Here is a 288,358-nt window from a genome sequence, read left to right on the forward strand (position 1 = left end):
TGCTATAATTGATCAGCAGCCAAGGTTGTGGAGTGACTGAGTACCTAAGTCACATTTGTTGAAAATAAGTTATTGTGAATTGTGGATTCAAGAACATATGTTTTTAAATCTTATAATATTGCTTTATTGGACAATGTTTATTCTTTCAGCTCTTTATAGGTATTATTGGTTTGTAATTGAAAATTGTGTCGCTAATATTGCTTGCTTTTAATGCATTACTTTAATCTCATTTGTGATATGTGAGGAAAAAGAAAATCTTGTTTGATTTCACGTTTTTCTGTAAATTACACTTTCATCAACCGGAAATCATTTGGTAAGAAAAAAAAAACACCCTTTTCAACTTGTGTAATCATGCATGTTTATGTATCACAATTACTTGATGCATGAAAGATGGACTAGAAGAACACTGCTAGCTGAGGAGTATGTTTTTCTTATTCGTTGTTCTTATACGATTGAAAAAACTCAAATGAAAGTTCTAATACTCTGATGTATGTTTCCTTTTCATATTCATAAATGAAGTTATTCTTGAGCAAGACCTCCTAGTTACATGAACTGTATTTGTTTAAGTTATACTGTAAATCAGTAATGAATGGCCTTCTAAATACTCAGCATCTTAATGATATGTAGAAGTGGTTCTCTGTAAACTTATAGAGGCAGAATTATAGCTTAACTTGAGTGGAGGCAGTCACAACATGATAATAAAAATCAATATTTTTCTCTTCTTCATTATACTTTAAATCTTGGATAGTTTTAGATTTGAATAGTCTTTGTTGTCGAGCAGATTGTGTCTATCATGATATCATCTATGTATCTTCACTTGGTTTTAATTTCCAACCCAACAAATAACTATTTTTTGCTGAAAGTTTTGGGCTGACAGCATGTTACTTTTCAGATGTTTAGTTACTTGACCATTGGAAGTTTCTATACTATATGCATTTTGGTTTATGATTGTTTTTAAATATATAAAATAGGAAATGAGTTGTTGTGAACGAAGGTGTGATTAAAATTTAAAACTTTCTCATCTGTAACTTAGATATAGTTCTATTCTTGCCTTTCACTACAGTGAAACTGCTGCTTCCCAAGAGTCCTTAAACCTGCATTATATCATCTCTCATGTGTTATCCAAATGACTTGCTTCAACTTTTTGAAAGGATTAGTCCCTAACATTATTGTAAACACACATTCTTATGTAATAATATGTATTTACTTATTGTGTTCAAGTACAACAGGATGACTAGGTTGCACGCATCAGACTACCTGCTTTTTTTTTTTTTTCTAACTTTCAAACTCTGGCTAAATGATTCTTGATTAGTACTCAAAACACATCTTAATATACCTTATTATTTTCTTTTGCAATAAGTACTTGAAGTTTTTATGTTCCTCCAAGTTATCAGTATTAGTATGACAATGACCAGAACTTGAGGTTCCTCCTCCCCATAATCTCTTGGACTTAGTAAACCTAAATTGCATAAGCCTTTGTTTTAGCTGTTACTGACTGCTTATAATAATGTTGCATCCCCTTCAACTTCACAGGGAAAAGTTGAACTCAATGAACTTGCTCCTGTATATGTCTCCAATCGCGGTCCTAGTTTTGTTGCCTGCAGCACTTATCATGGAGCCTAATGTCGTAGATGTCATATTGACGCTTGCAAAGGACCATAAATCTGTGTGGCTACTTCTTTTCCTAAACTCAGTCACAGCATATGCAGCTAACTTAACAAACTTCTTGGTGACTAAACATACCAGTGCTCTCACACTCCAGGTTTGCCTCCTTGTCACTACTACTACTAGATCTTATGAAACATATTTAGTTAAAATCTAAAAAATGAGTAATACCAAAGTTCTTTTATTCATTTAAACCATCAATGAAAAACTGAAAATTTCTTTTACCTTAGCTAAATGTCTTGACTTTGTAAGATTAGACTCAAAATCACATGTTCTAAAATAGAATGAGAAAAATGGCTGTTTACTTAGATTGTAATATAGTTTCCCTGTCATCTAATCATAGATTATCATGTATGATAAATTTGTTGACTTTTATAATAACTACTTATAAGTCATACCATTGATTATTTATGATTGAATGACAATATAAAATTATTTTACATTATCCATGCATGACATTAAACACAAAATTTTTGTTCTTTTTATATTATTTTTTTCTTGCTTGTGTCTCTAAGTTTAAGAAGTTTCACTTTTATCCCTTAAAGTGTCTCTAATAAACCAAATCCGTCCATTAGTTTTTGGCGTTAGTGGTGTCAATTATTGCTAACGTGACAAAGCTATTTAAGCCAAATTACTTTAACAATTCAAGTCAAAGTGTGTTTAAAGCAAACTTGTTTTGTTACTTTATGAAATTCAAATACTAAATTCCCTCTAAAATTATGTTAAACAGGTGTTAGGCAATGCGAAAGGTGCTGTAGCTGTTGTAATCTCAATACTCCTATTCAGAAACCCTGTCACTGTTCTTGGCATGGGTGGCTATACAATTACCGTGATGGGAGTGGCTGCATATGGAGAAACAAAAAGGAGGTTTAGATGAACAATCTCAAACATTCACCGATTGTCTGATTCGTGTATTTTTATTGTAGTTTATTTATTTATATGAACAAGATTCTTTGTAACGTGACTAGGAGTAGAAGGGAGCCATTTTATAATGATATTCTGTTGTATCTACCACATAAATATTTATTTATCACTCGTACATTTTGTCCTAAGTAAACGTGCCGATTTATTTTTTTACTATGTGATGAGTTGAAGCACGATAAATTATGCTTAGGAATGCGTCAGTGGCAATAATTACAAATGAAGAGAAAGTTGATATCAAACTAGGATCTTGAGCACCATCTTGCATCTTGCCCTTCACACTTTACTGTCATTATGCTCACGTTCATTATAGACAAAAACATACGAAGTAAACAAATGAAAAGGGAATGATAAAATGTAAAAGTGAAAAAAATAGAAGCCTCTCAGATAAGAAAATGCAAAAACAAAAAAGAAAAAGAGAAAGTTTATATTCATCTCAATTTGGCTTTACATTTTCTCACCTTAAGAAAGACTTAGAAAAGACTTGGAGAAGACAATGACAAATACAAAATTGAAAGAATCAATGCAATGGGGATGATTGCTCAGAATATGTAGTCTAAAAATATTTCAACGTCGTAGAAATTAAAAGAGAATCTGGATATAAAAAAAATCGAATGCAAAAAAATGAAAGGAATAAATTTAAAAGAAATACTCAAATTGGGTCTCTTTTAAATATACACACATTTCTCATTTCTTCTTTCTTTTATCATCTTTTCTTTTCTAACTTGGAATTTTGTTTAAAGGACTCTATTTGAATTTTAAAATAGAAACATTATGGTACTACTAATATGCACTTATAGGTTGACATGTGGTAAATAGGCATGATAGTGGGGTCAAACTTGCGGGACCAAACTTGCGGGATCCATCCCGAACCAACCTTCTCCCCTCAATTTTGATGGGGGAAAATCTGGATTAATCGGAGTCGGGGTTGGGTTTGAGTTTTTCTGAACAACCAAAGTCAGACTTGGAGTTATTAATACCTATCCGAACCCGCTCCTCTAATAATTAATTTATAAAAATATTCTTGCATATATATAACACACTAAAACCTAAAACTATTGGATTGAATTTTATACTACTATTGAATTAGATTTTTATGTTGTCATGTATAATCTAGAAATATGTTGTGATTGCTATTTAAAATTATTTTTTTCATTCTATAAAAAATTATAATTTCTATAGGATGTTATAAGCATGTCAAGGGTGGGGCGAGACAGGGAAAAATCCAACGTCATCAGGGGCGGAGATGGCAGGTAAATCTACACCCCCGTTGTGTTTTGGGGGCGGGGACGGGGTAAACAAAATTCGGCCGGTCCCGTCCTATTGCCATGCCTAGTAAATAAGAACTCAAGATAGGATTGTTTTGTATTAACATAGATTTTAAATGAGTAATGGTATATCATCCTACACATTTTCTTACTACATTATAAAGTATTAAATGAATAAATAAATACATTAACGTCTTAAAAATATAAACACATTTAATATTTATAATTAAAAAAGTACAAATTTTAGTTAGAGGATGTAGTTATAAGGCTTAGAATTATTCATTCTGAACTAAGGGACTATTTAGTTCAAAGGAAAGGAAAAGATCAGGAGAATTTTAATGGAGAGGAGGAAAAAAGAGATTTCATGGTAAGAGAAGGAGAAAGATTTTAATAGGAAGGGGAGAAGTAACCATTTTCTTGTTTGATTAAAAGGGGAGAACAAATATTTTAAAATTTAATTTAATTTTGTATTCTTATAATTTTAAATTTCAAAATATAAAGGAGATGTTTGTTTTATAGATAAAATTTTTAGTCCTAAAAATATTATTTGTGGGTATTATTAAAATATGTGTTTGGTTAAATATTAAAATAGGTAGATATTATTTTTTATATTCACATGAATGATTAAAATCAAGATTTTTAAAACCGGATCGATGATTATACCAGTAAAGGTTGGTTCAAGTGTAATTGAACCAGTACTAATTAAATAATATTTTTTTGATATAATATATTAAATAACTAATAAAAACAATGTATTATTAATATTTTATCATGTTAAAAATAATGTAATAATGCTAATATAACGGGTGTTCGTGCTTCTCTAACTAAGTTTCATGTAAAAAATTATAATCATAAAAATTAAACTCCATTTAAAAGATGTTCATTTAAAAATTACAACCTTAACAATTCAAATACAAAATAAGCTAGTACATTCACTATTGTAATTACTAAAATATCTTTATTACAAAAACTTTTGTTACATTTCTTGTTTTCTTTGCATGTATTCGACAGTTATGATAATTGAAAAAAAAAAATTCTTATTAAAAAAGGAATGGAGGAAAAATAAAAAATTATTGTACAATGTGGGAATAAAAGTAATAGTAAATCAAATTGCGGGAACATTAACGGGATAAAAATAAAATTTGTGGGATTGAAATTTTTTTAATAATGACATAATAGTGGGATAGTGGTTAATTAGAGGATAAATATAAATTTTTACTTATTCTTATTCCAAGGGAATAATTTTTCTCTGCCTTTTCTGTCAAATTAAATATTAGTAGAACTTGTGATTATGTTTTTTCCAGGAATAAAATATAGGTAAGACTATTTTTTTATGACCTCATAATAAATGTGAGATAATTTTTTTTATCCTGCACTACTGAAAATAACTACAGTCCGTAAAACAAAAAATACAAATATTTCAATGTTTTAAATCTCCTTCCTCTCCCCTTTATTCCCCTGCTTCCTCCCCCGTAAAAATTAAATCAACTAATAAAAGTTATAAAAAAATTCCTCCCGCCTTCCATTTTCCTATAACCAAACACTACGTAAAAAGATTCCAAGACTATAAACATGTAAAAAAGTATATTACAAAAAAATATATTGTACATTACAAAAATGCACCAGTGAACTATGAAGTTCGATGACTAACTAGTTTCTGTACAACAAAAATGAACGTCATTATAAATGTAGCAAGTGCTGAGATCTTTGTATTACAATCCAAATGGTCCACACACTGCTCAAATGCAGGAGTGCAAAATATGTGGAGTATCAGATAGCATGAGCATCCCCCTTGTCATGAAAGGTTTTTATTTTTTGAGTTTTGCACAACAAGACTCTTAAATGAATTTATGTTAAGTAACGAATTGCAAAAGTTTTGGAACTGTTCTCAAATAAAAATGCTCCTCAAACAGCTGGTTCTGACATAAACAGATATAAACTAGTTATGTTCAGTGCGCAGAGAGGACTGTTGTTGGCATATTTGCCTTCAATCATTTCTTTACTCAACACCCATATATGTTTTGTCATGCCTGGAAATTCAGTATGGTATCAAGTCTTCTCAAAACTACATAGAATTAGAATGCGGTAACGAATGGCAGCATTAAAAGCACACACTACACTAGCAGAAGAAATCAGCAAAGCAAGCCGGGTAATGCCCAAATGTAAAAAAAGTAGCTTGGTTAGGCAATTCATGTCAATGTTCATCTACTTGTTTTTCGAAAGGTTAGTGTCCTAAAAACCAAAATACGAAACCAAAAAATGTTCATGACCCAAAAACAAAAGAAAGGGAAAACGAAACCATACTCTTCTAATATTTTATGCCAGCTCCGGACCAGATGGCAGTGCCTCATAACCATCATGGTGCTGCTTACTAGCATCTCTTTCAACTGGGATGCACTTGAGGATAGCAGCTATAGGCATGCTAAATGCTCCGATTACCACACTTAGTAACCAGAATTGCCAGTTTAGAGGCACAGTGCTGGCAAACGTTCCAAGGAATTCAACTATCACCACTTGAAATGCAGCGGTGGCGAAAATTATCGCCATAAATATCCAGCTGTCAAACATGCCTCTGAATATGTTTATCTTGTCAATATCTCTGCTGTTTATCTCATTAAACACCTGGAAGAATAGAAATGGAAAACAGCTGGCTAAATAAATGGAAAACAATGTACTGTACCATTTTTTTTAAGGTTTGAACTTTTATTTTTTAGCATCCATCCTCAGAGTTTCACATGTTTGGAGTCTATTAAGTATAAACAACAATTAGGACATGGTGCATGGAGAGTGTACCTGGCAAAATACAAAGGAGTTGAATATCAACGTGTTGAGTATTTTTGTTGAATCTGAACCACCAAGTCCGAGCAGCCTCTTCCCATCAAAATTTAGAATCCCAAGGATAATTAATTGATATATGCTTTGACCTATGATATTCCTCCACATAGGTTTGGTGATAAAGTTTGCTCCTCTTGCAACTGGGGGTCTTTTCAAAAGTCCATCGTTAGGAGGTTCAGTAGCCAGGGCTAATGCCCCAAGAGTGTCCATGATCAAGTTGACCCAAAGCAACTGAACAGCTGTGAGTGGAGCAGATCCTGAAAGAAGGAAGACTATCACCCATGTTGCTTGAAACAAATTCAACAGAAAATAAAAGGGAAAACAAATTCTATTAACCAACAAACCAGTGATGCATGCAGAAATGAAGTTGATAACCAGAGCAACAACATTAACTGTCAATTGAAACTGCACAAATTTTTGAATGTTTATATATACTGCACGTCCCCATTTGACAACATTGACAATAGTCGTGAAGTTATCATCCATTATAATGACATCAGCATTTTCTTTAGCGACCTGTAAATGAAATTAATTATGAAGGACAAAAAATGTTAATAGGTATCAATGGCAGCAAAGGAAAAATTAAAGAGTCGGTAAATAAATGATGTAACTACTAACTAGAATAGAAGATAACACCTTATATCTTAAAACATAATGCAGGAGAATTAACAAAACTAAAACAACTCGTAACTGTCAGAATTATCATAATAGTACACAAGAGATACAAACCTCAGTTCCTGCTATGCCCATTGCAAGTCCAATGTCTGCCTCACGCAGTGCAGGGGCATCATTAGTTCCATCGCCAGTAACAGCAACAACCTCACCGAACATTTTCCTCAAATTGGTAACTAACTTATGCTTGTCGAGCGGTAAGGATCGTGCCATCACCTGAAACCATATCAAGTACAAAAGAAAAGTCAAGCATCTCAAGAGAGGATACAAATCGCCTATCCTATCCCTTTTCCCTGTCCTCCAGGACTGAATGTCACAGAATTTGAGATGAAACCAGAACCTGGATTCTTGGTATGACATCCTTCATTTGCTCAGGAGACAAGTCACGGAAATCTGGACCTTCTATGGCTAGACCACCCTCGGTAAGTAAACCACATTCTTTAGCTATAGCTTTAGCTGTATTTATGTTATCACCAGTAACCATGCGGATAGTTATTCCAGCAGCCATACAAGTTTGAACAGCTTCCTTAACCCCAGGGCGTACAGGATCCTTGATTCCTACTAAGGCTATTAGAGTATAGCCACTATCAGGAATGCTGTTGGGTTCATGGGTTTCATTTATCTCTTTGAAGGCCAAACAAATAGTTCTCAAAGCTTCAGAGGCAAAGGCATTTATAACATCAGAGACATTATTTGCCCCGTCTTCAGGAAGATCAACAACTTCCCCATTGCAATCAATAGTTTTGTCACACATTTTTAATATTATTTCTGATGCACCTTTGCAGAAAGCTCGGACTCCTCCATTAGGAAGACCCACAAGCACGGACATTTTCTTTCGGACTGAATTGAATGGCTCAACTTTGAGTATCTTATACTCTCTACGCTGTGCATACGCATCAAAATCAGCACTCAAAAGGCATCCAAATTCCAATAATGCTGATTCTGTTGGGGTTCCCAATATTGTGTCCTTTCCATTTTTATCATCCTTAACTACTTCAGCAGAAGTGTTTTGAAATATAGCCTGCAAAAGGATGTTTATAACTCCTTCAGATGTACATGTTTTCAGTTCGTTTGCACTCTCAGTACCTTTTATCTGCATGGCTTTTTCGCATATCCATGCTTTAGTAACCACCATTTTGTTAGTGGTCAATGTCCCTGTCTTATCTGTGCAAATGCAACTAGCTGAACCCATAGTCTCACAAGCAGAAAGATGCCTTACAAGTGCCTTGTCATTCATTAGTTTTTTCATTGCAAAAGCAAGACTGAGTGTCACAGCCAGTGGTAATCCTTCAGGAACTGCAACAACTATTATGGTTACAGCAATAGCAAAGAAGTCCAGTAACTTCTTTGCATCATCTGAAGACCAACTGGCAAAGTCACCATGAAGCGCTTTTTCGACCACAAACCTAACTGTCAACACTACAAATGTCAGAATGGCAAATGTCAAACCAATTTTACCAATAATAGTAGCTACTCCATTTAATTTAACCTGCAATGGGGTTTCATCCTCTCCTCCCTCGTTTAGAGTCTCCATCAATTTTCCCCATTCAGTCCTCATGCCAACAGTTGTAACTAACATCTTCCCCTGACCATCCTGCACTTTGGTTCCTGAGAGAAGAAAAGGTTTTTCTTCAGTTATATTTACAGGTTCGCTCTCACCTGACAAACTTGATTCATCAATAAGCAAAGAGTATCCTGATAAAAAAATCCCATCAGCTGGAACTTGATCCCCAGTTGACAAATGAACAACATCACCGACTACTATATCATAAATTGAGATCTTCTGTCTTTTCCCATCTCTATTGACCTGAACAAATATCTTTTTCTTCTCTTTGTCCAAATCTCTGAACTGCAGGGACTGCTTGTAATCACTGACAGCTGTAACAACGACAACCAAGAATATACTGAGTATGATTCCCACACCATCATAAGTTCCCTTTGGCCACCCTTCAGTGGCAATCCCTATAACTATAGAAACTACAGCACAAACCATGAGAATGATTAGAGTTAAGTCCTGCAATGCATCCCACACAAACATCAGGAACGATCTAGAAGGTTTTTCGGTATAACGATTGAATCCATAAATCTGTTGTCTGCTATTTATACTCTCTTCGCTGACACCTCCATCAACCGAAACTAACAATTTCCTTGCAATGGATTCAACTCCACCAATATCATTTAAGGTCTTGTTATCATGACCACGAACAATAGATGCAATCTCATCTGGATGAATACCAAAACCAGAATCTCTTGCCTCACTTGATAGTTTGTACTCAACTCGATTACCAGCTGCATAAGAAAACCAGATCAGCTTAGAAAACATATGAAGAGAAAGTGATTAGTTCTAAAGAATGATAAGAACTTTGAATTTTGAAATTGGATCACCGTACCATCAATAAATTGTAATGCTGCCTTTTGAACGTAGAGAGCAATTCGAATTTTTTCCTGACATAGTAAACCAAAGATAGAATTGTAAAACTGGTAACGACAAATTGACAACATACATAATGGAAGGTAGCGAAATCCTCATTAAAAGTAAGAAAATAATCACATATCTCATCACAAATTTAAACTTTATGAAGTTAAGGAGAATTCTTTCAAGAAAACTCAATTAAAATTTAAGGACAAATATGTTAGCATTTCCATCTTAATCATGATTATTTTTGAAGCAGGTTTAGATGATAACCAGTACAAGAAATATTGAAAGTAACATTTTTCACTCGAAACTCACAAAGAATGGTTAATCATAATGCGGAGAGGTCACTTTTATCAATATTGACTATGTTTGACAAAACATTTTCGACTGAAAAGTTTGTTTGACTGTTCGGTAAAAAAAAAAATTAATAGCTTCTAATGTTTTTTGAAATGCTAAAGTAACTTTTTTAAAACGTTAATTTCTAATTTTTTATATTTTCTTTCTTTTTATCATTAATATATTTATCAATTTTCTGTTTGTCTTTTTTAAAATAAATCATGATTTTATTGTCCTTGTTATGATTTTATATTTCAATTACTTTAATAATTAGTTTTATTCAACATTTATAATTTAATAAGCTAATTTTTCAGCTTTCAACTACCAACTTCTAACTAGTTTTTCAGTTAGTTTTGTCGAATATAACCATTGTCAAAAGGGTAGGAGGGAAAACCCCTTTATTAATGTTTCAACATATAAATGAATAATGAAAAGAAACACGTCTACATTATTGCCAAGGGACATGCTAGTTGGGCCATACAAACCTCAAGTTCAACTTTGTGAGGTAAATTGGAGAAGGAGTTACATTTGAGTCTAATCTCTTTCTCTTAAACACACCCTGATCAACTGCCATTCACCACGATTAACAGACCTCTGAAGAGCTCCAATGAGTCTTCTCCAACAAGTCTCTGCTTGCAGCACTTGGAAGAATTAGACCAAACAGGTTTGTTAAGTAAGTTCCAAAAAAGTTCTTTAACCCTTTCAAAATTGGCTTTGAAGTCCCTGGGGGATTCAGATTGGGATTTAAAAGTTATTGAAGCCACTGCACAGGATGGCTCTTGGAATTACGACTTTCTTGAGGAAATGCTCCCAAGCCACGTAGTTTGTATTATTTGTGGAATGTTGCTACCATCTATAGAGAATGGAAATGATTCCTTGATCTAGAAGTTTTCTACTAATGGGAATTTCAATCTTGCTTCTATTTATCGTAACTACAATAGGAGTATTTGGGACAGGCCAGGTCCGAAAAGAGTGAAATTTTTTCTTTGGAAGTCAGCCCATGATGCTCTCCCAACCAACTATCTTAGGCATCACTGAAATATCACCACAAATGCTCCCTCTGCCAACAGCGTGAAGAGATTACTGTCCATGCTCCAAGAGATTGTTCTACAGCAGAACAGGTTTAGCTCCTAACCTCTCTTCACCGGTTCAAGGAACAAAATTTTCGGAACCAAAACCTTCATTCTTGGTTTCTCAATCCATGCCATTTGAAAAAGAAGTTAGAAGTTGTTTTTGCCCCTCTCTTTTCCACTGATTTCTCCATTCATAAGGCTGTTTGCCATTCAGATCAGCTGGCTCTAATTAAAGACCCACAATGAAAGGGGAGCAAATTCATCCACAATGCTTCATCATCCGGAGCAGCTTTTTTTTTTCTTGAACCCTCCTGATGAGGGATTCATAAAAATTAACAGAGATGGAGCTTATGCTTATGCCTCTCAAATAGCAGCAGCCGGCAGTATCCTCAGAGATCATAGTGGTTATTTCTTATCAGCTGTGGCTTGCAATTTGGGTAGTTATTCCATAGTCGAGGCCGAACTCTGGGCTATTTTTCATGGTCTAAAATTAGCCATCAGCAGGTGCTTCTCCAGAATGTGTTGAAAGGGTTTCCCTCTTATCTGTTAACATGATAAATATTGGGGTTCATATCCACCATACCTATTCTACTCTGGTTAGATATATCAATTCAATGCTCGAGCCTATTATTACCTATTTCTGCCGACATATTGTTCAGGAGATAAATGCACCAGCAGATGCTCTTGCCAACTACGGAATGTCTTTAGATAATGGCAATCTTAGGATTTTCCAAGTTCAAGGTATTTTGATACTCTGTAATCGATCGCAATTGCAGCCGCATCAACCGTATCTTTCCGCAAGATTTTTTTGGCTCCCCACAAGGCGACGGCAATTTAAATCCATGGGATTTTCGATTGTGTCATAGACTTCTTTTTAACTCATTTCAATAAATTTCACCATTAATCTTATGATGAATTTATTAAATAAATTCTTAACTAAATTCTTTCTTAACTGTTAATCAATTATCAGGACTAGGATTCAGGCAAAACCCTCGTTTTCCAGTAGTCTGAACCCTTTTACAGTAAATTTTTACTTTTCTCGACCGACATCCGCCATTGTTGACATCAAGCAGCAGAAATTTCGGCAACAATTTACATTGCCTTTTCCAAATGTTGCTGTGGCTTTATTAACACTCAACTTACTAGACGCGTCTATACCGCGTTTTAAGCATTCTCAATTTCAGCAACAAAAGACCAGTCAAGAGTGGTTACGTTATAGGTCAGATCAAGGCATGTTATGCGGTCATTTTTGCCTCTTTACTTTAATTTTTTTAATTAAAATAAAAAATTTCATGATAGTCTCCTCTTCTTCTTTTTTTCTGTTTTTCACTATAGTCTCCTAATTAACGGTAATTTAAAATTATTTTAAAAAATCAGCATATAAGGTACGATTATATAATTTTTCAATTTTACTATAAACCATTAATTTTTAACTTTTAACATTATAGCATAAAAAATAACTATTAACATTAAACGTTTTTAAGGCATTTTTTACAATAACTTTTAACATAAAAATTTATATTAGAGTTTTTAAATGATTATTAAGCTATAAAAATGTTTTTTATCAATAAATATTAATTATTAATGTTAATTTCTATTATTGAAAAGACTCAAATCCACGACTTATTCCTTTTTTCTTTTTATTTTTATTATTAAGTTAATTTTATATCTTTAAATTATATTAATTGCTCATAACTTGCAGACTGATACAGGAGACGAGTTTCATTTTCAAAGGTTACTAAAGTGTAAGACTAATGATAATAAGACACTCCTATTTTTAAGATGTATCGGTAGAAGAAAAAAAACAGACATATAAATAATAATAAAAAAAGAGAGAAATATGACAAATGATGTGATAATAAATGGAGAGAAATAGGAAAGAAAAATAAAATTTAAATAGAAATGTGAATGTATTTTAAATATTTTTTATATAGTAAATAGTACCAACTTCCTTCTTATTTTAATTTCTTCATTGTGTGATGGCTGTTGAGTTGATATCTATTATTAATGTCTTTGTCAGACTGACTATCAGATTTTGCCAAAGGAAATTTCCAGGAAATTTCGACTTTCTTGGTGGCTGTGTCACTAGGATAAATAAGTTTAAATGCTAAAATAAACTGCTTGTGTAGTGGAGTACATAGAAAGTACTTCCGAGATCTCTCACACACAAAAAAAGTACTTCCAAGATACTATTTCCTCCATTTGAGAATGCATAATTTAAGATTTTTATATAAATATTAAAAAATTTAATTAATTTATTGAATTTCAAAGAAAATATTAAACAACTTATTAATCTAGTATATCTTTTATTTTTTTAATTAATTATTCATTTATTTTTATTATACACTACTCCCATTAAATATTTATAAAAAAATATCATTAAAAAATATTTAATATAACATTAATTTTATAAAATAATATATATTTTAAAATATTTTTTTTTTCTCTGAAACATCATCTAAAACTGAGGGACTACCTTGAAAGTTCACAATTTTATACCTCAATTACTTTAGCTGTGGCCTACAAGATAACTTCGGTGCAAATTATATTAAACATCTAATTTTTTACTCTCATTATTGAATCATATGTCCTACTTTTATCTTACATACTGTATTAAACATCTATTTTTTAATTTCTTATTTCTTTCAAATACATTTCTTACTTTTAATTTCAAATTTAATTTGAATAAACGGTAGCTTAAAAATATTATTTACCCTATACTAGATTTTTTTGCAAATTGTTCATCTCTTTCAATTTATTATTTTTTTCTTTATTTTAAATTGAATTTTAATATTTTTTAAAATATCAATAATTAAAAATAATATTATATCATAGCATAAATTATTTATCATATCTAATTTATACATTTGAAAATATTTGCTTATAACAATATCAATTATAATATTGTTTAAATACTTAAAAAGTATTTGTAATAAATTTTAATTTTAACTGTATAGATATAAAAATTTATCTTACACATTGCATAGGCTAATATATAGTAGTTAGATAATAAAAAAAACTATAAAAAGAAACAACTGATGTATAAAAAAAATGTCCAGGCTTGCATTTTTTTCTAGAAAAAGCTTGGATGTTTGTTAAAAGTCAAAACTACAGGGAATACACAAATGATAACTTAATTAGATTAATATAAATTGGAGATAATAAAGTAAAAATACAATCATATATAAAATAATCAAAATTAAAAAAAAAACGTTAGAAATTATATGTAATTTTTTTTAATTTTAATCATTCATTATTCATATATGATTATGTAAATTAGATTTATACTTCTCTATCCTCATAAAATAATATTTCTAGATAAGTTGGTTAAAAAATAAAATTTCTAGATACGTTTCCAATGTAATTAATGATAACTTGTGTATATTGCCTTTTTGTAAGTTTGCTTTGACCTTGTTCAGAAATATATTTCAATGTTTATTTCATAACAAGGCCAGAGACATGTGTTATTAATAGTCCTATTGGACCGCAATAAGTTAGAGGAATAGAAGCTAACCAGCTAGGTTAGAAAAATGATAAATCAAATTTTAATTTTCAGACTGATTACCTTTCCTAATCTCACTCCTAATTTTTAAAAATAAATAGAACCAAGCTAAAAGTATCAAATCCCGCATGATATATTGGCACGTCCCAACGTGAAAACATTATTTGCCGTCCATCCAATGTAAAGTATCAGGACCAACTTATTTTTGTCATTGTTGTTTGGCTCATAAGTCATATCACGACAACAGCCATCATGAAAAAAGATAACACAACGCAGTATGACCCCATCCCGTTTCTCTCATTCAGTGCTTGTTTGATTTGTTGTTAAGAAAGTCACAAATTATACTAATTGGGATATAAAGGTGTTTCATAACTTTGCACCAACAGTATTTTGAAGATTTAAATTGGGAATTTAACACAATATTAACTATCAGTATTAGTTAGTCTACTTCAAGAGGGCGAGTCCTGGTGCAGCGATAAAGTTGTGCCTTGGTGACTTGTTGGTCATGGGTTCAAATCCGAAAACAGCCTCTTTGCATATGCAAGGGAGCCTCTGAACAATGGGATACGAAGTTTTTTTATTAGTTAGTCTAAGGGGCTAATCATATGTATTTGGCAATGGCAGCTATTGTGCAAATCAAGAACTACCGCTCAATCTTCTGAGTGACATCTACTGATGCTGACAAACACATGTCGTAGACCCAAGCTAATAGTACTACTGTGAGTCAATGGTGTTTGCCTATTACAGTCGATTCCAACGTAACGTGTTTGGGTGAAGAAGATTAACGGAACAAAGAAAGTAAGGAAACACAGTATTTTCTTTGTCATTTGTGTGGTAAAGAAGAAATAGAGTGAAGAAGAAAACGAGAAATAAAAAAAAAAAAATTGCGAATATGTTTGGTTACTTTGATAGAAGTGAAATGAGAGAAGAGAGAAATTTATCCCATGTTTAATAGAGAGGAAAGAAAATAAGGGAGACAAAAAATTTAGTTTTTTTAAATGGGTGTTAAAGTAAAAATAATTTTTCTTTTAACTTTTGTTTCTTAAAATCAAATTTTCTTTTATTTTCTCTTTAATCAAACAAAAAATAATATTATTTTATTTGTTTTTTCATTCAATTTTTTTCTTCCATTTTCACTCATTTCAAACGTACCTTTAAAGAAACCAAATTCATTAATTATTCTCAATCTATTTCACATTTCTTTTATTTATCTATCTACTTCTTAATATTTTGTTTATCATAAATTAAACGCATTTATTTTATTTTTCAGCTATTTTTTATTACATACCAAAGGTATCCTTAGTTAAGAAGAGAAGACAGAAAAACTATTTTTTATTAACAAAAATTTAAAATTTTCTCTTTTATTAGGATTTCAATTTTTTCTTTCATCTTTACCATACCTAGGAGAAATAAGAGAAGAGGCCAACATGTTTTTAAATAAGAAAACTAAAACTCTTTTAATTAACTAAGATAAATCTTTTTTCTTTTTTTTCTTTTTTTTTTATTTCTAAGAACTTATTAATATTGTGATTATCCAAATTCTCCTTTTAAGTTTTTAAAAGAAAACCCCGGGAAACAAATCCTCTACCTCCACCTGGTAGTAAATTTCCACATAAAAATGATACATGATGATATCATAAATAAATTTTCATATTTACTTTTCTTTTTCTTTAAAATATTTATATTGTTATTGCCTATTTGGTAGACTTGACCTTGAGAAACACTAAACACGCAGACGCAGTACAGACACTGACGTCACGAAAGAACGTTCACACGTCATAAGATGTGGAAAAGTAAAAATTATTAAGAATATCACTCACAAAATTTTATAATTTTTAATAACACATAACTAATAATAAAAATGTATTTAAAATTGTCTTGAAAATATGTTAGTAAATAGTAATAACATTTTCTGACTCTTGAGTCGCAAAATAATCCTACCGAACTCCCAGTGAGCATAAAACAAAAAGGAGAAAATTATATATTTATTTTTCATTTTTATTCTATTTTTTTCTATAATATCTATTATTTTTCTCTTTTTTCTTTTCATCTTATCTTTCTCATATTTTCTCTCCAATCCACTCCAAAATACGGCAAATAGATATTGACTCATCTTGCAAAGTTGCAACACCCAACACCCAAAGCATTTAACTCCCGTTTACTAAAACAGGAATACCATTTTAATATTTTGTATTATTGCAAAAAGAGTCCTTTTTTTGCTAATAAATAAAAGTTTTGAGTGTTCTTAGGTTCAACTTTTTCACATTGTGGCACACGTTCCAAACCATTTAGTTAAAAGGCAAAAACTTTTGCCTGTGCTCAATGCGTCAATCTCCATTTGCAACTCAGTTCACATTTCACACGAAATCGAATCCTCACACAATTTCATTTAATTAAAAACAACTTTCAAGACAAACCAAAAAGTGAGAAAAAAAAATATATTTTAAAAAACCACGCCACCTCAATTCTTATCTCTATTTTATCTCATACGATTCCACATGTAGACCTCATTTTAATATTCTTTCCTCCATCACTTTTTACATTTCTCTCAATAACCAGAACTACGATACTTTCTCATGGAAGCAAGAAATAAACAAATAACAACAAATGAACAATACTAGTAATTTAAAGTTTTCTTAAACTCTCGTGACTAATTTTATTTTATTTTTCACTCGTTTTAGTTTTGAGCTCAATTTGCGTAGACTTTTTTATAACATCCATAAGCATTCAAAGAAAAACAGATCAATATGATAAAATAAATTAAGCCTCGAAATCAATTAGTACTCAAGTCTTATAAAAGTTTATTTCAATTAATTTTTCCAAAATCTAAGGCATATATATTGATTTAAGCTTTAAACTTACACAGAAACTTAGCATATTCTACTTTCTTTGTTGTTTATAAGTATTTGTTTTTTATATTTCACATCAATATTCAATAGGATCATTAATGATAGCACCTTCTTCTGCTTTACTTGGCTTTTTTTTTTTTTTTTTGGAATTTTCTATGCTATGGCGGTTACGGATATTACGATGCACTTTCAGACCAACAGATAGTAACGAATAATAATGAAATAAAAAAAAGAGGAGGAAAGTGAAAAAAAAAGAACCTTGATCCCCTGCTTAATCTGCTCGGCTTGGACGCGCTTGTCGAGATCGGCGACCATGCGGAAGCGGCGGCGGTGGTTTTTGACGAGAGTGACGGCGGATCTCCATCGGCGGAGGGCTTCGACGGAGGGATTTTTGTGCTGGAGCTCGAAATCCTTGAGGAGAGTTTTCTCCATATTCAATGGAATTGGAATCGGAATCAGAAGGAGGAGAAAAAGAGGTGTTGATTTTTCAAAGAGGCCAGCGAGTGAAGTCTCGCGCGTTTTGGGGAGCAGTGGTGGAATACGTACAAATAAATGGAGAAGGAAAACGATGAAAGGAAAAACAAAGAGCGTACGGAAATTGAGTTGCCAAATATCAATATATAGAGATTAGAGAGGAGGGGAATACGTACTTACGCAAATATTAGTGCCTTTCAGCATTAATTAAAAAATTAAAAGAATTTTTTATTGAAATGTATAAAATTATATAATTTATAAAAAAAAATTATGATTTTTATAATAAATATTTTTTAATTTTCTAACTAATATCTTGATGATATGGTTACCAAAACCCATATACTTAAAAGCCGAAGGGATATCATACCAGTTGCTTTGCTTGCCTGCTATTGCGGCTAACATTTATTTTTGTTTCGAAAAAAAATATTCTATTTCATCTCAAATATAAAAAAACATGATATATTAATTAAAAAATTATTTAATTTTATTTAATTGTATTAATTTTAATTAAAAAAGAATATATTTTTTCAATTTATCCTTATTAAAACTTGGTATAAGAATAAGAAATAGTCAATAAAATTAATATTTTAATTAAATGAATAATATTTTTAAAATAATAATATGAAATAAGATAAAGTTAGTAAAAAAAATTCATTATACTTAAAAAAAAATATCTTATATTTGGGACATATGGAGTAATGTTTAGGGGATACCATACCGGCTGCTATGCTTGACTGCTACTGCGGCTCACATTTATTTTGTTTTAAAGTAAATGATGTTAGGAATGTTATGTTAAAATATATTATTTAATTTTTTTTAAAATTTCTTTGAATCTTTAGGTTTTTTTAGTATTTTTAACTTTTTTTTAAAAAAATGTTTTTCTTCGTTATTTTTAAGTTAATATCATTAATTTTTATATTTTAAAACAATTAATTTTAACAAAATAACGGCTAAAATCTATAATAATATTTAAATTAATTATATTATCACAAATATAAATAATATAAACATTGTGAGGTTAAAAATTGTTAGAATTTTTTTATAAATTTTTTCTAAAATAAGTCAACTTATAATTTTGTTCTCTCTTTAATTTTTGACTCACAATTTTAGTTTTCTTTTTTGTTTTCTCAATGTTAGTCTTCTTAATTTTTTTTTAAATGTAATTTTAATTCAATCATCAATATTGCATATACTTATTTATTTTATATTTTTATATTTCAATTAATTAAATTATTCTTTTATTACAAACTAATTATAACTTTTAAAATAATAATTAACTTATCTTTCAAATAACACTCAAATACTTAATCGAGAAAAAGAAAAAATAAAAATTATCTCTACAAAAAAAATATTACTAAAAAGGAAAACAAAATATTTTATTTGAGATTAGACAATAAATAACACTTAAATGACATTATTTATATAATTAAAATAATTTATTATAAATTATATAATTAAATAATTGTGTAAAAAAAATCGATCATCCATTAATTCATGTTTGGATTCGTCCCTGCTTTAGTCAATGCTTTGTTTTTTTTTATGTAACATTTTGTTATTACAATCATATTTTTCATTAGAGTAAGTTCTCATTTTAATCTTTCAATTTAACTTTTGAGTCTTTGTTTTTTCTACTGAAAAAATTCCTAAAGAGAAAGTTTTTCCTATCAAACGGATCCTATTCCTAAGGGCAGATACAAAGTAGGTAAAATTGTATTTTTGTCCCTTAATTTATTTTCAATTTTGGATTTGGTCCTCCAGTAATTTAATTCATGAATTGGGTTCTCCTATTTTATAAAATCGTGCAATATTGGTCTCCCAGATCACAATTGGACGTTGACAGTAAACAAGTGATGTTGACCGTCACGTGTCACGTTTTGATTGAATGTCAACTCCATAAAAGATTAAATGTATTGTTATTTTCATTGACCAATCAGAACATGACACGTGACAGTCATAATCCAATAAGAACGTGACACGTGATAGTCAACATTATTTGCTAACGGTCAACGTTAAATTGAGACTTAGGAGATCAATATTGCACGATTTTATAAAATAGGAGAACCCAATTCGTGAATTAAATTACTGAGAGACCAAATCCAAAACTAAAGATATATTAAGAGATAAAAATGCAAATTTTACCTAGAAGTATAAATTCAGAAAGCACAACCCAAATAGCTATTTTATTATTTGATGGAAAAGTCAGCACATATAGAACATGATTGAAGTAATCAAATCTACTTAACTTTAAGGCGGCATGAAACTTGATTGAAGTAATCAAATCTACTTTTTATGCAAAACGATTATTATATTACATTTTTTACTATTTAACTTTTAGACCCACTTTTATAATGTATTTGGTTTTATATATGGAACCCCTAAACTATAGTTTGGGTAGAAATATAACAATCATATTTTTCACATTCTTTCACAACACCTCTCATAACAGGAAAATAAACATGGTAATGGGACAGATTGCTTCCTCAATCCTTTAATCCCAATTTCTCCCATTCCTATACCCATCGGGTATTGGGTATCTATGACTCTGTCTAATACATGATTCAAATTAGAAAAATATTTTTTTTAAAAAATATTAAAAATTTGATTTTAGAATAAATAAATTGATTGTTAAACATTTATTTTTAACTACTTATATATCAATAAATTTATTATAGTGCGTGTGTCTACAAAAATAGTTAAGAAAATAATATCAAATTATGTAAAAATTCTAAAATAAAATTAACTAATAATAAAAATTCTATGTTTTTTTATTAAATTATGCAAAAATTCTAAAGATTTTAAGTGGCAGGGTGAGTATGGGTTTGGGGTCGGGACGGATCTAGTAATCTTATACCCGTACCCGTACCTAACATTTGGTTATCAGGGAAAATCACGAACCCACACCGATCAACTCAGGTATTACCCATCAAAGTCAGGATGAATTTGGACGGGTATAGGTTTTCTTGTCATGTGTACTGGGGAAATATTCAGACAGAGAAGAAATGTGTAATAAAATAAAGGATACAATATAGAGATAAAAATAATGAGTTAGAAAGAATGTTATAAAAATAATGAATAAAACTAAAATTACTTTAAAAATTATAAGATTTAGAACTTTCTAAAACATTTTTTTAATGAATATGAGCAGACATGTTTTTTTTAATATATCAATTGAAGAGCAGCCACAGCCCACATGTCAAAAGTTAAGGAAGGAAGCCAATTCATTTTTTCATTTTTATGTGATGAAAAACAGCCATATGCTAAAGTAGTCTGAATCAGTGTTTTGAAATTCAGATTCGACTCGCCATTCGACTAAAAAAATGGTGAATTGGTTTAGAGTCCGATTTAAATAAACTATAATTAGTAATGAGAACAAAACAAACAAAATAGTCAAAATCTGCAAAAACAAATTGGTTCACAACGAATTTGATTTTAAAATATTGGTTTCTACTCCCCTATTGCTAACAAAACCTCTTAACCATCTTAGGCATTTATCATGTTACTTGATGATGGCCTGCTTCTTTTTTTTTTAGTACACTTCATTCTAACGTGCTTTTAAGAATTTAAAAAGTTACTTTAGTTTAATTTGTCTATAGTTGACTGAGAATCTAAGAAATGTCTAACAACTATAGTCTTTTTCTTCTGTAGAAAGACTTTGGGGGTTAATCTCTTTTTCAATTTCTGGTCCTTGGATTATTGTATTTTGTCTTTTAACTTACCGTGTTATAAGGCTTGACCCTCTTTTCTGTGATAAGGTGCTGTACCTTACCATTGATGACTAGTTCATCATCAATCAATGGGTCAATTGTGTTAATAAAACCATACCATTGCTTAAATTAGATAAAGTTATAATTCATTCATTCCCTTTTGTTAGATTTATTCAGTCTCTTTAAGTAAAATTAAAATTTTGGATTTATTTTTATGAATGAAAAAAATATGTGATTGAAACAAAAAAATCTTACTAAAAATGATTTTAATCAAATTTTCTGACAAAAATTAATCATTAATAAAATCGTTAAATAATCTCTAATTGATGATAAAAAAAAAATGAAATAGATGTATGGTATTTTCCTTTGTATCCTGCAGACCCAATAGACTTTAATTAATTATTTGTAAAATTGCGTGTGAATGATCTCTTCAAAGAAGCCAGCTACCTGCCCATAGAAGGGCATCTTTTTTATTTTCGGCTTTCATCCTCATGCAATAGTACATGTGCGTATGTAGCTGGGATTAATCTTCATAAAGCAAATATTTTAAAAATCTTTTCAAGATCTTGATAGGAAAATATTATCCTTTTAAAAGAAAATGAACAAATAAATAAGACTAAAAATGCTTTAAATTATAATGAAAACTGTTTTTTGGTTATTTCAATAATAAAAAAAAGTAATGCATATATAACATGCTGAAAACCACACAATGCATAGATCAACTAACATTAATCGAAGTCTCGAGCTAGTTTAAAATAATTAAAGCTTAAATTTGACTTGTTTAATTCATTTATAACTTAATTATTTTTAATTTATGAATTTTTTTCTTAAATGATATTTTAAATCTATCAATTTAATATTTAATAACATTTTAATACTAGTTGATAACTTACATATAAAATTAAGTGTTAAACATGTGGTATGATAATGTAGAATCTATGTAATTTTAATTTTTTATAATTTATATATAAACGAATAATTGGTATCGAACTTGAAAAGTTTAGATTTGACTCATTTAAATAATCAATTTGTTTATTTAATTAAAAAAAACTTTAATCAAGCATTTAACAATCAAATTCAAATAATTCATGTCATTTATACTCTCCTTGTAGTTAGGGATGGATAGAAGGGGATAGACAGGGGTCCTAGCCCCCCTCCCTCGAGATATTATGATTGTTAAAGTAATTGTAACTTAGTTTGTTGTATACAATTATTGGCTTTGTTACTTTACAAGAAAATAGTTGTTATTTTTTCTTACTCTTAGTTTTGATAGGTTGATAGCTATTAGTAGCTTACCTTCTTATTTTTATATAATTAGTTTTTTAAGTTATTTGCTCTCTAACTTTTTGAAACCTTTTAGATGATTGATTCCACTATTTTTTTTACACATATATATTCATGTTAGCGTCAACAAATTATGATTCAGTCCACATGTCATAGTATAATCATAAGTATTATGTAATTATATGAGATTATGTTCTTTTATTTTTTTACAACCGTATCAATTAAATTCATCTTATATATTTTCCTTTACTAACTATAGTTTATGCTCTCTATATATAACCAGAATTGCATTATTATACAAATTAGTAAACAACAATACATCTTTTACTTCAATTCATATACCTACATTTTAATTGTATTTTTGTACATACTTCCTGCTAATACTTTAAATTATATTTTTTTTAAAGCATTCTTTTTTAATTATTGTGTATTCCGGATCACAAAAAGAAAAGAAAAAAATTTAACCCCCTTTAACAAAGTTGGAGATCCATCCCTACTTAATTACACTTTCATCTATCACCCAATACATGTTATTTTTAACGATGATTTAGTATCTATAACTATCATCAGACATAATTATTCATTTTGGTGTACACATTTTATATTCCTAAATTACCATTCAATATATATATAATTGTTTCCATTTCTTTGAACCTTCAAAACGTAACTATTTTGTTCCTTTTTTGTTCAACTATTTTTTTTTCTTTTTTCTTTTAAAAAATACAGATATTTCAACTAGTTATAATAAAGCTGATGATGATATATAGCGGTATTGATGACAATAAGTCAATAATGATACTTAAATAAAAAAATTAATTCTTATAAAATTAGCCTTTTATTTTACCCTTGAGATATTAAGATCTTCAAAGTAGTCTTTACAAGTTCGATTTCAAATCAACATCTTACACAAACCTTATTCTACCATCACGACATTTTAATTTAATATGATGAAGACCATAGTATATATGGCCGAGTAATGTCGACTAAAATCACCATTGTCCACACAAAATTGGCAATAGGAGAAATCAGCAAAGCTACAATTCAGACTCTACCAACAAATTAAGCCACAGTCTGTTTTGTCTTCTAGAGACAACATTATTTTGCTTCCAAGAGTTTTTCTTTTTGTTTGAGCGTTCAACAACTCTTCAGTCGCATCAAGAGTCATCTTTCCAACATAAAAAGAAAAACAAAAGTCATTTTTCTTGCACATGCCACACAACCTTCATCTTCTAGCTAGGATAGAACAAATCATGATGCTAAAAACCATAATGCTCTACCTACCAGTATGGATTTGGTGTATGATGTTAGAACCCTTGTTGTTGTTGGAAAAAAATTCAAGTCGCACATCGATTAAAAATAAAATTAACTTTAAATATATAAGTGAAGGATAACTTTCACCCTTGAACTAACTTTTGTGGTTGAACTAGCTTTTTGTGAATGCTCTAAAAGTTAATGTCAACATGTGGTTAGTCTAAGCATAAATAAACTTGGATATTTCAAGTAAAATTTCAAATTATTATCTTATGGTTAGAAAGAAAAATCTCATTATGTATTATATGAGGTCAGTGATGTTTTATATTAAAAATTAATCATCTATAGAATCAATGAATATTCTACACTTTTAACATAATTAAAATAATTACATTTATTATTGACTTTGGAATTACATTAAAAATCTTTATTTCATCCTTTTAAGGTCATCAAATTAATAATAAATGTCCAAAACTATCTGATAATTATATTGAGAATTATCATGGAAAATAAAAAGTTATTTTTTATTAGAATAGTATCAAATAGTGCAATTCACCAAAAAAAAAATAGTCTCAAATATAACACAATTATCTTTTAAAAAAGACAATATATTAGTAAAATAAAATAAAAAATACAATTTAAGTAAAAAAAAGGAATAATACAATTTACTCCATCATCATATGGAGTAAAAAAACATGAGTAACAAAAAACCCCATCTTCTTGACATTTATTCAATATATCAATTATTCGTTAGTCTTTTTTTTTTTCCCATCAAATTATAAGTACAAAGTATTTACAAACTTCATTGATGATCAAATCTTTAAAATCTTATTTAAGAAATTTAAATTCAGTTCTACTATTCAGTTATTATATTTTCTTCTTCTAGTTAAACATAATATGTAAATTTTATCACAAATTCTTGCCGAAATTAACGAGATTCTCTGACCTAATAACGAGATTCTTTTTAATCTAAATTTTTGCTAACTTTATTTCCACTCATTCTAATATTTCTAACCCATTGTTGTTAACATATCTTATTCCAACTCCATTTTTCTACACTACCTTAACGTGGCCTAGATTTTATTAACCCACACGAGGCTACATATTTTTCTTGCTGTTTTTTTAACGGTCCTTTCGTACCATTGACATTAGATGATACATTCTTTAACAATTTATTTATTAGTTGAAATTTATTTTAAAATATATATTTTTTAGATTTCATTTATTATTCAATGAATTTTTTATTTTATAATTTAAGAAATTTTAATCCATAATAAAAAAAACATTATAAAAAATGTGATGCTAAAACATCTAATGGAGGCGGAGAAAGTACAAAATGACTAATCGTGCATGTCATACTAATAGACTTCTTGGTATTCTTCTGAGGACTGTACCTACAATGATGACTAAAGAGGATGTGGCTATGTGAGTCGAGAAAAAAAATTGATATGTAATAAAAATATGCAAGGACAAAAAGATATATAAATTTTCAAAAAATTAATAATGTTTTCTCTTTGATTCAAATTGTAAATTTTTATCTTTCTTTTTTTCCTTTTGAATCAAACAAGTCTTAGGCTCGCTTGAGTATAAAAAAACACATTATTATTTTTATAGAGATTATTGTTATACAGTTTATATACTTTATACTGTACACCAATAAGATATGTATCTTATAACTACATGTTAAGTACTATTTAGGAAGAAATACCAAAACCTACCACACATAATAGTATGTATTATGAAAGAACTATTAACTTATTTCAAGTTGAAAACAACTGATAATCATAAATTTATCAGAGAACCTTCTTGCTTATCATTTTAATTGATAGTAATAGTAGTTTCTCAAAATCTCCTTAAAGCATTGTTTATTTGAAATAATTTGAATATCTTAGTAAAAATAAAAAATATAAGGTTAATTTTGTAAAATTATTATTTTCTTTTTATATATCTATTATTATTATTATTTGTCTGTATAATATTATTTTTGTTTCTAATTATAAGATTTTTTTCAACTAATTCACGTTCCTTAAGAAAATTAGTTGATTTAGTTAATCAGATTAAATTTGTTAATTATTTGTATTATCATTCCAAAATTATTCTTTTTTATCTCTCTATTCACTTAATTATTTTTTATTAATATTTGAAGAGAAAATAATAAAAAATAATTAAGTATGATATGTAAAGAAATGATCTTATAAAAAGGAACATTTGATTAAAAAGGGACAAATATTTTTTTGAAAATGATCTTTTAATTAGAGACACAAGAAATACAACATTTATTTTGCTGGAAAATATAATTTTGGAATGGAGCAAATACTACTAATAAAGATGAAGCTTTGGAAAAAGTATGTTAGAATTGCCTCCAACAATAATACAAATATGCACCTCAGACATCAAAATTCCTAAAATTAATTTTCATGGAGATGAGTGCAACTTTACTTTGAGTCCATAAGCAGCCACAGCCTATTAAGAATGGATCTAGGTTGAGATGTCAGATGACATTAAATCCAATCCGTAAAAGTCTAAAAGCCCATGTGGAGGTTGGAATTAGTCAAGCTTGTTTATTATCTGTTGAAAAAGGAAAAAAAAGATTATTTTAATTTGCCTGTATTTTTAAATTTATGTAATTCATCTGTCTTTTTTAAAATTTAAAATAACATTAATTATCATTTTTTAATATTGTTTTTATTTCATCTATTTTTAACTGTTTTATGTATTTACTATATATAATTAAGAAAGAAATGATATTAGAATTTTAATTTAAAATTAAGTTTGATATAAATTAAAATATTATATTTCTTTGTGTTTTATCTTTCAAATAAACAAATGAGAAAAAAAAATTGTGTGCAAATTTTAGTCCAGACCCACTCTTAAAGCCCACCCAAGCCCGCCGAATATGTAACAGTTCAAAAATGGGTGAGAAGTGAGACACCACTCAGAGGCCAGAATTTTTTTTTCTTTTAAATTAGAGGTATTCTCCACAAGTGACAATCCTTTTCGAACCAAGTATGATTCCTATAGGCGGCAAAGCTAGAAACCGTATTAATAGCTATGGAGTAATCTGATTCTAAAACCTCTCCCTCATGCTATGTTTAGACCATGAAAGAATCCCCATAGCTCAGCCAAATTGATGGAACATTCGCCTAATTTGACAGCATTAGCCATAATGAAATTGACCAAAACCAAAATGGTCACGAATAACTCCTCCACACCCAGCTAATCCGTTATCTCCTGAAGCACTATCATCATAGTTGACTTTTATTGTTCCAAATTTTGGTTTGCTCTCAAACCAATATCTTAATCCTTTAAAGAAAAAATTCTTCAGCAACTGAATATTAGAAGCAGCATGCATGTATCACATTTTTAATCTTATCCGGGCATCTTGGACAAAAGGGGAGGAAGCAATATATTAGGCACCTGGATTCTTTGGTCACAAGACAATTCTTGGCAATCTTCCACAGCAGTAATTAATTTCACTGTGAGGGCTATTCCACTGCCAAGCTAAAGAGAATAAGGTAAAATGAATTAAGTTAATCCCATAAGTTAAAATCAACTTATGCACTTAACTTTTATAGAAGTTCTCTTATCTAGCTTCTACAAAATTTGAGGTGCATATCATTTACAAAAGAAAGTAAGAAACATTATTCTACATTTTACTAATCAGTTTACTTATCGGAAAACCTAATCATTTTCCGAACTCTCAAAAACATTGACTAAAATATGAGTAAACATTGATCAAGAATGTGTCTCTGATGATTCCCTCAATGACCTTTCTTTTGCCACAAATGCTGCTTCACCTTTCTTCAACCAGTTCACGTACTGCTCTTGCTCTCTTTTGTGTAGGTAGTGGAGAAGGAAATTGGTCAGACTTACTCCAATGCCCTTGGCTATCAGGTATTCCTTGAGAGCATCTTGCAACTCATCATCCAATGTGCTTCACATGGATAAAGATAAGACAATGAAAAAGTATTAGTAAGAAGACCCATATAACTTGTGAGTCTCTTTAAACTTAAAAAAGGTAACTTTAAAATAAGCACTTTTTTTAAAAAATGTTTTTTTAAGTAGTTTAAAACAAACAACACATCAGAAAAGTAGAAATATGCTTATTTTATTAAAAAGAACACCTATTTGAAAAAATAAGCTTAAACAAACTTACCAAATAATGGTTTGCTAAAATGATGATGCTAAAAACCAGCTTATGGGTGTTGATTTGATGAAGTCATAAAACTAATAAGGAAATGTCTGCTTGTTAATCAAGCCTAACTTTCTAAAGAACATGAAAACAAGTTCTTCGTTTTAGCACAGTTTAAATTCTCACAGGCTTAGTTTTATGATTTTATCAAACTACGGGCCTAACCAGTTCAGAAGATGAATAGCCAAAATGTATACAGTAACAGTTAAATGGCTTGCTTAGTTGCTCCAAATTTATCAGCAACAACTAGAGTCAAAATGAGTAATCCTATGAAAATGTATTTTTACTATCTAATCCATCAGGAGTATTGGTTGCAGCATGCCATCTAAAAATAAAAGCCATGTCAACACTCAAGGTCCATAAAGGATAGATGCTTAAATAGACAGTTATGTAGAGAGGTCTTGGTTATGAAGCCAAGGTACATAAAAAGATAGAAGGATAAGCAGAAGTCCTGGGAGATTGTGTTTGAAAATTCATTGTTTTCAATTTAATGAAATTCTAACACACCCACATTGCTTTTATGTTTGTGCATTGGAATGTGTAAAACCTCCGTTTTAACGCCAACCAAACAGGTTTCCAAACACATTATAGTACAGTGATTATATGATAGTAACACTTGCAGCATAAAAGAATTAGAAAATTATGAAGCATAAACACTTCTCTTTTATTATATTTTTATCATAGAAAAAACATTGAAGGTTGGTTTAAAAAGGTGAATATACTATCAAATTAGATATTTTGTTATGTATCTCATATTTCATTTCATTAGAGTCTCTCTCTCTTTGTGTGTATGCGGTGTCCAAGTGTTCTATATTTTAGCCATTAGCTGTGTTAGAGTGTCTATGTCCGTGTCATGTTTGATGTCTATTAGATTCTATGCTTTATAGTTAGAAATATGTTACACAGGGATACAGTGTGCAATTTTTTTTATCAGCAAAGATAGAATATATTGGTACCAGTGGTACCAAAGAAGATCATATTACAATAAAAAAAAGGTGAAGGCTTCAGTACATAGAGCCTAACATTTCCGTCAGCCAACACCGATACTAGAATTAGATGCAAAAGGAACTTCAAGTTAGACTACCTAACTATGCATCATTTATGCGCCTGCCTATCAGTCCCTTTCTAAACCAAAGCATCAAAGAACCTACATGGCCTATCGTACCAGAATTCTCCATCAGCAGAGAGTATTACAGTATTGCCTGAATGAAATAAGCTATCAGCATTACAAAAATTAAGCACAAACCATCAGGCTACCTAACTGAAGAATCATTTATATATGACTGCATACAATCCCTACTTAGTAACATATCACTGATCTCGCTTGGTTTTCCTGACAACTCGGCTCTCCATCCGCAAAACAGTAACAGAATAATCTGTGTAGGGTATATATACTGTAAGCTAGAACTGTTACCCTCAAACATCATAATGTTCACCTGTTCCTGCATTTGTTCATGACTCAATAATCTTCAGACACACTAGTGGTTGTGATGACCATTTGAAAAAGGAATGTGAGAAAGATCTTGTTTTCTGTTTTAACCATTTCCAAGGTCTGATCTCAATAAGGTCTGGCACTTGCTCAGCATTCAAAACTGTGTTGTTCCTGTGCAACCATGATGCCCATATCACTGCCGTCCATACTGTCCCACCATGCTGTATTTTTCTTCCTTCCCACACATATACCAGTATGCTGACTAAAATGTGCCTTAGTGCCTATTGGCATAGCTATTTCCAGATTTGCCCACTTATAAATGCTCTTCCAAACCTGGTGCAAGAAATTGCTCTCAAACAATAAATGTACAATAGACTCTTCAGTTTGATTGCAAAGTGTGCACATGTAGTCATTGTTTTCCATCATAATGCGTCTCTTTTTAAGAGCTCCCTTTGTCTGCACCCTATCTAAGACCACCTTCCAAGTGAAAGTTAATACTTTTGAAGGCGCTGGTATAGACCATAGATTCTTAAAGAAATCAGATTCCTCATTGTTACTTTGCTGTTGCAATGTCTCATAACCTTCCTTAACAGAGTAGGATTTGGACTTGCTCCCTTTTCATAGCCTTTCAGGGACTTTTTTTTTTATATATATTTTCTTAAATCTAAGAATTAGAGTGACAGCGAATAACAATTTCAGGAATTAAATTGGCAATTTACTCTAATCTATAACATAAATCCAATCTTTGTTCATCTTCAATCAGCCAGCACTGAATGTATCAACAACAACATTGTAAACTCAATACAAATCGACTTGCACTCAAACTAGAAAACCAAAAATGTTAGATTATAGTATCAGCTTACCGGAATAAAGGGCCTCTGTAAATGGAAGTGCTGAGACATGTAGATGATTTGAGATAATAAGCATTGTAGATGTCAAAATCAGAGCCCTTATCAGTTTCTTCATAAACATCACAGTCAAACTGTACCATGAAGCTCAATGCTGGCTTTTTCACACAAACTTTCATAAAAGCATCCCTCGGAAAAATAAGGTCTTTCACATAGTTGGGAGGTCCCAGAATAGCAGAGATTGCAACTTCCTCACCCGAATCGAATTTTCTTCGCAAAACCACATCTTTGGAATTGGGTGAGGTGGGGTCCACCACAAAGTCCCCTAAGGAACCACTTTGAGCATTCTGCAGCACCCATGAAAATGTGAAAGTGTCATGTGTGTGGCAACTGAAGATATTGAGTGTTATGCAGTGGAAAAAAAAGTGCAATTTACTATCATGAAGGAACGAATCATGAAATTTAATCTCGGAGTGTGAGAACCTGAAAGTGATTGGAGGCAAGCTCGAATTGAATCTCGGATTTGAAGCACTTGAGCAATTCGAGATCTTGAAGATGTTTTTGATGCGTGTCGCAGAAATGTCGAAAATGTGTTATACGCTGCTTCAGCTCTCTATATAACTCCGTCCTACGACACATCATCGTTTTCCCAACCAAGTTTGATCTTCGGAGGAGGCGCTGTCTCTACTCTCTCGATATTTCAAATGATTTTTGTTTTCTAGGAGTATACACAAAATCTTTTTCTTCTTGATTAAATTGTTTTTTCAAATACTATGTTGATATTTATAATACTCAATTATATAATTCAATCATATTAAAAAAATACTTAATTTAGTTGGTAACATTAAATTTATCTTAAATTTATATATATATTTTTAAAAAAGGGTCTTGTTATAAAAATAATTAATACATTTAGTAAAAAAATTAATGCATAAGAAAATATAAATTAGATTTTGTATAAAAAACAAGTTTAAAAAGTTGATATTTTTTTTTAAAGTTAAGTCTTATAAATAAAAAATGAAAGTTATATTAAAGAGTCTAACATAATTGTGAATTTATTAGTACTTGTTTTTAATTGAATAACAAAATGGCTAAATTATAATTTTGGTTCTTTTAATTTTTCTTATTTATAATTCTAATCCATGTATTCTTAATTATAATATTTGATTTCCTAATTTTATAAATTGATAATTTTGGTTATCTAGAGTTCTGATAGATTATTAATAAATAATTTTTTATTAATATATTTATTAAGTTAATTATAAATTAATTTAAAGTCACTAATTAATAAAAACTTTAATAAAAAATTATTTACTATAATCCTCTATAAATGTTTCTCCTTTTTTTTTTCAAACATTTCTTCCACATTCATTATCACGCAACTCCATTGACAATAATATTATATTAGGATTAATAATTTTATATTAAATTTATTTTGATAATTAATATTTTTAAAATTTATAATTAATTTAATAATTCTATTAATTATAATTATTAGTTAATAATTTAGTAAGAGACCAAAATCGTCAACTTATAAAACTAGGGATCAAATATTACAATTAAAAATTATGCGACTAAATTCATGGATTTAAAAAATTAGGGATGAAAATTACAATTTAAACAAAATTGTTTTTTCAAATAAAGATTAAAATAAAGTAACAGTACATGTATTCTATGCCCAAGTTGCAGTTCAGGTCAAGCATATTTACATTGTAAATTAGTACTTACTAGTGAAGATATCTTTGTTTCCCATGCTAAAGTTAGATTTTTCAAAGTGAACATTATGCATTTCATTTACCAGGAACGTGAAATCCAAAGGCTGTTGGAATGAAGAAGTGGGAATGGGAGACATCATTGAGAAGAATGGCAAAATGTGGGTAACAACTGGAATAGTTCGCAGTGGCAAGATTTATTCTTCAATTGAGGAGATTTTGTAGGTGATATGCCATCGTTTTATATATACCATTTTATATATGGCAACACATAATTCTTAAAGCCTTAGCTTTCTCTGGATAATAAACTATGTAACTAGGTAATACACTTGTTTGCATGAGAAAATAAAAAACTATATTGAAATTTCGTAAGGACTTTCGAAAAGTTGTGCTTATGTAAAGGCTGATTTGGCAGATATCTTATGGAACTAGGAGCCTTAGATCTCTTAGATAATGGTGGTAGAAGCATATCTCTAACAGAAACATACGAAAAGGTTGCTAGCGGGAAAAGTGGATGTTGTTGAGAACTGTTTGATGTTTACAGGCACCTCAAGTCTATTGGCTACATAATTGGCCGGCATGGTGTTGCTTGGAGTTTGAAGAGTATTAAGGTTCCCATAAACCTGCTACTCTTGAAGTCACAGAAAGAAATCGAACAACTAGAAGACATTGATTCCAAATCAGAGCTTTCCATCAATGAGTTATGGGTCTTGTTAACCATTACTCCTAAGACATTGGTTAAGAAACTAAAAGGAAAAAAAATAAAAATACTTCTATAAAAATCACAAGAGAGCGCAAAAAGTATCATGGACGGTAGAATTTTGCGCATTCAAATAAAAACATTTCTCCTTTTAGTTTCTTAACCAATATCTTAAGAGCACTAGTTAACATACCCACAAGTTATTTAAGTTATTTGGAGAGATGCAGGTAAATGATTTGAGGCCAGATTTTGATGTTTATCTTCCAAACAGTAGGTTTAGAAAGTCTTGTCCTGGTGATCCAAGTTTTCTACTGTACTTATCTAGGTAAGTATTACATCTCTCATTGCATCAGTAAGATTAATTTAGATTCAGAAATTTAATTGGCAAGGGATCTTTATATTGTTATCCAATGGAGTAATCGACAACCCAACAAAGAGTAATTCAAGCATATCATGACTTAATTTTTTGCACTCACTCTATTGTATCAGAGGAATTCATGCTGGCAGACATGCTACTGCATTGTGTGGCATGTGTGTGGTTGAGGCTAGGGTCTTGTAAGGTGCAGGTGGGAGGCAATGTGGTAAGTTATTTCTCAAAGTAAATACTTAGAATTGATAAAGGCATTGTACCTGTCTGTTTTCTGATAGGATTTAAAGGTAATGGCAATAGGAAGCAATAGGAAAATGAAATTTTATATCTAAAGATACCTGTTGTCTGTTAAATGCGCTTCAATACATCCATGAGAAGTTGATAGCCATTTGGGACTTGGAGGAATAGTTCTAATTCCTGGGGGAGCAAGTGAGTGAGCAACTAGCTGTTGTAGGTAATTTATCTATTAGGTTAGGATCACTTAGGCATAGAGTATGGTTATTTATTTTTAAAAATTCAATAATTAATATCTAGGCAAAAAATTCCTTGGCTCTAATTTCTATTTTGCACCTTCTTTTTGTTATATGGTTATGGAAATGTTTTTAATCAGGTATATCATGCATCTTCTGTTAGGGTTCAACATCCACCATCTAGAGCAGAGATTGAAGCCCATGAGAAACAGTGTGGTGGCATTCCTTTGAAAATTTGCCGGGTCAGAGAGGGAAGGGTCAATTTCTTTTCCTCTGACAAGGTGGAGCTTCCTGTTCTACCCTGAACTTTTGGTACCAATTCTACCTTTCCACTCTGGGCAGGGGGCAAAGAATACCAAGGATTGTAACAAGAGAATGAGTAGTTGTAAACTTGTAGCGTGTCCATTATTTTACAAAATTGCTTCAATTATACTCTTTTTGTGAATTTGGTTAAGTTGACACCACCAAGGCACCAACCTTCACGAATCCAGATCCGCATCCATCACCCAAACACCATACCCAACCACCTCTGTCTTCTTTCTAGATATGATAATATTGATTTGGGATGGTTAGGATTTTGATTAAAAAAAAAACTCACCACTAGGTCGATCCTATTAATTATTAATATAATTAATAAATACTTTACGTTTACATGAATATTATAATAAGTATTTTCAAGATTGTTTATGAAATAAAATGACTTTTAGAAATTATTATAACTTTGATTGAGACATGCATCTTATTTTATTGTCTTATATATTAATCATTTGCTTAATATTTTATTTTATTCCTTTTGATATATATATTTCCTTATTTTAATTTTAACAACTAAAAAAAACGAGGAAGGAAACATGAAAATCGCGCGCTTTTTTTGGGGGCGGTTTATCTGAAATCTCTATTCTCCTAATAATGTCAATGCACAGTAGTCTCTCATCTTCGTCACTACTCCACGATCCTATCTGCGACGCCGCTAATATCAAAGTGGGGAGATTCGTATTTCGTAGCGCTATCCACCTCCTCTTTCGTTCATGTTAGTTATGTTTCCTCTCCTTCTTCCTATTTTCTACAAATTTGTAGGGTTCATGAATCTTAGGGTTTAATTCATTGGTAGCTTTCGATTTTTGTTCTCATTTCAACTTTTAGGGTTTTCACTCCCAAGTGCTTGAGCTTTAATGGAGTCAGTCAAGCCTTTTGTGTCGGATTTGGAATTTAATTTAACGTATGAGCTATGGAATTTATTTCTCTTATGATATCGTTTCTCTTAGCAACCGATCTATTCATGGCTTCAACCACAGAATGGTTTTCAGTGTTTGAACTTAGAACCGTATAATTGTCTGTGAATGTCACAGTAAAATAGATGATGGAGGAAGAATTCCATCTTCTCTCTCGTACGCGAAAGCGGAACCATCTTCTATGAATATTGAACCAATGGAGACTCCCCATCGATGTCATACTTTTTGTATTCCTGTTTTTTCATTACATAGAGTGACATTGGTAGCTTTCAAGATGATTTTCTTTCATCATGATTGTGTTACTTTCAGAATGCTCTAACTCTTTGGTCCTTTTCTTGTTTAATCTATTCCCTGTGCCATTTGAATCTTCTCCAACCTATCATCTGTTTGGATTTGCTGCTGTCTGGATGTGTGTTTGGTCTATTTTATCTTTTTCTTACATTTGTTATTGATTTCTTGGGTTCTGTTAGGATAGATTTTGCTGTGTTTGTTTTTGTTTGGTTAAGCTAATTTGTATCAAACTGAGAGCATAACGGAACTAGCTTAAATGATTTAAGAGGATTCTTCCTGCTTTGTAGTCTTTTTCTCCTTTTTAGTAATTTTTTCCCCGTGAAGAAATAATTTTGACAAAGGCCATTGTTTTGACATATGATTGATTTGTATCATACCTATTATTCATGCTTAAGCATGTTCACTCCTCTATCTTAACAGTCAATTTCATCTCTGTAAGAACTTATGCCTTCAAGAAAGCTGGACAGACAAACAAAAGGAAATGCTAGAGGATGAGACTGGTTATGGATTTATATCTATCACTTCATTCTTTGTCAGGTGCTGATTACACTTCCCTTGCACACTACCCAAAATAGTGTCTAATCTCCTACATTCCCTCCTTGGTTTCTTAATGTGTGCTATCATGACACCGCTAAGTTGGGAGATGAGCTAGTGCAGATCATCCTTGGTCCAGGTCTGGAACCTGGAATTTCAAAGGTCTTTCTTGAGTTTATTTGTAACTATACCTGGATACATTCTATCAAGTAGAGTCACAACCTTCAGCTCTATTTTTGGTGCAGTAAAAGATGTTGGAGTCCAACATTTTCCTCCTCCAAACCCATGAGCTTGACAGGTAATAATAACAATTAGTGATTAACTAATTAGTTAACCATTATGCATTGTTCTCCTATGTAGTCTAAAAGATATATATTATGTAATTAATTGAATCAACATAAGTAGTTTCATTTAGGGATGCCAACAGGACGGGGAGTATTTCCGTGTTCCCCGTCCCTACTCCCGAACTAACCTCCTGTCCCCGTTCCTGATCCCCGCGTGGGGGATTTTTTTTCCCTTTTCCCGTCCTTGCGGGGTCCTGCAATCCCCGTGGGGCCTCGAAATTAAAAAAACATTAATTATGAATTCTAATACAAATAAATTTAAAAAAGACTGTTGTTATTTTCTTACTTGATATGTTGTATCAGTGTGTGCAATTGTGTATGCGTTAAGTGATTAAGTGTATTAAAAAAAATATAAAATCAATCTTTAATATTTTAATATTTAAAATATAAAATAACAATTAATATAAGAGTAATTATGTAATTTTCTTGGGATGGGACCTTGCGGGACGAGGGGTGTGATCCCCTACCCCGCCCCCACCATGCCCATGGGAAACCATCCCTGTCCTTGCGGGAAAATATTCCCGTCTGCGGGATTCCATACAGGGCAGTCCCCGCGGGGATCCCGTTTGCGGATTCAAATTGACACCCCTAGTTTCACTATTTCTAGTCATAGCTGTTGGGGATTGGATGATGAGGCCTTGTCGGGTACTACAGTTGGTGTCGCTTCATTGGTGGGCATACAAGGAAATATTGCTTCCTAAGAGAAATCGGAGGAAGAAGCTCAATGAAAGGCTTTTTGTGCTTGGATCGGTGGTTCCTAACATTAGCAAGGTAAGCACCATGCATGCCTTAATTTGGTGGTTGATTGATTAATTAATTAATCATAATTAGCTATTACTGTTCATCTGGTGTGCACATTTATAATTTTGAATTGGGTAGTAGAAGAGCAGGACTACTTCAGTAATTGGGAGTGTTGTAGAATCATGTGATTTTGTACCTTTCTTTTGTTGTGTGTTTTTTAAGAATTGAAAAGAGAGAGAAGAAAAGGGTGAGGCATGTTTGTCTGTTTGGTTTATAATGAATAATGGCATTGTTTGTTGCATATGGATAAAGGCTTTGATTATTAAGGATGCTATTGAGTAAATCTAGCACTTGCAAGAGCAAGAGAAGATTATCCAAGCTGAGATAATGGAGCTTGAATTGGGGATACCAAAGAAATGTGCAAGCTATGACTTTGAGCTGGAGCAGCTGCCTGTGGTGCTGTGGTCCAATAAGAAGATAACAGAGCATCTATATGATTCTGTCAGTTAAGAAGCTCAATGAAAGTCCTTGAGGTTAACCCAGCCACTCTGTGTCCTTTTTCTCTCCTGTATTATTGATGCTATAAAAATGCTGTGTGGGGGTATTGTTAATTTGTTATCGTGATACTAGGAAGATGATGTGGCGTATTTTTAATTTATTCTTGTTCATTTAAAGTTTAGCTTGAATTTTTAATGGGGACGAAGACTGTTATGCTAAGTTTGACATGCAGCAAAAGGACACAGACACAGTGGTGAAACTTTGCGAGGTGTTCGAATCTTTGAAGGTCAAGATCGTCACTGCCAACATCACTTCGTTTTCAGACAGGCTTTTGAAGACAAGCTTCATTGAGGTTAGTCCCTTTGTGACAGTATTTAACTATCAAAATTAGCACCTTTTTCTTGACTCCATACCGAAAACAGCATCTGTGATTGCAAAGCATCACATTTGTTCTGTAGTACACTCGTTATCTTTATACTTTTTCATCTTAATTTTTAAATTATTTTTTATCAAATTATTAAAATAATATTATATCACAATATAAATTATTTATCATAAATCTAAACTATAATTCATATTTTAGAAATGTTTTTTTTTTATTATAAATGGACGCCATTTTAGGAGATTCAGGCCCAATATATGACAAATTAAGGGGTATTGCTTTTTGCACTTCTCAAGTTGCTTCTTGAATTTTTTGGAATATTTTTTTACCTTTCGATTGGTCTATTCGGAAGATAAAAAGAAAGTGCATTCCGGAATGTAATTTTACATATCAAATTGATGATTCCTAAAGACAAAAAGGGAGTCCAGGAAACAAAAATTAAAAAAGAAAATGATTGTATATTATTTTTATATTATTTAATGTTATTTTGATAACTAAATAGAAGTTATTATTTTATTTTACATCTCTTTTTGTTCAAATTACGACATCACATGATTAAAAAGTATTATCATATTAGTTGTTAGTTCTTTTTTTTTTTTTATGTATCAAATCTATCATAATAGTTTTAAAATATTCTTTAATTTTTTTTTAAAAGATATGCATTTTAAAAAAATAATAAACATAAACAAAAATTCAAATTATAAAGGAATTAAAACTAAATGTTAGTATATCAATAAAGAATAAAAATATATGTAAACTTCAATATTAAATGATATTTTACCAATGATTAATCATAACGATAAATTAGATCATTTTCTTTGAGAGATAAGATATAAAATTAAATTAAAATTATAAAATTATAAAAAAAACTGTGATGGGTTCCTCACATGTTCATCCAAATAGGATGAAATAAAACTTACCATGAGGGTCGTTTAAAAAATTTAAAGGTTTGTTTTAAACTTGAACTTGGGATGGAAATGGGGATATCAAACTTATTTTCAACATGTCTATGTGATGATGATTTAATATTTACCAAGATCATTGTAGATGACAAAATTTTCTGAATATTTAATATAATTACATTCCAAAGACTCAATAATGTTTTTATGTACTTTGATATCCTATAAAGTTATTTTTACTTATAAATTGTATCAAATAATTTTAAATAATTTCATATATTAAATATTTTTCTTGAAAAATATTCATATTATGAGGCTCAAATTCTTATACTAAAAACTAATTTAAATTTAATTAGTTAATATAATTATTGCAAAATAAAATTTTGACTATATGTTTAATAATTTCATGACTAAATTGCAAATTGGAGTCCCGTAGTTTTTCAAATCCAGGTTTTGGTTCCCTAGTTTTACAACTTGGCTATTTTGGTTCATCTATTAGATTATTAATAATAGTCACTTTTAGTGGAAAATGACGGGGACGGGGCAAATATACCCAACCTCAAATGGAAACAGGGATGAGTATAAAATTGATCTCCAAGAACAATCAAGAGTGAGGATGAGGACGAGGACGAGAATTGGATTAGAGTAGGGATGAGAACAGAGACTGACATGTCCATCTTTTTCTTATATTATTATTATGTTTATTCATAATTTATTTTATTTCTTGGTTTAATTTTATTGAAAAATGAGGTTGGGATCGAGGATGAAAAACGACATACACTTCCTCATCTTATCTCATTGTCATGCTTATTCATAATTATGACTTGTATTTTTTTTGTTTTACATAATAACAAATTTGAATAAGATTAAAATACTTTTAGTTTTTAATTTTTTTTCTAAATTAAAAAATAAACTTTGATATATTCAAATGTCTTCATTAATTAAATTTATCATATAACATATTACTACATAACAATTTATTGTGTCCGTCTTTTTATTGTTTTTTGTGATATATTAAATTTGTGTATTTTTAATTTTAGTTCTTTTAATATTTCAATTTATCTTTTGTAGTTCTTATAAGTTCATGTTCACAGGAATCAAAATTGTATAAAAGCAAAATTACAGAAATTAAAAATGAACTCAAAAATTTATTGAGACCAAAATAAAAAAAAACATAAACTTACATGAATCAAAAACAAAAACATATTTAACTAAGAAAATATACTGCTTTTACCTTATGCTCCGAACAGACTCTTCCATGCACATTGATTCGAAGAGAGAGAAAGACACGCCTTGATTGATTTGCCTTTTTTTTTATTATTAATATCATAATTATAATTTAATATTATAATAAAAACTCACACTTTGAAATGGAAGTGCACGTGGTGGTAACTTTATAATGACTAAAAACTTAAAATCAAGTCTGGCTGAGAACACATAGACGATGTTTTTATCTCCGCCACCCATTGCAAATCCAACTGCCTACATTGTCTGTGTATGATACAAGACCCATCTTGTGCACCCTAAATCAATCAAAGATACAATACAATACAATACCGAAGTTTAGCTAGATTAGTAAGAACATATAAATATTCCATCTAAGTATTCCCCCCTTGTGAACTGGTGCTGAAGAATATGAAATAAAAAATAAATAAAAGTAGATGAATTGATATGTTTCAATTTTATTAAAAGCAGCTGTGTATGGTCAATTGGTCATATTCCCACGTAAACCATTTAATCAGATTATATTGAATTCGTTGCTTGTGTTTTGTTTTGTATTTGCATTAGCGTTCACGTGAGCAATGTTAGTGATACAGGTTTCTACTAAAGAGTTGTATTATTATTTTAATAAATATAATATAATTCAGGCGAACATCACTTTATTTTATAATAAAGTCTTTGAAACCAGGGGCGGAGTAAAAACATTGACTCGAGTGGGACCAAGAAAAAATATAATTTATTAATTAAAATTTAAATTTTTGAAAGTGTAAAATATATAAAAAAATTTAATGTTATATATATATATATATATATATATATATATATATATATTTTTTTTTTTTTTTTTTTTTATAATTAAAAAATACTAACTTTATTTCTTTATATAAAAAACTAACCTTTTTCTCCAATTCATTTTCAAATATATTAATTTTTCTGCCAGGTAAGATTATGAACAACTTGTTTGAAAGAGTTAATGATCAACTTGTTTGAAAGAGTTTATGAACAACTTGTTTAGACTATCGTAAAGGCATCTTATAATTGTTTCATATTTTTAGCCTATTTTCATAACTTTTCCTAAATAAGAGATGGAGTAACTGATATGGAGCTTATAAGTTTGGAAGGCACGCGGTTGGAGTGGCTGTTTGATTTCGCGTTTTGACAATTAATTTTAGATAAATTTTTACATATTTAAAATTAATTATGAGTTGAAACAATTTTAAGTAATATTTCCATTGGATTCAAAATTTTGTAATGAACTTTACTTTTATCTTGATTTTATAATAAAAACATTAAACATAAATCATATCATTTCAAAATCAATTCTTTTAATATTCAAACACGCACGGATGATAATAGATGTATTTATTTATATTTTTGTTACTGTTTACTTTAGATAATACGTTGTTTACATTTTTGTTCTAATTTTTCTTTGCATAAAACCAACAAACAATCGACCATCAATAATTTGTACACTCATTTAATGTTTTAAAATGGAAATTGTTTTAGAGTGCGATTGGGTAAATAAGTAAATTAAAGATTTAACGAATAAGTGTTTATCATGTATAAATTATTTTTATAATAGATGAGAAAAAACTATTTTAGTAAAAGTTATTAGGAATTTTCGAAAGTTATTTTAGAGAGTTTATTGAATTAAAATAAATATAATTTATACATATATCATAAATGAATTTCAGTACCACTTCGAAGAATTAATCTTTAACTTTCGAGAAAAAGATGCTTTGGTTAAAAAAAAATACATATATCATAAATTTTTTGCATGAATTCTCACTTATACCTAAACAAATAAGCCCTTTCAAGTTATTATTGCTAAACTAAAAGTAAACAAGTACTTATTTCATAAATCTAACTTAACTGTCTATACAATATTCGAAATCCCGAACTAAGAATCATATATTTGCATTCACTTAACGTAGTCTTGATACCCCAATCCACTAACAATATTTTTTTTATATTATTATTATTGGTATTATTATTATCATCATCATCAAAATGCCTGGCTTGTAAATGAAATGGATTTGGACCAAACTATCTAGTGACGTGCGCAATGAAATCATCCAGTTCCGCGCGAGAAACACCCCCCTCATCCTTGGACCTGCGAATAGCATTTTTCAGGTTCATTGCCCTTTGTCTCATCTCATCACCTTCTTTTGTTGCCATCAATCTCCTCACGGCATTCTCAACATCTGATGATGTCACCAACTCGTCCCTGTGGTCCCAGTCCTTCACAACCACCCCAACTCTGAGCACTTCTGTTACCAAAACCCTGTTCCTAGGCTGGTCAGAGTGCATAGGCCATGCTACTATTGGCACCCCCATTGTCATGCTCTCCATGCAAGAGTTCCATCCACAGTGACTCATAAACCCACCAGTTGAACTGTGACTTAGAATCTCCAATTGGGGTGCCCAGTCTCTCACAACCAACCCCGTGCCTTTCACTCTCTCTTCAAACCCCTTTGGAAGCTCAGCAGTTCTCACGCCATCCTCATCAAACACATCTCCCTTGTCAGCATCCCTCACCACCCATATGAACTTTTGCTTGCTTTTTTCCAACCCGTTTGCAACCTCCTTGATTTGCTCCTCAGAGAAGCATGTTGTTGTCCCAAACGACACATACAAAACTGACCCTGCTTCTTGCTTGTCAAGCCACTCAACACTGAAGTGCCTTGTGTTATAGACTCCCTTCTCAATGGACAAAGGGTTGAATGGCCCCAAGGCCCAATGAGTCTTGCTACTAATGATCCTCTCTATTAACTCCAAGTAAGGACTCTCAATTGCCCTTGTGGTGTTGTATATAGTCCCTTTGCTGAACTTATGGAACTCATACTGTGAAGTGATGAAATCTATGAATTGGGTTGTGAAGCACCCTTCAAGGGAAGGAACTTCAGGGATGATGTGGGACACTTTTTCTACTGGGGGCCTCCCCATTGCATCCCAAAAGTACAAGAACATGGTGAAGGCAGAAACACTGTGGAAAGTGTAACTCTCACAATTGGGCACATGAATAGCATCTTGCACCACAGATGCCATGAGGGAGTCATAGATGACAACGACCCTTCTGGCCACAGTTGAAAGGGATTGCAAGAGTGCATACACGGGCTCACGGAGACTCGTGGAGGCCACGAAGGAGGGTAAAAGATGTGAGGGGAACCTTGTTTCAGCATGTGGGTTGGGGGCAGGGGAAACAAAAGGAGGAACATTGAAGTCGTGAATTTGAATGTTGTAAATGGAGTTTGGGTCCCAACCTTGGGCACGAACTATGACTTGGCGATTGTGGGTCTGCGAACCTACAAAATGGACGGGTATGTTGTGTGCCAAGATGAGGCGAGAGAGGTGGAGAAGCTGGTTGAGGTGCCCTTGTGCAGGGAAAGGCACCACAACCACCTCCACTTGGGTTGGATGGAACATGTCACTGTCGTGGCTTTTCTTATTATGGCTTCTGTAGTTGGAAGCCATAGGTGAACTTTGAAAGCTAGAAGCCATTGAAGAGTTGTAGTAACAGAGATAAGGTAGGTAACTCTGAGCAATGCTAAGTAGGTATGGCATGTTCGATATTTATAGAAACGAAATCAATGTTGTACACCACTATTTTCCGCCATAAATTATGCTAGGGAAATGCTAAAATCATTTTCTCCCTTCTACACGACGGTTATTAAAATTTATTAGGACTCATAAACTATGTACATCTAATTTAATATTGGGAAAATATTGGTAAATATCTATCTCGATCTACTTAACAAAGTAGAAAGGAAAAGAGAAAGAAGTATATCTATAAAAAAGACATTATGATGTGACAGAAAACCAGTAAGGATTGATGGAATGTACATAATATGTAAAAGTATCCACATATTATTACTCCTAATATTTAATTAATGAATTTTATTCATATTTAATGTTTTTTTAAGAAATTTTAAACTAATGGATAATGTGTTAGAAAGTACTTATTACACTATCAAAGGTTAGAACTTAGAAGTGATCTGTATGCAGGAGATTCGATTGGTATTTCAAACCAAAGATGGGAGAATTTATGTTGTTCGCTGCTTGTAAACAGATTCTATTGGAATTTCAAATCAAAGGAGAGAAAACTTAGGGTGTGTTTGGTTTGTATTTTCATTTTCTATTTTTATTTCTTGTTTTCATTTTTTGAAAACTGTTTTTATTTTCAAAAGATTAGGATTTTGAAAACATGTTTGGTTTGTAATATAACATTCTCCTTTAAAGTTGATGACGCCTAGAATCCCAAAGAAAGAGAGAGAGGTACCTGACGGCGAGATGTGACAGTGGCAGACGACATCGACGTCGGAGCTAGTTTGGTCCGGTGGTGGCGATTGCAGTGTGTTGTTGTGTGTAGCTGTGTGGCTAGGTTGCGGCAGAGAGTGGGTCGCGGACGCAACGAAGAGTGGGTTGAGGCGTGACTGTGTTAGGTGTCAAGCTCGAGCTGTCGTGACGAAGAGGGAGTGAGTGAGTGGGTTGATTCGAGGCCAACGTGTGTGAGGATTAAGCAGCGAGCACTGTGGCAGCGACGAAGACATGAACTCACGGAGAGGGAGCGGCACCTAAGGCGGAAAGTGGTCGAGTGGGTCAATGAGATGTTCTATATTTTTTGTCGAAGGAGAGAAGCGTATGAAGGAAAGGGAATAGCAAAAAACATTGAAAACGGGATCCTATTGTTTCCAATTTTTGGTTTGTTTGAAAAAAATATTTTTGTTGAAAATGTTTTCAAAAATCCAACCAAACACATTTATATCACAATTTTTTATTTTCAGTGGAAATAAAAACAGGAAACAACTAAACCAAACATCCTATTATGTTTTCAACTAGTAGTAAACACTCCTCTAAAAGAAAACTATTAGTAATAAACAGATATGAATAGTAACTAATTAACTATTGGTTAAAAATGGTACTATAAATTTTATCTCAAAAATCTAATTTAAAATACACGAGTCCAATCTTTATCTACCTGTTTATCACTGCATAATTGCATGAATGCAAAGTGTCTGAGCAGGCCGAGAGTCTATGCAGGTGATGCCATTAATTGAAAAGAATCTGAGGTTCGTAGTCGAACGTAGTAGATATTAGGGAAGACTTTTAAGGATAAAACAATTAAAATTTAAACTTTAGGCCTATTACTATTTATTATTAGTTTTTTTTTTATAAAAAAAACACATGTTTACTAAAAAAGTCTCACATATCACTCTATTGTTTAGAATAAAAAAATCTCTTAATTTTTATTTTAGGCCTTTGTTGGACCGGCCCCGATACTAGGATGATAGTAACATTGATCTCTCCCTCAGTTTTCACTTTATTATGGTTCCTTGTTTAGTTCTGCGTAACAGGTGATAACATCGGTCACGTTGGTGTGGAAGTTATGGTGGTGTGTATGTCTGTATCTGAGTCATCCTATATTTATTTGTCCCAAATGGTAGTTGTACTTCTCTGAGGAACCCCACCTCGATATTTACATTAATTACATTTCTTTCTTTTTCACCCTTTGACATTTAATCACATGGGAAATGCCTTTACACATCTTTTCATCTTTGTTAGTTGTGAGTTGTGACTACGGCCCATGTGCTTTCTCAGAATTTTTTAGGACAAATGTTTATGACTTTAGAGAAATTTTATTTTTACAAGATATTTGATAAACCAATGAGATTCAAATTTTAATCTTTTTATTTGGAATGAAGAGGAGATCGTAAAGATTTATTTCGTTTGAGAAAATGTTTCTAAGTTTCATTTTTCATTTGTATTGATAATTAAACATATTTTCTGATTGAGTAAAGTATTTTTTATTCTCTCTAAAATATATGTGAAATTTGAAATTGATCATTCCAAAAGCTTTCGTTCAATTTTAGTTCCTCTAAAATTTTATTAATGTTCCTGCTCATTTAATGTGTTAATTCTGTTGATAAATCCAGTATGTTCATCCAGTGTTTTAACATGCATCACTATCATTTAAATTTTTTTATAAAATGACTTAATAGGATTTATGTTCAACCTTGTATGCCACGTGAGCAAATTCATTAATGAAATTAAGATACTGAATCAACAATAACATATTGAAATTTTAGATGGCATGAAATGAGAGGGACTAATTTCAAATTTCCCATAGGAACCTAAAACATACGTTATCTTTACTTATATTACTACTTCTACACATTTTTATTTATTTTACACATTCAATTTTTGTATTAACTTTATTGAATTACTTATTTTACTAATGAAAACTGAATTTTTGGTTTTTGAAGGAATTCAATTGTCTCTCTAGGATCTTTTATGATATTTTTTTTTTTCTCGTATGCACAGGCCGCACTTGTCTTTAAACATGTTTTAAAATGACTTAAAAATAAATGATAAAGTATATTTATATTAAACATTAAAAAAATATGGGATAAATCTACTTTATTAAAAAAATCAGAATTAATGTCATTGCCAACCGATGTTGACGAATTTTTGCATTCATATTTAGGGTTAATTATGTTTTGGTTTAGTAATTTTGTTTGAATTTTAGCATGTACTCCACGTTGTTGGGGTCGACGATGATGGTGTTTCGGAGCAGGTGGATGTAGATGGGCACACCAATTGCAGAGTGTTTTGGACCAGCTTCAAGTCAGAAAGGCTAGCGAGGTGAAAGAGATGAAAACATACTGAGGATGAATTGTTCTAAAATTCGCAGCCACTTTTAAATTTGGAAACAAAAAAATTTAAAACAGAAAACAATTTTTTAACTTATCATTTATGAAAACTTAGCATAAGGATAAAAAAAGTCATTAAAACTAACTTAAAGATAGTCAAATTAAATAAAGTAAACTTAATTAATTTTTTATTTTTATATTTAAGACTACCAAAAATGTGTTTTATTTCTTATATTTGAGATTAGAGTGAGTATCATTTATGTTTTTAATTATTAATTTATCTATTATTTCTATACACTACTCCTATAAGGTATTATTAATTAAGGATGGATTTAGAGAAAAATATTTATTGTAATACTGATTTTATAAAATGATATATGTCTTAAAACAATTATCTTAAAAACGTATTTGTTAGTAAAATTTATTAGAAAGTATAAAATTATAAATTAAACCTATTAAATAAGATAAAAAAACTCATAAAATTTATATTTTTTAATTAAATTTAATTCTCTTATTTATGTAACCTTACGAATTTGATTATTTATACTTTAATTTAGTAAATGAGTTTTTTTTTTTAATTTTATTATTTTAATCCTCAACTACAAAATTAGACAGAGTGCTTTTCGACGTTATTTAGGTGTATCATTTTAAAAAAAAATTAAAAGCTCTTTTCTTTCTCTCTCTTCTCTCGTAAGGGCTTGAGACCAAGCCCCACTCAACCACCACGCTACTCTCTCTGCTCTTCTTCTACCTTTCAGGGTACTCTTCTTTCCCTGCCTCAATTTCGGATCTTGAACTTCTGGGTTGCTTTGCTTTGCTTTGCTTTTTCCTCTACTGGGTCGATCTCTATTTCTCCAAACCGGTTTAGACGAATGTGAACTCTACCTTTTGTTTTGTTTAATTTCTGTGTATTACGTGTTAGCCTTTCAGATCTAATCGAAATCGTATACTAATGCCCTTTCTTACAGATAGCTTATGAAAAAAAAATTCACCTTTTGGGGGGATTTTGGATTTCTAATAAAACGTTGATCTTGTGCTGAGATCCGATTTGGTCTACACGAGCCTATTTAAATTCTGTCTAAATAGGCCTTTGACTAACTAATTATTTTAAAAGCTAGTGAAATACTAACTAAAAAAAGAAATTTATAAAATTATGTATAAATAATGTATAAATTTAAAAATAATTGATAAACAAAATCATATTGGATTCAAGTTAAAACATAAAGTATATCAAAATAAAATGAAAAAAAGAGCATAATATTAAAAATATATATAAATTAGAGTTAATTTATACTAATATAATCAAATAAAAATATCTAAATTGTCTGAAGATGTCTTTACAAAACATTTTTTTCTTTGAAATTATTAATCTGGTTTGCATTATCCTTTTAACTTAAGTTTTCTTCTTTTTGAAAATTTTTCAAGTGAACTCTCTAAGTATTTTATGTCACTTCATCCGGTGATCCATAATTTCATAAAAATGGTATAGATAATAGTTGTTATTATTATTATTATTATTATTATTATTACTATTTTAAACAAATCGACTTATCAAGTTTAACACGTTTTTTTTATAGTTTAGTTTTAACCTTTTAGCTTAAAAAGCCAAGTCGAGCCTTGAATAGATTGAGTCAAAGATCCTTGACAAGCGGCTGGACTTATTTCCATTACCATCCCTATTAGTTGATCAAAGGATTTTTGTAAATTTTGAAGAAAGAGAAATGAGTTGCAGAGGTGCATGGGAGAGAGAAAAAAGCTTTTAATTATTTTTTTAAAATCATGCACTTAAATAACGTTTCATAAAAATTTGACACGTATTATAAATAATTTCAACGTTCAATTTTGAAATTAAAGACTAAAATACCATAATTGAAAAAAAAAGAAAGAAAATTCAATTGATGAAAAAAATGGGAGAGTATAAAGGAGAAACAAATCTGATTAGAAACCTAACTCACGTGTGAAATTTGATGATAGGCTATCCCTCTTGCTTAGTACCCCAACAGACATAACATGTTTGACCATCACAAAATGTCTGTCCTTGAGAGCAACACACTACTACCCATTTTTTGTACTCATACTATCCAATATCTTCTCTCTCCCACCAGACATTTGTTATGCAATTAATGTCGTGAAATCATGTTTTTTTTTTCATTTGTGAAAATTCATTAGCAATTCCCACTCAACAACATCATTAGTATAAAAAAAATTACTACTTCACAAATAAACTATTTTATGATTAGAAAAATATGTGTCCTTGAAAAAATTTATTATACGTTATAATTAAATAATAATATAAAATGACATAAATGAATATATTTATGTGATATTTTAAACACTTTTTTATTTTTTTAACAAGAATATGTTTTGAAGTATTTATAATTTTATTTTTTAATTAAATTTAAATACTTGTAAGTTTTCTATCTATAGATCAATCATTTTAATTATATTTTTTGCTTTCAATTATTGTATTGATTACATATTGTGTTTTTTATATTCATCTTATACTATGTCCTAAACGATTTTCAATCAAATTGAAAATAAATTAAAAATAACATACTTTTAAATATACATCACCCTTTCATTAAGCTAATTAATGTAGTGATTAACATATTTGAAGTATATAAAATTAAAAATATTAAGACTAAGAAGATTTAATTCAGTTGATTGAATATGGTGTGAGTGTTTTAATTTCTATGAATAAAGGAAATAATAGAAAATATTGTGAATAGATTAATGATTAAAATGAATAATTTAATATTAAATAATAATAAAAATAAATTTAAGTCAAAAACAATAAAATCTTGCCATGTGCTTAGAAGAAGAAAAAATAATAACTTCTTATCTTATGTAGAAAAGATTAAAAAAAATCTAATAAATATTTAAGAAAAAAGAAAAAACAATATAAAAGCTAAAAGTTAGCAACTAGTATTTTAAGAAACATTATTTAAATTATGTTCGATAAGATATTTTATCTAACTATTAGTTTTTTTTATTAGCTGAAAAACTTGTTTAACTGTCCGACAAACAAGTTTTCTTAGTAGCTTTCAGCATCTTTTTAAACATTATTTGAAGCAATATTTTTTAAAATGTTAACTTTTAATTTTTTATATTTTCTTCATTTTTGTATCCTTAATGACAAAAAAATAATAGAATTGTGTTTTATTTAAAAAAGGTAATAAAAAAATTTGATAAAAATATTAAGGATAAAAGGAAAGAAATATAAAAAACTAGAAGTTAAAATCTAACATTTTAAAAAATATACTTCAAGTAATGTTTTTAAAAAAACGTTAAAAATTACTAAAAAAATTTATTTACCAAACAATCAAACAAGTTTTTCAACTAATAAAAAAAAGTTAGAAATTAATCAAAATGTCTTGTCAAACATAATCATATTCTAATAAGTTAGTTTTTCAACTTCCAGCTTTTAACAACTTTTTTAATCGCTTAGTTTTTCAATTAGTTTTGTCGAACACATCTTTAAAGAAACATCCAAAATAAGTTTGTTTATCAAATAGTCAAACAATTTTTTCAACCAATAAAAAAGGTTAAAAACTATTTTACCTAATATTTCTATCATTAAATGTTATAATATGTAGAAGTTATATATATTGAAAAAAAAATAACTGTGATTATATATATAAAGGATATACAACTTTGTGTAATTATTTTTTGTCTCCATATTTTTTTATATTATTTTATCTTTATTCATACTAAAATATCAATATAAAAGGGATACAATTTTGTGTAATATTTTTTGTTTTCACATTTTTAAAACCTTTTTATCCTTATTCTTAATAATATTAAAGTTGTAACAATAATTAATCTTCTTTAAGTATATAGATTAAAACTGACCCACTAACCAAAATTATATAACCACTCACTAACCACTCTTCACTCTCATAAACAATTTTACCTTTAAATCATTTCTTAGATTTTAAAATTTTCTTTTAACTTAGATTAACTTCCCACTACTTTTATATTATTAGTTTTTTTTTTTTATTCTATCATTTTTATTGACTGTATTTAATTTTTATTTTTTTATTATTTAAAAAATTTTAAGTTCCGTGTCTCTCTTTCTCTAATATATATGTATATATATATGAAAATTTCATTTTCATGTAATGAATGTGGGAATAATAGATAATGTCAGCTTACATAAAAACTTAACCAATAAGTTGAAGTTGCTATTAATTAATGAAAAAGAAGTTATAAATTGATTAACAAGCGTAAAATTTTTTTATATAATCATTTAATCATATTGTATCTAATTATATTCTATCTTGAGAATATATAATAAGTTTGTTGACTTTTAAAATAATTATTTATAAATTAATTTAAATGTAAAATCATTTTATACCATCAGTACATAGATATTAAAGTCTTAGTTAAATCTTAATCATTTAAGAAAGAAACAAATTATATAAGGCTTAATCACACAAGTAGAAGTTAATTATATGATTATCCGCTTAATAAATGTAAAGCATATAATCAACAATTGAAAGAAAGATTTAACCTCTCATGTAAAAGCCATTTGAGTCAAGCAAATGAACCAAAATAGACTTCATCAAAGAGAAATTACACATAACTAAAAATGGTTGAGACAAGTATTAACAACATATATTTTTTAATCAAGTAGTTTAGAGTTTAAATCTTGTGATTTTTAGATATGAAATAAATCAATTTAAAAAGATTGATTGTACTTTAAAGCCTGAGGCAAAAATTTGTCATTATTTCCAACAAAGACCACTTCATACTAATAACATGAGAGAGAAAGTGCACATATACAATATCAGCTCCTGGCTTAAGCAAAGCCAAAAATACATTGAGAAAAACGACTACGCTCTCCGTGTTTAGGGGAAAACTGTTTCAAAAGGATGATATTGTTCAGAAGGTGTTGTTTCACACATGGTCCTGGTTGAGACTTGAGACACTACGATGCGTCTTTCCAATACTCATTTGCTCAATGGTTGTCTAATCCAGGTTCGTGCACCCTAGTATAAGTGTGGTATTTTTTCTGCTGCTGCTGCTGCGACCCTGTGACATATTTTCACGGGTGGTTTATTTTGGCAAACATGGAGTTTCCACAAGACGGAGAGGGAGTTGCGCATGATATTTCTTGGGATTTGTGAGGGCATCTCTAATAGGTATTCTTACACCCTTATCTTCCATGTAAGATCTGATTTTACTAAAATCTGTTGTTAGAGTAAAAGTATTGATCTGCATGTGGAGATCTGTTTTTTATCGGAACAAACAAGATCTACATGCGGACTCAAAAAAAAATTAATATCTTTTTTTACAAAATTAAAAAATGATTAAGTAGTTTTAATTATTTTAAAATAAACATTAAAAGGTGAGTCCAGTGATTTAAGATCATAAAGTTTGATTTTCTATTAGAAAAAAAAAATTAAAAAGATCTTCAGAGATGCAACACTACTAGGTTAAAAAAAAAATGGAATAAAATCACAAAACATGATCTTCTATATGCTCTTAATCTTGTTATATTGAGGGGCAGGGGAGCATTTATTGTTGTTTATGGTGGGGCTTATTTTGTGGGATTCTGATAGAATTGTTAGTTATAAACGTGTAAGTTGGCTGTGTAAATATATGATGTGGTTAAAAGGTATTTATGCTATCGATCATAAATACAATTGAACCACAATACTGGGTTGGTTCTAAACATGGGTGGCAATAGCCATGTAGAATACACTTCAATTAATGTCTTCTCTTTGGTATCTTTCTTCTATGAAGATTTTGAATCTGATCTCCGAGCAACGTACAACAAAACATAAACAAAATTGAGCTTGTTTTTTCAAAAGCGTGACACATTATTAATTGTTCAATGAAACTTAGGGAGTTGATATGAGCAACAAGAAAACCCCCAAAATCTTGTGAATTCCTACATGGGACCTAGTGTAGAATATTTAGATACAAATTAATTAAGTTTCCATGTCCATCAAAGGATCAATATCTTCATAATAAAATTACACTTTTCTCATATTTAATTTCAACTTTTTAATTTGCTAAAAAGATTGTCAAACAAGGCGACTGAAGCAAAATCTTCATCTCTTAAGGGTTTGTCATAGACAAGCAAGTTGACAAACTTGGAACTGAAATCAGTGGAGCCCAACAACATGGTGATTTGGGGGAGCAAATTCTTTAAGCATTAATTGCGTCTTCATTCGGATTGATAGAGCAAGTGGATAAAGACCGTAAGAATAGTAGTATTCGAAATTTAGAGTTTTAATATGGAGAAAATGAAGAAATTGGTGATTGGAGAAATAAACTTAAAATTGTAGCGTGCCATGGAAAATGTGATGAAGGAAAATTCAAAGAATAAGTCGAGAAAGTCAGTAGATATGTTAAAGAAAATGAGGAAAAAATGATGAAAATTGGACTATATAGAAGTATCAAAAGAATATGTAATTAATCAATTGAGTTTGATAAAATGTAAAAAAAAAAATTATAATCGTGAGTTTGATACAAAGTTGAGGAACATATATAGAGTCTAAAAATTAAAAGAGAGAGAGAGAGAGACAGAAACGTATTGACAATCATGAATTTTTTCGTTATGTCAGTTATGGAATATTAGAAGTTGGGTTTTGTTTTAAGAGGGACTTTGTGATGGGTTCGGACATTCATTATGAGTAGTCTGTTGAAAGGTTCTTATATACCTACTGCTAGGCAGTTGTAAACTTATCATGCCTTAAGCAAATTTATAGTGAACACAGTTCTCTAGAAAGAAGGAGCTATAAAATGGACTGAATGATTAAGAAAAAAAAATGTAGATTTGATCATTTTTATTAACAAAAACTTAATAATTAATAACTAACATTTTATCATAATTTTCTTAAAAAAATCTCTAAAAAGTGGACCATTTTCTCTTAACATTAGAATTGGATTCTCTAATTGGATGAAGAACTATAAACTAGGGATGGATCGATTCAAGAACCCATCCTTGATTCCACTCAATCAATGTAGTAATATGCTATAATTTGTAATTATATGTGATTTTGAAAATTTTCATTTTCTTTAAAATTCGTCAAATTTAACTTCCTATGCAATGCAAATTCCTAACTTTCTACAATGCAAATTTATCCATGCAGGAAAAATCAAATAGTTAACTGGATCTTTTTTCTTTTTCCCATTTTCTATCATGTTTCATCTATTTCTTTTTGGTTTATTAAAGAAAATAAAAGAAAAGAAGGAATTAATTGCACGTAATGTTTGACACACTTCCAACTTACTTTTGATGTGGTCCAGAATTCGTGGTTTAACCTCGAGGTAGATGATGTGTAAAGGGGTTGAGATGATCAAGGTGATGCTTCATTTGATTCATTCAATTAAGCAACAAGTACACTATGGTGGCCCAAGTTTAGGTGTGCTCCCATCGCGTTATTTTCATGTTTCAATGCATGTTTATAATTGGTATAAATAATTGAGACTAATTTTCATATAGTTAATGGTGGAAACTTTTTCAATTTGTGATATTTTAATTTAAGATTTACTTGAATTTTTTTTAGTATTTTTATACTTTTGATTCTAAGTAAATGTGTATGTAAATGTTGATAATGAACCTTCGAACACATAAATTAATTAATGTAAATTTGTTTTAATTTAATTAAAATTTCCAAATTTAAGTATTAAATATATAATTGTATTAAATAATTAGAAGGAGAGTGTCATCCTCCGTCCTCCATAGTGGTCATACCTTATTGATAGTGATCTTTATGTATTTAACATGTTAGGTGTTATAAAAATTTTATGTAATGTGCTTCAATATCCCAAAAAGTTATTTATAAGAACCTATTTATATTTTTTTCCCCTAATGATCAAGAAATCTGATACAAACATCAAAACATCCGTCGAGTTGTTCAAGATCAACAATTTAAGATCTTGACATATGTCTTAATCTAAGGGACACTGGATAATTATTATCTCTGTCTCTAAATATAATACTTTTTTATAATTGTTTCTTTATTTTTATAAGATTTTTTTAAGTGATCTTGTACATTATTTTTTTACTAGAATACCCTTAATTTTTTTTACAATAAATATATGTATTAAAAATATAATATATATTCTTTTAGAAAAATTGGATGAGAAGACTAAACATATTATTTAATGAAGTAAAAATTAATTGAGTGAAAGGAGAAAGATGATGAATCCCAATAATTTTAAGAGTGATTTTGGAAAAATAATAAAATTTCTAATAAATTTAATACTATTAACTAAATAAATCAATTTTGTTAAAGAATATAAATTAGTGAAAAGTCTTATATTTAAAAAGAAGAGTAATACTAATTGTCTTCTAACTTAGAATTCTTGAACCTTGTCTTGAATTTTTCTTTACTTTAACACTCAGTTTTTTTTTTTTTAGACTTGGCTTCTTTGTATCGACTTTAAATTAATCCCTTCTTGAAATCTTCCTTATTCTTTCAATATAATTTTAATCTATAGACTTCAAATATCATGATCTTCCAAGAAAATACTCCACTAAAAGTTATATATTAACCAAAATTTCCAACTTAACATCAATTTACACTTTTACCTCTTGTTTCGTGACCATAAAAAAAGAAAGAATTGTGTGGAAGTATAGCTTTAATTTCAATGTGGATTCATGCCTTTATTTCTAATATACTAAATAATTTTAATTCAATATTTTTTTCTATTTCATTCTCTTCTTCTTCTTTTTTTTCTCACGGGTCACAACCAACCAGTAACACACTTAAAATCAAGAGTGTGCAAATATCAATTTAGTAAAAAAAAAATTATTAACCGATTTGATTTAGAATCAAACCGATTTTAAAGAAATGCTTGTAAACTAAATTGATTATAAATCAATTTTAAAGTAGTTTAAGAACCAAATCGATTTAAAACTAAATATATTTTTATAAAAATAATTTGGTTAATTGAACTCTTTTTAGAACAATACAATTTTTTTTCCAAACTGTTTCTTATAAAAACCAATTTAATTTGGATTCATTATTAACCAGTTGAGTTTTTACAACCGTACTTATTACTTTAAAGACTTAAAGTAGTAAGTTGCAGTCTTGACTTTTGAGTGAAACAACACGTGCAATTGTAAATTCCATTGTGTAATTTTTAGTTGATAGACATACATGACAGATGACAGATAAGAAACTGCAGAGATAGGAGATTCACAAGAGCTGTTGTTGCTTTTAACTTACAGTCTCCACGTGGCTATTCCCCACCTGTACGTGAGTAGTTGTTGCAAAGGTTTTTCCGCATGGGAATGGAACCATCACTTCCTGTAGTTTTTTTTCTTTCAAAAGTTTTTAATCTTTAACAGTTAAAATTATTAATTTTTTATTAACTCATGAAACTGATCCCATATCATTAAAAATACTATGCTCAAATAACTCAACACATGTTGAAATGAAATCAAAACATTAATGGTAACGATTAACGATAATAAGATCTAGACATCTTAACAAGCAAGTGTACGACTTAATTCGATTGTTTCCAAACAAAGATTTGGGAATGCATTTGAGTTTTTGCTTACAAATATTCAAAGTGAAACTAAATTTAGAGTTGTTATCAGATTATCACTCCTTGCTTTGTCCATCACATTAGGAGGTATGTGATTTCTAGTCCTCCAAATAAAATAAAATAAAATAAAAATACATTTTTAGTTTTTCAAATTAAAAAAAAAATGTTTGAGGGATTAAAATATGTAAATTTTTATTTGAGGATAATAAAGATATTTTTTTGAATTTGAGAAACTTCAAAATACAAACTTTTATTTGAAAAACTAAAATAAATAAATATGTTGATTTGAAGGAATAAAAGCATAATCAAGCTTTTTATCTTTATATTTTTATGATAATAAAACTCTATCTGCTATCTACAGGTAGAGAACCTCATCCTAATGGCATATAAACGAATGAATTGACACGTTCCAACATGAGGGGATGATTCCACTAGTTGTGATTATAAGTCAGGATTACATTTGGCTTCAAAATAATAATAATGTTGAAATCATACAAGTGCAGACATTCTAGATAAATATTCCACTCAAAGCTGCTATGTGCAAGCTTTATGTGGAATATGTATGGCTAATTGGATATTGGTACTTAGATGCAACAAAATAATGGTTCAGATAGTCCCTCGCGTGGGAGGAATCCTTTTTACTCTGTAGTGTAGAGTCTAGAACCACAACATCATTATCATTTTTTACTTTGTTGTTTATAAATTTGTTGAATTGAAGGCCACACAAAATATCTAAGAATTTCAAAAGAACTGGTATGTTCTTTTGGTACAAAAAACAAAGAACTTCAATCGATACTTGGTTTGAATTCATCTCGTCCAATACTTATACAAGCACCTGCAATAGAGTGTCTTATACGTTTACAATCTTTTCTTTTCATATTAGACTTGTTTATATTTTCAGTCTCTTAATTTAGAGGTTTATTTTTTTTAATTTCCCAAATAGAAAATTACAATTTGTATTCTCTCAAATTCTAGACAGATTAGAAAAACAATTTTTTTTAAATTGAGAAACTAAAAATGCAATTTTTATTTGAAAGATTAATAAGCAGACCCTTAATTTAGGTGACTAAAAACATAATTAAACTTTTATATTATTATAATTTTAATATATTTTTAATTTTGTTTATTTTTTAAAATATATATTAATAAATATGTATTTAAATATTTACACACACATATTAATAAGAGATACTGATAGCAAAACAATATATTAAATTTCATTTTATAAAAACGATGGTTAACATTAGTTAGAAAAGGAAAATAGATTTGTGAATATTTGAATTGATAAATTATAATAAACAAAAAGATAAGATGATACTTATTAACCGCTATCTAAAGATATATTTTGTGATTAAATTATATAAAAATTGTTAGATTTTTTTCTCTTTTATCACTTCTTTTTGTGTTTAAACAGGTGAATTTATACTATTCTGGTGTTATATTTGTTACAGGAACACAGAGTAAAGAGGAGTTAAAGATCTGAAGACTCTCCCTCAACGTGTAACACTCACTCAGCTTAAATAAGTAACATGAAGAAGTCAAATATCATGTGAAGGTGAAGGTGCGATTAGCGCAGGTCGTGCGCTAAGTGCGTGACTATTGACTCACTCGCTAAACGTGACAGTCACACTTAGCGTGAGTCTTCATAAATTTTAAGCAGACTTCACCTATAAAAAAGGGGGAAACAAATGAAAAAGACACACAACTAGACACTAAAGCTCCACGAGATTAGAGCTTCCCATAGAGAGCAAAGGCTAGAATTTGTGTAGGAATAGGGGAAATCAACCATTAGGAGTCACTCCTCCCTCCTATCTCCAATCTTCTTCTCTCCCCATCAACCTCTTGCAATTATAAAGCCTCTCATGACAATGAGATGCTAAATCCCCCATTGTTGGGAGTTTAGCAATCAAACACCCGTGATGTAATTTCTTATCTACTATTTATTTAATGTTATTTTAATTATTAGTGTTTCTTTTTATGCTTAATTTCACTTATTATGATTTGATAACTCGTATTCATGTATCTGTTTTAGGATTTAGGCATTGGAAAATGTTTATCTTCTAAGAACTAAGAAATGACATCTAAATGATTATGTCTAGGAATAGAATGATATTGTTTAACCTGTTTTATGCATTTCTATTTCTAATGTAATTTACTTAGTTTATTCTCATAAGGGATTATGAGAGATGTTAAGTAAATTAGACTTTTTTACTTGAGGGATCATGGTTAGAGTAAATGAGTAGATGTATGTAATAATTGGAATAATATTAAATAGAGAAAAATTATTAATATTACATAAGAATAGTTTTGGGAAACTAGACCCAACATATTTGGATTCTAAATCAACCTTCACATCACAACCCTGACAGTGCTTATTTTTCTTGCTCTTGCCTGTTTTAGATAATTGGTTTAATTTTATGTCAATTTACTTCTAATTTTCCATCTCTCAAATCTTTTAATTGCTTGAAATTGAAAATACATCAATTTAAATACAAACAAAGTCTCTATAGACTTGACACTAGAACTTTCATTTTATAATGATGAATGGCATTGTTTGTTGCATATGGATAAAGGCTTTGATTATTAAGGATGCTATTGAGTAAATCTAGCACTTGCAAGAGCAAGAGAAGATTATCCAAGCTGAGATAATGGAGCTTGAATAGGGGATACCAAAGAAATGTGTTGAATTGAAGGCCACACAAAATATCTAAGAATTTCAAAAGAACTGGTACGTTCTTTTGGTACAAAAAACAAAGAACTTCAATCGATACTTGGTTTGAATTCATCTCGTCCAATACTTACATAAGCACGTGCAATAGAGTGTCTTATACGTTTACAATCTTTTCTTTTCATATTAGACTTGTTTATATTTTCAGTCTCTTAATTTAGAGGTTTATTTTTTTTAATTTCCCAAATAGAAAATTACAATTTGAATTCTCTCAAATTCTAGAGAGATTAGAAAAACATTTTTTTTTAAATTGAGAAACTAAAAATGCAATTTTTATTTGAAAGATTAATAAGCAGACCCTTAATTTAGGTGACTAAAAACATAATTAAACTTTTATATTATTATAATTTTAATATATTTTTAATTTTATTTATTTATAAAAATATATATTAATAAATATGTATTTAAATATTTACACACATATTAATAAGAGATACTGATAGCAAAACAATATATTAAATTTCATTTTATAAAAACGATGGTTAACATTAGTTAGAAAAAGAAAATAGATTTGTGAATATTTGAATTGATAAATTATAATAAACAAAAAGATAAGATGATACTTATTAACAGTTATGCATAGATATATTTTGTGATTAAATCATATAAAAAATTTTAGATTTTTTTCTCTTTTATTACTTCTTTTTGTGTTTAAACAAGTGAATTTATACTATTTTGGTGTAATATTTGTTATAGGAACACAGAGTAAAAAGAAGTTAAAGATCTCAAGTAATATCACGTGAAGGTGCGATCAGCGTAAAGAAGTAACATGAAGAAGTCAAATATCACGTGAAGGTGCGATTAGCACGGGTCGTACGCTAAGTGCGTGACTATTGACTCACTCGCTAAATGTGACAGTCACGCTTAGCGTGAGGTTTCATAAATTTTATGCAGATTTCACCTATAAAAAAGGGGGAAGCAAATGAAAAAGACACACAACTAGACACTAAAGCTCCACGAGATTAGAGCTTCCCATAGAGAGCAAAGGCTAGAATTTGTGTAGGAATAGGGGAAATCAACCATTAGGAGTCACTCCTCCCTCCTATCTCCAATCTTCTTCTCTCCCCATCAACCTCTTGCAATTATAAAGTCTCTCATGACAATGAGATGCTAAATCCCCCATTGTTGGGAGTTTAGCAACTAAACACCCGTGATGTAATTTCTTATCTACTATTTATTTAATGTTATTTTAATTATTAGCTTTTCTTTTTGTGCTTAATTTCACTTATTATGGTTTGATCACTCGTATTCATGTATCTGTTTTAGGATTTAGGCATTGAAAAATGTTTATCTTCTAAGAACTATGAAATGACATCTAAATGATTATGTCTGGGAATAGAATGATATTGTTTAGTCTGTTTTATGCATTTCTATTTCTAATGCAATTTACTTAATTTATTCTCTTAAGGGATTATGAGAGATGTTAGGTAAATTAGGCTCTTTTACTTGATGGATCATGGTTAAAGTAAATGAGTAGATGTATATGATAATTGGAATAGTATTAAATAGAGAAAAATTATTAATATTACATAAGAATAGTTTTGGGAAACTAGGTCCAACATATTCGGATTCTGAATCAACCTTCACATCACAACCCCAACAGTGTTTATTTTTCTTGCTCTTGCGTGTTTTAGATAACTGGTTTAATTTTATGTCAATTTACTTCTAATTTTCCATCTCTCAAATCTTTTAATTGCTTGAAAATTGAAAATACATCAATTTAAATACAAACAAAGTCTCTATAGACTTGACACTCGAACTTCCGTTTTACTTTTCTATTTGGGACAATTTGGTTGACTTGCCAATGAGTTAACAATACTTGCGTAATAATCCTTTTTATTTTTAATAATGCAGAAAGTTTTGCACTTTTTAATTAGTTATTAAATATGTCGATTTTAAGCTTCTTTTTAACTTGTTTTTACTGATCAAAAAACTTATTTGGCCTAGTAAACAAGTTTTCATAATAACCGAGAACATATTTTGAAATGCTAGTTTAAGTAGTGATCTTTTAAATGTCAATTTCTAACATGTTTTTTAATACACCTCGATCCACCTTCCACAAATCCCTCCATCACGTGCCATAGCCCAAAGCGTAAGAATTTGATCTCCTTTTCGATTGCACAAGTGTTGACAATGAAAAGGAACACCAAGGCACGGTGTTAGTGTCGATGACAAAGTGGTACTCGATGATAGTGTACTGTAGGAAGGAAGGGGTTGTCGAAGATGGAAGTGTCATGAGAGGAAGTGATTGTGTTGGAAGTAGAAAGGCCTGATGTAGATTTTGGTTGTGAAGTCGATGACCGATGTAGAAAAACATGCACCAACCGATGTAGCAAATGTTTTATGAAAGTGTAGAGGGAGGACTCCAAGACGACAACGTGTAGGAAGTCCTGCTTCATGTCTCTCATGAAAAATCCATACAAGCCTTATTTTTGCTTTCACACAGTAATCTCCCTAAAGCTTATAACACTTTCCAAAAGAACTATATACACTTTCAAATAGCAATTTCCAAAAGTATTAAAAATTAATACTTTTCAGAATTTAGTTTCTTAAAATGGAGCAAGAGGATTTTTAAATACGTTATATTAAGACCCAATTCTAACATCAGTGTAAAAAAATAGACTAACATACATATAAAAACTTCAAAATCTTATATAGCAGGTCATTTTATTGAGGCCTCAGTACAATACCTATCTAGTATCTAATGGTATACTGAATTTAGTTATAATACAGTAACAGTGTAAAATTTAAAATTTGCATAATCATTTTAAAATGCCCCCATAATTACTTGATGCAAAACGAAATCTTTTGCATAAACTCAACAATAATTTCATCCAGAGTACATTGATTAATAAACTAAAGATTCCTGATCCAACTATGCTACTACACTTGGGGCAGGTCACCCACGACTACAGTGAAGCTTGTAATTAAATCTAATGACTATACATTCAGAGCTAAAAACTATTATTACCTCCATTCTTATTTATAAAACCCAATTTTTTAAAACTTATTTATTCTTTTATATAAGACACAATCCATATTATTTCATACATTAATTATTTTTAGACTAAAAATATTCCTAATTAAATAAGAGAGGTTATATTAGTATGCATTCAGAAGAAATAGAAACATTAATAACCATGATAATTTTTGTCTTCTATGATCAGTAGGGCTTCTTTGTAGGCCCATATCTGTTACGATAACACCCTGCTTTCAACTAAAACATAAGTAAATGATCCAACAAAAAAAAGACTAATGGTCTATAGGGTGTGAATATATTCTCTAGTTCGATTTCAGCTTTTGTTATTATGTTTTCTGTATAAATTCTTAAAAGGTAAAATGACACTCATAATTATTAAATAAAAAAATCACAAACCAAACGCACCGGGGAGAAACATTTGTCTAAGCTAATCACAAACTAAATGCACCCTAGGAGTTCATTTGTAAAACCTTAAGGGGCTGATAGTTGCTAAACAATCTTCTATTATTTTAGGAGACCTTAGGGAGAAGTAATTTGCAATTTGTAGTTTTGTACATAAACCTAAAATAAAAGTAAACCCGTGTCAGATTCAATTGTATCTTGTGTAATTTATAAAGCTATAAAAGAAATGCTAAAAATACACTCGATAACCCATTATTTGTTCAACATATTAACATTAACACATTTCTTCTATCACACTCTATTATTGGTTAAAATTTATTAAATATTATAAAATTAAAAAAGATACTCGTTAAATAAAAAATAAAACCTACACAATTGAGATTTTCAATAAATTTAAGCTAATAATAACAAAAAAAATTATCAAAAGGATTATATTAGAGTATTTACCATTGTCATGCTACAAATAACCATCAACCTATATGACCCAGCAATTTCAACGCAAGAACAAAATGAACTTACTATCATAAAGGTTGAGCTAATTTTATATATATCAGCGGTGCCTCTCCCCTAGAATTCTCAAATTGAGAGGGTTAACCAAAATGAATGTGCAGTTAACTAACTAACTACAAGGAAAATGCCAAACAGAAGAAAATAACTAATAAAAGAGGCATTTTCATTTTGAATTAGAAGTATAAAACAGTTCAGTACATCCAGAACAGAACGTTTTCCAATGGTATCTAAGTTGTTAAATGTGGTCACTATTGTTTTTCTTTTAAGGGCTGGATAGGTTCTTCAAATCCTCTTCCTTTGCATACCAGCTTGGTATTATTTTTGAAACATGGGGATAAAGATCCTTGTACGAGTTCCTAATGGTTCCTTCTGCAACTCCTGTGGCAACTGATATATCTGCACCAACACACTAGGTCAGATACAAATATGCAATAGCTCATACATGTGAATATTCTTTTAGAAACCTATTTGCAATCAAATTTAACTGCAAATTCAAAATTCACCACACAAGAAATCAGAGAGACGATTTTCATGAAGAATTAAACCAATCAAATATGTTTGTATTTCATTGCTTTCATGTTTCACCATAAGAAGTGTGGCACAGACCTTTGGGAGGTTTTTTATCATCAGAAAGCTGAGTTATGATGTATATAACTGCTGCAGCAATTGATATGGGACTCCTCCTGGCAGATAAAAGATGTCAATAGTATCTATCATAAGAAAATAATAGCATCCATCCGAAAATTTGTGAAAAAAGGAAGAAGTGGATTCATGCAAAATTAAGCTGCAATGAAATAGACTACGAAAAAAAAATTGTGTTTCTACTTTTCTCAAGCATGCTAATTCTCCCATAAGTGCAGCACAAATCTTGAGAAATTCAAAGGTTTCTCATCCATAATGACAGCCTTGTACTCAAACAGCAATAGCATCAAATCTAATGCTAATCTGCACAGCCTTGAACACTTATAATTATAAAGCCCTAATCTTAAGCTGGCGTCGTTGGTTCATTTTATCACAGAAACACTGACATGTTTTTACTTTTGCCCCCAGATATTTTTCTCAGAAGCATTTCTAGGTATTGAAATCATAATTAAACAATAACTGTAGACATGTATAATGTATTAGTATGAAAAAGTAAATAATATGACAGGCCAACCGTAACAGTGAACATTTATTTCATCCTCTAAATTCTAAAGAAATACAAGACAAACTAAAGTTCACCTTATATCAAATTCTTCTGATTTCTGAACAGCTTCCTGAGCCGCTTTAACAGCTTGATTAGTCATACCGAGATTAGAACAAAAACGTCTCTAATAATTGAGGAGAAAATAATGTTAGTGAAACAGAAATAAGATTAATTAGTCAGCTAACACATTGATTAAATTAGCAAGCAGTGCCACACAAGTATCCATCAAATTAAGAAAACTCACCATAAAGTCCCCAGCATGTATCGTTCCTATCTCTACAGATTGGCCCTGCTCCAAACCCAGTTGTTTCACTATGTATTCTTTCGCTCGGCCAATTTCCTTCTTTGTGGCTCCATTGGCAACAGAGCAAATTTCTATTTGAAATTCCATAGGTTCATGGAAGCTCATTTATATAGGGAAAGATAAATCAGGAAGCATCTAAATGTCAAAAAGAATCATAAGCTGTACCCTTTACAGTGCGTGGTTTGTCTTCTTGTCGACAAGCAATGTAGAGACAAGCAGCCAATAATGCATCCTGATTTCTTCCTCTACTAGACTTCTGATCTTCAACCCGTTTATATATCTCATTAGCCCGATCCTTCAAATCAATGGCAAAAGCAACATAAGAGGAGTACAAATATTAACTTTACATGAAATTTGATGTTTGAACAAAGAAAGATAAACTACAATAATTAAAAACTCTTCATCCAATTACGCTCTCAACCAATTTTTGAAAAAATGGTTGTGGTCACAATTTCGTCGCGTTTCTTGATATTGTGAGAAATTATAGACAAATGCAGTCGATGCAGCTACAGTTGCGATGGTAGCAATTTCATCGTGTTCCTTGACATTGCACACCAATGCGGCCACGTAGAAAGGATTTCTCCAACAATTTAAAATCCCAAATGATACAAACCAGTATGCAGGTTCATGAAACGTATCAAAAGTCAAGTAACAATTAAAAAAAAGTACGCAAGACAATATGCCATACCTTGATGGTTGCAACGAGTCCCAACCTGAAAATTTTCACCAGCACGTCAGCTAAATAAATGTGAATTTAAATGAAAAATTATGAAAATAAATAAGCATGGAGTGTTTTTAATTATATATGCAAATGTTTGTAGTTAGTGTTACTCCCTCCGTGTCATAACAATCACCATATCAGGAGGAAATTTATCATGTAACATTAGTCATATTTTTTATATTTCCTATAAATATTAGTAATATGAACAACAAAAAATTAAAAACAAATTAATAATAATAAGATTAATTTTACAAAATCAGTAATCTCTTTGGTGCAAAGGTACCGATCAAGTTAAAGGGAAAGTTTTATCGGACTGCGGTAAGACCGGCGATTTTGTACGGAACAGAATGTTGGACGGTCAAGAGCCAACATGAGACTAAAGTAGGTGTAGCGGAGATGAGGATGTTGCGGTGGATGTGTGGTAAGACTCGACAGGATAAAATTAGAAACGGAGCTATTAGAGAGAGGGTTGGAGTAGCGCCTATTGTAGAGAAGATGGTGGAAAATAGACTTAGGTGGTTTGGGCTTTAGAGAGAAGACCGGTAGACTCTGTAGTGAGGAGAGTAGACTAGATGGAGAGAAGGCAAACAAACCCAAAAAGACTATAAGAGAGATTATCAAGAAGGATCTCGAACTTAATGATTTGGATAGAAGTATGGTACTTGATAGAACATTATGGCGGAAATTGATCATGTAGCCGACCCCACCTAATGGGATAAGGCGTTGTTGTTGTTGTTGTCATCTCTTTGGTCTATTTTATTATATTGGTAAGTCAGAAACAACATAATGACAAACAATTATAATGTTAGTATTAGGAGAAATTGGAATCCACCACTTCACCCTCCCCAAACCTTATAACTCCAATAACTGTGGAGCGTGTGTCTGACTGACCTATCCGACATGGTGGCGATGGTTTTGAAGGCGACGATGAGGCCGCGGTTCTGCCAGCGGCCGACGGAGGACGACAGGAACTCGCCGGAGCCACCGTTGGGCTTGGCGATGACGGTGGAGAGGCCGCCGTCAGTCAGTAGCGGGTTGGTGGGCCCACCGACACGGACAGGGTCGTTGTCGCCAGACTCATTGGCAAAGGTTCGCCACTCGGAGGTTTCATCAATGGAGTGAGACTCCAAAACGAGGCCGCACTCGGAGCACACCGTGTCCCCCGCAGAGTGGTCGAACACCACCTCCGTCTGCCTCTTGCAGTCGCTGCAGAAGGTTTCAGACATTTCTCTCTCGCACTCACACTCTAGGGTTTTCAGAGACTCACTGGTTCTTTCTCAGAGAGAAGGATTTGTTGTTGTTGTTGTTGTTGTGACATGAATAGGTAGAGGAAGGAGAGAATTGAACTCTTGTTATGTTCTAGAAATAGTTCAAATGAAAGGGGTGAGTGAATAATTAATGAAGCTGGTTGAATCGTCGTGTGTCTGGTTTAGGAAAGTCATGTGTTTTTCATGCTAACGTTTTCGATTTGGTTTGGACAACCCATTGTGTCTAGTTAGTTTTTAGTTTTTAGTTTTTGTTTCTAGTTCTTCTTGCTTTTGACTTCAAGTTACAACCCTGCATTCAAGTTATTTTTACTAATTGACACTTTTTTAATATTAAATGTGATGCAAGATTAAAAGATATTCACATTCCGATCAAAAAAATCCATATACAAATACTTTCTGCATTATTTTTTAGTACAATCAATTTAAAAGGTGTTTCTATCAATTTTCCTAATTGGTGGAGTACTTTCTACATACCGTTAAGAAAGAGAAATGTTAAATACACTTCTTTAACACATTTTTTAGTTGATTAAAATTTATTTAAAAACTACATATTCAAAAGAGAAAACATTAAATATCTTGTAAAATCCACAAAATTTTATTATTATTTTTAATAATTTTATATTTTTTTAATAAATTATAACTAATAATAAAAATAGTATTAAAAAGATTATTAGAGAAAGTGTTACTAATAGTCTAATACTACTAGTGATACTTATTAGGCCTATTGGGTTTTACACAGTCCACAGATTATTTACACTCATTTTAAACAAATTTAATTTTAAAGATTTTTTTAATTAATGTATTAATAGAAAAAAATTGTTACATTTAACAAATAAATGCTAAAAAATAATATTTAAATGTAAATAAACTTAAAAATTAGGATAGTCGATCGTGACATTTTTTGGTTGAGTTGGGCGTACGTGTGTTAAGATGGGGGCGAATCAGTTAGCAAAGTTGGGCCAGAAATTTGTTTAATTTTTAGGCTTTGGTTAAACACACCTCTTATATTTACTTGTACACCTCCTTACACTCATTACTTTTCCAACTATATCCTTTTTTATTTTTCCAGATGTTAGTGTACCCCTTTCTCTGTCCCCTTTATTCTTTCTTTCGTTCCATATTATCTCATTGTCATGATCACCGAAATAAAAACATGCAAACAAACCCATTCAAGTAAATGAGTAACACTAAAACTCCAAACCCTTATCAAGTGAGTTCAAATCAAACTGAAACAACACGTTCTAGGGCTTGGGTGCTGCACAATCCAAATGATAAATTGAGAGTAAAATTGTGCCAATTAATTTGTTGTAAGGCTAGTTTGAGTTTGATTTAGGTGATTATAGAGATTGGGGGGGGGGGGGGGGGGAGTGGAAGGGGGTATAAAAGTAAAGACAGAAGGTGTATTTAACAACAACCGATTTTTATTAACTTAATTTAGACATTTTATTGGGTTATTTAAGCTACTTCATTAAATTGGGGATGGAAATAAGTAACAAGGAAGGGGGTAGTATAAATTTTTCAGGGTCAAGCTAATTAAATAAGGTGCAGTCAATTTTTGGAAAAGAAAATTTCAATAACTATAGAAAAAGTAACTCAAATAAATCTTGGTACCCAATAATATAGCTTGAATTGATAAGAGTTTGTTGACGTTTTACAAGTATTCATTTATTAATTCACAAATTTACCAAACATGATGATGACCCACCCGTGTGCCGTGTGTGGAACCCAATCCATCAAACATCTTGCGGAAATAAACCACAGGTTTGCAAGAGCTTTATTTGTTATCAATTGCATGCGGGATTTGATGAACATAGATGAAAGATGGCCATCAATTTTATTTTTTTCGATTGAATAATTTTAGCCATAATTTTTTAACTCGTTACCTAAATCTAAAAATAAGTCAACAGTGAAAGTATAATATTCTAAGTATATTCCTTACAAGAGAAAGAAGAGGTTTGAGCTTGTAGACAAAGGTAGACTCTATTTTGGGCTTAGACTTTAGAGAGATAAAAAAAGAAAGAAAGAAAATGATAAATGTGATGAAAAAGAATAAAAAGCTAGAAATAAAATTAAATTAAAAAAGAGATGAAAGATAAAGTAAATATATAGGAGTAGTTAAAATTAGGAAAGTAATCAATGAATACCTAATAGCATATGGCATTTAAAGAGGCAAAAAAAATGTAAATATAATATTCTCTCCAACTTAAAATAAGATTTGTCCTCTAAGTTATTTTATACAAACAAAAAAATTAATAAATAAATAATAAAAATTTTACAAAATTAATCTTAATATTAATATTACATTAAAAAATTAAACTAACACTTATTAGAAATATTAGTAGAAAAGTCAACTAATATTACAACAAAAGACTAACATGACACTAATTTGGAAATGTTTTTTCTTCTAAACACGACACTACTTTAGAACAAGAAAAGTAATTGATATAATGTCATAGAAAAAAATTAATGAACTATTTGATGGAGCTGTCTAACTTAAGTAAAATGAGATTAAAGAACTTCTTCACATTTGATTGGTTGTAAATATTCATTGCACCAATCACACGTGATAAGGTTATTTAACCTTTTTACTTGAGGTAAGTTAGAAAATTTTATTGTTTGATATACATGAACTACTAGGAATGCATCCTCTTAAGTGACATTACTACCACAGAATATCCTTATCTTTCATTAAAATTTATTAATTATGAGGTAATATTTTATTATAAAATAAAAGTTTTAAAAAATTAATGGTAAGACTATATTTCTGGTGTGGCAATGGCAAGACTATGACGCTGCAGTGTCATTTTTCCCCACTATTGAAGATATGCTCCCACGAATTATTATATAAGTGACAATAAAAATTGATCCAATTAAAAAATAATAAACTCATATGTTAAAAGGACGCAAATTTGATTATTATTGTTGATGTAAAAATCTTATTTGATAAATAATATATCACGTTTTTTAAACCTTAAAGTCTGTTATAAGCCTAATCAACCTCCAGAATCCAACTTATGTTTTTTTTAGGAAAGAAAACACAGACTCTTAATTTTATTATTTGGGACAATGTTGGCAATATTGGTACGGTAGGAAATATTATAATCCATAGGTTTGGTGGTCAAGTTTGCAATTTGGACTGAATAATAGTATAATAGTGATCAATTGGTAATGGCTGGCTGGATTTTTCAGCTTTTCATTTTGCCCCACCTTCTCCTTTCATCTCACAATCATAACTTGAGTTGAGCACGTTCCCGAGACATCTCAAATTTCCTCTGCTGAGAATTTCACAAGGTAATGTCTCACACTCACACCAATTTTTTGCACCCAACTTTTTGTGCTGTGTTTAGATTCTGATTATTTCTCACGCTTCCACATATGCCCCCATTGCTGTTTTCCAATTGGCTTCTCCTACCAGTACCAGGTGGTTTATTCAACCAATAGTGGATCTTCAATTTATTGGTTTCAGTGTTCTTGTATGTGTGTGTCTGTTTTCATTTTGATGAATTCATGGTAAGCCTAATAATATGTATTCTTTATTAATTGATAATTAAAGTTCAGATTTTTGGTGAATTTTCATACATTGGGAAGATAGTTTTAGGTAATTTTCTCATTGTTTTTAAAGGGTGTTCACTTGTCCCTTTTCCATGAATTGCAGTTTATGAGCCACAAGTGCAAATGGGAATGAAATGAAGAATGGGGTTTAGAGTTAGTCAAGACAAGTGGTGTGGTGTCCTATGTTATGACTGCACACATGTGAAGTGAAGTAGAGACTATTCAGTCCATAGCAGCTGTTTCTAGTGTGTGTGTCATTGCATTCCTCATCCTTTTCCTCTTTTTTCACGCCTTAATTTCTCTCTCTTTGTCCCTCTTCCTCTCTGGAATTTGGAGCATCAGCCAGCACTCTATGGATTCTCTGATTGGTAATTGGCCATCCTACGATCCTCACAACTTCAGTCAGCTTCGACCTTCCGATCCTTCTAGTTCTTCTGTAAGTTGCTGTTGTTGTTGTCTATGAAATTGATAATCCTGGTAATAATTACTCATTCCAAGTATGCAAATGTATGCTTTGTCAGAGCATGTTTGGTTTTCTGTTGCAAAAGTATCGTTTGAGGCAAAATTAATTTTGTTAACGAACCAAGACCCTTGCTTTTGCGTTGAATTTGCATTGGAATGTGTGTCAACATTTCCAACTGAAAACCAAACATGCACTCCATTGTTGAAAAATCTGATTGTTTATGATTCTGAGTTTTTGGTTTACTACTATCTATTTGCATTGATCCCGGTTGAAAGATTAGTGAAGGAAGGGATATTAGCCTCTTTTTCTTAATTTCCCAACCCCCTTGAGGACAAAATTTGGTTGTTGTCCATAAATATAAGAACTTCTTCTACTTGCAACTTTGAATCCCACTATTCAAATTTGAGAATATTTGTTAAATTTTTAAGATGGTACATGGTAGAGTCAGACATTAGAGATGTGTAGATTAGAAAACCTGTATTTGCAATCTTTAGAATTTTATGTTTGCTTCTTTTTTGTCAAAAGGTAGAGTATTTGTTGACATTCTAACTGTTATTACTACTTGGATGGTCATAATTCACAATAGAGTAACAGCATTGTGCAATTTGTTGTGTTGAAGTCTTCACCATTGATTTTATATGCAGCATTGTCTGTGGGAACATGTCCATTTAATCTCAATAACTATACTGTTTTTCTTTTTTCGCTATTCTGCAAAGTTTCTGTAAAGGATTTTAAAGTTTGAAACTTTTCCAGCATGGGATGATTTTCTTTTTCCTTTTTTGTTTCTTGTCATTTTTTACTCTGAAAGTAGTACTGTATAACTTGGCTTTCTGTTCAATATTGTAACAACAATTATCTTCAGTGACAAAAGTGTTTTACTTTTATTTCTAATTAGTTGAAAAAACTAGAGTTATATGTAATTTGTCCTTTACAGCATATCAGTTTCCATGATAGCCTGACACAAATTTAGTTGTTTTCACAGTACCTTCTGATGAATGTAGTCGTTCTTGTCTTTACAATAGATTTTCTAATTTACTCTATTATTGCTAATCTATAAAACTACAAGCAAATACATATTGCCCATGAAATTTAACTTTTGAAATTTGAAAATGAAGGAGAGCATTGGATTCATTTGATACCTTTGCTGGAGCGTACAAGTATGTTTACACCATACATACAAATTCTGGTTTTATGTTTTTTAACAATAGATAACGTGTTTCTTCTCTAGTTGATTACATTTGATAAGAAGGAAGCTCAAGTATGAGTATGACAGATTTGATCTTGGAGATAAACATACTGAATGGGTCACTGTTATTCCTTACCTTCTTGCTAACCAAGTCATGAATAAACCAAGCATATTTAAGGCCAACTTCTTTTTATGAAACTTGCTACTCATTTTGTTCTAAAATGTATTAAGGATCACCTAATGATATATTTTCATTCACACTTTGAAGATGAAATTTTTATTTTAACACAGAAAATGATGCCGGCCACTTACCATCCTACTCACAACAGGACTCTTCCAGCACCTGATCAAGGTAGTCAGGATAACTTTCTTCTACTAATGCTTTGCTCTGTATTTATTTGATTGATAATCTGTTGAAAAACTGTATTATTCCTTTGGATTATTCCCTTCATCATGTTTTTGGAGGAGTATCCAAACTGGATGCATTAAATCTATTAATTTTTTGTTTGCCACACACAAGTTTATAGTAGAGCTTCTCCAATGTATATGAACTCAAATTGGGTTCTTAACTCTCACATAGTGGGTGCCTGTTGCCACATAGGATTTAAGAACACTCACTATTTTCACTCCGAAGTTAAAACTCAACTTGAGTTCTTAACTTATTTTTTAGTCTCATCTTATCTCTCTGTTTACACATGGACCCCATTTTGACTTGGAAAGTTATTATTTTAATGGTTAAGCAACCTTTTTGTAGAAGGGTTCTTCTATAATAACTCTAGTTCATTTTCTCCAATGTTATTTTTCAAGTTGCTTAACTTTTGTTTTTTTAATTTCGGTAGACTCAATGGTGTTTTCTAATTCAAAGTTTGCTAACCTGTTGAAGTTCCAACAGTGATAAGTACTGAAGCCAAAAATATCCTCATGAGACATATTTATCAGCATGCTGAGCAGAAGGTTAGTGACTTGATGGTTAAAGAGCATGTGTTTTGGTGCAGTTAGGTATGCATATGCTTGATGCTCGTAACCTTTTGTGTTTTTCAGTTGAATCCAAAAAGAGCTGCATCTGATAACCTTCTTTTACCAGAGCATGGATGCAAGCAACCTAGGGTTTCCAGCTGACACTTGCCCGTTTCCATTGACCTTTGTGATCGTGAGCAAGTTTCCAAAAGATCAGAACTTACAAGAGTGAACTTACAAGAGTTTGGTGCTTGTTTGGAACTCTGAACTATTTTGGCAGCTATATAGACTTGGGAGCGTGTGAAAATAAACCCTGTTAATGCCCATCAAAGTTTACCATGAATGAAATAATGATATGCTTTTGTTGTTTATTTTTGTGTCATGCTTGTTGTACTCTACCCACAACTGATTGTCCACAATAGTTGGGAAGAGATAAGTGCTTGATTGAGGATTTTCAAAATCTATCTATCTTTTGGACTCAGGAGCATATTCTGGGGCCATAATGTTCTCCATCTAACTACAATTATTTATATGGCGCTTTTATCAGCATTCCTAACCTTCCAAGGTTCATCATATTTCAATTCATTATTTATACAAATGACTTTCTTCTTTATAATACAAATAAAATGGCTACGAATATAGTTTGAAAATCAAGTGGCTTTCTTCTCTATAATACAAATCAATGGTTATGATTATAGTTTGATGACTTTGCTTGTTTGTTTAAGCTTATTTTAAAGAGAACATTTTTTTTTAATAAAATTAGATGTTTTATGTTTTTTTTTTCTCGTTTAAACTGTTTTTTAATATAAAAAATAATTTTCTATTTTTTTTAAAGTAAATCTTATTTGTTTTAAAAAAAATGTTTTTTAGTTCAAATAAACTAATCCATTTAGAGAAGAGAGTTGATACATATCTAATTGGGTAAATAATCACTTTTGTCCCTAAATGTATAATTTTATAATAAATACGTCCCTAAAAGATGAATTAGTCCCCGAGAGTGTAAAAAATATAACAAATATATCTAACCGTTAACTTTCATCTGTCGTCGTTAATAAAATAGTCTATGTGGCACAGAGGGACGAATTTGTCACTGAAATGATTATCAATGTGGTCATCTCTAGTTATTAGCATAAGGACATATTTGTTATATAATATTTTTTTTTTACTTTTCGTCTTCTGTGACTAATTATTATAATTTGAAAAAATTTATAATGATTGCGACCAAATTTTGGAAGAGTTATCACACTAGTAAGTGTCTGTTTTCTTTATATACAATTTTTAAACTTCATCAATGGTTGAGACATGCATAAAATATTATCAATGGAAGTGAATTTTTATTACTTTGACGGATTCTTTTTACTTTTCTTCAACTACAAAAAAAATCAATCTTTTGATTGTTAACTCTTGAATAAATGCTATCAACACATAAAAAAAGAAATTTTACTCAAATAATAAGAAAATCATTGTTTCTGGTTAATCAAACACTATTTATTTTAATTTTTTTATAATAAAATATGAATGTCTATTATTATTTACAATGACATCAAATTACAAATTATAATAAAAGTTTGTTGATTTTTAAATTATTTTTTTAAATCATACACAATTATTTTTTATTGACCGATCATTTACAAAATCACAACCTTAAAAAAATCATTCCAAAGGAGATGAGTGTTTTTTACAAATTAAAAGTGTCAATGTAATTACAATTTTTTCTAGAGATTATTTATGGATCTAATTTAACTATAATATTTTACAATAAATATTTTTTTTACTTGAACATTTCATCAAGCATGAGAGTATAAAAAAATTATTTACGAGTTTATAAAATGAGTATTTTTTTCTTTTAAACTCAATTTAATTTACATGTTTTTATCATTAATTTAAAGTTAATAAAGTAAATACAAAAATAATTATTATTATATTTTTTCTTATTTAAATTTTGTTTACTTTCACCTCTTTAACCTTAATTCCATGATCTGTTAACAACCAAATTAAAATTTTAAATGTACACTAACTTTTGTTTGTTATTTGATATGAGTTAAGTTAAAAAAAATTAAATTACTAATTCGATCCTTTTGTTGCAATTATTATAAATTTTTTCAGATTATAATAATTAATCAGAATATGCTATTAACGTCTGGATATATTTTGTTACACTTTCTATATTTTTAGAAACTAAATTTTGTATTTTCATCTTTTAGGAACGCATTTGTTAGCGGGTTGAAAATATGAAAAGTCAAAAATATTATATGACAAATATACTCTTATGCTGACAATTAGAGATGACCACGTTGACAATCATTTCAGTGATAAATTCGTCCTTTTGTGTCACATAGACTATTTTATTAACAGTGACGAACGAAAGTTAACGGTCAGATATATTTGTCGCACTTTTTATACTTTCGGAAACTAATTTTATATTTTTATCTTTCGGGTACACATTTGTCAGTGAATTACATATTTAAAGACAAAAATAATTATTATCGTATCTAATTTATTATATACCAATAAATGGTTTTCTATAGAGAATATCTTAAAATATATTAATGGTGTAGCTTGTTAATACAAGCGTACTAAAAAAACATGAATGTGTGCATTAACAAATTCTTTTAAATAATTGTGTAAAAAAGTTTTAGTCTCTAATATATTTTTGCATCCATCTCATCTTGTTTTAAAGGAGATAAACATATTCAAGATGTCATCCGTAGTAATTAAATTTGAGCTTCGACTAAAAAAAATTATTAAAAATGACTAGTTAGATTTTTAAGTAGCAATTAATCATAAACAAAGATCATAAATACCCTAGATTAATGTTTGTCATGCTATGTATACTTCACATCACACCGATCTCATCATCATGTGACTTTGAACAAGATTTTTTTTTCTCATAAAGAAGCTACTTGCAGTGTCTTAAAAAGAGAGAGAAACACAAATTAATTATGCTATGATAAAAGGGAAATGCATGTTGCATTGTTGTTTCTACTTTCAACGACAAATTGTGTTGAAGTCAAAACAATGGGAGAAAGAGTAGGCGAAGGGACGCCGCCATCATCGCCTCTCGTCTTCAACATTTTGCCGCTTCGTGAGCGGTGGCATGTTATATAGTAATACTCATGCATATATATGCACACAGTTTGGTTCCGCATTATGATTCATCTTATCTTCGTTTGCTCTATTTTTCAGTAAAAAAAACTTCAGAATAATTTTGGTTCTAATCGAGGACATTTCGATTTTAAACAATGGCAATTGATTGCTTTTATTATCCCTGAGGAAAGAAATTAAAACAAAGCTCGATAGTGCATAGAAGAAATATAGGATGAGTTTGTTTAAATTTAAAATAATAAACTTTTTTATATAATTTTTTTAAACAAGTATAAGTATTTTTTTTAAGAAATAGATAAAATTTACTTCTTAAAATATATAAAGAATTATTTTTTTAAATATAAATAATTTAGATCAACACACTAAAAACATAAAATAATTACATGTTTTATTAAATAAAAACTTATTGAATTGAAATAAGTTTAAACAAACTAACTTCTAACATATTAGTATTAGTACATCATCCGTATAATGCACTGTAAAGTTCAATCAAACATAAATATATTAAGATTTATTTTTAAGATTTAATGGAGAAGATATTAGTGTGAAAAATATCTAATGAAACTGAAAATGAAAATACTTATAATGAAAAAAGTAATTCATCTATAAATAAATATAAAATGTTAAGAGAAAGCAAGTATAAGAATAATAGTAGTTAAAACATAATTAATTGTTTATGCAGATATTCGACTAATCGATAGTTAAAACGACCAATTACTAACGCGATCATGGTTATTTTAAGGTGGGGATGACTTGAGGAATAAATTATTTTTCTCAATTGAGTTCCTAGTTCACTCCACCAAAGAATTTTCTAACTGTCATAAAAATAAAGTTGGCTTCGTTATACTATTTTTATGAGATTGCAGTAAAGAAAGTGTTGTAAATGGTTGAAAGTGATAAATAAATCTATAAATGCAATGCATAAAAAAATCTATAAATGCAAGATAAAAATGTTTTTTCAAAGAATGAAAAGTGAAAAATAAAAATGCTGGAAATAATAAGTTTGATTGAGTTGGTCAAAGCACTAAATTACATTGTGAAAAATCTTATTTATATAAGCTTGCACTTATTAGCCCTTATATATATATATAAACTAAAAATTGAAAATTTGAAATGCAAAAAGTAATTAAAGGTACGTGGAGCATAGACAGAGACCATGATCCTCATAATTCCATGAAAACGTGGGGGAGTGGATATATATATATATATATATATATATATATATATATATATATATATATATATATATATATATATATATATATATATATATATATTAATCTCCCCATATACGAGATTAATCTTTCTTAAAATATAAAAAATATTAAAATAAATTTTATTTTTTAATCCCTCTCTTTACATAATTAACTTAAAATACTTATATTGAATAAGAGCATTTTTAGTTGTTATTCTTTAATTAAAATATTTTTACCTTCTTTTTTATGAGAACATTTTTAAATATATTTTTGAAACATTTTATCTCTTTTAATATTAATTTTATATGTTTTAATAATAATAAAATTTTTATATTTAAGAATATTACATATTTTATTTATATGAAATAAAGATTCATCTTGTTGAATGCATAGACTAAAATATTAGATAAAGTATTAATCGTATATAATTATTTTATTTTTCTGTTATAATAACATATATGAACGGAGGTTTTTCTATGGTCAAGTCAAGCACATATTTTCCTCTAGTTGGGATTTGAACACTGCTTGATGTAGAACTATCAATAGAATTTCCTAGAGCTCAAAGAAACACGGACATTTTATTTTATTGAATAAAAGGGCTTGAACATTAATATTAGGAGAAAGGTATGACTCAATATTTTTTTTGGACCATCATATTGATATAAAATAATTCACTGAATATAATATCAAAAAAATTATTATTAAGTGATATGAATAAATAATTTAATTAATTTGATAAATCACTTAAATTTCTTTAATTAATCAATAGTTCTAAATTTTCTTGTAATATATTTTTACTTATTGTTTTTACTCGTTATTAAATAAAAATGAAACGCATTTTATATATTAAGATTTTAAATATATTTACCTTTTATTGAATACTTATTTTAAAAATATTAAAAAAAATACTGAAAAGATATTAGAATAAAAAAGATATAGAAATAATTCCTAAAAGTTTAGACTTTTGATATAAGAATAAAGTTTGCGACGAAAAGAAAAGAATGGTATTATCGATCTATTATCCCGTAGTCACCGCATTTCATATATCCGGGCATCAATACCTCAATTAGCGTGTCCTTTACTTTGCTTTTGAAGTTTGAACAATTTATGAGGTTTCCCAAATTTATGGGATTTTTTTTAGCCTTTTCAAACAGAGATTTAAACTTTAATTTGTTATGGTATGTAGAATTAATCTCTTTTATTAGACCTAACTTGTGTTGATCTAGTGATTAAAGATTTCATATCAACCAGTGATATGATAAAAAAAAAACAATGTATATAAGTAAAACATAACTCTTATTTTATAAGTTGTAAGATTAAATTAATCTTATAATTCACATTCTAAGAATAATCCTCAAATTCATAATTTTTTTAAAAAATAATTCAATATTAAAAATATAAGGTTTTCAATAAAATAGACAATAATTATGAGGCATTTTAATCATTCAATTTATATTTTTTAGAGATTATTAAATCATTAATACTTTCAGAAATTAAATTAGCATACATATAATTTTTTTAAAATTATATATATATATATATATATATATATTATATAAAATATAGGGTAATTAAAAGACTAAAATATCACAAATTTATAACTCTGAGAAACTATTTAATGAACATTTTGGAAATTAAATTGAATCAAATATTTTTTTTATGGAAATCAAATTTCGTGTTTATTCTTAAATTATCTATTTTTTAAATAATTAAATTTATCTGTTTACAGGTATTGTTTTGCAGGCTCTTTCTATGTTTTATTTTATTTTATGTACTAATTAATTTAATTGCCACCCTTTTAATGGCTGTTCTCTGGTCACTTTAATCGCTGTACATGTTCTACTTATGTTAGGTATAGTGAAGGAAACGTGAAGAACGGGAGAAGTTTTTAAATAAAAAAGAAAATAAATTAAATATTTAATTTTTTAAAATTATTGTTTGTCTTTCTTTTTTCTCTATAATTAAATAAGAAAAATATATTATTATCCATTTTCTTGCATCCATAGATAGCATAATCAGTTGTTTTCACATATTATTAATTACTCCATCAATTCTAAAATAATAATCATTTTAGTTGTTTTATACATTAAAAAATAGTAATTATACAAAATTAATTTTATATTATTATTAATTTATTTATAAATTTTATTATTCATCATTGATATTATAAGAGATATAAATAAAAATATAACTAATATTATATTCAAAAATTAAAATAATAATTATTTTAAGATATTTTTTTTATAGGATAATAATTATAATGGGATGAGATAAGATCCATAGATAGCACAATCAATTGTTTTGACAGAACTGAGAGTGTTTATAATATTTGATGGATGCTGGTTTTAGAAACAGTCTCCGTGTTGGCCAGTAGTTGCTATCAGCCGCGGTTGCTCCTTCTGGTGACGGCTCTAACTTTCCTATTACCATTATTTTATCTTCTTTCTTACTCTCTTTTATTATGTTTGATAGCAGTATATTTTTCTTAGCATATTTAATGTATCTTTATATTTCATCATTAACTATTAAGTGTTTATGTGTGTATTATTTTCACTGTATTCACCTTTTTCTAGGTGTACTGTGTACATTGAAAATGATAATATTAAAAAAATGAACACAGTAATGTATTCATATATAAAATATTATCATTATATATGTGACCATCGTATTTTCTTTTTATAAAAAAAAGACTATTGTATTTTCTATGATAATAGTATTAGAATTTTTTTTATGTATATCTACAAATTTTCTTTTTCAAATGTAATCCTTGGGGTGCTAATACCAATTTACCCCTTTTCTAAGATTTATTTTTTAACAAGATTCACTAGATACTCCTCATTAATTTGAGAACATCCTTAAATATTCTCATCTTGCAAATTAGTTTAGTGATCACTAGACCATCCTCTTTGGTTGAATATAATTTTTATTTAGTATATAATATTTTGCTCAGACCAATTTAAAAAAAACACACGGCCATATATTTTATTGGATAAATGATAAATCATTGAACAGTGAAAAGATAAAAAAAATAAAACAAATGAAACTAAATGAGATTATTTTTTATAAAAGATAGTGCATGAATTAATTTTAACTTAGAGGAGAAACTCAGTTTTTTTATCTTCTTATTTTTTCTCTTATGAATATTTATAAAAAAAAAATTCAAAAATGGGTTAAATATATTGTATGAGTACGAATAGAGTTAGATATTATAATACCAATACACATAATTATAACTGAAAATTTTTATAATTAGTTATCTGTATCTCATTTGCTAGGTAAAATTCTTACACTCATTATAGATAATTCTTATAGTAGCCATTAAATTTCAATACAGTCGCTATCCAAACTTTCTCCTCTCAACAAAATACTTTAGAAGAACCATAACATCTCCGGACAAATTTGAAAAATGGACTAACAAAACCCGAAGACCAAAATACAACTAAAAACAATTTACACGAGGTATATGGAGCCCCACAAATCTCCCAAACAAGTTAAACTTCGTTGTTATGATCTAAACCCGTTTATCTTCTTATTTTCATTTTTTTGTATTGATTGCAAGCCATATATGTTAATGAAAAGATATATCTCAAGTCATAAAAATAAAGTAAACAATAACTAGCAGGTACTTGAAGATAATACGGGCATGTGCTTAGTCAAGGTTGGAAAGCTTAAAAATCTAAATTAAAAAAAAATAGTTACTATTTTTTAATATAATCTGTGACCCTTTGAATTCACCATGGAAGCAAATCAAACTATTTGATAAGATGGAAAAAGTAATCATGTTTGGATTGACAACAAATTAACGTAGAAAATAAATTATTGATTATAAATTTGACCTACCTTCAATCTTGAACTAACAAGAGAAAAATGACATGGATATTGATTTGCTGCTCACGCCCGTAAAGGCGCGTTTAATAATGTTCCATATGCGAAACGCAAAGAAAAGAAATGATGTTCACGAAGAAAAGAATTTGAGAATCCCACTGGGCAAGAACAAGAAGGTTCGAACTATAATAAATAATATAATATACTTATGCCCTTAAACTAGGGGTGTTTAAGAAATGTACTTCGGATTGAAGTGATTCTAACCCAACTTAAATCAAATTGGTTTTTTTTTTATCTAAAATAATTTAAGAAAAAATAAATGTATTATTTTATAAAATCAATTTGGTTAATCAAAATTTTTCTATAAAATCAGTTTAGTTAATTAAACTGTTTTTTATTTAAATATTTTTTTATTTAAAAAAATAGTTCAAAAACAAGTTCAAAACTTATTTAACTCTCAGAACTAGTTTAAAATTAACTAAAAATTAATTCGGTTCAAAATCAATTTTCAAATCAGTTTGATTATTTAGATATAAAATTAAATTAGTTCAAAACTAATTCAGTTCGATTTTTTAATCAAATTAGTTTTTACACACCCTTACCTTAAACAAATAAAATACAATATCTATGGAATATGCTCAACGTGTTTATTTTTGTCCTCTTCTTTTTCCAGGATTTTCTCTTATTATTTATTATTTAACAAGAAGAAACAAGTCCTCGAATGAAAATAAATATTTTGTTTCATCTTATTCGACGTGTGTTACTTGACGTATAATATAAGGTACGTAAAGGTTTTTTATTTATCGAGAAAAAAATTCTGTATAATAAATTTCGTTGATACTTACAAATTGGATTATTTAGTGTATCCACAATGTACCGTTGCTCGAATAGGTTATTTATTTTAATTTTGTAAGTTCTGAAATATCACAAAATTGCTTATACTGTTATTGCAAGTGTGGTGCTACGTCTTATGCCGAGGACACAACTCATATGTACTGTAAGCATACTATTTTCGAATTGTAAAAATAAATTAAAAGCCCACCCAAATTGGGGTGGAGGAAAAATAAGAATAAGAAGGAAAAGAAAAAAAAGAAAAAAAATGATGGATCATCAATTAAAATATACAATTCAACATCTAACTAAAAACATATGCTCGAATCTTAAAACATTGTTTAAGGTCATTCAGTTCAGTTTCACTTAAATTAATAACTCATTAGTATGTAAGTCATATTTTGATAGACACCGAATAAATATTTTATCTTTGTTTTTTTTTTTTAAATCACATACTTTTTTCTAAAGAAAAAGAAAGAGACTGTCCTAAAATAAAAGAAGTTTTTTTTTTTTTCAATCTAACTGCGTAAGAGATTGAACATTCTACAGAGTTTTTTTTTTTTTTTTTTTTGTAATGGGACTTAATGCCCTCATTTACTTTAGAGGATTTCTTCATTCTCCCATCCTATAAGTTTTCTTGGTTTTTCCTTCTTTTTGTCTTCCATGGGCTTGATGTCCTCTCATGATTCCTTGAATTTGACCTTTTTGATTAATACATTATTGGTGTGCTGTAGACAATTGAGTGTAAGAGCCTAAGAGATGCTGCTTTAGATAAGATTCATTTTACTATGGTGGTGTCTTTGCATGTTTTTTTATTATTTTAAAGATTGAACATACCTTAAATAAGTTTGTTTTTAGTTCATATGACCAACTCATAATCTTGTTGGCTGACCAGGTTAAGGTGCTTGATAAAATTTTCTTGAAACTAAAACTTATTCATTAACTTGTGATTTATAAGTTACTTAAGTGAATTTGTAACTCTTTTATGTTTTTTTTTTATAAACTACGTATATTTTCCATAGAGTCAAAACTCTCCTTCAAATATTTAGTATAAATACATGTTAGTATTCAAACTTTCGAGATTTTTTATTAAACTGAAATAAGCTCTTGTCAGTTATAACATGTTAAGTGATTATCTTTATTATGTTAATATAATTTAAGTCTTTACTTTCTCTATTTTAATAAATAAGGTAAATTATTTTAATTATATCTTTTCTTTTTACTATTTTTGAGCTTACAGTTTTCATGTAATACTATTATGTTAATTATTACACTATATATTTATAATTTTAATAAATTTCAACTGATAATTTGCAAGTTTTAAACTAAGTGATCAACTTTATAAACTTTTAAAACCTTAAGATTATTTAACAAGAAGTTATCAAGTAGTATCAATAAATATCTACAGTTTCAACTAATATTTATATAGCACAAGTATATTTTATAATTTATAAGAAAAATGTAATTATACTTAATGACATATCATCTAAAAATTAAACCAGTAAGATTGATTTGTGAGAAAACGATCTATTTAATGAGAAAACTCATGTTTAATTTTTTCGTGTATAAAATTCTCTTTGACCATCAATAATCACAAATTGTGAAATTAATCTTTAACTTAAAGAATTAAAAAATACTCCTAATATCTGATTCAGATAAAAATATCATATAAAAATTAATGGAAATTATGATGGTTGAAGAGTATGCATAATATGTATTCTCTCCATTTTTATATAAGATTAAATTACTTAATTCATGAATATTAAAGAAAGTGGTTAATATAGTTTATAATAATAAATTTGTCTTAAATTGATAACTTTTTCTAAAATTATTATTATTATTAATACTTCTCTTTTTTCTAATGATTTATCAATCTATTTTTTTTCTTTTAATCAAAAGCATTTATAGTATAAAAATAATTAATAAAAAATAGCGTAGATTATAAATTAAATCTTATAAAAATAAATAAATACCATTTGTAACTTTCTTATAAATAAGAAGGGACCCAGCAATATATTTGTATTTGTAGAGAGCTTAGCTTAGGCTGGTTAACCGCGTGGTAGTCATTTATTCAACCGCGGGTGACGAAGTTGACTGTTGCTCTGTTTCCTGTTGGCATTGCCAATAACACACAACACAGAAAGAAATAAACCAACCCTGTTAGTTCCCTCACCAAATCAAATACTACTACCTCTTCTCTTCTCTTTTCTACTCGTCTTGCCAGCCAGCCACTTCAACTTTAAGAAACCAAAGCCTCCTTTTCACGCATCCTTTTCTCTCTTCTTCTTCCTCATTTCCTTTATTCCTTCCTTACATTCCCTCTCTCTCTCTTCCTTAACCCATAACAAATAAATACACAAACTACTGAAAACCATCACAAAGTAAACCACTTTCTTCTACCTTCTTCTCTCTCAACAAGCAAAAAAAAAAAAAAAAAAAACACCCTTTAGCTCTCTAGATAGAGGCAAACACCCTTTGAGTAAACAGAGTTTTCGCTTTACACATCTTCCCAGTTCTTGTGGTGCAACCCTTTTGTACTACTTTTCATAAGTTTTCCCTCTCTCTCTTTCAACCTGACATCGTGAAAACTGACAAATATTGCAACTTTGGACACCATCATGGTCCACTATCACCGCTCCCATCAACCCAGAAAGGCCAACAACACAGACTCCATCATCAAAGACGAAGAGTCACAGAACAACATCACGTTGGATTGTTCATCCTCTGCTTACTACAAGAGAACAAGGCCCAAGTTGTTGTCTTTTCTCTTCCTCATCACCTTCCTCTCTTGCTGCTATGTTTTTGCTCCTCTTTTCCTTGGCCCTTCTTTCCCTCTATCTCTCTTGTGTAAGCACCTAATTCCATGTTCCTTCTTTTTTCTTTCTCTCTTTCTCTTTGTTACTATTTGTGCTGATTTTCTTTTCTTGCTTTTCAGACTCTCCCGCAACTGAAAATGATTTGAAACAAGATGGGGTTGGTGCTAATGATTCTCCATGCTCTTCTGTTTCTACTGGTAAGTATTATTCCTGTTCCTTTTCCTTCTACAATTTTTTTTTCTTTGCTTGTGTTGTTTGTTTTTTACGTGGATTACCCAACATAATAATTGATAAAGGGTAATCATATCCATTTTCCTTGGTTTAGTTTATAGCTAACAAAATTAACTTGGCAAAGTAATGGAATTGGTGTGTTTGACTAAAGTTGTTGTTTTTTATTGATTGGCTTTAACTTTTAATATTTGACTTATTTTTTAATAATAAATTTTAGAAATTTAAGTTTGTTTTGTTGTTTGACTTGTTTCCGTGTTATTTGCTCCTAATAATGTTTTGTGCTTCTTTGATGTTTCAGGAACTATATGTTGTGATAGAAGTGGTTATCGTTCTGATGTCTGTGTGATGAAAGGTGATATAAGAACACACTCTGCTTCCTCTTCGGTCTTCCTCTACAATTCAAGGAGCAACAACAATGTTTCGAGAAATTTTGAAGAAGAACTCCAACATGAAAAGATCAAGCCGTATACTAGAAAATGGGAGACAAGTGTTATGGACACCATTGATGAATTAAACCTCATCTCGAAGAAAGTGAATTCAGGTAGTGTTGGAGGTTGTGATGTCCAACATGATGTTCCAGCAGTGTTCTTCTCAAATGGGGGCTACACTGGCAATGTTTATCACGAATTCAATGATGGAATCGTACCCTTATACATTACTTCTCAGCATTTCAAGAAGAAGGTTGTGTTTGTGATTCTTGAGTATCATAATTGGTGGATCATGAAGTATGGAGATATCCTTTCTCGCCTATCGGATTTTCCGCCAATCAATTTTCAAGGAGACAATAGAACTCATTGCTTCACAGAAGCAATAGTTGGTCTCAGAATCCATGATGAGCTAACTGTGGATTCTTCATTGATGAGGGGTAACAAGAGCATTGCTGATTTTAGAAACCTTTTGGATAAAGCTTATTGGCCAAGGATCAAGGGGCTGATTCGAGACGAAGAAAGGAAAGCACAAGAGAAATTGAGAGAACAAGTCTCTTCATCTGAATCATCAGAAGCCTCACAACAACAGTATATAACTATTAGGCAACAAGTGCAAGAAAATCCAATGAAGAAGCCTAAGTTGGTTATTCTTTCTAGAAGTGGTTCAAGAGCTATAACTAATGAGAATTTGCTTGTGAAGATGGCAAAGGAAATTGGGTTTTTGGTGCAAGTTTTGAAGCCCGACAGAACAACAGAAATGGCAAAGATTTATAGGACTCTCAATGCAAGTGATGTCATGATTGGTGTTCATGGAGCAGCTATGACACATTTTCTGTTCCTGAGACCTGGTTCTGTGTTTATTCAAGTGGTTCCTCTTGGTACCACATGGGCTGCAGAAACTTATTATGGGGAACCAGCAAGGAAGCTTGGATTGAAATACATTGGCTATCAAATTTTGCCTAGAGAGAGCACTTTGTATGAGAAATATGATAAAAATGATCCTATTCTGAGAGACCCTACAAGCATTAACAAGAAGGGGTGGGAATACACAAAGAAGATCTATCTTGACAGCCAAAATGTCATGTTAGACCTCAGAAGATTCAGAAAAAGGTTGCATCGAGCGTATGAGTATACACTCTCCAAATCAAAACTGAGTCTCCAACATCAACCAATGTGAATTTCAATGGTTTCTTTTGGTTCTCCGTATTCATTGATGTGAAAAAAAATTAAAATTTTCTTAAAATCTTGAACATTCTTATATGCATATAAAGGCACCTGAAAAGTTCTTAGTGCGATATGTTGTGTATAGCACGGGTATAGAAATGTATACTAGGATGTGTAAGTAAAAGCTACAACTTGTGATTCTCTCTCTCTCTCTTTTTTTTTTTTTTTTGTGTGTGAAAAAAAGAAATCGTGTTACACTTTTCTCTTCAGATTCAATCCTCCTTCAATGTAAGTAGTTTCAAATTTTATTGAGCGGTTAAATTTTGATAATGCAGTTTGCCAAACTACTAGAGTGGTATTGAAATTCTTGACAACTATGATTGAAAAGAGCAAGTCTTTTTTTTTTTTCGTTCTAAATTCAACCAATTTATGTGAGCTATATCTTTGTACATTTTTTTTTGTTACAAACTTAGGATGCTTCATTATTTAGAATCTGTTCTTGAAGGTGTTTTCTTGGGTAGGCCTAAATGCATGCTCCTTTCGGACCTAAATAGTAAATATGCTATTGAAGCTTTGACCTACATGTTCCTTTTTTCGGATTCATGTGTTACTAGGCTATGACCAAAAATATTGAAGATCAAGAGTGATTTCTCTAATTAAATTATTTCCATTTCTAATTATTTTTTTTAGAAGGGCACAGGGGAATCCGAGAAAGCTCTTAAAACAACAGTGCAAAGCTGCTACCTATATGATATATATGTAGTTAAAATCTGACCCTGCCCATGTACGTTAAGTAATAAGTGGGTCGAGCCTAAATCTGTGCCTGAAGAGGCATATGATTTCAAGAGTTGGACCTATAGTGAATTTTTAAAAAATTCCCACACTAGTTATCTGACACTTTCATTTATGATGAGGAGAATATGAAGTAATTTTTATGAAGGTGCTTCACTTCATGAGTTTAAGAAGTGCATCATATCAATGAGTAGTTGAATTCGATGATATTGGATATAATTTTCTTAAATAAATATTGAATTCAAATCTTATAAATAAAAATAATATTATTGAAAAGGAAATTTTTTATTAAAAATAATAATATAAAAGAAAAAGTGCACCAGAACTACTATTCTGTACCAACAAGCAACTAAGTTTCAGGAACCCATATGACACTTGTGTATGGTGCCAACGTTATCCTCGAGGATTGTGTACTTGCGTTTGTATCCATGTGATGATTCTTCTGTTGCAGCCATTATTGGGTCTCAGTATGGCAATTCCATTGTGGACACATGTGACATGTTAAGCAGATTCAGTGGGGACCACTAATGGTAATAAACTATGAAGGGATGGCACGCTACATGCATGGTCGCTACACTACATTAGCTTAGATGTCATAATACCGTACCATATCCTAATTTTATTGTTTTAAAATTAATTCAAGATTTTGTACTATGATTTAAATCAAAGCAAAACATTATCCAGATTAGCGAGTTTGTTAACTATGTCGTTTACGCAGGTGCTTTGTAACAAACTGTGAACAATATATCCTATTGATCTTTATTGAATGTTTTTAGTGTTACTACAAATGGGTTTTGCACTCTCATTCTCTCAACATTTATCAAACAAAGAGAGGAGTATCTTAAACACAAATTGTAGGGTTTTTTCAAGATAAATTATCATATGCTAATGTAGTGATACGAAGTATAAAGAAAAATAATTTACTCAATAAACACAACAGTTCCACGTTGTTTTATGTAATATCTATCAGTTTAACTTAATGAATTACAGTGATGACATGGTTTATAGCAAATAAAACCATCGTTAAAATTAGGTTGTTAATGGTCCATTTTTATTTTAGTTCAGAGTTCAGACTCTCACTATTCACGAGGGAAAATGACTCAGCTTCGAACCATCATGTGATTTGGTTGGATGGGAATGGGGAACGACCTCTAGTGCAAGACTCAAGCATGTGGGCAACTGGAATTGGGCTCCAAACTACGTACAAAACTTGCCCACCATACATGATACATGGTTAAATAACTATGATGTTATAAATTTAATTATCACTTACATTGATAAATATTGTTTGAATCCATGATATAGTTAGTTATCACCACTTGTTGGTAAAACAAACTTGGAATTTTTTTAATTTGATTTAATGTATTTAGGATCTTGAATTTTTAATTACTAGAATGCCCCTTTGGAAAAGATTGTTTGAGTCCATGATATAGTTAAGTTATCACCACTTGTTGTTGGTAAAACAACCTTGCAAGTTGCTAGAGTATAAAACTTAAGCTGCATGCATGAACTTGAAATTTTTTTAATTTGATTTTATGTTTATGTACATTGTTGCTTGATCCAAAAACCAAAAACTCTCCGACTGACATGGAGCTTGTCCTAAACTAAGTCAGAGCAATGTTGGCGTGCTTCAAGTCGAAGCACCACTGACAATGATCTACAGCCACCGTTTCACAGTCTTGCTGTCTGATTGGGAAGGAGGAGGAGTTCTAGCATTTCTGTCCTTGTCATCTTCAGATATCACACAAAACTATGGACTTAGTATATTGAATAACACAGCATTGTGGATACATATCTTGAGAAATGGGAAATCGCAGTTCTAGGTTTAACTTACATGCTACTACTGGCTTCCCTCCAAGTGAAGTTCTACGGGAGTTGTTTGGCAGTGGTGGTTGAATCCCCGTTAGAGATTGCCTCCTTTTAGTCTTCTCAACAGCTGAAATTGGTGATTTTACAAGATGATTTGTATAGCCAGTGCCCTTGACGGGTGACTTGACTTCAACCATATTTTGTTGGCTCCTGCATATTTTTCACAGTGGAAAAAGATTGAGTAAAACACAACCATCAAAATGAAACTTAAAACACTACGGTTAATGCCATGTTTGGATAAATATCTTCATAATATAGGAGGAGGAAATAAAGAAGGTAAAATGAATCAAGTTTCTCCCATAAACTAAATCAACTTATGCACATAACTGTTATAGAAGATTCATTTAACTAATTAACTTCTTCATTGTTTTGCCTTTTTATTTTCTTCCTCTACAGGTACTAATGGAGTAATTTGTCTAAAGAGTAATAAAGTTAAAACACACACCTCTTATCAGGGCCATTTATCAGTTTCCCAATTGTTCTCAAGGATCTTCTTATCTGCGATCCTTTTCCATTTGTGCTACCCATCACCTTAGTACCATGTGCATCGCCTCCATCCACCACTGGTGGTTCAGGTGTTTTGGGCAGTTTAAGAGGATGAACTTGCATCCCACCATTTACTTTTATCAATCTCGTTTGATAGGAAATGCTTGTTGGACTTTGAGGGGTTCTGGCATGCAACTCTGACCTGGAATTGCCACTGCTGAAATGGCCATTTAGTTTTGACACTGATTCTGGATCTTGCATTGGGTGATATTTCTGCTGAGACACTCGCTCGTACTGTAAAGCTTTGCTTACAGCATTATCTGATACTTTTGGTAGTAGACTATCTCTCTTGATAGTTTTTGAACCTTCCAAACTTAATCTTCTCAAGCGAGGTAACAAAAGTGGTGATTTGACTCCACCTCTATCCTCACGATTCACGGGTTTGTCAGTCTTTACAGCGCTGCAGTTCTCAATGCTAAGTCTTCGTGGGCGCAATGGAGTTTTCTCAGACACCAGTGTTGACTTCTCTGATGGAGTGTGTGGTTCTTTAATTCTTTGGAACGTTACCCTCTGAGCTTCCTTGGCTGCCAATGCAATCTTAAGGTTCTCAACCTAATATTCATATATAAAAAAAAGGAAAACTGAATCAGTTTAACTCCATTTGAGTTTAGAACACATACTCTCAAAATTTCAATTCTTACGTATGGCTATGATACTGAATGACTGTCCAATTCTCAGGCCTAAGAAAAGTTAAGTCAGCATGCATTGAAGTAAAAAAAATGTTGTGGCTTTAACTAGACATTCTAACCTGTTCTTTAAGATGCATAACCTCGCTGCTTTCTTTGTTCATACGGGCTGCCCCCAGTTCCACAGTGGAAACCCGCTGAGCAAACTTTAGAGTACTCATTGTTTCACCAAATGAATCTGATTCCGGACTCACATGAGCAAACATCAATGTTTTAGCATGCCCACCTAATTCAGAAATTTCCAAGAGAAAACACATTTATTAACCACATACTGTCATGTGAAAAAAAAATCAAGGCAGAGTTAAGCCTTTCCTTTCTCTGACATAAAGCTCATAGCCAAAAAAAATATGGAAATTTGAATTCCACAATAGAAAAGAAACTGGAATAGAGAATGAAAATGATAGAATACTAGTGTGCACCTAAGGAGTCCTGCAAAAGAAGTGTGAGTTTGCTGTTCCTATAAGGGATGTGAGAATTCTTTTGAGCCAGGGCTGTGATCACATCTCCCAAACAGGAAAGAGACTTGTTAATAAACTGTGCTTCCTTTAGTCTTTCCCCTGTAACCTCGGACTTGTCTACCCGTTCACTTCCAGCAAGGTCTACTAAGTGCAAGCAGCTGCGAATGGAGCTCCCAGATGTATCTTTGCCATTAACATGCACAGTAAGCACACTGAAACACGTTGAACAGCCATATCAGTGCCTAAAATAAACTCAACTACCTTGTATAACAAAATTCAGTTACCAGAACTCCTGAAAAGCAAAACTTCACCTGTGGGAACGACTACTCCTATTGTTCATTGCAGTCGAACTGACGGCACGATTAACCTCACCAAGTTTCATGAGGGTCATAACATCAGTTGGAGACTTCACTGAATGCAATATGGCGTCAGGAAGGCTCAACCCGTCATCATTGCAGCTCCGAATTTCTAATTTGAGGTTAGTTAAGGAGATAAATTATTCGCAAATAGCAGGATCAACAGACTAGAAATAAAGTTTTTTCTTCCTAATCTCTTCGGAGAAGTGTGAAAATGTTGGACCCTATGGAATAATGAATATGAAAAGGATATTTGTTGTCTGTTTTGTCCTCTGCAAGTAGGTCTCTAACTTGTTCATTGTAAATCTCAACCATTTGAACATAAATGTCATAGCTTATGATGTCCTTCCTTTCATTAGACATTTGAAACAGATCATTAAGTGCCAGATAATTGATTCCCATATCCTTTGATGTCCCTCCACCTGAAGGACCACTCTGCATCAAGAAAGAAATATTAGATGGAAACATCCTGGCTTTCAGTTTGCAAATATAATACAAAGTCATCACTGTTTCTTGCATTGGCCAACAGCCAAGATAATAGTGCAATAATAGTATCTTTGCTATCTGAAATGCAATTTCACACTTGATTTTTCTTCTTTTAAAATCAATTTAAACAAAACATCTATTGTGCAACTGAAGCAGAATGAATAATGATATTCAATATCTTACCATGGTGTAAGTCTTCCCCGATCCAGTTTGACCATAAGCAAAAATACAAACATTGTACCCATCCATCACAGATCTAATTAATGGTTGAGTATCCTTATAAACATCATCTGAGTACAAAACAGTAAATTTCAACAAAGAGATGGAAAGAAAGAGAAAAAGGTAGTCAAATTGGTCCAAAAATTCAGTAATATTAGTTTGTGGAACTCTACCTTGGCCAGCTATTGGACCAAAAACCTGATTAAACTGAAAAAGTTTCCTTCCATCTTTTAGTGTTTTTGTTGGATCTAAAATGAATAGAGAACCATCTTCCCCAATGAAATCAACAACATTCTTGGATTCAGCCCGGAATGAGGGCCTGATTCTGCAGTAAACTCGAATATTACCTGAGTTTTGAATTTGAAAAGTTTGACGAAGTTAACTCATGATCAAGAATACTCAAAAAGAAAATGACCCTTTAAATTAAACATACTCAAAACTAAAAGTACACCAACCTTTCAAATCTTGGACCATGTTGTATAGTTTCCTATTCTCTTCTACTACTTTGTGATATCCAAGAGCTTTAGTTGACATCTCCTGTATTTGACTCCCTGAATTCATGAAGCAACACAACTCCAGACTATCAATATCAACATAGTTTTCTGAGGAAAATATTGTTTTATAGAAACAGATACACAAAAGAAATCCATCTTTTAAAACACCAATGCATTTCTTTAACTTAATTATAATCTTGTTAATATTTATCTTCTAGGGAGACATCCCAAAAGCTCAATAACAGAAAAATGAAATTTAAAATCATGGGATATACAGTGGTTGAATGCCTGTCTCATTAACTTAAGCATGGCATCCCCTTTAAAAGTGATGAGATATAACCATTCAAATTAAGTAAAGAAAAACAACTATATCTTATTTTGCCAAAAATGATGTTAAAAATCAAGAAACCGGCAAAGTTAACTATTCATACCAATATCATGAAAAAAACCTTGAAACTGTGACTGTATCTCTTGAAACTCTTTCTTAATTTTCAACTTCAAAGCCTTGAGATCCTGAACATAAAAAACATGATTTTACAAACATTATAAATAAATGCAGTAGACCTCTGTTGCAGGCTGTGCTATGTATTTTACCAAAGATGTATATATGTATATACTTTGCTAACGAAATTATCTCAACACTACTCTAGGTTCTACTTGGAATAGAATATCAGAAATAACCAGATTTCTACAACCTGGCATCAAAAGTACACATTTCCTTAATCATCAGGGCAATGAGTTTATTCCATCAAATATCACTCCTATTTATTGCATATCTATTGTGCTGAATGTGAAGAATTGCATAGTAAATTATGATTGAACATAACCAACATGTATACGATAGAAAGAAATCGAAGTTTTACTAAGTATGACCATATAAAGTAGTGAAGTACACAGTATTTTTGGATAACATTTTCTGCTATTTGTAAACTGTTTACCCCCTTCCCTAACTGAATATAGTTCTAACTTATGATTTCTAATTAAATTAAGTGTAAACAAGATGAAAAAATGCCTACCAGAAGTTCTTTTTCCTGCATGTCTAAAAGATGCACCTGATTGCACTTGCACTTTCTGAGGCAAGCTTCGCCATGCTATATGAAATGTACATTGGGAAAGTTAAAATCCAAATTTGAGATGGGGAAATATTAGGGAAATAAATTAACATGTCAAACTATGATAAGCAATTTAATTCCTTTTTTAAAACAAAATTATTCTTTTTTACTGAAATTCTCTGTTCTAGTGTGAAATAATATTACAGAAAAAACAAAGGTACCTTAGAACTGTCAGGAGCAGATAAAGCATCTGATTGCGTAGGTGTTGAAATGGAATGAGGTGGTAAGTTACCCTTTTCTTTTACAGAATCCCTTAGAAGCAATGGCAACTGTGATAGGTCAACAAGACATTTTGTAGAATATCATAGCAAAATCTTAGGCATAGAAAGAAAATATTGACAATACTATATCCAATCACCCTTTCCAAAATCTTCAAAATCATCATAAAAGAATAAGCAAGGCTAGCAAGACAAATAAACATAATTAAATAAGCCTGTGATCCTATATGTAAGTATAAAAGCATATTTCAGTCATCTATTCAAATAGTTAAATAAGCCAGTGATCCTATATGTAAGTATAAAAGCATATTTCAGTCATCTATTTACATAGTTGTCAGGTTGGCTATAACAATGGCAGCAACAGGTGATAAGTTTGTTGAGTTAGGAAAAATTCATTCTGACCACAATACTGGCTTGGCTCTAGGGATAATAAACCGAGTATGATTGTTTGCAATTATTTATCTTAATCCCACATGATTTGCAGCAAGAAAGCTGGACAACAATATGACTCCTTAGGAATTAAGAATCAGCATACATTTGATATACTCAAACTAACCTCGTTGAAATTTGTAGGTGGCTGTTCCCCATTACAACATGCCATTATCTGATTAAATACCTTTATTGGATCCTACAGTGAAGACAAAAAAATGGGTCGGAGATAAAACACTTTACAAGCAATCAATAAATTTCTTATTTCAACATGTTAATGTTGTTTAAGACAAGTGCTAACTAGTGCACCAGCTAAGGATTCAAAAATAGGAAATATTACATGAAAAGTTAAAATCCTTTAAATTTTTTATGTATTAAATTAAATGATATATTTTCATTAAATATTATTCATTTTTTGATTCCTTAACAAGTGTGGTTTAGGCATCCATTTGCAGGATCCTAATTTTAATTAAATTTCTTTGTTTGTATGATGATTGCAACTTACCGCTACCAGGTGTTCTTTATGGAGAGAAGCAATGATGTTTCCATCGATATTTTCTTTGGCATCAAACATAAGGTCAACCAGTTGCTTGGCAAGTAATTCCACAATCTCTGCTGGATCCAGCAAAGGTAGTAGCAAGAAAAATGCAATTATACAAGTGCACATGAGAATACAAGGACAGTTTATCAAAGTCTAAATGGACAAACTAATAACAATTGACAGATCACATGCAATCAAAACAAAATATATGTTCCTTTTGTCATCAGGTATAATAGCATTTTCTTTCTTTTCTAATAGTAAGATACTAAGATATGAACGATGATATGTTGGACAGTTTGAGTTTTACAGTGTTTTCACTCAAGGAGTTAAAGTAAATTAGATCAAAAGACATACACAAGAAGAAAAAACAAGCCGGCCTTTTGTTCTTTGAGTTTAAGCTTTGAAAAACTCCAGTCATATAATTAGCTTCTTTTTCAAGCAATTTTTATGTACTTTTAACAATATGAATAATTATTTTAGAATGAAACTTAAAAAAAATATATATTAAAAGTCATCATTCCAAACTTATTCTCCTCCTAAGTGATGGCTACTGGCAAACTCTGGTAGTTTACATTCCTGTGCAGCTAGCCATTAGCTCACAGATACAAACCAGATCATACAAATATATTAACAAGATCAAGGGATTAAACCTTCTCTTTTCGGAAAATTATTCTCAGCGGGAGGCATTTTTACCAATGTGGCAGACAAATCCAAGTGCCTAGAAGCATCAAAGGAGAATGCAGCTGCTCTTGAATGCATTCTCATAGGCAAAGGAGATTTTATGTGTTTGTTGTATCCATTCTGTTTGTTCATCTGCTTCAACTCTTGAAATGATTTAAGTGCCAAAATGCAATCAACGAGTTTTGCTGCCGATCCCATCTCTAGATTATCCTGAAAATAAATAACCAACATACTTGTTCACACATTCTCAATTCATCTATTATAATCAAACGCTTGACACAAATTTACTGATGCAATCACTTCTTTTCTTTCTCTTTTAGATTACACCAATTGCACATACATAAAAAAAGCACTGTGGGCAGGTATAAAATAAATAGCATACCCTTTCAAGATCAGAAACTTCAAAAGCCGGAAGCTTTAATTCTTCCATGACAAACAGAAAATTGCGTACATTTTCAAAATACTGATAGGCAGGCAAAGGCTGAGAATCCCAGGCAAGTGATTGTGAAGGCACTTGATTATCCACAACGACAACCTTGAAAAAAAACATCATCAGAAAGTGGTATAAGCATTTGTGGTGAGAAAAAGAGAATAAAAATTCCAAACTCAAACTTCCCAATTTAAACCTGCCATTAATTGATCAATTCAATATATAACAAGTATACAAAATTCATTTATAGGATTGTAATGTAGTACCTTAGGCACTGCTCCTGGATGAATCTTGTTAATGGCATTGCAAAGAATCAAACCATTTCTCAAGCAAGAAATGAGTTCTGTCTCTGTAGGCTGGTTTGGTATACCAAGAGGACCCACTTGGCTTTCTAGCCACTGAGTAGCCTCATAGCGTCTCCAAGCTGCACAAGTTATTGTAACATTCTATCAGACAAATCAATGGCACAGAAACATGAAAAATTGAAAATGAAGATTCTTTTTTTAAAAAAAGTAAAAACAACTCCATCATTAATAATCATTATTAAGCATAACAAGCACACATTTTGGACCACAAAAACAAACACAAAGGTGAACCATGACAAGAATGAATGACCAAGGAAAACAAACACAAACTTACCAGATTCTTCAGCTTTTCTTGAAGCCATGTTGAAATGAGTCCTATTTCTTGAACCATCCTCCATGATTAATAAAAAAAGAAAACCCAAAAACCTGGATCCTGAGGGTTGTAAAAAAATGAGAGTGAGAACCAAAATGATCACACAAAACAAGGCACAACCCAAGTTATAGCATTTTTGTTCTAGAAACCAAAACACATACCCAATTTGAAGAACCAGAGAATAGAACCCCCCAAAAAACGATCCTTTTGTAAGAGGGTCTTCTGCAAAGGACTCAAAGAAACCCAGAAAAGTGAGAGAGTGGTGGAGTAGTTGTTTTTGCTGGAGTTAGAAAATGTTTTTTTTTTTTTGCTTTGGTTCGGATAACAGCGAATGGGGTTAGCTTTGGGCTCCGAACCTCAGCTACGGAATCGTAACGTTACCTTTGATTTTGAATTCAAAATGGTAGGCCACGTCTTTTGGTTCCGCAAAGCGGTTACGCTCCGTCCATTTTGCATACCGAGTCAACTCATCGAACGGTGAAGATTCTCTGATTGGAAATACTTGAAATCAGGTCAAAATTTTGCGAGTATATATATGGAAATAAAATCTTGCATATTTCGGGTTAAATTGGTAAAAAACCTAATGCTTTTTTTTTTCTTAAGTGTTGCAAAGTATATCTAACTATTACTTTTGAAATAATTATAATAAGAAAATTATTTTACATCATAGTATGATTATTAAATATTAATTTTATAATTAAATACGAATGATTAAGACTTAATATCATATACTGTTTAAAAAATTATGTGATTTTATGTCATTAAATTTCAATCCTCCATTTATGATTTAGATTTAATTTTTTTCACATTTCTACTCTCTCTCTCACACACACACACACACATATATATATATATATATATATATATATATATATATATATATAATTTAAAACAACTAAAAAAATTATCTCAAGCATTTTAAACTATTTTTTTTACTTTTATATGTATATGTATACACAATTTTTAATCAATTATTTGTTTCATTTTAAAAATAAATTTATGTGTTTAAAATATCTGTTTATTATAAATTTTAATTATAATATAACTTATATATTTAAAAATATTTATTTATTATTTTAATTATATTACATAATATTTATCTCATGTATTCAAATACTAAAATAATTATATGTTTTTATATAAACAAATCATGAGTCAAACTTGTTCAGTTAATTTTATTGTTGTTTAAAAAAAGTTAATTTTATTGTATTAATTCTGTATATTGTTGAACAAATATTGGGTCAAAGACTCAAAGTTGTTCAATTAGTTTTATTTTATTTTATAATATTACATGTAGGAGTATTTTGGAACATTTATTATCTCACCCCAAAATCAAGTTTGTTTACTTCTAATCCACTTGTTACAATTAAATTGATAGTTCATATTATGAACATTAATTTTAAAAGATTTAAAATATTCAGAAAATATGTATTAAATTGATTCGCTTCTGGGGATGCCATGGCCCATGCATGAAATTCAAATAAAAAAATCTGCAATCAAAATAGTTTGTTTTTTCTCTCTCCATATTTTCAGATGTTTTACCACGTGCAACTATGAATGTTTCCTTTTTCTTTTTAATAAAAAAATCTACAAACTTAACCTAATATTCAAAGTACATATAGAACTTTAAATCAAATATATCATAATATTTATTCCTGAATTTTAACCCCGTAAAAAAAGGCCTAAATTTTATCAATACACAAATATTCATTAGTATTTAACAATAACAAGTTTGCATCTTGAATTAGAAAGAAAGTGACAAAAAATAATTTGAAGAAAAAACCAAAAAAAAATTATATTAAGAATTTTTTATTGATCCATTGTAAATAAGTTTTTAATCAATTTAACTTGTTTTTTATTTATCAATTTTTGTTGATTTTCTAATTCTTTGACCATTTTTTTCAAAGCCGAATTTGTTGTTTATTTGAACCACATGCTAAATCGATTCAAAAGATAAAAAAATTTCTATCAGATAATTCATTGGTTTCATCCAATTTTTAGAACACTTAAATGAAAATATAAAATCTTAAGAGGTTTGTTGCTTATCAAAACTTCAAAGAAAAAAAGTTTATAATTGTATGCAGTACCATGATATGTGAAGAAATGAAAAGTTAGTGAGATAATATTGTTACTCAAAACTATTAAGCAGGTAGATCAATTGACTTGATGAATGATATTGTGTTTGAGATCTAAATATGTAATTATATTAAATAATTTTATTATTTGTATTAGTTTTATGATATGATTGTTCTCTTATGTTAGGATGAAGGTCAAATTTCAAAGCCAGCTAATAAAAAGTTATTTATTATTATGTTTCAAAGTTTATTTTAGATGTCAGCTACTGTAAAGGGATTTTGTTTTCTGTAAATAATATATGTGGTAAAAAGAATATTATTCGATATTGAAACATATGATGAGTGTGTTAAAAAGTGTTCATTATTCAAATTATACTTTAGTTGGTTAAGTGAATGTGTTTATCTAAAAACTAACAGTGAATCAAATGTACTTTTTAAATTGCATCAAGAGACATAATATTATAATGAATTTGATGCTAAAGAAAAAGTAGTGATGACAAAAAATTGATTATTCTTTTCTTCGAGTGCATTGGTCTCTCTCATCTTGTTTAATAAGTCCTCAAAAGGAGCACTTATATGTAAGATTGTTAAACTCGAGAGTTTACGTAGACTCATCAGAAAATTTTATAGATTCAACTCATGGACTCAACTCGTATCACTACTATATAATAACTTGCAGGTGTTATAGTAGTGATAGATCATTTTCATCGCAGATTTGATGTTATTAGAGAACAAAGATTAGGACAATAAATGAAGTTATGTTTAACATTAAACATTAAACTGACAACAAACAATTCAAAATGACTTACATTTTACTCTAATTTTTTTTTAAGTTACCGATTCGTTAACTCTCGATAGTAAATTCAAGAGTTTATCTAATTTACTTAAAGTTTATAAAGTTTATCCAGGTCTACTAAAAAAGAATTTACTCAACAGTCAATTCATATAAGATAAGTAGATTCAGGAAGAATTAATGAATTAACTCAATAGTTTAATAAAGTTATGTTTATGCTTATATGAGCAATTAGAATCCTTGCGTATTGCTATTGCAATTGAACCACAAACATCATGTTCAGTTAGGTGCTTGGTTGCTTCAAATCACCATTATAGGTAATATTATTCATCTTTAGTTGTAATTGCGCATTGTGGTAGGTTTGATAGTTATTAGCCCCAAAAATGACGTTCGTGTTTAGTGTAATGCATTACAATGAGATATGCTGGTTTTGAATTTGAACCCTCTTTGAAATTGGTCGATCGTTAAATTGAAGGCATCTCACCAGTAGTTAAATGCATAACCGGAAACATTTATAGGTATACCTCAATGCCATTTAATTTATGTACTAAACACATAAGTTAAAAAGTTTGTATTAAATAGTATTGATTAGATTTTAAGAGAATTGAATTTAACTACGATATTTAATTTATTTAAAAATATATTTTGTAACAATATTTTTAATTAAATTATAAATGTATCTTTCAAAAAATTAATTATAAGTTTTAGCTTGATTCTTTATGTAGATTAACAACAACAACAAATCATAGCCTCTGCTTCGCATGTGAATGGTTTTTTGGTAATTGTTGGATTAAGGAGATTCCTTATCAGGGGAACCAAATCATAGCAAAAGATGTATCTGCTGCTTTTTCTTTGCATCAACAAAATCCAACATTTACACTTTAAAAAATATCAATATTTATGTTTTTATTTTAAGAGAAATAAATATTTTTTTTAAAAAAATAGATGAACTTGTTAAGCCTAAAATACTTTTTGAATGACTTAAGATTTGACTTGATTTATTTTATGAAGAAGTCTGACATAATTTGAGCTTGATTTAAGTTAGGTTTTAGGTTTTTATTGAACAATTTGACTTATTTTCATTTTTATGTGTAATTAAGTTAAAATTAAAGTTTATTTTTGTGTAGAAGCATACTTATATTTTTCTTCCTCCGTAAAAATTAAACACGATACTAATAAATTTATAACAGTTATCCACTCTATTTAACAATTAGATCATTTTGTTAGAAGCTACTTATATTATTTTCATGAAAGATAATCAACAATACCATGAAACTGGGTCTATTGAAATTCATGCTCTAGCCAGAGCAACTCTTAATTCTCCTCCTTTTCGGACTGGGCTTGGGTCCAGCCGAAAACCCGTTGGGCCATTACTGGGCCTATGCAAAGAACATTCACCATCTCAAATTCCCGGCGACAGAAACTGCGAAGGTGACTGACTGAGAGAGAAGAGAAAAACAATGTCAGGGCTGAAGGAATTGCTGAAGAAAGGGTTAGGTTTAGGCGACATGGCGTTCAACGCCGGCGGCGGAGCCATAACCTGGTTCCCCGGCCACATGGCCGCCGCTACACGTGCCATCCGCCACCGCCTCAAACTCGCTGACCTCGTCATCGAAGTTCGCGACGCTCGCATTCCCCTCTCCTCCGCCAACGCCGACCTCCAGCCACACCTCTCCGCTAAACGACGCGTCGTCGCACTCAATAAAAAAGACCTCGCCAACCCTAACATCATGCATGTAAAATATAATCCGTCGTCATTGTTATTGTCGTTTACCTGTTAGATTGTTTATGCAGTGTGTTATTGTTGTTGTTGCAGAAATGGACGCATTATTTTGAGACGTGTAATCAGAATTGCGTTGCGATCAACGCGCACAGCAAGAGTTCCGTGAAGAAGCTTCTGGAGGTGGTGGAGTTCAAGTTGAAGGAAGTGATTTGCAAGGAGCCGACGCTGCTTGTGATGGTGGTTGGTGTTCCCAACGTTGGCAAGTCTGCGCTGATTAACTCTATTCATCAAATTGCCAAGTCTCGCTTTCCTGGTAAGAGTTTCGCGAATTTCGCGAAAACGATTGATTTGAATGAATTGAAAAGGTTTTTTTTTTTTTGGAATTGAAGTGGTTTTGTTTGATAGTGCAGGAGAAGATGAAGCGCGCTGCTGTGGGTCCGCTACCTGGTGTTACTCAAGACATTGCTGGATTCAAGGTCTAGTGGTTTTGTTTCAGCCTTTTGTTTTTTTTTTTTTTTTTGTGTTCGTTCTCTTCGTTACACTCACATTCGTTCACCTTGTTCGTTCGAAACATGCAATTGGCTTGAGCCTTAGAAACGTAGCAAGTTGCCTGCTAACAAACATTAATATGAGCATAAATATAAACCAAGATTCAAGTCATAATAGGAAAAAATATGTAGTTATACTGACTGCACAGATATAGCCTCTTCAAATGAAATAAATGTTGTGTGGTGTTGGCATGTTGGCTATTTCATAAGTCCCACATTGCCTCCATTTAAGAGTCAGATTATGCTAGAAACAATCATGCCTCTATTCTGTTTTATGTTTTACCAAACTGCATTCAGTGTGTTTTGAATATCATATTTTAAGATTTCTTTTCTGTTTTTTTTAGGCAGATCCTTGAGAGATAAAAAGATTATTTTTCAAAATAAACTGAAACAATCATGTCACTGAATAACAATGGTAACATGGTTTTGTACAATATGAATGAATGAATATCAGTGACATATCCATATTTTGGATAACAACCAGTGAGTCTAATATCCATATGTTGGTTTGTGTTTTTTAGTACATATCCATATTTAGAGAAAAAATATCAGATTTGCTGTCATCCACTGTCCTGTGTTCCAATCATGCTCACTAGATTTTGGTTCTTTTGCGATCTAGATCACTATGGTACACATTTCTAATTATTACAAGTGGTGACCTGGTTCTTGTAAGTTGTAACACTAACACAAGTGAACAGGGAACTTGGAAGAAAATATCATGAAAGATTAGCAATTAGTTTTTACCATGGTTGAAGCTTTGAAATGTTCAATGGAAACAGACCGGAGAAAAGAGGGGGAAGATAAATAACTTCATGATACATTGTTTTGCGACTTCATGATAAACTGATAAACAACTCAAAATATATACAATCTGTAAGTCCTGCATGGGGAGTCTAATCCCGTGGCCACCTCCCACCAAATCAGTTCATTTCACTCTCAGCGACCGCTCTTTGTTTAGGATGGACCGTTCTTCCTTCCCCTTCAGGTCCTCCTTGACTTATCTTTCTCTGGTCGTCCCCTCCGATCATGATCTACTTACTCCTGTGATATAGCTTATGTTAAATAGGATCGAAACTACTCTAACAAACAATTGAAAATGAAAGGTTGGTTAAAAAATGAAAGAAAGTGTAATATGTGCCCTGTTTTGTTATGTCATCACAATAGGAAGAGTCCCAACTCCCAAGACTAGATGCACTAATGATTTCAATCAGTTTCAGAACACAATTAATTATTTTGACACACACATGAAGGCTAACAGAGCTTGCCATTTTAACTTACAGTTGAAAATTCTTTAAAAATGCTAGTGTATGTGATTTGTATAATTTTTTTTTTTATGGAAATACATTCATATATTAGTGAGGTATACCATCAAAATATTAAATTCATATGAAACCCAAATATCATACCTATTAAGTGTACCCCCATGTACATTGTACTGCATATTTGGCATTGTATTGTACCACATACTGCTTATCCTTTCTGGAATTGCAAATTTGGTAACAGTTTTTATTTTTGGTTCATTAGAATTTCAGAGATTATATTCTAGTCTACTCTTAATCCTGAAAAGTTTGTAGTAATGGCTTGACTACTTATTATTTGGCTTGTAAATGAATTTTTTTTTGCAAAAAGGACGTAGAAAGAGAACAGTGCATATTCTATCCTTCTCTTACATTTTGTTTTATTATTATTGGTCTATCATTTTGTTTCTATTTTGAGTTGGTGGTTCCCATGGTTAAACTATGACTTTGACCTGATGTTTCAGATAGCACATAAACCAAGCATATATGTCCTAGATACCCCAGGGGTTCTGGTTCCAAGTATCTCAGACATAGAGACAGGGTTAAAACTGGCTCTGGCAGGTACTAATGTTCCTGGGATGACTGAATTAGATGTTCTTTGCCTGTGGCATATTTTGTCATTTTTTAAACCATCCATCTCTTTTCTCTAGCATTCTATGAAGATAGTTCTTAACTTTTGTCCGACATATTACACTATTATTAATTGTTTACCCAGAACAGTTTGGGCAACTCAATATTTCATTGGGCATGTAACTTAACTTTAAATGGGTCTGGGTGGGGCATCTGCTCTGTTGGGTTTGGGTTTCCGAAAATGATATCCTTTGTTGCACATGTCCTGGTATATTTTGTCATGTAAACTTGGTTGTTGCATTGACAGGGTCTGTCAAAGATTCAGTAGTGGGTGAGGAGCGTATTGTTCAATACTTATTGGCAGTTTTGAATACCCGGGGGACTCCACTTCACTGGAAGCACCTAAATAATAGGAGAATAGATGGAATTGAATATGAAGCTGAGGAAAATCATGAATATAGTCTGAAAAATCTTAAGCCAAAGAGAAGAAATCTGCCAAATAGATCTGATTTGGTCTATGTTGAGGTAACAAGTAGCATTTTTCTGTAGTTTTTCCTATGTGTAATGGAATATGATGCTTTTAACTACCAATGCTGGAAATTTTCACAACTTGGTTGATAAAGTCCCAATTGTATTACACTTGGTAGTTGTTTTAAACTCATTTCATTGGAAATCTATTTGCTTTAGATGCTCTTACATATGACTGTAGCATAGGTGCTAATCTTGAGTTATTTCATCACCTTTTTTTTTTGTTGAATGGTGTTAGGTTATTACTTTGTGGATTTAAAGTCCACTGATAGGGTAAAAACAAAATGTTGCGCACCATAATGATCCATATGGGGCCATCTATTTGAAAATCTGTTGGAAGCTTATAGAAGAGTAACAAAAAAAAACGGTGGTTACTAAAAATGGAAGCAGTCTTTGTTAAAATTAAGATGACACACTTGATTTTATCTGCAAGTACACAGAATTTGATTTGTTTTTTAGAGGACTTTCTGTCTTCGCTATTTAGTTCTACTTGGTATTGCCTCTTAAGTTACCATTAAAGCTTTATTAAACTACGTTTCTCACATTTGATGCTGCAGTTTTCGATGATGGAACCTACCCACGCTTCTCACTTTTTTTTTTATCTTTTTCTTGACATTCATTTATTCCTCTTCTATGATAGGATCTTGTAATGCAAGTTCAGCGTGCACTCTATTCAAGTCTATCAGAATTCAATGGGAACGTAGAAGATGAGAGTGACCTGGAGAGCCTTATTGACCTGCAATTTAGTGCACTACAGAAGGCATTGAAGATACCTCACAAGGCTTCAGAAGCGCGGTTAATGGTATCCAAGAAGTTCCTTACTCTATTCAGGACCGGTAAGCTTGGACCTTTCATTCTAGATGATGTCCCGGATGTCAAGCCTGTGTCATAAGGTAGATTGAATCATGGTTTTTCCCCCTCCTTTTTCTTGTGTATTAGATCTCCTACCTTTCCTCCTTTCCCATTTGTGCAATATGTATTTCAATCCAAATTTTGCTGTAACTTGTAAATATCGATGAATTTAAGTTAGAAAGAGAAATTTGAACTTCCTGTGGATGCGGGTGATTTGCCAGAATTTCAGTTCTAGAGTCTTTTACCTAAACATTTAAGCATATCAACATTTAGTTCATGACCACGGAGTTCAAAGCAAGTGAAATTTGAAGGTTACCTATAGTGAAATTCTTAATTACTCGACAATGGTAGGTGGGTGGGTTGTTACCTCAAGCAAAACTTTGTGTTTTACTAGCACTTTGAATTGATTGTCTGTTTGAGAAGTGTAATTAATTACATCATAAAAAAAAAGAGGTGTAATTAATTAGAATGACTTGAGGGTTTAGTCTTATAGTTATGATTCTGGGGATATCCTGTCAAAGGAGAAAAAAAATTCATAATTAGATTGACCTTGGTTATTTTTGATAAAGAAGTAATGAATGAGTTAAATATTATTTGTGTGGAAGAATACTTTTATTTTGGAAACATGCGCTTTTGGGGAAATTATATTGAAATAATTAAGGAATTAAAATCAAGCAAGAGTTATTGAGAAACTTATAAAATTATTATTAATTATAGTGTAGAAATAAAAATGTTAGAGCTTAATTTTTATTGAAATAATCTCTGTCGTAATATTATATATATATATACACACAAATATATATATATATATATATATATATATATATATATATATATATATATATATGTATATATTATAAAAAATATGTAGTTTAATATCTATTTTTAAAATTTTATAACTTATGCACCATATCTATAAATTAATTTAAGTTAATTCAGTCATTAGTTGAATTATCACTCAATCTAATTTAGGTCTAAAAAATTATCTTAATCAATTTTTGGTTAGATTCACGTAAAGTTCCGTCGACCATGAGTACCGTTATCATCCTATTGTTCCCATGGAAACGGAGGTTAGTAGAAAAAGGATGATAGAAATAAAAATTTAGAATTTTCTTATTTATTTGAGGAAGGAAATGAGTTTTTCCTTCTTCTTTTATTTGGGAACTCACCACCATAAACTTTACCTTTTAAATTGTTATGAAATCGTGGAAAGAAGTATTATTTCTCTATTTATTTTAAATTTTTATTTACCTTTTTTTTATTCAATCAAATTTAAATAATTATAAATATTATTTTTCTACGTAAATAATGTATGTTTTTTATCCTTTCATTTCTTTCTTTTATACTCGTTTTAGAATGTAAAATAAATCATTTTACAATGATTGAAAAAGGCAGTTAACTTAATTTAATTTTCTCAATTTCATTTAAAAAATGAAGTTCATTATGTAAGGTGTGCTTCATGCTATTTGATACTTCTTCCATGGTTATTTATAAGATATAGTCAATAATTTATTTATCTTTTATTATAAGACCTTATTTCATCTCTTTTATGCATTAATTATTTGTTGACTAAAATATAATAAATTATTTTTTCTCATTAAATTTTTTAATAAACTTAAATTAACCAATAATATTTTATACTTAGGGATAGAGGGAATAAAAAATTTCAACTCTATGAAAGTTTGTTTGAAATGAGGATAATTTTCTCTATTTTAAGAGTCATATGATTGATATCAAGAAAATCAAATAGGTTACTGAAAATAAAATTTGAATTAAAAGGATTTTAGGGAAATTTTCATTAAATAAACTGAAATTAATTGAAACTTTTTATATTTTATGCTATCACAAATAAGATTTTTTTTCTTATATTTAAAATTGGAGGAAGTATTTAATTCATAATTGAATTAATGTTATTCCAGCTTGATGTGATCTTTGGCGTAGGCCACATTGGCCATTGCCTGCTATTTTGACTGTCAATTATCCTGTATTAATAATGATGAGGTGTAGGGCTGTAGGCCATGGAGATGAAAATGATAGACAATCAGGCATGGGTCATTTTAAGGTCGAATGAATAGGTGGGGTGAGGCTTTGAGTGGCTTCTGTGATGTAAACATGACAGACTGTGTCAAATTAATGAGTGATGTTCCCAACAATTACTTGTCATGCAATTTTAAAATTCCTAAATTTTAGGTGATTCTATTATAATTTCCTAAATATGTGTTGAAGAGGGTTGCAAATGTATTTTTAGGTTTAATATATCAATAAATTCTTGAGTTATTGATAAATTTTTAATTGGATCTTTGAATTAAAAAAATTGTAATTCAATTTACTACATTTTTTGTAATTAGGTTTCTAGAATCAACAAAATTGTCATAAACAAATTGTTAATTTTCTAGTAATTTTAAGCTATTATAAACTAATTCTCGAGACCAATTACAAAAATTGTAGAGGATGCGTGATTTAATTACAATGTTTTGGTTGAATAACTTAATTAAAAATTCTCTAAAAAATTCAGAAATATATTGATACGTTAAACTCATTATTGTCTTGGTTGTGCTATCCGAGACCATGGAGAAATCGAAATATGAGAGCATTCATCCTAAAATTGGTTTACTACTTGAACTTTCATCATTTATTTGCTTCATATTTAGCCATTAGGGATTTATATTGAACTGAATTATCTCATGACATTCTAAACTCAGATCTCATATCACTTTAATGAGTGAACAGTTCAACCGTGTATTTCCCCCCTATGAGAGTGCCAAAGGAGTCACCTATATAACCTTACAAATTGTGGACTAGACTACTTTTTAGTTTTGTTTGTTGTTTGATGTTGTGGCACAAAAACTATAAAATATAGTCCCTCTATTCCAAGTTAACTAATATTTTTGCCTTGAAAAAAATTATATTGACTAATGTTTTTAGCTTTCAGTGAGATATGAAAATGTTTATTCAAATTTTGTCCCCTAATAAATATTATATTATTATCGTGAAAAACTTAATAATATATTTATTGAAATTAAGAGACTAAAGTTATTTTAGTAAAATTTCCCCCTATTAAATACTACCACTGCTAGATTGAAATATAAGAAGAAAAAGCTAGATTGAAATATAAGAAGAAAAAAATCTATATGGATGAACAAAAATATAAATAAATTTTAATTAACTCCTCCTATTTAATGATACCATCTATAAAATATCTTTCATTAGATTATAATTTTATTTCAAACGACTTTCTCTTTTTTTTCATATGCAATTAAATATAAAAGGGTATTTTAGGAAATGAATTAATTTTTCAGTAAAAAAATGAAATAATTTTTTATTGAGATTATCCAAATTAAATAATATTGACTTATTTTCTTAAAAAACGTGAATTAATTTTACTTTTTTTTTATTATATTTCAGTTTGAAATATTGTCTTTGAATACTTGTTTTCTTATGAAAGAATCTTAAACATTGATCATTTTAGAATGAAGGGAGTAATTGATGTTCAAGTTTTCATGAAAAATATTACTTCATTTGTCGTATAATAATTATTGTGTAAAAATAAAAATAAGTCATAAAATAATTGCTATTTTAGTTTATCAATGTATTATTAATTAATATTTTTTAGTTATATTTTTTATAATATTAATGATTAACAAAAAACTATATAAATAAATTAAAGATTATAAAATTAATTTCGTAAAATTATCATTCTCTTTTATTCATTTATTAATTTTTATTGATGGGTGTTAAAAAACTTAGGGTAACAATTATTATGAGACAAATGGAGTAACTAATTTCGTATTGTATCCCTTATCTCACAAATTCATTGATTTCTCCCACAATGCTAAAAAAACACATTAATTATTTGTTAAGGGAAAAATTGAAAAATAAGTAAACAAGAGACACCTTTATATTTTTTCTACTTCAAAAGAGACAACTCTTTGATATTTTGTATTTTTAGATGAGTGTTACCAATATTTTTTTATTAATTAAAATTTATTAAAAATAACAAAAGTACATGTAAAGACTCCATAAAGAATGAGACTTACACAATTGTGTAATTGTCAATAAATTTGTCAGTAATAAATAGACTCTCATATTTTTTGTTCATTTGAGTTTGACCATCGTACTTATTTTTCTTTTCAAGTTTCTCATTTTTTTTAAGATCAAGTGTCTCCATTTATGCAATGGTGTATTATAGTGGGTATGTTATGTTTCTATTAATATTTTTTTACCACATTTTTAATTATTTAAAAATGAAATTTTGAACATAAATATTTTAAAAATAATTAAGAGAAAATTAAAAATATATAAATAATTTCAATTGAAAATACCTAATTACTCTTACATTTTGACCACATTTTGCAAGTGTTCTTCGCTACCCTCCAATTAGGCAATTACACGGGGAATAACATCTTGATTATTCTCTCAAAAGCAGCATCTTGATTATTGCATAATAGTGAGCGTATCCAGTGAGAGGAATATATCATATATATTAGTCATTCTATCTAACAATAAACAGCCAAGCTTAAAAGAATTAAGTTATGTGATTTTTTTTCAGTAAAATAAAAAAAATTATGTAAATTTTTTAAAAAGATAATTTTTTAGTAGTCATATGATGCAAATTTATTTCTCTCACACTCACATAAAAATATCCCTTTTCAGTACAAAATATGTCTCCTTGCATAACAATATTGGACTAATATGTAAGATTTTTTATTTTATTTATTTTAATATTTTAATTTTTTAATTTTAATCAACGATGAAATTATTTGCTTATTTTTATTTTTTTAATAAAAATAAAAATGAAGTAATAGTTCAGACAAAAAATTAAATAATGAACTACCAACAAAAATGTATACGCAACTGATGTGTTTTAAGAATTTTTAAGAATTTGTCAATTGTGGGGTCATCAACTGCATTCTCAAAAAACCTACTTTTTGTCTAACTCTTCATATATCACGTGAAATTTCAACGCTGGAGTTGGTGTTCAAGAGACGCTGATCCAATAACTTGCCATAGCATGTTTTAAAAAACTAAGGACCTAAACTTAACAACAAAATATGTTTTTTTTTTAGTTTTCTTAAAAAAATTTAAAGTACAATTTAGTTTCTTTTTATACTTTTTTCCATTTTTTATTTTTATAATTTTAAAATGCATCATTTTTTGTTTTAAAATTTATTTAGGTAACATTTTATAGGAAAACAAAAATTTATTTGAATAGTACTTGAAGGACCTAAAAAAATTTATTTGAATAGTACTTGAAGGATTAAAAGTAGTATATTTTAAAATTAGAGGTAAAAAATGGATAATTTTTTTAATTAAAACTGAATTAAAAAAATTTAAAACAAAAAAAAACATATTTCCCTAAAACTAATGAAGGACCTAAAACCAACGAAACAAACATTTATCCAAGTTCTTATGTGGCAATGGTCCTCTTCCACACCGCGGCTACCTCGAGTGTTGCTAGGTGCACCAGCTTTATTGCTTGAGTGTCTAATATTTTTTTGTTAATTCTAAAATTACCCTGCGTCGAAGGTATACGAGTTCGTGGTTGATCCATATGTTTAAATTAAATTTACGTATTACTATTCGAATGACATCGACAAGTGTACCGATTCGCACAAGTAGTATATAAAACGATAAGATCGAGTATCTTATCCACAAGAAATTTGTTTCACTCAGACACTGTACATTCAGTAAGCAACCATATGTATAAACTAAAAAGCAAAGTAAATATTAAGTTGAATTCTGTACTACAGTCTATTTGAGTATAAACTAAATATCTAGGATTATAGAAGCGAAAACAGTTAAGTAAAAAGTGTTGGGTTGTTCTACTGAGTTCCTCTTGATGTTATTATGTATTTTTCTCTATTTAACATTATCCTAGTGTTCTTATGCTGAGAAATTACTCAAACCAAGATTCCTCTAGCGAATGAGCCTAACTCTCTTTAAACTTCGTCCTTGATCCCTCAACAAACTTAGCCTAAAAGAGTTGCATTAAGTATACAGCATAATATGAACTAGATCTCTGCATTCCATTCCTAGACATACAGATTTCTAGCTTGCACTATCAAGTTCTAAGGCTTTAAAACATTTTCCAATGCTAAAAATCCTAACTATACATACAAATGGGTGATCAAGCCACAAACATGTAAAAATAAGCATAGATAGAAGCAATGAACACATAAAAACAACATTAAATAGATAATGAAAGAATATTACATCAAGGGTTCAGCAGAACTTCCCAACCAAGAGGCTTAGCCTTCCATTATAAGAAATATACTCTCAATACAAGGAAGGAACAAAGTTTAGTGAAAGAAAATGGCAAAGAATGGTTGAGGATGTCTCATTCACCCTCTAAAATCCTAACTTCACTCCTCTAACCTAAGCTCTATTAGCAGCTTCATTTATGTCGCTTCAGCTTCTCCTTGTGCTTTGTTTTTTGACTCTCTCCCTAAAGTTTCTGCCAACTTCGGTGTTTTAAAGGTTTCCTGGACGTTTCAGCTTTTGAAGGCTCGCTTAGCGAGACTGGCTCGCTAAGCGAGAGTAAGTGAATTTTGACTTAGCGAGCTGGGCGCGCTAAGTGCGGGAAGAGACAACCTACTCGTTAGGCGAGTTGACGACGCGCTGGGCGAGCACATCTCTGACTAATCCTCTTCTAGGGTTTCCCAACCCACTAAGCGAGCTGTATGCCTTGCTTAGCAGATGTCACTCGCTAAGCAGATCTGCCTCGCTTAGCGAGACATCAGTTACTTGAACCTTCTCTTCTTTTGGCCTGAAACTGAAGTGGTTTCAACATTAATTCATAAAATGAGAGTACCTAATATATAAAATCACACTAAACATGAAAATATATACAATTCCTACAAAAGAACCATAAATTTGAGGTAAGGAACTAATTTTGTGCAAATATTCAATACAAAACTAAGTCGTGAATATCGACGAACAATTACATAATTCGTATAAAATATACGGATCATGTAATCTGTAAGTATAATTTAAACATACGGATCAAGTTGATCCATATGGTTCGTACGGATGAACTTGATCCATATGACTCATACGGATCATATTGATCCATATGACTCATATGGATCAAGTACGGATCGTGTTGATCCGTATGACTCATACAGATCAAGTTCATCCGTATGACTCATACGGATCAACTTAAGTGAAGGAAATTTTCGCCCATTCACTTAAAATGCTGGGTGCACCAGCAATAATGCTGGGTGCACCTAGCATCACCCCTACCTGCCTCCTACAACTGAATATACAGACCAGATTTATGGACGGGCCTATTAAGCCCACGAAACCTTACAAATGAGGAATTGTTTTACTGCACCCAACATATTTCTTCATATATCTAACAATGAGAGAGAAAAATAAATTATACTTTTACGTATTGGTAATACGGATTGCCAATTCGATCATACGGATTGACAATCCGTAAGGCTCATAGGACGGATTTACAATTTGTGTGGTCCATATAAATTGCCAATCCATATAGACTATACGACAATGTTGGAATTAATAAAAATTGAATGGTGAATTTGAGATTTGAATGGTATAGGAAGAAAAACTCTATGAATGATAAATCTCTTTTTTTTTTTAATTTTTTTTTGCATAGTTATATCGAGTTTTTGAGTTCGGTTCATTAAGCCCATGGACCTAGCGGGTTTTATTTGTGGACTAGCCATGTAATTTGCCTAAGTCCAATGTGTAAATATTGTCAATTTATTATTGTTACTTTGTTATATTTAAAATGTTTTTATATTTTAGTGTGATAGATTTTAGCTAAAAAATGAAGTCAATTTTTTTCTTTTAATTTTATACATTTTTCATTTTTTAAAAATATTTTTTCTTCCATAAAAAATATATATTTTCAAATTATTATTTGGGGCTGCAGGCTAACCCGTTTATCTATGGATTTTTACGAGTTAGTAAGGATCTTGAAAAAAGATCATTTATTTCATGGACCAAACTTATCCAATCAGGCTAAAACACGAGCTTAGGAGTCGATCCTTAGACGGATTGGACTGATTTGTATGCCCACCCATACTGTCTCCCTACGTGATATGATGAATCTCATGTCAAGTTCACTTTGATGCCTTGAATAAAAGTGAATTATTATTATCCTAGTTAAATACTTAAATTAATATTTTAGTTTGTATAAATTATACTTTTTTCAATATATGAATTACATTATACTTAAAATTATGAATAAATAAATATTTTTAACAAATAAATTATATTTTAGATTTCTAGTAAATAAATTATATTATGATACAAAGTTAATTTTAATTACTAATAATTTTATTAAAAGAATTTAAAATTTAATTTAGAAATGAAAATGTGAGTCTTCCACTTCTAAAGGCTTCACTTTTATATAGGTTAAGTGTGGAAGGCAAGAGGAAGATCCACCCACCACGAGTCTTCCACTTGTAATAATTCTCCCATCTAAAGCTTTGATTGAGTCAAATCATATCTTTGTTCCATTCCTTCTTCTTTATCACTTCATGTTGCTTATGTTTCTTATATATAGGCCATAAGAGAATTTGACACCATATCATATTGTGAGTGTTAACTGACTATGTCATAACATCTACTTAGTTGTCTTTGGTGTAAATCTTATTCATACTTTCCTCTAATACTATTTCTCGAATAAAGTGATATTATATAAACCTATGTGTTTTGTCCTAGAATGAAAGGTTAGATTCCTTATAATGTGCAAGATTGACCATATCTATAGTTGCTTGTGCCTAAGTTCTTTGTTTAGTCATTAATTCAAATAGCTTTCTTGCATACTTGGGTAACCACCATTTATTTAGTTTCTATAATAGATAGAGCTACAACATTTTGTAATTTGGATCCAACTTACTACACCCTTATAAGTGTAAACACATATTTAATAGGAGATTTCATTTTATCAAGATGATTGCAAAAATTTAATATATATATATATATATATATATATATATATATATATATATATATATATATATATATATATATATATATATACCTTGGCAACAAATTATTATCATTCATAACATAATGTAACACATGAGGTTCCTTTAATGTGTACAAAGATCCTCTTAACAATATTCCAATGCTTTCAAGACCTGGATTTTTCATGACTATACTAATCGCTCCCACTGTTTGTTCATTATAGTCTTGTACAAATAATGGCACATATAAGGCTTCCCATTGTTGAGTTTAATGTGTACAAAGATCCTCTTAACAATATTCCAATGCTTTCAAGACCTGGATTTTTCATGACTATACTAATCGCTTCCACTGTTTGTTCACTATAGTCTTGTACAAATAATGGCACATATAAGGCTTCCCATTGTTATTGCATAGGCTCAACAAGATATTTCCATCCTTTCTATTAGGGATGACAAAAAAAATCTTTACTTACGAGTATTCATAGGTAAAATCCACCACGGATAAAAACAAATATCTAAATGGGTATCTGCAGATAATTAAAAAATGGTTAAAGTGATTATTTTCCATAATTCTTTAATTTATAAAATTATAATGATATTTGCGACGCTTGTCTGTTTGAAAGCTCACAAAATAATTTTGTTGATTATTTTTTACTTTTTTGAAATTTTTTTAGGAGTCCATGGATTTTCTTGAATTAATATATATCCACATATATCTAAAAAATTTGGGAGTAATTTCTAAACAGGTACCTGTGAGAGTAACATGACAAGTTCTAACAGTGTTAATTGGCCTGTCTCATTGTCATTCTTACTCTTCACTTCATTTCACTTCATTGCTAGGACTCATTCTTTAGGATAATTTATAATTGACAAGACGTATGGTAGAAATAGTTTACAATCCTGCTTATTAATGCCATTACCGATCAATCATTGAACAAATATTTCACTCACTTAACATCCCTTGACATGTCAATAAAAGCAACCAATATAAGGTAAACTGAAAAATTTCAGAGGAATGAGAGTAAATTGTAAAAAACAAAACTAGAAGAATGGTGGAAACGAAAGAATTGCATTTTGGCCTCTCTATATCAAAAAATTATTAATTGATCTTAAACTATCACTTAATTTATAGTCCCGATTAATCTCTAATGATACACAATCAAGTGTTTTTATTATTTTTCTTAAATTAAAAACTTAAATGTATTACATAAATATTATTTGAGACCAGAAACACCTACTGATTTACTAATAATTAATAATTATTTCTCTATAACACCATTCTCACCTTTGGAGGAGGGAATGGAGGACTTTTTTTATTATACATTTATTTTTTTTTATTTAATTATATTTCACTGTTTTTACTTTATTTTCCATTTATCATTAATTCATTTGTCACATTTATCAATTATATCTTCTTTTCTTTTATCTACTTACTAGTCGGTAACCCGAGAGGGCGAGCCCTGGTGCAGCGGTAAAGTTGTGCCTTGGTGACTTGTTGATCATGGGTTCGAATCCGGAAACAGCCTCTTTGCATATGCAAGGGTAAGGCTGCGTACAACATCCCTCCCTCATAGTTTTGGAGGGCGAGCCCTGGTGCAGCGGTAAAGTTGTGCCTTGGTGACTTGTTGGTCATGGGTTCGAATCCGGAAACAGCCTCTTTGCATATGTAAGGGTAAGGCTGCGTACAATATCCCTCCCCCATACCTTCGCATAGCGAAGAGCCTCCGGGCAATGGGGTACGAAGTTTTTTACTAGTCGGTAACCCGTGCATACGCACGGGTCGTTTCGCTAAATGATTTTTAATGAAAGAATTAAAAAAAGGTATTATAAAAAAAAGCAAAAACACTAACATTCATATATTATTATTATTATCATCATGTAGGCTTTGAGTTCCTTAAAAAAAGGATGCACTTTGGGACTTTATTCTTCAACTGAATCCTATTGTTGCAACCCTTGCATGGACAAAGCACCCTCACCTTCAACACCGTCGTTGTTACTGCAGGCTGTTCCAAAAATCAAATCACAAAAAAACAGTCCAAAACAAGTAAACAGAATGAAGATCAGAAGAGAACTCTATCATAAACAGAAAATCCAACACACACAATACATTTCGATTTTCAAAGCAAACTCACTGATCATTTGATATTGTGATTCTCTTGCTCCATTGCGCCCGCCAAAGATGCAACACACTTGTTGGGAACAATAACTGTGCCTATTTATTTACGAAAATAGAATTAAAATATCAAAATAACGAAAATAGAAGATGGATGAAAGTCGGAGAAAGAAAATATTAACGAAAAGAGAGAGTAATAAGGAAGAAAAAGAGATACATGGAAGAAGAGAAGATTCAAGATTTGAGCCAGATTATTAAGCGAAATTAAATGAGAAGTTGAAATCCGCCAATTGGAGAATGACACACACCGGGAATCTCAAAGAAAAATCTCAATGTTCACTCCGGGCATTACAACATAAAAAAGAGCCTTCAGCCAGAACATAATAATAATAATAATAATAATAATAATAATAATAATAATAATAACAACAACAACAACAACAACAACAACAACAACAACAACAACAACAAAATTAAATAGAATCATAATCCAGCTTCCTGCAACAACAACAAATTTTATGATTTAAAATGTAAAATTGCAGTATAATATAAACAGTATAAATAACAACATACTTTTGGAGGCTCCAATAATTGTTAATAATAATAATAATAATAATAATAATAATAAATCATTTCATGTATGGGCACAACAGGTACATCTCTTTTGTTAGATAGTTTGTTGCAGGAAGCTGGATTAGGATTCTATTTAATTTTATTGTTGTTGTTGTTATTATTATTATTATAATGATAATAATAATAATAATTATTATATTAATTTTCATTTTATATAAAATAATTATTATTATATTAATTTTCATTTTATATAATGTACGTGTTGTGCATGAACATTTTTGTTTTTGTGATTCTGATGGTTGTGTGATTATTTGTTTAAAAGGCTGCATTAGGTTCTCCTGAGGACGGCATCACGACTCGCGAGCTCCGAGCCTCACCTTTTCAGAGACGGAGATGGTGAGATTCCGACAAAGCGATGAGAGAGAAAATTGAAGTTGCGCTTTTTAGAGAGAGAAGTTTTGTTTTGGTTTTAGAGAAGGAAGAACACGCTTCTGAAGAAGGAATATGTAAACGATAATACAAAAAAATGGGTTTTCGGACATGGGAGGAAGCGTAATGGGTAGTTAAAAATCCACCAATCAAGGAGTCACATGTGGTTGGGGCAATAGGAAAAAAATGATGTAAAAAATGGATGTAAAACAAAGTTATTATTTATAGTATTTATTTTAGGAAAAGATATAGTATTAGAATTATAAGTTATTTTTTTATAATATTATATATATTTTAGTATTGTTATATATTTATTGTTTTTTAGTATTTAATAGTTAATATTATTAATATATATGAATAAGATAATATTAATAAATAAAACTAAGTTGTATTAGTATAAATAACTTATTTAGTAGTAATAAATATATGCCTTTCTAAAAAATTAGTCATTAATAAAATTGATTAATATTTTATACTAATGCAATGTTATGGTGACTAAAAAACTAAAAAAAATTAAAACATCTCTATTTTTAAAATTATTGTATAAAATAGATTAAAAAAACAAAAACACAATCAAACATGTCTTGAAATTGCCTTTTTTAAAAAAATTGATGTAAAACCATTTGAAAGTGAGGTAAAATTAATGTAACTCAATTTTGGTCAAATTTGCTTTGTTTTTAAATTTTAATTTGTAACTATTCTGAAAAATAGATCGATAATAATTAATTGAATTTGTGAAGATTTTAAATAGAAAATTAGAATTTAGAATTCTAGATAGAAAAACACCACAAAACTAAATCTGCTTCATTTTAAAAATAAGTGAACTAAATTAGTTAAATAAATTTGAGGTTATACTTTTTCTTTAAAAAAATATTCAAGAGGTTATACTTTTCCTTTTTAAAAAAAAAACTCAAGAGGTTATACTTTTCCTTTTAAAAAAAAAACTGACGAGGTTATACTTTTATGCTGCAATATGAGCAAGGAACGTACTTAAGATAATGTACTTAACACGCTGTTGTTATTTGTGAATTATTTTAATTATTCTTATATCGATTAGATAAGTAGCTATCTCTTGTCTTGAAGGTACACGCTTAACACAATTTCAGTTGAATATTTTCCACAATTTATATTATTCATACAATACTGTTAAAAACACTTATTTGCCTCTCTTTTTGTTATCTTTATTGCATCGCTAATCACAAACTTTTCTTTCTTTTCTTCTCGTCTCTCTTTTCTTTTATACAGAAGTTGTACAAAAACAAACTACGGTTATCATTTCTCATTTTCAGCATATTTGTGTTACTGTGGTGCGATGGAAATGCGGCTTACTACCTTTTCCTTTTATATAATTCATACTAATGTGAATTATTGACTTTATCTACGTGAAATCATGAAAAACATTATAACTTCCATGAATAGTAGCTAGACTTAGCAAGACTTTTTGGTTTAGGAATGGCAGTGATGTAGTCTATATCTAACTTTCTCTAATTTAATTTTAGTCATTTCTTGATTTTTAAAAAAACTGCGGGAAACTCGTTCATTTCCTCTGCTTTGATTTTGATTTGATCACTTATGTTTCTAGATAAAGTGAGCATAGCTCAAGTTTCTTAAAGGAATATATTACTAGTAATGAATAATTAGTCCTGATTCATATGTTGTCAAGTAAAAGGTAGAGGCAGACTTTTAGAAACAATAACATAGAAACAAATACTTTTCATGCATTTTAGGAATAGAACAAACAACAATACTTCTATCCCAATTCCTGAAAATATAAAAACACGGACAAATTTCTTTGCGTGAAAATGACACTCACACCATACACTCCCATTGAGAAATCAGAACATAATGCATCAAACATTTCAAGCCTTAAGAGTCTCATCATCATCATCTTCAATGTCCCAGCTCAAGTCTTCCTCTTGTTCCGTAGCGCTAAGCCGCTTCTGCAAATCAACTTTTCTTGCGCCACCACCACTCTACTGCCTTGTTTTATTTTCATCAATACTGCTAAGATCCTCAATGTCATCCCACTGAAGGTCCTCCTCCTCCTCCTGTTATGAGAAAATAATCGCTTTGTTGTAAAATGTTTTTTCTGGATTATTAGTCTCCTAATGCAATGTTTGACAAAATGAGAAACATAACATTAAAAAATATGGTGTTTTGACCAGTATATTCACGATATTGATTCAGAAATCAGTACTTGAAAAAAAAATTAAAAACCAAGTTAGAGCATTTGATATCCTTGGTTTAATTGTCATTCACTTAAAATAATAATAATAAACAATATAAATACTAACCTGCCACAAACCCAGACAAAACTTTAATGTCCAAACTCCAAACCCCCAAATAAAAAGATTTTAGATAAATACAACAACTCCTTACAATAACTTTGAGAGATACTCAGAGAATAAATTAATTTCATTATCTAATTTTAAAAGTAAGAGGGCTCTATAAGAAATTAACATGTTAGTTTTACCTGGCCAAGCATTGCAGCTTCTGCTTTTATTCCACCAACTCCCCATCCAGCAACACCAAGACCATCAATCATAGTTGTGTGTGAATCAGTTCCCGCCATTTGTGTTGAACACAACTCTACCAAGGTATTCTAAATTAACTTGCAAAATTATAATCACAAAACTTGATTCAGAAGACAAATTTGAATCACAGGATGATTTTTTTTTCATTGTATGTAAAATTAAAATTATTCTAAATATAAAAGTATCGCCAACTCTTTCACCTTCACAAATTCTTCGGCCATATTGGAAAAGGCTCGCAGAGAAAAGGAAGGTTGAATTTTTTTTTAATAAAAAAATAGATACCAAGCTGCAGTGAAAGAAAAAGAAAAAGAAGCACGTACATCATATAAAATATCGGAAAATGCTCGCAGAGAAAAGGAAGGTTCAAAAAAATAATTTAAAATCAAATACTAAGCTGCAGTGAAAGAAAAAGAAACACGTACATCATATAAAATGAAAATTAATCCAAGACAAATTTTCATCTCTTCACATAAAAAAATATATATTATGCAGAAAAATATTAACTTGCCAAGTCTTCACAGCACGGTCAGTGATTTCATATGAGTTGTAGAAAAAGAAAAAGAAAATAAATACCTTTGGGGCGATCGAGGGTTATGACAGCGACACCATTTTGATGAACAGAGCCCTTCACAAATTCTTCGGCCATAGCGGAAAATGCTCGCAGACAAAAGGAAGGTCGAAAAAAAAGTTTGAAAAATTAGATACCAAGCTGCAATGAAAGAAAAAGAAAAAGAAGCATGTACATCATATAAAATAACGGAAAATGCTCACAGAGAAAAGGAAGGTTGAAAAAAAATATTTAAAAATTAGATACCAAGCTACAGTGAAAGAAAAAGAAAAAGAAGCACGTATATCATATAAAATGAAAATTAATCCAAGACAAATTTTCATCTCTTCAGATAAAAAAAATATATTATGCAGAAAAATACTAACTTGCGAAGTCTTCACAACACTGTTGATGACTTCATATGAGTCGCAGAAAAAGAAAAGAAAGAAAATACCTTTGGGGCAATGCCGTTTTGATGAACAGAGCCCTTCACAAATTCTTTAGCCATAGCGGAAAATGCTAGCAAAGAAAAAGGAAGGTTGAAAAACAGTCATGGTCACTTGACTTGAGTAGTAATAATAATAATAATAATAATAATAATAATAATAATAATAATAATAATAATAATAATAACAACAACAACAACAACAACAACAACAACAACAACAAAATTAAATAGAATCATAATCCAGCTTCCTGGAACAACAATAAACTTTATAATTTAAAAAGTAAAATTGCAGTATGAAATAAACAGTATAAATAGCATCATACTTTTGGAGGCTCCAATAATTGTGTCCTCAGTTTTGCTAGTTTTGCCTTGAGCTGCCCGAGATGATACTCTGCACAAAATTTATGATTTAAAAGAAAAAGAAAAAGATAAAGAAAGAAGGAAATACCTAAATAGGTTTATTGTTATCAAAGCAAGCATGATGAAATTCTAGGCATTATTCTGAAAGTCATTATTCTATTATGTGCATTCACACAAATATCAAAATAAACATTTCCAACAAAATATAAAATTAAAACTTAAAAGTATACAACAACTTACTCCTCCATTGGCCAAAGCAATGGCCATGATTGTTGCAGCTTCCATGACCCATGAAAGAGGATTCCACATAAATCCTAAAAACTTCAAAACCTTAATCTTCTGCAAAATTCATACAAAAGCTCTGCATAGAAACTAAACCTGGAAGTAGAAACCAACTTTCAATTAAGACAAGAATAACTCTCTTTCAAAGTTCTCCTTCAAAGGAAAAAAACAATTCTTTCTTATTAACCAAGAGTTCATAATATCATATCATGCCTGTGTCAGATTTTGATAACCTCCCTTTCTCTCTCTCTCAAGTCTCGCCTTCTTTTTCTGTTTTTTTTCCTTTCTATCTTTCTTTTCCTTTCACCCCTCAAAATGGCTGTACTTTACATTTTCCCATCAAATAATAGAGAAAATGGTATGTTTCACATCTGCTAATTCAAAGCATCTTTCCACACTGAAGAGTGAAAAAAGAAAAAGAAAAAGGAAAAAATTGAAGGGAAAGACCTTCTTCTCCTCAAGTTTGTGGTGGCCAAAGATGATCAGCCTCTCCTCAGTAGATTCTGGAAAACTTCCTCAAGTGGCACGATTTCCTGCAAAGAGATTAAAAGGAAAAAATAATAAAAAAGAACAAAATAAAAAATAAAACCGTAATCCACACAAAAACTGAGGAAATTTGCCAAAAAACAGAACAGAACTTAAAACTTCCAACACCAGGAACATAAAAACAAAACCCAGAAACACTCATCAATCCCATGCTTACTACTCTTATTTTTCAACTGCAAAAAAAAAAAAGGTAGACATGAATGATATGGCGGCAAGAAACACATCATTGACCAGTGAAGCAGAACGTAGTAATATCTTGGAACATAATACCTGCCGTAGCAAAAAAATAAAGTAAAAAACATTAGCTACCAAGCTGCAGTGAAAATGTTCATATCCTTTTTATTGTTATGCTAGAAAAAAACAGCAACAGTAACACTTTTTTCCTTATTGTTTTTTTACCTGCAACAACAAAAAGCAATAGAGTAGTAATGCCTTGGAACATAATACCTGTTGTAGCAAAAAATAAAATAAAAAACATTAGAAAAGCAAACATGCATGAGAACGAAAACCAAACATCCATGAGAACATCAAAAACACCAAACAAACAACCATGAATTACCAGGAAAACATCAATAACAGGAAGCAAAAGTCAAAACTTCTCCACTCAACAAAAAATGGACAACAACAAAGGGACCAAAAACACAGAAAAATGAGAAGTTAACATGGATGAGAACAAAAATAAAACATGCATGAGAACAACAGGGAAAGAAAAAAAAAACTCATACTGTCAACAAATCATTTCCTTACAGCTTCAATGCAAAGGGAAAACCATCTTGGCCCTTTAACAAATGGGAATGGAAGCTCCTAAAATTATCCTCAGAACCTGATCAAGCAAAAAAAAAAACTCGTACTGCCAACAAATCTAAAAGAACCTGAAGAAGCAGAAAAATAAAAAAAAGATTCGAAGAAGCAGAATGCTAGAAATACCTTGGCAGCTCTGGTTGTAGCTCTAGACCAACGGGAAATGGCACTTGAGGGAAATAAAAAACAAAACAAATATGAAATACAGTTCCGATTGAGGAAGAGAAGGAGAAGATTGAGGAAGAAAGAGTAATGTGGAGAAGATTGAGGAAGAGAAAAAGAAATGTGGCGGACGGAGAGAGAAGATAATTCCGATTATTAAGTGAAATTAGATGAGAAGTTGAAATCCACCAGGAAACGACACATAGTTGTGACAACAAAAAAAATGGTACCAAAAAAGAGAGGGACAATATGACCAAAAAACCCAAAAAAGTGACACATATCAAAATTTTAGATAGAAACACAACAAACTTTTCGAAGTACTTCTCTTTTATTAGTTATTAGATAAGTATATAGAAGTATATAGATATAGATTCTTTTCATTCACATATACTTATTTTTTAGGCATACGTTAAGTATATATTTTTGCAAAACCCACTTTTCATCTTCACTTTATCCTTCTAATTTTAATTTTTGTCAAATCTCATATCAATCTCTTCAATCAGATATTATAATTAGGTGCTTATATGATATGGAGTGAAGGAATCAAAACCTTGCACCCTGCATGGATTGCTGGTTGAGAGATCTTAAATAGCCTGACAACCAATAAAGACGATCCAGGTGGGCAACTGTCTTTATACATGCAAATTACAAACCCATACTGACTTATCGTACCTGGCAGCATTTACGTGTATAAATTATTGGTCCCATTACTCTTTTGTCTTGTAGCTTTTAGAAAACCACTTACTAAATTCTCTCTTCTAAATAACATAATATTTTTCAATTATCAGTATTTTAATTTACACTAGTATATTATTTTGTATAAGTAAACATAGAAAAAGAATATTATGATTTCCTAAATCTTCTTTTAATATATTATGATATCATATAAGAGAAATGTATGAAGTAATTAAGAAAATTAAATCTAAATCATATAATTAAACGTAAATGATTAAGATTTAAAAATAATTCAAAGAATTGTTCATAAATCTGAACCATGTATAATGAAATATAAGAAAAAATATCTTATATAAAAAAATATCTTATAAAAATAAAATAATTAAATCTGAGTTGTATAATTATATATCATGAAGGGTTAATATTTAATATTAAAAAATCATATAACATTTTTAAAAATTTATCAAATTTTTGGACACCACATAATTTTAAACAATCCATCAACATCTCTCATTTTTTATTTATTTTTCTTCTAATCACATCATATAATCTATTATATCTATATTTTTCTATTTTTTTTAATCTCTCCCTATGTTAACTAGCTAGCAATATTTGGGGTGTCGTCCACAAATATTTTTCCACAAAATTAGTATACTCATTGCAGTTAAATGTTAAGCTATAATTAATATGTTTGACCGTACAAAAATTATTACACTGTCAATATTTAATTATATTATTCATATAGGTACAGTTAGATGTTACGCTATAATTAATATGTTTGACCGGATGGTGCTTTAATTTAAATTCGGACCTCTTGCCCATCGTAAAAGGAATTAAACACAATGTACAGGTAAAAAGCTTGTTATGCATAATATATAGAATACGAGAGCAGTACACAGAAGTGAGTAAGTGAGAGGGGAGAGAGAAGAAAACATATATCAACACTCTCACATATATATACAAGTAGTAGTAGTAGTATCGTATAGACCAATACAGAAGCTATGGTGATGATATGGGAAGATGTAACAGTTGAGAGGCCTGAAAGTTTTGGAGAACACAATAACAATAAGAAGTTAATGCTGAATGGAATCACTGGTTTTGCTGAACCTGCTAGGATTATGGCTGTTATGGGTCCTTCTGGCTGCGGCAAAACTACCTTTCTTGACTCTTTCACTGGTCTCTCTCTTTGTCTCTCTCTCTCTCTGTTTATGTATGTATTAATGTATATGGTTTTGGAAATTAGTTTCATAAAATTTTGATTCTGAAAACTGAAGGCCTTTTATATATCTATTGCCTTTTACATGAATAAGACCATGTAGTTGCTGCATGTTATGCGATGGATACTGTATAGTTTATACTAAAAATGTATATTGCCTTTTAGTTACTATATTTCGTAGTTTTTGGAAAAATTATTAAATAAGACAAGGACAGAAGTTTGCACAGTAGTGTTAATTCACCTTGTCTCATATGTGTGAGAGAAATGGTTTAACATCACACTTTTTAATATGAAAAATTATTAAGGTAGTTCTGAATTGTCATGTGCCAACCGTCTCAGTCAATTTATGTAGTAATAGTCAAGTTTTTTAATTTATAAGAAAGAATTAATTATAACACTTTTTTTATATGCTTAATTAATAATACTTGGTTAGTTTAACTTAACCACACAAAATAGCTTGTAAGAGGTGAGTTTCTTCAAATTTAATGATTCTAGAAAATATATTAATATTATCTTAGATTTAGGTTTAGGGTGGAACTCAGTTCCACAAAATCAACTTATAAGAAAAATTCAAATTATAGAAATTTTATTTAAGTCATATCTTTAAACCATGGAAGACTAAGTCACCGCCTTGATATTACAATAAAAACAACTCTCAAAGAAACCACAATTAAGACCGGCTAACTATTTGAAGATGGTTAAGATTAAACTTTAGTTAGTAGTCATATCACTAAATTAAAAAAGTCACATGTTATTTATTTTTATAATCTTGTCAATTTTTTTTATATTCATTATATATCCTCGTTTGTCATCATAACAAATGTTTTCAGTTCGGGATTCTTTCATTTATATAAATATAAGAAAACATAGTTTTCTTTTTCATCTTATTTTTTTCTTTCAAAGTATACAAATAGTAGTGCAACAACAGTGCTGTGTAATTAACAAAATTAAATGATCTAGAGTACAATTCATACATTATATGCTAATTATTAATTCATTCTCTCAGTTACTAAAATAAAAAAATAGGTTTTCTAATAGTTTTAAAAAATTAAAAACCATGTAAAATATTTGCTTTACTTACGAGAGAAATGTTACTGATGTCTGATTAATTGTTTAGTGTCACTTGATAGACTTCCTTTCACATTGATTAGTGGTGTTTACATTTTTTCTTAATTTTAAAAAACCACTTCTAACAATAGAATAATAACGTTTCTCTCTTTTCTTGTCTGTGTAAAAATCAAAATATCTTGTGAAATCGTGCATTAAAATTAGATACCAACGCTAATTAATTATGTAACCAGAGAGGATAACTTAGCACTCAACTAATGAGTTCGCATTTAATTAACTGTTATGAACTGATAATGGTTTAATTTTTATTGAGGGTCTGATCCATTCAGCGAGTAGACAAGTGTTATAAACTGATGATAGGTGTTTGGTGTCTTTTCCTAGTGTTATTGGTGACCGGCAATAAGTGTTCACTTTTTTGTACAGGAAAACTTGCTGCAAATGTTGTAGTAACCGGCAACATTCTAATCAATGGGAAGAAGAAAAGCTTTTATTCCAAAGAAGTGGTAAGATAGCCAGATCATGCTATACCATAGTAATAGTTTTATACTTTAATTTATTCTTTCTTTTTGTTTTCTTTAAACTAGCTAAGGTGCCCGTAAATTCTCACAGATTTTCCATTGTAATACATGTTAAAAATACATCTATTCATAAAATTAGATATTTTTGTTGAAATACACATAATTAACTAATAAAGCTCTCCAAAATGGATTTGTTTTAATAATAATCACACATAAATTTATAATTTTATTTATAAAATTTATTTTTTATTTATGGGAAGACAATATCGGAAGGTTTACAATAACTCAGTCATCCTAATTAATTAATAGAGCTAAAAGATTTATAAAATTACATGAGAAAATTATTATGTATTCAAATTTGAAAGTGATTTAACTTTGATTAAATTTATATATTTTAAAATTTAAACTATGAAATAATAAAATACTAATTATTTTACAGTTACCTTATAAATAAATTAAATTTATAACATTAAAATTGATAAAAAAAATATTTTAAATGTAAAAATTAATTAAATTAAATGCAAACTATTGAAATTAATATTAGAAAATAAATTAAAATTTTAATCTCAAATAGAAAATTTATATTTCATTTGGACTTTGGTAGGATGTGTTATTATAGGTGTTTAACATTACCTTTGTTCCTTAAGAAAAAAAATGTATTAAGTTATTAATAGTAATATAGTTATAACTATATTATTATAACAATATTAATTATAGAGAAAAATGGTTATATGTCAAAAGTGTAAAATTTTTTACGCATTCATCGAATCATATTCTATCATGTATTTTAAGTTTATTAATTTTTAAAATAATTATTTTAAAGTAATTAAAATGATAATTTATAATTAAATAATCATATAAAAATATTTTACAATGTCAATACATAAACATTAAGCTCTTAGTTATAACTATCAAAAGACTAATATTTTTCTCCAATAATTTTTTTTATCAAATTTTCATTAAGGAATAATAATACTATATGTCTTAAGTATATTAAAAATTACAATATAAAATAAAGATAATTTCAAAATAATTTTTTTGTATATAAAATTATTAAACATAGAATCAAAATATTATTTAGTAATAATATATTAATTAATTAAATTTAAATTATTGTTTAGTATAAAATAAAATTAACGTTATTCAACACAAAATGTTATTTATGATCAACCACAAAACACCAAACTTATCAATTTTTTAGCTGGTCCAATTTTGTAAGATCAACCGTCTATTCTTCGCTTAAAATAATAGTAGAATATCCATATGACTTTTATAAAAAAAAATCCATGTGACATGGGTGGCCATCTGTATTTTTTTAAATAGTAAGATACCTGTGAATTCACTCCATTATTGATACATATTTGAAATATATTTGTTTTATGAAATTAAATTATTGTATTAAGTTTTTAATATTAAAAAAATGAGTGTTTAAACAAAAAAAGTATACTTAGTTATAGTCTCACAAACATTTCTCATTTTATTTAAAATATTTACAAAATTGTATTGAAAATTGATACTTAAAAATTTAAAAGAAATTTAACTTATGTATATTTCTTGAATTTTCAGTCCTACGTGGCACAAGAGGAACTTTTCTTGGGTACTTTGACTGTAAAAGAGACCCTCACATACTCGGCAAACATAAGGCTTCCTTCTAAAATGACCAAAGAAGAGATAAACAAAGTGGTGGAAAATACCATAATGGAAATGGGTCTGGAAGATTGTGCAGATACTAGGATTGGAAATTGGCATTGTAGGGGTATTAGTAATGGTGAAAAGAAGAGACTTAGCATTGGACTTGAAATTCTGACACAACCATATGTCTTACTTCTTGATGAACCTACTACTGGACTTGATAGTGCCTCAGCTTTCTATGTGGTTCAATCTCTATGCCACATTGCTCACAGTGGAAAGATAGTTATCTGTTCTATTCACCAGCCCAGTAGTGAGATTTTTAGTCTGTTTGATGATTTGCTTTTGCTCTCAAGTGGGGAAACTGTTTATTTTGGAGAAGCAAAGATGGCTCTAAAGGTAAACAGTTTGACTTTAACTATGCATGCAAAGTTGGATTCTAATTTTATTAGGGATAAGATATTTTAGTTGTTTATGTTTTTAATTATATTTAGTTTGGTCTTTTATCTCTTAAAAAAACTAGTTATTTATCTTTTTAAAGTGAATCAAAACGTGCTTTTGAAATAATGATTTTTTGATTTTGGAATATGACTTTGAATTATGTTTGGACTAATTCAAGAATAAAACTTGTCCGGTTAAATTTGCTTACATGAAAACTATGGATCCCTAGTGATGTTTGAACCAAAAAGAGAACATAAATATAATAAAAATCACCTAAAAAATGAGTTGAAAAAAAAAATCGATAATATATATTTTTTTTAATTTTTCGATTGCTTATTAGTTTCACTTTTGATGTAATTTTTGTCATGTTTATAGTCTTTTTTTATAACGGGATATTTAATAGTTTTCATATACCTAAGTTTAATAAGACAAAATTTTCACATTTTAAATTAATAAAAAAGTGTCAAATAAATGAAGGATCATTTTGACACTGTTAAAAAATACAAAATGACTAAATTGAACTTTTTATAAGACAAAATGTCAAACTAAATATAATTGAAAACACTAAAAGTATATTTTAACCTAAAATTAGCTGAAACTTTGTCTCTAATTGAATTTTGGGAGAAGTTTTTTGCTGATGCAGGTTTCCCCTGCCCTACTAGAAGAAATCCTTCAGATCATTTCCTTATGTGTATTAATTTGGACTTTGAGTTGATTACTGAAGCACTACAGAGGACACAGTTAAATTTGGTATGTATGGGATGTTGGAACCTTTTTTTCCTTACTTTTGTTTTTGATTAACAATGCTTTTGAATGTGAATTTTATTGTTCTCATTGACAGATACCAACAAATTCAACAATTGGAATGAGAACATCAGAGATCAGAAGGATACTCATTCAGAGTTACAAAAGTTCAAAGCTAATGATCAATGCAAGAAAAAGAATTGAACAACTGAAACCCAATGTAATAATTTGTTAGTCAGTGTTTATCATTCATACCTTAGTTATCTCGTATTTATCTGCATCTGAAAACCAGTTTACTGTTTGAGTACAAGATCACTTAATATAAAGCATAGAAAAATTTTGTTGCTTCATGAATCCTGGGTTGAGCATCCTTTTGGAGAAAAATTGAAGAACTAACCCATTTAATAAAATTCATTAATCCATTTTGAGCAACATACAATTTAAAGAAAAAAAAAACTATATTTCCCCTTTCTTATCTTGTTTTAATTAAAAAATTGTTCTATATCTTACTGATCTCAGAGATGCAAATATGTAGGAAGAACAAGAAATTAAGCCCTACATAGGTAGCAGTACCACATGGAGGAAGCAATTATGTACATTGACTGAGAGATCTTTCCTAAACATGACTAGGGATATTGGTTACTACTGGCTGAGGATTGTATTCTACATACTGGTAGGAATTACTATTGGCACCCTCTTTTTTCATATTGGCACAGGCAACAACTCAATCTTGGCTAGAGGAAAGTGTGTATCATTCATCTATGGGTTCATGATTTGTTTGTCATGTGGAGGATTACCATTTTTCATTGAAGAATTGAAGGTAAAAATATAATGGTTCCTTTTACTCAAAAGATATAATACAAGATTCATACTTTCCATTCTCTTTTGTATCTAATCACAATGAAAATCAGGTTTTCTATGGTGAAAGGTCCAAAGGACATTATGGAGAGGCTGCATTTGTAGTGTCAAACATCATATCTTCATTCCCTTTCCTTGTTCTAACATCACTCTCCTCCGGAATAATCATTTACTTCATGGTGCAATTTCATCCGGGTTTATCTAATTGTGCATTTTTCTGTATCAACTTATTCTGCTGCCTATCTGTTGTTGAGTGCTGCATCATGATTGTTGCCTCAGTGGTCCCCAATGTGCTGATGGGCATAGGAACAGGAACTGGTGTAATTGTAAGCAAACCATTTTTCTCAGCTTCTGAAATAATAACATTTAGGTTAAACTATTGATTTGGTCTCTATAATTGTTTTCACTTTAAGTCTTTAACAAGAAAACTACAAGTTTTAGTCCCTACACATGCATAAAAATTAAGTTTTGATTCTTATTGCTAACACCAAATAGCATTTTCTAACCATGTGAAAAATCACTACAACAACTTTTTGGCAGTGATAAATTGTCACAAAAAACTGTGTAGGGACTAAATCTTACAACTTTCTTGTAGGTTAAATTGATCTTTAGGTCCTTGATAAAGGTGTTCGTAGAATGGATTGGATGAAGAGAAAAACCATCCTATCCAATCATTTCGATTTTGTTGATTTATCATCCAATTGATTTAATGTAAAATTTTATTATGATCCGATCCAATTTAAAGTGGTTTTTTGAATCGATTTTTTCTGTCCACAATAGATTAGATCAGTTTATGAACACCCCTAGTCCTTGAAAATGCAAATACAAATTCAGGAATCGGATTGAAAAAAATAATTCAGAAACTTAACTTAGTTAAAAATGATCAAATATTTCAGAGACCTGTAGATTAATTTAATTTAACCTTTCTTATATAGAGACTAAAACATAAAATGAAGGCAACTATAAGGACCGAGTGAATAGTTTAACAAGTTGATGATCAATTTATTTGATTATGTTTGCAGGTCTTCATGATGATGCCCTCTCAAATATTCAGATCATTACCTGACATTCCAAAGTTCTTCTGGCGCTATCCCATGTCCTACCTCAGTTTTGCTGCTTGGGCAGTGCAGGTACAACATGTTAACTGTTTTGGGAATTAAATCAAAACTAAGGCAAAATTAAGAATACACTAGTACACATAATTAACATAACATTGTGCTTTCTACAATTAATACCTTGTCATGTTGTTTTCAACTACAGGGACAATACAAGAATGACATGCTGGGGGTTGAATTTGATCCTTTGCTGCCAGGAGATGCTAAAGTTAGTGGAGAACAAGTGCTATCATTGGTATTTGGTGTTCCATTGGATCATAACAAATGGTGGGACTTAACAGCATTGGCTACCTTATTATTAGTTCACAGATTGGTTCTTTACTTGGTGCTTCGGTTTGTCAAAAGAGCTCAATCACCTAAACTGTGGTTCTATGCCAAGAAAAGTTTACACTTTGCAGGAAGATGTTTCTTCAGTAAGAAGCCATCTATCTCTTCCAGGAAACAAGCTCAGCATCCATTATCATCTCAAGAGGGTCTAATGTCCCCAAACCTTGCAATATAATACTTTAATATGGTGATGTTAGTCAACTGTCAGAATTTTAATGATATGAAGTGCCATTAAGCATCTCTGATTTAAATCTTTAAATCAGTTAATTTTATTTTAAGCAAAAGAGGCTATGAGAGCATCAAAGTGGATAGACTCATTCCAACTAGGTTGACACCAGGACATCTACTAATCCTCTGCTAAAAAAAGGTGAAAAAGATAAGCTCATAACATGAACAAGAGATGAGGATTGATTTGTATTTTGTAATATTTTTTTTAATCCGTAGGAAATCGAAAATAACTAGTATCAAGAAATTTACAATGATTCACACACCTTATTTAGACACTTGAGTTAGATCCTTTTAGTAGTGTTTTGTAAGCAATATTTAAAATACTCTTTGAAGTTGTATAAAAAAGATCTTGGCAACAAATGAATGCATATTGTCTACATAATAGACTAAGACGATACAAAAATTACTTCATAAAATACTTAGTTTTCAATTAAAGATTTTTCATAATTATCAAATTCCACTTGCTGCTAGTAAATGGATAAAAGACCTAGGAAAAGAAATATCAACTTATAGACTTTTAATATTGATTCAACAACAATCCTGGGCTAGGTTTAATGTTTGACATTCAGATAATATATTTTTCACTACCATGAAATGGTTATACAAAAGGTAATTTAATCCTTACAGATCAAGTATTCTTTAATTAGTTTCTCCGAATTCAATTTCATGTATTTTTAATATGTCACAAAGTTAGATGGATGCTTAAGAGATGAAAATTTTGTATGTATATATTGATGCTCTAAAAAGATATGGTCCCTCATAAATATTAATGAAAGATACATTTTACAAAGGTTTTTTTCTTGATAACGCTATCTTATTAGTTGAAAGTTTTTTTTAAAGAAATTAGTTGAAAGTTAAGATGCGGTCTATTGTGAGAAAAACTATCTATCTTTCACGGTAAAAAAGAAATATTGACCGTCAGAATAATTTATTTTTTTAACAAATGGATAAGATTAATCCAGAGAGAACCGGTGCTTGACTGTCAACAAAATTAATTTTCGAAAATTTATAAAAGATAACATAATTGCCATGTGACAATTTTCTTAATTGGAGAAACACGTATTTATTTTACAATGATCTCAGTTATCTTCTCCAAGGTACCCGATCCTAAACAGTGATTTTTCTTTTTATGCTTCAATTTTCCATAATAGACGTGCAGCTATACTTAGCTTTGTGATCAAATAAGCGTGATGTATAGATATGACAAGCCAAAATGATAACATATATACATGACTCACTCTCACTTATGAATCAACATTTACCATAAACAAAATCTTTCCCTCAATCGATATTGTTACCCATTTTTACCTGAGGATAACGGTCATCGACTTTGTCGTACGACACAATGGGTATAAACAGGGACTGAACTAGAAAAGTTTATGAGAGGGGCAAAAAATTAAGAACACCCATAAATTTCAAATTCCTACTTTGATAATCTTATTTTCTTTCTATCTCTCTTCTTATCAAATCACATCACATATTATACCTATTCTTCTTTCTATTCTCTCAATGTATACCTCTCTTCCTATCAAATTATATCACATATTATACCTATTCTTCTCTCTATTCTCTCAATGTGTCAACTACCTTTGGTTGTCAAAAATCTTTTCCCCAAAAATAACACATGAATCAACAATAATTCATAATTAAAATTAAATTTTCTTATATAAATTAAATTAATTTATCTATCAAATAATTTTTTTTTAAAACCTAACATATAAATGAGAAAATATTTTTAAATGCAAGTAATATAATTGAAACTTTGCCAAAAAAAAAACTGCATGATTAAGCGAAATTAACGTATAATTTCTGAAATTATATAGTAGATAAAAAAATTAGTGTTGCTATAATTAATATAAGAAAATAAAATACTTTATATAGCAATTAACTTAAAAGAAAATAATTATAGACATAATTAATATATTTGAACAATAAAAAGCAACTGTAGCAATATCATATACTCTCTATCTTTCTAATGTATAGTTTTATCAATTAACCCAAATATGATTTAATTAAAAATGACACATACTGTCCTACGAGTAAGATTTTGTGTGGTGGGGGAACATGCAGATATGTTAAGGAGAATTTGGAATTGAGCCCTCTTAGCTTACAACCCGGTTCCATACCTGGGTATAACAAGGCAAAAAAGGGCCAAAAACACCTTTTAGGATCTGGTGTCTTGGAGAAGATAACTAAAAAAAAAAAAATCCGTTTCTCCAAATATAACCATTGCCATGTAGCAATTATGTCACCTTTTGGAAATTTTTGAAAATTAACACTTACAGATCTTCAAGCACCGACTGTCAGGATTTATCCTATCCATCTATTCAAAAATCAATTAATCAAACAGTCAGTAATTCTTTCCAACGTGTAGGTCAATTTATAGAATAAGTTAAAGTTATTAAACTCTTTTATTGAATAACCTCATACTAAATATAAAAAGTAAGTCAAAATATTAAAACTTAAAGGTATGTGGGCCAATCCTAACCCACATGACTTTATGAGTTTTTTAGTTACGTGAAATTCTTTCTCTCTCTATATATAATATATGTGTGTCATGGATTAGGTTCAAGCCCCAAGAGGTCGGAGAAATTGACCGCTCTAGAGAACTAAATAAGGGTATATAGTCACTTTTATCTCTGAAGGTGTAATTTATTGATAAATGTATTTTTTAAAAATAAAAAATATAAAATTTAGTCTCCGAAAGTTTAAAAAGTGTGACAAATATATTCGACCGTTAACTTTCGTCTGTCATCGTTAATAAAGTAACTTACATGGTATAAAAGGATAAATTTGTCACTAAAATGATTGCATATCATCTCTAATTATCAACATAGAAACATATATGTCATATAATATTTTTTGACTTTCTATCTTTCACTTTGCTAACAAATAAATTGCTAAAAGATGAAAATACAAAATTTAGTTTCTCAAAGTGTAAAAAGTACGACAAATATATCCGGACGTTAATAGTAGATTATGAATAATTATTATAATTTTAAAAAATTTATAATGATTGCGACAAAATATTATCAATGCGAATTTTTATTGCTTTGATGAGTTCTTCTTATTTTTCTTCAACTACAAAAAAAATCAATCATTTGGTTGTTAACTCTTGAATAAATGTTATCGACATAGAAAAAAGAATTATTGTAAAACAATAAGAAAATAATTGTTTTTGTTTAATCAAAAACTATTTATTTAATTATTCTTTTTTTATAATAAAATATGAATGTCTATTAGTATATGCAATGACATCAAATTACAAATTATAATAAAAATTTGTTGATTTTTAAATTTTTTTATATCATACACAATTATTTTTTATTGACTGATCATTTAAAAAATCATAACCTAAAAAAATCATTTCAAGAAGGTGAGTGTTTTTTACAAATTAAAATTGTCATTGCAATTTTTCCTAAAAATTATGTATGTATCTAATTTAACTATAATGCTTTACAATAAATGTTTTGTTTTTACTTAAGCCTTTCATCAAGCATAAGAGTATAAAAAAGTTATTTACGAGTTTATAAAACTAGTATTTTTTTTTCTTTTAGACTCAATTTAATTTACGAGTTTGTTAAAAGTAAAATTTTGTCACAATCAGTATAAATTTTTCCAAATTATAATAATTAGTCACAATCTACTACTTTTAACGTCCGGATATATTTGTCACACTTTTAGAGACTAAATTTTATATTTTCATCTTTCAGGGACGTATTTGTCAGCGGAGTGAAAAAACAAAAAGTCAAAAAAATATTATGTGACAAATATGTCCCTATGCTGACAATTCGATATGATCTCGTTGATAATCATTTCAGTGATAAATTTGTCCATATGTGTAACGTAGGCTATTCTGTTAACAGTGACAGATGAAAGTTAATAACATGATATATTTATCATACTTTTTACACTTTCGGGAACTAAATTTTTGTATTTTCATTTTTAAGAAATACATTTATTAGCGAATTACACATTAAGAAACAAAAGTAACTATTTACCTAAGAAATAAAGTGTAAATATAAAAAAGAGAGAAACAGGAGAAAATAGAATGGAAGAAGAATAGGAAGATGAAGAATAGGTAGAATGTTCAATTGACATAATAGACTTGGCAAAGAGCAGAGCAAATTAGAGGTTCTTTAGAGAAAACTCATCTCACCGCTTAGCGACATAATGAAAAAGCTGAGTAAGTTTGGATATTCATATTATAACCTGCTGTCTCTTCATATCTCACAATTTCAATCTTATATCTCCTGCTTCTCATCGTGGGAAATTTTTTATATAATACCCATCTACTTTAAATTTCTTTCGTTGATGTTTCTTTTTTGTTAAACACATGCTCAATTTCAAACTTTTTCTCTATTTCCTTTCTCTTCTCTCAAACTACTATTTCCATTAATTGCTCCGACCAAACAAAATGTTTGTCTTAACTCAAATTTCATCTTTCAATCTTTTAGATCACTGGAGTGTTATTGTATAAGGTTTCAATTTCCGCATGCACGTCAGCTCAACCATATATATATCTTGTTGTTAGGCAATAGGATACATCATAGTACATCTGTCTTATATTATTTGATTTTTGAAGTTAAATATTTTTTCATTAAAAATATTAATTATAAAATCACGATAATAAATTTTTTTAAATACCTTTATTAAAAATTTACTGCTAGATTTATATTTATTTATTTTAAACTATAAAAAATATTTGTTTATTCATATTATAAGTAGTTAATATTTATTTATTTTAAATAAACTAAACCCCCTAAAAACACATATAATAAAAGACGTACGATAGAGACAATAACTATAGATATATTAAATGCTACTTTATGAAGTTTAAAAGAAAATGCTACTTTATGAATAAAAGGTACCCTTTTCCAACTACTAGTACTCTAGTCTAGGATTAAATACTTGCCTAATATATAATAATATATGGCAAAATATCATTGAATTGTCCAAGATCTGAACTAAAAACAGGTGTATGATGTGATATCTGGAATGCTCAGAGTTTACCCGTACGTACTGGTATGTGGACGGGGAGCATAGTACACCACTCTTGAATTCCCAACTTCATCATTCATTTATTTCGTTTAATTGCGGTTGGTTTCATGCTTCAAACTACACTAATTGCTTGAAACCTTCAAATACATATACGGGCATGCATGGCTCTGCGGAATAATACATTGTATTAAACGCCCCTTTATACAAATAAGTCGCGTTTACTTGGCCATGTCCGTGTAATAAATTCTAAATTTACTCACTTTAATAAAATTTTTAAAATATCTCTTATTGGGGAAAAAGCCGAACTATGCAATTATACAACTTTAGTTTCAGTAACAAAGAAAACGTATTACGTGAATGGAGAAGATGGAGATTGTTATGAATGAAGACACAGATGCAGCAAAAGAGCATGAGAGAGAAGCAAGAGAAGAAGAAGAGCACAAAAGGTCAAAAAGGAAAATTAGTAAGCCACGGTACCTTAAGGATTATGCAACAAAATGAGGCTGAGCTGACAATGATATTCTAGAAGTAGAATCCACGAATCCTCTATGCCGTTGTGCCGTTACGGCTTGTCTCCATGGTAGCGCAATATTCAAATTCCTCCAAGGCATACAATGCCAAAATCTGTTAGAATTTGTATCTAGAATTTGCACTAGAACATCTATATATGTGAAGGATATGTAATTCTAATGGATAACAATAAAACAGTTTCCTTTTCCTTACCTTATTCCGGAGGTTCTAGGCCTCGAATCCTAGACTCTTTTTGTAGTCTACAACAACTTGGTGCTTTCATTGATTTTCATGGCAAAATCAACCTGCTCTAACTCTAACATGGAGCAATTAGAGGAGTTTATGGCCAAACTGGCTTCAAACCACCTCCCTGTCACTGAAAAGCTCGATGACTTGTTGCAACGAGTAGCCGCACTAGAAACCACTGTCCATCATTCACCTACACCTTCTTCCTCCTCCGCCATACCTATACCAAACACACACCCTGTTAATCCCCATATATTGAAACTCGATGTTCCCAGATTTGATGGTTCAGTCCCCTCGGGCTGGGTATTCAAAATCACTCAATTCTTTGAATACCATGCAACCGCGGAATCTAACAGACTGACCATAGCTTCTTTTTATATGGAGGGGCCGACCTTAGCATGGTTCCAGTGGATTATGTGAAATCATGAACTCACCACCTGGCCTAGCTTTCTACAAGCTATTGAAACCCGATTTGTCCACTCACCATATAAGGACCCTACTGGTCTTTTGTGCAAACTCACACATACGGGTTTCGTGAAAGATTACCTTAATCAATTTGAAGCCCTTGCCAACACGATTGTCGGATTGTTGCCCTCTTTTCTTCTGAGTTGTTTCGTCTCCGGTCTCGACCCGAATATTTGCCGGGAGGTACAAGCACTTTAACCCTTCACTCTTGTGGATGCCGTCGGGCTCGCCCGCCTCAAGAGGAAAAACTCTTTGAATCCCGTAGGAACCCTCGCCTTTGACCACCAATTTTTCCCCACCCTTACCAGCTATTGTTCTTGCACCCACCCCCACTCTTCCCCTATTACCCTCACCAGCCAAGCCCCCACCCCTTCCATTAAAACGCCTTATCCCTGAAGAATTAGCAAGCCGTAGGGAGCGCGACTTATGTTTTTATTACGACGAGAGGTTCACGAGGGGCCACCGTTGTGCCTCGCGATTTTTCCTTCTCGTCGCAGATGAGGAACAAGGCAATGACACTCCAAGCCCTAATATAGCCAACCTTTTCCCCAATTCTGATGACCTGGCCGACCTCAAAACCCAACTTAACCCGCAACTTACCCAACATCCACTCGAACCACCCCAAGCCCAAATTAGTTTACATGCTTCAGCAGGCCAAACCGCCCTAGAAACATTACGCATTGTGGGCCAGATCTTTCACCGGAACGTCGTGATCTTGGTGGACGGTGGTAGCACGCACAATTTCGTGCAACAACGCCTGGTGAAATCCTTGGGCCTTCGAGCTGAAACCACTCCTACCTTGTGCATGCTGGTCGGCAATGGTAATGAAGTGGAATGTTGCTTCTTATGTAGGGACGTCAACGTGCATGTGCAGGGCCACGCCTTCACGGTGGACCTCCATGTACTTCCCTTGTGCAACATCGATGTCATTTTGGGCGTCCAGTGGCTCAAAGCTCTCAGTCAGGTGTTAACCGATTATAATGATTTGACCATAAAGTTTGTTCTTAACTACAACCTAATTGAACTCAAAGGAAATTCCGACAAAGCCTTGCTAGCAATTACCCCTCCTCAACTCCGGCGACTAACCCAAACCCACAGTGCTAGTGAATACTTTCATATTCGCCTATGTTCCTCAGCTTCACCCTCTCCAACCACTCATCCCGCTATCCTTACCTTGACCCACCAATTTTCCTCCCTTTTCCAAACACCAACTGATTTACCACCCTCACGCACCACCAACCACTCGATCCATCTCTCACCCTATTCATCTTTGGTTAATGTTCACCCATACAGGTACCCTCATTTTCAGAAACAGGAAATTGAATCCCAAGTTTCATGCATGCTCCAACACATCATCATCAGCCCAAGCACCAACCCCCTTTCCTCACCAGTTTTATTAGACAAGAACTGGGATGGATCCTAGCGATTCTGCATGGACTACAGAGCCCTCAATTCGATCACCATCAAGGATCGCTTCCCGATTCCGACAATCGACGAACTGCTCGATGAACATGGCAGTGCACGTTGGTTCTCGAAACTGGATTTACTGAAAGGCTATCACCAAATCCTCATGGCTTCGGCAGATGTGAGCAAAACTGCATTCAGGACTCATCATGGTCATTATGAGTTCCTGGTTATGCCCTTTGGCCTTTGTAACACACCTTCTTCATTCCAGGCCACAATGAACACGACCTTTGTTCCTTATTTGCGTAAATTTATCATCGTCTTTTTTTATGATATTTTAATTTACAAAAAATCTTTCTCCGAACACCTCAAACACTTGAAGTTAGCTTTTCAGACACTCCGCGATTATAGCTTCTTTCTCAAATTATCCAAATGTTCCCTTGCCACTCAACAGGTCGAATGTTTGGGTCATTTTGTTTCGGAACGCGGGGTGGAACCTGTTCCTGCCAAGGTGGAAGTTGTCCTTCAATGGCCGATACCACAGTCAGTCAGAGCCTTACATGGCTTTTTAGGCCTTTCGTGCTTTTACCGTAGCTTCATCCAAGGCTATGCCACCCTGGTTGTGTCACTCACGACCCTGTTGACCAAAGATTCGTTTCAATGGTTAAACACCACTGACCAAGCTTTTCTCTGGTTGAAAGAGGCCTGTGTAAGGCTCTGGTTTTGAGACTACCGAACTTCTCCTTGCCCTTTGTGGTAGAGACTGACGCCTCTGGAATCGGTATGGGAGCGATTTTATCCCAACAACATCACCCTATAGCCTATTTCAGCAAGCCTTTTTGTCCAAAGCTACTCCGCGCATCCACCTATGTTCGAGAACTAGCGACGATCATGGCGGCAATCAAAAAGTGGCGTCAGTACCTACTGGGCCACCAATTCACAATCCTCACAGACCACAAAAGTCTTAAGGAACTCATGGCACAAGCAATCCAAACTCCGGAGCAACAAACATACCTCGCGCGCTTAATGGGTTATGATTATACGATTCAATATTGCGCCAGCAAGACAAATTTGGTAGCGGATGCCTTCTCCCGACAACCGGAGATCACTTCCGAGAGTTTTTTGATACTAACAATCCCAAATTGCATGTTTTTGCAGAACTTGAAGGCAGAGCTATCAACCAATCAAGTGTTTCGGAGTTACCACTAGAAGATCTTTGACGAACCCCACAATCACTCCAACTGTCTTTTCTGGCAAGATTTTATTTTGCAGAAGGGGCACATCTGGCTACTACAGGGAGCTCCGTCCATCTCGACTATCCTTGCCGAATTTCACTCAACACCCACCGCAGGACACATGGGGGTCATGAAGACATTAACACGGGTTCGCGAGAACTTCACCTGGGCAAATATGAAAAACGACGTTTGCCAATACGTTGCCAACTGCATTTCATGTCAACAATCAAAGTATGATCACCGACGCTCTCTAGGATTATTATGTCCTTTGCCTATTCCGACACGACCGTGGGAAGACCTTTCCCTAGACTTTATTGTGGGACTACCAAACTTTCAGGGTCATTCGACCATTCTGGTCGCTATAGACCGCTTCTCGAAAGGAGTTCATTTGGGCATGTTACCGACACAGTACTCAGCTTCCGGCATGGCAAGGATGTTCATGGACATCGTCGGCAAAATCCACAGCATGCCTCGAAGTTTGGTTTCAGATAGGGATCCCCCTCTTCGTGAGTCATTTTTGGTAGGAATTGTTCAAGCTAAGCGGCACGAAGCTCCGCATGGGCTCAGCATACCACCCTCAGACCGACGGACAGATAGAGGTCATGAACCATGTCATCGAGCAGTACCTCAGAGCCTTTGTCCATTAGAGACCATCCACATGGGGGCGATTCTTGATATGAACGGAGTGGTCGTATAACACCTCTGTGCACTCTACAACTGGAATGTCCCTATATGAGATAACCTTCGGCAAGAAACCTCCAAGCTTACTTCAATACCTGGAGGAAACTTCAAATGTGGAAGCAGTTGATGAATGACTTAAGCAACGGGATCAAGTTCTTACTAGTCTAGCAAGGAAGTTGGCAAAGGCACAACAATGAATGAAATAGTTTGCCGATAAACAACATCGTGATATGAATTTCGAAGTAGGAGACTGGGTGTTGGTCAAATTACGACCCCGCCGGCAGACGACCGTCACCGGAAGCAAATATTCTAAACTCGCGAAAAGATTCTATGATCCCTTTCAAGTTATCCAATGAATCGGGGCAGTTGCGTACAAGCTGGAATTGCCGCCAACTTCAAAGATTCATCCAGTGTTCCATTGTTGCTTATTAAAACCATTCCAATTTCAATCCACCACAACAGACCCTGGCCTGGAGTTGCCAACTTTATCAGAGGATAATCAACCCCTCATTACACCCCTCACAATCCTCGACACAAAATGGGAACAGACAGCTTCGGGAAGACAATTACCTGTCCTAGTTCAATGGACAGGATTACTTCCAGAAGACACTTCATGGGAGAAGTGGGAGAACCTTAAAAAGGATTACAACCTTGAGGACAATGTTGTTTTGGAAGCTCGGAGGGATGTTATGAATGAAGACACAGAGCAAGATGCAACAACAGAGCATGAGGCAGAAGCAAGAGAAGAAGGTCAAAAAGGGAAATTAGTAAGCCCCAGTACCTTAAGGATTATGCAACAAAATGAGGCTGAGCTGGCAATGATCTTCTAGAAGCAGAATCCACGAATCCTCTGTGTCGTTGTGCCATTACAGGTTGTCTCCATGGTAGCGCAATATTCAAATTCCTCCAAGACATACAATGCCAAAATCTGTTAGAATTTGTATCTAGAATTTATAGCAGAACGTCTATATATATGAAGGATATGTAATTCTAATGGATAGCAATAAAATAGTTTCCCTTTCCTTACCTTATTTTGGAGGTTCTAGGCCTCGAATTCTAGACTCTTTCTGTAGTCCACAACAGAGACCGAAAAGAATGTTAGAAAAAATCATCAAGGGAGGCTAGCTAAAGAATATCTCTGAAATTTATCTGTGACAAATGATATTATATTATTCACGTAGTTGACCTCACTCACTCAGTAAAATAAGACTTTATTATTATACTAGAATCGGTATATATAGATAATGGAGTTGCTGCCTTGCAGGCTAACGCAGTTACATGGTGGCATCAAAATGTTAGTAACAATACATAAAGGAAACTGTTAGAACTTAAAAGGGCTAATTAAGTGGTTAGGCAGAACCCTATAAATATAACAAATCAATGTATATTATATTGCAAGGTTTGGGGACCTAAGACCCTCTTGAGATGATAATGGATGCTGAGCTTGTTTATTGGAAGAAATAGGTCCCTTGTTATTCAATAAACATCTTTCTGCAGAGTGTAGACTTTTCTTGGCATAAAACCACAACTTAGGTGAATTAGATCTTTTGGCAAACCGAAGCACTAAGTAGAGAACCAATCTTTGAACTAATAATAAGGTAACCAATGCTGTGAACTAAAGTCAAACTCTCTCTAAGTCTTTAATATGTATGTGCGTTTTAGCCTTTTCTCATTTCATATAAATATAAATATACATCCTTTGTTTAATCTCACTTCGATTTTTTATTTTTATTTTGTGTTTGTCATAACATTACTTATTAAATCTATTACTTTTTTTCTTTATTTCTTTTCCTATATATATATATATATATATCATCCCAAAATGGAATGGAGGCTTACAACTTTCCTTTAATTTGGCTCCTGTCCATCTCACCAATCCTTATCTTCATTCAATTTTGTCTCCTCTTCTCTTTAGTGTCGGCAACTATATCCAAACGTGCATGAATATTGACTTCTTGGTTTACATTTTAAATCACATACGTGTGGATCAATCAATCCGTATGCCATTGCTGGTGGTGGTGGTGGTGGTGGTGGTGTGGGGTTGTTACTTCAGATCACTAGGTTGCAATGGGTTTGATTATGAGGCAACGTAGAATTTTCTTATATATTAGTTTTCTACTTTGTTTTTTCCGTGCTGATTTTTGGATCAAGGAATTGATATTGATACCAGCTTCTCCAAGCAAGTTGCAACCATTCCTTTCCATTTGTTTGCCACCTTACATGAAACTGTTTTATATAACTAGCTATATTAAACTGTTTGATATACTTTATGATTAAAAGTGACGCTTTCCAACAGTTAGTCTAGTCTAGGATTAAATACTTTTCCCATAATATAAGAAAGTGTTGAAAGAAGGGTGTATGTATATCATGCATGTTACATATTGATTGGAGTGTTGTTAGGTGCACCCAACACCATTACTTGTGCATCCAATAATTTAAGTGAAATGACAAAAATATCCTTTACTTAAATTTTAAAAAAGAGGCTCCCTTGTTTCTGTTTGTACGATGCCGCCGCAAACCAAGCTTCTTCCTCCTCCATCTGTGTCTGTTCTCTACCACGCCATCGTTGTCCTCAACTTCCATTGTCGCCGTTCAGGCAGTCTCCACCACTGCTGTGTCGTTTCCACTGTCGAGGTAAGCGTTTTTGTTTCTGCCATGTCATTTGTCATTTAATATGTCGCATTTCGAATCCATATAAGGCATACTAATTTAGTAATTTGTATGAGTTATATGAATTACTTAATCTGTATATGTAAGTTATATAAAACTTATGAATTAATGAACTTGTAAGATTTATATAATTTATGGATTCTTTAATTTATATTTTATACAGAAAATAAAAAAAACAAATAACACCGACATACCTCCGTTAACAACTAAATCAACTACCACTAATGTATTTCTGTAACACTTTCACCTCGATCGAAATGATACAATACACCTCTCACGACAATGAAAAAATCAAAACAAATCAAGAAACAAACAAATAAATGCATTACCGTAAAAAAATAAACTTAAAAGAAAGAAAAAAACACGAAGGAATATTTTTAGAATACTCATTTATTGTTGTTGGGTGCACAAATAACATGACTCGTGGAGGCAACACCCCACATTGGAATGCTCAGAATTTGCAGTGTGTACACCACTCTTGAACTTCATCATTCATTTATTTCATTTAATTGCGGTTGGTTTCATTTCATGCTTCAAAACTGCATTAATTGCTTCAAAACACTCCACGTTGTGGTATGACTCAACTACTAACTGCAATACTGCATAATTTCTGCTCATCACGTACGAGAAGTGAATTGTCCGTAGGATTTAATTATTGCAATAAACCTCACATGAAACTGATCACCTACTAATAATTACTAATGAATGCACTATGAAAATTCATGTTATTAATTACCATTTCTTTATATTATATCATCACATCTAAAAAAATTGCAAGTCTATAAGTCTACCTTTATGATATCATCGTACAAGCTAAAAATTTGAAATCCAACTAATAAAATAATTTGTTTTTAAATAAAATGAAACTAAGTTATAGCCACGACCTTAGGTTTATTTTATTATTTTAATTATATAAAATATTAAATAAATGGAACAGTATAATTAAATTATATTTTATATATAAAAAATAATTTGCTTTTAAATAAAATGAAACTAAGTTATAGCCGCGACCTTAGTTTTATTTTAATTAATTTTCTTTAAAAAAATATTAAATTAAATAATATAAAATATTAATTTAAATAAAATTATTTATAACTTAGTAGTAAATAATTTATGAATTTTATAAAAAACATATAAAAAAATATATGACTTTAAAGTTGTGTTTAAACAAATGAAGAAATCGTAAACTTTTTTATCACTTCAATAAAAAAGAAAAAAAAAGTTGTAAAATGATTTACAATTTTGAACTCAAAATTGTAGAATATTTTATAATTTATTCCTTTATGAGTATTTATTTAATTTTTTTTCCATTTGATAATTTAGAAAAAAAATTATACCTAAATGATGGTTTTGCCGTTCAAGGGGACAAAATCTTGAACATTGACAAACAACCAGTTAGGAAAAGTCAGATTTTCTTGTTTCTAGTTCTTTGCCTTTTACTTATCACATAATCGTGTACGTACGTACAAAGCCATTATTAATTATGTAATATAACATGCGTTGTAACTTGTAAGTACCGATATATATATAGAAAACGAGGGAGAGAAGAAAATTATACAACATACATAATACTCCTCCCATATATATAATTAATTTGTAGTAAGGCTATACTATCATATATACGGTGATGGTGATGTTATGGGAAGATATAACGGTTTCTGTAGCAGACAAGAAGTTGCTGAGTGGAATCACAGGTATTGCTGAAGCTGGTAGGATCATGGCTGTCATAGGTCCTTCTGGCTCTGGCAAAACCACCCTCCTCGACTCATTGGCTGCTCTGATCTCTCTCTTACTCTCTTACATATACTATCTTTCTATTGAAAACTGAATTCTTCTACTACCAGAATATATGTTGTAGTTTGTTTTCAACGGGTTGCAGCCAATATATATACAAGTATATAATCAAATACAATTATGAAATTGATACATAAAAGATATGAAAGATATTTGGCTGATTCGAAATATAATTTCCTGTTCATCAATGCTAGCAAATCACACCAACACATTACATATTTTTTCTTATTAGATCCTTAATCATTTATTATAGAAAATAAAAAATACTCAAAAAGTATATATAGACGAGAGATACTCTAATTAATATGAAAGAAAAATAATATATAAAAAATTGCAAAATAATTTTTATTAAATCTAAAATAATAAATGTATTTCTTAGTTTTTGTTCTAAAACCTTGAAAGTAAAAAAACTAAAAAACGGGATGGAAGAAGTATATTAGTTAAAATATGCTGAAAACTACTCTCTTGGTCACTTTTATAAGACTCGATTACTAATTTAGGATTAAAAATTTAGTTAGTCGTATTAAATTGATTGTAAGTTTTATATATATATATATATATATATATATATATATATATATATATATATATATATATATATATATATATATTTTAAATTACTCCTAATATTAATGAGACATATTTTTATTATTTTTCAAATATTTATGTTAATTTTTATTCTTTTAATCTCTCTCCATTAATATACTTAGTTGCTTTGAATTTTTTTGGTGTAAAACAATGACACTCAGATTTGAACTTATGACTTCATCATATTACCCCAAATTGCTATCATCATCAGGCTCACCTAGTGGGTTTGATTTTTTTAAAGATAAATAGTTATTTTTGTCCCCAAACGTGTAATTCGCTAATAAATTCATTCTTAAAAGATTAAAATTTTAAATTTAGTCCTCGAAAGTGAAAAAAGTACAACAAATTTATCTGATATTAACTTCCATCCATTACTATTAATAAAATAGCATATATGACATAGAGGGACAAAGATGTCACAAAATTGATTGTTAACGTGATCATGCTGAATAGATTGAATGAAAATATAAGTTACTATTATTGGACCTAAATGTCAGTAATTTTTTGTTAGACAAAAATGTCAATAATTTTTTTTTTGGAGGAAAATGTTAATAATTATTATTTTTGGATCAAAATGTCTATACACTTTTATTGGATCAAAATGTCAGTAAATTACGATTATTGAACCAAAATGTCAGCAAATTACTAACATTTACGTTCAATAAAAAATTATTAACATTTTGATCCAATAATGATAACTTAGTGACATTTTGGTCCAATGAAAATATGATATTTTTCTTCAAAAAAATTACTGATATTTTCGTTCAACAAAAAATTACTTACTTTTAGGTTTAATAATGATAACTCATTGACATTTTCAACTAATCTATTCAGCATGATGACATTGACAATCAATTTGTGACAATTTCGTCTCCTTGTGTCACGTAGGCTATTTCATTAACGGTAACAGACGAAAGTTAACGGTTGGATAAATTTATCACTTTTTTTACACTTTCAGAGACTAAATTTAGAATTTTAATCTTTCAGGAACGAATTTATCAGCAAATTAATTATACATTTAAGGAAAAAATGACTATTTACCCTTTTTATTATGCATTTGAATAGTTAAAGTAAGATTCTCAAAATGTTCTTTATATATATAACAAAAATATTAATGTATTTCACTTACTATTGAACTTATAAATTAAAATAACTTATATTTAGGGATATATTTTTGTAAAAAGGATCAAGTCAAACATCTTTTTAACTCTTATAAAGAGGACTGAACAGAGTACAAAGTTAAGAGAGATTCATTAAATAAAAGTTAACGGTCACACAATTTTATAATTTTCAACAATTTTGAATAAATAATGTAGAGTGTGCTAGTGGAAAAATGCGTAATTGAGTGTTAACTATTTTTTCATAAATTATAAATTTTAGTTATATTTTGTTTGGAGATGGATGAATTAGTTGGAACCATGAATATGTGGTGATCCAAAATTATTTAATAATTTATCTAGTTAAAAAGTGTGTAATTAACATATTTCTTATCTTGTTCTCCATAACCTTCAAATTTTTGGGAGCATAAAATAATTTATTGTTTTAAAAAAAAGCTTTGTAGCAAATTTTAGCAAATGTCTCAAACAAATTGATTATTTTTTAAACAGTTTTTTTTTTTTTTGCAACAATATAATAGCTGAAATTAAGAAATTTTAGGCTCCCTTTTCACCATAAAAAAGTGTTCAAACAAAAACGAATTTGAAAAAAATGAGAAAAACAAATTATAACCAATTTATATGTATTGGTTAAATTGAAACGTTAATTGTGAAGCCCTAATGTGTTTCTGGCTTTGGGTGTAGTGTTTGGATCTTATGCAGTGATACTGCCTCTGTAGCATTGTTCTTAGTCATTGGATTTAAATCTTTTTTGTAGGAAGACTTCCTGTAAATGTTGTAGTAACCGGGGACATTCTAATTAATGGGAAGAGAAGCTTGTATTCCAGAGAAGTGGTAAGAACACTAGATGATACTAAAAACAAGACATATGATAGTAATAGCTTTATGATTTATCCTTTCTCTCTGTTAACCTTAAAATATCCACGAGAGGACATATCTGGCTCAGTATATTTCTTGAATTTTCAGTCCTACGTTGCACAAGAGGAACTTTTCTTGGGAACTTTAACTGTAAAAGAGACCCTCACATACTCAGCAAACATGAGGCTTCCTTCTAAAATGACCAAAGAAGAGATAGACAAAGTGGTGGAAGAAACCATAGTGGAAATGGGTCTGGAAGATTGTGCAGATACTAGGATTGGAAATTGGCATTGTAGGGGTATTAGTAATGGTGAAAAGAAGAGACTTAGCATTGGCCTTGAGATTCTGACAACCATATGTCTTACTTCTTGATGAACCTACTACTGGACTTGATAGTGCCTCAGCTTTCTATGTGATTCAATCTCTATGCCACATTGCTCACAATGGAAAGATAGTTATCTGTTCCATTCACCAGCCAAGTAGTGAAACTTTTAATATATTTGATGATTTGCTTTTGCTTTCAAGTGGGGAAACTGTTTATTTTGGAGAAGCCAATATGGCTCTAAAGGTAAACAACTTGGTCACATAAACAAAAAGAGTTGAATGAAGTTAGTTGAAAATTTTGAGTCACTAAATGAAGTTTTTGGAATAGTTTTTTGCTGATGCAGGGTTACCCTGTCCTTCTAGAAGAAATCCTTCAGATCATTTTCTTCTTTGTATCAATTTGGACTTTGACTTGGTTACTTCAGCTCTAGCAAGAGCACAATTAGATTTGGTTTGAATTTGGAGCCTTTTTATTTCAACTCTTTTTTTTTTTTAAATGACAATGCTTCTAAATGTGAATTTCAATATCCTGATTGACAGCTATCTTCATCTAATTCAGCACTGGGAGCGAAAAAAGCCGAGATTAGAGAGACACTCATTCGAAGTTATGAAGGTTCAAGGCTAATGATCAATGCGAGAAGAAGAATTCAACAACTGAAAGCTAATGTAACAATTTCTTAGTCTAGCATTTATTATTCATAGTATAACTTTCTTTTTAAAACAAATTCTACCTTGATTATATTGTTTACCAATTACATGATCAGTTAGAATGAAGCATAGGAAAATTGTTCTATGTGATACTGATCTAGGAGATGCAAATGTGTAGGAAGAGCAAGAAATTAAGGCCAAGATAGGTAGCAGTGCCACGTGGTGGAAGCAGATGTGCACATTGACCAAGCGATCTTTCCTAAACATGACTAGGGACATTGGTTACTACTGGCTGAGGATAGTATTCTACATACTGGTAGGAATCACTCTCGGCGCCCTCTATTTCCATATTGGCACAGGCAACAACTCAATATTGGATAGAGGAAAGTGTGTATCATTCATCTATGGGTTCAATATTTGTTTGTCAGGTGGAGGATTACCATTTTTCATTGAAGAATTGAAGGTAGGTAAAATAATGGTTTTAATTATTTGGAGGTCATCGTAATTTTACCAATTTTTCAATTGGTTCTTTAAACCTTAAATTGGGTCCTTGAACTTTTTTTTTTTAATTGGCTCCTCCAGACTAATTGCCGTTGTTAAAAATTAATGCAAATATCTAATTAGAGATATAGACAATGGACTGGTATTTTCAGAATGTGTTATGAGTCAACTCTAAGAGTTTTCGACATATTTTTAATCTTCAGAACCAAATAATTATCTAAGAATACTTTAGTTGAATTGACTTATAAACGTTAAAACTTTACAAAAATATCTTGTAATGAAATTAGTTATGTTTACAACACATTATATAGAAGTATCAATTCACTATTTGTATCTCTATTTAGGTGTTTCTGGTTAATTTTTCATGATACCAATTGGATGAGAGATCCAATTGAAAAAAATAAAAGTTGACAAACCCAACTAAAAGAAAAAAATTCAGGACCTAATTAAAAATTTGATACAAATATAGGGACCCACAGATCAATTTAACGATCGTTTTACTCCAAAAGATACCAAATTCATGCAATATATATTCTTTGTATCTAATCAAAACAAAAATCAGGTGTTCTATGGTGAAAGGTCCAAAGGGCATTATGGAGAGGCTGCATTCGTAGTATCAAACATCATATCATCATTTCCTTTCATTGTTCTAACATCGCTCTCCTCCGGATTAATCATTTACTTCATGGTGCAACTTCATCCGGGTTTAGTTAATTTTGCATTTTTTTGTATCAACTTATTCTGCTGCCTATCCGTTGTTGAGTGCTGCATGATGATTGTAGCCTCAGTGGTCCCCAATGTGCTGATGGGCTTAGGAACAGGAACTGGTGTAATTGTGAGCAAATGATTTTCTCTGTTCTTCGTATGAGTGATTGTAACTAGTAAGAACTGGATCGTTATTTTAATTGAATTGTTTGCTGTAGCTTTTCATGATGATGTCCTCCCAATTAGTCAGACCACTGCATGACATTCCAAAGATCTTTTGGCGCTACCCCATGTCATACCTCAGTTTTACTACATGGGCAATGCAGGTAAAATATGTTTCCCCATTTATTTTAAATTAGTTTAACGTTTTTATTCCTAAAAAATACTCAAATTTTGTGATTGATTTTTAAATTTTTTTTCTTCGTGATTGCTCCCTACAATTAATTTTTTTTTTTTTTTGTCTTTACTCCCTTTCGTCAGGTTCCATCAAATAGTTATGTTACCACAGATTCCATCAAATAGTTATATTTATAACTGACGTAGAAAAATATAATTATGGTTGTTGATGTAGAATAATAATGATTTTTACCTCATTTATAAATATAATCGATTTAAAAAGTTGAAAACAATGCATTTTGCATCAACATGATGTGTGCCTTTAAATTTAATATATAATCCATTTGATACAACATGAAGGTAAGGAGCACAGACAAACAAATTTAAATTATAGGGAGCAATTACAAATAATTTTTTTTAGGAAGCAATCACAAAATTTGAGTATTTTTTAGATACCAAAAATATATTTAAACTTTTTTAATTTAACGATTAGACGGTTTGTTTTAATAAGAAGCTTGGATAGATAACTATTTTGATATATGCATGAGTAAATCACTAATTATTTAGTCTCTAAAAAAATAAATTATTATTTAATTTCTGAATATGTAAAAAGTACAATAATTCTTATTTTAATCTCACAAAATTTAACAAATATAATTGTGTCATACTTTTTATACAGAGTAAGTCAAAATTTTCTCTCAAACTAAATTATCACCCATTTACACAATCATAAATTAAAATGATCATTTAGCTAAGAAAGTTTTTTTTTTAATGTTATTTGTTGTTTGTCTTAATAATAATATCATAACATAGTCCATGCACTCACACTGGTTTTAATCATAAATTCACGTATGGTATAAGTTCACTAACTTTTACACTAATTTCTTTAAAATATATACTTATATTAGTTGATAATGTAAATTTTTTTACCATGTGACCTGAAATATACGTGAATTTCACAAATGATCCTTAAAATTTTTTTACTTCTGGTTGGGTTCTTTAAACTTCATTTTGTGGGAGATCCTTGTAGTTACATGTATGTTAGTTTGACATGTAAGCCATACATGTGCCAAGCCACATCAAACGTCCAAATGCATGAACTAGAATGTCGCCCCCTCAAAAAAAACAAACAAAACCCATTATTCCAAATCCAAAAAGATCAAAACTTTAATTTCACGTTTCAATTTCTCAACCTCCATACCATGGAATCAGGGGTGCTAGTTTCTTCAGAGCTAAAACAGGACAGAGCCTTATCCAACGAAGGAGCTGAGAGATCCGACATGCTCCTCTGGAATCTTGGCAGCAGGGGAGGCAACCCAGAGCCTCTCTCCGGCGGCAAGGATTGCTCCGGCTCTGATGCTGATGCCGAAGGGGTGTAGGGGTTGGAGACGCAGCGATAGAGGACGAGGAAAGAGTCGCGCTTGTTGACGAGGTAGTTGATGTTGAGGGGAATGGGAATGGTGGAGAAGCCTTAGTGAGTGGGATCCTCTTGGTCCCAGAAGAGCTTCTTGGTGCAGGGCTCGCCGGAGGAGGAGGAGGAAGATGACAACGATTGGTGTCGAGGCTATGGAAAAAATGAAGCAGGCCACCGTTAGTTGCGCATATTCAACTTTATTTTCTTTTTTTAATAAAATATTTTATTGAATTAATTAAATATAAAAATAAAAAAAAATCCAGATGATATGTCATTGATACCTATGACTTAACACATGTACCCTTGATGTGTACAACTAATGAACACATTCTTATATTTGGACAAAGATTTCTCCCAAAACTTTAAGTTTCACATACTAATGAGAAACAAAAAATTTCAAAGATTTTAAAAAATTTAGATATATTTTTAGGAATTTCTAACATATTTAAGTCAAAATTAAGCTCTAACCATTAACAATATCACCATTTCTTTATTTTGTAATTATTATTCAAAATAGGAAATCTAATCATAATTTTTTCATATTCAAACAAAATATAAAACACCCTAGAATGTAACATTGTATTCCTAATGTATACCTTCTCACCAGGATTGTGTCCTCTAAAGCATGGGATGTACAAAGTAAGAAAGTAAAAAATTAGTTCTAATTGCTTATAATAGTTTCTCTCCTTTTTTTTTATCAGTATTGCTTATCGTGTCTGTTTGGATACAAGTTATAAATTTTTTTGAGAGCTTTTCTACTTAAAATATACTTTATATCTCAAATATCCAAATAGGTCTCTAATAGTCTAATACTCTTAACTCGGAGTTGATTATCAAATCCCTTATAAAACCCTTCCATGCTCATCTACAGGGACAGTTCAAGAATGACATGCTGGGGGTTGAATTTGATCCTCTTCTACCCGGTGACCCAAAAGTCACAGGGGAAAAAGTCCTAACATTGTTATTTGGTGTCCCGTTGAATCATGGCAAATGGTTGGACTTAACAGCATTGGTTATTTTGTTATTAGTTCACAGATTGCTTCTCTTCTTGGTGCTTCGGTATAACAAAAGATCATCGATATCACCCGTGTTGTGGTTTCATCGATGCCGAGGAAAGTCTACAACTCAATAAACATTGATAGAAGAATTAAAAAAAATCATTTTTCTCTCAATAATTTATCTTATTTTTAAAAAAAATTATCTAATTTCTTCTTAAACTTAGGATATATAAATTATTTAATTTGAGAGAAATGTAATTTATTTCACTTTCTTAGTTGTTTATTTTCTTATTCAAAAGTATTTGTTGAAAAGTTTGTCCACGCAAATACTTGAATAATGACCGATTAGCAAGAAGCTCAAGCATCCATATCGTCTCAAGACAACAAATTTGCAATATAATATTGTATACATAATGATGTAAACTTGGTTTTAGAATTGTAACAATATGATCTGTTATTCACATCAAGCTAATTTTTTCGCATCTCAGATTTTCGTTTGGGGATCAGATCAAATCATTAAGCATATAATTAACTATATAAGAATCACAAATCTTTATGTCCGATAAATTTATTAACTTTTACAATAATAATTTTATAAGTTATATTAACAGTAATTTTTATTATTTGATTACATAAAATTGTTTTATACTTACAATGCTTAATTATTAAATTTTATAAGAAATATATTTAGAAATTGAGGCAAAAGACTGCTTTATATTTTATATCCCAGTGATATTACATATATTTTTATCTTCTTTTGGAAGTTACTCAACTTAAAGGAAAACATGTTTAGTATATTTCCAAGGATTGTAATATCAGCGACTATGTTTAATATAAACTAAAGTGTGAATATGTTAAAATATCAATTATTAATTTTTTTCCATCAACGACAGATATTATTTATTTTATTTTCTAAAAAGAATAACTCATTTAAAGAAAGAAAATCCGAAACATCCAATCAAAGACTGAGCAAGTAATTAGCTATGTTAGATGTTAGGTTAGATTGTAATTTTGATTTTTTATTTTCACAAAGTTTTTATTTTGGTCCCCTGAGACATCTTCACCCGTTAGGGGTCTCCAATTTTCTTTATTTATTTATTTATAATTAATTTATACTTAATTTAATTAACCAATAATTATATTTATGTTTAAATAAACTCATCGTAAATGTCATGTCATCTAATAAACATTCAACTATAATAGTTAATGTTAAAAATTGACGGAGCATAAAAATTACAAAATTTAAAAATCAGGAACCAAATATTACAATAAATTTTTAGAATTTAGCCTAAGTATCAATGCTACATGATTAAACATTAAAATTCTAGCCTAGGATTAAATAGTTTTCCAATTAATAAAATGTTGAATTGTGCAAGATCTGGACCGAAAGCAGTATCAAAAGTTCATGTCACAGATTGGAATGGCCAGAATTTACTAGTACATGTGCGTGGACGTGGTGCATTCTGCACCACTTTGAACTTCATCGTTCATTATTTCATTTAATTGCGATTGGTTTCCTGCTTCAATCAACACTAAAAACCTTCACGTTGTGATAGTCATGCATAGCTGCGTAGGTCAACTAACTCTATAATTGCTACATATGCACCACTGTCAGTACGATTCCTGTATGATCTCTATCTACCTCGAAGTGCACACTTCCTCTGTTTGTGTTCTCTTCTTTATTTTCTATTCTTTTTGTGTACTCTGTTTGAGCTTTGAGTTATACTATCCACCGTCAAAATATATTGATAAAATGTATTATACACTAAAATTAGTATAACCTTATCAAATGAATGGTGTGTACTTTGTGGTGGGAAGACATATTTTTCTTCTAGTGAATAAAAGAATATCTAGTATTTAATTTTCATCAAGACATCAAGTTGACAAATTGCATTATCAACTCATGAATACTTTGTTCAAATCACGATTATAAATAAATTGTACTCTCAAGGACTTTCATTCAATTTCTGTAATTATTGTTAATCATACACAATTTTGTTTGAATCTAAGTATTTAAATAACTGTATAAATAAAATTTAAATTTAAGATTTTTAATTAAGTTAAAATAATTTCACGATGATTAATTCATGTGCTTGATAAAATATCCAATAATCAATTTGTATAAATTATTAAAAAATTACAAAAACACTCTTTGACCCATTTTTTATAATTTTTTTTTTTATTATTGGATAAATTGTATACGTGTCCTACTAAAGAATGTACTATGAAAAAATATCATCATCTTTAAATTATATCACATCAACAGCGTTGGAAGTCTATAAATCTATCTTTATGATATCATGGTACAAAATGAAATTTTTAAATCCAATTAACTTTATAAGTTCTTATATTTTAATATTGAAGTTATGAACACTTATATAACTTAATAACCTCCATATATAACTTTTATCATTTAATTATATAAGATACCATTTTATAGTTTAGCATACTCACTGTCCACTTCTGAAACATCTACAATTACAAATAATGTATGGAGATGTGAATTTCTGCCAAACATATCCAATTTCAGAAAAAAAAAAACCCTGTGATTATCCATTTAGATGAAATACAAAGTGCTCTTCAATAACTGCTATGACAAAACCTTCAACAAACATTGACGTGTTCATACGGTGCCATAATGAACTATGCAATTAATTATATATAAAACCCTAGCTAGTTCTAATAAATAAAATAAAAAATATATATTACTTGATAGATATATACGCATACGGAGGCAGAGAATATGTTTCCTACCAAAATGGATTTGCTGGCTAATGTTGCAGTGGAGAATAAGAGGAGAGTGTGTCTGGTTTGGGAAGATTTGACAGTGGTGGCATCAAGTGTTAACAATAGTCCAAAAAGGGAATTGTTAAAAGGGTTAAGTGGTTATGCAGAACCTAACCGGATTATGGCACTCATTGGTCCTTCAGGATCCGGGAAATCTACTGTACTTGCTGCACTGGCTGGTACATATTTCTCTCCCTCTCTTCACTCAAACAAAAATATACCACATACTTGGTTTAAATTTTGGATTGGCTAATGTACTAGCTCAGAATATTAAACAAAAATAGTCTAACTAGTGCATGAATCATGATCCTAATGATTTTTTGTATTTTTTTTTAAATGATAGCAACAATGTTAATTTGAACCTAAAATATTGTGTTGAGCCTGTTTAGCTAAGCTTATCTAAAAACACTTATAAGATTCAAAAAAAGAAAAAAAAATGAAATAAACTTCTCTATAAACTCAAATTAACTTATGCACATGCTATAGAAGCTCTTTTATCTTTTAAAAAAAAATTATATTAGAGAACTTTTATAAATTATGATATGCATAAACTAATTTTAACTTTTAAAGAAACTCAATTTATTTTTGTTCTTCTTATCTTTTTTTTTTCTTAAAATTGCTTCTAAATAAACTTACTCATTCAAACTATAGCAAATCTTCCACTACTGGAACATGATTTAGTTAGTGACAAACTTGTAAAGTTTTTTTTTTTTTTATAAAGGAAAAAACTTGTGTAGTCTTTACTTAGTGCATGATTTCATTAATGATTCGTTAGTAAAATATTTTTCTACTCATTTGGTTTGTGTTTTCAGTGTTTCAAATTACTTAGTCTCTTTAGAATCAAGAAAGTATTAATTATTTTTTTCTAATAATATCCTCAAGAATCATATTCTTTGCCTCTACCTGTGAAAATTAATGGTTGATTTATGAAAGACCTGTCTTGGACACTATGCCAACTACTTTATTTTAATAAATAGAAGGGTTTTTTTTATTAAAAATTACACTAAGGGTAAGAGTGTATTAAAAAATTACAATGTATGGTGCATTAATAATATTTGTTTATAAGAAATTTCTAGTTCAATTGCTTAACTAGTATTTTTTTTTGTTACAAAGTTTGTTATAGAGAGAGGTCATCTTCCAAATTCTTGGCCACTTATGTTGACACTCTAACCGATAGTGTTATGAAATATCTATAAAAAATTAACAAACTAACAATTTGATAAAAAAAAACAATAATAATAATAATAATAATAATAATAAATTTTTTTACTCTTTTTAATCGTTGGCCAAACTTTAACAGCCACAGATGGAGTTATTGTACACATAAAAAAATGCATCAATTCACTTGTTCCAAAATTTCTCACAGCATAAATTAAAATTTCCCATATGCTTTCTGGAGTTTTCAGCACACAGAAGCAAACATTTCAAAACAGAATTATGTTATATTTCCTTCGCCAATATTTTATTTTGTGGTGACCATATTCTATTCGGCTTCCAACAGGGATACTTCCCACCAATGTTAGCATGACAGGAAATGTACTACTCAACGGGACTACCAGAAGTACCGGCTGCAGAGATATTGTAAGTTTAGCAACAGAAAAGTGCCTAAAGAAAAGATCAAATGAAGATTTAAAAAAACAAACTTAAAACATGTTTGAAATTTTAGGAAAACTAATTAGGTTGAATGAAATTCTAGAAGGTACTTATCATTATTTGACACTACATGAATAATAAATCCTTATGTTTTTTAATCCTGTGCATTGTTTGATGCACAATGGACAATACAAATAAAATAATGTGAAATTTATTATGATATCTTTTTTAATATTATATATAACGATAATAGTGATAATAACGACCTCCAAGGTTTTAAATATTGATCGTGTGATTCTATTGTGGTTTTATCGTGTTTGTTGATATTACAGACAAATGTGATCGATGTGATTTCGATTGTGGTCCCAGACAATTAAACAATCTTGATGTTGCAGTCATCCAAATCATGGTTGTGTACCGTTTTTTAAAACTTTGACAATAACAATGGTAACAACAACAACAATGATGGTGTTGGTAGCGGCAACAACATTAATAATTAATGTTGACTTTTAATACTAATCTTTATTACATGGATTACAAGGTTAAACTCTATTTTTAATTGGAGAATATCACAAAAAAAAACACATAAGAAACTGCATCTAAGCTTTATCAATTGCAATCACTACATCTTATGCATAAATACAATTCTGGTTGATAGACTGTGTAAGCACTGACTAAATTTCTGACGTCATTGCAGTCTTATGTTACTCAAGAAGATTATTTTTTGGGAACTCTAACAGTGAAGGAAACCCTGACTTATGCAGCTCATTTGAGACTTCCTGCTGATATGACTAAAAATGAGATTGATAAGGTTGTAACCAAGATATTGGCTGAAATGGGTCTGCAAGATAGTGCAGATAGCAGACTTGGGAATTGGCATTTGAGAGGCATAAGTAGTGGAGAGAAAAGAAGGCTTAGCATAGGCATTGAGATCTTAACTCAACCTCATGTAATGTTTCTGGATGAACCCACTAGTGGGTTGGATAGTGCAGCTGCTTTCTATGTGATTTCTTCTCTGTCAAACATTGCACATGATGGAAGAATAGTTATATGCTCCATTCACCAGCCAAGTGGTGAAGTTTTCAACCTTTTCGATGATCTGGTCCTCCTTGCAGGAGGTGAATCTGTATATTTTGGAGAAGCAACTATGGCTGTAAAGGTAGAAAATAGTTATATGGCTGTAAAAAGAATAACTATTTTATGAAAGTTACTAAATAATTCCCTTCTTCCTGTTCAGTTCTTTGCTGATGCAGGGTTCCCTTGTCCAACAAGAAAGAATCCTCCTGAGCATTTCCTTCGTTGCGTTAACTCGGAGTTTGATAGTGTTGCAGCCTTAATGCAGTCCAAAAAGGTCAGTGTTAGTCATACATAAAACTCATGCAGTAGTTTGTTTCAATATTTCCAGCATTTCTTCAACATGGTTTTGTGGCTTCTTGTTGCTTATATATATTGCGGGTGAATTTTGGGTTTTAGGAAGCCTCATCTTCATGGAATTCTCTAATGAAGATGACAACAGAAGAGATTAAATCAGAACTCATAAAGTACTACAGGAATTCCATTCAGTCAGAAAATGCAAGGAAAAAAATCAGAGAAATCAAACAAAGTGTAAGTCAATTTGTATAAGGCCACATATTAAACTTTCTCACCTTTCTGTTGGTCCTGTTCCCTATTTATGACTTTTAGGCACATGCCAAAAAGATGGAAATGACTATTACAACATTGGCCATATTTTACTTTGACCCCTTTTTCTTTTCTTTTGGTCTTTCTTTCCTTCAGTGCAATTCACTCAGGTAACCATACTGATTGAAGGTCTATATGTTGCTATGTTACAGGAAGAACCTTTAGTTGAGAAGATATATGATACCAGCAGGCTGAAGCAGCTATGCACATTGACAAATAGATCAATTCTAAATATGACCAGAGACATTGGTTACTATTGGTTAAGGATTGTATTCTATATCTTGATATCAGTGAGTGCTGGTTTTCTTCTTTTCAACATAGGAACAAGTAATGAAGCAATCTTAACTAGAGGCAAGTGTGATGGATTCATCGTTGGCTTGATGATCTTCTTATGTTTAGGCGGCGTACCCTTTTACCATGAGGAATTAAAGGTACTCAAGGCATTTAACATAGCACATATCTCAATTTTGGTTCTGTAAGATTAAATTGAATAAATAAATAAAAAATATATCTCACTCTTTTCATGACCCTTAAAAACCAGGTCTTCAAACGTGAAAGATTTGGAAATCATTACGGCGAAGCCATGTTTGTGCTGTCACATTTCCTCTCATCACTCCCTTTTGTTCTTGCAATTTCCCTCTCTTCAGGAACAATACTTTACCACATGGTGAACTTTCATCCAGGCTTCTCTCATTACTGCTATTTTTGCATGAATATATTTTGCCTCATTGCTGTCACAGAAGGCTGCACATTATTCTTTGCAGCACTTGCCCCCGACCTATTGGTAGCAATGGGAACTGCAACCGGTGCCATTGTGAGCAAATTCAAAGATCATCCTCCTTATTTTCATGAATTTGAAGTGTTATTTACCTTATAACTTTAAGTTGTGCACACAGGTATTCATGATGGTGCCATCTAATATATTCAGAAGCCTAGCAGACCTTCCAAAATTCTTTTGGCGCTATCCAATGTCCTATATCAGCTACATTACATGGTCAATACAGGTGTAAAAAAATGTCATTAGTGATTGTATGGATGTAATTATTAGAATAATTGATTTTTTCACTAAATATGATCATTATTTTGTTCTATAATTATACTAATTTCCTAAATAAATCAGCTACAACTACCTGATTGTCTGCTTATTCTAATCACAACATATAAGAGTGGTTTAGAGTCACAACTCTACCATGCATGCTAATTCATTGTTTGTATATTTAGGCTATGATTTTGATGATGCTCTTTTGTTGTGAAACACAGGGTCAGTTCAAGAATGACCTGATAGGTCTTGAATTTGAACCACAGGTGCCCGGGGGTACCAAGATAAAGGGTGAAGAGATACTTCATGATATGTTTGGAATTCGAAATGATTACTCAAAATGGTGGGACTTAGGAGTTCTGGTTTTGTTCTTGATATGTTATAGGTTGCTCTTTTTCTTGGTTCTTAAGCACAAGGAGAGAGTTACATCATTATTACACACCAAAAGAACTATCCCAGACATTTTACTCAGAAGATCCTCATTGAAGAACAAATATATCTCTTCGAAGCAACGTCAATCCCTGCATCCTTTGTCAGCTCAAGAGGGTCTTTACTCTCCAATTTCTTAATTGTCACTTTTCCTATTAACTCTCCATGCTTAGTCTCCCCTTCCATTTTATCTGTAAAGTTGCGTATGTAAAATGTGGAAATTGTTATATTCAATGTGTCACATGTGGTGACATAATTATCTTGGTATTTCTTCGTCACATTCATTATGGTGTATGGTTTGTAGGGACTAGATTAAAAGTTTAAGGGGTGTCCATTTGAAGAGTCATTGTTGGTGGTGACATAATTAGCTCACTTTTTATAACTAGTTAACTTACTAAAAAATCTCAAGTGCATCTTGAGGATCAAATATAGGTCAGATTAACCAAACCAATAAAAAAATATTAATTAGTTCTTCTTCTAACTTTTATTGCTTTTAAGTGCATTTATTTTCTTATTTTGCAGGGTTAGGATTTGGGTTAAACAACTCACTTTCTTTATAATTGAATATAATTAAATTCCTTTGGAATTAAAGGTAAGTGTAAAACGATTTAAAAATAACTCAATTCACTCTTTTTTAAGTTATATAGGTCACTTGGTTAATTTCTGTAAAAAAAAAAAAGTCACTTGGTTAATAATCATATTATAAATATTTCTTGTTGAATATAATAATTTTTCATAATAGATATATATGATCTTAGGAATAAAAATTAATATAATTTTTTTGAATAATTAAATTAATAAAGCTGCAAACATTTATAAAAATACGTTACTTTTTTATACATTTAAAGTTTAGGAGAAACGAATGAGACCTCATGTAAGAAAATTTCTGAACTCAAAGAATATATATATATATATATATATATATATATATATATATATATATACACGATTTAATATATAATATAATTTTTATAGATTTGATCGTTGAATTATATATGTAATCTATCAAGATTGTCTGTATTAACTTTTGTCAAAATTAAATAACAATGAAAAAGTCATCAAATGATTAATATTTTAGTATATCTTAAAAAGTTTATATTACATCGATTTTAATCTATATAAATGGTGTGGTAAATAATTTTGGATTAATATGAAATGATATATATGATCTACAAGAACCTTCAATCCAAAGGTGAATTTTAAGAAAAAAAATTATTTAATTAAAAATTATTAAACGAAGTAATAGTTGATCAAAGTTATACTACTACAATTTAATTCATAAAATTTCAAATTAAAAAGTTAATAAGATATATTGATGAAATGAGATCGATGAAATCGTAATGCATCACAAGGTTTTAATTCAAGTATTTTTATAATATCCAAAGGATTAAGTCCACTCGAGTATAAGACACGTCACATTGTTAATGTCTTTCAATCTTTACCCATTTTTCAAGGTAAATTTGATTTTAAAAAACTGGAAGAGGTTTGAAAATGAATCGAGGTAAAAAAGTGAATCTTTCAAGAATGGTTTTGGGAGACTTTTAAAGACAGTTTATAACCATCTTTGAAGTCATCGTCGTGGAAAGTCAATTCTTTCTACAATGATTTTATGATTGTCTTTGTAGGGTGTATGGTGTCATTTTTACAACGGTTTGCTAATAAACTGTCTTAGAATTATTTTTTCAAAAAAATGCAAAAAAATTATTCTAAGATGGTTTTTATATTTTCTAAGATGATTTTATTCCAAAATTGTCTTAAAATGTCTTTTAAAAAAAAATAAAAAATTGATAATTTTAAGATAGTTCTTCAAAAACCGTCTTAAAATATTTTTTTAAAAAAAAATTAAAAAATTAAGGATTCTAACACGATTTTTTCAAAAATCGTCTTAGAATGTCTTTTTTTAAAAAAAATTGAAAATTCTGAGACGGTTTTTCCAAAAACCGTATTAAAATGTATACTTTCTAAAACATTTTTTTTAAAGAATCATCTTAGAATATCTTTTTTAAAAAAAAGTTTAAAAATTGACTAGAAATTAATATAATTCCACTATAAAAGAGTTCAATATATCAAGAAGTGGAGATGGAAAATTCTAAGAATGATACAAAAAAGGAAAATTCTAATAAAGTAATACAAAAAAGAAAAGTTCTAATAAAATAATAGAAAAATTAATCAATATGGATAATGAAAATTCTAGAGAATATGATAAAAAAACAAAATACATAAAGGGCCTAGGAAATCATTAACAAATTTTACAAAGATCTGCGTTTGCTACATCTAAATGACGAGTGTTGCTAGGTGCACCCAGCATTATTGCTGGTGCACCCAACATTCTAAGAAAATGACAAAATTACCCTTGCTTGGTTTTCCTCTTCCGAATCAAGTTGATCCGGAAGTCTCTTCTGGATCAACTTGATCCGTAAGAGACTTCCGGATCAACTTGATTCGTAACTTCCAGATCAACTTAATCCGGAAGTCTCTTACGGATCAAGTTGATCCGAAAGAGGAAAAATAAAAATTTTGTTAATTATACAAGATATTTAAAGATATTTATTTCATTAATTATAATATAATTAAATATATTTATTTATTTTATTGATTATAATATATTTATAAATATTGATTTATTATAAATAATTAATACTAATCAATCATAATCATAATTCATGCTAATCAATCATAATTCCCTAAAAGAGGATATAAATAATTTTAGAGTTAGCAATCATAATGCAGTTTTTGAAATTGCTAACTCTGAAATTATTTATATCCTCTTTTAGGGAATTATGATTGATTAGCATAATTATGATTATGATTGATTGATTAACATGATTGATTGATTCTGAAAATTGCTAACTCTGAAATTATTTATATCCTCTTTTAGAGAATTATGATTGATTAGCATGATTGATTGATTAACATTAATTATTTATAATAAATCAATATTTATAAATATATTATAATTAATAAAATAAATAAATATATTTAATTATATTATAATTAATGAAATAAATATCTTTAAATATCTTGTATAATTAACAAAAATTTTATTTTTCCTCTTCCGGATCAACTTGATCCGGAAGAGACTTCCGAATCAACTTATGGATCAACTTGATCCGGAAGAGGAAAACCAAACAAAGGTAATTTTGTCATTTTTTTAGAATGCTGGGTGCATCAGCAATAATGTTGGGTGCACCTAGCAACACTCCTAAATGACCCTGAAAGTTCGCACAAGCTAATGACACTAGTTAATGAATTGATACAATTGCCAATGTTGTAGGTAAAGGGGTTATTTTACTGAACTCTTGAGCATGCAAATATAAAAAAAGTAATTAGTCCAGATAAGTTGAGAACACAAAACAATATAGAAGAGTAGTTGTGGTTGGACTATCTACATCTAAGTTTGGCTCAAACTCAAAGTATTCAACCCATGCTAATCATTGTTAGTCTGGAGCTAAGAATTTTCAAACTGGATTTTTTTTTTTTACAAATACTAATAGAGTTATACAAGAAAAACTATGGAAACATGTCATGTCATAACTAACCTAGTAGCCTGTTTTTATATTACATACACTAAAATATCCCTTAGGGGAACTGAAATATGTAAAATGACCTACAGTCGAGATGTTATCTTATAATCCAATATCTTATAATCCATAAACTCTACTAGCAGAAATCCTTGTAGTCCCCTTGCTAGCCCAGTAGAATTGAATGAATGAAATATTTAGCAGCACCACTACCTAACATATCTCCATCTCCTACATAGTGAATATTTTCATCATTTTCCATCACCTTTACATTCTTTCCACCACAATTAACATGAAAACAATGTGAATCTGCAATAATAGAAAAATGAAGTTAGAAAATTTGTGCCAAGTTAAATAAGGTGAAACAATCGTTAGTTTTACAAGCAGGTTGATTTGGTCATTGCCACGTAAAATTGTTGTAAGAAAGGTCATTGCATACAAATATCAGGAAAAAAATATATTATCAATAGTCAAATGTTTTTAATTGTACCACCATATACACAATCATATTTTTAGTTCGTGCAAAATCTATCCAATATGCTATTTTACAAGAGTTGAACCAGAAGACTTATAATAGATTCATTAGCTAGAAAACTTTGGATCGAACAAACGAACAATCGATCGATCCCTATATATTAAGAAACAACATTTGGATCATGAATAACTAAAATTGATTTCTATCTTGCAATTGAATAATTTTACAATGAAAATAACAGGAAAAAAAAAGCTTAAAAAAACTCACCTGAACTTGCTATAAATGTTGAGAGTACGCTTGGCTTAACCCAATTGAGCTCATTGTGTGGACTCAAGTAGCTCATGACTCTAACTTGGGCCAAGCTTCACTACTAAAAAAAGATACATGGTGCTTTCCATAGAAAAGTTTGTAAGCTATAAATAATTGTATTTTTTTACCATATTAAAGGCTATAATAATTAGGTAGGCTTGATAAATCAAAATATAAAAAGAAATTTGGTAGTCCAAATAATAAAAATTGGAAAACTATAAATTATTACATGTGAGCAAATGCTCTTGCATATTCTTAATCTTCTTTTGAACATCCAACTTTACATAAATTAGACAACAATTATGTCATTATCATATTTTTTAATGGAATAATACATAAGACCACATGACAAAAAAAGTCATTTATTAATGGTCTAAATTATTTTCTAATAATACGTTTCATACCTTGCCTATTTCAAAGTCAAACAATTGATTTATAACACTAACATAAACTGCAATAAACAACTAAGGTACCGCAACTTGAAATATTTTAAAAACTCTAACATGTTAATGAAGTTTAAAAGTAGCATACAATTGACTATTTGGAAAGAAATATCATATTTGGAGTCTCACCTGTAACACACCAATAAAAAATGATATAAATATATTTGATATTTTCTCCACGTTAAGGAGAGACAAAGAAATTGTGCATAATGTCTGTCAAAGATAAATAAAAAATATCTAGTTAAAACATTAAATTATCACTATTATTCAAAAAAATGTTTAATATAAATGAGTTGAATAGTATCAATCATAACATTCGAGGATTATGTATGAGTAATATTGGAAAGTTTGAACTTACTATGCTAATCAATGTGTATGGATAACAAAACTTGTAGAGAACAATTAAGAAATTTTTGGAAGAGTCCAAATTATTTTAAGGAGTAGAAGCATGAGGTTCCGAATCAAAAGATGGTTTAGGGACCGCATTCGGAACATATTTTTTATTGCAATCTTGATATGTAGACACTGTTTCAAAGCTTTTGCAATGATGGTTCAAACTTGGCTGTTGTAACCTCAAAACATTATATTTTATTTGAGTTCTCCTTTTGTGTTGTGAAGCTTTTGCTCCACAAGAGCCTAGAACACCAGAAGTTGGATGTAGTATAAGTGGTCATGCACACAAAAAAAGTCACCATATTTTTTTTATTATAGAAAATTGTAAAAATTACAATTAGGCTAAAGGAAAATGTATTGAAAATGAAAGGAAGAAAATAACCAAGTCACTTAAAAGGTGCAATTATTAAAAGGGTACAAAAGGGAAGCTAGGCATTACATAAATATATTGGTGCAAGAGGAAAGATAAGAAAGATTCAAAAGAAAAGGAGCATAAGGAATGCTTCTTAACCAATATCTTTATCTTTCAGGTGTGATCGTATTCTTTCATATGACACGGGAATAAGATTGCTTAGATATGGAAAGACTAAACTCAGGTTTTCAAACCACAGACTAGTGACTGCCACATACATACATGGCTAGAGCCGAGGTGTTCTCCAAGGAAGCTGCATAAATCCCTTACTTTCACTGATGCAGAGATTGAAAATAAATAAGTAATGGCAAATTTAGGTAGTTGGAATTTAGCCAAATAATCAGGACAAGTTGCTTTACATTGCTTTCCTAAAATTTCAATGAACTATGGGATTGCAACAACTATTATTTGTCTAGGCATCATGGTTAACATGAATATATTGAACATCTATAAAATAATGACGCAAGTCACAAACCTATGATAGCAAGTAGCAATGTAGCATCATACCTTTCCTGCACTACTTCCAACGACCATTAAGAAACCACCATCTTCATCAAACTCCAATGCAGTGATCTCCTACAAATATGGAAAGGTTAACAATAAAGATGTCAATTGCACAAAAAAATTACCATGTAATCTATAACCTCATATTTGGTTATGATATGGAAAAAAAGGAAAGGATAAACATTTCCTGCCCATTTCAAACTTTTGAGTACCTGGTTAACATCACCACTAGGTCCAACAACATCAATTCTTCCAATTGAAGATCTCACTCGCATGTCAAAGCATTCCACAACACCATCTTCACCACCACAGGCAACTAATACATGAAGCTAGCTAAAATTCAGACAAGATTAAATTTCCAGTGATTTGATATGAAATTGCAAGGTACGCACACAAAATATACAAAGCTTTAATAATTGAAGAAAATAAAGCAGGGCAAATCAGAATTTAAGTTCCAGTATTTACCTTAGAGAAACTACATTCAATGCAGGGGAATGTGTGTTAAGGGAGGAGAGGAATCATCCTTGACAAGTTAGAAAATTAGCTTTCCAATAGTTTTTTCCACAAAGAAAACATTAACTAATGTAAACAATTATTGGAAATACAAAATCTAACTATCTATTTTAGTTGAAGCTATGTAGTTATCTAAACCAACCAATCCCTCCATAAAAGACCGCTTACAGTTTACAAACACAACAAATATTAACGAATGTAAACATAAACAAAATGAAGGCAACAACTATTGGAATCAAAATATAAACATAAATTTATTTCAATTGAAGTTATGTTGTTACCTCAACCAACCAACCAATCCCTCCGCAATAGACTGCCTACAATTTATTTACTTAAAAACACGAGAAAATATTATCGAATGCAAACATAAATAAAATAAAGCAAAACAAAACAACTATTGGAATTGGAATATAAACCTAACTTTTTTATTTCAATTGAAGCTATGCAGTTCCTCCTCTGTAAGAAGAGGTCACTTACAATTTACATTTTACAAACACAGAAAACATTTGTTAAGTAATATAAACATGAATAAAATAAGGAACAAAAACTAGTGGAGATTATAAACCTAATTGTGAAGTACTTGAAAATCAACGATCTCGAAATCCAAGTGGTGTTCGAACTTCAAGCCTAGCTCCTTGACCTTGTAGACCTTGACTTGCGGCGGATAGATGCCGGAAGCAATGATGTACTCGCCGTCGGGAGTGGCCTTGATTTTGGTGGCGGTAGTGGTGAAGCGCAAGTCTTCAAGAAGTTGCATACCAAATCAATCCGACTTAGAATTCAACGCTAGCTTCCGTCTCTCAGCCATGGCCATATCGTACTCAAACTTCAACACGTTAGGTATATGAAAAGTGTCCTTCACGTAGAACCACCTCCCAAACGTGCTCTCTTCAATAACTGGAAAGCACAGATACAAGATAGAGCTCACAACCTAGAACCAAACCTCGTCGAGGAAAACCCCAAGTGCGGTCCCAAGGAAAACCTGAGCCAGCTTATGTGATGAAAAGTCCCCATGACGGAGGAGCCATAAGAAAAAAAAAATGAGATAGATTAAAGTGTCACATCAAAGATAATATTAAGATAAATTATATAAATGGAAAATAATTTTTACTACATTAATTTTGTAAAATTGAATTAAGTTCGTGAAAAATTCATTTTATGACAAAGCAGAGACAGTAATAAAATCTCATTTTATGAGTTTAATTTTAATTTTATCGAAAACCAACTATGAATTATTTCAAATTTAACTTTTAAATAATTTTATTATACAGAACAATCATGCTGGATGATTGTATAATTTTTTTTTACAATATATCCGTGTATTTTAATTAAATTCACAATATATTATGGTTAATATGAGAGTTTACAGGTAAAAGTGAGATTAATCCAAGGATTGAGTGTAGTGGGTAGGTAAAATCCTCTAGGATTAAAGTTTTAGGATTCGAATTCTTCACCTTGCGGATAAAGTTTACTTCTCTGGTAGGACTAATTATTTTTAAGTCTTTCATTCACATATTTCACATGATAAATTATCAACGATTTCAGAATTTAATTTCTTCCGGCGAACGAAGATTTTGACTTTTCAAAAGTAAATCTAATTAAAAGTGTCATTGTAGAGGTTGTAATAGATATTGTCATATTAATATATCTCAGTTTCCTAACTAAGATAACAACAAAGTTCAAATAGATATATAAAGAAATAAAAAAGTATGAGAAAAGGGTGAAAAACTGCAAAAGTAGTTGTAAAAACATGAATAGTACGTCTTTCTTATCATTGCGATCTTTGTTTTTTTTTTTTTTTTTTCCCAGGGGTTGCCTCCTTTGATCATTAATTAACCAATTCGTTAAAGCTTCACTGTAGTTTTGGTTGCTACTTAATGGCCCGTGGCCAAACCAATTGCGACAAAAAAGGAAGCTAATCAATAGTAACCAATGTCTTCGGAATATTTTTCACTTGAAAAGGATGTGATGTTGAGATAAGCATTTTTTTAAGAATAAAAGTGTAAGATTGTTATAAAAATATTATTATCATAATATCAAGGTAATTTTATTCTATTATCTAAATAAAATTAATTCTTCTAAATAATTGTTTTCACATACTGAAGCATAAATTAACTTTTGAAAATATTTTTTTAAATCAGCTATGCTAAAATTTAAACTAATTAGTTCAATTAGTCCTTGTCTTTATACTTTGCTACATGCCTTTTTTTTTATTAATTTCACCAATAAAAAGAAATTTAGAGTGTTTGAATTAGTTCACTAGAGATTAACATTTCCTCTTTTTTTTTAAAAAAAAAAAAGTTTTCTAAGAAAACTTGTTTCTAAAACTAAGCTGATTATACACTTTGTCCCTTAACTTTATAAATAAAATAAGAATTTATTTAAAATATACTGATAATGAAAAAGTTTGATAAAATGGAAACTTTTATAATAATTATTTTTGAAGTGATATCTAAAATAATTTCTAATTTATTGACAATATAAGAATCTTAATTTAACTCACATCACCTGAAATCTAAACTCAAATTAATTAAATATATACTTGCGTAAGTGATCACTAGTAAGTCATAAAATTAAAGTTCCTACAGCATGCGATTTTGTAGGTTCATGTATGCATGGTATAAAGACTAAAGTGATCTAGGTTCATAGTCAATATAATTTTTTTCTGCACGCGGTTGGCTTTGTACAAGGAAAGAACAGTCATATCCGAATGGAAGAAAATTTTGCGTCTAAAATAGCACACAAAGTCAAACGAAGTCGCTTCCTTTCATGGAAAACCCTCAAAGCATTAGATCACATTGGATGAAGAAATCAAAGCAAGTACCCAACCTGCCAGTAAAAGCCTTGGATGGAGGAATTTGCACGAAAGATACATAATGAAACAAATCTTTATATAATGTAGAAAGTATCAGCACACCTAAATGACTTAAACTAACATTATTTTCGTAGAAAAAATGTTACTTAAGGACAATCCCACCAAACACTCCCACGTGCAAAGTTCTTCATCTTCTCCAATCCTCCATTCAAAATTTTAATTTTAACAACGCCTTTTATAATGGGGTGGTGTTTCTCCCAATTTTTTAATCAAGTTAGTCAAGTTGGTTTATATGACATTTTAAAAAAAATGATATTATTGGGTGTACGTGTCATATATATATGGTTGTGCATTTTTTAACTATATGGAAAAAAGAATGTGCATGCCATGAAGCCTCTATAAAAAAAGGGGTAGGCTTAGTGCGTACGTTTTAACTATTTATTCATAGAGAGAAAGCTAGGAAGAGAGAAAGAAGGAAAATATTGAAGCTCTTGCAATTCTCATGAACTGTGGAGTCGTGTTGGGTTTCTATTGTTGGGGTTGGGAGTTCTTAACTGCCCTTCTTCTCTTCTCTTCTCATCAACCTTATTGATCATTCTCTTCATCCTCCTCTTCTTCTTCAAAAACCAATTTCTTTTTATATATATACAAATAAGGAAGACATCAAAGAAAAAAATAGCAAAATATTTTTTTAAAAATATGGAAGGAACAAGTGAAAAGGGGTTGTGGGAATGTGGAAGGAAGTGCACTCCACCACCGTTTTTGTTGAAGACTTATATGCTCGTGGACGATCCGGCCACGGACGACGTCGTTTCATGGAATTCCGAAGGGACGGCGTTCGTGGTGTGGCAGCCAGCGGAGTTTGCTCGTGATCTCCTCCCAACACTCTTCAAACACAGCAACTTCTCTAGCTTTGTGCGCCAGCTCAATACTTATGTACGTATGAGTATGAATTATATTACACTCTATAATAAGCATATGATTACATGATGATTTTCTGCTTAGGGTTATTGTTTTAACAACTTGACCTTATATTAAAGATTTAACTTCTATGAAATACTTAAAAGGCTGGCTGTGTAAAGTGGGATGATGAAAATCTATATTGATCTTTAATTTAAAGAGAAATTTATTTATGAAATTTTTTAAGTCAAATTAATGGTAAATACACAATTGAATTTCTCACTTTAAATATGCATGTATCTTCTTGCCTTAAGAGAATTGAAACTTCCAAATAACAAGAGACCGAACTGGACAAATGAAAAAACATTTTTGGCTAGTAAGTTTTATTGAGAGAAAAAATAGTTTTCTTGAGTTCATGATGATGGAACAGGTTAACAATATTTGTTTGACCTAGATTAGGCTTTAATTAGTTTATAGTTTTCTTCTTTAATTATTAGAAATGAAGGAAGAGCTTGATGTTAAGTTTCTCATTTAAGAAGCGATGTAACCAGAAGATAGAAAATATATTTTATGTTTGTCGATCAACAATCAACACAGGATTTCAGCCTTTCAGGTAGTAATTCCATTCCTATAACATTTTTATAATATAATTAATTGTTCCATGTAAACGTACGTACGGCTAGCTTTAATTGTGTGTGAAGTCTCCTAGAAAAGACTGAATCAAGAATTCAAGATTAACATTATAAAAAATACTGCTATGAATGTTTTTATAGTTACCCACTTAATTACATATTTTCACGCGGTATGTGTATTGATATGATGTGTCTGGTCAAAGCCGATCCTGGTAATGAATTTCATACCTGCTCATCCAACATTCAAGTCAAACACATACAAAAATCAATATTAGTGGGCGTGGTGTCGTGCAAGACTTAGTAACATTTTTTCTATTAACTAAATTTGATAAAAACACATATATACAAAAATCAATAAAATTGTTAATTTAGACTTTATTGACACATATTAAATTTATCTTGCATTTACTCTATCTATCAATCTAATGGATTAAAATATATATAGATTTTTCTTAAGAATGAAAAGGCCAAATATGACCATTTGAGTTATTAGTTACTGTCTTGATCATATTAATCTATTTTGACTAATAAAATTATCTTTAGTTTCTCTTTAAAATATTTTTTTTATTATATGAACAAATCATCACCGTAATTTGAATTCATTTATTTTTAAATCTCACTTTCTTTTCAAGTGAGTTTCAACTACTTGATGTGGTTATGATGATCGACTCTCCAGGTTTTGAAGTTTTAGATTATTTTAGTGTACCCACTTTTCATCAACAAATTAAGGGAGTCCTCATACCCACTAACCACTGTAGTGCCAAGCTTGTCGCTGCAATTCAAAAGCTTAATTAAGCAGAATGATTGGAGTATGCCTATTTCCATTGTTTTTCAGAGAAAGAAACAAGGTTTCTGATTTTCTAGTTATTGATCAATCCCATAAACTCCCTCTAGGAATGAATATTAATTGCATGCTTGAATTAGATTCAATTTTTTAGTAATCAATTCCAAAATCATATTGAAAGCTAAAACAAACAAATATTAATTGCTTTTACTTCATGATGATTTTAGTTCCAAAATCAATTATGGTAATTAACTATCCAAACATGCATGCTAATATAGAAACATTAATTGTTTAGATTCCCCACCTGGTATTTGTAGGGAGTAGCTTTTCCTGGACCGTATACTAGCATTTATTTGAGTTAACATTGGATAATCTAAAATTATTTTTAAAAAATATTTGATGTAATTATATACACTTACATGTTTAATTAGTTAATGTTTCTAAAATTGATTGAGTTATAATAACGTTAAATAGATTTTCATTGAATATATACAAATTTTATGAGTTTTATTAATTTGCTTTTAGAATAAAAACATTTGAACATAAATAATTTTACATCCAAATCAAGTTTAATTTAAATAATATAAATTTCATTCAAAATAATTTTTTTTCGTTTCATATCCAATCCAAATGAGTTGGCAAGTTAAAGTTTGTATCTGCAAATTAAATTCACTGTATGTTTAGACCTAGATACTTCCATTGGTGCATAGATTATTAGAGCTTCTTCTACACATCTCTGATTTGGATTTTGTACCGTACTATATTCTTTTCCTTAAAAAGTTGACACCAAAACTGAAAAAGCATTTATCTATGTTGCAAATGTTTAGGGCTTTCGTAAAATTGCAACAAGCAGATGGGAGTTTTTCAATGACAGGTTCAAGAAAGGTGAAAGAGAACTTCTACATGAGATTCGGCGAAGAAAAGCTTGGACCAGCAAGCAACAACCAAAGGCACCAAACCAAGCAACACTCCAAGACTCTGATGAAGATCAAAGGTCCTCATCAATCTCATCATCTTCTGGTTACACTACCCTTGTGGATGAAAACAAGCGACTCAAGAAGGAGAATGGGGTGTTGAACTCTGAGCTCACAAGTATGAAAAGGAAGTGCAAGGAACTTCTTGATTTGGTTGCCAAATATTCATCACATGCAAAAGAGGAGAAAGAGGATGAAAGGCCAATGCTGTTTGGAGTGAGATTAGATGTTCAAGGAGAGAGGGAGATGAAGAGGCATAGAGCTGAGATGAGTGAAAGCGCAAGCATTATGTTGTCTCAGTCATGCAAATAGCTAGACATGTTATTATACATAGAAGCTTAAGAGTATTCAGTATAGATACTGAAAAAGTAATAATCAAATATTTGGAAGTCATATATTTGATTAATTAATGGATAGTTAGGCTTGCAAAGAGTATTTTCGCCCTAGTTTGTAGTTACTTTGGATATCATATTGGATGCATCAAGGAACTAATTAAGACACCTCAAGCATATATAGCATATGCTGTAATTATATATGTAGTGTGATTCAGAACCGATGAAACATAATTTATGTAAGCTTAAGCGGGTATCAATTAGTTCATTGTTGTCTAATGTGACAAAGTAAACTTGGAGCGAGTAGAAGTTTGCAGGGAAGGATATACGGATCCAAAAACTTACGGGGATCATTTTTCTTTTCCCTATGTTAGAATATATATATATATATATATATATATATATATATATATATATATATATATATATATATAATTTTTAACAGATAATTTTTTAATAAATAATGACTTCTACAAATTATTTACGGCTATTATACATAAAGTTGAAAATGATTTTTATTTCAAACGATAAAATTTTTAATAAAAATATGTAATAAATTTTGGTTTAATTAATATTTTGGTCCTATATTTGCATTTTTTTTGTTTTAGTTCATATAGTTATAAATTCTAGGTTTAGTCCTATACAAGCAATTTTTTATACTTCAGTCCTTATGCCTCTATTTTATGGCAATTTTACATTACCAAAAAATTAACAAGGACTAAAACAGAGAAAAAATGTTCAGATAAAAAATAAATTTAAAACGTAGAACTTTTAATTATAAAGACTAAAATATAGTTGAATGTAACCATTACCTTGTTTGTGTTGGTGGGTAACCTACATAGCTACAGATATAGGTTTCTCTTGTAAACTTTTGGGTATCACTTTGTACTCTTTTCTTTATATAAAATATCTTATTTGCAGATTAAAAAAAAGTACCTCTATAAGCTAAGGACTATAGTGTGAAAAGTTACAAAAATATGTAGACCAAAAGATTAATTAATTTTTTTTATTTCTATCATACCAAAATAATTTTTATCAAAAGAAATATTATAATTATTTCTTAAAAATTTCTACACAGTAAGAGTGAGCATGTTGTTCCTTTTCTGCTAGCCGCCACGGATCTTAAGGTGCAGCAATCGCAAGCTAATTAATCCTTCAAACACCACATAAGAGATCATGCACCAATTTTCCAAATAATTAATATTAGGATTCTTAATTTTTTAGAGTGGCAGATACTTGCTTTGTTAAATTTTGCTTTTGTGTGTGTGTATCCTTCAAACACCACATAAGAGATCATGCACCAATTTTCTAAATAATTAATATTAGGATTCTTAATTTTTTAGATTGACAGATACTTGTTTTGTTAAATTCTGCTTGTGTGTGTATCCTTCAAACACCACATAAGAGATCATGCACCAATTTTTCAAATAATTAATATTAGGTGTGTGTATGTGCGTGCGTGCATGTGTGTCTTAATTTTTTAGAGTGGCGGATACTTGTTTTGTTAAATTTTACTTGTGTGTGTGTGTTGTAGACCCAAATTTATGATCTTTTTTCACGTTATATATGTATATAGATGTAACTGAGAAATTTGTCTATTTTTGCAGGGAAGGATATAAATTAATCAAACACAATAAACAAAATCTATAAAAATTTAAATTATCACTTTTTAAAATATCTCATTTAATCCATCACAATCATCATGATGGTTGCTACCACCATCATGACTACTACTGCAGTCACCACTATAATCGTCGCCGCCTTCACCCAAGTCATCAAATGTAACCAACTTTGTCGTTATGACCTTTATCGCCATTGTTGTCACCATCTTTGTTGTTATGACCTTTGTCGTTATCGTTATTGTCACCACCATGGCGTAACACCATTGCCGCCACCACCACCTCTGTTGTCAGAATCGTCATCGTCGTTGTATAGCGGTGGTAGTGGCGACAACGACAACCCTGATGGCGAAAGTGGTGACAATCATGGTGTGATGATGATGATGATGAGTTAACGATAATTGAAATATTTTAAGACATGATTTGTTTGGTGAATCTTTTAGAGATCTAATGGTTATATTATATTTTAATTTTAGTTTTTAAATATTTTAATTTTAATCATCTATTATTTTTAATCATCATATAATGGTTGTTATTAATTATTCTCATGTTTTCATATAAGACAGTGTTCTCACTAGATATATTTGATAGAAAAACTCCTCACATATATGATATACAAGAAGTGTTTGGAATCAGAAATGTAAGAATACTTTCATTGATCAACAACATACATTGTGGTTCTGATACATATTCGTGTTATTAACACAATGCTCTAACCAACTGTGTGTCATAAAATAGACTAATGTACATCACATATCTCAATGTCTCGAGAGAATATCTTTACAAATGGTGCAACTTTAATTTCTATTGTTCCATATCAAACATTTTTTGAATGAATTGGACAATTTAGCCATGGGAAAAAATTTATATTTCATACATGATCAGAATTTAAATTCAGTTTTGCTAACCTTGCAATCTCAACCGAATATGCTTCTCCATTTGAGAACGGAGTTTCCTTTCTCTTGTTTCTCCAACGGAAAGGCATCTGATGTGAGAGATGAAGGACCAATACTCACCGCATTGTGGCACACATTTTTGACATAATTCAGGACAACCATTTATGCTCAAATAGATCAATTATAGAGTTTCAAGCCAAAAGATAAGGTGCATGCATATGAGAATTGAATTTTTATCACTAAGGTTTAGGTGACTTAAATGCAAAGTGAAAGATTGTGTTTTACTAGATGAACCTTAGTTGAATAGATGCATTGGAAGTTATTTTTTATTTTAACTTCCAAGAAGAACTTATTTATTATAGTTGATGACAATCTTCACTATAAATAGAGAAGATAATTAGTGGAGAAACACAACACATGAAGAGACAGAGTGTGAGAAGAGAAATTGTGAAACAAAGTCACTTTGTTGAGAGAAAAGTGTCTTTGTGTGAAAGTGTTATCATTTCTTGTAACTATTGAATGGGGTACTCAGCTTTGTAAAGTGATACACTATTTGGGCTGAGTTACAATCTTGTAATCATTTTTGAGATAATGAAATTTTTTTGAGACAATTTTGTGGACGTAGAGGTGTCGAACTACGTTAAATTCTTATGTTTGTTATTATTTTTCCTATGGTGTAATCTTTGTTGTATTCTCACGATCCTTTGTGAGTGTGAGTAATTTTATTTGTGGGAGCATTAATTACCCAACAAAATCTTCTAGGGTGCTCATGAGGCGATGCATGTCACTTGGAAGATTTGGAGCATCTTAAGATGAGTCATTGTTATCAGCCACTCAAGAAGCATCTTAAGATTATCACAATTTAAAATTAACAATGTCTGCAAAGTGTCAGCGATTCCTTCAATCCATTGAGGCAAAGTATCTTGCCTTGGACATTGCTCAAGATGAAAATATTTCATCCTCAATCTTTGGATTTGGCCACCATAGATCAACAACAGATTTAGCTTCTTGCATCGCATAACAAACAAAACCTCTAGTTTAGGGAGAATATGAAGAAGTAAGGACTCCATGTTCCCACATGATTGAACGTACAAAACTTTAGGAGAAGAGAATTGTGACCTTCAGAACAAAAATTTCAAATTGCCGCAACATTCAAAACTCAAAGTATGAAGATTGGTTAAGCTTGCAAATTCATCTTTTGCTAGAATAGATTGTTTTGAGGTTATAAGCAATTTTTGAAGGCTGATTAACATCACTAACTCCTTCGGCAATGTTTCAGGCTCCATGAATCCTCTTAGTGACAAAAGTTGTAAATTTTGGATTTTGCATATAGAATGAGGAAGTCCTTTTATTTTGCGGTTATTTGTAAGATTGGGACCTCGCAAATGCTCCAATTTAGAAATTAAATGAGGTAGAGTCTTAAAAGAGGAATCACTTAAATCTAAAACCCATTAGTATTTGTATCTTTTTATCCATGTATTCAAAGAGGTTCACTGTCAATTCCCATTCCATGGATGGGAAAAATTTTTCACTCTTCTGGACTTATGGAACAAAGCATGGCTAAGTGAGTGATTTTCAACAACTGATAAATGCCTTATTTGCTCAGGTATGTTGCGAGTACAGGAGTTCACAGCTAAAAGCTCCTCTTTCGCAACATACAACGCAAGGTCGTGAACCAAATCATGTACTTTGAAATAATAAAGGTGGCCTAAGTCCTCAAAATCTTCAAGAAATGATCTTGAATGTAACTCATCTATATATTGTCTTGCAATATTCTCTAGCTTTTGAATATTTTTCTTCGCCTTCCTTAAATGCCCATTTGACAAAAAGAGATAAACAATTATCCATTGAAAGGCCTTTTAAAACATAAGAGGGAACAATCATTGAAGCAATTGGGTTAGTTCATGCTGTCACTAAGATTTTGCTTCCTATTGTGCCAACTTATATCAAATCTTTTAACTCTATCCATTTTGCATGATTTTCATTCCATATGTCATCAAAGACTAGTAAAAACATCTGACCAGAAAGCTTATATCTGAATGACTTTGTAGCTGGTCAATATCTAAATTGTTAATGATTTCATGTTGAGCCAGGGAAATGGTTGGAACTGAAGCATAGTTGACAATTTTAATAATTATCTGCCAAATGTCAAAGTCACCAGAGATACACACCCACATCTTCAATTGGAAAAGTTCATCCATCCTCTTGTCATTGAACACCAACTTTGAAAGTGTGGTCTTCCCCAAGCCTCCAATGCCCACTATGGGAATAACACATATACTTTTATTTCCAACACTGTCACCATGAGAGTGAGGTTGCATCAAAAGCTTGATAATTTCTTCCCTATCATTGTCCCTTCCTATCAATCCTGAAGCATCAACATGGGAATAAGCCATTTCTCTTCTTTGCACAAGTCTGTGGTCAACATCAATCCTTTTTGACCAAGCATGTTTCCATCAGCTACTATCTTATCCAATCTACTCCTAACATGTTCGATTTGATGATCCATCCTATGACAGAAAACAAGAGAATTAGACGAAGAAAAAAAGTGGCCTACCTTCATCTTGGTGCTTCCTGTAGCTTTGACAACTAGCTTTCTCATGTTTTGGCACTCAAATCCATCCAAGATATCTTCAGAATCTCAGCATACATCGAGAATCTACCTGAGCCATTCGTGCCACCCATGCTAATGCTACTTCTTCTCAGCATTTAACAACACACCTTTCACAATTGACAGTGTCTTTAATCCCTTGCAGATTCTCATACACACGATAGGCTCGAGAAGCCTCTTCATAAGCACAAGATGCAAGTTTCCCCAGCAGTGATTTAGCAATATTGATGGCAAATGATTCAGCCATGTTCTTCAGGAAAGAGCAGAAACAGAGTTGGGATACAACTTTAAGGTTGTGATGATTGTGCCTCTATGTCCATACTAGGTCATATAATATTATGACAAGTCAATCAACTGACGTGAAGGTAAAGATCAGTCAATCTATATTAATTTGAAGTTCTTTTAATCTTTGGTGAGTCTATAAGACTTACATACTACGAGAAATTACATGGTATCTATGTCAAAATGATTATGCAATTTGCATCCTCTAATCCACATACGTCCCTAGACTGCCTCATTTAATACATTACACTAATAAATTCTAGTGTGTACTAATAAGATGATCGTAGATCGTAGTGCACCTGAAATCGATCATAAGTGACTTTGGGGGGTTGTGCATCATTAATTACTTTGTCATGTTCCACAAAGATAGTCTTCTTTAGGGTGTTGTTAGGTGCAACCAACAATTTAAGTGAAGTGATAAAAATGTTCTTCACTTAAATTTTAAAAACCCTCCCTCATATCTCGTGGTTGAACAATGCCGCAGCAGCTCCATGCTTCTTCTTCCTTCGCTCTGTGTTTTCTGTCATGCCACCGCCATCCTCAGCTTTCATTGCCGCCATTGAGGTCGTCTCCACGGTTGTTGTGTCGTTTCTGCCGTCAGAGTAAGCGTTTGATGATTTTAATGGTTGCTAGTGTATGTTTAGAATCCGTATAACTCATACAGATTGGTTAATCCATATAACTCATACAGATCATCCAATCCATGTGAGTTATATGGATTAACCAATTCGTATAACTCATACGGATTACCTAATCTGTATAAGTCATACAGATCACTCAATCCATATTAGTTATACGGATTAACCAATCTGTATAACTCATACGGATTACCTAATCCGTATGTTTTATTTTTTTTAATTATAAATATATTAATTTGATTTTGTATATAAATAGTTATTGTTTTTAATTTAATTATAAACATATTATTTTGATTTTTGTTTTTTAATAGTTAATGTTTTTATTTTTTTAATTATAAATATATTAATTTGATTTTTTTTCTAAATATTTAATGTTTTATTTTTTAATTATAAATATCTTAATTTGATTTTTGTTTTTAAATAGTTAATGTTTTTTAATTATAAATATATTAATTTTATTTTTGTTTTTAAATAGTTATTGTTTTTTTATTAAGTATAAATATATTATTTGGAATTTTGTTTTTAGATAGTTATTGTTTTTTTAATTAAAATATATTATTTTGATTTATGTTTTTAAATAGTTATTTTTTTTAATTATAAATATATTAATTTTTTAAAATAGCTATTGTTTTTTAATTATAAATATATTATTTTGAATTCGGTTTTTAAATAGTTATTCTTTTCTAATTAAAAATAGATTATTTTGATTTTTGTTTTTAAATAGTTATTGTTTTTTTAAATTAAATATATTAATATATTTATTATATATTAGTTTTTTTGTAAAAAAAAAATAGGCAAGGAGACATATTTCTTGTTATTTAATTTAATTAATTAATTATCGTCAGTTTTTTAAGTTGCTTTTTAATAAAGAAGTTATTTTGATTATGTAAAAGTAATTAAAAATATATTTTAATATATATGTATATATAATAATTTTTTTATTTATGAATTATTAAATAGTAATTGATTGAAGTATTGTTTGAATTTTGATATAAACTGTTATGCTGGTTTAAATGTGCATATTATGGTTAGAACCAGAGGTTTGGGTCGGGCTTTAGATAGGGTTATAGGAAGAGTCCTGGGGAAAGAAGTAAATCGTGATTCAGATGAAGCTTCCTAGTGGTGAAGGCCCACAACATTTGCACGTAGGCAACGAGAAGCTGTCCTTGTTGCTGAGGATGTTCAGCATGTGGATCACGCAGTTGACGAGGTCTATGAACAACTTGAAGAAGTAGCTGTTGATGATGAAGTTGCTGATGCCGAGGGTTTTTCAGGTGGGCTACATGACACATCAGTTCTGACTGCCTATGTTGATCATGTTGTCGTCATTGTTTGGAATGGAAAAGTATTTATATTTTTAAATAAATTATATTTTAATAAGTATTTGTTATTATTGTTAAAATGATTTGATTTCTTTTAGGAACATCTAGAATTGAAGCTATCCTCCCATGGAAGGAAGTTTAGAAATTTAGCAGACCTACTGCATAGATGGAAGGCTTAGTTGCTGCCATAAGATTAAGTCCTCTGATTGCATGTTCCTTGGACACTGGCGATCGGGGACTTATATCGGCATTTGCGGAAAGGTGACATAAGGAAACTAGCAGTTTTCATCTTACTGTAGGAGAGGTGACTATCACTCTCAATGATTTGGCCTCTTTGCTTCATCTGTTCATCATAGGCACCTTCCATAGCTTCGAGACTCTTCATGTTGACAAAGCGGTGTTGTTGTAGTTGAATTACTTGAGGTGAGTGCATATGAAACAAGAGCTGAGACAGTACAATATCATGGGGCATATGTTCGACTATCATGGCTACGAGACATTTATCATAGCAAATGTGATGTCAGACACCAGACTGTAGTAGCTTGGGCTTACCTGTTGCATTTGCTAGGTTTCACTCTTTTTGCTAATAAGAGTGCAACACATGTGCATGTGGTGTTCTTGGATGCCTTTCGAGACCTCACCCAAAATGGAAGCTACAAATGGGGAACTGCCGTCCTAATGCATATGTATGACAATTTGAATGATGCATCTAAGAGCAACGCCAGACAACTTGCAAGATATATCACACTATTACAGGTAATTATAATTGATTTTTTTTTTTTTGTTCTTTGATGTTGACTTTATGAACATTTTCCTTTTGTTTTGAAAATATGTGTAGTGTTGGATTTATGAGCATTTTCTTTTTGTTGCTAAGGTTATTACTATTGAAGACTATCATGAGAGGAAACCATGTGTCTGCCGCTGGAACTCTGGGAAGGCATTTCTAGTGTCGATGTCTTGCAAGCGTCTAGATAGATTGGCGTCTGATGGTGTTTGCTGGATGTGTTACGGTGATCATCGTGCAGTTAGAGAGTTCGAGCTAATTTCTTTGTTTTCTGGACATATCTGATGGGGTCTAGTTGTTGTCATACACCGACCAGAGAAGGTTGTGCGGCAAGTTGGGTATGTTTAGAATATTCCTCCACATTCTTCGGCATCAAGATTATGCTTAGAAGATATTGACGATAGATTGATGCATTTTTTTGAGTACCTTACACATGTGGGTCAGATTTGTGTTGTGCTTGGACATTGTGTAGCAGACTACATTGATTGATTACATGATTTCTCATCCCTTCATGAGACCGACATAACCCGGAGATCCAGCTAGACATCTACCTGTCATGCAAGATGACACATATGTTGAACCAGATATTCCTCAGTACCCGATGGCGGCAGCAACTATGGAGGAAGCACTTGCACTTGCAGATGCTTGCCAAGCAATAGCTGAAAGGTTAGAACGGTTGTTGAACCTGAGGATAGCGACAAAAGGTACAGAAGCATATAGTGTTATGGAAGACTTTCTAAGGATCGCCAGAGGTGTCACTGTGGAATGCATATGTGAGGTCGTGACGAAAATGGCATATGGGAGACACATGAAGGCATTTTGATTTTTTTAGGAAATGTTTAGACAGTGTTTATCATTTTACTTTATTTGACAATATTTTTATTTGACAAATTTTATTTGACATGTTTTTTATATTAGTATCGAACGCGTATATCATAGGTCGTGAATTAAACCATAAACCCTATATTAGACACATAAAAAAACCTAAGTTTTGAATTAACACTAAACCCTAACTTGTAACACTAAACCCTAGGCAGTAAAACCCCTCATTTGTGATGCACCACTCAACCGTTTGAAAGTAAAGTATAATGGATAATTATATGAATTTCCAATGAAAAAGTTGTATATTATTGTAATACATGATAATTACATAAGTAGTTAAATCTTCACTCTTCACTTAAATCAACATAGTATGTTTTCAACATCAACAAAATTTTACTAATATATGGAATTGGTCACTACTTTGTCTAATGATGACAATGTCTAGACCATAACAAAGCTAGATGCGGTAAGGGACAACGGTCTCTTAAAAAAACTTGTTACATATGCACAAACAATTTCAAATTATTATAACACAATTTATTTCGTAAATTAAAAAACAGGATTATGATGCATTTACCTAAACAAAATAATTGTCATGCACATGACCGATATATATTACGTGATGCACAGAACAATCTGTTGGTGATTGACTTCTAAAAGGAAAAACGTCATGCTTTGTTAGAGAGATAGAGAAACAAGGATGATATTATACCTTGATGCAATGATATATCCCTTGTCGATTATATTCATCCACTTATCCATGGTAACCTGCATGTTATTTTATGATTACATTTATTTAAACTAAATTTTAACTAAAAAAAATAGAAATTACATACCATGGATAATCCATCAACAAGTAGGGACCCCTTTAATTCCTCAGATCTGTTTATGCCACCAATGAGGTTGATATACTCATAAGACCATTTGGCAAGTTCTTTAAACAAATGGTTGTGCACCAAAGACCCTGAATCTTCACCTATACCGAATAAGACAACAATTGCACGATATCCACAGTTACTGTCAGTTTTGACATTGACAATGTTTTCAAAGAAATCATGAATTCACGGATGAAATTGATCCAACATCGGCATAGTCCTTCTTGGAATTGCTTGGTCAGATGATGATCCACTACGTTTGACTGAAGAATTACTATTTCACATAGAATGTAGAGCATTAACATACTCCTAATAAGACGAATCACGCTTTGTTGATCTTTGATGTTTGGTCATTGGTTTCTTCAGGGTAGGCAATTTCCCAAAATTTACTCTTTAGAGTAACTTTGCCACAAACATCACTTGAAACCGCTTGGATATGGTTTCTATCTCTTCTGTTATGCTAACCTCAGGCTTAGATAATCCTTGATCTAAAAAACTTAACCTTCGCCAAAACATATGGATTACACCTAAAGGTATGCTACTGACAACATATCTAGATGGCTCGCATGTACAAGGAAGACCATGAGTAGTTCTCATTACACAACCACAACGAGAACACAAGCTTATACTCAACAGAAAACTGGTTTAAAGAATACCTTGATACCATGCCAAGTAGTTTTTTTGTATAAGGTAATTTTAAAAACATGTACAAGCACATGTGTACTTGTCTCAAAAGATGCCTTAATTTCAGTGTGTTCCAGCATGATCATGTTGTTCATGGTTTCTCAAACATTACATAGGTCTCCAAGGATATTTTGTAGTAGTCTTTTTAAAACACAATGAGCAGATTCAACCCTGCATGTGAAATACACAAAAAATAATAAACAAATATAAGTATTTTTATCCATTTAAGTCCATAAATCGTAATTAAAAAATGACAATTTTCATGCTTGTTTGTTGTTATGTTTCCTATGTGCATAATCTTATTCGTCCAGACTTTAACAAATTTTTCTTTATGGGTAATTATCCATGTTTGGTTGACATAGTCAACCAACATTGACCATGGTGAACAAGAAATTTCAAACTTCTTAAGGCAATCATGTAACTAATCCTCAGAAGGACAATCAACCAAACTCTCCTAGGCATCCATCACATAATCTCATTCATTTTTTTTACCAACCAGAGATTTACACTTTGCCTTGACATTCTTGTCAATGTGAAACCTACACAACAAGTTGGTACATTCAGGGAATACAGTTTTCACTGCATTCATCAATGCTAGATGTCTATCAGTAACAATAACTTCAGAAAGGGCAGCACGTCTAAGAAAATGACCTCAACACTATTCTAGAATCCATACCACATTATTTAAATATTTTCCCTCCAAATAGGAAAAACCAGCACAGAACGTAATCCCCATTGATGTCATACCAACAAAGTCAAGTAACGGAAGTATGTACTTATTTATTTTGTAGGTACTATCTATCAAAAATACCAAATTACAGGCATTGCATAACTTCATTGCATCAGGATGACACCAGAAGATATCATGTACAACATCTTTATCTTTTAATCTATGCCTGTGAATATACTAATCTCGTTCAAAAAGCTTCATTAGTTGTTGCATTTCAGTATCATTGCCTTTTATGGAAGAATGGTATACACTTTTTACATTGTATATTTGTTTGATTGTTGTATAACTATTGGCATTATGCTCCTTCAGCATTAGTAGAATATTTCTTGATTTCACCATTGACTTTGTTATATCAACAATAATCATTTTTTCATCCTTAGTCAATTGACTAGCGTATGGATGTCCAACTAATGACTTTACCATTTCATGATTGTGACCCCCACACATTAACTTCACCATCCATCCTTGGCCTCCAACCACTAGTTTTCCACGCAGTTTAAAGGGACACCCACATTTCCTACTATCAATATCTCTTCTCACAAAATATTTCTTCCTAGACCTATATTGATCACTGCTTTCACAACCAATTAAGACAAATGAAGTCCTTCCTCTCATATCAATGTTCGTGTCTGACCTCATAATGAGTGTTAGAAAACCAATTTCATAAGCAACAGCTCAAGCCCAATTCAAAACATCATCATAGGTAACAAACACCTACAATGCTATCCAAACATCTTTACTCTTCAACAAACATTCAATAACTTAGTTTAACAACAAAAAATCATATTAATACCTGAGAAGTATTGAACGCATCAGAACAATCAACATGTTCTAATTTCACACCAGCTTCGTCTTCATTTTGTTAATTCATGTCAACTTCTTCAGACATTATACTGTCATACTTCCACTAATCTTCGTCCATTTTAACATTTTAACAAGACATTCAAAAATTTCAATCACAAACAAACGATCCCTAATCACACCATACATATACTATCACACAAAATCCTAAGTATTTTTTTTACTACATTTAATAATATAAAACATTAAAATTGATAACCCAAATATTAAAAACTAATAACATCAACTTTTTCTACTTAAAATTCATAACTATATAATACATTAAAAAATTATAACCGAACCATATGTACTAAAATAAATTATATTATTGAACTTAATTCTAATTCATCAAATTATAAACACAAAAATCAATCAATTTTAGACCACACCGACTCAAATAAATTATACATAAATTATAAGTGTAAATTATTTTACAATTAATATCATTTTCAAAATATAAAACAAATACTTACAAATTAATTATCAAACTATACTTATTTAAAAATATTTAAAATAATAATACTAATTACATTTCAAATAAACAAATAATTTTTTTACACATTAATTTTTATAACAATCATATTAATATATTTATAATTTAAAAAAATAAAAAACTAAATATTTTTTAATTTTAAATTAAAAAATATTATAAATCCGTATAACGCATACAGATCCGTATGAGTTATACGGATTGGACAATTCGTATGCGTTATCCAGATTGAATAATTTACGAATTCTTTAATTTGCAAGTCTTATACGCAGAAAATAAATAAAACAAAAAACACGATGTACCTCTATTAACAACCACCCTCAACCACCGCCACAACCACCACTTGCCGATATACCTCTGTAACACTTTCACCTCGACTGAAATGGCCACAATGCACCTCTCTTTTCACAAAAATGAAAAAACGAGAAGAAACTAAGACAATGAACAAATGAATGCATTAAAAACGTTAAACAAAAAGGTAAAAGAAGAAATCAGACAAGGATATTTTTAAAATACTCATTTATTGCTGGGTGCACAAGCAATATGGCTGGTGCACCTAGCAACACCCTCTTCTTTAAAGCAACGTATCCATTTTGAAAATAAAGGACGTGCATCATTGAATAGAAAATTGAAAAGATTCTCCAATATCAGCCTAAAATAAGAAATTGTAAATGCAATGCAATAAGGCTGACATAAATAAGAATCGGGCAATTGTTTTACTACACCTCTTTTTACTTATTCACCCACCTTTTACTTTTTTTTTCTCTTTGTATTCACCCACCATTTTAAAAATACTTTTTTTGCTTGATAATCCATTCCAATGATGACAGAACAAGTTTCCACTTCTTGAACATTGGAAATTGGAATATGGTTAGAGTATAACAAAAGGACAAGTTCAGAACTTCATATTCACGTCATTGTCAAAGCCACATAGACGATTATAATTGGAATATAGTTTGTCTAATAAAAGGACAAGTTTTGAACATCATACGTCTTTGTCAAAAATCAACCGTAAACTGCCTTTAAGTAGAGAATGCCACGTTTAGAAAAATCATTTTTCAGAATTGTTAAATTTTAACACATTCAAAATTTAATTTACATAACACTTCCAGAATTTAGTTTCCAAAATATATCAATCGCATTCCGGAAATTAAATTCCAAAACTTGTACCCACAACCAAAAATACATTCTGAAAACTAATTTCCAGAAAAATGATATATATTTGGGGGGAAAAAATGGCGGAACACAATTGCCTAAGAATTAAGAAGTTTGGAGGATATTTTTTCAGTACTCTTACAGGGACTAGTAGATGGCTGCAGTGTGCTTCGCAACAAGCAAGGAGAACCATCTCAGCAAGGGAAGATGAAAAATGATTCTGCCGAACTCTCTCCCTATTTTCCACCATTGGGTGTTGGAATGGAACAAAACAAATTGAAGATAATCCCAATATGGATTATCCTCAACAAAACTTAAGTTTCTAGAGCAATTAGATTGATTAAGGATCTTAGTACTGTAAATATATTTACAATTAACGGCACTATAATTATCGATTGTACAATATACATGGCCTTAGAATCTCGCTCAATGCCGTCTTAATTCTAGCCGGGGAAGTGAAAGAATGTCATCATTTTGATACATTTAACACATTATAACCAACAAGCAGCATTTTATGAAAGGAATTGTAAAATGAGGACACTTCATGGATTAGCTGCAAAATGATTAAATATTGTCTCGAGAGTTGATTGGCTGATGCTGTACTCTGCAATCCCTAATCTATTTCTGTAAAAGATATTTAGGTAGAATTTAGTCACTTTGTTTAACAAGAGCATGGAAAATAAACAACTGGGCCCTTGTATTTACCTGTTTCTTTCAAGAAGTCCAAAAACATCTGCTAGGGAAAAATCTTCATTATATGGTAACTGCAGTAAACAAAAGATGAATTACTACATGTATTAGACTAAGAAAGTTGTAGATGAAAAACTATGTTCTCCTGTGGAGAATTCTACATTAAATAGTGCTCATACAATTTGATTTCTACATTTGTGCATTAAATAGTCAATCTGCAATAAATGTTATCCTACAACTGAGATAACTAATTAAGGAGATAATTATAGCTGTATAATCACGTAAGATCTATTGTTTTGAATGACCAACAAATATGAGTCAATAATAACAAATATTCTGCAATTTGTGTTAATTAATAACTAATATTTTGCTAATCAATTCCATTGACATCTCCCCTCAAATTGATGCTGGTAAGTCTAAAAGCATCAATTTGCTGACTAGGAAATTATAGCGCTAACGTGTCAAGGATTTTGTGAGAATTTCAACGAATTGAACAGATGTAGAAACATGAGGTAAGGTGATAACTCGATGATCATAGCCTCCCGGATTGAATGACAATCAACCTCTATGTGCTTCGTTCTTTCATGGTAAACAAGATTTGTGACAATTTGAATGACACTTGTATTGTCAGCATGTAGTGGAATTGGTTTTGCTTGCGAAAAACCAAGCTTTGAAAGGAGACTGCGTAGCCAAATAATCTCAGAGAATGCAGCAGACATGGTGCGGTATTCAGAGTCTTGTTTCTTGCATTTCCAAGAGATTGGATCTTCCCCTAAGAACATACACCAGCAAGTAGTGGATTTCCGTGTGTCTGGACATCCAGCCCAATCAGAATCACTATATGCTTGAAGTTGTGTTGATGCACCAGTGAGGAAGAAAAGACCACGGCTGGAAGTACCAAGTAGATACTTAATAATACGGAGTACTGCTGAAAAGATGCAAATGCCGACGAAATTGCATGAATTTGCTAACTGTGTGGACAGCAAATGAGATGTTTGGTCTGGTGATGGTTAGGTAAATAAGACTTTCAACCAACTTATGATAGAAAGTTGGGTCACCATGTTGAAGAAACATATAGATCTATTTTTCTCGTCTATTTGTAATTTAAACCTGTTCTTTCACTTTGAACCTCTAACATAGATATCAAGTAAAAGAGGGACCCAAATCCCACTTACTATAGGGCAAAAAGGCATACCTTAAATTATGTGCTCTGGTTAGAATAAAACTATTAATGGACTTTCACCAATTGGGAAAAACTCAAGCCCCACATTGACTAGAGATAGTGTCAAGATAGAGTATATAGATGGAGGACAACTCTCACCCTATGAGCTAGCTTTTGGGGTTGAGATAGGTCCAAACCCACATTCTAAGATGATATCAGAACCTATCTTAGATCCATTCAAAAGTCTAAGTTCCACATTGGCTAGAGATAATGCCAAGATAGAGTATATAAGTGGAGGATAACCCTCACCCTATGAGCTAACATTTGATGTTGAATTAGATCCAAACTCACATTCTAAGATCACCCAATAGCTCAAGTGTTTGGGATAGTTGATTTATGACTTTGTATTAAAGCCTAAAAGACCATGTGGTCTAGAAGAATTTGATCCTTGTTGCTCCCATTCTTTTATATAAAATTTAAATTTTAGCACAAGGGTAGACTAGCACATTATCCACGCTTCATGTCTCAAAGGGCCTTCGCATAAAGGGACATGACTTCTAAACCATTCATGTGCTTTCACCCAACAACTGTATTGTTTGGAATTTGTTGGTTCATGACATCTAAAGTAAAGTTAAACCGATTTATTTAACTCAATATAAATCAAATCTGGGATTGCTTCCTTGCCCAAAGGAGAACCCCTGGAACTCCGTTGATGCCAGTGCCACCACAGGCAGCTTCCGCTTCATGCACCAAGGCCTTGCTGCCTCCACCTCCCCACTCTGTTCATGTGGTATTCTCACTCCCATTCCAGCAGATTTAGAGTAATTTTCAACAATACATACGGGAAAAACCTGAATTTATTTCCTCTGAAAAATAAAATCAACAATACATAGGTGCTAGATTAAGGGAGAAAACAGATATTAGTGAGGGCAAGAATTGAGATGAAATTAGGGTATCTAAAAGATATTTTTGATAAAGAAGGTGAGAAAGGAGAAACTCTTAAATTAGTTTATCTAAAAGATTCTATTTTTAAAATTTTCTTCATTAAAATAAAGATCCTTTTATTTTTTTAGAGCTTTTTGTGAATAAATTATGACATGGGGTTGTAGCAAACATACAATGATAGTTAATGCCGTTTCTACAATTACCAAAGAAATGGGGAGAAAATCCACGAAAGGTGGGATTTTCATATTTGTATGGCGTTTGTTTCCCCGAATACCTAACAAATTAGTTAGAAAGTGAAACTACTAACTAGTCTACTTCTAATTTAAATGATTATATATTACACAGGCATTCAGATAATAAGATTAGAAGATTTTTCAATCATAACATTTTAACGTAAAAATTTGTGGAATCTCAAAAATACCTGATATCTGATGCTCAAACCATTGCACCCTTGGCATCTTGCCCCACGAAATGAAGAGAGAATAAAAGAATCAATTTCTGAGAATTTTTGTTTAGACAGCCACCACTCAGAAAATACTGGCAATGGAATGCCACCTGATCACAACACAATAGAAAGGGGGGAATTAACACTAGAGTAGAATTTATGTATTTTTTAAGATTTAGAAATAAAAAAGGTCATTATGTTATCTAACATGTATGAAATGTAAGTTTGATTCTTTACCTTTCTATAAGTCAAAAATAAATTTGAGTATAAAGGATTTACGAAGAATTTTGCACAGTACGAAGTATGAACTATAAACAAGATATTTTAGTCTCTCCAAAAAGCTGACAGAAGTGAAAACCATCATGTGATTCGCATTGATTTTTTAATTCAATACACACAAGGCATGAGTGGAATTTGTACAGCCTAAGCTGCACCTAAGTTATGTACTCGTGAAAGCTGGAGGTATAAATATGTCTTGCCTTGAGATCCTCACCTAGTGGGATAAAGTTTTGTTGTTGTCTTGAGCTATATCTAAGTTATCTACATGACGGCTTACTGACACATAATAACAAAAATGGAAAGTGTACCAGATAATATTTGGATATTCGTGAAAAATAATTTCACACAATTTACAGAAAAGTTAATTTTTAGTATTTAATAAGGTTGATCCAAGGGTAAAGCAACTAAAGCTCAAGTTTTAGGCCATCAACAAAAAAATATTTTCTATTTAGTTTTTTAAAGTAAAAAGGCCACATATGATAACAAAAAGTCTAATACAAAACTCTGTTATTTAATTTAAAAACTAAAGGGAGACTTATGCAAATTTGAAAACAAGAGGGGATTAGTATGTAGTGGAAGTTTAAGACAATGGACATTTTTTTTCCTTTCATAACAAGAAAATAGATAATTGTATTTTTGTTAAACCAGAGGATAGAGCTTTATGGTTTATTTAATTTTAGAAGAAAATAATCTTTCTTTAGTTTCTTATTATTGATTGACCATGATTCAGAATTAGACTAGAGTTATATAGGAAGGGGAGGGCTAGGAGAAATCCTAACGACTTTGATTACAAAAACAAAAAAATATTTTCTATTTAGTTTTTTAAAGTAAAAAGGCCACATATGATAACAAAAAGTCTAATACAAAACTCTGTTATTTAATTTAAAAACTAAAGGGAGACTTATGTAAATTTGAAAACAAGAGGGGATTAGTATGTAGTGGAAGTTTAAGACAATGGACATTTTTTTTCCTTTCATAACAAGAAAATAGATAATTGTATTTTTGTTAAACCAGAGGATAGATCTTTATGGTTTATGTAATTTTAGAAGAAAATAATCTTTCTTTAGTTTCTTATTATTGATTGACCAGGATTTAGAATTAGACTAGAGTTATATAGGAAGGGGAGGGCTAGGAGAAATCCCTAACCACTTTGATATTATGTGCCCTCTTTGTGGATGTCAGCATGAGGAGGCTGGGCACCTTTTCTTTCATTGCAAAATGACTAGGGGGCTTAGGTGGGAATCCATGTGCTGGATTCAGGCTATAGGACCTTTCTCAGCTGATCCTGCTAACCACTTTATCCAATTCTGTGATGGATTTGGTGCAGGGAGAAATCTTAGTAGGAGGGGCGGGTGGTGGATTGCCTTATCTATTACAATCTGGCAGCATAGGAATTCCTTTCTGTTTCATGGCATTCCTTTTGAACCTCAGAAGGTGCTGGATGATGCATTAATTCTAGCTTGGTCCTGGCTTAAATGTGGAGAGAAAGGTTTCAATACATCATTTAACCATTGGTCTACCAATCTTATGATGGCCTTTGGTTAAATTTCTGTTTATATGTATTGGGGTCCTTGTGCTGGGTTATTGTTGGGTTTGTTTTGCTTTTTGGAAGGTGGCACTTTTGTGTCTTGTATCTGTTATTTTCAGTACCTCTGGTACTGTTCTGTTTAATATTAATATACATATTTTTGCCTTCCAAAAAAAAATAAAAAAATACAAGGGAATGTTTAATCAATAAATATCATGACATCTTATTATTTTTAGTCAAAGCATAATCTCAAGATAAATTTAAATTTAAATTAACACATGTATGTATCACCATGAGAAATATCATGACATTTTTAATCATGGTTTATCAATAAATTTAAAACTATCATGTCCAAAGGGCGTGATAATTTAAATTTGAAATAAAGATTATCATGACATTTTAGTATTTATAATCAAAGCATAATAAGGATTTGATTAACACATGTATGTATCACCATGAGAAAAAGCTTGTAAATACTAAAACACATTAAACACAACAATAATTCATTATTAAAAAATTAAGAGAATGAGACTAAGAGATGCATGACCTTTTGCAGGTATACATACACATTTTCCACCGAGAAAAAAGGATTGTTAACTTCCTGAAAATTTTTTAATGATAAGAAGCAAAGCCTTCAATGGAAGATTCACACGTACCATCTCGAAACAGTTGTTCTGATAACTGTTCCTGAGAAGCTCCATCACAGACAGGTGTACCAGAGATTAGTGTTTTTACTCTTTCTTCATTGTCAAGCCAGCGCCCAATTAAGCCTATCATTTCTCGTGTCAAGCTAATCTCCGCAATGGATGTATTTCCTGATGTGACGGAGTCAGTGCCCCCAATGCAAATTTCAAGGTCATTAAGTAAGCTTCTAGGATGAGAAGGGACATCAAGAAGTCTTTCTTGAATAGCTTGGCAGAGGTTTTGCAAGTCTGCAGAACTCACTTCAGTAGGTTTGACCTGGAAACAGGGAAACAGAGAATTACATATTTGAAGATGCTTTTGTCAAGGAAAAATGAGGAAGCACAAAGAAACTGTGCCTTTTGTTACTGTAACCATGAATACCTCTAGTTCCAGATGATTCCCAAATCTTGTTTTTAGATGCTGTGGACTTCCAATGCATCGTAATCGTCCACCAACCTTCAGAAAAACACAAATGATACAAAATAATGGGTATATGTCTGTGGGTGCAAGGAAGGGCCTCAAGAATTTGAAGAGAAACAAAAATAAGCTTGTACCATTATCCCTATTCTGGTACATAAGGCTTGAGCTTCATTCATGCTGTGAGTAGTAAGAATTACTGCAGTCTTTCCTCGCCTTGTTGAGATCCTAGATATTACATCCCACATGAACCTTTTGGCAATGGGATCCATACCTAGAAATATAGAAAATTAGTGATAATATTTTTTCAATTCATCAAGCATAGCAATATGTCTCACATAGCTGTACACCAAAAAAAAAAAAAAATTGTCTCACATAGCTAATCTATATGTAGCTTAAAAAACTCTTTTTCCTGAAATGAGGTCCAGATGCTGTGATGAAAATCACAAAGACCTAAGCTATGACCAAAGACTGGAGAACATGCCCCTTCACTTCAAAGCTCACTGGGCTTGAGACAAGATTAACAAATAAAAATGCAGAAAATATTTTAAACAAAAATTGACCATAGAATTGAAGCCAACAAGTATTGAGTTCTAGACCACTTGGAGAACTGGGATTTATAGCATCTCAAGGAACCAAATGAACTAAAAGCTTAGGCTTTTAAATCGAGGAACCAAGATTTTTTTTAATGCAATTCTAAAAATTAAAATGTATAAAAGGCATTTTCATTATGTTTAGAGAAAATGATAATTGAGAATAACTATTATTGTACCTGTGGATGGCTCATCAAGAATGACAATAGGAGGATCTCCAATCATTGCAATTGCAACAGACAGTTTTCGTTTATTCCCTCCACTAAGTGAAAATGATGGTTTATTAGCATGCTTCAATAAGTCAAATTCTGTCAACTTTTCCATAACAACCTGCGTAAATAATCATAGGCAATGAAGGACAATATATAATATATAATACATGCTATATAATATATAATATAAAACAAATGATAATGTTTGTGATGGCAGGCATATCATATGTGGATTTTCCCTTCCATCACAAAGAAGACACAGCCCATCGTTATTAAGCTCTAAAATTTGGTGTGCAAAGTATCGATGGGAATTTTTAGAATATGGGTTTGGGCCTAACTCAACCCCAAAAGCTAACTCATAGGATGAGGGTTGCCTCTCACTTACATATTCTATCTTGACACTATCTCTAGCCAATGTGAGACTTGGGTTTTTTTCAGTACACCCCCTCACGTCCAACACTTTTGGGTTTGGTGCGTGGATATCCATTAAATGGGTCTATTGGGAAAACCAAAAGTCCCACATTAGCTAGATAAGACAAAGATAGAATATATAAGTAGGGGACAACCTTCACCACATGAGCTAACTTTTAGGGTTGAATTAGGCTCAAACTCACATTCCAAGATGGTATCAAAGTCTATCCTAGATCCATTAAACAGGTCATTCACCATATTATCCACGCACCTATCTCAAAAGTGATGGGCGTGAGGAGTGTATTGGAAAAAACCTAAGTCTCACATTAACTAGATAAGGCAAAGATAAAATATACAAGTGAGGGTCAACCCTCACCCCATGAGTTAGCTTCTAGGGTTGAGTTAGGCTCAAATTCGCATTCCAAGAGAAATCAAGAAAACAAAAGCATTTAAAGCATATCTTATTTTTTTTTGAATTTGCTCCAGGTGTAAGATAAATTTGAACCGAAGTGAGTAGGCTTTGGAGAAAATAGTGAATAGGAAGTCACTTGTGCTACCATACTTTAGATCAATGTTGGCCACCACTTAGTGCTTTTAAGTTTTATGTCATAATATGCCATTATTTCAAGAGTTGAGGAATGGTTGATATGACGAGAGAGTTCTTATTTATCTTAAGTAGGTAAATTAATTCTAATTATTATTTCTTAATATATATTTCATGCCTTTTACATTTTGCATCCTTAGAGGATTCAAGATTCATGGACCATTACCAAAGTTAAAAAGAAAAAAAGAGGTATTCTTATATAAAGATGGAGAAGGGTAAAATTTGACACAAAAATTGCACATGTTTCATTCATTGCATATATTGTTTGGTTTGATAGCTGTTTTTCCGTGGATTTTAGTTCCGTGGATTTTAGTGGCACACAATTTTATGAATCATGATGGCCAACCAGTATGAGTATAAATAATTTTCTCTTGATGTAGTGGAGTTTGGTTTGCTCCCCATCTCATTTACATTGTTCATGGCTAACCCAAATATTTTTACCTTATGGTTAAGAATTTAGCTTTAAGAATGAAATTGTTTGAAATAACTGACTGACAGCTAGCATTATATATTGTTTAACTTTGTGCTAAAATATTTATTAAGAGAAATCTTCAGAGATTGAGAAGAGGACATTTATCCATGACCCTTTTCATTTAGGGTACTTAAAATAATTTTATTTCAAAAGACTTTATAGCCTATATAAGGAGGTGTAATGCCTATGACTATATATTGTAAATGCTTGTCTTTCTTATTAACTTTTTATCTCAAGAACAAGATGAAAAAGTAAGGCTTTTGTAATTTTAAAAGATGTTGGTATGAATAATAATGATTATGCACAAATGAATGTTATTTCCATAAATTATCAAAACCATAAGAAGCATGAGATAATTAGAAATTGCTTACGCATACATTGTCTATTGCAAAATCTGGAACACCTTTTATTCTAGCATAAAGCTCAAGATGTTCTCGGACAGTTAAGAATTCCAATAGAGCATCAAATTGTGGACAATATCCAATCTGAGTAAAAATAAGTTAAAAGAAAGGGTCAGATGGATCCTGGTATATCTTAATTTTGTGATTGTATGCTTAAGAGAAAAAAGAAAAAAAACATACATATCGGCGAGCAGCCTTCGGATGGGAACATATATCTTTGCCAAAAATAAAAGCAGTCCCATCAGAAGGACATTCTTCCCCTGTTTGAAAGAGGGAAACACAACTTTTAGTAATAAACCCAAAAGAAGTGGAGAGAAATGCCAAGTTCACAGCTATTCAACAGTTTGCAATTATAACTACAAAAACCTTTTCTATCAGTATAATTGTTTGAAATCTATCAAATTTGGCCTAACGTCATAATCCATCACCTCAGGTTTGTTTGAGATAGAAGAGTGCAAATAAATCACAATAACGTATATTCGTCAGATAAAAGAAGGGAAGAATGAAGTAACATTTTCATTTGCCAAATAAGTTATTTTTCAACAATGCAGATTTTAACCATTTTTGCATCTTTGGCAGATTCTCAAATTCTTTAATATCTAGGTGTTACTTAGGGTTGTAATCCTCAGGCCCATTCCTTTTGGGAGCCTGTCATTAGAGAGCTATCTAAGAGGTTAGATAGTCGGAAAGATGCTTTATTTAGTATGACATCTTTATCTCTCTCTCTCTCTCTCTCTCTCTCTCTATATATATATATATATATATATATATATGATTCATTCATCTTTATCTAGTATAACATTCTATTATCTCTCTTTTCAAGTTCCAATGCTTGCTGGTCAGAGAATCGAGAAAGATTATGAAGGATTTTCTTTGGTCTGCAGCCACTGCCACACACACTATTAGAGTGAATGTATAAAAATAACTGATTACAAACAGTTATTGCAGGGAAGTTAGACAACTAACTACTTTTCTTTCACTAACAGAATTCTGTTAGTTAGTTGTTAGTTTAACAGAACTCAGTTAGTTAGTTGTTAGTTAGTTTGTGATTAGTTTCAAGGGCTAGAGGTTTATAAATACCTCCTTTGTAACTGCATTAAAGGTTAACTTTTTCAGAATAAATAATATTATTTTTTTCTTTTTTTTCTGTTCTCAATACTTTCTCTTATTTTCTCTGTTCTCTCAGTTCTCTAAATCTGATATAGTATTAGAGCTTGTTTCTTTGTAAAAGCTCTTCTCTTCAGTTTATCGAGTTGCACCTTCACATCCATGGCTTCTGCATCTCAAGGTTTCAATTCGCATTTATTTCCGGCAATGATAGCTGAGAAATTGGATGATTCCAACTATCTACACTAGCAACAACACGTTGAGCCAGTCATTAAATCGCATAAGCTGCAGAGGTTTGTGGTTAATCCAGTCATTCCACCTCAATTTCTCACAGAAGATGATCGAATCATCAATCACATTAATCCTGAATACGAAGCTTGGGAAGTGCAGGACCAAACGTTGCTTGTTTGGCTTCAGTCAACACTCTCGAGTCTGTCCTTTCTCACGTGCTAGGCTCAAATCACTCCTATCAGGTATGGGAGAAGATTCACGAGCATTTGAGCCTTCACACCAAATCTAGGGCACGACAATTACGGACCGCAATGCGTGCTGTCTCACTCGAAGGAAAAACAATGGACGAGTACCTTCACAAAATCAAAGACTACGTCGACGAGCTTGCTAGCGTTGGAGTTCCGATACGGCATGAGGAGCATGTCGATGCTATTCTTGATTGAAAGCAAGAAACGTATGCCATCAATTGCAGAGATTGAGGCTCTGCTTTATGGCCACGAAACTCACCTTGTTCAGTACAATCGAGACACTCAAATGCTTGCGTCTCCATCCCTGAATTACACTCAAGGTTATTCGTATAGAAACTCATATAAAAACTTCGTACCCCATTGCCCAGAGGCTCTTCGCTATGCGAAGGTATGGGGGAGGGATATTGTACGCAACCTTACCCTTGCATATGCAAAGAGGCTGTTTCCGGATTCGAACCCATGACCAACAAGTCACCAAGGCACAACTTTACCGCTGCACCAGGGCTCGCCCTCTGTATAGAAGCTCATATAAAGGTAATAATTCTAGTGGCTCTAGAGGAGGTTATGGTAGAAGTAACAGTGGCTGTAATACTTTGTTTGATTGAGGTAGTGGTCGCGATGGTTCTGGAAGAGGCTGCAATGGAGGTAGATTTGCTAACTTCCAGTGTCAAATCTACCTCAAGTATGGTCACACTGCTAATATGTGCCACTTTCGTTCTGATATGAATTTTCAACCTCATGAGTCACTCACCTTTGTTGATCCAACTACACTCCAACCAATCCCTTATTCGATTGCCTCGGGTAGGACCTCAAATACTTGGGTTAATCCTAACTCTAAACTAGTTACTCAATCCTCCAACCAGACTAGTGTGATGGTCAAGCTAGCTCAACATGGATTCCAGATTCTAGAGCTAGTTTTCATGTAACTGGTGAATCACAGCATATCAAACAGTTGTCACATTTTGATGGACCTAACCAAATCTTTATAGGAAATGGTGAAGGTTTGAGTATTTCCAACACTAGTTCTTCATCTTTTTTGTCTCCTAATGACTCTCATATTACTTTCAAAGTTAATAAGTTGTTACATGTTCCTTCTATTTCGAAAAATTTGCTAAGTGTCAGTCAGTTTGCTAAAGATAATGTTGTTTTCTTTGAATTTCACCCTCACTTATGCCTTGTCGAATCACAGGGGACCAATAATGTGTTCCTTCAAGTTGTTGTGGGTGCTAATGGTCTCTATTCTTTTCATAACATCAAACTCCAAGATCACAGACCTCAACTGTTATCAACAACATCTTCTACTGCTAATAAAGACTCTATTGTTACGTCTAGTTCTGATTTTTCATCTCCTAGCACTGTTAACCTTTGGCATGCTAGGTTAGGACACCCTAATAGTCATGTACTAAAACTTGTTCTTGATCAATGTAACATTTCTTCATCTAATAAAGTGATTACAGATTTTTGTGCCTCTTGTTGTGTGGGAAAATCTCATCAGCTATCTTCCTATGCTTCCACTTCAGTTTATTCTCCTTTAGAACTTGTCTTCACAGATTTGTGGGGGCCTTCTCATTTAACCTCCTACTCTGGTTTCAAATACTATGTATCGTTTATTGATGCCTTTTCACGATATACTTGGATATTTCCTATTAAAACCAAAGCTGAAACTGTGTCTGTTTTCCAAACTTTCAAGTTATCAGTTGAACTCCAACTTAACACTAAAATAAAAAGTGTTCAATCTGATTGGGGTGGTGAATATAGACCCTTCTCTGCTTCATTAGCTTCCTATGGCATTTCACATAGGTTAATCTGTCCACACACTCATCATCAAAATGATATTGTTGAAAGGAAACATAGACATATAGTTGACCTAGGACTCACATTACTTCATCATGCCACTCTACCTCTACAGTTTTGGCATTATGCTTTTGTCACTACAGTCTATTTGATTAATAGGTTACCCACTGCAGCACTCAACTTTGCTATTCCATTTGTCACTCTTTTTAACAAAGAACCTGATTTTCACTTTCTTAAAACATTTGGTTGTGCATGCTTTCCTCTGTTGAAACCCTATCATACTCACAAACTAGATTTCAGGTCTCAAGAGTGTGTTTTCTTGGGGTACTACTCTTCACATAAAGGCTACAAGTGTCTGTCTTCAACTGGTAGAATTTATATTTCTAAGGATGTTTTGTTTAATGAGTTGAGGTTTCCATATTTAGATCTGTTTTCCTCTTCCTCTAGTTCAACTACTTCCTATTTCAGCCTCAATCCTGACCTATCTCCTCCTATTTCAGCCTCTAAACCTTCACTTTCCCAAATACCTTCCTCCAAATTCCCTTTCAGCTCCCTCTGTTCCTCCTGGTTTCTCTGCTACTGCCTTAAATCAAACCTCACCTAAATCCACTTCCTGTCATCCTCAATCATCCAATATAGTGTCGTCTAGTGAATCTATACCCATTGCACCCTCTCCCACTCATCCTCAATCATCAAATACTATGTCTCATGGTGAATTTGTGTCTGCATCAACTCCCATTCCCATCAACACTCACCCTATGCAAACTAGGTCTAAATCTGGAATACACAATCCTAGACTGCATCCTTCATTATTTCTTACTCATTCTGAACCTAAAAGTGTAAAGCAGGCCTTGGAAAGTTCAGAATGGTTTGCAACTATGCAGGAGAAGTATAATGCTCTAATGAGAAACAGACTTGGGATTTAGTTCCATTACCAGCTGGTAGACAAGCTATTGGATGCAAGTGGGTCTTTAGAATAAAAGAAAATGCTGATGGTTCAATAGGTACAAAGCTAGACTAGTTGCTATGGGATTTCATCAAGTTCATGGCTTTGAGTTTCATGAAACATTTTCTCCTGTGGTAAAACTAGTTACAATTAGGGTAGTTCTAACTCTTGCTTTCTCACAAGGCTGGGTCTTATTTCAGCTTGATGTCAACAATGCCTTTCTAAATGGATTACTTGAGGAGACTGTCTATATGACTCAACCTACAGGTTTTGAAGTTGAAGAAAAATCCTTGGTTTGTAAATTTAACAAGGCTCTCTATGGGTTATAGCAAGCTCCAAGGCAGTTGTTTGACAGGTTAAGGTCAACACTAATACAGATTGGGTTTGTAGGAAGCAAGTGTGATCCCTCTTTGTTCATTTATACACATCAACAACACACTGTCTACATTCTAGTTTATGTAGATGATATCATCATCACAGGAAATTCTAATTCTCTCATTCAACAGTTAATCTCGAGATTGAATACAACCTTCTCTCTCAAACAGCTAGGTCACTTGGACTATTTCTTGGGACTGGAGATTAAGTATCTCGCTAACAGGTCTATTTTAATGTCTCAAAGCAAGTATGTCAGAGATCTACTTCATAAAACTCAAATGGCTGAGGCACACTCTATCTCTGCTCGTATGGTTGCAAACTGCAAACTGTCCAAACATGGAGCTGACCTATTTCATGATCCAACTCTCTATAGGTCAGTAGTGGGTGCTCTGCAGTATGCTACTCTTACTAGACCTGAGATTAGTTATGTTGTTCATAAGGTTTGTCAGTATATGGCTAATCCATTGGATTCTCATTGGGCTGTGGTCAAAAGGATATTAAGATATCTCAAGGGTACTATATTTCATGGTTTATTCCTTCAACCTGCTTCTGTTTCAAAACCTATGGCACTCGATGCTTTCTGGCTGATTGGGCATCAGATATTGATGACAGACGTTCCACATCAGGAGCAGCTATCTTTCTTGGCTCAAACATGATATCTTGGTGGTCCAGGAAGCAAAAAGTCACGACAAGGTCCAGCACTGAAGCTGAATATCGAAGCTTGACTCAGACATCTACTGAATTAACCAGGACTCAAACCCTTCTAACAGAATTACATGTTTCTTTCCAAGCTCCTATGATTTACTGTGATAATCAATGTGCAGTGTGTAACATCCCAATTTTTCGTAAATAAATTTAAAAAGATTTTTAGTAATAAATAAATAAATAAATAAATATAGAGCAAATAATAGGCTGAGTACCCTAGGTATAAATAGTTATGTTAAGTCAGCTGCCTCCTTTTGGCCTCATTTTCGTTTTTCCCCTTCTCCTCTCAAAACCCTTTCTTTTTCCCGCAGCCCACCAAACCAGTCTCAGAAAAACGACGATCTCGAACCCGTTCACCGTTGGATCGTCGTGAAATTTGAGTATCATGTTCGCAACACAATTCCTAGCATTCTCACCGTTGGGAATTTCGATATCATGTCTGAGCTGAGAGAAAAACCCTTCGCATTGTAGCCTTTTTCTTTCCCGCAGAAACCCAGAGCTGTCTTGGTAAAACTACGATCCCGGTTTCGTTAACCGTTGGATTATTGTGAAATTTGGATATGTTGTTAGAAATTAAATTCCGCACGCTTCCACCGTTGGGATTTGCGAGATAATATTCGTGGAGGGAGAAAAAGGAATCGTATGAAGACAGTACAAGTGGAGGTTTCAATCTCTTCTCCGTCTCTCTGACGTTTGGAAATTCTATCGGAGCAGTTGGATGAATAATTGAAAGAATTTCCGGGAACCGCTAGAGATGTTGCTATCGCTGGCTGAAGACACGTGAGCCCGCTTAGAGGTAAGGGATGAGTTATTCACAGTTGGGGATTAGTGAGAACATGTGTAGGGATCCTTAGAGGATTAAATTGGGATTTTATTTTTGGGATGTTTGTTAAATTGCAATTTTTCCTTTATGATTATAAATAAAATATTGATGTCCTGATGAAAATTGCTTGATAAATTGTGCTCTTGATATTTGTATATTTGGACCTATGATATGTATATAATTGTGTAATATTATTTGAGGGGTTTTAGTCCTCATGTTGTGATAGTCTTTTATATAAATTGTTATATGGAGGATATGAAATGATAATTCAAATTGTGAGTATGTGATGAATTGTAGAATAACATGTTGCTTTGAGATTATAATATTGTTATTGAGATTGAGTATAAGTGTAAAGTTGAACATGTGTTAATTTGTGAGATACGTGTAAACATGTGATGGTGGATTGTGACACTATGAGATGTGAAATTGTGAATGAGTTCTAGTTGTGGATAAGTGTGTAGTTAACACTTGATGTGAAATTACTTGTGTTGTAAGCTATGAATTGTACAATACCCGACCAGCGTTATCTTGAGAAAAGCGTTGATGCGCAGTGTTAAAGAGAAAATGTAGGTTTCCTATTTAGGAACCAGTGTTAAATCGTAGCGCAATTGTGTTGAACGTGTTTAAAACACGAGTGTAAGGTCGTGGGTATTGTATAATTCATGAGCAGTGTCTGCATGTAAAAAAAATTATTTTAGGGGTTGGACCTGAATCAGGAGGGAGAGGCCCTGACGGACTCTTCGGAGTGTAGGCCTTGGGGGTCACCGGGTTTGAGTGCTCCTTTAAGCCTATGCTGATCTCATATGGTTGGAGCATTCTCGCAAAACATCGTGACCCTGACTGGTCTCCCTATGATCTTACTTAGTGAGAGTGACCTGACAAACCCATTGTGTGGTGTGTCTTGTTATGTACTCCTAAGCGCCCCAGGGTGGTTTTTCACTGACATGGTACCACATTGCATATAGAATTGAGTCTTAGCATAACTATTGCATATGCTTGCTAATTGATGTGTTATTATATCTTGATCGAAGTGTGGGATTCTTGTGTAATGTGATTGATAATTGAAAAGTGAATTTTGAATGACGAAGTGGTGAAGTTACGTGAGCTATGTTTAAGCAAGTGGTATCTCATTTATATAATACGTATATTTAATTGTCTTGTTTCTCTATTAGCTAGGAATGTGATAACTCACTCCCTGTGTGTTGTTGTGTTTGGATCCTGTGATGATCTTGAACTTGTGTTCGGGGGAGCAGATGAATAGGTGGATGACTATGAAGAACCTCATGCTAGAGGACACGGGAACACCACGCTCTGATAGGATGTGACATTAGGATATAGGTTCTATATTAATTGTATGAGACTTATATGACTTTCTTTGAGTCGAGATGACTTTATTATTTATTTAGACAAGTTTGAATATGATGTAGAAGAAAGTGAATGTGAGCCTTTTACCCATTTGAAAAGCTTGTATTTAAAAATGTTTTAAAAATACTTTTAATTAATATTTGAATTTTTATTCCTTTATTAATATATATGTGAGGGGTAGAGGGTGTCACATTTAGTGGTATCAGAGCCAGGTTGAACCTTTCGGCCAGTGTGTTATGTGCTTACCATATTCTGGTGTGCACTCTGTGTGGTTACTTATGAGTACTTTTGTTGAGCATGCTTGAATTTTTACTTGTATTTTCTCCTACATGATTAAATAAGACTTAATAATAATGCTTGTATGTGCCTAGCATCCTTAATGTCTGTTATACCATAAATCCACTGTTGAGTCATGAGTTATGAGACTGGCCATCTCTATAATTTGTGAAGTGCGGTTCGACATTATGGTAAGCCGTTAGGTGATGCAAGAAGCCTTGATACTGATGGATAATGCTTTAATGAGCCCTTATCTTCTTGCTTGTATGTTGTTAATAAACTTATTTCTATCTTGATGTGTGGATTAGTGTTGTGAAAACCTTTTGAACCATATATATGTCTTGGATGAGTATGTCTTTCTTGATGTGTAAACGCATGACTACTTAACTCACTTTATTTTGTGTGTAGTCGTGAATGTAGTAGTTGAAGTTTGTGATTCTTTAATACATCCTTATTAACTATTAAATTCTTACTTCTTATATGTACGTTGTATACTTATTATAAGAACCTTATAATTCTGGGTATGTTAGTAGTATGGTGTTTTGCCTTAATTGCATAGATAGTATGGTTGTTCGTGATTTCTTGTTCTTAGCAATGTTGATACTCTATAGTTCGAGGACTCGTATCAAGATATATTTTATATAGAATACTCTTTTGACCATACCTTTTTATTCTAGTGTAAACTATTCTTTGTGTTGCGTACTTAAGTCGAGTAATTCGATTTCACTTGCAAGCTTGAGTATAATTCATTGTTTGTGTTATGAGCCTACATCAAATAATTGGATTATTGATGTTTCTGTCACGATCAAGTGATAGTTGATATCTCCATATGTGCGTACACTGTGATTATGTTTTCGTTTCTAGAATTCATTTGGAGTATCTACTGTTGATTCTAGATGAGTGATCCTTCTTGATTTAAAATTATTGTCTCCTAATCAATCGAGTGTTCATCTTATTATTGGCTGCTCATCTTCCAATCATGTCTAGTTAAACTGCTTGATAATCTTTCTTGTTGTTACTTCTAATACGAATAAAGAGAGACTTCGCCTTTGACAATCATGTTAAGATGTTTTGAGAGGAAATACTTGAGTAGACATGATCATTGTTACCTATAGACGAAAGTCAAACTTAGTAAGACGTGTACCTGTGTTCCTTGAGGATATGCTTAGTTACCACCTAAGTGCAAGATTGAGAATCTTATAAGTGTAGTACCCATAGAAACTTGTAACCGTAGTTCGTGGGAAATATCTAGTGTAGAGTTGTTGGAGAACATAGTCTAGTTGGAAAAGTTATGAAGTATAGTTAAGAGGTTTAATGTGGAACCTTAAGAAGAGAGTAAGGTAGTTAGTAAGACATTAATTGTTAAGCATAGAAGGATTCAAGAGTGAGTGTTCTTGCATAAGGTAGGTGACCTAAAAGATTATTGATGATAGTTGTATGATTAGCAAGATAAATATTAGTTCTTTTTACATTAATATGGAAAAAGTTTGTTGATGCTTTAAGAAATACCTTAGTACCTATTGTGACCTCTATGTGTACCTGGTCATGTCATAATATGATTGATGTCTATGTGTGTTTGTGGAATGCGTGATAGGATCTCTCACCCTGAGTTAGCTCTTGTTGTGGTTTTGATGATTAGTGTTTAGTATGTTTCCAGTTAAGTTGAATTATGATGTGCATTATAAGGTTGTTATAGACCCTTGGACATCATGTTCCGAGCTAAGAGTTTTGTTATGCATTTTAGTTAGATGAAGATGACCCTTAAAGTATGCTACGTCTAGGTGAAAGATAACTACAAATCCTTCTTGGACAGAAGTTGTTTTGAGATGAGAGGAAACCTAAGATTAAGATGAAATGCTCTTAACTAGTAGTCGAACCAAAAGGTTATTTTAGGACTCATTGGATTAACCTTAATGCTTGCTGGAGATGACTTAAGTAAGTTTAAGTTTTTGAGTGAGATCCTTGTAAGGAGTAAGCCATAAGTTCATAGAGAAGTCGACCACTGTAAATTGTTGAGTGCTATCTTAGTCGCGTAGGTCCTTATTGGAGTAGTAAAATATTTGAAATAATTTTTAAGTTTAGAGGAGTGCTTGTAGGAGGACAAATAGTGATCAATGTTTCTTGACAACTTAAGACTTATGAAAAGATTTATCCTATATGTGAGTTGGAATAGGTAACCATGGGGTTCACCATAATATTTTGGGAGACATTACCGTTAGTTTGATACATTGTGAGGATCTTTGGAGCTGAATCCGAGATAAAAGAGATGTGTAAAATTCTCAAGAATCTTGTTGTGAGTTTAGTTTTAAACGTTAGAACTAGCTTAGTAGTTAGAGTTTGAATAGGAAACCGATGATATGACTAGTGTCCTAGTTATAGAGTTAGATATCGTAAACAACAGTTGAAATCTCAACTTCAAGTGCAAAGTTATAGGGTGACATGATGAGCATAAATGTGTGAAGATTACCTCAAGGTGAACAAACTTACAAAAGTAGGGAGTAATCTGTATTGCTTATCTAATTAGCACACAGTTAGTATCAAGTAGGCAACCTTAGAGTTGAATCGTTACCATTCTTGAACCTAAGTGAGAGTTATGAGTCAAGTATACGAAAGTGAGAAAGATCATGTTGAAGGAAGAGGCTTAGACTCAAGGGTAGGCAAATCATGTATTCTCGATAGTCATCATGAACTAGGATTGGTAGAGTGTGAGAGTCTCGAAACTCATTATCTTTCTTGAACCGTCCGATGTTCGAAAAAGAGTCGACCATGTGATCAGTCACGTCTCCTTGTGTTTGTTTGTTCTTTTCAATTTGTCATTAGTGTCTCCTATGATATTATTCTACTCCAAATAGTATGTCATTCACATTCTATTATAGTTGAGATGTCACTCTCGTGAGAAGACTTACTTATGTAATACTATCATTGAGTAAACGAGTATCACCGGATTTAATAGTTAAGTGCAGAGGAGTCTTGTGATCAAAGTAACAGAAAAAGAGTTTCAACTAGACACACATCTTGATATTGAGAATCATATGCGTGATATCTTTTTCTCGATCTTTCGGCAAGTTTCGGGGACGAAACTTCTTTTAAGAGGGGTGAAATTGTAACATCCCAAATTTTCGTAAATAAATTTAAAAAGATTTTTAGTAATAAATAAATAAATAAATAAATATAGAGCAAATAATAGGCTGAGTACCCTAGGTATAAATAGTTATGTTAAGTCAGCTGCCTCCTTTTGGCCTCATTTTCGTTTTTCCCCTTCTCCTCTCAAAACCCTTTCTTTTTCCCGCAGCCCACCAAACCAGTCTCAGAAAAACGACGATCTCGAACCCGTTCACCGTTGGATCGTCGTGAAATTTGAGTATCATGTTCGCAACACAATTCCTAGCATTCTCACCGTTGGGAATTTCGATATCATGTCTGAGCTGAGAGAAAAACCCTTCGCATTGTAGCCTTTTTCTTTCCCGCAGAAACCCAGAGCTGTCTTGGTAAAACTACGATCCCGGTTTCGTTAACCGTTGGATTATTGTGAAATTTGGATATGTTGTTAGAAATTAAATTCCGCACGCTTCCACCGTTGGGATTTGCGAGATAATATTCGTGGAGGGAGAAAAAGGAATCGTATGAAGACAGTACAAGTGGAGGTTTCAATCTCTTCTCCGTCTCTCTGACGTTTGGAAATTCTATCGGAGCAGTTGGATGAATAATTGAAAGAATTTCCGGGAACCGCTAGAGATGTTGCTATCGCTGGCTGAAGACACGTGAGCCCGCTTAGAGGTAAGGGATGAGTTATTCACAGTTGGGGATTAGTGAGAACATGTGTAGGGATCCTTAGAGGATTAAATTGGGATTTTATTTTTGGGATGTTTGTTAAATTGCAATTTTTCCTTTATGATTATAAATAAAATATTGATGTCCTGATGAAAATTGCTTGATAAATTGTGCTCTTGATATTTGTATATTTGGACCTATGATATGTATATAATTGTGTAATATTATTTGAGGGGTTTTAGTCCTCATGTTGTGATAGTCTTTTATATAAATTGTTATATGGAGGATATGAAATGATAATTCAAATTGTGAGTATGTGATGAATTGTAGAATAACATGTTGCTTTGAGATTATAATATTGTTATTGAGATTGAGTATAAGTGTAAAGTTGAACATGTGTTAATTTGTGAGATACGTGTAAACATGTGATGGTGGATTGTGACACTATGAGATGTGAAATTGTGAATGAGTTCTAGTTGTGGATAAGTGTGTAGTTAACACTTGATGTGAAATTACTTGTGTTGTAAGCTATGAATTGTACAATACCCGACCAGCGTTATCTTGAGAAAAGCGTTGATGCGCAGTGTTAAAGAGAAAATGTAGGTTTCCTATTTAGGAACCAGTGTTAAATCGTAGCGCAATTGTGTTGAACGTGTTTAAAACACGAGTGTAAGGTCGTGGGTATTGTATAATTCATGAGCAGTGTCTGCATGTAAAAAAAATTATTTTAGGGGTTGGACCTGAATCAGGAGGGAGAGGCCCTGACGGACTCTTCGGAGTGTAGGCCTTGGGGGTCACCGGGTTTGAGTGCTCCTTTAAGCCTATGCTGATCTCATATGGTTGGAGCATTCTCGCAAAACATCGTGACCCTGACTGGTCTCCCTATGATCTTACTTAGTGAGAGTGACCTGACAAACCCATTGTGTGGTGTGTCTTGTTATGTACTCCTAAGCGCCCCAGGGTGGTTTTTCACTGACATGGTACCACATTGCATATAGAATTGAGTCTTAGCATAACTATTGCATATGCTTGCTAATTGATGTGTTATTATATCTTGATCGAAGTGTGGGATTCTTGTGTAATGTGATTGATAATTGAAAAGTGAATTTTGAATGACGAAGTGGTGAAGTTACGTGAGCTATGTTTAAGCAAGTGGTATCTCATTTATATAATACGTATATTTAATTGTCTTGTTTCTCTATTAGCTAGGAATGTGATAACTCACTCCCTGTGTGTTGTTGTGTTTGGATCCTGTGATGATCTTGAACTTGTGTTCGGGGGAGCAGATGAATAGGTGGATGACTATGAAGAACCTCATGCTAGAGGACACGGGAACACCACGCTCTGATAGGATGTGACATTAGGATATAGGTTCTATATTAATTGTATGAGACTTATATGACTTTCTTTGAGTCGAGATGACTTTATTATTTATTTAGACAAGTTTGAATATGATGTAGAAGAAAGTGAATGTGAGCCTTTTACCCATTTGAAAAGCTTGTATTTAAAAATGTTTTAAAAATACTTTTAATTAATATTTGAATTTTTATTCCTTTATTAATATATATGTGAGGGGTAGAGGGTGTCACACAGTGTCCATAGCTCACAATCCGGTGTTCCATAGTAGAACAAAGCATATGAAAATTGATGTCTTTTTGTAAGAGAACAAGTTTTGGCCAAACAACTCTCAGTTGTGCATCTTCCTGCCTTAGATCAATGGACAGATGTCTTAACCAAGCCACTTTCCTCAACAAGATTTGAAGCACTAAGGGACAAACTCAATGTGAAGCACTTTTCTGTAGAAAAACCTTCCCCTTGGGTTTGTGTGTGTGTGTGGTGGGGGGGGGGGGTAGGTATTAGAATGAATGTATGAAAATAATTAATTACAACCAATTATTGCAGGACAGTTAGACAGCTAACTACTTTTCTTTTGCTAACAGAATTCTGTTAGTTAGTTGTTAGTTAGTTTGTGATTAGTTTCAAGGGCTAGAGGTTTATAAATACCTCCTTTGTAACTGCATTAAAAGTTAACTTTTTCAGAATCAATAATATCAGTTTTTCTTTTTTTCTGTTCTCAATACTTTCTCTTATTTTCTCTGTTCTCTCAGTTCTCTAAATCTGATACACACCACCCCTCTCCCTGGCATGGTAAGCCGCACACCACCTTCTAGCGCTGCCCACTCACCACCTACACCACAGAAAGGGTTGCTAGCGACCCCCCAAAATCAGTATCCAAACAGTGTCCTCTTACCTTACCCATTTAGCGGTTGTTTGAAATCCCTACCTTTTTTCTTTGAATAGAATGCCACCACTGCTCATTTTGGCCATGGCTGAAGAAAAGAGTTCCTACTTCTAGTCCTTGGGTCCCAATGATCCCCCAACCTTGCGGGTTTCATAGCAACTCGATGGTCGTAATTATCTTTAGTTAGCCCAGTTGGTTTATACTATTGTCAAAGGGTGTAAGAAGCTTAGTAAGGAATATGATCTAGCCAAAGCTGACCCAAATTTGAAGTATGGGACAATGAAGACTCCCTTATTATGACCTGACTATGGCATTATATGACTCCGGAGATGAGCCGGAATGTTTTTCTCCACTACTACAAAAATTCAGGAAAACCTTGCCCAAGCATACTCCATGAAGGATCCTGCTGCCAGCTATGAGGTCAAAAGCAAGATCTTTAACACTGAGGGAGCCTCTTGGTGATTGACTACTATCGGGAAAAAATGAAAGTCCCACATCGACTAGAGATAGTGCCAAAATATAATATATAATTGGGGGACAATCCTCACCCTATGAGCTAGCTTTAGGGCCTTAGTTAGGCCCAAATCCATATTCTAAGATGGTATCAGAGCCTATCCTAGATCCATTAAATGAGTCATCCACCATTTTATCCACGCACCAACCCAAAAGTGTCTATGCGTGAGGGGGTGTATTGGAAAAACCCAAGTCCCACAATGGTTAGAGATAGTGCCAAAATACAATATATAAGTGGGGGACAACCCCCACCCTATGAGCCAGATTTTGGGGTTAAATTAGGCACAAACCCACATTCTAAGAACTACCATGGGACCCTAAATAGGTTGTAGATTGAGTTAGATCAGTACCAGAGTTTGAAGATGAGATGTACAATACTAACTCTGCTACATTGAATGAGTTTATTGAGTGAGGGAGAATCTTTAAGTTTCTCTCTGGCCTGAATTCTAAGGACAGCCTTATACAGGTTCAGATTCTGTCAGTGGTGTTCTACACAGTGTGGGATGAACAAACTCAAAGATCAGTCATGCTGGATGGAGGCAGTTCTAGTGCAAGTGATGGTTCAGGTATCAAGAAAAAGTTCCACTAGATGGCCATCTTCGTCTGGGAAGCCTTCCATGAAGTATAATCGGGAGGAGCATTGCACTGACTATAAAAGGTAAGGCCCCGCCCTGCACAGGAGGACAGAACCAAACATTGAAATTGACAGATACTTAAGCAAAGAGAAGCTGGACGGCAATCTTATAGCTACAGCCTACCTCCCACAGCGAGATGCCAACAACTTACTGGAAAGTTGGGAATGGTCAGTATTCATTCATCAAATTAACTTACGGGGGTTGTTGTAAATTGAATAGAATCAGATTAGTGATTGTATTGCAAACACATCGAATAATATTCAATTCTCCCTTTTTAAGAATGTCCCAACAATCTGTAGCAGATGCTATGTGATAATTTTACAGGATTTGCTACCAGTAAAGATGCCAGAAAAAATCTCAATGTGTGTTTCTTTGGTCTGTCAGTTGAAAGAAACACTAAAATCTCTATGATCGCCAGTTGTCTCTTGAGAATGTGCAGTTCTCCTACATATTTTGTGGTATTCAGCTGATTGTCTTTTAGGGGGGTGTCTACTACATTTACAGATACACGAGCCTCCTATGTTGCAGGTTTCTTGTCCTTAGTTTTTTTTTTTCCTTCCTAGTCTTGAATTCTTTAGTTATTGACTATTTCTCATTCTCTCACATTTGTACGTCTCTCCTCTATCTTCAAAAATTTATAAATAAAAAAGAAAACATCACAGATTTTCAGAGGTTTTGATTAAAAACTAAGTTTTCTAGCCAAAGACAGGCTTAACACATGACATGCAGTTCAATATCACGATCAGGAATAAGATATACCACATAGCATAGAAATAGTTGTGGTCTTTCCAGCTCCATTTGTTCCTAAAAAGCCAAAACATTCTCCTTCCTGAACTGAGAAAGTTAATGAATCTACTGCAACCTTTCTCCCATGATGCTTCTCCTCAAAATATACCTTAAATTCAGAAAATATCACTATAATTTAGCATGAAGGCAATGGCTTCAAATGCAAAACATTTTTATTTACAAAAAAGCAAGTTGAAGTAAATAATCCTAGGAAATACCTTACGGAGATTGCGAAGGTAGATAATGGAATTGTCAAGGGAACCTGAAAGTACTCTATTTCTCTCTGTTTTCACATCTACATCTTCATCGAAGTCCATAGCAACAGTTTCGGAAGATGATTCTAACAGAGGTTCCAAATAGGGATTATTATGCTGGAAGATATTAATTTTTCCCCACCACTTCTTGATCATGAATGAAGTCAAATTGAGAGAAGGAAACATTTCAAGTGCAAGCGTCAACAGAAAGTAACTAAAGCTCTGTCATACAAGAAAAAAATGGATTAGCTAGAGCAAAATATTTTTTTCCCAATTTATGTGTGTTTGATATCTATCTGTTATATACGGGTTTTGTTAACATTATTGAGAAACAAAACATTTATTACACTTTTGTATTTCCTTTGTAATAAATGATTTGTTTCCTAATAAAAACCTTCTAGTTTTAGTTTCTTAAAATCAGACCTGAGGGCTGATGTTAACAAAACCACTTATATATTACTTTTCAGTTCAAAAGAAACACAAAAGCAGCAAAGTTAGACGAAAAGACTTGCACCTCAACAGCAAGATAACAGATGGAAGCCCCAGTAACATTCCAATCAAACACCCCATCACTTGTTTTATCTTTCATTCCTTGCCGTAAAAGAGCTAGTGAAGCAAGACCATCAGCGAAACAAAATCCAGGAGATATTCTGAAAAAATTCTGAAAGAGAACATAATATGCATATTATGCAGTGTTTGCCACAGTGAATGAACAAATAACAATTCAAGCAGCTAAAACACAAGTTGTTTAACATTGCCAACAGTGTTCCTTTACTTTGTGACATTATACAGTCTAAATGACATTAATATTTATCCCAAAGACATCAATTATGCTTATTGTAACAGCCGTTCCTTTTGGGTTTTTCATTTAAATAAAATAAATAAATAAATTAGGTCATCAATTCCCCATTATATAAATTAACTTTTAACCCAGAGCAGTTTTTACAAAAACACCTTCTATTCTATTTTTTCTTCTTCTGACGCACAAAATCCTAACAGAGCAACTAGAGGAGGAGATCTAGAGAGCACTAGAAACGTCACCATTGCTAACGGAATTGAACGATTACATCAAGGTAAGGGATGAGTTACTCACACTTGGGGATTAGAATGAACATGTATAAGGATCTCTAGATGATCAATTTTGGGTTATTTTTAATTCATGAACCCTTTTCAATTGAATATTTCATATGCTAAATTGAGTGTGATATCTATTATCATAAACTTCTGTGATTTTGTTTGTTTAGTGTATATTGACATAATATTTTTATTGAAGCGGGTGAATTGTCAAATTGTTATCACTTGATTTTTGTGTATATTAACGATTACGATTTTTTTTTTGTTTTACACTTGTGCATTTACCACTGTTTTCGAATTGTCAGTAAATTGCTATCACTTGAATTAAAGGTTTGCCCAAACAATTGTATTCCCTTGGCTTGCAATCAAAATTTATGTACCGCATGTATTGTACCAGTTTGTTGAAATACAATACATATCTCGCTTATGAAGGTGACCACGTACGGTTTTGCACATATATATATATATATATATATATATATATATATATATATACACTAAAAACATTAAAAAAATAATAAATAAAATAAAGTTCAAGAAACTATTGCTTAATAGTGATTACTTTTGCTACATTTTAAATTAATTGTTGTAGAAGTTCTTTTTCATTGAAAACAATATAGTTCGATTTAATTTATACGTGTTTTGCGCTATGTAAATATTACTATTGAGTGATATGTGTATGATTCATGAGATGTGATAAACTGTTTTATTGAGATTATAAAATTGTGATTGAGATTGTGTGTAAGTGATAACCATTTGGTATGTAATGAATTGTGAATTACACGGGTGTAGAGATGTTGTATGTATTGAGTTGTGAACTATGAATTATGCAATTACACAACTGTAAGACTCTTTAAGGGTGACAAGTTAATGCGCGATGAGTTGTGATGGGTTTCGCGGTGGGAACCCGACGAGTTTAATAATTTAGGCGCAACGAGTTAAAATAATTTTGAAAATAATTGAGATTTTGTAAACAATTGAGTAGTTGTGTGTATTGCATAATTCATAGGTAGAGTCTGTATGTTAAAATATTTTTTGGATTGGACCTGAATCAGAAGGGAGAGGCCCTGGTGGACTCCTCGGAGTCTAGGCCTTGGGGGTAAATACATTCGGTTTGAGTGCTCCTTTAAGTCTGTGTTGATCCCACATGATTGGAGCATTCTCGCAAAACAAAATGACCCTGATGATCCCCCTATGATTTCACTTAGTGAGAGTGACCTGACTTACCCGTCGGCATGTCCCATCATGTACTCCTAGGCACCGACGAAATTTTTCACTGAAAAATGATACCATATTGCATGTAGGCTTAAGTTTAGTGTATTTGTTACATAATACTTGTGTTTGACTTTCATTGAGTTAACAATTGCGGTTTGATGTTATTTTTTAGAGTGTGTGAACTTGAGTGAGTGTAAATAATATGTGTGATTTTGTGAAGTGATGTTGTTTATATAAATTCAGCTCTAAGTATTATATGTTTCACATGTTCTAGTGTTTTATTATATAAGAATGTGATAACTCATTTCCGATGTGTGTTTGTGTTTGGGCTGAATGCCATTTTGGTTCAAGTGAGCCAGCATATGATGAGTTTCATGCTAAAGATGGAGAGGTTTAGTTTGTGCCAGGAAAATGCTCTGATAAATGTGACATCAGGGCATAGAATTTTATTTCATATTTATAATTCCAAGAATAATATAGTTATTTTATGTTTTCCACTTTAGTGTGTCTTCTTTTCATTCAAAATGAGCAGCCTTATTTTGAGTCGAGATGATTTTATTAGTATTTGAACAAGTTCTATTATGATTTCACTGAGCGAATGTGAACCTTTTACCCTTTTAAAATGTTATTATTTAAATGTGTTTTAAAATTTTCAATTAATTCCGCATTCTTATCCTTTTATTATACATATGTGTGTGTGGGGTAGAGGGTGTCACACTTATCCTAGTAGCTAACTTCTTTTGACTAAAAGTTCCTGCAATCCCTCTTCATATCTATAATAATAGTGACAACCCATGATAATGACTATTCACTAAATAACATAAACAATCCAGATCTATTACCGATAGAATTTGAGAGAAAATGTAAAGTAGATTTTATCATTGATCTAAATGATTAAGCCAAGTTACAATGAACTGTGTCAACTCTATATATAGAGTGACTAACAGAAAACTGACTCAAACAGTTACTAACTATGGTTAATAACTTCTAGCTAGCTTTTTGTTTTACATATATAACTAAAGAATCTTGTTTTGTTCTATTATTTGTTATTTATAATATTCTAATGAATCTTTATTTTCCTTTTTATTATTAGTTATTAGAATATTTTTTATTATTAGAAAGAATAAATAGAATTGGCAAAAATAAAAAAAAAATTCAATAAAATCAAAATTATCACGGGCGAATATTTACTCTTTTATTATCAATCAAATTCAGATGTAATGTAGGGCACAACTCCTAAAAAAAGGATTGCTTTTTGGTTTCTTCCGCCATCCCACCTAATGAATCATTAAGATTTGTTTTTAATAAAATCTTAAGTATTTGCAGGTTTCGTCGTTCCCATCACTTCTCGATTAATGGTTAGGTCTGAATTCGACAATGGAGCCTTTCTCATATCTTAAAATTAATAATCTTTTTTTTTTCGAATATTGATTTGTTTTTTCGTGAATCAATATTCTCAGTTTTTATTGATTCAGAGCTCTTAATTTGTTTACGTTATAAATTAATTCATATATAAATAGTTGTGTCTTGGTGACTTGTTGGTCATGGGTTCGAATCCGGAAACAGCCTCTTTGCATATGCAAGGGTAAGGCTGCGTACAATATCCCTCCCCCATACCTTCGCATAGCGAAGAGCCTCTGGACAATGGGATACGAAGTTTTTATAAATAGATATGAATTGATTTAGATTGATGCTTTATTACACTACCTGACAGCTCACTGACAGTTAACTGACAGCTTGCAGTTGACAACTATGACTAAGTAAAAATCATTACACTTAGTGGGAATAAGAATACTCTAACAATTACTGATCACATGTGATACAAAGAAACTGATCTATTTTTAGTATCCACTTATAATAGAAACCCTAAACATTATTTTTTTTTTTAAATTAGTGCCCTAAAACCTTTTTTCCTGTTTTTGGTTTTACAGGAAAAAGAATTAGCCCAAGTAAGGGCGAAGTACTCATGCTGCAAACACCAGAAGAAAAATAAAGGGTGTACCTTAAGAAAAGAATTGGCACTCATTGTTGATGGCATGAGTCCCATAATGAATGAGATAACCATCAGTATCAATCCAGAGAAAAAGTGGATCAAGAGAACCACATTCTGTAAGACAAGTGAATATCTTAGTATTTATAATAGTGATAGCTAACAAATAAGAAAACAAGGTCTCCTCATACCTGCGCCATGGTATGGTCAAAAAAGAAAAATGTAAGGCAATAAGTTGATGATGCGATTGCAAGTCCATATTCCAAAAGCATGAGGATTGTTGGTAACAAAGAAACCCCTCCAACAAACTGATCCAGACCTACAATAAGATTCAATAAACAATAATTAGCATTGAAAACAATGCTACTGTAAGACAGAAACCCCAAGGGGGGTAATGCTTGGGAGTATTGTGGTGAATCAGGAATCATATTATGATCACTATTATCAGTATATGTCATTGTATAATTGTGAAAACAGTTTTGTATTTTGTTTGTAAGGGCTGTTAGCCTTTGCTAACAGCACCCATTCTGTAATGAGTAACCACTGTAAGGGCTGTTAGCTTTTGCTAACAGCACCCATTTCGTGTTAGTTAGTACTTCAGGGAGTACAAGGGTTTTTCTAACTGCAACCTATCCCATATTCTACTAGAGGTGGCACACTGCTAATGTCTGTCATTTTTTCAGAACTGATATCAGTTTTCAGCCATGAGTCCCTAACCTTTTCTGATCCCACCACGCTGCAACCTATCCCATATTCTACTGGTTCAACCAGATCCTCCAATACTTGGGGTTAATCCCAATGCTAAGTCCACTGTTCCTAGTCCCAGTCAGCCCAATGCCATGCTCACAAACTCCTCCTCTCATGGTAATGATGCATCTGGCTCCACTTGGATACTAGATTCTAGAGCCAGTTTTCATGTTACTGGTGACTCTCAAAATAATATACAATTTACTCATTTTGATAGACCTAAGCAGATTTTCATAGGCAATGGTAAAGGTTTAAGTATCTCCAACTCCGATTCCTCAATTTTTGTTTCTCCTAATGACACTGCCATAACCTTTAAGCTTCATAAGTTGTTACATGTTCCTTCAATTTCGAAAAATCAGTTAAGTGTGAGTCAATTTGCCTAAGACAACTCTGTTTCACCCTCATTTGTATCTTGTGAAATCTCAGGAGACCAATAAAATTCTTCTACAAGGAGTGGTTGGTGTTGATGGACTCTATTCTTTTCACAACCTCAAGCTTCAAGGCAATCCTTCTCTGCTGATGTCCACTTCTGCTTCTGTTCCAAATGCTAAGTTTCCTACTTCAGCTGCTACTGTCAATCATACCTCTAATATTGTTTCAAATTCTGGTGTTACCTCTTCCACTAGTCTTAATCTTTGGCATGCTAGGTTATGACATCCTAATGATCATGTAATGAAAATTGTTCTCAAACAGTGTAATATTTCTCAACTGAATAAAAACATCACCGAGTTTTGTTCTTCTTGTTGGATGGGTAAAGCTCATAGGTTACCCTCTCACAGCTCAACAGGCTTCCCACTCCCTCTCTCAAGTTTGTTGTTCCTTTTGTTACTTTGTTTAATAAAGAGTCTGATTATCATTTTCTTAAAACTTTTAGGTGTGCCTGTTTTCCTTTACTAAGGCCATATCATACACACAAGCTCAATTTTCGGTCTCAAGAGTGTTTGATTCTGGGTTATTCCTTATCTCACAAGGGTTACAAGTGCTTGTCATCCTCTGGTAGAATTTACATATCTAAGGATGTTCTGTTAATGAGTTGAGATTTCCCTATGCTGATCTTTTTCCTTCTTCCACTAATTCCACAAAAAATGTTGATTCTTATTTTAGCCTAAGTCCTAACCTTTCTCCACCTTTTGTTGCCTCTATTCTATCAATAAGATTGATAAGCAGATTATTTGTCATTATTTGTGCAGATTTATTGGCCCTTTAAATTAGCATATCTTGTATGATTGTTTAGCTATAATTGTGTAATTATATCCTTAATTACTTAGCCCAGCTGTAGGTTACCATATATAATTTTTTAGCAAATTTCAAGGTTAGATATCAGATTGTATCATATTATTTAAATGAGAATTCTCTAGAGGAGAGGACACAGTTTTCATCCTAATTTCTGAGTTTAACATGGTATCAAAACCTATAGCCCATCTTAGTTCTTGCCTATTCTAGTAAGCTCGCCTGTATTGGTAGGCATCTGTGGAGGGGGGTGTTAGGAAGTCCCACATCGTCTGCCTCAGTTCTTGAGGTGCAGCTTATATATCTGTTGGACAACTTAGTGCCAAATGGTTTTAAGTTGAAATCTAACAGTTCAAGCACTCTATGATGCTGATTGGGCGTCTCATGTGAATGACAAGCGCTCCACCTCAAGGACTGCCATTTTTTCTTGGTCCAAACTTAGTCTCTTGGTGGTCTCACAAGCAAAAGGTTACTGTCAGGTCTAGTACTGAAGCTGAATATCGCAACATTGCTCAAACTTTCACTAAATTGACTTGGATTTATACTCTACTGACAGAGTTACAAGTTTCTTTCACTACTCCGGTAATTTTTGTGATAATCAGAGTGTTGTTTCTATTGTTCACAATCTTGTTTTTCACTGTCGAACAAAACACATGGAGATTGATGTGTTTTATGTGAGAGAGAAGTTTTGGCCAAGCAGCTCTCAATTGTTCATATTCTAGCTCTAGATCAGTGGGCTGATATTCTAACTAAACCTCTGTCTACATCAAGATTTGAGGCTCTGAGAGGCAAACTCAATGTGAAGAGTGTTTCCATTGAAAACTCTCCCCCTTAAGTTTGAGGGGGGGTATCAGTATATGTCATTGTATAACTGTGAAAACAGTTTTGTATTTTGTTTGTAAGGACTGTTAGCCTTTTGTAACAGCACCCATTCTATAATGAGTAACTACTGTAAGGACTATTAGCTTTTGCTATCAGCATTCATTTCATCTTAGTCAGTACTTCAGGGAGTACAAGGGCTTTTCTAACTGCACCTCAATAGGATCAGTTAGTTATAATTAGTTCTGTTGTATAGAGGTATATAAATTCTTGAATTGTAACTACCTCTAACTAACTTTTCAGATCAATAGAATCAGCTTTGTTCTTCTCCTTTTTCTTCTCTATTTTTCCTCTGTTTTTCTCTCAATTTATCGAAAAACTACCCACAGTCACACCCATTCAACAACCTGAAAACTCTAGTGAGGAAGATTCTAATATTTATTTATCTATTTATTTATTGGTAACAGAAAGTTTAGGGGTAGGGCAGGTTGAAAGGCTCTAATATTTAAATGACCAATTATGTCAAAATTTTGACTTATCAGAGACAAGATGTCCTAGAAATCAAATATTATATCACGTCATGCAAAGTCTCTTCAGTGTGAAGCACATATAATATGCATATATAAAACACACCATTATATTGTCCTGATATTTAAAATAATACACTGATGAAGCAGACAATGGTCAAGATTTGGAGAAGTTAAGGAGGCTCTAATATTATATCAGGAAGGAAACAACTGACCAATGTGAAGTATATACAAATAAAAAACACAACATGGAGCAGTTAAGGAGGCTCTAATATTATATCAAGGAAATGTTGACCTTAAAGATCAATCAAATAAATGGGAGCTAATATCCTTTATAGATATCTCTACAAACCAGGAATAGATTCTCTCATGTGAGTTCTTCACTTTTGTTTCTATCTCTCTCTTTACTTGGCCCAGTGACATGAAAATCCCATGAGAGGATCCATTCCCATGATAAACCCAATTATGTAGGTTAAACTTAATACAAAAAGGCCCACATATTTTGTTAAAGATTATAAGAGTATACTTACTCGATAGATAGTTATCTTTACTTGGGTTTTTTCCAATACACCCCCTCACTTCCAGCACTTCTTGGGCTTGGTGCGTGGATAACAATGGTGGGTGACCCTTTGTATTAAACTTGAATAAGCTCTGATACCATCTTAAAATCTTAGAATGTGAGTTTAGGCCTAACTCAACCCCAAAAGCTAGCTCAAGGGGTGAGGGTTGCCCCTCACTTATATACTATTACTTGGCTTTATCTTTAGCTGATGTGTGACTTGGGTTTTTCCCAATATGTAAAGATTAAACTATAGTTAGTAGTGAGTTTATAGTTAGTTAGTTAACTGTTAGGACAGCTGTTTAACAGCTGTCACTAACTGACTAGAGTTAGTTGACAATTGCAGTTATGTAACTGTCTACATAAATTGAGGTGTAAACTGTTCATTCCTTGGGCTGAATAATATCATCTTTTCACCTCAATGCAGTTTTATTTATTCTCTCTCTCAAGATTCATTTATGGTATCATAGAGCTTTGTTTCAATCCCTAGAATTTTCATGCCCTCCGCTTCCAATCCTTCTCTGCCAGGGAAAAATGGCACTCTACTAGCTTCTCCATCTGTTGTAACTGCAAAAGAATTCTCACACTCAATCTCGCAGAAGTTGAAGAACGCCAACTACCTCCTATGGTGTCAACAGGTTGAACATGTGCTCAAAGTCCATAGCCTTTAACATCTTCTCACCGAGCCTCAAATTCCACCGCAATACACCACCATTGCCTATCACGATGCCGGTATTACTTCACCCGAGTTCTTACTCTAGGAGCAACAAGATCAGCTCCTCCTCTCGTGGCTACAATCCACCATTTCTGGTGTGGTTCTTCCATGACTCGTCGGAAGCAAAACTTCTTGGCATCTTTGGGACAAACTTCATACGCACTTTTACTCTATTATTCATGCGAAAAAGCATCAACTCTGCAACGATCTTCATACCATCTTTCTCAATAATAGCTCAATTTCTGATTATCTGTTTCGTAATCAAACCATAATTGACTCGCTCTCATCAATTGGAGAACATGTTTCTGAATCTGAACTTGTTGATATAGTTCTTGATGGTTTGCCTGATGAGTTTGAATCTCTTGTTACGTTCATAAATGGAAAGTTTGAGTCTCTATATCAATGAAGTCGCGACTCTACTTCTTGCTCACGAGACTCATATTTCTCGCAAGAAAGCTCTTGCTTCGTTACTTGCTTCAATTAATCTTGCCGAAGCTGCTAAACCTAATTTTAGCCCTAATTCTTCTATGCAAGCGTTTTCCAGCGACTCTGCCTCTACAAATCCACAAGCTTATGTTTCTCAGGGTCAGTCTAGCTTATCGTCAAACTTTGGTTCAAGCTACAACAATTATAATGGTGGAAATAGGTTTTTCAACTCCGTTCATGGTGGTGACCAGAACTTCTCTCGTGGTGGTGGCTGCGGCAGAGGTTGCTACTTCAATGTGCAGTATCATATTTGTCACAAATATGACCTGGCTACTTTCTGCCATCATAGGCATGATGACGATTATGTTCTCACTCAACCAATGGATTACCCCAACCAATACTCCGATCAGAATCAATCTCAGACTTCAGCCCAATCAGTATCACAGTCAGAATCCTAATTCATATCCTAGTCAGCAGTCTAACCAATCTCAGTACATCAGTACTCATCTCAGTCTCAATACAACAACCAATCAGCACCTGTTCAACATCCTCCACAAGCACATCTGACTAGCGTGGTGCTGGCAATCAAAACTGACTGCTATAAATAAGAAACCCTCCAAGGTAGAAATAGAAGAGAAAAAAAATACAAAGAAAAAGTTGCATATAATGGTCAATGAAAAGATAAGCATGATAATATAAATTAGAACACTTACTACATTTGATATAACATTGTATAGCAATTACCTAAAACAATGAATAAATACCTAAACAATCTTTGTTTTTTATAAAAAGGGCAACTCAATGCACAGGACCTCTAGGTCATAAAGCAGCAACCTAATTGGACCAAGGTTTGCCCTCCCCAATTAAAGAAGAAATTTTATTGACGAGAGAAATAATACAAGTCCAAATGATAAGATTTCCTTTAGAAAAAGAAACATGTTGAGATATGGTTTTGATATGTGTTAAGATAACATTCTGATATGATTGTTTCCTTATTCACATTAGGATTGTTTCCTTATTTCCTAGATCTATTAAACAGGCCACCCACCATGTCATCCACGCACCAAGCCCAAAAGTGTTGGACGTGAGGACAACCCTCACCCTATGAGCTAGCTTTTGGGGTTGAGTTAGGTCCAAACTCACATTCTAAGAAAACAAAATAATAAAGATAGATCAAGTAAGCAAAACTTGCCAATCTCTCTGCATATTTGAGAAAGATATAAATAAATAAGCCACCATAGCACCATGAATTTTAGAGTTGGGTTCATGATCAAGGTCAATGTTCATTACCATAGCAAATTAAATATGCAGATAACGATTAATCATCATGAATAATGAATTGGAAACATACCAAAGACGTAAAAGAGAACTATGGCAAAAGAGGCCGGAAACAAGAAGCTCACGAAGTCCCAAATAAATGTAGAAGCCCAATATGACAGGACAGAAACCTGATTAGCAAGTTCAAAATAAGATTAATATTCAAAAGGAGATAGAAAAGCGTATTCATTGAATGCTTTCTATTTTGAAAACATTATATACCCCACTGATTAGTTGTTGCTGCTTAGCTTTCACTTCACGTTCCTGTACCAATCAAGAATTTACATGTGTTTAGCCTAAGACACAAGAAATCTGAGAATGTCATTAATCTTGGACACTCTTGTAGCAAGAAGTTTACTCTAGTGAATTCATGACATGTCAAATGAAAAATATGGACTTCATATAGAAAACAAAAAAATTGAAAATGAAATTTGTCAATTTATCTAAGATCGCAACAACAGAAACTTATGGGAATCTTGAATAAAGAAAATGTTCTCTTTTATAGATTGTTTCAGGAGGAAGAAAAATACTAAATTAAAAAGACGACAAGTTGGAAGCAGTTTAACACAACATACCTTAACAATTGAAACGGCAAATGAGGCAGGTATAAAAGAGAAAGCAATATTGACAATAACTGCAGCAGAGAAGGCATCCAGGTCCTACAGAATTTCATCTACAGTATCAAATCTTCAATTTTCTGAAGCGCATAGAGGGGACAATAAAACATAGATTTGGTACAAATGTAAAGGGCATTGCCATATTAACACAATATTATTTAATATTGCTGATTAGCATACAAGTCAGAAATTATGTGAAACTACGAAAAATAAGAACCATAGAAGTAGAAACTAACACAAACTACAAATGCATTGCAATATAATAAGGCAATATATCCTGAATCCCAACATATACCCATTATCAATACTAACTGGATCATGTATCATGATGCTTGAAGAATACCCACTTATGTGAAATAAAAAATTAGCTTACATGACGTTGTAAGCGCTGGCTTTGTGTCGTTGGTAAGGGGTGGTTGCGTGTCTGAATTGTCATGTTTGTGTCATGAGTTGCAAGCCTGAGAATTGCAGAATTCATCAAATTGATAAATGTAGGAGCAGCATGTTGACAGGAACAGTTGTGTAATACAGTGTATCCTAAGCTTCCATCATTATTCTGGTCATCCATCACAATTGCCCCATACCTGAATGTCAAAAACACAGCAATAAAACAAACTATTTTGTCATCATCATAAAAATTGTATTCAGTTGTTTTATCTGAGTTGATCAGTTGACAAGTAATAATATAGTTAAACTGGTTCCTTGCAGAAATATATACAGCACTATACTAGGGCATGAACCTAAGATCTTCTAGTTTGGACAGTAGGTTTCTTGTCAAAGCACCTCTAGACTGAAAATTCCTTCACAAGAAGAAAACCACGGGGCTTGAAATGTGGACAAAGCATACACTCAAATCAAGCTTTTATGAAAACAACAAACAACTTCACAAAAATAATTTTAATTTTTTAGTCTGGGCGGCAAGAAAAAATATTACACAAAATTCACTAGTAAAGTTTACAGAAATCTTCCATGATCTCAATAGAGAAGCAAATGTGAGTCACATATATAATCACATCAATAAATGAAAATAATCATTGATTCTAGGAAGAAACACTGACTCAATTTAGGTTTGTTCAAAATAGAATTTCATCTTCCTGTATAATAAAACGAATAAGGAAAAATATTATAATATCATTCTCATGGCTGCCCCAATACTAATATGGATTCTATATTGCACAAAAAAATGTTTCATAATAATTGCTTGACAATTCTTAAAAGAGATAAAAACTAAAAATGAAACAGGAGACTCAGGTTTTCTGACCTAGATTGGTAGGATTCATTAAAGCTTGACATCAAATATTCACTCATTGAAAGTAGAGCAGGTCCCAAGGTTGGTCCTGCCGCTTCCACTGCATCAGCCAATGCCTTTTCTGAATTAGGGAATCTGTACGAGCTTGGCTTGAACCTCTGAATCCACCCTCCGATGACATTTTGTGCTACCTTGAAATAAAAATCTCAGCAAAACTCAATCACGACCCACCAGCTTCATCTTTTTTAGCAGCATAAGTCTATGACTACAGATAAAAAAGAAAACATAAAAAATGGAGTAAGCAATCAGTGACAAACCTTTTCAGCAATTGGCAAAGATAGATTAAACGGAATTGGGCCTCCTCCACCCCCACCACTCAATAGAGGATTAAAATGAGAAGTTGAAAGGGTGAGTGATTGCTGATCAGGATGTGGCTTGAGCTTCAGAAATAGAAGACCAATAAACAAGAAGAGAGTAGGAATCATTAGCTGGAAAATAATTGTTTTGTGATCTCTCCGAGCAGATATTGCCCTTTTAATGAATAAGGCTTTAGAATGTTGCCAAAATGTTGACCTTGTAATGAAACAACAGCTACAGCACTGCATACCCAAGAAGTTGATAAAACTAATAACTGTGGCAAAAATTAAGCCACAGGCTCTTCCCAACATGGTAGTCATGAAACCAAAAATCTTCTTATAATTTCCAAAAAACTTAAGACAACTTATTTTTGTGGAAGGATGATCATTAGTAGGAAGAGAAGCCACCGAGTCTGATTTATGGGTATGGTTATTTTCTACAAAGCATTCAACTTCATCATAGTCACATCCTGCAACTCTCAAAAATACCTCCTCCAGGGTTGTTACAGATATACCATAGCTTTCAATACCAAGACTGTCTTTGTCACCATTTCCACTCAATTCCATATTTGAAACTGTTTTTTTCATGCAACCTTCAATTTCTCTAAACATCCTCTCAAAGGCTGACGAGGATGCCATTGGAAGCCTGAAAGAAATCTCAGTTCCAACCTGGAAATGCATATCCAGTTAGTAAGGATAAAATGAAATCAACAATCACAGTCTCATATGTATCTGGCATTGAGATAGACAATTAAATCCTTCACAAAAATAAAGGTAAAAGAGGAAAACTAGGGCTTAATGTTCTGTTAAATAAGAAGTCACCAATGTTTGCTAAACAATCAATTATCATGTTGACAAATCTAGCTTATTCAAGTCAAAAGTTATGATTTCTCTCAAGAACAATTTAACAAATAAAAATAGCAGGCATGTGAGCATTCTTCAACTTTCATTTCAACAATTAAGTGAATAAGAAATATATTTATTTGCATCCATGTTCCTCTCCTTGCATAGCATTATACCACACTAATGGTCTCCTGCCCTTTTTTCTAAAAGAAACAGACTAGCACATGAATAAAGGACACTATGGGCCCATTTGTTTCTAGAAGAAGTGATTTTGTTGTGCAAAAAAAGTAGTTTTTAATAGATTTTATGTAAACTTGTAAAGTAGAAGCTCTTTCACATTTGGTTACAATTATACTTGAAACAGTGTTTTATAACACCTTGAGAAGAAGCTCTCAGCGTCACAAATATATTATATATACAAGAAATATAGCAACATAAATCCATGAATGTTAGGGATTGAGATCTAGTACAGCAATTTCCTATCATAACTAAGGAAACTACAGAAACAAGGAAAAAATAAATGAATATTACAATAGCAATCACTACTGAAATCTAATGAATACATAATCAACAATCATAAAATTACTCTCTTATAAAATGTATGGAGGTTCTAATTACACTAATAATAGAAAGGAAAGAGAAAACTATGGTTTATCTCACCAGTGTTGGATAGATGTTGGAATCAACCATCAGAGGCCAATTTCTTTGATAATTGATATCAATAAAAAATATACCAAACAGCAGCATGTCAACACTTTAATCTTATCCAAACAGTTTAAAATATATTTAAAGTAGATTTTTAAAAAAAAAACAATTTGTTTGAAGAAGATCTTAAACAAGTGCATTCTAACCCAATGCTATCAAAGTAGTTTGGTTCACCCCATGGAAGTTTAAAAACTATTTAATAAAAAAGAAAACTAAGTAAAGAAAAAGATAGTGATGCCTTCCTCATTTCTACACTACTCAGTATTCCATTTCTTCAAAAGTCATTTTTCAGTGACCTAATGACAGGAGCTTCTGAATCAGAATCCCTTTAATTTTACGAGACACCATCTCTTTGTCTTCCAACCTACATAGGAGGACTTAGCCCCTTTGTTTTTCTGGAGAATTTTATTGAATCCATACCCATTCTCCAAACACCCAAAGTTTCTTCTTGAAAAGCCTATTTGGAAATCAGAAACAGGCTCTAAAGTTAAACCTTTACATTTAAGCAGAACCACTCATCAACATTACCAATTTGTCATGTTCAGAGTCTTAAGCAAGAAAAACTGAACGAGAATGACAATATTTTAAAGCAGTGCACTGTGTATGCAATTCATTGGTGCTGGTTAGAAATTAGAACAAAATGTTCAAATAAGAGGAAATATTTGAATCTGGATCTAATGTGAGACAAAATAATTGTTGTCACCACTTTGCAGTACTCGGAAAATTTGCTTTTCAAGGAAACTCTCCAATAGACAAGCAAAGAGACATTAAAACCTATAAGAGTTAACTAATGCTATCTTTATTTTAGGATAATCAACCTTCATCAATGCACACATACATACATACACACAAGGGACCCTGGAGAAAGAACTTGCATGGGAACTCCACCACACCAATTCATTTTCAACTACTCATGCACACTACCATTGACAAATGAATACATGTTGTATGATCTTGAAATTAACATATATCTTAAATGAACTATACTGTGAGAAAAGTACCTCGCTTACACATGTTGCAGATGGAACATGACGGTATACAATATCACCAGCTATAGAAGCAGTAGGAGCTGACTGAAAGCACAAGGACAAAAAGAAATACAAAATAAAAACAACTGAAGTCTTTCAATTGCAAAACATCAGAGTCTATAAGAATGAAAAAAAATGATCACTAAGAGAACAAACCTTCACAAGAGTTAGAGTATAGCCAACTCCATAATGATGCTTCAAGAAAAGTGAGCTGTAAAAAAATCAAACAAATAATGGGAGAGAGCAAAATATATATAGTACAGAAACAGAATTCTTCAGAATTGCTTCAAGGCATGACAATATCTGAGAAAAACTGAAAATGAAATTAACCTTCCACAGCATTTCAGAGAACCATTGGCCATGATAGCTATGCGGTCACCTAGTTCATCTGCTTCATCCATAGAATGTGTAGTTAGCAAAATTATCCTTCCCTTCTTAATTTTTTTTATTAATTGCCAAGTCAAGCGCATCGAGTATGGATCCATTCCACTAGTAGGTTCATCAAGGACTATAACCTGCCAAGTAAATCCAAAAGATTCCAGTTTTATTCAACATATGAATATAATTATGTGCTGTCAATATGGATCCTACCTTACTGCTTCCAATCAACGCAATTCCAAGAGACAATTTCCTCTTCATGCCACCAGAAAGAGTTCTCACAATACTGTTGATTTTATCTGCCAGGCCCACCTGTTTATGCAATAAAAGTTATCCAACATCCTGGGTTGGTTGGATTGTTTTGCAAGTTAACAATGCTAATAGAGTGTTAGTTATATTGGTAAGTTTGGAGGCTTGCATGATTTGCACAAGCCAATGTCGTCTCAGCCATCCTCCAGCCATGGACCCTGAATTCAGGTCATAACAAGAGCCATACAAAGTAGGAACGGCTGATCAAAAAAAAAAAATACAAAGTAGAAACGCAAACAAGTTTTCCTTGATTAGTAAACAAGCTGAAATCTAAACACAAGTTAACATTTTGCAAGTGCAATCAAGCTTTATAAGAGTATACTGTACCTCAGAAAAAAGCTTGGTTTTGACCTAAGCTCTGATACCATATTAGATTTCAGAGAGTTTGAGAGAGAGAGAGAGAAGATTGAGATTGAGAAACTGTTATTATTCAACCCAACTGAAAACAGTTACAAAGAGACTTTATATAGTTGCAGTGAGTAACTGCCAACTAACCTATCTGTCAACTAACCAGAGTTAGTTGATAGAGCTAACAGACAAAAGACTCCTAACTACAGTAAGTAAAAATACTTGAGGTACAGTATACTCTTATAAGCTTAAATAGTACACTTTAGCATAACTTAATAACATTTTTTTTACTTGAAGTTGAATTGTTTTGCAATCTATTTATAGAAAGCAAAAAGTTTATTAGAGACTTAAGACTTGGAAAAATAAGATTATAAGACTAACAATATCTCAATTGATTAAATTTTACCAATTCAATTCCCTACAAATGATCAACAAGCCTTTCTAAATCATACTTATGTTATGGGTGTTGTGGTAAAAGCAAAAGTTGTTAAAGACTTATAATTACCAAACTCACCTCATCCGCCATATTAATAACAGCATTGTCCAATGAGTGTTCCTCCACACCCTTTAATGTCGCAAATAGTTCTAAATGCTCTCTAACCTGGGTAAAGTAAATGGAAGAATTCAGCATATCATACATTGTAAAATAAAAAAGATGTTTTCAGAACACAAAAAAAATGCAACGTTGTAATCTAATCAGATATCATAGTTAGAGAGGGGGGGTGTGAATAATTATATTTTTTTTTGGAAGGCAAAATTAGGATATTATTAATAAACTAAACAGTACCAGAGGTACTGAAGAAAGCAATTACAAGGCACTAGGTGCCACCTTCCAAAAACAGAAATAACAAAACCCCAACAGAGCCCATCATAAAGGACATCAATACAGATATCGATTAACCAAAGGCCTCCATAAGATTGGTAGACCAATGGTTATAAGATGTATTGAAACCTTTGTCTCCAACTTTTAGCCATGACCAAACTAAAAATAAAGCATCCTCCAAAACTTTCTGCGGTTCAAAAGGAGTGCCTTGAAACAGGAGAGAATTCCTATGCTGCCATATTGTAATAGATAGAGCAATCCACCACATGCCCCGCCTTCTGTGATTACTCGTGGCAACAAATCCATCACAGAATTGGATAAAATGGCTAGCCGGATCAGCTGAAAGAGCTCCTATACCCCGGATCCATCTCAAGGATTCCCACCACAGCCCCTTGGTCATTTTACAGTGGAAGAAAAGATGCCCAGCCTCCTCATGCTGGCAGCCACAAAGAGGGCACATAATATCCTGAATAGGAATGCTTCTCTTGGCCAAGTTTCCCCTAGTGGGGAGTCTATCCAAAAACAACCTCCAAGAGAAAACCGCAGCTCGAGGGGGGATTTTAAAATGCCACAGGATCTGAAAATTCCTCTTGGAAGGGGCAGAGCTGATGGATGGCATCAGGAGCCTATATGCTGACTTAGTGGAATAAACTCCACTAGGGTCAGCTTTCCAGAACATGCTATCATGAGCCTGATTCTGGATGGATATGCCTGAGATTTCATCCATGAAGAACCATATTTCAATGCACAACCTTATAGTACAGTGCATCTTAGTGTTGTTTATAATAGGGAAAACAACCCCATAAAACCTTTAATACAAGCAATGAAGGACCTAGAGATTTGGGGCACTGTGGGTAAGAACAATGGCAACATGTACATGGTAATCATAGCATGTAATATACAAAAAAAGGCATAGTAATAAATATGCACATGGGTCAGAAATCTATAAGAATATGTTGCTTACATCATTATGACAGCTATACAGTAGAGAAGATGCAAAAGAAAAAACAGCTGAAAGCCCACCAAAATGAAATAAAAACAAAGAAAATACTCCTAAATGTTCAGTATAAGAATATGAATTAGCTGTATAGTACAATACAGGTAATTAGTTATAAAGGGCAATGATTAAAATTCTAGAACCATCATTCAACAAATATGCAGATTGCAGATAGTCACAATACAGAGAATAAAAAAATAAAAGCATATTTCAACTCACTGTTAATTCAGGAAAGAGTATATCATGTTGTGGGCAGACACCCAAAACCTTCCGTATCTCATCCTACAACACAAGACATTGCATTTAGAATGAACACAAGACATTGCATTTAGAATGAACACAAGACTAAGAGCAAATGTTCAATAAGAAAGGGGAAAGTAACCAAAAAAAAATAAACAGATACAGAAACTGGATATCCATGTCTGGCTAGTCAATTGAGGAAAATATTGCAAAATCCAAATTGGGACATATTCGCCTTTACCAACATAAATATTATATACAGCCTTATTAGAGTAGTTTGTCTCTTCCCTAACATACGTGTAACAGATATTTTATCTTAGTTACCCAGTAGTTAGTCTTTACCCATATGTGTTTACTCTTTCTATATTTCCTAGTTACCTTATCTAAGATAGAAGATTATTTTATCAGATGATTCAGATCACTATCCCTTTCATTTAGCAATCCTTCTTTGTATAATTTCATATATCATATATCTATATATTGTTTTAAGACTGAAAGCTTTTGCTCATCAATCAATAATAATAAATCAGTTTCTGCATTTCATGTACACCCTACTTTGCATCGTAAGCTGAACCAGATCTTGTTCCTTCTCAAGTACTTGTCCCTCACTTTGACTCATTTGTTCCCTTCTCCTGGTGCCCCATAGTCACAGGATGATCTTCCATTGCTTCAATTTGGTAGCACTTATGATTGCTGTCATCCTGCAATTCCAGAGATTATGTCCATTGTTGATTCTCATGATTCACCTCTTACTCCAATCTCTTGACCTGTTGTAGTCCCATATAAGCCTTTTGTTGACTTACCATTGCACTTCATGAAGGTAAACATTTTACCCTTAATTCGCATCACATTTTTAACTTTTTATCATTGACTGTCTTTCCCATTTTTTTTTGGAAGGCAGAAAATATATATATTATTAATATGTAAGCCAGTACCAGTGGAACCAGAGATAAAATTTACAAGGCACCAAGGTGCTACCCTCCAAAAAGACCATCCAACCTAAGCAGCAAAAACATACAAGCCCAACCCCAACTAGGCAACGAAATTCGTTATATTAGAAGACCAGTGGTTGAAACTAGTACTAAAGTCTTTATCATTAGCCTTTAACCATGACCAAGCTAAAAAAATAGCATGGTCCATGACTTTATAGGGATCAAAAGGTTTTCCTTGGAAAATCAAATGATTCCTATGCTGCCATATAGAGCTAGTTAAGGCAATCCACCACCCACATCTTGTACTATGGTTCCCATTTGCCCCAAAACCATCACAGAATTGAGAGAAATGGTTAACAGGGTTAATGGAAAGGGGACCTACTACCCGGATCCAGCTCATAGATTCCCACCACAGGCCATTTGTCAGACTACAGTTGAAGAACAGATGGCCCACATCCTCCTGTACACAACCACACAAGGAAAAGGTCCCATTGTGACTTTGTTTTTGTTATTTCAGTTCATCTATTACCATTCCTAAGAATGTTCAAGAAGCACTATCCCATCCAGACCAAGCATTCACATTGGATTAATATTTTACCACAACCAAACCAGTTATCTATCTCCCTATGATAGTAATTGGAACAATTGTTCAGATTCTAGGGTATATCACCCCACAATATGCTTGTTTATATGAATAGGGATTATACTAATATCACTGGATGGGCATGGAGGTTAAAATTTGCTGTATTTGCATGGAGGTTAATCCGAGACAGATTACCAACTAGAGTAAACTTGCAGAGAAGACACATTCAGGTTGAAGATTCAACATGCCCATTCTGCAGAGGGGAGGAGGAAAGTGCAGGCCACTTATTTTTTCAGTGTGGTAAGATAATTCCAGTATGGTGGGAGTCCTTGTCTTGGGTGGGCATGTCGGGAGCCTTCTCAAACAACCCAAGGCAACACTTTATCCAACACATATATGGAGTTACAGCGGGAATGAGATCTAGCAGATGGAAGTGGTGGTGGTTGGCACTGACGTGGACCATTTGGCAGCAGAGAAACAATATTATATTCTCAAATGGTACAATCAATGCAAATAAAATCTTAGATGATGCAATTTTCCTGATGTGGACGTGGCTCACAAATTTGGAGAAGGATTTCAACATGCATTTTAATTTCTGGTACTCTAACATCAGAGCAGGATTCCTCAAATGAGGAGGACAGAATTTCAGAGCAGATTTATGTAATGTTTTCATGTAGATCAGATTATGGTCCCATAGGTATACCAAATGTCAAGGGACCAAATCTGACCTGTATTATGTACTTTTAGTACCACTGGTACTCATTAATATAATACTATTTTTGCAGAAAAAGAAAAAAACTAATATCACTGGATACAGAAGCAGATTGGGCAAGTGGTGCTAGTGATAGGAACTCCACTTTAGTTTACTGTGTTCTCTTTGGAGGAAGTTTAATTTAATGGAACAGCAAGAAGTAGGTAGACTGGTGTTGCTAGATCAAGTATAGAGGTAGGTAGAGTATTGTGCTATGGCTTATACTACTTGGAAACTTTAATGGATAAAACCACTTTCTCCAAGAGTTGAAGTTCTGTGAGACAAGTCCTATAGAGCTTGCTTGTAATAATCAATCAGCTTTGTTCAAAGTTAAAACCCAATCTTTCATTACAAAACTAAACAACAGAAGTTGATTATCATTTTGTTAGGGAGAAGATCCTTTCGGGCACTATCAATACTTATTCTGTGAGTTCCAAGGATTACATAGAAGACATTTTCACTGAGGTCTTAGAGAGAAGATCCATTCAGACACAATCAATACTTATTCTGTGAGTTCCAAGGATTAGATAGCAGAGATTTTTACTGAGGTCTTACAGAGTCCTAGAACTGCATAACAAGCTGGATGCATATGTTATATAAATACATATGCTCCAACTTGAACGGGAGTGTTGGTTGTGTTTGCAATTATGTGTTGTTCTTACCTTCCATTCTATGATATGTTTTCATAGTTTCCTTAGATAGTTTAGGCTGTTACTGACTCTAAACCCTAACCTCTAGGAATTTGATTCTGTTTCCCTTTGTATATTTGTACACTCAACACAAATATTCAATTGACACACATACACCGCATTTAATAACCACTTTCACAGTCACATAAGACTCTAATTACTGAATAGTCTCCTAAATTCCTTAACACATACTATTTAAAACTTACAATATCTGATACAATGTTCTTTCCAAACACCAAAGCATCCCCAGAAGTAGGAGGAAGCAGACCAACAAGCATTGAGATTGTCGTGCTTTTCCCAGCTCCATTATGTCCTTGAAAATTGAAACAAAATCGTTGAGCAAAAATGTTTATACTAAATTGAACTGAAAGGTTCGAGATACAATTATTTAGACTAATTCAACATAGTAGCAGTTAGCCGTCATTGATGTGACAGCTAAATGAGCCCCAAACTGAATTCTAACAGCTGTATCAAACTAACTAGATTGCAGTAAGATCACCCCTGCACAGGCCCATAGACATATTACAACGTGCATGCTCAAGGGGGCTAGAATAGCAATACAAGTGTATCACAACAGTAACAAGCTTAAAAGCTTATTAAATTGTAGCTTGAAGGGATGTTTTAGTCTTTTAGAATATAGAAACAATATCTAATAATATCTTGATTACATCTAGAGTAACTTAGATTATCCTAAATTATCTCTCTTTGAATTAATTTTCATATGTCCTTACTATCTCTTAAGAATAGGTTGCATGTTTTCTAATATTTCATGATTTGTTTCCTTATTAAGTTAGGATTATGATTTAGTATTAGCATAAATATCGGCTAATGGTTTATGTTTTGTAACAGATACAACACATTATATCATATCTAGTTAATACCAATTTCAGAGTTTATTCAGTACTCTTTCCTCTATTCCCTTTATACCTAAAACCCTATAATTTCAACAGTAATTATGTGGGGACAAAAAAACTGCACTGACCTAGAAGGGCAAGAATCTGGTTTTCATACAGTGTCAGCTGTAATGAGTTAACAGCACAGCAATCTCCTTTCTTCGTAGCATAAACTTTATGCAAATTCCTGATTTGAATGCACCTGAAAATTTATCAAATATCAGAAAGAGATAATGTATCTCTGCTAAATTGATGCACTTGAATTGTATATCATATACCTGCCATCAAGCTCCTGTTGTTTCATCTCTAAGCTTATTGCTTCTATGCCAGATTTGGAAGTATATTCCCCTGAAAGATTCCCTTCTGACTCAGAATTTTTATCAGATATTTCAACTTTAAAACCGGAGGAACAATGTTTTAGAATTTTTTTCTTCCTCCAGAAGTCCTTTTGGAAAATAAAGCTCCATGGGTATCTCAGTCCATACTCCCTTGGAAGAACCTTCAAGATGAGCAGAGTTTGAATGGTTTTATCATTCACAAGACAAAATGGAAAGAGAATACTTCACAGTAAAAAAGAGAAAAGGCTTAAATATATTTGAGGTCCCTAATAAATGGCCGATTTTTGTTTTTTGTCCCTAATAAAAAAAAATTGTTGCATTGGATCACTGATATATCAAAACTTTTGTTTTGAGTCCCTATCAACACTAATATATCCAATCACTTGAATAGTCTAATCCAGAAGATATATTCAAATAGAGCAATGATATTTGAACACCCACTTTTTTTAAACACCCCATCAATACCTCTCATTTCTCTCTACTCTCTCTTCATATCACCCATAATACCTATACTTTTCTCTCTTTTATCTCTCTCCCACTAGGTGTCTAGTAGCACAATGGATGTCCATAAATAATTTTCCATTCAAATAACCAAAGACATGCCTTGTCAAAATAAAGTCCAGTCGCACAATATAGCAGTGTATCAAGTATCATCATCAGAAGACATGCCAAAAAGTTCACTCCAGATGATTCCTGAAAGATAAATATATTCGATTTGAGGTAAAAAAGCAAAAAAAAAGGTCAAATTAGTAATGTTAAGGGCATTATCGCAGAAACTCACCCGCCATATGTTGCTCCAACGGAGTCCAACATGAGCACGCTCATAATCAGCAAAGTTGATCGAACCCAAAGCAAAGGCTGTAGGTGAAAGTAAGGAAGCAATAACCTTCAAGATTCTGAAGGCAGGCAACCTCAAATGAATGAAATCTAGACTCAAATATGAAAATTTGAACTACAAAAGTAATAGTTAAAGGACAAGAATTCACATTGAAACTCCCTCCTCGTTGACAGTGTAATAAGGGAAAAAGGCTCCAAGAAACGCCAGAGTTCCAACAGCTACAGCTGTTTTGGCCCGTTTGAAAAACGTTGATATAAAGAATGAGAGCATGATTGCACTAAGCCCAAAAACGAAAAAGTATGCAAACACCAGTGTCTTATCACTATACTTGAATAAATTATCCATTGTGCAAGCTGTAAGGATCCCAGAAGAAATTGCAAACTGTAAAGAATAAATAATAAAAAGATGAGAAAATGACAATTTCTTGATCTAGAAATGGTAAGAATCAACTCATTCATCACAACATTAGTCATACACTAATTTCCAACTTACAACACAATTTAAGTTAGGAGATGAAATAAAGGAATTGAGTTTCAACACAAATTAATGGAGCACTCAAGCATTTTCTTGTAATTTGAGGAGTGCTAGAAACACAGTATTACTAACACTCTTATCTATTGTTTGGAATTTAATCAAAACTACAAAAACAGGAGAGAAAGAATCAATAAATATGATGTAGGACCCACAAAATTGTGATCTTCAACGAATTTCAACTAATAAGAAAGAATGAGTTCAAAGAGTGTGTCACTGACATTTCTCCCTGTACTTTATATCTCATATCTCACCAACAATGATGGCAATAAACCAACAACTTAAAAGTATTTAGATTTTTTAGAGGCAAAAAATTATTCCTTTTTTCAAAAAAGATTCATTATAATTTATTAGAAAGTATAACATCCAGAAAAAAGTTATGTACCAGAAATCAGGGACAAATCCAAGGGGGGGCAAGGCCCTTTGTGTATATATGAAAAAAAATTAAAATATTAATAATGAAAAACATATATGAAAATATGTATTTGAGATGATATTTGCTTTAAAAAATTTAGTAGTAGATCATATATCTAATTTTATCCATAAATTAATAATACATATTTTAAAAAATTATTATTAAATAATTATTTATTAGAACTTAAATATTTAAATAATTATGTAAAAAAAATTTTGCCCCCCTTTGATACACTCTTGAATCTGTCCCTCCTAGAAATAAGATCGTAATTACAAGCTTAGGGTGATTAGGTGCTCCTAAAGTAGCCAAAAATAAGATAAATGATGTATCATAAATTTAGTTTGCTTTTGAAACAGCAAAGAAATTTTATTGAATCATTATAGAGACACATGATTTATTTCCCACCACATCGTCTAGAGTGTTTCACAGTGTTAGAGTAATTGGTATTTTGTAATGGTTATTGTATTTGTCTTACTCTCTAAAGTTTTTTTTGCTTTTGTTGTACCCTAAAAGGGGCTATGTATAGGGCAGGCTCCCTTAGGCCTGAACCTGTCACATCTTTCCTTTCTATTGTACTTCATCATATATTATTAATATAAGTGGGTGCCAAGTGAGAGAATAACTCTTGAGCACTTTTGATCTAAACCTTCCCTCTTTAAGTCACAGCTCCATGTAAAAGTCCCCTACCTGTAATATTGAAACATCTTTTGATTCCTACATAGTTTTCTTCCTTCTTAGATTTTGAAAATGGTTAACATAATATAATATTTAGGAAGGAACATAATATTATATATAAAGTTTGGATAAAATATTTTATTATATAATATATTTATGAAGGAATATAATTATATAAAAATTTAAATAAAATATTTATGGTTTATTTTTATTTATTTACAGTTATGTTATATATAAACAATAATTTATTTATTATATAAATAATTATATGTTTGGATTATATTATATACACAATATATATGTTAAAAATAAGAGATTGTTTTTTATATACATAATATATACAAGAGAAAAACAACAATCATACATACAAATGCTTAGATATAATATAGTATAACAAAAGAAGGTTTAAAAGGAAATTTGGAATAGCTCCCGCAAGTAGTATATGGCTCCACAAGAAGCAATTAGGTGAGGATATATTGTGTTGACAGTTACAAAAAAATAGAGGGTGGGTAACGCTTTGGCTTTGAGAGGACTGCAACTTTTATTTGTGTTGGAAAAGCCACCTACATTGTGGTAACCCCTAGATAGAAGGGGTGTGTTGAAAGTTTCACAAGGCAAGTACTCGTGGGCAAAAGGGGACATGTTAAAGTCCCACATCAACTAAAAATAGTGTCGAGATAAACTCTATAAGTGAGGAGCAATCCTCACCTTACAAGGAGAGAAGCTAGAATCAGACAGGGTGAGAATGCTTAGGGAGGGTCTTCAAGAAATGTGTAGAACAAGCTCTCTTCTAAACTTCTATGGTACGAATTTTAGTTGGGGGTTCGTGTAACCTAAGTGTTGTGTTTGATTTAATGATTTTTAGTTCCCAAACTTTTTAACATTTATGGTTTTGGTCCTTAAACTCTTCGGCAACAAATCAGCATCCCCAGACTTTTTTTTCCATCCAATGTTTTCATCCTTTCCGTCCATTTTGGCTCCCCACCCATCTAACTCATTAATCCTGACAGAGTGTAAGACTGTAAAAAAAGGAAAAAAAAAAAAAGAAAAAGCTATAGCAGATGGAATAACAATAGATTTACCTGCAAAGCATATGTGATAAACCAAGAAAGGTGAAATATACCATCGTTCAGGCCCATCATATAGAGTCCTTCTTTAATCTTCTGTTCCTGAAATATTACATCAATAAATTGGGAGGTACGAACATAACAAAAGAGGATGGAATTTCATATCTCACAAATAATAATAAGAATAAGAAGAAGAACCCAAGGGGAATTAGAAACAAATCGGGCCTAATGGAAAAAAACCCAAGTCCCAACTCAGCTAGAGATTCTGCCTAGATGAGCTAGCTTTTGAGGTTAAGTTAGGCCCAAACCCACATTCTAAGGCCTAGCTCACTCCCGGAAAGTAGCTCAAGGGAAAAGGATTGCCCAAGTCTTATAAGGAGTATTCAATGTAAGACATTTTAATACACCTCTTACGCACAGAACTAGACATCTAGTGTATGAAATTTGCAAGACTGGACATCTAAAAGTGGCGCAAAACTAAGATAGGATAGGCTATGATTATGAACAGACTTGGCCTAACTCATTCCTAGAAACTAGCTTGAGCGAAAAGGATTGCCAAGTTTTAGAAGAAATATTCTAGCCATATTCCTAGTCTATGTGAGATATTTAATACAAATTTTTATTTTTTTTTTATCAGCAAAATATGATATGTATATAAATATAAGAGTACCAGGGGTACTATAATTACAAAGTTTTAGAGAAATCCTAGTGGATCCTCATGTCAAGTTACTTTCAGATTGATATGAACCACCCTATATAAAAGAATACATCATCAAAGCCCCATGGCTTGTGAGAAATTGGATAGAGAAATTGGATAACCAAATAACATAGGTAAACCAAAAGGAAATATTAAACAAAAGATAACCAAACCTTCTCATACACAGAATAACTGATTAGGCGAGAAATTGGATAGAGAAACCCCAATAAGTACCTGCACATACAAGTCTCCGTTAAAAAGAATAGCTTGTTTGAGATATAATCTAATAATACTCTAAACATAATACAAAGGTTTAGTACAAGCTTACAATATTCCCATGACTCTCTTTATGATTGACTGGAACTGATCATCAGTGTACTCTCGAGTGGGAAATGGAGCTATTCGTATGCGTGCAGGGTTAAACTGAGTCCAAGGATTTTTCAATGAGAAATTATTGTCATAGAAGCCTGGAAGAGGAAGCTCTAGATTTTCAGCATTGAAATTGAAGTCAGACTGCTGCGCTATTAATATTATGAACGAATCAACCATTTGCTGGAGCTACAGAACCAGAAAATATAAATGCATTAATAGTGTAACAAAGTATAGATATCAAGTTAACAAATAGAAGCGACAAAGATGTAAACTTATAACATAGGGAAGCAAGCAAAGAAGGACAGAAGAAAGCAAGATTCCCTCATTCCCACAAGTTGAATCGACCCAATGTCTTTCCCTTTAAGTAAACCAATACCATTTCTAGCTTTTCATCCTCCATTGCCGCCCATATCCTGAAATAACACTCCACCTCATGAACCCAAACCTTGACATCTTCATCTCCACCAAATGTGGGTATCTCTAGCCTCCTCCATTGTTCTTGCAGTCTTGCTGCACGTTCAATCTAAGACTCTCCCCTCTCCCCCTCAGATTCCTCTCTACGAAATGCAGCAGAACCTATATACCCACCTTGCATACTTGCATCCATCTACTGAATCAGTTGCAACATTATTGCTTCCGGCCTCCTAAGTGCCTCTTGATCAGAATCTTGGGTTCTGCTTAGATTTTCCAAGGTCCTCTGTCCATAGAATTCCATTTTCTTGCCCACCATCGAATTCATCTTCTGGTGTATTGCCTAGATTGAGCTCTGATGCCAGTTGATAAATTGGTCAACTAATCAAATTAGGGTTCACATGAAGACGAGTGAGAGAAAACAGAATGAACCTTTTATTGCTAAAGGGCTGAGAATTATGAACTGTGAATTTTCAAAACTGAATCAAGAGTAATTTTTTTCCTTATTTATATTACATAACTGTCTAACTGCCACTATTTAACTCTAACTAACTAACCGTATATTACAGTGGCCAATGGGCATAATTCCCCTCTAGGCTCTTACTCCTTCTACAATACACTTTAGTAATTGGGTTTCTTGTCCTAACACGAGCAAGATATGGGTCTTTCCAACTACTGCAATATGCTGATCATGCACTAGTTAATTTCAAAATACTTAATAGAGGTAATAAGATAGGGGGAAAGAGACAAGAACAAATAAGAAATTGAATGAGAATAAAGCATCATACAGTCAAAAACCCACTGAAGCTGTATTGCATTGTTGGTACAGCACTAACACCAAGTTCCAAGTCATTAAGAAAAGGGCCATTTGTATCCATTATTGTTGTAACATCTGGAAAACCGGAGAAAGCCCATGTATGATTGAGGCGTATGCTATAATCAAATGATTGAGGACCTTGTTCATAAAACACAACTGCTCCTTTAATTTTGGGATTTGAACAATTCCTAAACAGGTAGAAGGGAAACAAATAAAAGTAATTAGTAAAACAACCCATATTCCGGCTTCTCAAAAAATTTCAAACGGCTCAAATAAAAGCATCATTTTGATATTTCATGACAACAGCTAATAAAATTACTGTAAAGACATTACCAAAGCTAAACAAAGTTATAATCTAAAAGAGGTAGTCATGCGAATAATTTCCATTTTTATAGAAAAAAAATATTAGAGAAAAAAAAAAAGCAACTTCAGTACGGAGAAAGAAGAGGGGGAAAAAAGTGACTAAATTAAAATAAAAGCATGCATAAATTAGTACCCCAATAACTAAAAATCCAAATTTAAAGTAACAGCACAAGCTTTATTTATTTGATAGGAGAGGTTGTTTACAAGAATGAAGCAAATAAGAATCCATACTGACGGTAACCCAGAATACTAATAAAGAATAAATAATCTATGAAGCAACTTAAACCTCAATATCCCAGAACTCTAAAGTATGTAGATAAGGTAGAGCGCACAAAAAAGAACAATTGTACAGCAGCACAAAAGAGCAACTGGGAAAAAAATCAGAAGAGAATAAATATTATTTTGTGGCTGTCCAAGGAGACTGTATCTTACAACTGAGTGATTCAGTTAATCGATAAGAATAAAACCTAAATTGCCATCCACAGATGCAACCTAAATATATATAAACCATATAATAGCCGGCCTATTATTATACTTGTTAAAGATATGATTTTATCTTTACGTACATATGGAAATGGGGAAACATTGTATAGCTGAATATTAGGGATTAAGTTAGTGATTTCTTCCCTTAATTGTATCATTATTTATGATTATGAATGTTAGAATCCCTAATTACTAGCTGATTAGCAATCACATTTATTTGTATTTATTGTAAATATATTATATATACAGAGCTGTGTCAGTGTGTGATCTGCTTGAGACACAATTTTATGGCATCAGTGATTTAGGATTTCTGCCTCTTTTTCTTTTTCTTTTCCGCCTTTGGGCCTGCTGTTCTTCATGTGTGCATAGTACCCACTGCTACTGCCAGCCACCGCCACAACCTCCGATATCCGGCGCGACCCCACCACTGGCTTCACTTCCCTCCGGCGACCCACAGTGGAATAGGAGTATATTTAGTTGATAGAGACTTTTCCTTTCTTAGCTGCTATGTATAGGCTTAACTACAGTTTACTGTGCTTTCATAGTTAGTTAGTTAACTGACTAGAGACAGTTGACAGTTACAACAGTGTAACTGTCTATATAAACTGAGGTGTAATTGTTTCTCACTTGGATTGAATATTATAACCTTTCATCTCAATTCTGTTTTTGAGATTCTCTCTCTCTCTCTAAGATTAGTTTATAGTATCATAGAGCTTCGTTTCGATCCCTTGATTTTTCTTCCATGGCTTCTGCTTCCATTCCTCCTTCCCCTCCTCCACCAAGGAACAGTGGCGCTCTGCTTGGTTCTTCAGCGGTTGTCACCACAAAGGAATTTTCACACTCCATTTCGCAGAAGTTGAACAATTCCAACTACCTCCCGTGGTGTCAACAAGTTGAACTAGTGCTCAAAGGCCATCGCCTCTATCATCTTCTCACTAAACCTCAAATTCCACCACGATACCTCACCATTGCCAATTGTGATGCTGGTGTAACTTCTCCTGAGTTCTTACTTTGGGAGCAACAAGATCAACTCCTCCTATCGTGGCTACAATCCACCATTTCCGGCGAGGTTCTTCCGTAACTCGTCGAATGCAAAACCGCTTGGCATCTTTGGGACAAACTTCACAAGCATTTTTACTCCATCGTTCGTGTGAAGAAGCGGCAACTTCGCAATGATCTCGTAACATCTTTCTTAACAATAGTTCTATTTATAACTATTTGTTTCGCATCCATCTGGTAAACATCTTTCTTTCTTAACAGTGCCAGATCTGTCATAGGTATGGTCATGAAGCATCTTACTGTTATCAAAGGCACAATGATGACTATGTTCCTACTCAGCCTATGGAGTATCCCAACCAGTATCCTGATCAGAATCAGTCTCAGACCTCAGCCAACCCCAATCAGTATCAAAGTCTGAATCAGAACTCTAACACCTATCAGAATCAGCAGTCTAATCAGTACTCTGCTCAGCATTCTCCACAGGCTTATCTGACTGGTGTTCCTTCGGCCCCTTCTCCAAAATGGTATCCAGATTCAGGGGCTTACCACCATGTCACAAATGTCTCCCAGAACATTCATCAGACCACTCCTTTTGAAGGCAATTTACGGTCTCAAACAAGCCCCTAGAGTTTGGTTTGACAAATTAAAGGCTACTCTTCTTAGGTTTCGGTTCAGGTCAAGCAAGTGTGACCCCTCTTTATTTGTTTACATAGATTCCAAAAATACTGTCATCTATATGCTTGTGTATATGGATGACATTATTTTTACAGGGAACAACCCCTCTTTCATCAAATCCCTAGTCACCAAACTCAAATCTGAGTTCTGTCTTAAAGACCTAGGGAGTCTTGACTACTTCCTGGGAATTGAAGTCAGACCTCAGCCCAATGGTGCCCTCATTCTCACACAGTCAAAGTACATTCAGGATTTGTTGGGGAAAACAAAAATGGATGAGGCCAATCCAATCTTTTTTTTTTTTGGAAGGCAGAAAATATATAGTATTATTAATAAGAGCAATAGTACCAAAGGTACTTAAGTGAAATTTACAACAGCAGCTATGCTGCCAGCCTCCCAAAAAACACATATAAACCCATCACAAGTCTCCACCAACAGACAAAAACACCCCAGATTAACCAAAGGCCTCCACAAGGTTGGAAGACCAATGATTAAAAGGGATATTAAATTCTTTATCTCTAGCTTTATACCAGGACCAAGCTAGGAATAAGGCGTCATCCATCACTTTGGAAGATACAAAAGGAATACCCTGAAAAATCAGTAAGTTCCTATGCTTCCAAATAGCAAAAGTTAAGGCAATCCACCACCCACACCATCTAGAATGGTGTCTCCCTACATTAAAACCATCACAAAATAAGCTGAAATGACTTGCTGGAGAAACAGGGAATGCTCCACTAGCATGAATCCACCTCAAAGATTTCCACCACAGGCCAATAGTTTGAGTGCAATGGAAAAAAAGATGGTCAGCCTCCTCCTGCTCCACATGGCAAAGAGGGCAGATAGCCTCCTGCAGGCCCATATTTCTTCTGTGGAGGTTAGCTCTAGTAGGGAGCCTATCCTTTATAAGCCTCCAAGTGAAAATGGCAGCCTTTGGGGGGATTTTTAATTTCCAAATAAGCTGAAAGTTCCTCCCATCTGAGGCAAAACTATTTAGATTTGACAGAAGTCTATAAGCTGATCTAGTAGAGTACATCCCAGTAGGATCAGCTTTCCACAGTAAGTTATCTTTCAGATGACACTGAATAGGATAAGCACTGATCTCTTCCATGAAAGCCACAGCTACTCCCTCCTCATGCTCGAATAAGTGTCTCCTCCATTTCAGATCCCATCTCCAATTGTTCTGGTAGAAGCTACCCATGTTTGAAATGAGATCATTTTGCTGCTTACTAATAATGAAGAGCTGAGGATATTTCTGTTCCAAGTTGCAGTCCTCCCCCAGCCAGTTGTCTTTCCAAAATCGAATTTTATCCCACAACCTGCCTTCCAAGCCATGTTTTGATGAATAATCTTGAAGTCATTATGCTGATATATCTTCCTGAGGTCCCTCCACCAATGAGAATCCCCACAATGAACTCTGCCATTCTGCAAGACTGGCCATCCTCCATACTTGGAATTTAGAACCCTGACCCAGAACTGATTCTGTTTAGAGTATAAATCCCAAATCCATCTTCCCATGAGAGCTGCATTAAACTTAGACAGATTCTTGATTCCCAAACCCCTTTCCTTCTTGTGAAGACATATTTCATCCCATTTGACCCAAGGGATCTTCTTTTGATCATGCTCCCCCCCCCACATGAAATTCCTTTGCAGAGAAACCAATCTATCAGCTATTCTTTGAGGTAGTTTAAAGAAGGATAAGAGATAGATTGGTAAAGCATTCAAAACAGAATTTATCAAAGTGACCCTGCCAGCCATAGATAAGCTTTTCTGATTCCATTTAGTGAGTTTAGCTTCAAATTTGCTGAGCAAAGGCTGCCATATCACCTGACTTGAGGATTTGACCCCAATTGGGATACCCAAGTAGTGAAAGGGGACACCCATCTGCCTACAATTCAAAAACTGGGCAGCTTCATGAGCCCAATTAACAGAATCCCCAAAGATCCCAAACTGGCTTTTAGCATAGTTAATTTTCAGACCGGAGGCCATCTCAAAGCCTCTAAGCATTGCCTTCGAAACAAGAACATTTTCCAAAGAAGCTTGACCAATAAAGACAGTATCATCAGCATATTGGAGGATATTAATAGGCTCTTTTTGTTTTCCCACCAAGTAGCTTCTATAAAGATTTTTCGAAATGGCCTCTCTCATCAATCCAGTGAGACCTTCACCCACTATATTAACAGAATTCTGTTAGTTAGTTTGTGATTAGCTTCAAGGTCTAGAGGTTTATAAATACCTCCTTTGTAACTGCATTAAAAACTAACTTTTTCAGAATCAATAATATCAGTTTTTCCTTTTTCTGTTCTCAATGTTTTCTCTTATTTTTTCTGTTCTCAATGTTTTCTCTTATTTTCTCTGTTCTCTCAGTTCTCTAAATCTGATACAATCTCTTCTCCAATGGTTGGAGGCTGCAAGTTAACTAAATCATGGTATGAGCCTTTTCATGATCCCACACTATACAGGTCTACTGTGGGGGCCTTGTAGTATGCAACCATCACTTGGCCAGAAATCAGTTTTTCTGTTAACAAAGTCTGCCAGTACATGTCAGACCCATCAGAACAGCATTGGGCAGCAGTAAAAAGGATCCTCAGGTATCTGGCAGGCACCATCAATTTTGGCTTGAAATACTCCACTGGACCTCCATTTGCATTACATGCCTACTGCGATGCTGACTGGGCATCTGACCCAGATGACAGAAGGTCAACCTCTAGTGCAGCCGTCTTCTTTGGGTCCAATTTAGTTTCTTGGTGGTCAAAGAAACAGTCTGTTGTTGCCAAGTCCAGTACAGAAGCCGAATATCGCAGTTTAGCTTTGGCCACAGCAGAGGTTACATGGATTAAATCCCTTTTGTCTGAACTGCACATTCCCCACCACTCTTCTGTCATCTTCTGTGACAATATGAGCACTGTTGCCCTTGCTCACAATCCGGTTATGCACTCTCGTACCAAGCATATGGAACTGGATCTTTCTTTGTCAGAGAAAAGGTTATGGATAAGCAACTTCAAGTCGTCCATGTTCCTACCATTGATCAGAAAGCTGACATTTTGACCAAGGCTTTAACTCCTCCTAATTTTGCTACTTACAGATCCATGCTCAGAGTGGTTGAAAACTTTACTTCGACCCTCTCATTAACTTGCGGGGGGTATAGGAGTATATTTACTTCGACCAGTTTATTGTGCTTTCATAGTTAGTTAGTTAACTGACTAGAGTCAGTTGACAGTTTCAAGTGTGTAACTGTCTACATAAATTGAGGTGTAATTGTTTCTCACTTGGGTTGAATATTATAACCTTTCACCTCAATTCTGTTTTTGAGATTCTCTCTCTCTCAGATTCGTTTAAGCGGCTCTATCTTCTCCAGCACATTTTCCAGTCATCGCTGCAACTCTGGTGACTTCAATCCTTTATTACAATATGGTATCGGAGCCAGCCTATCATTCCTTTCTCCTAGTATACACCTTCCACTCCATTTCCTGGGTTGGGCCTCTCTCAGCTAGGCCTACATCCCTAACAAGATATCTCAAAAATTATCCTACATGGGTTTGTCAATACCCTTCATCTTTCCTAGTTGTATAACAAGAAGTATTTTATTTACCTTGTATCCAAATAACATACCATTCTAGTAGGATTTTATTGCCAAAATAGCAAAAGGATTTTACCTTGCTTGATTGCAGGTACCATAAGCATCTGAACGGATGTAGGTTTCCAACTCTACCTCATCTTTGTATACTCTACTAACTAGCTGCATATAGGATCCAAATTTTAGTTAGTTTGAGTCGATGAACAGAGAACACACTTATCTACTTAATTCAAAAAGGATAAAAGTTCTAAGAGAACTTGCTTGAAGATGCATTTAGCTACATGAAGATACTCCAAAAATAAAAGAAGGGGAAAGTGGGGGACAAAGAAATAAAGCTGACTTAATTTTAATTAAGTAGAGCAATGACTTCTGTATGCATGGAATCAGCCTTGTGAATTTGCAACTGACTTCTTTCATCTATACTAATAATAAAGGGAATACCCACATTTGGTGTACACAATTCATTACACAATTTTGTCCTTGAACCACTTCTTAAACTTCCATTATTCTTTTCTAAGCCACTGTAACTGCCCACTACTCTTTTAACCTCAGGAACATTTTTCTTCTCTCTGCTTCTTTTATTTTATTTAAAAAAGTTTAGAGTCCCCCTAGCAAGTTAAAATAACAATCATTGAATTTTTTGTCAAATTTTATTCCTCTCTCAGAAAAAAAAAATTAAAAGGCTGGTTTAATGCTCTGAGAAGCCAAACTTTTCTAAGAAAATAGCAGCTACTAGTTAACAATTTATTTTTATACACTAGTTAACTTGTTTCAGATACCTAGATTATTTTTTTACAATATGACATGATGTGTACTGGATACATTAACAAAAATTTATAGAAAATTTTATATAGATGCAAAATATTGGGTAAAGAAACAGACATGGATCATTTATCATTAATTCATAACTACTCCAATTCCTCACACAGCATGAGGAACAACATGGCTGCAAAAGAAGCTTTAAGACAAGCTTTTGGAGTAGAGGGTTAGAGGATCTATGCATCACCCACCAAGTTTTTGGAACTAATACTCATCTATCCTCGATTGAATCAAAAGAACAAATTCACCCACACAAGATGAGAAATTAAATAATAATTCATAAACTTTTTTTCTCTCCTCATCATGTGGAAACTATCTCTTTAGGGGAAAAAATATTAACAACGGATACTTTTCGGATACATATTTGGGAGTATTTGAGTCATATCCCAACCATATCTCAATAAAATTATATATATATATATAAGATACTTTTCAGATACGTATCCGAGGAGTATCGGTGTCCAACACAGGTACAACACCTATAGTCCTATACTTTTCCATTTTATGGAGTATCCAGGCTTCGAAGTACAAACTTAAAGAGTGCAAAACATAAATTGTATCTTATGATAGATCTTTCTGATTATCACAATCTCAACCTTTTAATAACTTTTCTTAGAATTATTAGCTTAAATGCACTTGAATACCCATGTTGGAAAATACTTTTTCATTGAATTTTGTATTCCAGAAAAACCCAGTGAAGGCAACTAAGAAGTCGATATTTCTCTTACAAGTCACAAGTGGCAAAAAGAAAGATAAGAAAGGAACAACAGGCACAAATAGAATAGTTAAAGACACATGGCTAAAAAATTGAACAGCCAAAGAAGAGGTTTAAGTGTGCAATTGTGCATGACACTGAGAGAAACTGCATTCAAGCACTCAACCATAGTAAGGCTCAAGCTTGGAAGGGGGGTACATTTCATCAATTTGGAGGAATCAAAGCAAAATATTTCACCCACATATCATGGATAAACTAAGCTTAGAAAATCAAATAGTATAAGACAATGAATGAATGGGTACCTTCAAGAGTGGAAATTTTATTGAGACTACGTCTATCAACAGCTTGGTCTCATTGGTATCTGGCGCAAAAGCTAAATACTCTCCCCTATCCAACAACGATTGCAAAACTTGTTGAAAGTTGGGGGATATACCATTGCCCACTTCCACAAACATATCTTTTTGAATGTGCCTGCTCCATTTCCACATAAACTTTTACTCCTCACGAAATACTAAATTTGAAAAATATTCAAAATTTCCCTCCATATATTTTCGAATCAAAATCTCTCTCACAGAAGTTATTTCCATTTACTTTTTCTTTTACTTTCTAAATATAAGAGTATTCAAAACTGAAAATTTCTACTAAAAAAATTAAATTTATAACCTTTTTCGGTTCTCCATACAACAGGGGGAAAAGTAAAACACAAACAGAGAGCAATGAATAGAAACACTCACGGCTGAACTGGATGAATTTGTGTATCCACTTTGGTCCTTACAGCTACTAACAGCAACAACACAATCGTAGGGAGCAAAATCTGCCATGGATTGAGTGATACGCATCAGAAATTCCGGCATTCACCAATCCATCTTCACAAAATCGAAATGGACATGGAAGAGAAACAAACAAGCAAACAAACTAACACACACACATACAAAACTCTAAAGGACTAAACACATAATTAAAAAAAATGTTAATGCCTATATAATCTACAATAGAAGAAACATTACATAACCGAATAAATCTTCAAAAATTACCTTAAAGCTAAAAAAAAAAAGTCAACCTTTAAAAAAAAACAAAAAAGAAACTCATAAAAACAGAAAATTTAAGCAAAGATAATCGCACAAAAGAAAAATACGGAATCGGCCAAATTAAGCAAAGGATCAAAATCAGAAAACAACAGAAATAGAGTGAGAGAGTAAGGAGCAAGTGATTGAGAAACATGCAAAGGAAAGAGAAGGTTGAAATTGAGAAGAACAGAAAAATTGAGGAAAGGAAAAAGGGAGATGACCTCGGCGGCAGTGACGAAGGGGTGGCGAATCTTGAGGAGCCAGTTCTTGCGGAGCATGACCTTCAACTGCCTCCACGCAGCTCCCATGGCTGCGGCGAAACCCTAGAAGCAGACGCGATAGGGTTCTAGTTCTTAGGGAATGCGACGGATAAGGAAAAAAGCGAAGGAAGGAAGGAAGGAGGAAGAGGTGTGCAGTGTAGTACTCTTCACGTTGAAATCGCAATTTGGCTGTAGTGGCAGAGAGAAAAAGGTGCGCAAGTTTATAATAACTAAACGGAAAATACCAAGACCCACCAACGCCTCCAATTATTTCTTTTTCCTATTATTAATATTATTTTTTTCGAGACTCAAAGAATTGTAGAGGTACAATTACCATTAATAACAGTATTCCTTTTGAAATATGACTTCTATGCTTAACTAAACTTTGTTGGTTTTATTAATTTATCATTGTCTATGTGTGAATTATGCCGTGCCAAAGGAAACAAAATAACGGTGTTCTGATCGGATAAGTTCAGGGATATTTAAATAGTATTTATTTATTTACTATATTTGTGAGTTTCGGAATAATAGAGGGAAATTAATTAATAATTAATGAAAGTGTTTTTTAGTAGGGTAAGGCGGTGGGGTAGCGTCTGTTACTTGTCACGACTTCGAGACTTGGCGCGCCGGTGACGTCTTCTCTTCTCGCGAGAAACAAACAAACCAAAGAATAAAAGCAGTGTTATCTTCTTACAGTCTCAGAGAGGCTGCTACAAAAACCAATAAAGATATTTTTATTTTTTATTCGAGATTCTTTTTATTTATTCACAGGTTTTTTTCTTGATAGATTGCACACGTTGACTGGTTCTTTTTTAGTTTACTACAGCATTTACGAATTTAATAGCTGATGTTTTTAATTTCATTTTTTGTCTTAATCTATTTATTTAGTTTTTTAATCTATTTCAACTTTTGGGGCATAAGCTTGTCTGTTTGTGCAAATAAAAGAATATATATTTGCATTACATTTCAGAATAATAACAAGCTTCATTAGTCATTAGTTCCGATTGGTACAACTTCATACCACCGTGGTCAGAAAAAATTAATAATAATAACAGACTTCAAATACACTTCACACCTAATATATTTTTCTATTTGCTCTCAAACGACAACTTTGTTAATTAAATATCTATCATATATTCATATGCTATCATTAGTGCATCTGTAAGCCAAATATGTTATACCGAATCTTAAATATGCTTCGGTCATTAATTAAAACATATATCAAAAAGTGTTTAATTCAGTTCATTAAACATGTCTAAATATTATAATTTTTTTATATTATCTTTTATTCTTATAGATAAAAAAAAATACGTGTTAGGTAGAAAACAAAAGATTTTTGGAGCACTGGGACAGGAAAATAATAACACATTTTTGTTTGTTTAATATTTTGGTAAAATTAATTTTGAGAAAAATAAAGTTCTGAACTGTGTTTGATGGTGATATTTTAAAAACAAATTTGAAACAGTTAATTGTTTTTTATAACAAGATAGTATGACTTTTTAAATATAAAAAATATATTTGCATTTTATAAATTTCAGATCTAAAATCAACTTTATTTATAAAAATGTTTCTCTCAAAATCAGTTATTCTTTCTTCTTCGATAACTTCAATGATTCTAACTAGTATAGAATTAATATTTTCCACATTAAATTTACTAAACACAACAAGTATTGTAGAATTGCAAATCAAGGTTTGAGGCAGCAAACGGCCTTTTCGGTATGTAACCAAAAGTGAGAACCATTAATTGGTTTGTACCATTAAGAACATTCAACAAAATAAGCCCCACAAGTCCTTTTCTATATGACCATATGACCCATCTGGTGAAATGACTGAAATCATCAATATATTTATAAGCATTTGGTGCAGGTTGTAATGGTCCACCAAAAACAAAAACTATTTTTTTTTATTATTCTTGTTACTATGTTAGATTAGATTTCCCTGTTGCTTTTTATGCATCATTTATATTTTTATTAAACTGTACATATGTTATATAATTTAGGATTACTGATTTTTTAGTAAAACATACTGTCAAAAAAAAAAAAGTCTTTTATTGATAATTTATCACGTCTGATCGGTTGTTTTATAATACCGTGATGATTAGAATTTGGAGGGGATTGGATGAGAAGAAACAAACATTCTCCAATTTGTCAATCTTTAGTGCAAGTTGCATTATGAGTATGATGTCCCCTCCTTATCTTCAAACATTTCTTCTTTTTTTTTTAATCTTCAAACGTTGAACTCTAAACGAGTCTTAATTTTTTGTCTAAAAAAAAGAAGATGGGGTTTCATTTCTTCATTTTTGCTAACGATAAATTAATGATAATAAAAAAACAGTGAGAATATGAATTGTATATCCATTAAAAACGCTTGAATTCTAACTCAACATCTTATTTATTATAGCACGGACAAAAAAAGACCAAAATAAATATAATACCATTGACACTAAGTTTTACTACTGACTTTTTTTTATTTCCTTTATATTGTAACAAAGTCTTCTAAGTTAATAGTATATTTGAATATAATAAATTTTGCATTCTTTCCAATGGACGGGATACAAAAATTGACTATTGAATGTTCTTAATTAATCCAAGGCAAACATATTCCTGATTTCGTCAAACGAACCTCATGTTCAATATTATTCAGTGCAAATATAATGTAGGGGAGTCTAAAAAGAACTTTTATAAACTAGTAAAATTAGACTTTGAATCACTTAAGTTTAATTTTAAATAAAATCTTAGATTCAAATCTTGAAATAAGATATTTTACTAACAATGATTAGTTAAATTCTTTAATAGAAATTAATTATCCACAATGTAAGTGAATAATTCCATACTTGACATCTATAAATTGATAACGCAACAAAAAAAAAGAGCTTTAATGAAACTTATATAAACTTTAAATCGATATTTTGAAGATAGAAAAATTGAAAAATTTAAATTTTCGAATTTGAAGATAGAAAATAATTACTATTGATTAGGATCACAGCTAATTGTTGAGACTCACATAATCACACTTCTTATTTTTATCTTTTTATTTGGTAAAACCATGTGAACAAAAATACACATCTATCTTAATTATATAAGAACTTCACTAAGCTTTTTATATCACTATTTACTTTTGGTCTTAGCAAGCTTTCCACATCACATCTTATTTTTATCTTTTTATTTAGTAAAACCATGTGAACAAAAATACACATCTATCTTAATTATATAAGAACTTCACTAAGCTTTTTATATCACTATTTATTTTTGGTCTTAGCAAGCTTTCCACATCACATAAAGATTTCTCTTGGAAAAGAAAGTTGTGTGGGCTTGTGGGGCGGCTATAAGTTCATAGAGTGGGGGTTGAGGCGTGTAGCATACGACCAATTGAGGTTTGGTGAGTCAAATTTGGCTGTCTCCCAATTGCATATGTTTGGTAATGGAAATTGGCACTTGCCGAGACACTGCACAGTGCAAGAAAATGAAGAAATATTGGCATTTTGGCGATAAATACATAAATGAGAGTCATTGAGAACATCTAAGAGATAATAATTATCTCATCTCACTCCGATCATAGATACAATTATACAAATACAGTGTTTGTTGTACCAAAGCTAAAGCGTGAACTAAAATGTGCAATTCTGCTTTATACTATCTTTTTTGACACTTCTACTTCTTCCATCAAATCTCACTTGAATTTGAAGTCCGAATCACCTTGCTTTCTCTCCTTAATGTGCTTTACTTGACGTAGATGTGATTATTATTACTTTTTAAACTTAAAGAATAAGACAAACTTATAAATCTGGCGATCTGTGAAGACAATTTAAAAATGCTCAACGAGATTATTATAATTAAAAATATTTTAATTTGATAGATTATTAATACTTTTTACTTTTGTTTTGGTACTTCAAAAACATTGACGATTAAACAAAACGATGATTAACTTCACACAGTCAAGTTGAAATTATTTGTATTTCTATGTTTCCTAATATTTTCCTCCGTCCTTTGACAATTTTGACCCCCACCCCCAATTTAGCTGAAATATTCCTCACGATATCCATAGCATGTAGGAATGGGTATTGCTTTTTGCTCCTTCAATTTTGTTATTCGCACCTCTCATGTTCATTTAAAAAAAAAATCATTTTAGTGATGTCTTTATACATATATTTGGTTTCGTTGTTCCAGAATTTAAATTTTGAATGTCTATTTATATACTCTGAAATTAAATTTTCCGAAGTCTATTTGTTAGTATATTCTGAAAATAAAATTCTAATAGTCTACTTACATATTCCAGAATAAACCTCCGGAAGTCTACTTATATATTCCAAAGATTAACTTCTAGAACTCTATTTGTTATTATACATTCTAAAATTAAACTTTCGGAAGTCAATTTGTTAAACATTTAGAAATTAAACTTTCAGAAGTCAATTTGTATAATAAAATAGTGCCTGAAAAAAACCATACGCTAATCAATTAAATTAATTACCACGTCCTTGCATAATTCCACCTCTTATTCTGTACAGAATATTCCGCGTAAATTCAAAATTTATCTATAACTCTGACTGCATATACATGAAAGAGATGTCAACTGATACATATCTGACTTGAAATGAAAAGATTCGTGCTAATTCTATATTTATCATCGATGTAAATATTTTCTTTTCTCTGACCTCTATAACCCATGTAATCTTGCAAAAAAAGCCATGGGAGCATTCTATTAGACCTGGTTGAGCACTTCAGACCTATATTCTGTTCTTTGAGCATTTCTTCTTCAATTGGAAATTAAAATTTCCAATCATTCATTCCTCTGGCTGAAACATAGTGTACGTTGAACTGGTCTCCAAACTGGTCTCGGTCTTTGTAACCTGCACATCAAACACCAAGTGCTCTTGCTAAGGTGAATTTACAAGAATGTGGCAAGTAATTCTTATCTTACCATATCAATTGTTTCGTGTAACTGACGATTTTGAATTGAACAATTATTGTCCCCGCCACCTTATTATTGTCTGATAAAGTTATACTGCCATAGGGTTGCTCTTCCTCTATAAATTGTTAAATGATAATTAGAAAAATTTTGGCAACCAAATTCTGGCTCAGTAATTCAAAACTTCATCCATAGATTCTCACGTTTTGTCGACACGAAGAGAAAAAGATCATTTTGTGACAAGGTTTAGAAAAAAAAGTGATAATAAGAACTCATAATATTGTTTAGCTTAAACTTGCATTCATCATATTGATCCAAAAGATAACAAACTAAATTTTCTGACACTACCATTGTTGGCTTAATAGATACACACACCTAAGATTTTTGTGAATTATAGGAAATAATTCAAATAAGATTTTAGTGAGAACAAATTGACACACACACACACACAAACTCATGCAGATCATTTTTGTTTTTTTATATTGGGTTTTCTTTCTAATTCAATGAACTCTTCGTTTTAAATATCAGTTGGACATGATCTATAATATGGATAATTATTTGTTCTACTATTTTGGTGCTGTTTAATAAATTATCCTGTAATTTCAATCTTCCAAAAGAAAGTTAATCATTATACCAACCTCAGCTGTACGAGAAAGGCCAGCAGGAAGCATGGGAACAAGAGATGTCCAGAGAACAGGATCTACCAATGGATCAACAGTATTGTAGGCTGTTAAAAGTGGTGCGGACAAGAATGGAGTCAATGGGTAAGCATTTCTTTGAAGAGACATTGTTCCACTCATTCCCATTGCAATGTTGAGCCGATCATTGCCCCCATCATGATTTGATGGTTTCTCAACTGCCTTGCCATGATCCAACTTGTTGATTGTATTTTTGTTTTCATTCTCATCATTATCAGTACTATTTTCCTGTCTCTTTGATGCTTTCTCTTGCAAGCTCTTGTAAGCAGCAGATTGTGACAAGATACTTAAGGCAGAGAGTGAAGAACTTCTATGCTTCTTCTCATTGTGTAGCCTGCCTAACTGTGGCATCTGGTAAGGTTCCATAGGTTGAACTTTCTGCTCCAATTGCTTAAGTTCGCTGCAAACATCTCCAGCAGAACCAAGTTTCTTTTCTTCTGATAATCTTGTCCCAGCATCAGAATGTCTACTCTTATTAGATCCCCACCATTTGATGTGACTTGTTAAATCAATCTTTCTGTCTAAGCAGAAGCCACTTACATATTCACTTTCTGCTGCAGAATCATCCCCTGCACCTTTAATGTTGTAAAACAATGAGATGATAGTGACCTAGCAGATAAGACAGGTGGAAATAGTTGAATACTATTTTTATTTTTCCAATAGCCATAGGTGGTGCACAAAGGAACGTGGTTCATATAACTGTTCAGCAGAAGATTAACTGGAACTTTAAAATTTGATTAGAACATACCATAATGCATGCTATTGAAGTAATCAGATCCAGACATACGGCCATATGTAGGATCCCATCGACTAATTTTGGTAGCAACACATGCAAAATGAAATGAAGAGTTAAAGTTAGCAGTCAAATCTATATTAGAATCAGTGTACTTAATGACAGCTAAACTAGATCATAGAAAACTGTAGCTGTGTAGCAGAGCAGAGAAGAACTAGCTCCACACACACATACCCCACACAGACTCAGAGATGTGGATATATAGATAAGAAGAATTTAATTGCAAAAAAAATATTGGTAGATTCACACCTGGAGAGTCCACGATATTTTGCTAGTCCTCTTGAAAAACCACTGCTCTTCCTGCAGAAAGCATTACGCATAAGCAGCAGCATAGATACATGTTAAAAAACATTTTGAAGTATACACACACCGCCGTAAAGATGCAAGGTACTCTTCTCTCGACACATTCTGCATTTCTTCAAGATCTCTTGCATAATCCGTCACCTGCAGCACACAAATCAAAAGTACAACAAAAAATTACTATATTCATCACAAGAGAGTAACTAACAACACCCTTTTCCTATAAAGGACCAGATTTATTGTCTCCACTGTCAAAACCTAGTTACCAATAAAATATTTCCATCATATGCTAATGCTACTGATACCTTGGGCAAAGAAGGCATAATAGAAAATTAGATTCTATACCCAATCAATAGTTTACATAAACTTACAGGAAAGTTAATGAGAGTCCCAGGACCCCAATATTTGAGAGCAGCAAGATCATATGCTCTGGCCGCCGCTTCCTCGTCATCATACGCCCCTGTCCAGAATCCATCAACAACAAACATCATCATCTTAAGAAAATATGCAGCACCAGCAAGTTCAACGATAATGATGATAGGGAAGAATAAAACCCTGTTTGGATAAACTTCATGAAAACGGAAGAAAATTAAATAGCAAGATGAAATAAAATCAACTAATGCACTTTAACTTCTATAGAAGCTCTTTCATTTAATTTCCTTAAAAGTTGAGGTGCATAAGTTGATTTTAACTTAACAAAATAAGTTTGATTTATTTTCATCTCCTATAAGTGTTTATTTAGAAGTTTATCCAAACACGCCCCAAAAGAAAAGAACAAGTGAAGAAAGCACCGCATTTCGAACTCACCCAAATAAACTGGCGCCATCAACCACGGACCGTTGTTCAACCAACCAACCAATTCACGAACAACAGAAGAAAAAAAAAACGAAACACGTAAGCAAATTCAGCCTTACACATGTTGAAACCCGAAAAGAAGAACAATAGAAAAGAACAAAACCGAACCGAACCGAACCTTGCTTTCCCTTCTTATTCTGATTTTGGTTCCACGTACTCTTATCCCAAAGATGCGCTTCATAACGACCAGTCCACCTATGCCTAACCAATTAACTCACCAAAATTGCGTTAGAAACGATCCAAACACAGATTCATTTCAACCTACCAACCACTTCACGAGTTGATTGTAACTTTCGTAAAAAGCTCAATTCATTTTATTTTCTTATTTTCTTTTATTATAAGTTTATCCAAACGGGCCCTAACTAACTAACTACCTCGTGACGCCGCGATATATGGAGCTGCGTTTGCCGGCGGCGCACGGAGGCATTTTGCTGATGCGCTCTTTCGCCGTGCAACCTCTTTCCTTCTTGGCCTTCTTCAATCCTCTGTAGAGCAAGAGCTGGTCGTTCGCCACCGCCAACGCCGCGGCCTCCGACGTCTCCGCGGACTTTCCCGGATCGGAGGAAGACGAAGCCATGATCGAACCAAACCCTAACCCCAACCCTAATCTGAGAGACAGAGAGAGAAAAGTGTGTGTGATTTGAATTTGGGAAGATGAGTTGTTGTTTTTGATTGGGAGTGGAATGGAGTGAAGTGTGGGAGTGGGAGTGAGTGAGAGGGGGAAAACTACAAAGGAGGAAGGAGGAGTGAGGGGTGGCTGGGGTTAATTACCGGAATGCCCTTCTTTGGTTTTGAAATGACGATTGTGAAATTTGGTACTGTGAGCCGATGTAACGGCTAGGACCCCGTGAGGGTAGTGATGTCATTTCGAGGCGCTTTGATTAGTATGACAATTGTGCATGTTCGGTGCCACTTGTTGTCTGCTCCTGATTCCATTTTCCTTACTCGCCATGCTATTAACCTGCCACCAAGGACTTTACAAAAAAAATTTAATTACTATTTTAATTAATTTGGGGATATAATTTTTTAAATTCTGAATTTTGAAAAATTATTTTTTAAATTCCTAACACAATAATAAATTGATACTTCCGACAGTTTTTTAAATATTTTGTGACGAATTCTTTAATATTTTATGATTATTTTTAAATACAAATTCAGATTTAAGTGACTAAAAAATAAAAATTAATCTAAGATAACTAAAAATCGCCACAAAGTGATAATTTATTATATTAAAAACTAAAAAAATATAATTTTCAAAATTTAGGAATTAAAAATAATATTTTTAAATTTCAGAAACTAAAAAAAAATGCATGCCTCAAATTTAGGGAATAACCAAACAAAAAAAATAATGTTCTTTGTTGTTTTATATAAAAAAAATAGAAAATGAAAATGGAATAATTTTTATGTGAGCACTATAATTATAATAATACAGATGTTGTACTAAAACGTTAATATAGTCTCTTATGAAGCTGCCTTTCCTCTTTACCTAATTTGAAAATGATGAGACAGTAGAAAGCCTTTGCTAGTTAAGAACTAACTTGTTCGAGAATTACAAAAGGAAAGAACAAAATAGAATACGCTCCGAATAAAAGTTTAGAGACGTGAAGATTAGACAAAATTGAAATCCCAATAAGAAGATGGTGTTCAGTTGAATTGAATTTGGTGCGTAGGTTTGAAACAAGCTGAAAGAGTAAAAGTTGTGATAAATGTTAAGTTGCTACTTCCACATTCAAACGTTGTAAAAACGGTATACAGTCTTTTAAAAGAAAAGAACACGCCTAAAGATAAGGAAAGTAGTAGTTTATTATCCACCCACAGCATACAATATAAAAAAATTAAATAGAACCTATGATTTTTTTTAAAATAATAAATATTGATTTTTTTATATTATAAAAAATTTCCTTTTTAAGAAAACTTTTTATTTATATTTTTTATCATATGTTCATGGGCATTCAATAAAAAAAATCTGATAATAATAAAAAAAATGTATAACTAAATAAAAACAATTATTTTAGAGTTTGTAATTCTTTAAGTTTCATCTTTCATGTAATGCTAAAACATAGCAAATTACTAGAGTTTTTGTCTAGTATAAATGAAGTCATTGGAAAAATCAAACCTACAGGACACCAAGGACCGGTTGATCAGAAATTCCAGAGAATGATTCTGTTTGATTATTATGTGGGGGAATAATTTTGACTACTTTTGGCAAACCGGTTTTATTATATGATTGCATGCAAAACTTTAGTTAACGGTTTGATGTAAGGTAACGCTTGGTTTTAGAAAAAATCTCTCACATGGTGACTTTTTTTTATCCTTTTGCGGTGCCAAGTTCCCACATCTGAGCAAGTGTTTCTTACTTTTACAGACAGCTTCCCTTTTAATAATCTTCGCACAAGGGATAAAGCAGTAAAAATGCTATTATCCACAAACTAATTACTATAAGACAACTTTTGCTCTTTTCAATTACAAATTTGTAATTTTATCAATTACAGTAGCATTTGCTAATTATTGGATGAAAATTTGAACCAACAGCAAACCTCGAGCTATCGCTCGGGATGCTACTACAAGACTAGTTATCAGAACCGGCCAATTCGGGAAACTTTTGATTTTTTTTAACTGCGGAGTATGTCCCGTTTATTATTGTATCATTTTAGGTTTAATATAATTTACATTTTTTTTTCCAAAAAAAAAAAGAACTGACCAATTCGGCAACTAATTTCTTCTATTATGCAAAAAATTGAAAATGCTAACCATTCTTAGTATTTTAAAAAATTTCAACGGTCTGTTTTTAATGTCTTATGTGAGTGACATCTTCACAGACATGAAAAAATTAAACTAGTCACTCAAATTTAAGTAATTTTATTTTAGTCTTCTAAATTTAAAGTTATTTTTTTTAATCTCTAAATCTGCAAATCGATCTTTTAATCCCTCTGCACAATATAAGCCAAACAGGAAATCCAAGATTCACAGATTGTGCAACTTTTAAATACTAAAATTTGATTTTTTTTTTCTTTTAAAATACGATTTTTTGGCAATTAAAAATTGATAGAATAAGTGAATAAAAAATTTAAACAATTTTTTAAAATCAGTTAATGTTGACGCTGGAATTAAAAGGTATGTCCAAGAAATATACAGTAGTTTTCGTTAAAATGCATTGTAAAGTTTAAAGTGCGAGCGAGCCATCAACAGCAACTATATTGATAGCATGAACTGATAAGGTTTATACACATTCTTTAGTGTAACCCCACTTGGACTTTACATTTTACAGTACAGTCCGAACGTACTAGTATATACACAGGAAGGAAAGATGAGATGAATTACAAATTGCAGGCATAATATGAAAAATAATCTATATACAGGAGTAGCGTATGATCCAATAAATTAAGTTGAGTTTCAACTTCAATCTTTAAAAAAATCTCACAGGCAGAACTCCCACAGCAGTTGGAACAACGTGTCACAGCTAAGCAAAAGAATGTGATTCCATGACAAGAGATTCACAGGGCTGGCTTGTAGAAATTTGATCCCCGAATTCTCTTTTCAAGGATTCTGTCCAAGTTGATTACCAGGATAAATGTAAGGTCTGAGTCGCTAAATGTTATGACAATGACCACAAACTACAACGGAGTAAAGCAGAAGAGCATAGATGAAAAATGAAAGATGAACTATCATTAAAGTTGATAATAAAACCGAAAACATCAGGGCTTTTATGAAAAATGACACCAACAAAAGCATGCTCAAAAAGCCATGTTAAAACAAACCACATCACTTCCTCAAAATTGTTGTCACGCACCTACATTTATTTGCCAGGAGTGGTAGCAGGAGAAAGAGAATATGTTCAAGATGTCTATTAACGAACATAAGTGTAATTTTGTGGCTTCGGCTGTGAACTTAAGATCAAGTCAACATCATAAGTGTAATCCTAAATCTTTCTTCTGGTTCCCAAGGGATAAATTTTGTAATAAATGGAATATTTACTATAATCAAAGCATAGACTCGATGCCCACTCAAAGCAACCCCATCAAAGAAACATACTGTTGTCAATTCTGGATTTAGGTGCCTTGAAGTTCGTCCCCGTACATGGTGGTAAAAGGGGCACAAAGAGTATCAGTGAAATCTATCTGCTACCCATTTTGAGCATACAAAAAAAGTAGAAGGAATATTTTCCTAGCTGGATAATTCAAATTCCTAGTTTCAAATCCAGCTGGCAATTTCAATCTCCTCCTTTCCGAGCCTTTAAAAAATCATTCAGTTAATAGAACTCAAATGCCATTTGACACTGAGCATAATATACTACATGTGCATTGAAAGAAGAACTAGAGATGGTGGTTGATAGATAGCTTGGGTATCCCCCTCCCCCCCAAAACAAAAAAAAAAAACCTGGTACATGCCTAAGCAAAATCACACAGGTTGATTAAATAATGTAAACCTCTTCAAATATTCAAATAGCAGAGTTTATTAAAAGAATGAAAGCGCATGCATATGAACATAAGGAAACACAATCCTCAATACAACATAAATATTCATACCAAGTCTTTCTCTTATGACAGCAGCATTTTCATTGCCACAGCATTTTTGTGAAAAGGAGGATATATCATGGTACATTTCTTTTGATGGATGAATTCCGGCATCCTCCATCCATTGCAATACCTGCATCAGGATTTCCGTGATTTTCCAGATGTGGTTTATTACAACGTGAAATACTCAAAGAAATTAAACATGGCCAAATATCTAGTACAGTCATGAAAAACAGAAGTTGACAGTTCTGTAAAAGTGCAAGGTTCTAATTCATGTAATAGCTTTGTTCAAATTTACTACTTGTTTGCCAACTTTCAAAGTAACTTGTTGGATTGGAATAAAATGGTTTTAGTGTTTTTAGGGTGTTTGTAGTTATTTTACTCTTTTGTTATCTTTTTTTTTTGTTACACCTTATTATATATTATATATTTAAATAAATAAAAGATCCTCTATGCTTGTAGCAGAAAAAAAAATACACTGTAATACTTTTGAGATTAAGCTAGAGCTTGAAGAAGTAAAGTCTTGGAGGATTTCTCTTGATACAATGTCTTGAAGATGGCCAAGGAGTTCTCTGTTTTTTTCTTGTTTGATGTTTCTTGCTCTTTTTCCATGTATTGCTAAATCCATTTAGCTAGAACTTCATGGTTTCAAATAGGCTACTATATGTCACTATCCAAGATAGAAAATTATGGTTTGATCAAGTGGAAACAATACATTGCAACATATATCCTCATGTAAATGATACTTGACATTCACTATATTACTTTTCACAAACTAATACACTTGCTAGAGGTGTAACAACTCTCCATAAGCACGGAACTAGTATGGCATTGGAGGGCGGATCTAAAAAAAAGTATGGCATTGAAGGCACTTTGGCAACAAGAGATACCATTTATTTGAACATTAGGATTATTTTCAAGTTGGCAGTTTTTTTTCCTGTTGATAGTGTTGTTGGGCTGGGCTTGTAGTTATTGTCCTACACTGGTATTTCACCTAGACATTAAGTATTAACAGAAATTTTAGTATCAATATATATACTTTATATCAGTGAAATATACTTTTAATATTTGTTCCAGCTACAGAGTTATGAACTTCTCTGCATGCAACAAACCTAACAATCTATTGTTGTCAAGTTGGCAACATACAATTTTTATGTATCGCCATTAAATTATTCTTAAAGAAAGAGCAATATCTTACCTCTAAATACTTCCTCCAATTTCCAGATGATAAAAGGTTCTTCAATAATATAGAGTAAGTGTTTAAGTTAACATCGGCACCTGATGCCAACATTTTGAAGAATAACTGCACACAAGAAAAATAAAACAATAAGAAAACAGGGTATTGTAAAAGATATCAATGTGGTGGGAAATCATTAATGTTCTTGGTAACATAATATCTCTGGGAGAAGATTTGACTTACCTTCAACATAGTTTCAATCTTTCCACTTTTTCCTAAAGAATGCAGGAACTGATTCAAACATCCGGATGAAATTACAGGAAGTGAGGGCTCTATGTACTTGATCATATCAACAGCTGTCCTCCAATCTTGTAATCTTATGGCAAAAGACACACTCAGTTAGACAGGAATATAACAGCAAGAAACATTAACTGAAGAAAAAATAACATGCTGTAAAATATAGTTATCCAACCAAAGCAATTTGAGTAATTGGCATCTGTCCTTTTGTTTAATGCCCACTCTTCTCATTAAATCCTTTGAGTTTTAGCGAGTAAAAAATGTATCAAAGTATAAAATTGAACTGATATATAAAAAATGTCATAAAATGTAATAATTCATAATAAGACCGTATTATTCCACTTCAAGTTCCACCAATGATAAAATTAACAAATAAAAAAAATTTAATATTATTGTGAAGAAATATATTTTCTGCTGAACAATAATATCCAAAACATGTGTGAAACAGTGGGTAATATGAAAAGTTATTGAATTATGTTAAAATAAATCCTTTCTACTGTTCTACAGCATATACACCAATCAAAGTGGCAAATAATAAATTCTAATTATGAAAAGAATTAGCCATAACAATTTAGCATCAGTTTGAAAAAGTGCCATGATGTCTTGATCAGGAAGATACTAGCTAATTTCAGCCTCAATTAGCTTAAGTTGGACTTAACAGAGGAGACTATGGTAGTAAGTTGGACATTTTTAGAAGGTTCATGAAAGCCCATGAAAAGCAAAACAGGGAAAGAGTAGTGCATAACTTTTTAAAAAAAAAAATGAAAATCTGAACTTACATGCTACAGGCAGATACCATTTCAAAAAATATGGTATCACTGAAAGGAATTTCTTTTTCTCTCATACTTTCTGCAAGACTAAGAACCCTTCCTGGTTGGCCACCTTTATTAAAAGATCTCATTAGAGCTGCACAGGCAATAGTATCTAGCTTGATGCTGCTTGCTTCCATTTCTTCAAAGAGTGCATAAGCTTTCTCCCAATTCTCTGATATAAAATATTGTTATTTAGGTATACATTTACAAATAACATCCAAATATTTCAGTTGTTAAAAAATTATTTTACCAGCTGCATTGTACGCATCAAGCATGGCGGTGTATGTAACCACATCAGGGTAGCAACCAGATGATTTCATCAAGTTGAATGTAGACTCTGCCTCTACAATTTGGCCCTAAAACATTATCACAGAAAAAAAATGTGAAGGAAAAGTAAAAGAAGTCTCAAATTTCATGGATTCACACCATTGAGATGCATCTTAACCTATGTACTTACCTGTTTGCTATAGGCGCATATGGCGGATGAGTAGACCTCTTTGGACAAAGGAAGTTTTAGATGCATAATTTCTTCCATAAAAGATAGGGCTTCGCCGTATTTTGACATCTTACAACAACCACTTATCAACACAGTGTAAGTAACAGAATCAGTTTTAATTTTTTTCTTCCTCATAGATTTATACAAGCCTATAGCTTTGTCATATTCCCCTACATTCATACAGCTTCCTATAGCTGCATTATATGCAACTGTGTTTAATTTAATTCCTCGCATCTCAGCTGCTGTTAGCACTGTGTCAATCTTCACCTTTCGACTGCATCGTCCACAGGCAGCCAAGAGTGTGCATATTGAGACAACATTTGGCTGAATTCCTTCTTGTTCCATTTCTCGCAAGATTTTAATTGCATCTGCCAGCAAACCATTAGATCCATAGGCATCAATCAGCGCATTGTAACTGACAAGATTTGGCTTCAACTTGTTTCTCTTCATCCTATCAAATATTTGTCTAGCTTTATGGGGCTTTTGTGACCTTCCATAAGCATTAAGGAGAGATGTATACGATACAATATCAGGGCGGAAGCCATTTTGTTTTATCTCATTGAAAAACAAATGCGCCTCATTGTCCATACCACGAGCAGCATATGCACCTATGAGTGCATTATATGAGACTATATTAGGTTTCAGCCCTTCTGCAATCATCATATTAAATGCAGCCTCACAATTTTCAACTTGCCCACACACAGAATACAGGTGAATGATACTAGTGAATGTAACAACATCAGGGGTACATTCCGACTTCTTCTCCCTCATGGAATTAAAAATTTCAATAGCTTTGTCATATTGCCTAAGTTTTACTAGACAATGGATAACAATATTAAGTGTAGTTGTGTCAGGACGAATATGAGTTCCCTTCATTAGTTCAAAATAAGACAAAGCTTTTGAATACTGAGCCCCACTTTTAAATGCAGATAGAATAATATTGTGAGTAACAAGATCAGGCCCAACACCATTCTCTGTCATTTTCTTGCAAACATTAAGTGCTTCTTTCCAATTCCCACTAGATCCACAAGCGTTTATTAAGTTGTTATAAGTTGACCGACTTGGTGGAATCTGCAAAAATATGTCAGTGTGTCACAAACAGCACTTATAGTTAACATACCAACAATTGAAGTGCTTATTTTTTAAATTCTTAATTTACAACAGCATAGGGTCTGAAGAAAATTAAATGAAAAGCTGGCTAGATCACATTGATCACAAAAATCCCATCACCAGGATTAATCACTCAGTTCTAACATGCACTGTGACTTCATGACCAGTTAGTGTAGCATGCAGGTAACTATATGATGCATAGAACATATCAACACTAACCAGAACAAAACCTATATGGTTCCCACTTTCCAGCATCGCCAGAGAGAAAGACACTATATTCTACCATCAGATGGAGCAAATTTAATTTATATGTATCTAAACCAAAAATCTCAAGTATACGATGTAATGCAGTCGTGCACACTGCACAGATCTTTATTAAATCATTAAGAACATGGATTGCAAGAGGCATGAATCATCATAAACTGAATCCTGCAAAAAAATACTTATCTAGTGACCATAAAACAATATAGCAAGTAGTGAACCTGAAACAGTCATACAATATGCTCTCTCTTTCTCCCTCTCCCTTCACCAGACATGCTTAACTACAATGTAACACCTTAACAGAAGGGGGAAAAAAAAGTCGATCACATCAAGTCGAACTCACTAAATATTGATTAGGAAAGAAAAATACAAAGTACACACAGCTGCACGCAGCATGTCATCCATGATATTCATAGCCCAACGCCACTGTCCAGCCCGACCATGCGCATTAATAATAGCATTGTAAGTCTCGACATCAGGTTTACACCTTCAAACCACAACAAGACAAACTCAATGATGTCACAGAACAATTCAACCTCCACAGCACTAAAGCTTTGTTTGGATAAACTTCTTTGTAAACACTAATAAGAGAAGAAAATAAGAAGGTACTAAATTGAATTGAACTTCTCTCGCAACTTTGTAAGCTAAAATTAACTTATGCACTTGACTACTTTTATAGAAACTGGCTCATTTAACCTCTCCAAAAAACTGATATGGCGTGTTTGGATACAAGGCTAAAAGTTCTTTTGACAGCTTTTGAGAGCTTCTTTACAGGAAAAAAAAAACTCTATATTTCCAGTATAGAAGCTCCCAAATGCACTTGTACCTTGTATCCAAAGAGGCCCTTATATAAATTGATTTTAATTTATAAGAGAATCTCAATTCATTTTGTCTTCTTATATTCTTCTTCTGTAAATACTTAGGTATAACTTTATCCAAACAAAGCCTAAATCCATTAATTCACACTATACCTCCATTCCTGCATCTCAAAAAACAATCCACGCGCCTGGTCCGTTCGATTGTGCCTGGCGTGCAACCTAATCATCATATTGTATATATCATTGCGCGCACGGTAGTTCTTCTGGTTCTTCAACCACCGGAACACGCGGTTACAGTGTTCAATGGACCCTCGCTGCGTCAACTCCTACATAATCAAAAAAACGAAAACAACACAATGCAGAACAGATTAAAACCAAAACGCTAAAAACTCGGGCGTCACGAGAATCGGAGATTCGCAACACCTTGATAAGGAAGGGGAAATTCTTGCGCGCGAAGCGGCCAACCCAGCGGTTGAGCAGGCCGTCGACGTCGTCGTCGTCGGAGAGGTTGAGGGAGAGGACAAGTTCGGCGACCTCCGACACCGTCCAGTCCATCTGGAAGCGGTTTCCGGCGACGCGGAGGCGATATCGGGCGGCGATGTCGTCCTTGCGGAGGCCGGATATTTTCGTGGAGACCTCGTGCTGGCCTCTGTCGTAGTCCACGAAGCCTTCCTTCGTTTCCTTGAATGCTAACTTGTCCGACTTCTTCTTGCACGAAATGGAGATTCTCCAGCGACGAGTTGACTCGGTGGCGCCGGCGAGTTGGAGACAGTGATTTGCGGTGCTGGCCATCGAAGAGGACGCGGGAGTGAGCGTGGTTGGAAGAGTGAGTTGAGGATAACCGCGCTTGCGGGAATGAGATTTTTTTATTTATTTTATTTTATTTTTGTGAGAAATCTTTTGGTTTGTCATTGGGCTTATGCTAATCGGAGTGGGAATTTCTTCCTGCACCAACATAACTTTTTCTACACCCCGCAAGTGTAGTAAAAAGACCAAAATATCCTTCAATTAAAAATCAAATACATCATTTCTCCCTACACCAATCACCCACGTCATTCACCCCTCCCTGCTACGCTGCAACACCATACACCATTGACACCTCCTTCCCCTCCCTGCTACGTTGCGAGTCCATCCCTCCCTTTCGTCGTAATCAACCTGCATTATTTTATTCCATCTCTCTTGCCACACATCTTTGTTTTTTACTACGTTAAATCATATGAATTGACAATCCATATGGTACATGAGGGAATACATATGAGCATACGAATTGTCAATTCATAAGAACCATATGAATTGTCAATCTGTATGAACCATACAGATTTTCAATTAGTATGGAATAAACAAAGGCAAAAAAACTTACCAATGACAACTTAGTACTACTCGCAACGATGGAGGAGAGGAAACTCAGAGGATGACAAGGAACTACCGGAGGAGAAACTAGGAAGAAGTCATGGACAACAAGCACACACCATGTACAATACCAACACTAGCTTCGCGAAGGAGAAGCAGGAGACCAACAGACGCGTCAAAAATTTTAAATGAACAATGTCTTATGGATTGTCAGTTCGTAGGCTATACAAATAAAAGAGAAAAGAAAAGAACGAAGAAGAAAAAAAAGTAAAAAGAATAAAGTTGAAAATTTTTAAAATATATTGAGTATAGAAGAAATTTGTTGGATATAAGAAGAATGATCCTCCAAAGTGTGAATTGAGAATAGAGTAATTAATTTTCTTTTGAAAAATATTTAGTCCAATTATCTTAAAATAATAATCTTCCAACCATTGATATTATTCATTCATTTTCTTTTTCATCTCATTGTTTTTCTTATCTCTTTTTTTTTATCATATTTATTATTTTTCTTTTTACTTTTTCTTTTTCTCTCTTATTTCAACCCATTTTTAAGTTACGAATTGCATCACTCTTTTTTCAATTAGCAAATAGATATTACAAACTAAAAACCAAGAGAAAAAGTTGTGAAAGGAACATTTGATAACAAAGAAAAAACAAAGAAAGGCTAAATTTTACTAAATGCTGCAACTTAGTTAACTTTAATGAAAGAGTACGAGAGAATTTAAAATTAAGCTAATTTGATGAAAATTTTCTTTTTTGTGTAACCAAGATACGAGGTATTTGGGGCTTTTTGTTTAGTAACCAAGATAGGATGTAAAGTGACACATCCAGTTATGATTTCATGTTCTAATAAAAGATTAAACATCAAATATTAGTTAAAGGACTCAATTAAGTGTCCAACCACTTGTATTAATACCTTTTGGTGAAATTTTCTCACTGAGAATATTGGCTAGTTATAGTTCTTTTAATGAAAAAAAAAATAAAACTAAACGATATTTTTTTAAAATTTATCAAAATATGTAAGTTTGTACAGAAAAATAAAAGCCTAAAACAATAAATAAAATTGATCTAATGTTTCTGTTGAAAGTTAACGTTAATAACTTCTGAAAATAAATCCTAAAACAAATTATCACAAAATCATTTTTTAAATTTAACCAAACGAGACATTGACTTGGTAAAACTAAAGATTTTAACTACAAATAGAAATAATACAAGTTATTAACTAATATTTAGGTCTAGTTCAAGTCAAGTTTAGGCTTAATTGTATATTTTATCACTTAATTATTATTATTTTATAAATTTTATCACTTTTTTTTTTGCATTTTATCAATGTGTTTTCAATTTTTACATATTTTATCGATCCTCTGAAGGAAGTGTTGACATGTTCGTAGAAAATAATTGTTTTGTCACCAATCTTTGTGAAACAAAGATATTTTATTAGAAATGTGATAGTATAATATGCAAAAAAAAAAAAAACATCAATAGTCAAATGTGTGGAAAAAAACATAATATGCTAAAATACAAAAAATAAAAAATTTGAATAATAAAATTCATGAAATAATGATAATTGAATGGTAAAATGTCAATTTAAGTTTAAAGTCTATTGATTAAATACGTTTATTAAGCTTAAAAAATGCTTAGGTGGTGGTTGTTTGAGATAACTTAAATTCTATAAAATAATCAGTTATTTATTTTTTAAAAATTAATCTGACCATCTACTGGGTCATTTAAAAAAAATAGGTATAGCAATATTAAAATTGATCATAAATGGGATGTTAGACTAAATACTGTTAACAGCAGAACAAATTTTCATTATAGATGTATCTAGGCACCACCAGTAGCATCAAGGTTTAAAAGTACACAAAAAGATGTGGTGCTCTAACTATTGTTAATGTGTTGTGTACTACTATGGTGTTTTTTCTTTGTTTTTTTTTTTTTTTGTTATCATATTGTAAGTGTTATGGGACATTTTCAATTAATGATCTTTTTGACAAAAAAAAATGTACCCGGCATTAGGCTATAATTTGGTAGAAATCATTTCAGTTTAGAATTTGTTCGTTTGTGTTCTGAAAAGTTTTTTAATTAGTGGATGTCAAACTTATGTGAGTTTGAGGCAGAAAAAATAAATAGTTAATTTATTGTTTCTCTCAAAATTTAAAGTTAATAAATTCTAAAAGTAAACTATAAAAAAATTATACTATTAGAAATATTTTTAAACTTTAGCCAAACGAAGCCTTAACTAGGTAAACTATTCGGTTTAGGGGAAAAAAGTGAGAGGAACGAAAAAAAGAATGACTAGAGTGAGATAATTTTTGTAAGTTTGTTTGTTAGGAGTAAATATACCTAGATGTAATACCCATACGTTGCACAAGTTCTTTTATATATAAAAATAAATTATGATTTTTTATTAGTTTATAATTTATTATGAACAATTTATTGTAAATGATTTTTTAAGATATTATGTCTAAAGTTATGTATGTCAATTGTCAATTTTTTATGAGGTTATGATTATAAAATAAAATATATCAAATATTATATTTTATTAAAGTAACTTATCACATATTTTCTTATAAAATATGTATTTACATTATAAAATATAAAACAATTAGTTTAACTCTATAATAATTAAATATAAGTCTAATTTAATAAACATATAATAATAATTTTATATTTAAATAATTCCACACTTATATAGTCAATATGAAAGAAAGGAAGAAAATCATGATTAAACATTACTTTTTCATTTTTTTCAATGGATGTTTTAATATAAAAAATAATAAATTAAATTATATACTCAATCAATAATAGATAATTTGACAAAAATATAGAATTACAAATGTTGAATTGGTTTAAAATTAAAGTTATGCTACTTTTTGTTATACAACATAGTTAAATTTAATTAATTTATATAAAATTGAAGAAACAATATTAAACTTTATTATTCAAAAATATTTTGTATCATTAGACCTATAAGTTACTACTGATAAAAAAAAAAAAAACGTTTAAGTTACTAAAATTAGAGGAAATGCATTATAAAATATTTTTCCATAAACAACACATTTTATTTCCAATAAAAATGGTTGTATTCAAGCATTCAATGTTGGAGGTCTTCACCAAAGGATACTTCGTCATTGATTTTTATTTCTAATTAATCACAACAAAGGCCAAGGTTGGCGACCTCGGATATCGTGTAATTCATATGGAATTGGTTTCTAACGACACAAAGGTGGTAGTATGCAATCTTTTATGTCACCATTTTCACTTACACTTCTTTTATTTTTAAAATTTTCACTCTTTACACTCCAAACATCATAAAAAAATGAAAATGACATGTGATATGTGTATCATTAGAAGGTGATATCCTCTAATACTCAACAGTTGAAAAAATCATGTGAAAACTACATAGACTAAAAGGAAAAAATAAATAAGATGAACTACACTTGTCATATAAAAAAGGTATGTAAGGAAAATATTCTAATACTTTTATTTTTTTCTCTTTCATGATTCTCAAGTTTTTTTTAACTGTTTTCCATGATTAATTAATGTTATTCCATAAAATAGATTAAGCAATTCATTAATCTAACATTATGCACACATTAATAACATATAAGATAATAACTTGATTTTGGTAGAAGATTTGGTTTGAAACCTTATAAAATATTCTTAGCAATTTCCTAGATTTAGCTGCTAACTACTGTTACGTAATTACCCTTAGATTAATTTCATATATTTATAGTATAATTTAAATAACATAATTGGTAAGAGAAAGATAAAAAATATGAAGTATAAAGAATGAAGTAATGGAATATGATAATGTTTATGCTAATAATGTATATGTAATATGAGACTTAATTAAAAATTTAAAAATATTTTTAGGGACCAAAATAATAGTACAAGATTAAGTTAATCATCAAAATATCAAGAAGTGGTCAAGCTTGGGGACTAAATAGATCTATTCTTTAAAGGTTTAAGGTTTTTACTTTTTGTACCTCTCTATTTGCTTCCTGCACCTTTTGCTATTGAGTGACTAGACAAAATTGTCCTTCATGGGTTATGACTAGTAACCCTAGCACTCCACCCCCAATTGTTTGTCCCTTTTTGCCCCAACCCCAACACCCTCACGACGGGAAAAGTCTGACTTGGTGATGATTTACATTCCCTACAAGAACCTTAATGAAGATTCATCTACTCTTATACTCAAACTCGGTGTCCACCACCACGGAAACCACCTTCATTGCAACCAAATCACTTTCCCTCAATGATTCCTCTACTCTCAGTTGCATCATCCTAGCCAGCGCCCAATTCAACTAGGACTTGCAACTCTCTCTCTTTCCTGGTGCTCTATATTTAGGTCCCTCCCCCTTAACAAATTAGTGTGACTAAATCCTTCTAAAATTGGAACTAGATCCTTTTGATTAGGTTCTTTGTGCCTCTTTGTTGTTACCCTTTTGGTGCAGATGAAGGGTTATGGCTTTATAAGCAAATGTTCTATTGTTACCTTTTTATCACTTGGTTGTTATCCAATCACTTCCTTCTTCTTGGCTTTCACTATTTTTCAAAAGTTTTTTCTAGAATAAGCAATCCGGAAGCCTTCAAGCTTTGTTACAAAATGACCATTCTAAAATCGTAATTGGTATTCAGAACAGTCTACCTGTAACAAAAACAATAACATTCTCGAATGTTGTTGTTTCTATTCCAAATAGACCATTCCAAAATTCTAATTGGTGTTCGAAATAGCCTATTTGGAATATAAATAACAGTTTGGAATAGTTATTCTGGAATGTTGTTGTTTCTATTCCAGAATCCTTATTGGTATCTTTCGGATACCAATTAGGATTCCAAAATGGTCATTTCGTACACAATTCAAAATGTTTTGCCATCGTTTCTCTTCTAGAATGCGTAATCCACAAATTAATTTTCACAATATGAGAAGGGTTTGGAGTGTCCTCCACAGATTTTTTGTGACAATTTCTCTTCCAAAATGTTCCAAGCTGATTGAGAAAATGCAAAGTTACCATATGAGAAGGGTAGTTAGGGATATTTTAAAATTGGGAGGGTGCAGGAAGCAAAAAGGGAGTGCAGGAAGTAAAACCTAAGGTTTTATATTTATAGTATTGACCACACTTTAAAGATAAATTTGTTGGACTAATTGAAAACATTATAAAGTAACTATTTAAATAGATTTTCAAGTCATACTAAAAGTTTTGAAAAGGCCATATTGAATTTAAGGAAAAATTATATTTTTTACCAAAAACTGTTAGTTTTGTAAACAAAATAATAAAATTTGTAACTTTTCTAATATTTATTTCTCTTAATCATTTAACTTATCTTATATCTCCTAAAAATATATATATTAAGTAGGTATAATAAATTCACTCTCTTAAAATATACCATTGTTATCACTTTTGATTCATTATATTTTATAATTATTTTATTTTAGTATATTATGTTTGAAATATTACACTATACTCCTTTGAGTTTTTAAAGTATCTCGATCATTTTCATTCTTTCTCTTTTGACTTATATTAGAATAGTTAAGATTCCGTCAATCTTTAAGATTTTGAAATAATTAAAGGTGATTAAAAATTTTCATTATTTTTATTTTATTTTAAAAAAATTAAAAAACTAAAAAAACAAAGACTACCTCCTTCCTCCTGAAAGAAAGAAATCTGTGAGTCTCTCTTCCGTGGTGTCCTCTTTCCCTCTTTCCTGGCGTCACACCGCCATCACCTCCCTGGCCACCATCGTCGCGGGCCACCGCCACCAACACCTGCGCATTACAGATTGTGTCTCTCTCTACTTAACTTAGCAATGGGCAGAAAGTAAAGTACGAAGAGTATTTTTTTAATCTTGGATCCCCAAAGACAATACAATGATCATATTTTGATTCCTACTCACCCAAATTGAAAAGAAATTAATATTATCAAGAAAGTAAAGTACGAAGAGTATTTTTTTAATCTTGGATCCCCAAAGACAATACAATGATCATATTTTGATTCCTACTCACCCAAATTGAAAAGAAATTAATATTATCAAGAAAGTAAAGTAGCAACACGTACGTAAGACCTGGAACGTTTTGTTTAGTCTTGTTTTCTAATAAGAAAACCTTAATAAGCTACAAATTAATCATAAGGATGATCATTGATCATATGATTCATGAATGACGAATTCCACTACCACGAAACCTATCCTCTATGTCTTTCTTTATGTTTTGCTTATTTTCTCTCACACACATGGCTTTGCAAACAAAGCATTATCCCAAGTAATTAAGAACGAGAGAAACGGATAACATTGCATTGATCAAGCATCCGGGAATAGATTCAAGGACCCACCAACAAAAGAATGATAATTAAAATCGAATATAGGTTATACCCTGAAACCATTTTTATTGGCTAGGAGTAGCCTTGACCAAATAATAGTACAAAAGAAATTGCAAAATTTCACTTGCAATGGAAAAGAAAACATCATGCAACATGTAAATCAATTGACATAAATTTATTTCAATTTAACTAAAGATTTTGAATTCAAGTTGAATTAAATATTTGAAATAGTAATTTTATTGTTTATAATAATTTTATTTGATTCAAACATAATTGTCTTTGGGTAAAAAAAATACATATGATAAAAAAAAACACTTGGATAAGAGAAAAAAAAGAAGACAAATCGCTGCAATTTTTTAGCCCTCAAACGTGCTCAAATACTATAGTATATGACACCTTAATTTCTAGCTACCTTCTGAAGCAATGGTTTATAATTTTCCACTATTCGGTGCTTGTTTGGTCGGTTTCAAACTCACATGAGTAGCCAATTTGACTTGGCGGCTGCATAAACAGTGTTAACAGGTCATCAAATTGCACAAGTGCTTTGCACATTACAGAAACTTTCAGCGGAAATAATTGGTTGGAAATTACTTGTTGGTGAAGGTTGTGAATGAAAGCAGCCATTGGATGCACATGGACTCAAATTCTAATTACTCCCAGAATTCCAGGGAAATCAATTTGTTTATGTTTTACTTCATTTGACAGATCACACTTCATTCTAATCCGAATGTTGCTAGTGATTTATTTTTCAACTGTCATATGAATGGTTGACGAGTTATTCAAGTATTTTAAGACCTAATTTACTTGTTATAGTCACTTATTAAAAAAAGGTTTCATTGAAGTTATTTGGAAGAGTTTTTTTGCTCCCTTATAGTTAAAAGGCTCTCTTGTTTATTCATTAGCATAAATATTACCCAACGGTTATGTGTATCCACTTCAGTACTTTTATGAACAAACTCTATTGCTCATTTAAAATATTCACCTGAGATTTCAATTCATCGTCTATACATTTTGTTTTAATGAATTTTGTTGGTCCTACAAAATATGAAGCCAACAAATCTCGGCTCTGCTTGGTAGGAGTTTTTTTTCTTCTTTAAAAAATAAAATAAAATGGCAAAACATAATTATTCTATTAGCTAATTTATCTCTCTTCCTAGGTAAATTGCCAATATGATAAAGGAGGAGGATTCTTACAATTTCTTTGACTCGGTTAGTTAAAACAAATTTAATTTGTTCTTACTTAATCAATCTATTTTGTTTGGTTTTCAGACGTGATGATTCAAAGTAAATTAAAAAAGTAAAACTAAAATATTCCTTTGTTTGATTTTCATTTATATCTGATTGTAAATTAAGTTGTCTCAACTTTACGCTAAAACTCATTCTAAAATAAAAAAGGAATGAAAGATTACTTTAACAAATTCAATTTACAAAATAAAATTTATTTAATCTTAAATTTGTAAACTTTAATATAAAGATTACTTTAATTATATCTGATTGTAAATTGAGTTGTCTCAACTTTACGTTAAAACTCATTCTAAAATACAAAAGGAATGAAAGATTACTTTTACAAATTCAATTTACAAAATAAAATTTATTTAATCTTAAATTTGTAAACTTTAATATAAAGATACATTTAATCTCTTAAGCTAAGTTAGTATAGTGAGAAAACTTTGTACTAGTCTGGTCATGAGGACTTGCGTAAACAACTACATTATTTTTAACTTTTTAATATATTTTTATTATTTTTTATTGTGATCCAATCAATTAATCATGTATTATTTTTTTTATATTTTTGCTATCATTTAGTCAGTGCAAGTGAATTAAACTCATATATGTTGACAATGTTATCTATCACTCTCGAGATAAAACTATGTTATTGTTTTAAAACAGCTGATTTGTTTAAAAAAAAATTAACTGCAAATCTGATGATCCAAATCGAATTATTATCTGTTTTCCATTGAGTTAATTCGGTTTAAATTAAACAAACAAAAAATACAGAAATTTAAATGAAATCAAACCAACAAAAATCAATTAATTCAGAGTTTATTTTCCTTCAAAATCCAAACCAAACCGATCTGTCAACATGCATGCATGTTAACAAGTAATAGTTAACTTGATTTCAAATTTTCATCTTGCATAATCACATGAACAAAATGACATGGCCGGTAGCAGCAAAGGGATGCAACATGCAAGTACCAAGTAGCCTAGATGTCTCGCTTTCCAAGGGAACCGACACTGCATGGGACAGTGACAGAAGCTTGAGTAAATGTTTACAGTAGCAGTATGAATAATTATGAGTTGTGTACTAGTACTTCTATACAAGAAAGTGTTCATGACCTGAACCTCTTATCACGTGTATTTTGTTTCTTGAAACCTTCCATTGCAATTGCATCTAAATTGTGTTGTGGAAGTGGGAAAAAAAAATCCCATGATGCCAATAGCTCTGGGGCCCTCCACCTTCAAACTTCAATACTCTCATTTTTTTTCTTCTATAACATTAAGGTGATCTTTATACTTTGTTTTAATTTTCATATCTCAATTTAATTGCTTTTTATTTCTTTTCATCTTACCGTACCGAACCCATTAACTAAGTCTACCTACTAATTCACCCTTCCCATCCATCCTCGTGTATGCCCACAATAGCGATTAATTACGACAGGCTTATGATTGATTACAACCTTCTCTACAAGTACAGAATTATAGGAGTATTTATTAGTTGATGATAATAACAGCAACTGTCATTTCCCTCTTAGTGTTTTTAACTTAAAATCTTGATAATCAGTCTTCTAATCAAGAATAATGGTTAAAAAAATTAAAAGATAAATGTTAATCAATAGCTTAATACATTAATAATTAAATAACTAAAATAAAAATTATTTTTATTTTGATGCGTAAAATTATATTGTCATAATGTTTTTTACACTTTCGTATAATCTTTACTACAAATATATTTTTTTTTAATTCCTTAATCAATATTTTTAAGAACACCCTGATTAGCAACTCTCAAATTAAAGAGAAAAAATTCTTGTTGTGAAAACATAGAAAAGTGCAAAAAAAATCATGATGATTAACATAATTTTAATTTTATGCATTCCAATAAAAAATATTATTTATTTTCTTAACCATGATTAACATTTGTCTTAACAAAAAAAAATACTTAATTTTATACTTATTAAGATATTAGTTAAGTGTATTTTTTTAATTTCATATAAAAAATTACATTTTCTAAACTATCCTTAATCATACTAAAATATTTTTTTTACTTATATTTAGTATAAATTTTTGTATGCCTTAGACATATTTTTTAATTTTTATAAATATGGTTAACCTTGATTTTAGTCTTTCAAAAAAAATTGTTGTCTTTTATAAATTAAAATTTTAAAATATTATTTATTATCATTCAGTAATGATGTAACAAGAATTTAAATTAATGATAAAAAAACTATTTTTAATTTTAAAAGTTTATAAAAGTTTTTTTGAATCCAAAATTTATAAAAGTTAACACTAAAGTTTTTTTTTAATAATTAAAATCAAATCAGTGATTTTTATAAGGATTAAAAATAAATCAAACTCTAATTAATTTCAATTATTAACCCTAATTGTTTTTGAATTGTGTTTTTTCTTCTTCTTAGGAATGAAATGATAATTCAAAACAATGAAGCAATTTAAAAATATATACAAACCATAATTATTTTCGGATTTTGGCACCGACAAAGCATATCCTCATTCATGGATCTTTTGTCTGAGAGATTTTCATCTAAGGTTTTATTTTCATCCTCCATCAACATCATCAATGTGCAATTTTATTTTATTTTTTAATTTCTTCCCTTACTTTTACCTTTTTTATGCGTTATATTTTTATTATATTTATACATATATAATCACATGCCCATATATAACTGCCTTGCTGGATATTTTTACTACAGTTTAATTTACTGATCAATAATCGGTCCTCGTGTTTCATGAAAATATTATATTATTCTTTCGCCTTGTATTCTACGTAATACTGTTACACTCCTAATGTTCTTGTTTGTTTTTTTGTTGGGTACATAATAGTGTTTTTTGTATTATGTACCGTTCTACGCACTATTTAAATATAAATGTTGTAAAACAACAATCTAACCAATAAAAGCACAAGCTGTTGGTAGAAAATTAATTATTTTTAGCCGAATATTTTTTAAGCTAAACATGTTTATTAACAGTATTTTCCCTTAAAAAACAATTAACAATATTACTATTGTTAGTATTGTATAACATGAACAAAGTACATATAGCTGTGGATTTTTTTACAACCAGTTAACTTATTACAGAATTTAATTAAGTTAAGTCTCATTTAGTTCATTTATCAAATTCGTTATAAATAATCATGGTTTGCAACATATTTTAAAATTGAAACTAGGACATCTGCATATTTTTCTTTAAAATATTGTTTTATAAGGCATAACAAAAAAACTAAAGAGTATTATAAGTATTTATTACTATATGATCTAAGTAATTGAAACACCTGTTAATTGTAATAAGTAATAACTCCTGTACAATTGCAATAGAAAATTGATGAGCATAACTTATTTTATAACTTAACTCCTTCCAATTGACACACACAGAAAAAATAATTCAAAATACCATTATTTATAATTAAAAAAATTATCCTCACATGTGAAATATTAGATTTTGTTCAACAAAATATTTCAGTTAAAAATGTTGTTTGATTATCCAGTAAATAATTTTGTTAATAACTTTTAGCATTTGAAATGATACTTAAAGTAATATTTTTTAAAAAATTAACTTTTTTTTTATATTTTTCTTTTTTATTTTTAATATATTTATTAAATTATCTGATTATTTAAAAAAATTATGATTTTATTAATTTTATACTATTTTAAATTTTTAATTACTTCAATTGTTAGTTTTATTAAACACTTACAATATAATAAGTTTTTTAGTTTTCAATTTGTTTGTTTAGCATGACGCTAACTTTTTTGTTATAAAATTAAGAGAAAGAAAAAATATATTATTTTAAAATTAAAAAATTACGACAAACTTTAGAAACCAATTTGTTAAAAAAATTATAAATAATTAATATAATAGGAGATAAAACATGATAAATCATCACAATTAAGGAAAACAAAACATGGGATGGGTACGCAAAAAGTGAGCGATAAAAAGAAAAGTGAATAAAACAAAAATATATAATAAATAATGCGATGAGATTTTTTTTGGAAAGGATGTAAAAGAAAGAAAATATTAAGAAACAAAATCAAAATTGCAAGTACTTTTCTCTTAAATGGTAATGTAATAATGTTATACACTTGTAATACTGTATGCAATTCCAACGGCTTCCTAATTTGTCGGCAGAAAAAATAGACAGTGCTTGTTTTTTTAACAATTATACAAAATCAAAATACCTTTGGTATTTACTAGTAGTATTTACTGCGGGGACACACCGTACACATTACATAATTTATTACTACTAAAATTCAAATATTTACCTTTTTCTTATAAATGTATTATAAAAAATTTATATGTAAACAATATTAGTATTAATTTGATAGGTTGTGTTTTGATAAACTAATTACATGGAAACAATAATGCCATTTGCAATAAAAATTTAAACACATAGTTATTCTCTTAATGAGATATTATTAATGGTTCCATAAAAAAAAATATATTATTAATTGCAGTCTACCATTTTTTTTTTTGAATGTTTTAGATGGAATCGGAGTAAAATTGAATTGTGACACTTGTACATGGGATTTTAAGAGGAAAATCCTAATAAATATTTAACTCTTGGCTTAGTAATGTATCTTCGGGGATTGACAAGTAGAACAGATTGGACATATAAAACGAGTTAGATGGTTAAGAAAAAACGTAATGGAGGAAAAGTTATAAATTCAATTTTTTCTACTAATAAAACTAATCGTTACCAGAAAAAAAAATAGTACAAACTAAAATATCAAATGAATTTATATTATCTGCAGTTATAAGAAGAAATATAAGGTGAGTTTTTCCAATTTATATATTCAGTTTTTGAGCTTATAAGTTTTTAATTTTTAACTTTTGTTTATATCTTTATTATATTATTAGAACTTTCTAACTCTTTTTATTTTACACTTTTTGAACATTCTCTTTTACTATTTCTTTTCATTCTCATTAAATATGATTTAATACTAATATAAAATCATCAGAATTATAGTATAAATTTATTCATATCATTTCAATTCATTTAATAAAATTATTTAAAATAAAACATTAAAAAGTTATTATAATATTCTTAATAAAAATAAAATTTGACTAGTCAATTTTGATGAGTTTCTCTAAGACGATTATTTGCTGGTAAATCATTAATCTAATTTTCAAGATGATAAGTTATTCAAAATAAATTAAAATATCAAAAATACTATATATATATATATATATATATATAATTACTTAAATGTGTGTTTCACACATTACTAGCATAATAGTGAAAATAATTATCTCTTGATCATTACAAATTACTATTATTTTATCTTTATCATTCCCAATCTACTTTTTTTATTTAATAATTAATTTATTATATATCTTTAATTTAATTAATTCATCAGCTTTTTTTTATAAAAAAAATTAACTTTTGAGCTTTTAATTACTAATTTATTCGTTGATTTGGTTAACCTAGCATTGCGGCGGGACTATCAATAATTCATCACGACTAGCATTCTGTGCCTTTTGTTGTTGGTTCTATAGAAGTTATTGATTTGAGCTTGGTGTTGTTCTGTGAATCTCGAGCAGTTTTATAGCATTAATTCAATGTTCTGTTTCTCAGATTAACATACCACTGCCATGGCATGTACTTCTATTTTCTACCGTATAATCATTTATGATCATACAACTATTTTTTTTCTCAATTGATGCATTCTAATCTCACACAAAAAAGAAAATACTTTGACCCCCTCAAAATATTTATCATTTTAAGTTATTTCATACAAATAAAAGAATTAGATAAAAGAAAATAATAATTCTTATAATAAATCAAATAGAATAATATTAATATTATATTAAAAAACTAAAGTAAAATTTATTAGAAATATTAGTGAAAAAATTAATATTATTTTAAGAATTTTTTTTAAATGCATTTATTTTAATGAAAAAAATACCTTTTTTAACCTAGTGTTTTTGTTTTCCTGGTTATCCTGGGACATCGTCACAAGTTTTGATCTTTTAGACTTCAATAAAACCAATACTTTCATGTGGTATATTTATAAAGAGATGAGAAAACTTTCAAAGTTGCATATAATTATGTTAGTTATTATAAATAGAGTGAACATTCGACCTCGTTCCTTAAGTGTAGGGTAATGTTAAATTGGCTTTTAAAACTAACAAAAATTTAAAGCAGTCTTTATAGTTAATGTAAGATGTCAACTAATTTGGTCTTTTTTATCATTTTCCGTCAAAAAATGGCATTAACATAACTTATACCACATGATAAGTGCCTTATTGTCATATATGTTAAGGGGCAGGCAGGGACCTCCCCCCAAACACTTTTGGCAAGGATCCTACCCCCTCCCTCCTTCAACACTTTTTTTTATATATAAGAAAAAATAAAAAAATAAAAAAAATATTAATAAGAAAATAGTTGTTGATTAGATAATTTTTTTATCAGTAATAATTCTGATTCCTAATTTTATACATAAAGTTAATAGTGAATATTTTTATAAAATTAATTATTTATTAAATATTTTTAATTAAAAAATTATACTTAAATAACTATGTAAAAAAAATCAACTTCCCTTTCAAGTATTTTGGGATCCGTTCCCATATGTAACCTGCACGTCGTAAGGATCAAGAACGGTCTTTTAACATTTTGTGAGTCTTAGACTAAAATAGTTGATAAGATTTTATTATATACAATTTTTCTAAAAGATAAATATATACCTTTTAAAAATAGACATTTAATTTAGTAAAAATAAATAGACATTTAATTTGATTAAAAATAGTTCAGCTTGGTGTGCGCACACAACTAGGGTACAAAATTAATTTCTAATATATTATTTAATTATATTTTACGACAAATAATTTTATGGGGTTAAAAATCATCAAAAAATGTTTGTAGAAAATATTTAAAATACATTAAATAAATGATAAATAACAAAATTTGTCTATGAAAATATGATGTGATGAGAACTTGGTTCTTAGAAGATAGAAAATACAAACTTAATTCTTAGATATGCAATAAATATGACAAATTAGTCCAATTATTAAATTTATGAAACCATTTTATCGTTAGTTGTAATGTTAGATGATCAATTTAAAAATAAATTGTATTTTATGAGGACCAATTTGACATCAATTTACAAAATATAAGGACAAGTCTGCTGTAAGATTAATTTATTATACATTTTATACATTCGATTATTAAATTTAAAATTTTCATCAATCAAAAACTAATTTGTTCACACCTCATATTTTGAGGGAAAAAATTGATTTTTTACCCTTAAATAAAGCACATCATTAGTTGGGTATGCGTATATATTATTAATTAAATATACACTTAAATATATTATTAATTAAAGTTATTTGAAATTAATATATACTCTTAAAACATTTCCTTAATTTTTTTGGAATAATAATAATATGTTTTAGTAAAAAGTAATATCAATTATTAAATACATTTTTTTTAACATTTATCGCTTATACCTATAGTTCTTTGTCATTTTTTTATTACAATTTTGTTATAATTGTTTTATGTTAATTGAGTCATTAATATAACATATTTTATAATTTAAAAATGTATAAAATTTATAAATGAATACCAAAGATAGTTTTTATATAATTTTTCCAACGATAAAATATATATTATAAATGAATTTTAAAATATATCATACAATTATGTACGTTCTATCTTAAATATTAATATTATCTAATTTATCTCACATATAAAATAAAACAATATATATATATATATATATTTATTTATTTATTTATTGTATCTTAATATTTATCTACTTTTTAATTTGATGCTACCATAATTAAGGTCTTAAACTCTTAACTGTTATCCTAAAATAATATTTCTATAATTTTTTTTTTAGATTCACTATGAATCTAATCATAAGGTCATACACGTAAAATTCATCATCTCCTCCAAGAATACATGGTATGAATTTATGATAAAAGAGATAATTTATGTATTATTTAAATAAAAGCTTATGATAGTCCTATCTGATCATTATCATATTACTGTCTGTAATTTTTCTGTTATGAATAAAAGCAGTCCTTTTGAGATACACACGTTGAAATTGTCGTTTATTAAAAAAATGGGATAGTAGTAGTAGTAGAGTATATTGGTAGGAGATGTGCTTGTGCAAGTGAAAAAAGATAAAGAAAGAGGGGGGAGTGTTGAGTCCGTGGTGGCATCAAAATCTGTGTGAAGCAAATGACCCAACAGTCTGAGAACTCCACCACCACCACCAAGAAGAAGAAGAAGCAATGCAACAACCAGCAATGACAAAAGCAAAGTCAGACAGCGACAACAACAACAGCAGTGGCATGGGTATGCTCCTGGTGTTATTCCCCCAAGACAAATCCTCAACCTCAACCTCAAACACCGACATTAAACCCATGTTCAACTTCCCTTCCCCCTCCAAATCTCTCTTCTCCAAAGCACAATCCACTATCTCTATTTGCCTCCTTCTCCTCTTCACAACGCTCCTCCTTTTTACTCTCTCCACCCTCCCAAACGCCCTTCCCACCCCTCCCCCTCCCCCTCCCACTCCTAAACCCACCCCACACCACTTCGCGCTCCAACGCATGGGCACTCTCCACCGAAGAGGCACCAAATCCATGACCGACCTCCTCATCTGCCACGTGGCAGAGGAAACACCACTCGAAGACTTCCGACTCTTCCTCCGCCTCCTCCACCGTTCTTCCCTCACTTCCTCATCCGACGTCGTTTTCCTCTTCCCTTCACCTTCCTCTTCCCTCAAATTCACCCCCGTTATTCAACAAGAGAACACCGCATTCTCTTCTTTGCTACACCTCCACGCGCACCTCAACTCCACGCGCTGGCGCCAACACCCCAAATCCTCCTTCGACCCAAATCGCTTCATCTCCAAACCTCAACTGCAACAAAAACAACAAAGAGAACCCCTGTGGGGTCCCAAAACAAGAACTAACTTAAACAGTTCCCGTGACTCACTGAGTTACGGATCGGTGCTGAGTTTTGACGCCACCGAACTTGACCCGGAGAACTCGCTCTCGGGTTTCCTCGACAAAGTCCCACTCACTCTCCGGCGATGGGCGTGTTACCCGATGCTACTCGGCCGAGTCAGACGCAGCTTCAAACACGTCATGCTCGCCGACGTGAAAAGTCTCTTGATTTTCAAAGACCCGCTCGGCCGAGTCAGGAATCGGAGCCCCGACTCGGTCGTTCTCTTTACCAAAACGGAAAAACACGGGAAGAGAACTCAGCGTGCGGTCGTCTCATCCGTTATAATGGGTGGCGCTCGCGGCGTAAGAAGACTCTCCGGCACGGCGGTGGTGGAGATCGTCCGCGCCGCGACGCAGCACAAGAAGAAGAAGAACTCGGTGACCGAGTCGGCTGTACTGAGTCAACTCGTTGGCGGGAGCGAGTTTGTGTTGAAAAATAAGAACGTTAATTTGATAGCTTCTTCCGAGTCAATACCAGAGGTAACAACTGCAAGTGCTTCTTCTTCTGTTTCAAAGACGTCGTTTTCGGATTCTGCGATGGTTCAACGTGGTGTGAGTAATCACGACCTTAATTATGTCATCATGAGGCAAATTTGTTCGTCTGTGGTGGATTCTTCTGTCTATAGCGATTGTTAGTTAATAGTTAGGATAATAATAAATAAGAAAAATAATAAAACCTTTAGGGAAAAAAATAATAATAATGATAAGGAAATTCATGTTATTATTATTTATTTATTTATTTACGGAAGTTTCGCATTAGTCTGACCAATTTTGTTCCTACTTCTGTATATACTCATAACTCATTCATCTTGGAATTACATTTTTGTATTCTTCATTGGAAAAGTTATGGATCAGTGTGTTCATATGAATGGAGCTGACACAAGATTTGACCATGCAAGACGATGCAGCCAAATACTCGGTATATTTGTTTAATAATATTTGATCAAGGTTTAATGGAATCAGGGCCTGTTATATAATTTTTTTTCTGTCTATAGCCATTTAAATAATTTGATTTTGGACCTTGATTTAGGGCCCTTGTATTTGTTTATTTACCGTTTAGTAGTAGTTGTTTGGACCGAAGATGATGTTGTGCTTTGTCAAGCATTTCAGAAAGTTTAGTGTCATTATTGTTTTGTTTAAAAAATGTTTTTTCATATACTATATTATTGGTACGATAGAAATTTAATTAATCATTTTAGTAGAAAAAAATCTTTCTTTTTTAATTATTTTTTTTCCATCCATAACACTTGAAATCTTACTCAATCATCTTGTCCCTTTTTGTTTTCCCCTTAATTAACTACAAATTAGAAGATTAATTTAATTATGAGTTTGAAGCTTATAGAGATTAGTTTGTTTCCCCCTTTAATAACATGTCTCGGTTTTAGAGCATATAATTACGAAAACTACGTCGAAAGAAATCAAGAGCAGAAACTGCAAAGCAAAAAGAAAATAAATCTAAAAGTTTTTGTGAGGCTAGGATGAACAGAGAGCTGTGAAAGGCATTGATGAGTGCATGTGCTTGTGGGCTTCTTGGCTACAGCAATGAACGCGTTGGCAATTAATATGAAAGCAATATTTTCAAAATTCCAGCTTCTAAAGACTAAAAGCAGAAAGGGCAGGAAAACGTGCTTATTACGTTGTTCTGTCTTTTGCTTTGCTACCCAAACGAGGCTTTTTACTTCGTGCGGCGTAAAAGCAAAACTTGTAGCAGTAGTATTTTAGGTTTAGTTTAATCAAGAACGTGATGGATTTCTTCAATCCTAATTTTGACTCATAATTATTTGGGAAATGGACGATTTAGGAAAAGATCATAAAGTGTGCATTTGGATGTGTGAGCTTTTGTATTCCTTAATCTAATTTATAATCAATTGGGCAAATGGAAGATTTGGGAAAGATGAGAAGTGTGCCTTTGGATGTGAAGGAGTTTGTTACTCCCAATATGGTCCCTTTCTTTTTTGGTTAAGAGGTTGCAAAATTGAAGGGATCGTAGTTGTTGACTTTACACCATTTATGGTAGCTTGTGAACAAGGCTACTGTCTAGTGGCATTTTCCTTTTTAATTAGGGTTAGTGTGCTTTGTTTGATGAGTGTGAGATCACTGAGATGCACTAGATATATATATGTGAGGTTGTGAGGATGGCGCACGCCTGAAAAGGGATGAACTTATCTGCACACACAAAAAAGTGTACTCCCATGTTTGCTATTGCTCAACAAAAGTGCTTTCTGTGTAGTGTGTAGTCTTCAAACTTCCAAATTAATACTATTTGAATTTTGAACAGAATATGATTCTTGGGGACTTTTTTTTTTTCAAAACTATAATCAATAATACCAAAATCAAGTATACTACCAAACACACTTAAATGGCCATTGACCAAAAAAGAAAAAAAAAACAAGAAAACTTAATGGCTGGATTTTTAAGTGTGATGTTTTTTTTTTTTTCTCTCAGATTGTCCAAAATTAGAGAGATTACTTGATATTCCCTTTCCTCTTTCCCAAGAGGAATCAAACGTCCATTACTATTTTTTTTTGTTTCTTGATTTTACATACAAAAATGTTTGCTTGGGTGGACATTTTACCTTCAACTATGTAAGAGACGTTGACAAGCTAACTAGCCAAGCATTGTTTTGTGGCTATTCTTAAAATTTGGTTTTAATCTTGACTCCAACCTAAAAGTTATTATATGAAGTGAAGATTTTTCTTCATTTGTATATATTATTTTAGTCATATCATTACTTCATGGGAAATCTAGAACACACTCCTTCACACTAATTATTATGACAAATTCTAATACTATCTTAAAAATTTGTGTTTGAAGTCCAACTTAACTCAACAAATTTGTTCATCAGGCCATATTTACCTTCCACTTCTGTATATTATTTTGATTATTTCAATAATTAATATGAAATGTCCAATAATTATTGTTACATTGCTTTGTTAGAGAAAAAATTACAACTACAACAACATTCGTAGAACTTTTATATGTTCATTTTATTGCCAGTTTAGTAGGTAGGCTTTATGTGAAGAGAAGGACACGGATTGTGAGAGGAGAGGAAAAATTGGTTGATTTTTCTTTTACTTTGGATGTTTATGAAATGTTCCATCATCTGTACCTTTCCAGTGAGAAAGCCAATTAGTCACAGAAACCAATAATTGGCTTCTTATTGCATTACGGTTTATACAACAAAATGTAAAAAAAATAAAATATAAACATGCACTCAAATTAGAAAATTCACGTGTCAATTGCTGGATTGAGTGTGACAGTTGTTTTTCTTTTTCTTTCGTTTTTTTTTTTCTCTCTATTTTTTCTTCAATTTTTTTTTTCATTTCAGTGTTTAAGTAAGATGATAGATCCATTTGGACCATTTCAAGAAAAGGATTAGTTGGCTGATCCATAAGTAATGCAAAGGAAACCTACATATGAGCCAGCAAGTATCTCTGTAGGATAAAATTACACTCACATGTTTCTGATTCAGTTTTCTAATTTTAACATAAAAATTTGACATTTGTTTATAATTATTCCATCTCCGACCAAATATTTTATTTGGATTAGATGATAGACTTTAAGTGTAATTAAATCCCGATTAAATATTAATTTCATGTTTGATCTAAAGGATTGAAGTTTATAAAAATACGTTAAGGTATCAATCACTGAAAAGTCTAATGTTTTAATTACAATCATGTCAAACGAAAAAAAATCGTCTCTATTTTTTTCATATGAAAATCAGTGCATATTAGAAATATACTCCAAAATTAAACGATATAACATTTTATTATCCTATGTTCAAAAATAATTTTCCGCACTCATACTCCATTTAAGCAATTGAATAATACATAGTAATCCCACTGTGAAGTGTTTTTTTTTTTGAATGGGTACTTTGTGCATCCCACATTTATGTGGGTGTCTTTTTCCTAAGGACAAAGCCAGTTATACGTGGTTACATACCACAAGGAAAATAAGGTCTTAATGTTATTGCCAGAACACGCGCGCATATGTGTAGGACATGTGTAGGACACATTTACGTAGTTTCCTAAATAAACTTTTTATACCATTAAAAAAATTTAACTTGTTAGGAGTTTATGTGATAAATTTTATGGTGATTTTTTTTCCAGTTTGCTACGTCACTTTAAAATAAATTATTATCAATTTCTAATCTTATTTATGAATTATTATAATTATTCTAAGTAACTATGTCGTTTAATTTTAACTGTATTAATTTGTTATGTAAGTTTTTGAACTAGAAAAT

General features: G+C 31.7%; 17 protein-coding genes, 5 long non-coding RNA genes and 4 pseudogenes across 53 annotated transcripts in view; 11 read left to right on the forward strand and 15 right to left on the reverse strand.

Moving 5' to 3' along the window:
- Positions 1 to 2,745, forward strand: part of LOC114406693 (UDP-URONIC ACID TRANSPORTER 1-like) — a 4,954-nt gene extending 2,209 nt beyond the window's left edge. Inside the window, exons 4-5 of the mRNA XM_028369465.1 lie at positions 1,534 to 1,762; positions 2,396 to 2,745. Coding sequence (XP_028225266.1) covers positions 1,534 to 1,762; positions 2,396 to 2,542 — 376 coding nt within the window. The 3' untranslated portion in view covers positions 2,543 to 2,745. The remainder of the gene's footprint in view (positions 1 to 1,533; positions 1,763 to 2,395) is intronic.
- Positions 2,746 to 5,416: 2,671 nt separating this feature from the next.
- On the reverse strand, positions 5,417 to 18,145 carry LOC114406694 (putative calcium-transporting ATPase 11, plasma membrane-type). Of its 3 annotated transcripts, none has more exons than XM_028369467.1 (8): positions 17,796 to 18,145; positions 9,752 to 9,806; positions 7,702 to 9,650; positions 7,419 to 7,577; positions 7,034 to 7,205; positions 6,648 to 6,946; positions 6,159 to 6,476; positions 5,417 to 5,884 (listed from the first exon to the last, which is right to left on the reverse strand). In XM_028369467.1, the coding sequence occupies exons 1-7, from the start codon at positions 17,967 to 17,969 to the stop codon at positions 6,171 to 6,173; spliced, it is 3,114 nt and encodes a 1,037-aa protein (XP_028225268.1). In that variant the 5' UTR covers positions 17,970 to 18,145; the 3' UTR covers positions 5,417 to 5,884; positions 6,159 to 6,170. The 3 variants fall into 3 exon arrangements, with proteins under 3 accessions (XP_028225268.1, XP_028225269.1, XP_028225267.1); XM_028369468.1 differs by having other exon boundaries at positions 5,417 to 5,919; XM_028369466.1 differs by having other exon boundaries at positions 5,422 to 6,476.
- Positions 10,535 to 13,464, reverse strand: LOC114406695. The gene is made up of 2 exons (XR_003665467.1): positions 11,821 to 13,464; positions 10,535 to 11,729 (listed from the first exon to the last, which is right to left on the reverse strand). It is a non-coding gene; the product is annotated as an uncharacterized LOC114406695 (long non-coding RNA).
- Positions 18,146 to 27,793: 9,648 nt separating the features above from the next.
- On the reverse strand, positions 27,794 to 31,443 carry LOC114406696. The gene is made up of 3 exons (XM_028369470.1): positions 31,206 to 31,443; positions 30,738 to 31,069; positions 27,794 to 28,184 (listed from the first exon to the last, which is right to left on the reverse strand). The coding sequence occupies exons 1-3, from the start codon at positions 31,362 to 31,364 to the stop codon at positions 27,986 to 27,988; spliced, it is 690 nt and encodes a 229-aa protein (XP_028225271.1). The 5' UTR covers positions 31,365 to 31,443; the 3' UTR covers positions 27,794 to 27,985.
- A 944-nt stretch (positions 31,444 to 32,387) lies between these two features.
- On the forward strand, positions 32,388 to 34,279 carry LOC114405229 (annotated as a pseudogene).
- A 520-nt stretch (positions 34,280 to 34,799) lies between these two features.
- On the forward strand, positions 34,800 to 54,384 carry LOC114406698 (transcription factor bHLH35-like). Of its 12 annotated transcripts, none has more exons than XR_003665474.1 (7): positions 34,802 to 35,004; positions 35,918 to 36,193; positions 36,277 to 36,329; positions 37,030 to 37,146; positions 37,429 to 37,966; positions 51,747 to 51,910; positions 54,027 to 54,384. XR_003665474.1 is itself a non-coding variant. In XM_028369472.1 (3 exons), the coding sequence occupies exons 1-3, from the start codon at positions 37,635 to 37,637 to the stop codon at positions 39,542 to 39,544; spliced, it is 261 nt and encodes an 86-aa protein (XP_028225273.1). In that variant the 5' UTR covers positions 37,153 to 37,634; the 3' UTR covers positions 39,545 to 39,774. The 12 variants fall into 12 exon arrangements, 1 of the variants encoding a protein (XP_028225273.1); XR_003665475.1 differs by having other exon boundaries at positions 35,918 to 36,170; positions 54,027 to 54,285; XR_003665469.1 differs by having other exon boundaries at positions 34,803 to 35,004; positions 36,983 to 37,146; positions 54,027 to 54,285.
- Positions 41,852 to 43,743, reverse strand: LOC114406697 (zeatin O-glucosyltransferase-like). The gene has a single exon (XM_028369471.1). The coding sequence runs from the start codon at positions 43,678 to 43,680 to the stop codon at positions 42,163 to 42,165; it is 1,518 nt and encodes a 505-aa protein (XP_028225272.1). The 5' UTR covers positions 43,681 to 43,743; the 3' UTR covers positions 41,852 to 42,162.
- An 8,517-nt stretch (positions 54,385 to 62,901) lies between the features above and the next one.
- On the reverse strand, positions 62,902 to 66,605 carry LOC114406700 (transcription initiation factor IIB-2-like). Its single transcript, XM_028369473.1, has 7 exons — positions 65,999 to 66,605; positions 65,075 to 65,099; positions 64,552 to 64,681; positions 64,327 to 64,457; positions 64,118 to 64,206; positions 63,503 to 63,579; positions 62,902 to 63,292 (listed from the first exon to the last, which is right to left on the reverse strand). Exons 1-7 carry the CDS (start codon positions 66,331 to 66,333, stop codon positions 63,159 to 63,161), a joined length of 921 nt encoding a protein of 306 aa, XP_028225274.1. The 5' UTR covers positions 66,334 to 66,605; the 3' UTR covers positions 62,902 to 63,158.
- Positions 66,606 to 69,438: 2,833 nt separating this feature from the next.
- LOC114406701 lies at positions 69,439 to 73,063 on the forward strand. 3 transcript variants are annotated; one of them, XM_028369475.1, is made up of 6 exons: positions 69,439 to 69,666; positions 69,791 to 69,885; positions 70,031 to 70,363; positions 71,868 to 71,928; positions 72,460 to 72,530; positions 72,618 to 73,063. In XM_028369475.1, exons 3-6 carry the CDS (start codon positions 70,280 to 70,282, stop codon positions 72,693 to 72,695), a joined length of 294 nt encoding a protein of 97 aa, XP_028225276.1. In that variant the 5' UTR covers positions 69,439 to 69,666; positions 69,791 to 69,885; positions 70,031 to 70,279; the 3' UTR covers positions 72,696 to 73,063. The 3 variants fall into 3 exon arrangements, with proteins under 3 accessions (XP_028225276.1, XP_028225275.1, XP_028225278.1); XM_028369474.1 differs by lacking the exon at positions 69,791 to 69,885; XM_028369477.1 differs by lacking the exon at positions 69,791 to 69,885 and having other exon boundaries at positions 69,447 to 69,666; positions 72,469 to 72,530.
- A 10,573-nt stretch (positions 73,064 to 83,636) lies between these two features.
- LOC114406702 (beta-1,2-xylosyltransferase XYXT1) lies at positions 83,637 to 86,459 on the forward strand. Its single transcript, XM_028369478.1, has 3 exons — positions 83,637 to 84,337; positions 84,426 to 84,503; positions 84,836 to 86,459. Exons 1-3 carry the CDS (start codon positions 84,109 to 84,111, stop codon positions 86,140 to 86,142), a joined length of 1,614 nt encoding a protein of 537 aa, XP_028225279.1. The 5' UTR covers positions 83,637 to 84,108; the 3' UTR covers positions 86,143 to 86,459.
- Positions 86,460 to 88,423: 1,964 nt separating this feature from the next.
- On the reverse strand, positions 88,424 to 96,423 carry LOC114406703 (kinesin-like protein KIN-14L). 2 transcript variants are annotated; one of them, XM_028369480.1, is made up of 20 exons: positions 96,286 to 96,423; positions 96,086 to 96,184; positions 95,713 to 95,870; positions 95,399 to 95,551; positions 94,986 to 95,226; positions 94,300 to 94,406; positions 93,922 to 93,993; positions 93,309 to 93,416; positions 93,052 to 93,126; positions 92,467 to 92,548; positions 91,997 to 92,092; positions 91,715 to 91,888; positions 91,506 to 91,612; positions 91,090 to 91,271; positions 90,792 to 90,953; positions 90,442 to 90,692; positions 90,085 to 90,248; positions 89,236 to 89,888; positions 88,756 to 88,940; positions 88,424 to 88,652 (listed from the first exon to the last, which is right to left on the reverse strand). In XM_028369480.1, the coding sequence occupies exons 2-20, from the start codon at positions 96,147 to 96,149 to the stop codon at positions 88,579 to 88,581; spliced, it is 3,108 nt and encodes a 1,035-aa protein (XP_028225281.1). In that variant the 5' UTR covers positions 96,150 to 96,184; positions 96,286 to 96,423; the 3' UTR covers positions 88,424 to 88,578. The 2 variants fall into 2 exon arrangements, with proteins under 2 accessions (XP_028225281.1, XP_028225280.1); XM_028369479.1 differs by having other exon boundaries at positions 94,300 to 94,409.
- Positions 96,424 to 100,310: 3,887 nt separating this feature from the next.
- On the forward strand, positions 100,311 to 104,809 carry LOC114406704 (short integuments 2, mitochondrial-like). The gene is made up of 6 exons (XM_028369481.1): positions 100,311 to 100,728; positions 100,809 to 101,028; positions 101,121 to 101,191; positions 103,026 to 103,122; positions 103,439 to 103,656; positions 104,300 to 104,809. The coding sequence occupies exons 1-6, from the start codon at positions 100,453 to 100,455 to the stop codon at positions 104,549 to 104,551; spliced, it is 1,134 nt and encodes a 377-aa protein (XP_028225282.1). The 5' UTR covers positions 100,311 to 100,452; the 3' UTR covers positions 104,552 to 104,809.
- Positions 104,810 to 118,269: 13,460 nt separating this feature from the next.
- On the reverse strand, positions 118,270 to 120,161 carry LOC114405514. Its single transcript, XR_003665253.1, has 3 exons — positions 119,673 to 120,161; positions 119,039 to 119,176; positions 118,270 to 118,613 (listed from the first exon to the last, which is right to left on the reverse strand). It is a non-coding gene; the product is annotated as an uncharacterized LOC114405514 (long non-coding RNA).
- Positions 120,162 to 120,354: 193 nt separating this feature from the next.
- On the reverse strand, positions 120,355 to 121,612 carry LOC114405515. The gene is made up of 3 exons (XR_003665254.1): positions 121,184 to 121,612; positions 120,695 to 120,793; positions 120,355 to 120,485 (listed from the first exon to the last, which is right to left on the reverse strand). It is a non-coding gene; the product is annotated as an uncharacterized LOC114405515 (long non-coding RNA).
- Positions 121,613 to 123,787: 2,175 nt separating this feature from the next.
- On the forward strand, positions 123,788 to 131,106 carry LOC114406705 (ABC transporter G family member 15-like). Its single transcript, XM_028369482.1, has 9 exons — positions 123,788 to 124,096; positions 125,628 to 125,707; positions 127,289 to 127,750; positions 128,420 to 128,542; positions 128,634 to 128,756; positions 129,072 to 129,356; positions 129,448 to 129,720; positions 130,417 to 130,524; positions 130,655 to 131,106. Exons 1-9 carry the CDS (start codon positions 123,922 to 123,924, stop codon positions 131,009 to 131,011), a joined length of 1,986 nt encoding a protein of 661 aa, XP_028225283.1. The 5' UTR covers positions 123,788 to 123,921; the 3' UTR covers positions 131,012 to 131,106.
- On the reverse strand, positions 129,661 to 137,550 carry LOC114406706. Its single transcript, XR_003665479.1, has 5 exons — positions 136,543 to 137,550; positions 130,801 to 131,013; positions 130,630 to 130,699; positions 130,457 to 130,538; positions 129,661 to 129,745 (listed from the first exon to the last, which is right to left on the reverse strand). It is a non-coding gene; the product is annotated as an uncharacterized LOC114406706 (long non-coding RNA).
- A 7,353-nt stretch (positions 137,551 to 144,903) lies between these two features.
- LOC114405230 lies at positions 144,904 to 152,691 on the forward strand (annotated as a pseudogene).
- Positions 152,692 to 155,278: 2,587 nt separating this feature from the next.
- Positions 155,279 to 160,431, forward strand: LOC114406707 (ABC transporter G family member 15-like). Its single transcript, XM_028369483.1, has 9 exons — positions 155,279 to 155,523; positions 156,846 to 156,925; positions 157,635 to 158,096; positions 158,175 to 158,288; positions 158,411 to 158,542; positions 158,770 to 159,048; positions 159,159 to 159,431; positions 159,514 to 159,621; positions 159,878 to 160,431. Exons 1-9 carry the CDS (start codon positions 155,301 to 155,303, stop codon positions 160,223 to 160,225), a joined length of 2,019 nt encoding a protein of 672 aa, XP_028225284.1. The 5' UTR covers positions 155,279 to 155,300; the 3' UTR covers positions 160,226 to 160,431.
- A 2,925-nt stretch (positions 160,432 to 163,356) lies between these two features.
- Positions 163,357 to 167,693, reverse strand: LOC114406708. 12 transcript variants are annotated; one of them, XR_003665486.1, is made up of 6 exons: positions 166,608 to 167,693; positions 166,355 to 166,475; positions 165,861 to 166,214; positions 164,963 to 165,046; positions 164,349 to 164,451; positions 163,357 to 163,915 (listed from the first exon to the last, which is right to left on the reverse strand). It is a non-coding gene; the product is annotated as an uncharacterized LOC114406708 (long non-coding RNA). The 12 variants fall into 12 exon arrangements; XR_003665484.1 differs by having other exon boundaries at positions 165,861 to 165,913; positions 166,146 to 166,214; positions 166,355 to 167,692; XR_003665482.1 differs by having other exon boundaries at positions 164,349 to 164,448; positions 166,355 to 167,693.
- Positions 167,694 to 169,859: 2,166 nt separating this feature from the next.
- Positions 169,860 to 173,368, forward strand: LOC114406709 (heat stress transcription factor B-3-like). Its single transcript, XM_028369484.1, has 2 exons — positions 169,860 to 170,406; positions 172,614 to 173,368. Exons 1-2 carry the CDS (start codon positions 170,170 to 170,172, stop codon positions 173,070 to 173,072), a joined length of 696 nt encoding a protein of 231 aa, XP_028225285.1. The 5' UTR covers positions 169,860 to 170,169; the 3' UTR covers positions 173,073 to 173,368.
- Positions 173,369 to 176,016: 2,648 nt separating this feature from the next.
- LOC114405231 lies at positions 176,017 to 177,576 on the reverse strand (annotated as a pseudogene).
- On the reverse strand, positions 177,446 to 178,465 carry LOC114405516 (annotated as a pseudogene).
- Positions 178,466 to 186,868: 8,403 nt separating this feature from the next.
- Positions 186,869 to 249,458, reverse strand: LOC114406710 (ABC transporter A family member 1). The gene is made up of 40 exons (XM_028369485.1): positions 249,189 to 249,458; positions 248,635 to 248,714; positions 248,203 to 248,371; positions 246,446 to 246,528; positions 240,247 to 240,463; positions 239,004 to 239,233; positions 238,849 to 238,909; positions 237,994 to 238,080; positions 235,439 to 235,671; positions 235,234 to 235,348; positions 235,056 to 235,145; positions 234,393 to 234,613; positions 234,204 to 234,316; positions 233,428 to 233,534; positions 230,246 to 230,308; positions 228,721 to 228,807; positions 227,763 to 227,861; positions 227,502 to 227,686; positions 227,328 to 227,382; positions 227,145 to 227,216; positions 224,557 to 225,264; positions 224,252 to 224,430; positions 223,364 to 223,574; positions 222,949 to 223,032; positions 222,596 to 222,637; positions 222,408 to 222,504; positions 216,225 to 216,352; positions 216,046 to 216,150; positions 212,269 to 212,415; positions 211,719 to 211,976; positions 211,474 to 211,609; positions 195,864 to 195,943; positions 195,660 to 195,767; positions 193,763 to 193,913; positions 193,128 to 193,264; positions 192,955 to 193,029; positions 192,546 to 192,849; positions 190,059 to 190,192; positions 187,546 to 187,604; positions 186,869 to 187,464 (listed from the first exon to the last, which is right to left on the reverse strand). The coding sequence occupies exons 1-40, from the start codon at positions 249,273 to 249,275 to the stop codon at positions 187,383 to 187,385; spliced, it is 5,679 nt and encodes a 1,892-aa protein (XP_028225286.1). The 5' UTR covers positions 249,276 to 249,458; the 3' UTR covers positions 186,869 to 187,382.
- A 4,192-nt stretch (positions 249,459 to 253,650) lies between these two features.
- LOC114406711 (AP2-like ethylene-responsive transcription factor At2g41710) lies at positions 253,651 to 257,515 on the reverse strand. Of its 3 annotated transcripts, XR_003665492.1 has the most exons (10): positions 257,153 to 257,488; positions 256,897 to 256,979; positions 256,731 to 256,739; positions 256,295 to 256,383; positions 255,994 to 256,067; positions 255,873 to 255,923; positions 255,579 to 255,640; positions 254,771 to 255,405; positions 254,145 to 254,250; positions 253,651 to 254,073 (listed from the first exon to the last, which is right to left on the reverse strand). XR_003665492.1 is itself a non-coding variant. In XM_028369487.1 (9 exons), the coding sequence occupies exons 1-9, from the start codon at positions 257,353 to 257,355 to the stop codon at positions 254,008 to 254,010; spliced, it is 1,272 nt and encodes a 423-aa protein (XP_028225288.1). In that variant the 5' UTR covers positions 257,356 to 257,515; the 3' UTR covers positions 253,651 to 254,007. The 3 variants fall into 3 exon arrangements, 2 of the variants coding, with proteins under 2 accessions (XP_028225288.1, XP_028225287.1); XM_028369487.1 differs by lacking the exon at positions 254,145 to 254,250 and having other exon boundaries at positions 257,153 to 257,515; XM_028369486.1 differs by lacking the exon at positions 254,145 to 254,250 and having other exon boundaries at positions 254,771 to 255,399.
- Positions 257,516 to 259,935: 2,420 nt separating this feature from the next.
- On the reverse strand, positions 259,936 to 267,116 carry LOC114406712 (pentatricopeptide repeat-containing protein At2g41720). Of its 3 annotated transcripts, none has more exons than XM_028369488.1 (10): positions 266,687 to 267,115; positions 266,417 to 266,589; positions 265,827 to 265,932; positions 264,036 to 265,145; positions 263,829 to 263,934; positions 263,546 to 263,750; positions 262,713 to 262,845; positions 262,491 to 262,595; positions 261,305 to 261,425; positions 259,936 to 260,324 (listed from the first exon to the last, which is right to left on the reverse strand). In XM_028369488.1, exons 1-10 carry the CDS (start codon positions 267,053 to 267,055, stop codon positions 260,239 to 260,241), a joined length of 2,514 nt encoding a protein of 837 aa, XP_028225289.1. In that variant the 5' UTR covers positions 267,056 to 267,115; the 3' UTR covers positions 259,936 to 260,238. The 3 variants fall into 3 exon arrangements, with proteins under 3 accessions (XP_028225289.1, XP_028225290.1, XP_028225291.1); XM_028369489.1 differs by having other exon boundaries at positions 260,297 to 260,392; XM_028369490.1 differs by lacking the exons at positions 259,936 to 260,324; positions 261,305 to 261,425 and adding an exon at positions 261,747 to 262,286 and having other exon boundaries at positions 266,687 to 267,116.
- Positions 267,117 to 283,218: 16,102 nt separating this feature from the next.
- LOC114406714 lies at positions 283,219 to 285,064 on the forward strand. The gene has a single exon (XM_028369491.1). It carries the CDS (start codon positions 283,396 to 283,398, stop codon positions 284,749 to 284,751), a length of 1,356 nt encoding a protein of 451 aa, XP_028225292.1. The 5' UTR covers positions 283,219 to 283,395; the 3' UTR covers positions 284,752 to 285,064.
- The last annotated feature ends 3,294 nt before the right edge of the window (positions 285,065 to 288,358 follow it).

Source organism: Glycine soja, chromosome 3 (genome assembly GCF_004193775.1).
Source record: "Glycine soja cultivar W05 chromosome 3, ASM419377v2, whole genome shotgun sequence".
Classification (NCBI taxonomy): domain Eukaryota; kingdom Viridiplantae; phylum Streptophyta; class Magnoliopsida; order Fabales; family Fabaceae; genus Glycine; species Glycine soja.

Excerpts from the sequence above, each read along its gene's own strand:
- LOC114406705 (XM_028369482.1), top strand. The coding sequence starts at position 123,922 with ATGGTGATGATATGGGAAGATGTAACAGTTGAGAGGCCTGAAAGTTTT. Across the intron at positions 124,097-125,627 it reads CTTTCTTGACTCTTTCACTG|GAAAACTTGCTGCAAATGTT; the intron begins GTCTCTCTCTTT and ends TTTTTTGTACAG. Across the intron at positions 129,721-130,416 it reads GAACAGGAACTGGTGTAATT|GTCTTCATGATGATGCCCTC; the intron begins GTAAGCAAACCA and ends TTATGTTTGCAG.
- LOC114406709 (XM_028369484.1), top strand. The coding sequence starts at position 170,170 with ATGGAAGGAACAAGTGAAAAGGGGTTGTGGGAATGTGGAAGGAAGTGC. Across the intron at positions 170,407-172,613 it reads TGCGCCAGCTCAATACTTAT|GGCTTTCGTAAAATTGCAAC; the intron begins GTACGTATGAGT and ends GCAAATGTTTAG.
- LOC114406700 (XM_028369473.1), bottom strand. The coding sequence starts at position 66,333 with ATGTCTGAAACCTTCTGCAGCGACTGCAAGAGGCAGACGGAGGTGGTG. Across the intron at positions 64,458-64,551 it reads CAAACCACGCACTGTAAAGG|AAATTTGCTCTGTTGCCAAT; the intron begins GTACAGCTTATG and ends AATTTCAAATAG. Across the intron at positions 64,207-64,326 it reads TACATGCTGGGGACTTTATG|AGACGTTTTTGTTCTAATCT; the intron begins GTGAGTTTTCTT and ends CTCAATTATTAG.
- LOC114406714 (XM_028369491.1), top strand. The coding sequence starts at position 283,396 with ATGCAACAACCAGCAATGACAAAAGCAAAGTCAGACAGCGACAACAAC.
- LOC114406701 (XM_028369475.1), top strand. The coding sequence starts at position 70,280 with ATGGATTCTCTGATTGGTAATTGGCCATCCTACGATCCTCACAACTTC. Across the intron at positions 70,364-71,867 it reads CCGATCCTTCTAGTTCTTCT|AAAATGATGCCGGCCACTTA; the intron begins GTAAGTTGCTGT and ends ATTTTAACACAG. Across the intron at positions 71,929-72,459 it reads TCTTCCAGCACCTGATCAAG|TTCCAACAGTGATAAGTACT; the intron begins GTAGTCAGGATA and ends AACCTGTTGAAG.
- LOC114406694 (XM_028369467.1), bottom strand. The coding sequence starts at position 17,969 with ATGGAGAAAACTCTCCTCAAGGATTTCGAGCTCCAGCACAAAAATCCC. Across the intron at positions 9,651-9,751 it reads AGCATTACAATTTATTGATG|CTGGTAATCGAGTTGAGTAC; the intron begins GTACGGTGATCC and ends TTTCTTATGCAG. Across the intron at positions 6,477-6,647 it reads ACTCCTTTGTATTTTGCCAG|GTGTTTAATGAGATAAACAG; the intron begins GTACACTCTCCA and ends CTATTCTTCCAG.
- LOC114406697 (XM_028369471.1), bottom strand. The coding sequence starts at position 43,680 with ATGCCATACCTACTTAGCATTGCTCAGAGTTACCTACCTTATCTCTGT.
- LOC114406712 (XM_028369488.1), bottom strand. The coding sequence starts at position 267,055 with ATGGCCAGCACCGCAAATCACTGTCTCCAACTCGCCGGCGCCACCGAG. Across the intron at positions 263,935-264,035 it reads TATGCGCCTATAGCAAACAG|GGCCAAATTGTAGAGGCAGA; the intron begins GTAAGTACATAG and ends ATAATGTTTTAG. Across the intron at positions 262,846-263,545 it reads ATGGTATCTGCCTGTAGCAT|ATTACAAGATTGGAGGACAG; the intron begins GTAAGTTCAGAT and ends TTTTGCCATAAG.
- LOC114406702 (XM_028369478.1), top strand. The coding sequence starts at position 84,109 with ATGGTCCACTATCACCGCTCCCATCAACCCAGAAAGGCCAACAACACA. Across the intron at positions 84,338-84,425 it reads TTTCCCTCTATCTCTCTTGT|ACTCTCCCGCAACTGAAAAT; the intron begins GTAAGCACCTAA and ends CTTGCTTTTCAG. Across the intron at positions 84,504-84,835 it reads ATGCTCTTCTGTTTCTACTG|GAACTATATGTTGTGATAGA; the intron begins GTAAGTATTATT and ends TTGATGTTTCAG.
- LOC114406703 (XM_028369479.1), bottom strand. The coding sequence starts at position 96,149 with ATGGAGGATGGTTCAAGAAATAGGACTCATTTCAACATGGCTTCAAGA. Across the intron at positions 90,249-90,441 it reads TCTTTTGCAGGACTCCTTAG|GTGGGCATGCTAAAACATTG; the intron begins GTGCACACTAGT and ends TTTCTGAATTAG. Across the intron at positions 88,941-89,235 it reads ATAAATGGCCCTGATAAGAG|GAGCCAACAAAATATGGTTG; the intron begins GTGTGTGTTTTA and ends AAAAATATGCAG.
- LOC114406711 (XM_028369487.1), bottom strand. The coding sequence starts at position 257,355 with ATGGCTTCGTCTTCCTCCGATCCGGGAAAGTCCGCGGAGACGTCGGAG. Across the intron at positions 256,980-257,152 it reads ATATATCGCGGCGTCACGAG|GCATAGGTGGACTGGTCGTT; the intron begins GTAGTTAGTTAG and ends TTAATTGGTTAG. Across the intron at positions 254,074-254,770 it reads GCCTTTCTCGTACAGCTGAG|GTTACAAAGACCGAGACCAG; the intron begins GTTGGTATAATG and ends TTTGATGTGCAG.
- LOC114406698 (XM_028369472.1), top strand. Across the intron at positions 37,967-39,418 it reads TGAAGACAAGCTTCATTGAG|TGGAAAATGACGGGGACGGG; the intron begins GTTAGTCCCTTT and ends AGTCACTTTTAG.
- LOC114406704 (XM_028369481.1), top strand. The coding sequence starts at position 100,453 with ATGTCAGGGCTGAAGGAATTGCTGAAGAAAGGGTTAGGTTTAGGCGAC. Across the intron at positions 100,729-100,808 it reads CCAACCCTAACATCATGCAT|AAATGGACGCATTATTTTGA; the intron begins GTAAAATATAAT and ends TTGTTGTTGCAG. Across the intron at positions 101,192-103,025 it reads AAGACATTGCTGGATTCAAG|ATAGCACATAAACCAAGCAT; the intron begins GTCTAGTGGTTT and ends CTGATGTTTCAG.
- LOC114406710 (XM_028369485.1), bottom strand. The coding sequence starts at position 249,275 with ATGGGAGCTGCGTGGAGGCAGTTGAAGGTCATGCTCCGCAAGAACTGG. Across the intron at positions 233,535-234,203 it reads CCAGATTCTTGCCCTTCTAG|GACATAATGGAGCTGGGAAA; the intron begins GTCAGTGCAGTT and ends TCAATTTTCAAG. Across the intron at positions 227,687-227,762 it reads CGTTGATTGGAAGCAGTAAG|GTTATAGTCCTTGATGAACC; the intron begins GTAGGATCCATA and ends TTTACTTGGCAG.
- LOC114406696 (XM_028369470.1), bottom strand. The coding sequence starts at position 31,364 with ATGATGTGTCGTAGGACGGAGTTATATAGAGAGCTGAAGCAGCGTATA. Across the intron at positions 31,070-31,205 it reads TTGCCTCCAATCACTTTCAG|AATGCTCAAAGTGGTTCCTT; the intron begins GTTCTCACACTC and ends TGGGTGCTGCAG. Across the intron at positions 28,185-30,737 it reads TACAGAGGCCCTTTATTCCG|CACATTGGATGATGAGTTGC; the intron begins GTAAGCTGATAC and ends ATCCATGTGAAG.
- LOC114406707 (XM_028369483.1), top strand. The coding sequence starts at position 155,301 with ATGTTTCCTACCAAAATGGATTTGCTGGCTAATGTTGCAGTGGAGAAT. Across the intron at positions 155,524-156,845 it reads TGTACTTGCTGCACTGGCTG|GGATACTTCCCACCAATGTT; the intron begins GTACATATTTCT and ends GGCTTCCAACAG. Across the intron at positions 159,049-159,158 it reads TTTACCATGAGGAATTAAAG|GTCTTCAAACGTGAAAGATT; the intron begins GTACTCAAGGCA and ends CTTAAAAACCAG.